The sequence below is a fragment of the Heteronotia binoei genome, chromosome 3, assembly GCF_032191835.1.
Source record: "Heteronotia binoei isolate CCM8104 ecotype False Entrance Well chromosome 3, APGP_CSIRO_Hbin_v1, whole genome shotgun sequence".
Taxonomy (NCBI): domain Eukaryota; kingdom Metazoa; phylum Chordata; class Lepidosauria; order Squamata; family Gekkonidae; genus Heteronotia; species Heteronotia binoei.
The window spans coordinates 102,746,549-103,034,906 of NC_083225.1; the positions used below are offsets into that span (position 1 = coordinate 102,746,549).

Consider the following 288,358-nt stretch of genomic DNA (forward strand, 5'->3'; position numbering starts at 1 on the left):
AACTACATAATCTGTTTTAAACTTTTTTTTAAATTTCTCTAATAAAGCTTCTTTGTTTTAACTGTGTGTGACATTGGAGAGTGACTTGAACTAAACCCAGTGTAAGCTTGGTTATGTTACTGCACCAAGGCAGGCTCAGCCATAACAGCATCTATAAGAGGTTTCCAATTTTTTTTTTTGAAATGTCCATGAGCTCTTGTCATTTCTGTGCCAGGTGAAGGTGCACACACATACACATAAAAATACAAAAAATACCCCTCAAAAGAGAAAGATTTAAGATTGCCCATCTCTCCAAATCCAAGGATATATCAGTAATCAACTTGTTATAATTTAGCATAATCAGATGTATGCAGAAGAATGTGATGTGATTTTTTTTTAATCCCTTCTCTTGTAGCCTCTTTAGAACCAAGTTTGCTTGACTTGGTTCTATTTTTGAAGCTCTGGATTGTTTCCTAGGATGTCATTCTAATTATAGTGGTGCTTTGGTGCAGAAGAGCGTCCTTATGTCAGCAGAAAGCTTTGCTTTCAGTGAATAGAATCATAGGATACAGCCCTCTATCTAGTTGTTAGAGAACTTCATTGACTAATATAAGCTTTGACTACATCTGGCATTTAATTTAGAGGCATTTCCAGTACATCCTTTGTGCAAAATTGGAATATTGGTTTTATGCAACATGTTTTGTACAATGACATGGGTATTAATCACGTCTGTTATTTTAAAGCTCCAAATGAAAAAATGAAGCAGGTTCTAAAAGCAACAACAGAAGAAGTCAAGGCACTAATTTCTAAGGTAATAAATTGTTAGACAAATACTAGCATTATAAAAGTAATTTCATTGATATTTTTAAACTTTTAAAATAATTATGCGTGTTCCTCAGTGGAACAGTCTTCTTTGGGAGGTGGTGGGCTCTCCTTCCTTGGAGGTTTTTAATCAGTGGCTAGATGGCTATCTGACAGCAATGCTGATCCTGTGAATTTAGGGGGAGTTATTTGTGAATTTCCTGCATTGTACAGCGGGGTGGACTAGATGACCCTTCCAGCTCTATTATTCTACACAGACCTTCTGTGTTGTCAAAAGAAGCTCCTTTAAGGATTAATGTGTGACCAGTATTTTTAAGGCTTGAGCTTGAGGGACTCTGTGCTAAGTAATAATGAGAATGTGCAGTACACCACTGCCCTTTGATATTGTTACTGTGGCAAACCCATGGAACAAATGATCCCAGTAACTCAAAAGTTGTATGTAAAATTACCCTACTTTATTGATACCTGCACATAGTTAAGTTTCTTTGGAATATCAAATCACTCAAGTTGATGAAAACAGTTTGTAGATCTTCTTATAGTCAAATATTTATTATGTCTAGCAAATGACATCAGATTCCTGAACTTAATTTTTGTTCTTGCTGTAAAGGTTGTTGATCCATTGTATTAGTGCCTACATTGCCATCTGTTTTTATCTTAATTGCTATTACGTTACATTGTTTTAATAATTAATTATGATACTGTTTTTAACTTGTTACCCACCCTGAGTCTTGTGGTTTGGGGAAGGGTGTGCTAGAAGTCTAATGATTAATTAGTAATGAAATAAATAATTTTGAAAACATAAGAATTTGTAAACTTGTAATTTGCTATAAAATACATGTTAATACAGGAGATCTCTGGTCTCCTGACTTTTTAAAACCTAGAATTGAGCGGAGGGGGGGTGAGGTGGATCTGCTAGTTTGATGGTGGGTTCCTGACATAATTGCTTCCCTAGCTCTTATTTGCCCTTCAGGAGAGGGAATACATCAGTTGTGGTTTGGGTTTTTTCCCCCCTTTAGTAAGGTGGCCCAGAATGGTGGCACACAATATTTGCTATTAATTAACCCAACAGTTGTTGTCCACAAGGAGTCTCTCTTCTCCTATGCTTCTATTTACATTTTTAAAGAGAAAGACGCTTACTGAAATCTTAAACTACCATTAATTTCAGAAGGTGAGCTAAGCACATGCTCAGTTCTTCCACACACACACATTTATACCCAAACACACTTTATATTCTTAATTTTGAATGGATCGCTGTCATTTGTTGCTTTGTAGATAATAATTCCAGATTTATAAAATGTATATATTTATGACTATTACATTCTCTAAAAAGTAATCTCATATATGGGTTACCCACTGAAAATCTGTTACAAATACTTTCTACAGCTCTTTTAAATTAAACCTTTAGAAATTAATGTGTCAGTTTATCCCTACTAATGTAAACTGCTATATTGTGCATACAATAAAACAAACCTTTACATGTTTCTTAATAAATTAGCATAAAATTAAGAGAGGCTTTACGCTCAAATGCCACGCTGATCCATATTGCAGAATGACTGGAAAACATTATTTTCTTTGTGCTTTGTTGAATTAAATAATGACTTCCGTCTATATTTCAGAAACAAGTTCAAGCTAATGTATATGTTAATATGGATATGGTGAAAGATGCTCTGGATCAACTTCGAGGAGCTGTGATGATTGTTTATCCAATGGGACTGCCTCCATATGATCCAATTAGAATGGAATTTGAAAATAAAGAAGATCTGTCAGGAACTCATGTAATAATTTACTTGGATTGCATTAATATTTTCTGGATTGAAAGATTGGGGATTTTACAGAGCATGTATTTATCATTTATTTTTTATTAGATTGCTAAATTGCTTCGTTTCAAGAGGTCTTTGCATCCTACTATCCATTTTATATTTTTAAAAAGGCTTTCTGTTGCTGGTGCTTCTGCAGGGGAAGATCTTAACTCCTGCCTTCTTCCACTAGGATCAGAGTATTTTTTTTCCTATCCCTTTTGCAGCCACAGAGCAACTGTACATTGCTACAGATTTCTTTACTAGAAAGCTGGAAAAAAGGAGTTTCTATTCTACTGCTTGTGAAAATTCAGTTAATGAATAAAACATGCTATACAAGCATGAAATCCATTTAAATTACCATTTAGTTGATTTTTAGGATCATGTAAATATAAAAAAGATTGGCTCAACAGTATCACAGTGGGATTGAAGAAAGTAGAATGGGACTTTCCACATTTGCCCCCTGAAGTTCTATTCCCAAGGGTCAGAAGACCTTCATGATCAGCATTGAGGGCAAAGTGGTGGATCCTCAGAAGGAGGACGGAATTGACAAGAAATACTTCCTCCTTCCTTGGTCCACAGTGTAAGTGGTGCTGTTCTGGTAGAACAGTATCTTTGGATTCAATATATTTTGCATTGTGGTTAGAAATGAAGTATGGAGGTATGAATATTTGTCACTGAAGGCACTGCTATTACTGGAATTAAATATAACATATGGCTTTTGAAACTAACTTAGCAAGGAAATAATGCATATATTATAGCATCCCAACACAGTGGAATCCAATTATGTTCCTTTGTATCCCACTACATATTCAATTCCACAGGGCCTGTAAGACAATCCTCTTCCGGCTAGCCTACACCTAACTGGGAAGCAAATGTAGCTTACTAGACTCCTGTTAATTATATTGTATAAGATTTGATGTTAAGGTTTTAAGGTTTTAAATGTTCTGACTTTTTAAACAGCTTATATATGTAAATGTTAATTTAAATTCTGTTTTATCGTCTGCTGTGAGCCGCCCTGAGCCATTTATGGGAAGGGCGGGATACAAATCATAGAATAAATAAATAAATAAAATATCAACAGAATCAGTCACCTGATAAGGAAAGGCAACCTTCTAGATAATTTAAGAGTAAGAATATGAGTATTATACTTAAAGCTATTTGTAAACCCTGGTGTTAAGTCTTACAGCTATAATGAAAGGTAACATAATAGAAATTATTAAAACAATTTATCATTCAACTGAATTTGTCCAAAAAGTCTTTCCGCTCTAGGAAGTTAATTCAAGTCATTCTGAGTTGACTTTCTCTTCATAGTCCCAGGAAGTTCTTAGCATTACGATTATTAAATCTGTGAACCAATTAAATATTTTAGTTGATTACTCTCTGCGTTTTAACCAATTAATTATTTAATGTACTTATTACATATTTTCATCATATGAACTTTTAATTTAATGAGGAATGCTTAAAGGTAATCTAGAATTTAAAAAAAAAACTCCCTAGCATTCTTTTGTCAGAACAGGCACTTTGAATAACTTGTATTTCAACCTGTTACATTAACTCACCAAGATACAAACAACTATGCCCTTAACTTATAGCCACAGTGACTAAAATTTGCAGTTAAGATTCATTTCCCACTGTTAATTAAGTGAAGTGTTAGTTGATTGATTTTCCAAGTAAACAAAGTTAAAGCTGCAGCCTGCATGTAGGTTACATGACCCTTGGTTTGCACTGACTCTATGAGATACTTGTGTTCCTTCAGGAAGCAAGGTCTCCATTGCCAAAAGAAGATGCCCTATGAATGAGGGATTAACTCAGGATTCGTGCAAATGAACCTAAGGGCACCCGTCGCTATAAGAGGGAGCGCTTCCTAATTCTTTCCCAGCCAAACTAATCTTTCTAGCCAAAACTAATCTTGTTCTTGTTTTTTCTGTGTCATGTTGTGTCTTTTCTCCATTTTTTATTTATTCAGTTTCTTTCCAACTCACTTTACTATCTTCTCAGATTCTTTTTCCTCTTTTTCTTTCTGGCGGCGGCAAAGATTACTGTGTACTCCATCAGAAGAGTGGCCACCTCTGAAGTACTAGGACACCCATTAAAGACTTTTGTCCAGCTGCAGCATGCATTTCTTTTTGCAAAACATTACAGATTGCCCTGATGCAGCTTTTGGGAGACTCAACAACATATCATTTCTGTACAGCTTCCTCTGCGCTAGCAGTGTTCTCCCTCCTTTGCATGGACAGCCTACTTTGAAGCATTCCACTATTTATTGGACACATTCCACTGCTGATGTAGAAAGGAATGCAGGGCCTACTGTGATCTTCTTGTCAGTGAATGAAGAATGGCCTGTCCCCACTGGGGCATAGGACCTCTCATTTTTAGGGACTCCAGGTTATCTCAGTTGCTTCTTTCTATCTCCTTTTTCTGTCCTCCTGATGTCTTTTGCTGACACACATAAAATACTGTAAGGGGCTTCCTCCTATGATATGGAGTAGTTTCAGGTTCATCTGCACAAGTCTATAGTACTCTGGAGAGTTAACCCATTGTTCATAGGACACCTCCCAGCCACGAAAAAAGGATATTTCCTGTATCTTCAATATTCGTTTCTGCCAACTGGAAAATTATGTTTGCTGTCAAAATGCAATTTTATACCAACTAGCATTCCAGCAATTCTGTTTTTTTTTTAAAAAAATGATCTAATTGTGTGACTACTTTGAAGACCCATGGTTAGAGCCAGTAATATTACTACTGACATGAAAAAACATATTTGTCCAATCCCTTAGCCATGATGTTTTAAATATATTTACAAACCTGTACAGTAGAGGGATGTTTTAATATTAACACGTAGCTACCCATTTAATCACTTATAGTTCTATCATAATATAGCTGTTATTCTCTTAATGTATCAAAATATGTGAGCTGGATTTCCTATACAGTAGGCTTCCTTTTCCTCATCTCTTGTTCAGTTGAAATATTTAAGCTGGAGGCCAAGTTGTTCCCTTAGTCCATTAAAGGGAAACCTGTACAGTTTGTAATTTTTGTATTTGTTATTGGAAACTCCATACACATTATGCATTTCCTTGCATTTGACATTTTTTCACAGGCTGCTCTTGAAGTTATTGAGGAACCAGAGGCACAGTTGTGGTGGGCGGTAAAGGAGCTGAAAAGAACAAATCAGCTTTCTGACTATGTGGGCAAAAATGATAAAACAAAAATTATTGTCAAGATACAGAAAGTAAGTACAAGCCTTTTTGTGGTTCTGCATTGGTTGTCCAGGGCTTTGTCAAGACTGAGCAACGGTTCATTGAATTACAGTGCTGTTTCTCATGGTTCCAGCACTAATCTTTACACATGCCCTATGCATGATGGGTCACAAACAACTTGGTTGTTGTTGTTTTTAACTTGGGAACAGTGTTCCCTCTAAGCTAGCGTGAGCTAGCTCACAGATTTTTAGATCACACATTTTTGTCTTAGCTCAGGAAGGATGACCCCAGAGCACACTAATTTATGCAGTGGCTTACAACTTTAATGACAGTAGCTCACAAAGCAGAATTTTTGCTCACAAGACTCTGCAGCTTAAAGGGAACATTGCTTGGGGGTATAATGGAAAAAATTAGAATTGCATCTCTGCCATACAATATGGGGATGGGACGGTGGCTCAGTGGTAGAGCATCTGCTTGGGAAGCAAAAGATCCCAGGTTCAATCCCTGGCATCTCCAAAAAAAGGGTCCAGGCAAATAGGTGTGAAAAACCTCAGCTTGAGACCCTGGAGAGCCACTGCCAGTCTGAGAAGACAATACTGACTTTGATGGACCAGGGGTCTGCTTCAGTATAAGGCAGCTTCATATGTTCATATATGTTCAATATGGCAATCATTAATGCTCAGGCAATGGTTCTTTTGTGATGGCAATTCATTGTACTACTTATTCTGAAATGCCTGTGTCTGTTTGAGTTGACTATAAGGTTCCTATCAGAAAATACTCAGAATTAAAACATGATGGGGAGTGAAATCTGCTCTTTGTCTCTAATGAGCCCACCCATTGAAAATCAATTGGGCTTTTATTTTTTATTTATTTTATTTCATTTGATTTATATCCCGCCCTACCCCACCGAAGCGGGCTCAGGGCGGCTTACAACATAAAATTCTAACAATAAATCAGCTTAAAATACATTAATAGTTAATACAATAAAATACATTATCTGCATAATCCTATGTTGATTTTGGATTTTTACTTACAGCAACAATTCCATCTTTATTTTCCCAGAAAGGACAAGGTGCTCCAGCCCGAGAACCTGTTATAAGTAATGAAGAACAAAAACAAATGATGCTTTATTATTACAAAAGACAGGAGGAACTAAAGGTATTGGGTGTTGCTGAAGTATGTATACCATATGTATCTGAAGATAATGCAACTAAATGATTTTTAAATTTATAACATTGTGCTCTTTTCCCCCCCAGAAATTAGAAGAAAATGATGATGATTCCTGTTTAGATTCTGAATGGGCTGACAGTCATGCTTTGAAAAGACATTTTCATGGTGTAAAGGACATCAAATGGAGACCAAGATAAAATGAGTTGTATAGATTTATTTTTAACAAAATTCATGAATCTACTGGTTATAGTGGATATATGAATACAAATCTGTGCATTGTATATTCTTAATTGTAGTGCCATAGAAGAAATTTATTATGGAGTTTGGTTCAATATTAGTCTCAGTCTTATGCACAAGCCACACTTTACCAGTAGAACGGGTTGTGTTGTGTTGTGTTGAAAATCAGTTTTAATAGACTATCAGATCAGATGCTTACATTTTAAAAAGCTGTCATACTAATAAATAAGTTTGTCCTTGTTCTGCAGTTCTTCTGGTCCCTTTGTTCCACTGATGGCATGCTTTTGCAACATTCAGTATCTCTTTGAAGCAACATTTCTAGACAGTCCACTTTCATACTTTGGCTGATGTGTCCTGGGATGAAAAATTGGGGGAGAATCCTACTAACCAGGTTCTTCTTATGGGAGGGAGACTAATTTCTAGGGAAATAAACTAGAAAAGAGCAAGATTCTAGTAGCACTTTAAAGACTAACAGAATTTGTGGCAAGGTATGAACTTCTGTTGAGTCAACTGCTCACTTCTTCAGATATCTGAAGGAGCAGTGTCACCCCATCCAGGCATGGTCATCTAACTCCTGTAAACGCTGCCTGTTTTATGAAATGGCATCCCTGAAAAGTTGAGGAAAGCCTCTGCCTTGACAGCATTGTGAAAGGGCTGTAAAACTACTTCTCAAGAAGGTTTTAAAGCTTTTTCAACTTGGGTGTTTAGTTTTTAATTGCTATTGTGAGTGTTAACTTTGTTGCCTACCTTAGGTCCCCATTGTTGGGAACAATGTGGGGGGGTGCTGATTCGTGGTTTGTTCTGAACTAATTTGGACCTTGGTGATTCATTTGGTTCATTTTTAAGTTTGTTTTCCTAGACAGCCTGGCACTGATTCAATGAATTCCTAAGCAGTGTTGGGGATAGACTTCTTGGAGCCCGAGAAACACCCATAGCAGCTTGATTGGCAGCTCCAAGAGCCAGTCACAGAGCTCCCATTCTGCAGCATGAAAATAGAAGAGTTAGTTGTGTGAGCTAAAGCTGAGTTTTCATGGGGGGCATGTGCTTTGGGAAGGCTATAACTCTGAAATCCTAAATTCAGTCTGCCAAACTTGGAGGGTAGGTGGAGGACAGCCTGGTGAAGACTCCCGGTGAGTTTTACATTTCATGAACCATGAACCGCTTCAGAAATCAAATTAATCACAAAACAAACCACCATTTTCCTGGTTCACACCGATGGATGGATGGAACTACATGACCACCAGCATTCTGAATTGCTGGACTGTTGTACACGGGGGAGTTGCCAAACCATTGACAATTGCTGTTTGCATGCATACCTGAGACCCAATGGCTAATCAATGTTGAGAGTTCTAATATTGCCCATCTTCTCGTAGCAGTGCACCCTATTCAGCAAACATAGGGTAGGACTAGAAAAGAGTGAAAGTCCAGGATCACCCTAAAGACTAACAGAATTTGTGTCACTGCTCACATCTCATGAAAGCTTATACCCTGCCACAAATTTTGTTAGTTTTTAAGGTGCTACTGTTGCTCTTTTGTACTGCTACAGAGAGACTAACACAACTACCCATCTTGATCTATCTCCATACAGTAGGACTGAACTTATTCTGTGAATATTTGAAGATGAACAAAATCTTGTAGCCAACAGTCTTTTTAATGATAGATTTCTGAAGAAGCAAAACAGCAACAGAATGTGTTGTTCCAACTAAAATTATAAAGACTTCACCAGGAAGTTCATATGTGGTCTGAAAGAACTTGGTAAAGGGAGCATTTTTCAGTCTCATGGTAATAAAAAGATTTATTTACTTTTGCTATAAATGGAAACATGGAAAAATATGAAGATTGGTATCTTTGGAGCAGTGTTTCCCAGATGGTTTGATCAGTCTTAATGGATTCCAGAAAGTATACAAACCATTTCAAATAATGGTTTCCTTTTAGATTAACAATATTTTGGTCTTTTTAGCATGGAAAAATAATGGCAAATTTCACAAATAGTTTGGAGCTTTTTAAATTTTCATATTTTTTTCAGTGTCTTACAGAGCTGTCAGCAAGCATTCTGCATTACATCTTCCAGTGAGATAACTAGTTTTCACATACAAATGGATTTTTAAGCAGGATTTCGCAAAATAGAAAAACAGCATAAGGACCTTTCACTAGACTCCAGATTCAAAAGGTGGTGGGTACTCAGCCATTGCATCACAAATTCTTCATCAGTGTATATTTTCCCAGTAAGCTTTGCTTTTACAGGTGCTATTGAACCACTAAGTACAACTTTTCCCTGTAATTTTCAGTGGAAGGATGATGGCAGTCATATTCAGGAACAGGTCCCTCATTTGCACAGCTGTCCCAAACTAAATTACCTTTTCACAAAAACTTATTTTTGTTCTTTTTCCAAAGGCTATGTGCTCTTCTTTCCACTATGATAGAACACATTTGGCAGTAAATTGTGCTTATGGTGGACAGACCATGTGGCATAAAACATTGATTAAAAATATAAAATCTTGCAAACATTGACTGTGCTTCTGGGAGAACTCATAGGCTTGTTGATGCATTTCAGGATTTCCTTATTATTCAGGTACATAAATCAGAAAGCATAAGCTCTTGAAATATAATGATGGATGGACAATCTGTAGGCACTGCATTGTGCTGTAGAGGTGGTTGAAAATATGACAGTATGCTACACAAAGGAATTTAACTCGGTAATGGCATTATTCTTCTGTGGTTTTCTGTTTTGCTGGACAGAAGCTCAAAGGATATTATAGTAAGCTAGCATATGTGTGTATTGAGCCATCAAGTTGCTTATGACTTATGACCATATGAATGAATGATCTCCAAAACATCTTATTGTTAACTGCCTTGCTCAAGTCTTGCAAGCTGAGGATTGTGGCTTCTTTTGAGTTAATGCATCTCATGTTCGGTCTTCCTCTTTTTCTGCTGCCTTCTACTCTTCCTAACGTTTTTCCAGTGACTCTTGTCTTATAATGTGACCAAGTATAATAGCCTTGGTTTAGTCATTTTACTGTCTAGGAGTTCAAGCCTGATTTGATCTATAACAGGGTTGTCAAACGTCTGTCCCATGGGCCTAATCCAGCTCCCAGAGAGCTCCAATCAGGCCTGCCAGAAACTAGACATTGCCTGCTCCCTTCTCCTTGCCTGCTTCTTTCAGTCACCATTTCCTTTGATTGATTGGGAATTTTGAACTTAGACTTCCCAGATAGTGGGCTAATACTGACCACTATAGATGGCTGTCTCTCTATTCTTGCATTGCCACATAGGAGTTGTAGTTATTTTTCTGGGGAAGACTAAAGTTTTGTAGACAAATACATAGCTCTCAGTCTGTGTCATGGTGCCTTCACATGTTTTTGACCAGTACATGAAGCAATTTATATACAAAAGCTCACAAATGCCCAGCCATTTCATGTTTTCCTCTGGGTCTTAGACTCAAAGCATTGACCACAAGATTTCTGTAATGTCAATAAATCAAGAGTAGGTTTGTAGCTTACAGACACAAACCTGAACAGTATAGTCAAGATTGCTACAGCACAGACATTGTCTCCAGTTTTTTAAGCAATAATTCAGAGCAAGAGGTGTCAGTTACCAAAGACTTAAATAAAATATTGCAAACGTGCTAATGTTTTACATTTAAAAAAATATTTATTTTAAATAAAAATAATTGTCTGAGCCCTTTAAAACTGATGGTTATCTGCGTCCTTCGCCCTCTTTTTTGCTTCCTTTTGCATCACAGCTTGCTTGCTAGACTCTCGATCACACAGGAGCTACAGAGAAAACACTTCCCTCCATTGCCTGAGGCTCCTCCCTTGGGGAGTAAGAGAGGGAGGGAAAAAGCAAGAGCTTGCTTTGCCAGGCTTTCTCAATTGCACAGCAGAGCTACTGAGCTACTCTCTTCCCTCCATTGCCTGAGGTTCCTCCCCCTTTTCATCCCCTGGGCTTACTTTGCTCAGTTCCCTCCATTGCACAGAAGAGCAACAAATAAAGCAACTTTAAGACCAAAGTTTTATTCAAGGTATGAGCTTTTTGCCTTGCTACAGAGAGAGAGAGGTTTGTTGGGATTGTTATGATAGGGCTCTCTTAGGTGCAATGGGGCTGCCCTCTTTTTCACTGTATTCATGCCTTCATGATCCAGTCTTTCTCAGTAGGAAAGCAATGTGATCTATTTAGATAAGGAATAACAAGAAACCAGTGAGGTGGATTAGGCTAAGAGTGTGTATCCAGACCAAGTTCACCCAGCACATTTCCTTTGTAGACTGGGAATTTCGAACCCAGACTTCCCAGATAGAAGGTTGATACTGACACTGTAGATTGCTGCCTCTCTCTTCTTGTACTGTCACACAGCAGTTGTAGTTATTTCCAGGGATGGAATTCTAGCAGGAGCTCCTTTGCATATTAGGCACACAACCCTGATGTAGCCAATCCTTCAAGAGCTTACCAAAAAGAGCCTTGTAAGCTCTTGGAGGATTGGCTACATCAGGGTTGTGTGGCCTAATATTCAAAGGAGCTCCTGCTAGAATTCCACCCCTGGTTATTTCTCTAGAGAAGACTATGGTTTTGTAGACAAACACAGAGCCCTCGTGCTTTCACATATTCTTGACTAGCATACAAAGCAACTTGTGTACAAAAGCTTACAATGCCCAATCATGTCATGTTTTCCTCTCGGTCTTAGGCTCGAAGCATTGACCATGAGATTTCTGTAACGAGTGTCAATAAAGCAAAAGCAGGCTTTCAATTTACAGATGCACACCTGAACAGCTACAGCACAGACATTATCTTCCAGATTTTGATGCAATAATTCAAAGCAAGAGGTGTTAGTTACCAGAGACTGTTAAGTAAACAAAATATTGCAAGAGTGCTGTTCAAGCATGTTTTATTTTTTAGTCAGAAAAAATCTTTAATTGTGTTTGTGTCCCTTATAAAGTTTATATCTCTGTAACCTAGCATTGTGCTTTATGACACGCATGGCTCAGTCCAACAAGGTCTTATGTCAGATCTGGCCCTCATAACAAATTAATTTGATACCCCTGGTCTATGGTATTGGTAAAACTCTCCCACAACACTACATTTCAAATGAATTAACTTTCTTCCTGTCAGCTTTCTTCATTGTCCAACTTTAACAACCAAACGCAGTAATGGGAAATACTATCAAATGAATTATCTTGATCTCTGTTTCCAGTGACACACCTATATTCTAGCTCCTTCATGGCTGTCCTTTTAGTCTCAATCTCACTCTGATTTCAGAAATTATTACTTCTATCATCTTTAACTTTATCAGTAGTCATTTCTTCACTATTTTTTGCCAGTAATATGGATTATCATCTGTATATCTCAAATTGTTAATGATCTTCTTCGTGGTCTCTGTGCATCACACTGATGGGATTTGGCGCCAGCGCCGATCTCGATCGGTAAACTTAAAAGCTGCGAATTTCCATGCTGGCGTCCCAGTGTGCATGCCCAGAAGCCCGACTGCGCATGCCCACTGAGACGGGTGCGGACATCCCGCCAGTTCTCTTCTGACCGCCGCGCTGATCAGTTGATCTTTTGTCACTTCGGTCAGTGAACTGCTTTTTTCAAAAATATTTATAGATATAGTTATAGTTGTTATAGTTAGTTAATTATAGTAATAGGCTTTTTGGGGAGCGTGGGTGCGAAGACCTCTATTTTTTCTCCCGCTCTTCCACCCCCCCTCCCCCCTCTTCCCCCCAATCCGTCCTTCCTTCTATTTTCGTATGGAAAGACATTGGGGATTTTTCCAGAGGTGTTCTAAGTGTGGGAGTAAGATCGCCCCACCTGACGGACATTCATTGTGTCTACTGTGGCTTGGGAAGCTCCATAGAACGGACTCTTGTGCGCACTGTGCGAAGTTCTCTAAACAGACCAAAAAGAACAGAGCTGCCTGCCTTGCAGCAGCCCTTATGGAACAGGCACTATTCCCTCGGAAACTGCCCTCAGCAGAACGGGTCGAGCAACTGACCACATCGGCTGACCCATTGGCATTGGTTGAGACCGATCGTCCCCTTTCCGACCGCCCTCACAAACGCTCGGGCTTGGCTGCTATGTCAGATTCCTCTACGCCTGCTAAGAGGCATAAGGAGGATAAGTGCGCTCATGACGAGAAGAAGAAGAAGGCTAAGAGATCAAATAAGCCAAAGCATACCAAATCCGTCTCTCCAGCTCTTTTGGTCTCTCCATCGGACCCGACGGCACAGATCGTTCCTCCACTGAAGCTATTCGCCTCACCAGGTCGTTGGCTAAGTCCTCCAATCCTCACCTCAATGTCGACGGAGCTCATCATATCCGCTGACTCTGATCGGGAGATTGAACTGGCACAGCGTTTCGGTACCAAGAAGAGCCCGCCTGATTGATCCTGAAGGGTAGCTGAGGTGTCTAGATCCTGGAGCCCGCTTCCTCAAGGTTGACTGCATGATTCACAAAGGGACCGATCTTCAAGAAGCCGCTCTCCTCCGCACTGCTTGCCTTCACAAATCCCATGGGATCAGCGTCAGTGGCAGTATTTATACGGGGCATATACCATGCAACCTTCCTTTCCTTGGCTTCCACCTCGCCAGATAAGAATAATAATAAGTTTTATTTATATCCCACCCTGCCCGCCGAAGCAGGCTCAGGGCGGCTAACAGGACATGGTATATACCGTGATCAGTTATACAATTCATAAAAGATACAGTTTAAAAATTACATAAAAATTATAAAACCATAGTAAATTAAAGATGGACTGGGGTCAGCTTTCCAAAGCTTCTCATCGATCCCGAACCTCTTACCGACCATCTAAAAGAGCACCTTCTGCGTCGGTGTTGAAGCCGCCCGATGTTGAGCCTATTCGACCCTGTCGGGACCCCACTTTGGAGCAGTCTAAGGGCGGAATAACAGAGCCTGTGTCATCCCCAACTCCACATTTATTGGAGCGCTCTGATTCTTCTGATGCGTCACCCAGGTCCATTGAAGGGTTGACGCCGGAGGAACAGGAAACAACGTCTTCACCTGGGGAACCCTCTCCACCACAAAAGATAGTGGAAGAGCAACCCATTTCGCCCTCGGAGGACCTAAAGTCTTATGGCAATCTTATCAAGCGTATGGCTCAGTCTTTGTCCCTCACTACGGTCCAAGCTCAACCAGTGGTTACAGATACTGTATTTGACATAGTTCAAATGGACACTTCTACTGCAGTAGCTCTACCACTCACTACTGTCATGAAGGTGCTGTCATGCTGCATACTGCAAAATCTTCTTGGGAGAAACCAGCTTCCACACCCATCTCATCTCGCAGACTGGACCACATGTATCGCATTCAAGAGTCCATGTGGACAAAGGAGACCCGATAGATGTTGTTTACCATGACTTCCAGAAAGCTTTTGATAAAGTTCCTCATCAAAGGCTCCTTAGAAAGCTTGAGAATCATGGAGTAAAAGGACAGGTCCTCTTGTGGATCAAAAACTGGCTGAGTAATAGGAAGCAGAGAGTGAGTATAAATGGGCAGTCTTCGCAGTGGAGGACGGTAAGCAGTGGGGTGCCACAGGGCTCGGTACTGGGTCCCATGCTCTTTAACTTGTTCATAAATGATTTAGAGTTGGGAATGAGCAGTGAAGTGGCCAAGTTTGCGGATGACACTAAATTGTTCAGGGTGGTGAGAACCAGAGAGGATTGTGAGGAACTCCAAAGGGATCTGTTGAGGCTGGGTGAGTGGGCGTCAACGTGGCAGATGCGGTTCAATGTGGCCAAGTGCAAAGTAATGCACATTGGGGCTAAGAATCCCAGCTACAAATACAAGTTGATGGGGTGTGAACTGGCAGAGACTGATCAAGAGAGAGATCTTGGGGTCATGATAGATAACTCACTGAAAGTGTCAAGACAGTGTGCGTTTGCAATAAAAAAGGCCAATGCCATGCTGGGAATTATTAGGAAGGGAATTGAAAACAAATCAGCCAGTATCATAATGCCCCTGTATAAATCGATGGTGCGGTCTCATTTGGAGTACTGTGTGCAGTTCTGGTCGCCGCACCTCAAAAAGGATATTATAGCTTTAGAGAAGGTGCAGAGAAGGGCAACTAGAATGATTAAAGGGCTGGAGCACTTTCCCTATGAAGAAAGGTTGAAACGCTTGGGACTCTTTAGCTTGGAGAAACGTCGACTGCGGGGTGACATGATAGAGGTTTACAAGATAATGCATGGAATGGAGAAAGTAGAGAAAGAAGTACTTTTCTCCCTTTCTCACAATACAAGAACTCGTGGGCATTCGATGAAATTGCTGAGCAGACAGGTTAAAACGGATAAAAGGAAGTACTTCTTCACCCAAAGGGTGATTAACATGTGGAATTCACTGCCACAGGAGGTGGTGGCGGCCACAAGTATAGCCACCTTCAAGAGGGGTTTAGATAAAAATATGGAGCAGAGGTCCATCAGTGGCTATTAGCCACAGTGTATGTGTGTATATAACATTTTTTGCCACTGTGTGACACAGAGTGTTGGACTTGATGGGCCGTTGGCCTGATCCAACATGGCTTCTCTTATGTTCTTATGTCCAGTGCAGACTTCCTCTGCACCCATCCCAAGCCGAATTCCGTAGTTCTGTCCTCATCTTCCAAAGCGAAGAAGACACACTCTGCTCCACCAGACAAGGAGGGGGGAAAATTGGATAACCTAGGAAGAAGGCTGTACTCTGCTGGCTCCCTGGGTGTGAAAATTGCCAACTACTCCGCCTGCATGGGTCGATATCAATACACTCTCTGGGAGCAGGTTTCCAACATTTTCCCAGCCTCCCGGAACAGAGCATGTCTGATCTGCAGAAGATTCAAAAGGAGGGAATGACTCTGGCTAAGCAGCAACTCAACTCGGCCAAGCACTCGGGTGACACCTGTGCCAAGACCCTGACAACGGCCATCACTTTATGACACCATTCCTGGTCACGGTCTACCCTTCGATGGCAATGGCCTCTTCAGCTCCAATACTGACTCGGTGCTTCAGGAGATAGATAAGAGTATCCGAACCTCCAGAAACCTGGGGGTTTCCACGCTGGGTTCCCAAGTTAAACGACCTTGGCCCAAACTGTGGAATAAAAAACCTTACTCAAAATCTCCTTCAGAGCAATCTTGGCGCCCAAAATCGACACCGCCATTCACCAAGCCTTCATATGGAACCAAATCTAAATACTCTCCTTCTTCAGCTCAATCTTCGCATCAGAAGGGCCCTAAACAGCCCAAGCAGGGGCTTTGACTGCCTTTTGTCCTTACTCCCTTCCCACCCGTCTTCCTTAGGCCATACCCGTCTCTTTTCCTATCTCCCGGCATGGACCTACATCACTTCAGACCAATGGGTCCTATCCATAATCCGAAGGGGTTACATGATCGAATTCCATCAGAATCCAACCACCCTGACATTCGTTTCCACCAGCCCTTCAGACACCTTGCGACAGGAAGTTCAGTCTCTGCTTCTCAAACAAGCCATCAAACAAGTTCCATTAGATCAAAGGGGACTCGGTTTTTACTCTCGCTACTTCACTGTCCCAAAACGAGACGGAGGTCTTTGGCCCATCATGGACCTTCGAGCCTTGAACTTGTTAATCACCTACCACAAATTCAGAATGACCTCGTTACCCAACATACTCCCTCTTCTCAATCACGGAGATTGGATGGCCACGCTGGACTTACAGGACGCGTACTTCCATATCTCCATTCACCCCTCTCACAGGCAGTACCTCAGATTCACCATTGGAGCAGCCCATTTCCAGTATCGGGTATTGCCCTTCGGCTTTTCTACAGCCCCCAGGATTTTCACCAAGACTATGGTGGTTATTGCAGCCCATCTGAGATTGCAGGGAATAACCCTGTTCCTGTACATAGACAATTTGCTCCTCATGGCAGAATCCAAGGTCCGTCTTCTGCAGCACATTTTCATTATTCTCTCTCTGCTTCGGGAGCTGGGACTGCAGGTCAACCAAAAGAAGTCACACCTTCAACCCTCCCAGAGGGTGCAGTTTATAGGAGCCATAATAGATACCAATGTTTGCAAGGCCTTCCTGCCTCCAAATCGAGCGGACGACATAATCAATCTTGTTCGGGCCGTTCAGCACAGACCTACGGTCACAGCACGTCAGGTACAGTGTCTTTTGGGGCCTCATGGTGGCCACTACTTAGGTTCTGGTCTTCGCCAGGCTGCATATGAGGACTCTGCAACTATGGTTCCTCAAACACTTCAAATGCAACCACAATTCTCCATCTCGGCTGATTACCATCCCTCCAGAAGTTCTATCCTCTCTAACCCGGTGGCAACAGCGGCAGAACCTGATGGAGGGGGCTCCATACTTTCATGAGGGGCGTTTCGATCCCGGACATTTGCAAGGCTGCCACCTGGTCCTCACCGCATACCTTTGTGAGTCACTATGTGCTGGACCTACGTTTTCGCCAGGACTCGTCGGTGGGCCGTGCTGTTCTGCAGTCTCTTTCCTGCTGATGGACCGTTGCACCCTCCTCCAGGTAGGAATTTGGCTTGCTAATCTCCCATCAGTGTGATGCACAGAGACCACGAAGAAGATAAACAGGTTGCTTACCTGTAACTGATGATCTTCGAGTGGTCATCTCTGCAGTCACACTACCCGCCCTCCTTCCCCTCTGCTGCCGGTCCATCTTGGGTTTATGCAGCGGTCAGAAGGAACTGGCGGGATGTCCACGCCCATCTCAGTAGGCATGCGCAGTGGGGCTTCTGGGGAAATCCGCAGCTTTTAAGTTTACCGATCGCGATCAGCACTGGCGCCTAATCCCATCAGTGTGACTGCACAGATGACCACTCGAAGATCATCAGTTATAGGTAAGCAACCTGTTTTTTCTTCTCCCTATTTTTCACTCACCTCCATCTAAATCTAATCCCGTTTTCCTTATATGTTCAGCATATAGTTTGAACAGATAGGGAGATAAAATCCTTGTCCGACACCTTTAAACTAGTATAACTGCAGATTTATTAATTAGGAATCAGTTTAATAAATGATGCCATACTAAACAGGGACCAACACATACATGTAACTGGGAATAGTGGGCAAATAGTGGTGGGCTTTATGTGTATTAGTCAAAGAGAAGGATTTTATTAGTTACTATTACTGCTGTTAAGGTTAGCAGATGGATGGATAGGTATTGAAGCTGTTGTGATGGGAAAGGGTCCTCTTCTGATGTTTTCCCATCCTTTGTTCATCCTCCGATACCTACACTCATCTGCAATTCCTTTGTCCAGAGTAGAATTGGGATTGGATATGCTAAATAAACATATCAAGATTCTGAAATCTGCCCTTGATAGATGCTGCTTTCAGATTGCTGTATGCCCAGAAGAGAGAAACAAGGGTGTTTGGGGATGGCTAAAAGTCTAGAGCCTGGAAGAGGAATTTTACCAAGTATAGCTTCCACTGTCACTACAGAGTTTTGACCTTGCAGCCTTCATGGAAAAACAAGTATTTGGGGTTGGAGTAAAATGGGGTGAGGAATTAATTTGATTTAAACTAATAGGCAATTATTTTGTGGCAGACTTGATGATTTTATAAATTTTTGTAGAGTGTTTTTTGTCTTAGTTTTATTGAAACTATGTTTACAAGTGCAAAGATTTTCAGTGGGGCATCTCATTTCTCTTTCTGTTTCCCTTCTCTGAAAGCTTCCATAGCCTCTCCCCTTTTCTGCTTCCTTCCTACTAGTCCAAGTTGGATGGTTGCAACTCCCCCCCCCCACCTTTGAGGGAGCACATCACTTTCCCCTGTACTACCCTCTCCACACTATTTCCATCAACCAGTCTAACATGTTCCATTCTTCAGCAATGCCAAGCTTTCCTGGATGAGGCAAATTGTTTAGATCCCTTCCAGTCCAGGTTTAAGCCTGGTTATGCAACCGGAACAGCCTTCATTGCCCTTGTTGATGACTTACAGTGGCAGATGGATGGAGAGAATGCTGTTCTGTTGATTCTCCTGGACTTCTCATTGACCATCAGTCATGATATGCTTCTGGACTGGGGTTAGAAAGCACTGTTATGTGGTGGTTCTGGCCATAACTGGAAAGTAGGTTTCAGAAGGTGGTGCTGGGGGACTGCTCCTAGCCCCTGGGACTTTGACTTGTGGGAGTCCTGTAAGGTTCCATCTTGTCTCCTATGCTCTCTTAAAACTACATGAAAATTCTGGGTTAGATCCTCCAGAGATTTGGGCTGAAGCATCATTGATGACATTTCACACTATTTCATGGTTCAGGCTGATTCCAAGAAGGCTACAGAAATCCTGAAGAGGTGCTTGGAGGCAGTTTTGGAGTGGATGTGGGCTAATAAACTGAAATTTAATCCTGACAAGATGATAGTGCAACTGGTGGGTGGAATATCTGACCTAGGATTTCAGTTGTCACTTTCTAGATGGGGTTGCAGTCAGCTTGATGGAACAGGTCAAGAGCTTGGATTTGCTCCTTGAGTCCTCTCTTACAATGGAGGCCCAGGTAGCAGCCACTACTAGATCCGCCTTTTTTCATCTTCAGCGGCTGCAGCAGTTGGCCCCTTCCTGGAGCATGACGACTTAGCAATGGTGATCCAAGCCACGGTCTCCTCAAGAATAGATCACTGTAATGCTCTCTACATGGGGCTACCCTTGATGCTGACTCGGAAACTACAGCTAGTGCAGAACGCTGCAGCACGGCTGTTAATGGGGCTCCCTTGATGGGAGCACATTCGGCCAGTGCTGAAAGAGCTGCACTAGCTACTTATTGTGTTCTGAGTCCGTTTCAAGGTGTTGGTATTGACCTTTAAAGCCCTTTATGGACAGGGGCCTGTCTATCTGCGGGACCGCCGTTCTCCACATGTTCCCCAGAGAGCACTGCATTCAGGGACAAAAAATCTATTGTCCATCCCTGGACCAAAGGAGGCTAGGTTGCATTTGACGCGAGCTAGGGCCTTTTCAGTGGCAGCACCAGGATTGTGGAATGCTCTTTTGGAGGCCATAAGGGCCCTGTGGGATCTTTCCACCTTCTGCAGGGCCTGTAAGACTGATCTGTTCCAACAGGCCTTTGATATCACTCTAAGGTCTGGGGTGTGCCTGTAAGCTAGTGAGAGAGTGTCTGTGTGGAGATATTTTTGGTACAAGTCAGATAGTCCTCAGTGTGAAAGACAAAGCGTGTGTGACCCTTTTTATTTTATAATCCTTCTCTGAATAGAGTGTCTCCTAGTGCTAAGGAAGCATTGCCTGCCTTTTTAGTATCTGTTAGGTTTATATATCTTCAGCCTGCCAGCTATTTTTATATTACTTCAGCCAACATCTCTGATTAGAGATTGCTTGTTTAGTTGAATTTCTGCCTGCCAACTGATTTGTTTATAATAACCAATAACTATTTTTTCACTCCCTTCTTTGCTTTTTGTAAATCAATAGACTTTTGATTTTTGTAAATCAATAGATACACATTGTGGTTTTGAATTTTAAAAATGTCTGGTGCTTACTTATTTTCTGATAGGATTTTATATTTTGTGCCTGAGTTACTGGGGGTAGGTGACAGAAAAATTCACAGTGGTCACTTCCCCCAAGCTGACCCTGACCATCTCTCACAACTGTCTACTCTTGTTGTGGGAGAAAGACAAACTAATACTGTTCCAAATACATAATTCCAATCTGTTGAGGTGTTCTTCACAATCATTCTAGAATAATGGATTGCCATTAGAATGGCCCAGTCCTTTTACACATCCTTGGCAGATGGCTGAGTTGCAAAATATACTTACATGCAAAGGTATCTTGCTTGAGATATGTGTAACATTTTTTGTATTCTGCATATTAAGCACCTTGGCAAATAGAAAGGGAAGACATGGAAGTAGTGACAGACTTCACATTTCTGGGATCCAAGATCACTGAAGATGGTGACTGTAGCCATGAAATTAAAAGAAGTTTGCTCCTTGGGAGGACAACTATGACGAACCTGGGCAGTATAATAAAAAGTAGAGACATCACCCTGCCAACAAAAGTCCATATAGTCAAAGTGATGGTATTCCCAGTAGTTATGTATGGCTGTGAAAGCTGGACCATAAGGAAGGCCAAGCACAGAAGAATAGATGCTTTTGAACTGTTGTGCTGGAGAAGAGTCTTGAGGGTCCCTTGGACTGCAAGAAGATCAAATCAGTCAGTCCTAAGGGAAATCAACCCAGACTGTTCCCTGGAAGGTCAGATGCTGAAGCTGAAGCTCAAATACTTTGGCCACCAAATGAGAAGGGAGCACTCACTGGAGAAGATCCTGATGCTGGGAAAGACAGAAGGCAAAAGAAGGGGACGGCAAAAGATGAGATGGCTGGACAGCATTACTGATGTAACAAACATGAATTTGAGCAGACTGGAGGATGGTGGGCCTGGTGTGACTTTGTCCATGGGGTTGTAAAGAGTCAGACTTGACTGTGCGACTGAACAAAATACTAAGCATACCAACTTGACAAATAATATTTTCTTGCTCCACATTGTGTATCTTTATTTCCAAATTTCTCGGTTCAGAAAATCTAAAACCACCATTACTAATGCTTCACATCCCCATCTGAATTAAGTATAATATTTCTTAGTCTAGATCAAAATGCAAACAAAGCAAGATTGTTGATTTTTCCACTGCTTACTCATTGGCTTCCTAATTATAACTATAGATAGTGAGAAAGGAACTTGCCTTGAAACTCTGAGTACATAGAATGAAATGTATCTGATTGCATTTCTCATAACACAAATATGTTAGTCAAAGCATGTATCTGATTGCATTTCTCATAACACAAACATCTCTGCTAGTCTGCACTGTCCAATGCTACTTGCAAAAGCAAATTACTGAAACTCATTGTTAGGGTGAATAAAAAAAGAAAGAGCTATTATGTACTTCACTATAGCACTCCTTCCTGTCAGCTCTGAGAATATGTATTTCTTTTAATTATGCACCATTAGGACCTAATGTGAGGAAGCTGATTAAAAAAAAACTAGAAAACCTGGCATTTCCTTTTGGGGGACACCCTTGCAATTTCTTAAGGCTTATGTTTGGGGGGGAGGGGAGAGAGAAGAATATCATATTCAAGTAAGAAATAATAAACCAAAGTCTAATTAACCACATTTTAACCAAGTATTCTTAATTCATAAAGTTTTATTAGTACAATGTTTTGCTGAGCAAATTCATGTGGGTGTTTTGCTTATTTTAATAATATGTATTTATTTTTTATGGCAAAAAACGTGTGGCATTAGTAATGTGTCCCATTGTAGTGCATATAGTGTGGTGCATCACTGTAGGTGATGACTTTCTATTTCTTCCTCTCCCCTTCCCTTTCTTCCTTCAATGCCATGACAACAATAGGCTTCCCAGTTCTCAGGTCCCAGCGGGGGATCCCCCGATTTTACAGGTTTCCCCCCGCCCACAGGCAGCTGGCTGGTGGGGGGAAGCCCCGCCCCCACAGCCACCATGTACCTCTAGATCTCAGACAGGTTTAGAAACCTGCAAACAGGTCCCGTTTCAAAATGCCTGTGTGTGTGTGTTTAAAGTTGAGCAGGAACAAGAAATACTTCATAGGAAAGGGTCAGTAGCCAAAGCTCTTCAGAGGCAGCCCCTGTTTGTTTTGCTTTCATTTTAGACCAAGTAAGTGATTGGATATGAGTGTGTGTGTGAGTGGATGAGAGCAGAGTAGCTAGAACTGCCAATCCCCAGGTGGGGGCAGGGGATCCCCCGGTTTGGAGGCCCTCCCCCCTCAGGGTCATCACAAAGGGGGTGGTGGTGGAATGTCTGCTGGGAGCTCTATTATTCCGTATGGAGTATTATTCCCATAGGAAATAATGTATCTGTGAATTGATCCGTGGGTATCTGGGGCTCTAAGGGGGGCTGTTTTTGAGGTAGAGACACCAAATTTTCAGAATACCATGCAGTGCCTCTCCCCCAAATACCCCCCAAGTTTCAAAAAGATTGAACCAGGGGGTCCAATTCTATGAGCCCCAAAAGAAGTTGCTCCTATCCTTCATTATTTCCTATGGAAGGAAGGCATTTAAAAAGGTGTGCTGTCCCTTTAAATGTGATGGCCAGAACTCCCTTGGAGTTCAATTATGCATGTCACACCCTTGCTCCACCCCCAGTGTCTCCTGGCTCCACCCCCAAAGTCTCCAGATATTGGACTTGGCAACCCTAGTCATCAAAGACCTTTGGGAGAGGTTCGGTATAGATGCATGTTCTATGCAATGCCTGCTCTGCCTGTGCACTATAGAAAGGGGAAAAAGGGTATTTGTGGGGCTACTGTGGAGCTGGAATTTACACTATATAATTCTGGCGTCTACAGAGAGAGCCATGCCCCCTCAACTCGGCTGACAAGTCTTCATGGGGGTATCAGACCTTGCTTGCAGCCTGGTGCTCAGAAGCAATCCTGCAACTGTTTGTCTTCATTATCAGCAAGCAGTTGGTATCAGGTCAGGAGGTGTGTACTTTGCCATCTTGTCTGTAGCTCTGTTCTCAGACTCTGCCTGCAGTACTCTAGGGGCCAGCTGATATTGGTGGGCAGTTGAGGTTCATCTGCTGAATCAGGGCTGCACCAGCTTTGGCTGTGAATCCTGACAAGCCTGCAGCTCATCTTCCTGTTGGTCAGCTTCTGTTAACTCAAAATTGGCCACACAGGGCTCCTTTTCTCCCAAGGAGTCTTTGGTCGTTTTCGCACTCACCTTAATCAGCAGTGACGACCCTCTTCACTGCGCAGGATCTGCGCGGATTTTGCACTAATTGTCGCGGAGCACCCAGAAGAGCCGGAAAGTCCTGGCGCTTTTGCAGCGCAAATGGAAACTGCCAAAAACCAGTTTCCGTTTGCGCCGCAAAAGCACCGTGACTTTCCGGCTCTTCTGGGTGCTCTGCGGCAATTAGTGCGAAATCCGCGCAGATCCTGCGCGGTGAAGAGGGTCATTGCTGCTGATTAAGGTGAGTGCGAAAATGACCCTTGCTATCAACGAGCCTTTGTTGACACTTATGGCATTTGAAACAACTTTTTCCTATTAAGTTTCAGGTAACATGAATCACTATCAGAGATTTTGTTGCGGTGGAAGGATAACCCCTTCACAGTCTATTAGAGACTTATGCATGAACACATAAGGCTGCTTTGTACTGATCATTGTCAGACTATTGGACTTTCTTGTTCAGTATTGTCTACTCTGGCAGCAGCTCTCCACTGTCTAAGGACCAAACTAAATGTTACAGTGAACATATAGCTACCATAAAGACACTGTCTCCACTTGTGAATTTAAAATGGCAATGATCCACAGTACAGAGCTCCTACCCCATCCTGCGCCTTTTCAAGTGTCAAAACAGCCTCAGCCTCCCCCTAGGAAAGTATTCTGTGCCATTAGCCTGATCATGATTGTGCCCTTAGGGCATTTAAATATCACTTTTAAGTGGTGATGATGTCCTCATGATGGCCATAAGTTCACTGTCATATTTAGTTTTGCCCTCAGCCAGAGGTTTTTAGCATCCTCTGATCCTTTAAAGGAGAAATGCCAGGGTTTGATCCTGGTACCTTTTGCATGCAAAATTCTTTCACTGAGTCATGGCCCACCTTTATCTGGCTCCATCTCATGTCCAGAATGGATGAAAGCTACATTGCTAGAGGAGCAAGAAACATTCACCACACCAGCTGGTTAATTTAGCACTGCTTACAGTTTTACTTTGTTGGAAAACAAATGTTTATACTCAAGCTTCTTGGGTGCATAAATTGGAAACGTGGTGATCTATATTAAGAATAGCTGCCCTGAATTGCAAAAGCAGACTAATCCTAAAGAACAAACAGGAACTCACAAAACCACCAAATCCATTAAACTTTTCAATCACAATGGGTTCTAGGGCAAGTCTTTTCAGCTCCCAAATGGTTCTCATAGTGCAAGCTGGACTGAAAGCTTCCAGGTTTGTTCAACTTGTTACAAAGAAATAGACTGTGTGACATGGCACCAAGGTACTTTGCCTTGCTTCTGCCAAACCAGTTGAATTGCTTCCGAAGATTTTCATTTCCAATCTTCGTTCATCCCTGACATACCCACTTTTTGTTTTTCCAATAGCGTCAGGTCCTCACTTGAGTGGGAGGAAAGCTGAGAGTTCCTTAAATGTCAGGCCACACCTATTGCACTCTTCTCTGCAGCTTTCCAAAAACTATGCCCTGGCTGGTTGATTACAATGGTTCTTTGAAAAAAACTCACCAAAGTGCAGCTGCAAACTTTGGGACTCAGACAAATGTATTACAAGCAACAGCTGAATGGGTTTGAATAAAGGGCTGGAGTTTCAAAAAGAATTATGTTTCAGCTTCTTTTTTTACCTTAGCATTGATGTTATTTACAATAAACACTGGATTCCTAGGTGGGCTAGGCTAGCTATTGAAATGAGCAAGCCACACAGGGTTGTTTTGTTTAATCCATAAAACAAAACCTGATCTCCATTAATCCATTCAGCCCTTAAAGTTGTTTGTTGTAACAGAATGTGGCAGTTTCAAAAGCAGCTAGAACATAACATGATTCTAATAACAAAATGCCTTCAGAACACAAACAGGCAGCCAAGTTACTTTTGTAATTGTTTTTTCCCATTGAATTCTAATGTTGCTAAGCCTTCTCCTTGTTCTTGGCTTTTGGAAGTTTCCCCTGTAGCTTTTTTTTGTGACCTCTACCGTACCTTTAAATTGTATCCTTTTAAAGTATACAACTGATATTAGAACTGTGCTATCCATTCCTGTTATTTTAGCCCAGGGGTGTGACCCTCAGGGATTGCTGAACCGAACTGAGCCATGTGACAGCATTCCTGGGGCCTGGCTGGCCAGCGAGGATCGTGGGGCCCAGCTGCTCTGTGCAGCAACCTCCCCAGGGCTAGGCAGGGACCACAGGGCCCAGATGTATTGTGCGGCAGCCTCCCTGGGGCAATGGCAAACCACCCCGTAAAAAGTCTGCCGTGAAAACGTCGTGATGTGACGTCACCCCAGAGTTGGTGTTTGCACCGGGGACTACCTTTATTTTTAAATTCCCTCTATGTCTCTAAGCTCCTCGGTAGTCTTGTATGTGTGCACGTTTGATTGCTCTGGTATGTGTGTATTTTAATTTTTATCAGTGATTTTTCAATAAAATTCATTTCCTTTTAATTTCACCTGGCTGTTTTGAGAGCCCTTGTGGAACTAACCTTGGTATACACAGATTCAAGATTCTGCCTATTACATCCTTTTGCCAGACCAGTCCCACTGTTAATTTCTCCACCTCACACAGAGACAGGCAATTCAGGCAACACATGGAAAGTTACCAGTTCAAAAGAAAGCTTCCAGTTCTGTAAACTGCATGGTCAACAAATCCTGCTATTTAGGCTAAGGGCTATTTCTTAAGGCTGTATCCTGCTCTGAAGGCCAAAGGCCCTCACTTAGGGTGAAAACACAGGCACAGGCTGTTTCTCAAGGCTGCATGGCTGGCAACTTATTGTCTAAATTTAAATTGGACATTAGTCACTCACATGAAGTTTTATTTCTTAATCTGTGTCTGCCTGTTCAGACATGAGGACTCATAGGCCTCCTTTCTAGCATCATAAAATGTTTACCATTTACACGCCCTGAGCCTGCTTTCGTGGGGAGGGCAGGATATAAATTGAATAAAATAATTAAATAAAATAACATACAGTCACAGAGTTTGGAGGGGCCATGCAAACAATCTAGTCCAATGCCCTGCTCAATGCAGAATCAGCCTAAAGCATCCCTGATAAGTGTTCATCCAGCCACTGCTTGAAGACAGCCAGTGAGGGGAAGCATACCACCATCCTAGCAGCCGATTCCACTGCTGAACTACTCTTACAGCCAATTTGGTGTAGTGGTTAAGTGTGCAGTCTCTCATCTAGGAGAACCAGGTTTGATTCCCCACTCCTCCACTTGCACCTGCTGGAATGGCCTTGGGTCTACCATAGCTTTTGCAGGAGTTGTCCTTTAAAGGGCAGTTGCTGTAAAAAGCTCTCTCAGTCCCACCTACCTCACAGGGTGTCTGTTGTGGGGGGAGGGGAAGGTAAAGGAAGTGACCACTCTGAGATTCAGAGTATAGGGCGGGATATAAATCCAATATCTTCTTCTTCTTACCGGGGGGGGGGGGGATTCTAATATCCAGCCAATTTTTTCTGCCTGTAATTTAAACCCATTACTGTGAGTCCTGTTGTCTGCTGCCATCAGAAATAGCTCTCTGCCCTCCTCAAAGTGACAGTCTTTCAAATATTTAAAGAAAGCAACCATACCCCCCCTCAACCTCCTCTTTTCCAGACTTTTCCGGAAGTCCTTCTGCCTTTCCTCGCAGGGTTTGGTCTCTAGTCCTCTCATCGGCTTAGTTCTCTCTTCTGTACCCATTTGATACTGTCCACAGCATTTTTGAACTGAGGCCTCCAGAACTGCACACAGTACTGCAGATGCAGCCTGACCAATGTGGTGTACAGCAGGACTATGACATCTTGTGATCTGGATGTTATACCTCTGTTGATACACCTCAAGACCACATTAGCCTCTTCTGCTACTATATCACACTGACTGCTCATATTTGACTGTCCACCTTAGGGTGGCCATAATATCTGCAGGCCAGCCAGGGACACCTTGAGGAGGGAATGAATGTGTGCGTGCGCGAAGCGCGTGCCGCCACAAACAGGAAGTGACGTCACTTCCGGTGACGTCATGCCACCGCCAGAAACAGGAAGTGACATCAGGGAAGGAAGGGAAGGAAGGAAGGAAGGAAGGAAGGAAGGAAGGAAGGCCGCCCCCCCGCCAGCCGCCCCCCCCGCTTTTGGCCCCCTCCCTCCCTGCCTGCCTGCCTGCCTCGGGGGGGGGCTTACCGTCTCGCAGGGCGTGGGAGGCGGCCTCGGCAGCTTCAGGGGGCGCTGGTCGAGGAGGCATCGGAGGCGCTGCCAGGTGGGCGCCCTGCGGGAGTGGTGCGGGAAGCAGCGCTCAGCCAGGCGGCTCAGCTGCACGGCCACGGCGGGAGGAGGCCTTCGCACCAGCCGCGTGCGGCACACGCCGCAGTAGCGCTCCTCACGCACCAGGCAGCGCCGGCAAAACGCGTGGCTGCATGACGCCGCCACCGGCTCCAGCGGGAAGCCCTGGCACGCGCTGCAGCTAAAGAGCCCCGTACGCTCCGCCGGCGCCGCTGCCGCCACCTCCGGCCGCGCCTGCCGGTAGCCCTCCTTCAGGCCCGCCACCAGCTCCCGCAGCGAGGGTGAGCCGCAGTCCGGCCAAGCCTCCAGCACACGTCCGCCCAGCGCCCGCAGTTTCCGGCGCTGCTCCTCCCACAGCGTGCGTCTCTGCAGGCGCTGGGCGGGCCTCCGCCAGGGCTTCTGCCTCCTCCAACTCCTCCGCCTCCAGATCTTCCTCCAACTCCTCCTCGGGATTTTGGCGAACCCGGGATTTGATTGGTCCCAGGTTAGCCAACCCGTGAGGTGGGAATTTGGGGGCAGGGGCGGGACGATCTGGCCACCCTAGTCCACCTGTACCCCAAGATCTTGTTCAGACACACTGTTACCTAGAAGTGTATACTCCATCTAGTATGTGTGCTTGTAATTTTTGTTATCAGATGTAGAACTCTGCAATTATCCTTGATGAATTGCATCTTGTTCATATCCACTCCCTTTTTCTTTGCATCTGGATCTCATTCAGGGGTCTGCCCTTCAATGGCTTACCTCTTTTCTCCAAGATTGGGGACAAAGGGTGGCACTAGGGGGACAATCATTCCGGAGCCACCCACTTATATGTGGAGTGCCACAAGGGGCGGTTCTCTCCCCAATGCTGTTCAACATCCATATGCGTCCCCTTGTCCAGATTGTCCAGAGATATGGGCTAGGGCAGGGGTAGGGAACTTTTAACATTCAAAGAGCCATTAGGACCCGTTTCTCACAGAAAAGAAAACACTGGGAGCCGCAAAACCCTTTTGACATCTAAAATGAAGATAACAATGCATATATCGTTTTTTACCTTTATGATGGTGTGTTGCATTTATGAAATCAATGAACTGTTGCAGAGAAAATAAATTTTTATTTCTCCACACAATACAAACATTTTGAACTCTGAAAAAAAGATGCTAGGTTGAAAGTTATTTTCAAATAAAACACTCAATGTCTATTTGAGCCTCCTCATATTTATGAAATAAAAAGCTGGACTTAAATTATCCACATGCAGCAAACCAAAAATGCTGTCTGCTTCTGTGTGCCATCATCCTTTTATTACATGTACTGGAGTGTGCAGTCAGTTGTCAACCTGAATAAAAGAAGGATTGTTTCACTGAACAATATAAAATATATATTTGAAAAATAATACCCAATTAAAATATTTATTTAACCTGGTTAATGTGATTTTTGCTCCTGAACCTCAGCGCACAACATCTGTACATCGAGGCTGTAAGACATCACCTTAATCTTCACACAGGATTGTAAACTGTCATCTTTGAGGCCTGAGCAATGATTGTTTTTAATATAGTTCACGCGGGAGAAGACCTGCTCACATGAGTATGTGGATCTGAAGATCGACAGGACCCCAAATGCATATTTTTTCATGTTCATATAAGTGTTGGGGATGGCATTCCATGTTTCAAATACAAGTTGGTCCGGTTTGGGAAGGTTTTCAATATCACTCCATTTGTAATTCTGAGCAAGAATGGCCTTCTGACGGGCAACATCTTCAAGATTAGCTGTCAAGCATTTGAACTTGGACACCCATATATCTTTGTCGGCTATGTCAACCAGTTCCATCTCAAGATCTGGTTGACTTACACCTGCAAATGCAGTCATATTCAATAGGGATGTAGCGATGTTCAGGGGAGTGACGGAAGGATAATGTGTTATTTTCCTCTCTGAACTCACAGAATCATCTCCCAAACAATGTTTGCATTGCGGCGATTGCAGAATGCAAATACTCCATATTTAACATATTGTGAGCTTGTCTGAACTCTCTCAAAGAGGGGAAGTGAGACTGTGTACCTCTCTGTAAATCTCTGGCAAACACTGTCAACTTGCGCTCAAATGCCAAAACCTCCTCCAGCAGGAAGACTTGCTGCCCTCTCCTCCCCTCCTCCTCCCCTGAAGACTTGTGTTCTGCGTGTTCAGGTGCGTTGTCATATCTACCATGAAGTGTAGCTTTTCCAGCCACTCTGGCTGTTCCAGCTCAGGAAAGGAGCCCTTTGCTTCCCAGGAAAGTTTTCACCTTTTCCAGATACGCAGCAAAGCGTTTGAGTACCTCCCCTTTGGACAGCCAACAGACTCTGTTGTGCAACAGGAGATCAGAATATGCGCTTTCCATCTCCTCCAGTAGCAAACGGAACTGATGGTGATTTAAACCTTTTGCCATTATTTTACTGACAATCTCAATGACAACATTCATTACTTCAGTGCATTCTGGTGGCAATGTTTGAGTGCACAACGCCTTTTGGTGCAAGATGCAGTGAAATGTCATCAGCGTCCTACCCAGCAACTTCTGCAGTAAAGGCACAAAGCCCTTCTGCGCTCCTGTCATACTTGGTGCCCCATCAGTAGCCACTGACACCAGGTGAGGGGTGTTTACTTCTTTAGTTTTTAAAGAACCCAAGACAGCCTCACAGATGTCTTCCCCCCGTGTCTGACCTTTTAGTGGTATCAAATCAATCATTTCTTCCTGTGGCCCAACAGAGCTCACATATCGGCAGAACAGTGCTATTTGTTCAATATCACTTCTGTCTTTGGACTCATCACATTGAGTATGCCATTGCTGAATTGATGTCTTTAATTTGCTGTCTGGTGATGTTTTCTGCCATTTTTATGGTTCTTTCTTTGACAGTCCTCGCAGAGAAAGGCGTATCTCTGATTTTCTGCACAATTTCACTCTTGTTTTTAAAGTCTGAGAATAGATGTTCTGAAATCTTCATGAATGATTTTTATATAATCTCCATCTGTGAATGGCTTCCTGTGCCTATTTCCTGAGCAGCCACAAAATTAGCATATGTAATTAAATTGGCACAAAATTTAATATGTAATTAAATTGGCAGACTTCTTGAAGTGATTTTTATTCAAATCAACCTTCCCATCAGTTCCTAAATGGATTTTCCTCTCTCATCTTCATCCAAATATTTTTCAGCAAAGGCTTTGTGTTTAGTTTGGAAATGTCTTGCAACATTTGACTTTTTGTTGTTTGCCAATTTTTCACCACACATTAGACATAATCTCACCACACATTAAACCAGTCTCATCAGTAGTGAAAGCAAATGAATCTGCCCATGCTCCAGTAAATTCTGTTTTCTTCTAAAAATTTTCTTTTCTTGGATTTGTCCATGGTTGGCCTACCAGGGGTTAAAAAGCACAATAAATCTCCCGAGCCTTCTCTGCAGCATACTGGTCAATCTAATGATCTAGAAGTGGGGGGGGGGGGTGGCGGGGGCGGGGAGAAGCCAGATTCACACACTTCACTGAAGTGTAACTGAAGGAAAGAAATTTTTTAAAACCCACAAAGAATCACAGTTTTTGCTCATATGTTACACTGTTTTTGCTCATCTATATTTATGCAAAGGTCCACATTCAGCCAGGTTGGGAAACTGTAAAAGCTCTGACTCCAAAAACCTTATAAAATGGGAGAGGGGAGAAAGAAGCGCCTTTATATTAATATTCCACCTCTATAAATAAGGCAGAAAGTGTGTGGGGGGAGAGATTGACCTTTACTTTCTAACTCCCGAAGGAGGCCAGGGCCAAACACCGCCTAGGTCCAGAGGGGGGGAAGGGAGGAGGGAGGGAGGCAGCCAGGCCCTCTGAGGAGGTGATGTTCCAGCGCAGCCTGGGCCTCCCTCCTCGCCACACCACCCTTGCGTGTGAGGAAAAGGAGCTTGGCAGCAGGAAGGAAAGGAGAGGGAGCCCCCCCCCACCCTCCTGCCTGCCTGCTCTCAGGTGCCGCCTGCCCAGGAGCCCAGCAGCAGGAGAGAAAGGAGAGGGAGGCCCCCCCGCCCTCCTGCTCTCAGGTGCTGCCCGCCCAGGAGCCCAGCAGCAGGAGGAGCCACGCCAGCACCACCATCCCTTCCCCAGAGACACTCCTTTTTCTCCTTCTCTCCCCCCCCCACTGCTTTTACCCCCCCTCCCGGTGTGGCTCTAACCTGTCAGCCGAAGTCCTAGCAAAGCTAGCAGCTTAAGAGAGGTCCCAAATTTGAATGCTCCTTTTTGCCGCTGCGCACAACTCCTCGCTCCAGTCAGCCAGTCCCAAAATGGGCTGCTCTGACGATGCTCTGCGCCCAAACCTCGTGAGAGTTTCCCCCTCCCTCCCATGCTGCCACCGTGAGCCGGAGACACTGCTGTTGAGAGAACAGTGGAAGCCTTGCTCTAATCAGCCAGCCAAAGAGCCGCAAGTAAGTTATGAAAGAGCCACATGCGGCTTTTGAGCCGTATATTCCCAGTCCCTGGGCTAGGGTGTCATCAATATGTGGATAACACCCAGCTCTATTTATTGATGGGTGGCCAGTCCAGCTGCACACTAGAAAATCTGGACCTGGTGCTGCAAGCCATGGTGAAGTGGCTCAGTAGAGTCAATTGAAATTTAATCCAATGAAGATGGAGGTCCTGTGTCTTAGTTGCGGCGGTCTAGGAAGAGAGATCTCCCCTACCAACATCTGGGGTGCCTTTGATGCCATTGTCTAAGATTAAGAGCCTGGGAGGCCCAATGGAGGCCCAGGTAGCGGCCATTGCCAGATCAACCTTTTAGCATCTTAGGTGGATAAGGCAGTTGGTTCTCTTCCTAGAATGCAACAACTTGGCGACAGTGATCCATGCTATGGTCTCCTCGAGAATAGACTACTGTAACACCCTCTACATGGGGCTACTCTTGTCTCAAATCTGGAAGCTGCAGCTGGTGCAGAACGCAGCAGCCATGTTTTTACTAGAGCTACCTGCAGCATATTCAGCATGTGCTGAAAACACTGCATTGGCTGCCTGTGGCATTCCAGATTCGTTTCAAGGTGCTGTTTTTAGCCTTTAAAGCCCTATGGCCTGGGACCTGCTTACCTTCGAGACTGCCTTTCCCCACATGTACCCCAGAGAACACTGCATTCAGGATCTCAGAATCTTTTAATGATCCCTGGGCTGAAGGAAGCCCAGCTGACTACCACCAGGGCTTTCTCCATGGCAGCTCCCATGTGGTGAAATGTGCTTCCTGATAACAGTTCCTCAGGGTGTGCAAGACTGAACCTCCCACAGTTCCACAGGGTGTACAAGCCTGAACTCTTTCATCTTGCATTTAACTAATAATAGGAGACAGCTGCCATGCCACAGAACTGACAGTCTTGGCTGACACCACTGCACTAGCATCATGAGTGCAATAACCATTAAAGATCCTGGGTTGTTGATCATTGGAACAGGTCCAGAGGAGAGCGATGAAGATGGTGAGGGGTCTGGAGACCAAGTCCTATGAGGAAAGGTTGAAGGAGCTGGGGATGTTTAGCCTGGAGAGGAGGCAGCTGAGAGGTGATATGATCACCATCTTCAAGTACTTGAAGGGCTGTCATATAGAGGATGGTGTGGAATTGTTTTCTGTGGCCCCAGAAAGTAGGACCAGAACCAATGGGTTGAAATTAAATCAAAAGAGCTTTCGACTCAACATTAGGAAGAACTTCCTGACCGTTAGAGCGATTCCTCCATGGAACAGGCTTCCTTGGGAGGTGGTGGGCTCTCCTTCCTTGGAGGTTTTTAAACAGAGGCTAGATGGTTATCTGACAGCAATGAAGATCCTGTGAATTTAGGGGGAGGTGTTTGTGAGTTTCCTGCATTGTGCAGGGGGTTGGACTAGATGACCCTAGAGGTCCATTCCAACTCTATGATTCTATGATTTTGTAATTTTGCTAACTATTTTATTACACAGTATTGTTTTAAGTCTTATATTTTTATGTTGTTTTATTGGTTGTTGGCCGTCCTGAACCATTAAGGGGAGGGCAGGATATAAATCTAATAAAATTAAATTAAAATTGAATTCTCTTTTAGTGTGTTCTCTACTCCTCCCAATTTAGCATCATCTGCAAATTTAATAAGTAGTACCTCCACTCCCTCATCCAGATCATTTGCAAAAATATTGAAAAGTACCAGGACCAGAACAGAGCCCTGAAGATTATGTACAAAGGCTCTCCAAGCTCTCTAAAAAGTTATTTGAGCACTCTTGGTTGCATACCATCTGGCCTGGGGGATTTGTGCTCATTTAATGCAGCCACATGCCTCTCAACAACCTTGTTGTCCATGTCAACCAGCAACCTGGTCACTTTGCCATGCCCAGTGCCATCTCTAGGTAAGATAAAAGACAATGAGTCTTTATGTTTACTCTCTATTCTGGAAGACTTTTTCCATTTTCACTCAACAGTGGGTCTATTGCCTCTTTGACCTTGTGCCTCACAGATCTGAATATTTTCTTGTAGTCAGCCTCCCTGGCCAAATTCCGTTCACTCTGAACTTTGGCTTTTCTGATGGCTGATGTACACAGGCTCGGTGCGGAGGTTTCCAGCGCCCCAGGCTGAAATCTGTCTCCCCCCCCCTTTTTAAATAGACTTTCGAGCGCGTGGCCCAACGATGTCATGATGATGTCATCAGGCTGCACGGGCAGGTCCCCCTATTCTTGGCTCTCTCCCAATTTGAAGCAGGAGAGAGCCGGACCCCCACCCCCCCGGCCTTGCCGAGGCTTGCAAAAGCCGGGAGACAGCAGGCACACTCGGAGTCGCTGCCTCTAAGCACGCTTACTCCCCCTCCCCTCGATCTTGCTGAGGCTTGCAAAACCAGCGGCTCTGAGCGTGCCCGCTTTCTTCCCAATGTTGTGGAGGCTTTGCAAGCCTCTGCAAGGTTGGGAAGTTAGCAGCGGCTGGACGTGGTGGGAGAGGGCTGTGGTCCCCCAGGCGGCCGCCTAGTGGGCCGACTCCCATGCACCGGTCCTGGATGTACAACATCTAACAACCCACAGATACTCTTCTTTAGACGAATCATGGCCTTCCCTCCATTTCTTAAAACACTTCCTTTTTCTTCCTTAGTTCATCATGGAGTTCTCTGTTCATCCACATTAGAATAATTGTGGCTTGAGCTTGCAAGAGGCTCTTGTTTTAGGAGCTCTAAAACTCCTAAAACCAAAGTCATTGCCCATGAGAAGAAGACGACTGCAGATTTCTGAATCAGATTTCTTCTCTCTTGAATCAGAGACTCAGAGCAGCTCACAATTTCCTATGTCTTCTTCCCTCACAACAGACACCCTGTGAGGTGGGTGGGGCTGAGAGGGCTTTCACTTCTGCTGCCCTTTTAAGGACAACTCCTGCAATAGTTAGGCTAACCCAAGGCCATTCCAGCAGGTGCAAGTGGAGGAGTGAGGAATCAAACCCGGTTCTCCCAGATAAGAGCCTGCACACTTAACCACTACACCAAACTGGCTCTCATTGTGCCTCTAAGTTCATTATAGTCTGCCCTACTAAAATCTAACATATATATCTGGCTACATACTTTCTTGGTCCCCACAGCAAAACAAATTCTAGGAGGACATCGTCACTCCCCTCTAAGGTCCCCACCACTTTCACCCCATCTACCAACTCTTGTGTGTTGGTTAATATTAAGACAGGTATGGTGGAGTCCCTCATAGCTTTTTCTTCCATTGGGAAAAGGATGCTGTAACATGCTTACATATATAATATTAAATTGGCTTTATTTATTAGTTAAGTAAATAAATTATATTCATACTGAGACTAGATCAACCCTGAAAAATTCCTGGGCCAAGGATTAGCAGATGCATTTTACTGAAACCATGACAGATTTCAATTAGGAACAAGAACTTTAGAAGCAGAAGCAGACCTGCTGGAAGTATAGTGCTCAATGGTAATATGTCCCGTCCTGGCTGAGATGGGACTCGGTCGGGGGCCCCTCCCACACACCCCGAGGCCCCAACCGACCTTCTGGCCACCCCTTCGAGACACTGACCGGAGCTGAGAACCGATGGGTCCGTCCCCAGGCCCAGGCAAGGTGGCCGAGCCGTGACCATGGCTGGGGGAGAGAGAGCAGGAATGCCGCCCGGCCGAGAGGGCTGGGAAGTCAGGAGCCCTGAGCCACAGTGGCTAGCACCACCACACCCAGAAGCACCCTCAACACCCCCGTCCACATGCCTGCCGCTGGACGGCCCTGCCCCAGGAAGACCTTCCTCAGCGTCCCTGCTTATAAGCGGGGGTGGAGCTACCCGGGGGTGGGAACAGGGGAGCAGGGAGGAGACCGGAGGAGGGATAAAAGGCAGCAAGGCTGAGAGGTCGGGGAGGAAGCTGGCTGATGCGAGGAATGGGCTGCCAAGACAGAGAGAGAGTGGAGCCCCAGCACATCCGAGGAGGTCACGAGTACGGGTGAGGTAACCCAGCTCTGTCCTCCCACATTCTGAGACTTCTGGGATGCCTAGCCGAGCCCCGGCCCAAACCAGGTCACTAAGTGATCAGTAGTCACGGCGGGGCGTGGTGGGGGCCAGCAGGGGTGTGACAAATACTAATTATTAACCTGTTCCAACAATGGAAGAGTGACATTCTTGCCAATGTATTATGCTGACAAACTGCATTGTGTGTTTTATTAGCAAAGCATATTAGGATGGCATCAATCTATATTTAACAAATAAATAGCATATATGCAGTACAACTTAGCATAGTTTCTGTGTGCTATTCCTGTCTTGCATGGTTTTCACACTGGATTCAAATTATGTTTGAAGACTGAAGCTTAGACTTCTTTTACTTACCCTACTCATGTGGTGGCTGAATGCCTCTCCACCATGTAATGTGGGTACTACACAGAGAAGCCCGAACAGGCTTATCCATTATCAAAGATTTCAGGTTTTCACGGCTGGTTACATCATTAGGGTTTGTAGAATCTTTCGGGATCAAGAGCCGTGTTCTACTGGAGAAAGTTTTCCTTTCAGACGTTTAGTTCTCAGCTGCGGAGAACATCCTCAGTGGCGTTGCAGCCTCAGTGGCGTTGCAGCGTTGTAGGCTTATCCATTATTTTCTTCCCTCACTATACTTATGGACCTGTCAGCAGCATCAGTGTTACATATTACATTGTATATATAGAGATGGGTGGTACTTGATCTTCCATCTTAAGAATTATAGCAGTGGCTCAGTATTAGTATCTGAAGTAGGTCTATTTCCATGGAGATTCTCCAGCTACCTTTGAAACATGTTTGCTTTGCTTTCTGTTTATAGTGTGGTAATGGTCTGGATTTGTATTTCCATTAGAAGATGCATATCATGAATGCACTCTCTGGCCTTCCAGTGGAAGGTCTGATTGAAGCGGGGATCTTCAGCACACTTTTATCAAATCTAAGATCCATCCTTGACCCTCAAGCAACAGCATGGAACCCAATGAGCTGTAAAAACATGACAGGGAACTGAGTGACATCAGAGTCACATGATTGAAAAAGAGAAGCTTGAATTATGATCTAACTGGGGAGGAACTCTGTGATGAAAGTGTACATGGAGCACTGCAATTCTAACAGTGACCCAACCTTACTTGGGATAAGAGAGATTTCACAGGAAGGAAGAGTGTCTGAAACTACCTGTGCTAAGAGATCTTGCCTCACCATCCTGTTGCTCCACTCACTGTGTGTACAAAGACATGCAGGAGAAGTTGTATGTTTGCTTTCAGAAGGTTTTTTCCAAAAAGCACGAAAAATAGAAGTTCTAAGTAGGCTTACAACCCATCCTAGGGTCCCAACTCCATACTAAACAAGATGTCCCTCCCAATTCTCTTATTCATTCTTCATTTCTTTAAGAAAGACTTTGGGGCAAGTTTCTTAGTTTCCTGTTATAACAAGAGATGATTTACTGAAGATTTTCCAGCTTGGTATGAGATCACTGATTGGGTATTAGGTATGAATTTTTCCCCCATGCTCCAATTTTTACTTTAAAACAATAGGAAATGAAAAGCTACCTCCCCCACCCTCAATATATTTCTTGCTAGCACATGAAAAAAAAGTTTCTGAATAAGAAAAGTACAGACAGCTCCAAAGTATCACCAGGAGGAAATGACATTTTTCCTCCTTTTGTTCTTCTAGTTCCCAGCAGATTGCAGCTAATGTTGGAGACATTCTGCTTAAAGGCTGGAACACATTTATGATTTAACCTTGAATCCATTTGGTTCAGGTCAAGTGGCATTTATCTACAAATTATTTTGAAGAGAAATTTGTAGTTGCCTATTTAGTTCTATTGCTGTTTTATATATTGTCAATACCTTTTAAAATTCTTCAACACACAGTGTATTCTATTGTTTTGGAATATGGACTTTCATTTCTAAATAGCTACTGCAGTTCAATATGATGCAAATAATAGGATGCAAAAACAAAAGACAACCTTCAGGAACTGGAACTCAGAATATGCCATACCACCCTGTATTTAAAAGTCTTTTATTATAATTAACAATATAGTGTTCTTTGCAAATAATTATTATATAGAGTTGTAAATGCTCCTTCACAGAAGGTACATTCTTCTAAAAATTAGCAAGTGCTATCCAAAATAAACACATTGCTGTTCATTAATATAAAATGGACTGAGGCTCCTAGTTGGCAAGGAATCCAAACCACTATTCATCCAGATTTCCTGGATGATCTGTTCTCGCCGCTCTATCCTTTCAGCAAGTTCAGCTGAGTCCAGAGAACAACCAGCTGAGTAAGATGTCCTGCAGAACCCTGTTAGTCCATCAGGAAAGTCTGAACTGGAAGATTCCTCTCCCTCCTCTTCCTCTTCCTCCTCCTCATTATTGTCACCAGCCTTGATGTTCTCAGGCACCAAGCATTCCTTCATCTGCTGCGGTTTTTCAAAGTCATTAGTGCATGACACACATATCACCAGAGCACAAAGCGTGAGCACTAGGCCAATGCAAACGCTAGATACAAACAAGAGAGCAGCTCTTTCAAGGTGATCTGAAATTAAAAACAAAATCCAAGACTAGAGCTAGAAAGAAGAGGCAATCAAGGGGCAATGGTAATATGTCAGTTATGAAAAACCCAGCTTTGTTATGATAGTCTTTTAATCACCAAGTCTACCGGCTGATTAGCTTGGCACTTATTCTGGCCAGTTCTGCAGCACTGAGCTACAAGGGCACTGACAGATGGTAAACAACACACTGTCCAGACTTGCAGGCCATGGTTGCCCCTTCAAAGTCTTCTTTCTTGGCCTGGGCACTGCTGTCAAGTGGTTGTTCACCCACAGGCTGGACATTTTAAGAGAAAAGGGGGATCTTGCAAGATGGAAAGCCACAGCAAGCTGGACGCCTGTTCCTGGAAAAAGCCTATTTTTATAGGCTGTAACAACTCTGAACAAACAAGAGGAATGGGTTACTTTGGATATTTAATTTAGGTACCTCAGTTTAAAGGACTTTTGCTTTTTAAAAGCCTTGTCTGAGCAGTATTTTGTATTAATTAAGTACTGTTCCTTTCAGTCATATGAAAACAAGAGGTAACCCAAAATTTCAAACTGTTACTATATGCCCATGTAAAAAATTATTCTGTGGTGTTAACTGTACCTTTTTAAACACCATACTAATTTTTTGAATGACAATTAATGCCAAATTCATTCCTAGAAATTGCTAATGGCTCACTAATATAAAATATATAATCTTAAAGAAGTTCCTTAAAATCCAAATGTTATAAATATTCAGGACTTTTTTTTCTTTTGGAGCCCACAGAAGCAGAGCTCTGTCTGGGCTAGCCACAGCTCCAGCTGGCCTGTCCACCATGTGGCAGCCATGTGCTCCCAGGCCAGATGGTATGGCCTAATATGCAAATTAGCTCCTGCTGGGCATTTTCTACAACCCCCCCCCTGTAAATATTAACCAGCTGTCACTATAAATTACTTCTGCCCACCTTCTCCCCTCATAACTTCTTGCATGTGCTAAAATCAGACTGAAATATATTGCTATATGGTAAAATAAGGTTACAGAAACACCTGTTTTTATGGTGATGAGCCCAGGAGCCCCTTTTCAACATGTCATGTTGCAAGGGCATAGTTTGTGAACATGTACATTTCACTCTTTCTGCCAAGTCAACAATGACCCTCACTGCATCAGAGGATGTTTCTGAGGCTCTCCCAGGACAGACTGTGGTCAGAAAAAGAAAATATGGAAGCTATATTGCATAAGCAGCAACGCCTTGTTGATTAGATCCAAGAAATGAAAGTCCATATTATAAAACAAGGCATGAGCTTCATTCTTCCTAGGGGTTCAGCTCAGTTTTACTCAGTTCAGCTCTGAGAGGAATGATATAATGGTCAGAACTAATAACATTACTGGTTGCAGTGCAGGAAATCAAAACACAGCTCTTTTACCTTTAATGTAGGCAAGTGTAGCCAAACTGTTGCTAATTATAATTCCATTTTGGGGGGGGAATCTTGATTCTCTTGGGTCAACATTTATATCTGTGAAAAGAAAATCAAAAATATACTAGACTACAGTGCAAATGAGCAGCTTACAAAATTATATTTTATTTACAATTTTGTTTTTCATACAAAACCTCTACATTTGTCAGTCATTCGAAGTCTAATAGTTTACTTTGGTTAAAAAGAAAACACATTTTAAAAGTCCACCACAGCTTAAGGATATTGCTGGTGCATCACACAGTTCTCAATGTTCCTTTCCCTACTAGCACAGGTTAATTTCCATTATTTAAATAAAAACCTGAATGTGCATAAAAAGTCTTTTTATACTATCTTAGGCACAAAGTTCAGGCATCACAAATAAACTAGTGTATGTTTATTGGACACAGACCTGGCTAACTGCTGGGCATGCATATTCTCTCCCTTCTCCTTTGTACAACACACTGAGATGCAATACAGAAGTCTCCTGCTAACTCCAGTTTGTTCCAGTGTTCAAATCCACGGGTCTTAGCAAATTCAATTAGGGATAAGAATCCCAGTTCCTGGGAACGAAACAAATCTCAATGTGTTAAAGCCATTTAGCTATAATGACAAATCGGAGTTAACTGAAGGCATCTGTTTAAATTGATGTTTGCTATTGCTAATTTGTTTTGTGGGGAGGGAGGGCTGGGTAATTTTAAATTATAAAGGTTTCATTAATTCTTGTGGATTCTAAAAAAAAATAATGCACCTTGGTCACTCCCTATTTAGTGGACTGGCTAAAAGTTTTCTAAATAACTAATACATAAATAATATTTATTACTGGAATTTATTATTGGAATTAGTGGAATTCACTGCCACAGGAGGTGGTGGCAGCCACAAGTATAGCCACCTTCAAGAGGGGTTTAGATAAAAATATGGAGCACAGGTCCATCAGTGGCTATTAGCCACAGTGTATGTGTGTATATAACATTTTTTGCCACTGTGTGACACAGAGTGTTGGACTTGATGGGCCGTTGGCCTGATCCAACATGGCTTCTCTTATGTTCTTATGTTCTAATATTGTAAACCAACAGTGAAGAAAATTCTGAATGTATATGGCACTCACTCTACTTGGGCAGTTGTATTCTACATTTTTGCCTTATTTCTATGTCATTAAACCATTGCAAGTTCTTACTGAAAAACAAATGTCGGTAGCAACCCCCCAAAAATGACCATATTCACCTTCTTTTGGCTTCCAAGAAAGATTTACATTAGTAACCATCGGATCAACTGCTGCAAATATGAATTTTGGAACTGCAAACAAAAATACAAAATGTTACATATGGCAGTTTTGTAAGCATTTTATGTCAACTGAAATTCACTGGGTAAGGAAAAAATAGATTTACAGGGTCTGCTCCTCCCCTTTTTCTGGGGATGGACAATTTGCTGAGCATTTAAAGTAACACCAGAACCATTTTGAAAGCCACAATGATGACGCTCAAATGCATATTTTAATAGATTCCTGCATAATTTGCTAATTTTCAGCAGATAGATAGTTTGTACTTCTCCTACAGTATTCTGAACATTTGGTCTTCAAACAACCTACTGCTTCATTTACTATGAATGGATTCAATGACCTTGCTCTCTGTCATGATTCCTTGCATCCACTCATCTATGCAAAAACCATAAGAACTAAGGAAAACAAAAGATTAACACTGTGGGCTAGAGTTGTCAATCCCCAATTGGGGGCAGGGGGTGCCCTGGTTTGGAGGCTCTCCCCCTGCTTCGGGGTTATTAGAAAGCAGGGGGAGGTGTTTGTTGAATGTCTGCTGGGCACTCATTATACTCTATGGAGACTAGTCCCCATAGGTATAATTAAGTCTAACTCACAAAATATCTGGGGACTTTGGGGGTGGAGCCAGGAGACTTTCCCATTTCTTAAAATAAATAAATAAAAATACTCACCAATTTACTCTGCAAACAAAAAACAAAGGGACTGGATTGCTTCCCTTCCTCTTTCCCACATTGTTTTGCAGGCTCACCACCCCCGTTCAGCCTAGCTGAAGATTTAAAGGCACAGACACACCATCTAAAAAGCAAGCTGTTCCCAGCGTCTTCTTTGTCAAGTCGGCTGGATTCAATAACGAGTCTTTGGTTAAAACAAAGTTGCTAGTTTATTGAAGGCAGAACTGAAGACCATGATGGAGATTGAAGGACTGAGGTACATAGACATTAACCAAGCATTTAAGGTATAGATCAAAGGATTCCTATGGGCGGGGCACTCTATGCAGTATGTTTTCGCACTAGGATGTTACTCCCTCATTCCCAAGCCGAGGCCTTGGCGCTTCGCACTCTCACAGACACCCGGCCTGAGAAGGCTCCACAATCTTGTTCACATATCAGCATTTCAAAGCAGGCTACACAACAAAGGCATAACTACGAGGAGGGGGGGGGAGAGAGGAAAGTTAGCTGGCAGCATTCGGTGTTCAGTGTGAGCTACCCAGACTCCTTTAGTTCAAAACCAGAGTCAGAAAATAAATTGATCAAAATACAGCAGACTTGACATTCTTAAGCCTTCCAAGGTTTGAAGGCACATGGAGGTTGTTGGGACAAGGCTTCCCTCTACTGGCCAGCTGACTGGGGGGTGGGAAAAAGCCTGCCAAACCAGAAGATTCTCCACTGGGGGATTGGCAAGCCTAGATATAATTGAGAACTGATCTGTGGGTATTTAGGGCTCAGGAGGGGCTGTTTTTTGAGGTAGAGACACCAAATTTTCAGCATAGCATCTGGTGTCTCTTCTCAAACCCCCCCCCAAGTTTCAAAAAGATTGGACCAGGGGGTCAAACTATGAGACCCCAAAGAAAGTGACCCCATCCTCCATTATTTCCAATAAAGAGAAGGCATTTAAAAGTGAAGCCTGATGGCCAGAACTCCCTTCAGAGTTCAATTGTGCTTGTCACAACCTTGCTCCTCAAAGTCTCCTGGCTCCATCCCCAAAGTTCCCAGATAGTTCCTGATCTGGCAACCCTACTGTGGGCACAATCCTTCCCAAATTAAACACTTCCAAATCTAGTTGACTTCAATGGGAAAGTTAAACATGCAGTAGCTGCTGTATTTGGGAATCCAAGGACTATCTTGCTTCCACCAGGAAGGAAGTGCTGAATGGAGCCTTTTCTTCTGCATGGGTCATACATTCAACATGACTAGTAAATTTTTCAAGGCACATTTCTGTTCCTCTCATAGAAGCTGCTGGGCTCTAGCACATGGTTTTTGAATCACCAGTCTAGACTTACTAAAACAGTAAGCTCAGATTCATTGATAACAAGTAAAAGTTCTGTTTGCTGATTGTATGATAGAATTGCTCAAGCTATAAATCATGGGAGGTCAGAAAGAAAACATTTCATCCAATCTCTATTTGATAGCAAAAGTGGAATGTGTTTGATTAAACATCAGATGGAAAAACTAATCAATTTCCTTGTCCTTTCTCGAGTAGTCAACAGAGTAAGTGCTCTTAAGTAGCTTTAAGGATAATATGTGTATAGGATATCAAAACTTCACTCTCACACTTACTCAGATGAAAGCCTTGTTGAACACACTGGAAGGTGCTTCCAGCCAAACAGGCAAGGAGCAAGCTGCAAGCCTCTTTCTTTATTACTGCCTCTTTCTTCTTTCCCAAAGCTGATCTACAGCGAATTCCATGAACAGCCCTGTTTGGTGGCTAACAAGACTGAAGCCAGTTTTGATGAAGGCTTCAAGAAGTTGCCTTATCCCAAATCAGACTATCGGTCCATCAAATTCAGTGCTGTCTACTCAGACTGGCAGAAGCTCTCCAGGATCTCAGGTGGAGATCTTTCACGTTACCTATTGCTTGGTCTTTTTTTTTTTTTTTTAACTTGAGATGCGGGCGATTAAACCTGGAAGTTTCTACATGACAAGAGAGTCACCAAGCCAAGCCCCCTTGCCCTGAGCCTCCTACCAAGGCATACAAATTTTAAAGATAGCTCTCCTTATCCTAAATCTAGCTGCCTCTTTTAAAATGCAAATAAACTATGCTTTTTAATAATCAGCCTTCAAAACCCAAGGACCCTTCATATTGGTTACCCAGTTTTCTAGCACTTGAGAATAAATGAGCCAGTGCCTGAGCAAAATAAACCTATATGATGCATTCAGGACTTTTTTTTGTAGCAGGAACATCTTTGCATATTAGGCTACATACCCCTTGATGCAGCCAATCCTCCTGGAGCTTATAGCAGGCCCTGTACTAAGAGCCCTATAAGCTCTTGGAGAATTGGCTACATCAGGGGTATGTGGTCTAATATGCTACAAAAAAAGCCTTGGATGCATTTATGCTTTTGTAGTTGGCTTAAGCAATTATTGTATGCATCCCATGGAAACCATTTCTGTATGTGATTGTGGATATAAAAAAACCACCACCTTTCTCACAGCCATTAGCGTGTGAAATAATTGTATCTTTTACAAATACTTGGGGCTATATGATTCACATCTTTGAAACTAATCAGATGTGTGTGCAAGAGAGAGTGAGTGAGAGAGGGAGGGAGAATTATTGATAATGTATCTTATATTTACAATTACAAAATCAGTACACTGTAGAATAAATGGTACACATGAAGCTGCCTTACACTAAATCAGACCTTTGGTCCACTGAAATCAGTACTGTCTACTCAGACTGAAACAGCTCTCTAGAGTCCTTGATCAGTCTTCCATATCCCTATTACCTGATGCTTTTAACTGGAGGTACCAGGGACTGAACCTGGGATCTTCTGCATACTAAGCAGATGCTCTTTCATTGAATCACAGCCCTTCTCTAACCCACTGTGTTCTCTTCCCTTAGACATGTCACCTTTTTCACCAAACTGGAAAAAAGAACAAAGTTGGAGTCCAGTAGCACCTTTAAGACCAACCAAGTTTTGTTCAGAATGTAAACTTTCATGTGCGTGCACACTTTGTCAGATAATTAAATGGGGCACAGTGAACAGTGCTACACACAGCTGGTGAGCAGTGGTTAAGCATGCAAAGTAATACGAAGCTAGAATCCAATGGCAAAATACTGAAATTAACAAATTGCAAGACTAACAAGTTTGGTCTGGATAAACTGCTTTCTAATAATCAGCCTTCAAAACCCAAGGACCCTTCCTATTGATTACCCAATTACTGCGAAGGCAATAAACATGTCAGAATTGGAGAATACTGGTGAGAGTTCACTGTCACAAGGCCAATAAATGTAGTGTCTATTAAATCGCGCTGTTTCTCCTAAAGCATGGGTTTAACTGAGAACATCTTTTTCTTAGAGGTGTTTCTGTCCACCTAATCTCCATTTTAACAGGTAGCATAGCATTATAAACATAATTCCAGTTTGAAAAAACCAACATGCTGTAACTTATGAGGATAATGGATTCTAGCTTAAAACTATCCATAAAACAAAATTTTAATATTGTCTAACCTCTGCTCTAAATCTTTCTTTATCACAATCCTACATCTTCCTTTGGAATTCCTGTAAACCAAAGATGACCACAGTGATTTTAAGCATGAACTAGTCATATGGCGGGGGGGGGGGGTGTTTGATAAGTTTTAAGGAACTTTCTTCCAACTTAAGTGGAGGAAGTTCATTAATTAAGACGGGGGGCATGGGAAACACCTGCTTCATTTCATGTTGCTACTGTAATATGAAAGACAATCCAATAGGGTGGATCCTTCTCATGCAGTGGTCACCTTTCTGAGACCCATGGTGATGATAGTGGGAATGACCGTCAGATCTGACGCCCTAATGTCAGGCCTAAAAGCACTGTTTTAGTAGTAAGATCCCTCCCCACAGAAACTATGTTTGGTTTCCTCAAGTGAGGTTTTTATTGATGGAAAATGAAGTGTGGTAAATCTGTATGTTCTGATTGAACTCAACTGATGTGTTTAACTAGTAAATATCACAGATAAAACCTACACAGGTTTTGAAATAAATTCATATCATAATTTGGCAATAAAACACAACATTTTTTCTCCTTACCACATGCATAGCTGACATTGAGATATTTCTTCACACCAGGCAGGCATGGTTTTCCAAAATTATGACTGTTAGCAATAATTTTACACCTCTGTTTCCCATAACACTTCTTTGATAATACCTCTAAAGCTGTATAAGAAAAGCAATCTGAAAGAAAAATAAATTAAACACTGTTTATATAAAATATTCAAGCAAAAGGTCTACTATATGGATGTGTGCACATACAGATATAGGCCTGCTCATTTCGGTAATACTTTCTGATGAAGGCCTATGTTGGCATGAGAAGGTACAATGTTGAATAATGTCCTAGTAACTAAGATGCAGCACTGAATACTTAGATTTGTTCCGCACTTTCTCATTAGATCTGGGGTTTATTTTATCTGGTGGTTGCAGAGTAACTCATACATACTCATACATCTATGAATTGGTCTTTTGCTTAGAATTCAGGGGTGTCAAATTCATTTGTTCTGAGGGCCGGATCTGACATAAATTAGACCTTGTCGAGCCGGGTCATGTGTGTCATAAAATGTAATGTCACGTAGCAGAGATAGAAGCTTTATAAAAGACACAGACAAACACACTTAAATATATTATGGAATCATGGAGTTGGAAAGAACCTCCAGGGTCATCTAGTCCAACTCCCTGAAGAAATGCAAGAAATTCACAACTACCTCTCCCCCACTTTTTACTTACAAAAAGGTGGAGGTGCCTAATTGGGTGCACCTCCAGGGCTGGCGGCCTACGCAACCACCTAGTTTGCCTAGTGGAAGAGCCGGCCCTGACCCCCAGTAGCAAGGGGAAGGGGAGCTGGATCCGAGTAAAGAGGGGGTGGGATTTGCATGGGACAATAGGAAGTATCTAATTACAGCCAAGAGGAAAAAGACAGTCACAGGGAGCTGCAGATCTTATAGTAGTTGTCAGTAAATCTTTTAACTGGGAGAGGGAGATCTGGGGGGGCACTATCCCCACAGGCCAGATTAAAGACCTCAGGGGGGCGATTCTGGCCTGTGGGCCATATGTTTGTTACCCCTGGCTTAGATCTTGTCTCCTTGTAATACCCCTCCCCCACTGGTTATTGAACCAGACCTAATGCACACTTCTATGCATCTGAGGAAGTGAAGTCTCACTTGCAAAAGCTCATGCTAATTTTTTCCCTTTAAGATCCTGTGTAATTTTGCTACATTAACATAATGATTTTCTGAGTAAAATTGTTTGCAAAATGTGAGAGAGATGTTAGCTCTTCAAAGACAGGATAAAGACAGAAACATATTGACTCCTCTGACCACCTCTGACATGAGAATAACATTCCTTCTCTAAGCCCCTTTAATCCATTGCTGCTGTCTTGTGACTACTGGTTACCAACCACTTGGGTGCCAAGTATTGCTGGTGGTTTTTATGGAGCGGCCAATATCCAGCTGGAACTGAGAAAGCCAGGTCAGAAATGTGGTTTTTTTAAAAAACAGCTGTAAAATATCAGCTCTAACTGGGGCTATTTAACAGATCAGTGCTGTTCCTGAAGCCTTTTAGAAACTAATTCGTTTTGTTTTGACATGCAAATTTATTCAGAGTGGCTGCAGCCATAAAGCTTAATGAGGCTGGCAAGTCTTTTCAGCTCTTAGCCTCTCTCCTTTCAAACCATGAGGCAGATGTATTCTTCATCTGTCCTTGTCAACCAGGCAGTGAGCACTAAAGTTGTTGAAGGATGCACTGGAAAAGAAGGATCTCTCAGTAACTCTGCTAGGCAGGACAGAAAATTAATAATCACTTCTGTATTATTTTTGCTGGTCCAGTACATTTCCATACTTCTTCTCTAACACTGTCCTGACCTGGCTAACCCAATCTCATCAGATCTTGAAAGCTGAACAGGGTCGGCCCTAGCTAGTATTTGAATGAGTGACCTCCAAATAATACCAGGGGCGGGATGCAGGCAATGGCAAACCATCTCTGAAACATATCTTTACTTAAAAACAAATATAACTCATCACCTAGTGGTGCTTAATGCTAAAAGAGCTAGAACTTCAGGCTGCCAGACATTCTTAGGTTCTTCTGGCTATACTACACACACTGCCACATGATAATTATCATTATTCTCTGACATTTGAGCAGAGGTATTTATAGAATACCACATTAAAAAACTAGGACTTTAACATTCCTTAGTTAAAATATGAAGAACATTTTTATCCTTGGAATATAATATTTTGAATAGCTTTCAAATAAAATTATGTTTCTCATTCACCTTCCTCCCTCACTCCAAATGCTGACAAACATTTTACTACAAACTAAATGTAATTCCTATAAACAGCTGGACTAACTGTGCCATCCCTGTTCTGTCTGTATACTATTCTCCATTTATAAATTATCTAATTCTGGTTCCCCATTCCTAAGTTTCTTCACAGTCGCTCTGTAAACTCAGAATGCTTTTTTCATTCTTATGTGAGTACAAAGGGAATGCTCTAGCCATAAATATTGAGCCAAATGGACAAAACTGATGGCTTGCCACTGCAAGATAGCCTGCAAAAGCTTCCTAATGTGGAAGCACCAAATGGTAGTTCCAAGTGTTCCGGCACTAACTTGGAACAGTTTCCATACTAATGTAAACAAGGATACATACAAATTCAAGCAAAATGAGAACTTCTTTTCTAGATGGAGCACCAAAGATGGAGAAGAATCTTAGTATGAATTTACAGAAAAAGTAAGAAAGGAGCATCAGTATAGCTGTATCTAGATACCTACTATTTTAAATCATGTGATAATGCCTGCATTGTAATTTGAACATGCATAATATATGCATAACTTTTAAGATAACCTTCCTACAAGAAAGTCTGAGCATAGTCTCTTTTCAGTATACAGAAGATAATTTCAGAAAATCCTTCCCACAAAAGCATAACATGTTATAAGCAGGCTGAGCACTACAGTTTCTAGCGCCCCAGGCTGCCCTCGGTCCCCTGCCCCCTGCTTCCCCATCAAGGCTTCTGTTTGTGCGTGCAGCCCAATGCTGTCACCGGAAGTGACATCATCGGAGCGCAAAACCCTGTGCCCGGTCCTCTCAAAGGGAGCTGGAGGTCTTTGGGAGGGATGGGGGGGGTGAGAAGGCAGCCAGGGAGGAGGGTGCCCCCTATCCCTCAGGAGGGCTCCTTTGGCCCCTTGGCCTCCCTGGCAATATAAGCAGCCTGGCCCAGCCACGTGCAGCCCGCTGGGAAATGGAATCTGCCGAGCCTGCTGCAGGATGCCGGGGGGGGGGGGGAGGGTTCGTGGCAGCGGCAAATGAGGTAGGCGCCCCCTCCACTGCCAGCATGTGAACAGGGAGTGGGCGATGGATGTCTGAGGGAGGGGGAGGGAGGGCCTGAGCTGGTGAGCAGCCTGCCTGTTGGGGGGGCAGGTGAGGGAAGGAAGCGCGGGGCAGTTGGCTGCCCAGCTGGGCCCAGAGGGGCTGGGTGGGAGGGGGCTCTCCTGCCTGGCTGGCTGAGCCATCCCCCCGAGGGGCTCAGCCCCTGCCCTGCTTGGTTGCCAGCAGCCTGGGAGGGGGCTGCCGGCCGCCCCCCACCCATTCTTGAGGGGTCTCTGTGGCTGAGGCTGGCGTTACATCCCAGTGCTCACTGCCATGCCCCTGACATTGTCGAGGCTCCGGTAGCCTCGGCGAGGTCATGAACGCAGTGGGCATGGGCGGCGCATGAGGAGAGGTGACACCTCAGGCCACCGTCTACTTGGCCTACTCCCATGCGCTGGCCCTGGTTATAAGAAGATTTCAGATGATGAATAATGTACAAATGATTTGAGCCTTAGAAGAAGTTATGCTCAGTTTTACTGAAAAGTAGGTGATGTGAAAGATTTTTCTGTATTACTCCCTGCACAGATGACAATACTGATCTTGGTCTGATTCACTGTGAAGCAGCTTTTTTTTAATACTTAAATTTTTATTATTTTTTCTTATTAAATAACATCAACAAACATTAAATAATTATATTAACAAAGCAATAACAATAAAAGTACTCTTACAACATGTAGTCATGTCTTAATTTTACACTTACGATGTCAACTGAGTTATCCAATACTACAATTAGCATAATCAATAATAGGAAAAGTTTATGAATTTCTTTGGAACACACCGTTTGAACTGCTCATCTGAGTTTACATAGTTTTAAAAAGGGAACCACTTTTCAATAAAATTGTTTTCTTTATGCAGTAAATAATTTACATAAATATGTATGGCTAACTTATCTAAAGCAGCTACTTCCCAAACCTTTGTCATCCATTGTTGCTTTGTAGGAGACACAGCTTGCTTCCATTGACGAGCTATTAAGAGTTTAGCCACCATAAATAATAGTGTTGCTAATTCTTTTTTTTTTTTTTTTTTGTTGAAGACAGTTTTAGATTAGGCCAATAGTTCAAGAGGATTGATTCTGAAGTAAAAGGGATATCACCCTCTACAAAGCTGTTTACAGTCTGAGTAAATGCTTTCCAAAAGTTATTAATTCCCTGGCACAGCCAGCAACAGTGTAAAAAGGATCCCTCCTGCTTTTAAGTGAGATTTAAAAAAGCTTTTTGGGTGTTAGATACCACCTAGAGAAGAGTTTGTAGTTTTGTAGCTTTAAATTTAGAGAGTATGTAGTATAAAGAGGGGAAGACCATATATGGACGTATGAAGCTGCCTTATACTGAATCAGACCCTCAGTCCATCAAAGTCAGTATTGTCTACTCAGACTGGCAGCAGCTCTCCAGGGTCTCAAGCTGAGGTTTTTCACACCTATTTGCCTGGACCCTTTTTTTGGAGATGCCAGAGATTAAACCTGGGACCCTCTGCTTACCAAGCAGATGCTCTACCACTGAGCCACAGTCCCTCTCTCAGTTTGCCATTGCTCTAAAGTAAGTGTAATACTACAATCCTTTTCCCAGGCTTTTTGCTGACTCCAAGTAAAAAATCCTTTTTTTGGTGTAAGGAGTGTAATACTACAATCCTTTTCCCAGGCTTTTTGCTGACTCCTTTTCCCAGGCTTTTTGCTGGTTTCCATCCAGCTTTTATAATGGAGAAGGTTATAAATAATAGAAGTTAACGTTCTGGCTTGCTTGGATTTTTTTTAAATATCTCAAAAGGTGTTTATGGCCTATGTCAACGATCTTGGGATTATGCAGGACATAGCGAATTTGTTGGTATTGGGACTACGGAATAGCAATATTATATTGCTTTTCTAATTGTGTCTTAGTCAACATTTTTTTGTTTTTAATAAGGTCTTGTAGTTTATATAGTCTAGCTCCCCTCCAGATTTTAAAGTCATTGGTACCACGCCCTGGATTAAACCAGGCCCGACCCAAGAAGCTTGTCAGAGGTGAAATAGATGGGATTAATACTTTCTTATATTTATCCCAAATCTTTAGTGTTAAAGATAGGTAAGGATTGTTATTGGAGGTGAAGTGTCTATTATTGCGTAAATTCCAAATAGTTTGGCTCAAATGAACTCCTTCTAAATAAGAGGCCTCAATATTAACCCATGCTTTGTCACTGTCATGTGAAGCATACCATAGTACATTTTTTAGATTGGCCACCAAGTAGTATGTCTCCAAATTTGGTAAGCTCAGTCCACCTTGTCTTGTTGGTCGAGTCATTCATTTAAATTGAAATCGAGGCTTTTTCTGAGACCACAAAATTTAGAAAATAAATTTTGTCTAGTCTTAAATTCTTTAGGCCAGCGGTCCCCAATCTTTTTGGCACCAGGGACGGGTTTTGTAGAAGACCATTTTTCCACGGACCCGGGCGGTGGGAGGGGCGCAATGGTTTCAGGAAGATACAATTGTGCACTTTATTTCTATTATTTTGGTGTGGTGGTTAAGTGTGCAGACTCTGATCTGGGAGAACCGGGTTTGATTCCCCACTCCTCCACTTGCAGCTGCAATGACCTTGGGTCAGTCATAGTTCTCGCAGAGCTGTCCTTGAAAGGGCAGTTTCTGGGAGAACTCTCTCAGGGCCCCCGACCTCACAGGTTGTCTGCTGTGGGAGAGGAAAGTAAAGGAAATTGTGAGCCACTCTGAGATTCAGGGTGGAGGGCAGGATATAAATCCAATGTCGTTATCATATTATTATTACTACATTGTAATATATAATGAAATAATTATACAACTCACGGCCTGTTTGCTAACAAGCCACAGACTGGTACTGGTCCACGGACCGGGGGTTGGGGACCCCTGCTTTAGGCAATAAATAGCATGGTAGGTTATAAAATAAAAATAGGTATCGTGGAAGTACAATGGTCTTGAGCATATCTATTTTTTCTAGTAAGGTTAAATTAAGTTTACTCCATTGTTCCAGATTTAGCTTTATAGAGTCATCAAGAAGCTTATAATTCGAGGTGTAAAGATCCTGTAAATTTAAAGCTATGTGGATTCCCAAATGCCGAAAAGACTTCTGTACCCATTTAAAAGAAAAGGCCTTTATTAATTCAATTCTGGATGCTGCCGAAAGATAGATAGGGTATAACTCCGACATTGAGTAGTTAATAGTAAATCCAGAAGTTATGCTAAATTCTTTAATTTGGTGCAGTAAAGATGTGATTGACTGAAGGAATTGGTTAAACAGAAGACTGTGTCATCCGCAAAAAGGCTTAATTTATATTCCTCTTGTCCTATTTGAATACCAGTAATCGACTTATCATTTCTTATGGCAAATGCCAGGGGTTCTATTGAAAGGGCAAATAAAATGGGAGAGAGAGGGCAACCCTGTCTAGTGCCTCTGTGAAGGTGTAGATCTGCAGACCTGTAGTTATTAGCATAAATTTGTGCTTTTGGATCAGAATATAAGGATTCAATAGGTGTTAAAAACTTTGGACCAAAGCCCATATGTTGTAATAATGTAAGCAAATATGGGACCTCCACTTTATCGAATGCCTTTTCCGCATCAATGGCCAAAAGAACTGTCGAATGTTTTTTGTTTACCAAAATAAATTAAGTTCAATGTTTTGCCGATATTAATAGTTCTAGTTGGGATAAAGCCTGATTGATCTATATGTATGTAGTTAGCAATGATTTATTTAGTCAGTTAGCCATTATAGCTGAAAATTTTTTGAAATCATTATTAAGTACAGATATTGGCCTATAGGATGCAGGGTATTGTTTATCTTTCCCGGGCTTGGGTATAACCGTAATTCTAGCTTCAGTCCAGGTTTTGGTATACATCCTTTTACCACAATAGAGTTGCATGTTTGTACTAACGGGTCAACTAACACAGATTTAAATTTCTTATAGAACTCTATAGGTATACCATCCCTACCCAGGGTCTTGTTATTTTTGATTTTCATTAAAACTTCTGATTTTCATTAAAACGTCTGGTGTTGTATCCTGTTCCAGAAATAAAAAATGGTCTGGTGTTATTTTGACATTATAATTTATAGAGTTAAGATACTCCTTGATTTTAGCACGATCAGGTTGCTCAGATTTGTAAGCTGTTGGCAGTAATTATAAAATATTTGGGTAATGTCCTTTGATTTAGTAACAAGTTGCCCTTGTGAGTCATGCGTATTATGAATAAGAGGAGATATCTTTTTTTGTATGACCCTACGCTTGAGCAGCCTAATTGATCTTGGGATCTTAGTAAAGTGTTTATGTTTGAGTATCATTAGAGTCTTTTGGATTTGGGATGTTTCCAATAAGACTAATTTCTTACGCTTCTGTTCTAAATTTCTTAGTAGTTTTTTGCCTCCATTCTTAACATACTGAAGTTCTAAGGAGCTAATGTTATTAATTAGTTCTGTTTTGAATATTTGTCTCTCTTTTTTATAGGTGGAGGCGATGGCTATCTGATGCCCTCTTATTACCGCTTTGAAGGCATCCCATAATGTTTCCTGTGAAACATCTTTTGTTGTATTAAATTTAAAGTATTCCTGTATTAAAGCTGTAATTTTTTCACAGACCAACTCATCTTGAAGTAAAAGCGTGTTCAATTTCCTATGACAGCCTTGCTTGTCATCTTTTTGAGTGGAGAGCATGCAGGTTACCCAAGAGTGGTCGGAAATTATACGTGGTCCTATATCTGCTTCTTGCACTTGATTAGTTTTTTAGTTACAAAAAGATAATCAATTCTTGTATGAATTTGATGTATACGAGTAGTATGTATACTGTTTAACATTAGGATTTAGGAGACGCCATACATCTGCAAGACTAAATGAGTCCAAAATATCTAATAGTTCTGTAGTTTTGTAGCTTTTTTCCAGGTTTGTGTGTTTTATTAAGTTTGAGGTTAATGATATAGTTCAGATCAGCACCAATTATAGTTTCACCTATTTGGAATTCAGCTAGAACGTTAAGACTTGCCTTAATACATTTTTTCTGATCTGCATTTGGTGTGTATATAGTGACTGTGAGTGATTGGCCATCAAGCTCCCCTCTAACAAATATATAATGACCCTTTGGATCAGATTTTTGGCAGTGAAAAGGTACAGATTTTGAAAACAAGATTGCTATACCTCTGGACTTCGATGTCCTTAAAGCCTGGTAACATTGATTAAACCAATAAAAAAGTTTTAGAATTAGCATTTTTCAGATGTGTCTCCTGAAGACATAGGATATTTGCCCGCTCTCTTTGCATAGTGTTGAAAAGTCATCTGCGCTTCACTGGGTTATTAAGACCTCTACAGTTCCAACTATGAATCTTGTAAATATGAAATCTATGGCATGATTTAAGAGTACTTAACTTTGCTATAGCACAACAACAAAAAACTACTAACCTAACTCCCTTAGGGATACTTCTCAGAATTTCTTCCCAAGTCAATGGGGAGAAAGAGGAAGCTATAACTAAAGCTTCCTTGTCTGAAAAGAATACTTTATATGAAGGGGCACTAAATTAAAAAAAACAAAACAAATTACCTTACTAGATAGTCCACCTTCCCATTCTACTGAAGAATTATTTCTACTGCCTATACCAAACCTAAAAAAACCTGCTGAAACATATACGTATTTCTGAATACTCTCTTTGGTCTATCAACATTATATAAAACTGTGTTAACCACAATATCAAAACTTGTAATAAACATTAGTTATATTAATTATCTTCAAAAATACATTGATATATTTTTTCAGGTTTTTTTAGTTTCCATTAACCTCTTTAAGTATTCAGCAATGAATATATCAAATTGTTAACAAATCACAAGCCTACTATCGAAATTATATTCCCATGCTAACCTTTGTTTTGGAGACGGACAAAACCAAGTCAATCTATAAAAATATTTTCATATAGAAATACTAATACACTCACATACAGTTATACATATATAGGTATCTTCATATACATCTACATGTCAGCATATGCTTGCTAGTAAGACTTCAGGCTGGAGTCTATTGCAAATGATCTATGACAGTTCATGATCTGTGACAGTTCCTGACAGCTTCCATTATCTGGTTCATACTGGTTCTGTCCAGAGTAATTGTGCTTATGCAGGATGACTCGGCACTGCGTGCTGATTGGTGCTTCTATATTGCTATATGTATATAACTGTGAATAGCCTGTAAAGTTCATCTCTGCTCTCAAACATGTTGTCTGGCAGAGCACTTTGTCAAGTGTATACCAGAATAACTATAAACTGTAAAATTTGTAAGTAAATGTAAATAGTTAGCACAAGTCAGTGTGCAACTGTTCCTGTCTATTATTAAGCCTCACAAATCCAGAGCATACCAGTGAATATGCCAACAGGGTTATAGGCCCAGCAGGCTTCCGCTGCACCGTGCTCTGGAGGTTCTGAACGAGGCTGGACTGCTGTGGTGACCTGTGACTGAGTGGATGTCTGCAGCTGCCACTTCTGGAGCTGAGAAGGACAACGTTCTCAGCCAGGCTTCTGATAATAGCTCGGAGGACAGGAGTAATTCTGAGGATCAGATGCCGGACGGAGACAACAGCATGGCTCAGGCACCGACTGCTGGTGGAGAAGCTCATCTCTACTAATTATAATGTGTGGGCTCTTCAGATGGAACATGATTTTAAGCGTGAAGGTCTGTGGCTGTATGTCGATACTCCCCCAGACCATCCAGCTGCTGGAGACGATGTTAAGGATGAAAAAGCAACTGGAGCAGCATGGAAAAACTGTACCAGATGAGGATAAAGTGTTTATCATTCTCAGTTACCTGTCGGTGGATTACAATATGCTGATAACTTCACTAGAATCTACAGAATGAACAGATTAACCTTGGCTTACGTCACTGGACGCCTGCTGGAAGAGGAAAACAGGCAGAGGGAGTTGAGTTTCTCAGAGATGTGATAACATTTCAAAGTGGAGGAGGTGAAAGGGGCCAGCTGCGAGACCGGCCAAGCAGAGAGCAAAAAGCATGGAGAAGCATCTCAAGTTGCTCTGAAAGCATGCAGATGCTTCTGCTGTGGGTCTACAAAGCACCTGAAACGATCGTGCCTGGAGTGAAAGAAGAAAGGCAGAAAGCCAGAAAGCCAGAAAGCCACATTGGTGGTCACAGATGTGGCTGCTGCAAGTGGGATGTGAATTTTTGACTCAGGAGCGCCTCAGAACTTTTGCAGAGACGAATGCCTGCTTCATGACATTCAGTCCTCAACGTTGCAGCATGTGAGTTTACCTGACGGCAGGAACTCTGCTGTACGGTGTCAGGAAAGTGTCACATTCCCAGCACTTCAACGCACATTTAAAGAAGTGATGTGTGTTCCTGCTCTTGAAAACAATTTGCTAAGCGTTCTTGCTTTGGACAAAGCTGGCTTTACTGAGACTTTTGCCAGCAACTCTTGCAAAATAATGAAGGGTGGCCAAGTGTTTGCTGTGAGAAGGTTGCAAAACAATGTCTATGTTATTAAAAATTTATCTGTGGGAGCACAGGTTGTAACTAACGCAAAGCCTCATGATAATTGTGTACATTTGCTCCACCGACGGCTGGGGCATGCCAGTTTTAACACTATCAGCAAAACACTTGCTATAGTGGGGCATGAGGGAGTGAAGAAATGCAAAGTGTTTCTTGATTGTGAAGTGTGCAAATGCACAAAATCAAAAGCATTCCCGGTTGCCAGGAAAAGTGATAGAGTGTCTGCAAAACCGCTGGCTTTAGTACATGCAGATGTGATAGGACCTTACCCCAAAAGTCACTCTAATAGGTTTGCACTGATCTTGGTTGATGATTTTTCCAGATTCTCATGGGTGTATGTGCTCAAAAAGACGTTCACAACAGTAAAATATTGGGCCCGGAAGGTACAGAAACAATGGAGTGAATTATGTGCTTTGCAGACTGACATGGGAGGCGAATTCATGTCTTCAGAATTTAACAGATGGTTGCAAGCACAAGGTATAACTCACAGAGTGGCAAATGTGTCAACACCTCAGGAGAATGGTGTGGCTGAGAAAAAGGGGGGAGTTTTGCAGGACATGATGCAGTCTATGCTTACTGATGCTGATCTATCACTTACTGGGCTGAAGCATTGAAGGCTGCATGCTACATAAGCAACAGGATTTGGACTAGGTCCATAGACAACATACCTTATAAGGTGTTGTACAACACAAACTCCAGTTTGGGGCATTTAGGAATTTTTGGCTCCAAGTTCTGGGAGAATATTCCTTTAAATCAGAGGAGAAAAGGGGGAGCTCGCTCCAAAAAGCTTCTCTTCCTAGGTTATCAGACTGGAATGAAAGCATACAGGTTTGCTAATGAACATCAAACGCTGAGCTTTAGCAGGTCTGCCAATTTTTGTGAAGACCAGAATTGGCACAGAGTGCATGCTAATGAATTGCCTTCGCAGGTCGCACTCCCCTTCTCCGGTGGTCCCTGGTAGTGGGACGGTCCTAAACTGCTGGGAGTAGGCTCCTCCTCCGGAACAGGATCGCTTGATCCGGCCTGGGGGAGGAGCCACTCCCTGAGGAACTCCTCAGTCCAAACGGCCCTGTTGAGAGAACAGGACGTGTTCGCTGTGCTTTGAGAGCACATTGATCAAAGTGACGGAGTTTTTTCTCTTCAGAGTCTCTGCCTTCTAACTTCAGCCACATCGGCGGCAGGCAGAGCGTTCTTGGCTGTCTGCGTTGAGGTTTTCCCTAACAAGGTCGGCTCAGCCTGCGGTTGCCGCGGAGAGAGGAAGCGAGATTGCCCCTTCCTTTGCCTATTGAGACGGGGGGTGGGGTGAGCGGCAGCCTTCGGTCTGGTCCCACGCAGCGCCGGCTGGCGTATTGCAGACGCCCAGGGCCCGCTCTTGTCCGGGAAGACTTCGGGCGCTGTGTAGAAAGAGCGGGAAGCTTCAGACAGCGAGTTTACTCCAGTGCTGGTAAGCTGTGAGAGAGAAAGCAGGAAGTTTTCTTATGAGGCATATTCTGCCTCCTTTCTTGGGACGGGCTCTGCTGTGATGAGGACGGCCCACCCGGGGAATTGCAGCTGGCCTTTCCCGCCTTTCTGAATGGGGTGGGAAGGCCGTTGTTTTTTATCAGGCCTCTCCTTTTCAGGCACGCGTCGCGTGGCCTGGGGGGGGGCGGGGTTGTTTTTTACCTCGCAGTAGAGGTCACTATTTCAGGCAGTTAGCCTGGTAATGGCAGTTTCCCCTTTTTTCCTTTTGTTCACTTTCGTTTCAGCCTCCTGTGGAGCTGAGATGGCTGATGAAAGGGAACAGGAGACAGGCTCAAACAGCGATTTCTCCATCCCAAAGTATTCTGGATCCACCGCTGAAAAGGATCGTGAGGACTCTGACCCGGATTTATCTGGAGAAAATGCCAAACTAAATTTACTGGCTTGGTTGAAAAGGGAACTTAGCAAGGAATTTGCCCCTGCCCAAGGCACTGCTGTGCTTGCTCCCTCTCAGAAGAGGAAGAGGCAAGCAGGTTTGGACATTGCCACAGCTCCTACGGTCTCTAAGAAAGCAAGCTTGAGTAGGGGTTTGGACTCTCCCAGCGATAGCTTGCATGAGGAAGAGGAGTCTGCCTTCTCGGGGGACTTGTCTGCAAAAGAGGCGGGAGAACTCTCTGAGGAGGAGGATGATACTCCCTCGGTACAGTCTAGGGTTTTCCCTGTGGAGTACTATTCTAAACTCCTTCCTAAGGTCCTTAGGGAACTGGATTTTGCGACCACTCCTAAAGAGAAAGCAGAGTTAGACCCGGACTTGCCTGCAGGTTCAGGGAAAATGATGCCAAAAGTGGGGGTTGCTCAGACTGGCGTGCCCTTGCCCGCCCCCTTTTTTAGTTTGATTAAGGCGGAGTGGGAGCATCCGGCCAAGCCAAAATCCAATCCACATTTGTTTTCTAAACTGTATGGTTTGAGCCCAGAGGCTACTAAGCGTCTGAAATTGCCCCTAGTGGACGATCCTGTGAATAGCTTATTATCCACATCGGTATTGCCTATGGATGCGGATGGGCTACCCAAGGATGCTTGTGATAGGCGAATGGAACAGGCACTGCGAAAAAACTTTGAAGCTTCGGCCTGGTCCATCCGGGCTTCTTCGGCGGGCTCTCTGTTTGCACGCGCAGTGTATACATGGGCTTCTAATCTGGCATCTGCGGATAGTGATGCGCCAAAAGAGTTCAAGGATGAACTCAAGAAAATAGCCCTGGGCACAGCATTTATCGCAGATGCGACTCTGGACGCTATGCAGTTGTCTGCTAGGGCAGTGGCCTGCAGTGTAGCAGTGCGCAGGAATGTCTGGCTTCGAACCTGGGATGCCGATGCAGCTGCGCAGGCTAGACTGGCAGTTGTTCCGTTTAAGGGTGTTAGTCTCTTTGGGGACGAATTGGAGCGCTTCCTTATTGAGGGGAAGGACAAGAAGAAGGTCTTGCCTTCTAAGAGGAAGGATTTTAAGTCTAAGAAACCCTTCCAGCCCTTTCGGGACTCTAAGAAATTCTCCCGGCCTGCGCCCTTTAAGCCTTTCTGAGGGAAGTGGCAGTCTCGCAGTAGGGATACCAAACCCTTCTCCAGCCGTAGTGACAAGGGAAATAAGAGTGACTCCAAGAAGGGAGGGTCACAATGACTATGCCATGCGGCTGGAACTGCTTCCTATCGGAGGGCGGCTACAGTTTTTTGCGGCTCAGTGGAAGGCATCGGTTGCAGATCAATGGGTGATCGACACGGTGTCCAAGGGCTACGCGTTAGAACTGGAAGTCTTCCCACGTCGGAGGTTTCGTCCAGTCCTGAGGAAGCAGGATCCGATCAGGCACCAGGGGATGCTGGACGCTATCCAGCATCTACTGGATATCAGGGCTATCGAACCGGTACCCTTGACTCAGAGGGGTCTAGGGGTGTACTCCATCTTGTTCCTGGTTCCGAAGCAGAATGGCGATACCCGGGCTATTCTGGACTTAAAATGGGTCAACCGATTTGTCAAAACCAAAAAGTTCCGGATGGAGACGTTGCGTTCCATTCTTCTGGCAGTGCAGGAGCGAGAGTTTCTAACGTCCATCGATCTGTCCGAGGCCTATTTACATGTGCCTATTCGACCAAGTCACAGGCGGTTTCTCAGGTTCGCTTACGATGGAAGGCACTTCCAGTACCGGGCTTTGCCATTCGGGCTCAAGTCTTCCCCGCGAGTGTTCACGAAGGTCCTGGTGGCGTTTGTTGCTCAGTTACGGATGGGGGGCGTGGCTCTTCATCCGTACCTGGACGATTTGTTGGTCAGGGCATCTTCGTACCAGCAGAGTCTGGAGGACACCGAGCGGACTCTTCTGGTTCTGCAGGACCACGGGTTTGTGGTCAACAGGACAAAGAGCAACCTTATTCCCATGCAAGAGATAGTGCATCTGGGTGTCCTGATCGATACTCAGAGATACAGAGTGTTCTTGTCGGAAGGACGACAGGTGAAACTCAGATCCTTGTTGGAGGAGGTGTTGGCATTGACTCAGGTTCCTGTGATGACCCTGGCAAAATTGCTAGGGGTTCTGGTATCTTGCCAGGATGTGCTGTCTTGGGCGCGTTTCCATTTACGGCCCCTGCAATGCTTTCTGCTTCCTTATCAGAACGTGATAACTCGCAAGTTGCACAGGCTAGTGATTCTCCCACCGAAGCTGAGGCGACAACTCCAGTGGTGGCTGGAACCTTTTCACTTTCAACAGGGGGTCGCTATGACGGAACCGCAGAGGATAGTGGTGACGACAGATTCCAGTCTCTCCGGCTGGGGAGCGCACTCTCAAGGGGTGATGTGTCAAGGTCAGTGGTCTCTGCTGGAGTCTCGACAGAGCATCAATCTGTTGGAGCTGCGGGCGATTCGTCTGGGGTTGTTACATTTTCAGACTACGCTTCAGGGGTGTCACGTGTTGGTGAAGACAGACAATGTGACAGCAAAAGCCTATGTCAACCGACAAGGCGGGACCAGAATCAGGAAACTGTGCAGCGAGGCCAACAGCCTACTGAGTTGGGCAGAGAGGTATCTCTTATCCATAAAGGCGGTGCACATAGCCGGGAAAGACAACGGGTTGGCGGACTGGCTCAGCCGTCAACAGCTGGATCAGACGGAATGGTCCCTGGACACGAGAGTCTTCCAGGCTCTTCAGCGCAGATACGGCAGAGTGGCAGTGGACTTGTTTGCAACCGCGGAAAATCGTCAAGTGCGGCGGTTCTTTGCCAAACAGGGACACGATCAGGCGGAGGGCGTAGACGCTCTCAAATGCAACTGGCCAGACGGCCTACTGTACGCCTTTCCACCACTGCAACTGATTCCGCGTTTGGTGAACAAGGTTCTTCAACACTGCGCGGAGCTGGTGCTGATTGCCCCCTTCTGGCCAAGAAGGGGATGGTTCCAGGATCTCTTGCGACTGTCGATGGAGAAGCCTTGGCATTTTCCAGTATCCGAGATGTTGTTGAAACAAGGGACATTACTCCATCCTCAACTGGACATGTTGCAGTTAACTGCGTGGAGGTTGAGCGGTCGCAGTTACTGAAGTTGGGGTTTTACTCAACAGTGATTGACACTATGCTGGCATCTAGGAAGGGTTCTACCACTCGGGTGTATAATAACACTTGGCGGGTGTTTTCCAGTTGGTGTGCAGAAAAGGGCTGGGATCCTTTGAAGTTACCTGTACGGAAGCTGTTGTTGTTCCTGCAGGAGGGCTTGGATAAGGGGCTGGCCACTAATACCCTTCGTAGACATGTGGCAGCTATTTCGGCGGTGCGTGGAACTAGGAAAGGGGGTTCCTTGACACTGCATCCACACGTTAAACGTTTTTTGAGGGGGGTGTCCTTGTTAAATCCCCCTACAGCACATAGGTTCCCTACTTGGAAGTTAAATGTGGTGTTAAAGGCGTTGTGTCATGCGCCTTTCGAGCCCATGGCCACTTGTAGTCTGAGAGACCTTACCCTTAAAACGTTGTTTTTGGTGGGGATTACTTTGGCCCGCAGAGTGTCCGAGTTGCAGGCCTTGTACCTTCCATAACGACAGGGTGGTGTTAAGACCTGATCCAACGTTTGTTCCTAAGGTAAATTCAGTTTTCCACCGCTCACAGGATGTGGTTTTGCCTTCTTTCTGTCCTAATCCCAAACACGAGAGGGAGGAGGAGTAGCACCGGTTAGATGTGAGGCGGGCCTTGAGTTTTTATATAGATAGAACCAAGGACTTTAGGAGATCAGAGTCTTTGTTTGTTTCCTTTAATTCCCCCTCGCGGGGAAAACCAGTTTCTGCTTCTACTCTGAGCAGGTGGCTGGGGCAGTGTATTTCGTCTGCATATACAGCGTCTGGGCTGGAGCCTCCAGGAGGCGTCACGGCACATTCCCTACGGGGAGCGGCTACTTCTGCAGTATATAAGTCCTTCTCCTCTCTAGAAGGCATCTGTAGGGCAGCCACCTGGAGTTCTGTCCATTCTTTCACCAGGCATTATAGGGTGGATAGGTGGGCAGCAGCTGAAGCGGCCTTTGGTCGCAGGGTGTTACAACAGGTCATACACTGAAGGTAGAGGTCCCCGCCCAGGGTACATATTGCTTTTGTATGTCCCAGCAGTTTAGGACCGTCCCACTACCAGGGACCACCGGAGAACGGAAGATTGGAAGCTCTTACCGTGAAGCTTCCTTCTCGGTGGTCCTGGAGTGGGACGGTCCATCCCACCCAGTGTATTATCTCCTCTAAGCGGAGGTTGGCTCTGACTGTTTACCATTACTTCTGCTGTTTGCAGTTATTAAAATGGAGTTGCATCAGTATGGTCTCCATGTGGTTTGTTACCATGATGCAGAATTTTGTTTTATAGATCCAGGTCGATGGGGAGTTCCTAAAAGAGCGGCCCCTCCCCCAGGCCGGATCAAGCAATCAACGACCCTGTTCTGGAGGAGGAGCCTACTCCCAGCAGTTTAGGACCGTCCCACTCCAGGACCACCGAGAAGGAAGCTTCACGGTAAGAGCTTCCAATCTTCCGTTATCAGAGGAAACTAAAAGTGTAAAACAAGAGATAGTGTCTCCTAGGCAACAATCCTCTGAGAGTGAACCGAGTGAGCAACAGATGCCTAGAGTTTCTACCAGAAGTACAAAGGGTATACCTCCAGTCAAATTCGGATTTGATACCACTACTGTAAATCATGTGTATGTAAAAGAGCTGAAAAGTTATCAGGAAGTGTTGACCTTGCCTGAGTCAGAAAGACAAGCTTGGCAGACTACCATGCAAGCAGAACATGATTCTCTTTCTGAAAATGGAGTGTTTACTCTGACTAATTTGCCTGCTGACAAAAATGTTATCAGTTGCCGCTGCATATTCAAACTGAAATCCTTACCGGACGGTGGGCTGCAAAGGAAAGCCAGGCTAGTAGCAAGGGGGTTTTCTCAAGTTGAAGGATTTGACTATGATGGTTTGCTCCTATGGTCAACTCCGATACGCTAAAAACAGTATTGTGCAAAGTTGGACTTGATGAGATGCAGGTGCATCATTTTGATTTTACAACTGCTTATTTAAATGCCCGAAGAGATGAACAGCTCTACATGGAGCAAATCCCAGGGTTTGAAAGCACTAACCAGAACCTTGTGTTAAGACTTAACAAAGCTCTGTATGGCTTAAAGCAGAGTGCAAGAGCGTGGAATCAATGTCTGAGCAAAGCCTTAACTGATCTTGGGTTGACACAGGGAATTGCTGACCCATGTATGTTTAGCAAAACCACTGGGAAAACTTAATGCTATCTGTTTGTTTTTGTAGATGATTTATGCTTTCTGTTCCATGATGATATGCAGCTGCAATGGTTTATACAAACAACTCAACACCTGTTTAAAATTAAACATTTGGGCGGCATTCAGCACTACTTGGGAGTAGACATAACAAGAAACACAAATGGATGTTTTGAGCTCAGTCAGGAGCATAAGATAACAAAGCTGCTTGAAAAGTATACTATGACAAGCGCAAACTGTGTTACCACACCAATGACTATGAGCTATGGTAAAAAGCCTGATGACAAAGTGTTTGAAAACAAGGCATTGTATCAGTCACTAATTGGGTCCCTACTGTATGTAGCATGTTGGTCAAGACCAGATATCTGCATTGCAGTTCATATGTTGTGTCAGAAGTGTGCGTGCCCTTTTATGAAAGACTGGACTGCAGCAAAAAGGGTATTGAGGTATCTAAAAGGTACTGCTGCAAACAAATTAGTGCTAGCCACTGCTTCAGTACAACCAGTTACAGCTTACAGTGATTCAAACTGGGGAGACAGAAAAGATGGAAGGTCCACAACAGGCTATGCTGTGTATGTGCATGGAGCTCTTGTGTTGTGGAAATCTTTGACAAACACACGTCTCAACTAGCACTTGTGAAGCAGAGTTTTCTGCATTAAGTGCTTGTGTTGTTCATCTGGAATGGTTATATCAGCTACTAATAGACCTACACATGCAATGTAACTTACCTATGTGTGTATTTTGTGACAATACTGTTGTTCAACAGTTGGCAGATGCACAAGGTGTCAAAACAAGAAGTAGACACATTAACATTCTTTATCAGAATGTCAGGGAGACTGTACATAGAGGTTTGACCATGTTACAGTACTGTTCTTCTGATATTAACACAGACATGTTCACTAAGTGTTTAAGTGTGGACAAATTTGTAACTCTGAAACGAAAACTGGGACTCACCGCCTAAGTCTTAGGGAGAGTGTCAGCATATGCTTGCTAGTAAGACTTCAGCTGAACAACACAATACATTCATACTCATACTCATACAATACATTCATACTCATACGTAGGGTTCATATTTGGGACTGCTGCCTCACTAACCTCTGATGCATGCTCGGTCGTTTTGTTGGTTTCAGCCAGCTGTCGATATCCATTTTAACAGGCTGGAAGATATCATTGTTTTTAAAGATAGAAATTGCTGCTACATATTTTTGAGGGTTTTTTAAGATGATGCTTTTATAAATTTAATTAAATGATTAATATATTTTGTGACGGTCATTTATAAATACATTTACAAGATCAACTGACTACTAAGAAAAGAGGGGCATAAATACTTTATAAACATAAAATAATAAACATAAAACTTACCAAACTGCGGGAGATGTCCTACTTCTGAGGAACAGACATCCTTTTCGTGCACAGACCTGCCATATGATGCAGAATATATGTTAAGGAATTTTGATTCTTTACAGTGGAGCTTCAGTTCTTCATTTTCGCATACTGAACTGCTTTTATATTCAGCTGGAAAAAAAAGAATACAGCTGTTTTTAGCAAGAGAAATTACATATTTAGAATCCCAGAATGTGATAACAGAAAGATTTTGTACATTTACTATTGCTGTATACATTTACTATTGTGGGTGGCTGGGTTGAGGTAGCACAGCCACACATTTACTGAAGGACTCTAACTAATAAATGAGGGCAGGGGGCTATTTCATTAACTGTCTATTTTAGGAGGAAAGTTCATGCAAATAGGTGGCTGTGTTTTTCTCCTGTAAGATCCCTATCAATCACTACCAGGTACAATACTACATATCTGCATCAGTTCTCTTTCTAACAGTATTGGTCGCAGGAATCACTCCTTGCACAATTGGCTGCATCTGTGGACATCCCCACACTGACATTTCTCTTCATGGTTCTGAATTTAAGATTGGTGACTGAAGCAAAAAAGTAAAATTAAGCAGATAGCTAAAACTAAGTCCCATTGAAAGCAAAAGGACTAAAGTTAGTAATGAATAATGTGCTATGTTGGTTTTAATGGGACTAGTCACAACTAAGTTCAGCTGGTGCATAGCCCTTGTTAACTCCATCTTTGTTACAAGTTGGTGTTTGGCCTTTAGTTGCTCCCAAGAGAATATCGCAAATCTTTTCTGCCTTTCTTTCTCCTATCAGTCCCATCTGATCCCTGGAAAAGCTGATTCCAAGGACCATGGAACCTACAATGTAGCGGTGGGGATCTTCATGCATTTACAAGACTGTTCATCATGTGTAAATAAAGGAAGGAGATATTTGGTTTTAAACAAAACAGATTATCATTTAATCTTCTTTGTAGAATGATCCTGTTATGTACTAGGTTAATGCCTAAACTGAAGCAAACATCTGTAGGAGGCCAGGATCCTGATGCCCACATTTTGATTGGCTGTTCTGCTTCAGTCAGCCAATTAGGAAGCAAGGCATTTTGGAGAGAAATGCAAATGAAGGATTCTAGAGGACTCAGTGGGTTTGGTGAGTGCCTGCCTAAGGGCCGTGATTTTCTATACTCTGATTGTATATATTAATTCCATTAGTTTGTTGTGTTAGTGACTGCTCCTCAATAAACACGGACTTGTTGAAAAAGAGCTGGCTGAGCCCACTTATAACAGATCCCTTGTAGACACTTTGTACTACATCATAGCTTATTCATAATAAAGTAAATAAATAATGATGTGCTCACCCCCCCCCCCAAAATAAACTTTTTCTGGCTACAGGTCTGACTTACATGGACAGACAGGTTAAGTGGAACTGGGAGGAAGGGGCACAAATGGAGAGATGAAAGGATATAAAATCACTGTTCCTGCCTTCTGACATCTTTCCTGGAGTTGAAAGATGACTGATGGACCTATTTTTTGTCCTGCTGTGAAAAACTGCATGCAAGAGACAATTATTTCTAATAATTTCTGAGAACACAGAGACATTATGCCATATCTGAAAAGCATCTATAATACTGCTTTTAGGCAGCATGTAGTTTCTATGCATGTAACCAGAAATGACCATGTTTATGCATGCTTCATAGAAGAAGAAAACATGCATAGGAAAGCCACAAACTTTGATGCAGTGATCCACATCAGAGCATCATATAGAATCGTGCAAATATTTTTGTGCTGGGACTACCGTTATAAGAAACAGCAAAATACAAACACAAATGGCAGGTGCTTGTTCTACAACTTACTAGGTTTGCATTTAAAGGAGACTAGGAGGTATTTAGTGACTCCTGGACATAGTTCTGGTCCAAAAACCCAACTATTCACAAGAAGATGGCATGATCGCAGGTCCTGGCATTCATCCAGCACTTTCTAAAATAATGGGGGAAAAACCATAGACCTGAAAAACAAATTATGACACTATCCAACATTTTAAATGCAACATGCATTAGAAAGATCATTATCATATTAATAAATTAGTGCTAAATTACATTGTAAATTACACTCCGTTCACAGATCTCTCAGTTGAGCAAGCTACTTCAACTGTCTAAATTACTGTGGGTGCAAGATAAATTGCTATGATGTTGATATTGTATATAATATTAGGCAAATATCTGAAATATGTGATAAATAAATTTTAACTTGTTTTTCTATGCACAGCCAGTTTGATATATGTGTTAAATGTTTTGAATTGGATCCCAAATAAGTTTCCTCTTAATGGAAGGTCAGGGTGACTGTCATCCCACCCACCCCACCCCCAGAAAACATTGCAGAACCCTTAGTACTTCACCCCTGTTTTTTAGGAGGAGCAGCTTGTGGAAACCATTGACTCAGAGAGAGGGAAGGCAAGGAAAACTCCATTCTACACCAAGCATCAAATTTAGTTTGAGTCCATCCCTTTAAATGTATGCATTAAAACTGTACTGTGTGAAGGGGCCTAGGAATAACACAATACTTTCTCAGCCCAATCTCTTCCACAGAATCATTTGGCTAAAACTTAGATCCACAATCAATTAAAATCACAGATGATTAATCAGTAGGGATAATTTAAACTAGTACCAGCAGATTTTAATATGTGGAGCTACAAATAAAGGGCACATGTCTAATCTTTTATTTGATTTTGGTTATAGTGATAACCTTTTATTTAATTTTGGTTCTGGAGAGTTCCTGCGATAGGAACAGATGAAGACCAAGTCCTATGAGGAACAGTTGAAGGAGCTGGGTGTGTTTAGCTTGGAGAAAAGATGACTGACAGGAGATATTATAAGCGTTTTCAAGCACTTGAAGGGTTGTCATATAGACTAGAGGATGATGTGGAGTTGTTTTCTGTTGCCCCAGAAGGTTGGACCGGAATCAATGAGTTGAAATGAAATCAAAAAAGTTTTCAGCTATACATTAGGAAGAACTTCCTGACAGAGTGGTTCCTTAGTGGAACAGGCTTCCTCTGGAGGCAGTGGGCTCTCCTCCTTTGGAGGTTTTCAAACAGAAGCTAGATGGCCATCTAGGGTTGCCAAGTCCAATTCAAGAAATATCTGGGGACTTTGGGGGTGGAGCCAGGAGACTTTGGGGGTGGAGCCAGGAGACATTAGGGGTGGAGCCAAGATCAAGGCTGTGACAAGCATAATTGAACTCCAAAAGGAGTTCTGGCCATCACATTTAAAGGGACGGCACACCTTTTCAATGCCTTCCTTCCATAGGAAATAATGAAAGATAGGGGTACCGTCTTTTGGGGCTCATAGAATTGGACCCCCTGGTCCAATCATTTTGAAACTTGGGGGATATTTTGGGGAGAGGCACTAGATGGTGTACTGAAAATTTGGTGCCCCTACCTCAAAAAACAGCCCCCCCAGAGCCCCAAATACCCGCGAATCAATTCTCTATTATTTTCTATGGGAATAAATCGCCATAGGGAATAATAGTGTGTCCAGCAGACATTTCCCTCCCCTCCCCCCGCTTTCTAATGACCCTGAAACGGGGGGAGAGCCTCCAAACCGGGGGATCCCCTGCCCCCACCTGGGGATTGGCAGCTCTATGGCCATCAGACAGCCATGCTGGTTCTATGAACTTAGGCAGAATGTGAGAGGGCAGGTGGGAAGGATTGTATCAGTGCTTAGTTCTCATGGCCCTTTCTTACACACCCAGGGAAATACAGATTTGGGGTCAGGAGGCAATTTTCTCCAGGCCAGTTTGGCCAAGGATTCCTGGAGGTGTGGTGGGGAGGTAATTGTGAATTTTCTGCATTGTGCAAGGGATTTGGATTAGATAACACTGGAAATCCCTTCCAATTCAGTGATTCTAGGAAAATACTAAGATGACTACTCCTTTTAACTATAACTTATTCATCAATAATAAATTATCTTGGAGATCTCAGAAAGACTTAAATTTTTGCAATATAAACACTACACGATTGTGAAAGCATATTTATTTTATATTGTCACAGAAAAGTATACATGTTTATTTTTGCTGAGTTTATCCATCTCTCTGGCCGTTTTCGCACTTAGCGTTTGCTCCCCTTTTTCCGCGGCGCAATTATGTCCAGAGCATTTTTCTCGTTTTTCCCACTAGTGACTCTTTGCGGCGTCGCCTTCCCTGAAGCCCCGGCTCAAATCGTTTTCCCACTGGCATCGGCTTGAGTCCGATGCCCTGTCAATCATTTTTTTTTTAAGCGCAAGTCTGGTCGCGTAATGACGTACTAACGTACTAACGTAACATCGAGCTGCTGCCTCCCCTTCATTTCTTGGACAAACCGCATCACGTGTGCTGCTGCTGCTTATGGATTGGCTGCAGCTGTAGAATCCTCCACAGCCCTTTATGTATTAACGGAAGCATTCACAGTGGAGAATCCTAGCACTAGATTCCCCCCCCCAAATTCTGAAGCACTAGATCCCCCCCCCCAAATTTCCTCCGCTCTCTTTCCCCTCCCCGGCTGGCGCTTGCAACGGGGACCTGACTGATTCCTGCTGCCAGAGCTCCCCCCCCCGCTCCATTCTCTCCTTCCCCTTCTGTGGCGCGTGTGAGGAGCTCGGTCGCGTCTACTTTCTAACCGAGCGGAATGTAGCCAGGGAGAAGAATGCAGGACTCCAACTTCCCATTTTATACATGGCGATTTTGTGCAGGTCCAGAAATCCTGGTGGCACAGCTGAGGGAGGCATTCCCTTCTTAAAACACACACACATGGACGCTGTGGCCCGCACCGGCACTACATTCCCCCCCCCCCCCAGCAATGGTCGTTTTCGCATTATCGAGATAACGCAACAGCGGAATAACGCAACTAAAGTCAATAATAAAAAAAAATTCTAACGAAACCAATTGAAGTGCCAATTGAGGCTATTCCAGGAGGGTTTTTTTTTTTTTCTATTTGTTAATTTCGAAATATCGCTATTACGCAAAACTGTGAAGTTTAAAAAAAAAAAATGGCCGTGCCGGCACTTTGGGGAAGCGCCGCGAAATGCTGATGATTGGCCAAGCGGGTGGATGGGGTGGGAGGACGGAAAGGGAGAGGGTGACGCCCCCAAAGCAGTCGATCCGGCGTGGATGGATTTCGCACAGGAAACTCCGCTGAGTGGATCCGGAGTGGATCCGGAGGTTTTCGGAAACTCCGGCAACTTGCTGAAAAACATACTCCGGCGTAAAATCCCTGAAGCGCCGGAGCAAAGCGCAGCGCCGGAGCAACATGTGCGAAATCCAAGAGAAGATCCGGAGGTAAATGGGGCGCTACGCCGGAGCAAACGCTAGTGGGAAAACGGCCTCTGTCACATTTTTATTCTGCCTTTCCTCCAAAGTATGGCTGACAGAGCCTCAGATTCAGACTAATCCAATGTCTCCACTCATTCACATAAACAGGAAAGTAGTTAAGGATACACCCAATATGTTCAGGATACATCAAGAAGAGAAGAGGAATGAACCCCCAAACCTCTAAGGGGGAGGTTAACATTATCAAAGGTGAAGGGAATCAGCAACCTAGGCCAGTGGTGGCTGGAGAAACCAGTATTTTGTTTACTTACATAAACCAGTATTTTGACAAACTTATCTGTCAGCATGGCTCCTAATATTACAATAGTGATTCTTAATGGATTATCAACTTTAATCTTGCTCACATCACCAGTGAATAAAAAGTATAGTTATCACTGATACACTGAAAGGTATTTCAGTGGAATGACTAGACTGGACGTTGTTACTATTATCACTAAAAATTTATTAAATCCAAAGGTGACCTTGCTTCTGAAAAGAAATTAGAATAGTTGAAAGGAGATTAAAATTTGTCTACATATCAGTAAAAGTAGATAAAAACTGATGCTGTTGAATAATTGTTGAAAATGGATTGAGAAAATTACTATTATTATAAAGTTGCCAGCTCTAGTTTGGCATATACCAGAAGACTTTGGGGTGGAGGCATTTTATCCAGGTGAACTCATCTCTGTTGCCTGGAGATCAACTGTAATACCAGGAGATTTCCAGCTACCATCTGGAAGCTGGCAACCCTGATCTTCTGTTTGATATTTGTCATATAACTTTAAAAACTCCAAGAGCAGAACAATGGGAAATCACCAACTCAATAAAATGATAATGAATTCCTATTATGCTCAGATAGTTTAGCTTCTTATCATGCAAGGCAGAATTGTTGTCTCTGAAAATGTGTTCATATTTTACATTATGTTGTACAAGAGAGATATGTTTTAGTATTAAATTGCCTATGTAAAATATTAGAACCACTAATATACTAATAATTAAGAACAATCAGAATATTCACAAATTAGAAGTGATTTAATTTCTCTTTTACTCCATTGGAAGGTCACATTTAAGATTCTTTGTTCTTTCTGTAAAATAATATTTTGCTTGGGTTATGCAGATCTCAATTTCTGTTCCAGTGAGAGTAGGTAGAATGAAATCATCAGAAATTGTTTCCAGCAATTCATTTTACTGTAAGATCTGAGACAGCTGATGTGGGGGGAGAGGGAGTTGTTTTCTTCTGAGACAAAGTTAGACATATATCTTTCACTTGAGTGCAGTGTTAACATATTTGTAAAATATTATGAGAGCAATTCTAAGCAGGTCAACTCATAAGTGAGTCTCATTTTATTCAGTGGTTTACTCTCAGGATATTTATTCTAAAGATAGTTCTTAGGTTTGTAGTCTGCACTATTTTTAAAAGCTGAGATACAGAATTGCTTTAAACCTACCTAAACCCCAAAGATTCATCAGGCCAAATTTAGTCCTGATGCCAAGTCAGTAAGAACACAAGGGACAGGTGGGATCCATGATTGTAAAGAAAAAAAACAGCTGGACTTTCACCTGGCCCAAAAATTTCTTTTCAGCAATTAGCTACAATGCAGCTCATACAAGTCATGTTTACAAAACCCAATTCCATACCTCAGTAATATACTGTATAAACACTACAGCATTATACTAAGCTACTTTTAGACATCATTTACACTCTTTAGCAAAGCCAATGAAGAGTTTAATGATGCTACAAACACCAGACAACCCCTATGCCTATTAAAAGTCTAGAGTCTCTGTCTAAAAATGCTGGCCACCGGATATTTCTTTTAAAAAAAGAAGCAATATCATCTTGGATGAGAAGATGACAGTATTCACCAATAAAACCTGAAAATCATCTGACACCATCAACAAACTGCATGGAAAATCTTTGTGTGTGTATGTGCATGTATACACATGTGTGTGAATGCATGGAAATTCTTTTTTTTAAAATGTTGAACACTGCATTTAATCAAAGATTTCAGGTTTTCACGGCTGGTAACATCATTAGGGTTTGTAGAATCTTTCAGGATTAAGTGCCGTGTTCTACTGGAGAAAGTTTTCCTTCCAGATGTTTCGTTCTCACCTGCGGAGAACATCCTCAGTGGCGTTGCAGCCGGAGCAGGCGCTCAGACCTTCTTGGCTGCTGTGCATTGAGTGGGGCCAGGGCTGCTGGAGAGCTGCTATTTCTAGGCTGGAGGGGGTGTGATGAAAGGGCAATTGGTTTGTGGATGTGCCCATTGTTTGGTGGGGCTTCCTGGAAGGGTAGTAATAAGGAAACTGGCTGTTGAATGTGACCATTGTTCCGTGTTAATTGCTGGGAGGGTTGGAAGGGGTTTGAAGATAAGGAAGATGGTTGTTGACTGTGCTGATTGTTCTGTGGAATTTGCTGGTTGTTCTGAGACTTTCTGCAATTTATAGTCTGTAGGGTGTTTTGCAGAGCTGGGTACCAAGATTGGTGGATGAAAATGCCTTCTTCCTTTCTGTTAAAATTGTGCTGGTGTTTGTAAATCTCAATAGCTTCTCTGTTCAGGCAGGTATGATAATATGAGACCGTAGAAAGGACTTCAGTTCTTTCAAAGTGGATGACGTGGTCTCCTTCTTGAAGTGCATGTTCAGCTACAGCTGATTTTTCTGGCTGAAACAAGCGACAATGTCTCTTGTGTTCGGTGAGACGGGTGTTGATACTGCGTTGGTAAGTGCCACACAACAGATCCGCCACATGCTGCGCTCGGCCAAAGATATGAGAGATCCACTTTCAACCCCTGGAGTCTACAAAATACCCTGCTCCTGTGGTGCAGTCTACATTGGCACTACCCAACGCAGTATCAACACCCGTCTCACCGAACACAAGAGACATTGTCGCTTGTTTCAGCCAGAAAAATCAGCTGTAGCTAAACATGCACTTCAAGTAGGAGACCACGTCATCCACTTTGAAAGAACTGAAGTCCTTTCTACGGTCTCATATTATCATACCTGCCTGAACAGAGAAGCTATTGAGATTTACAAACACCAGCACAATTTTAACAGAAAGGAAGAAGGCATTTTCATCCACCAATCTTGGTACCCAGCTCTGCAAAACACCCTATAGACTATAAATTGCAGAAAGTCTCAGAACAACCAGCAGATTCCACAGAACAATCAGCACAGTCAACAACCATCTTCCTTATATTCAAACCCCTTCCAACCCTCCCAGCAATTAACACGGAACAATGGTCACATTCAACAGCCAGTTTCCTTATCACTACCCTCCAGGAAGCCCCACCAAACAATGGGCACATCCACAAACCAATTGCCCTTTCATCACACCCCCTCCAGCCTAGAAATAGCAGCTCTCCAGCAGCCCTGGCCCCACTCAATGCACAGCAGCCAAGAAGGTCTGAGCGCCTGCTCAGGCTGCAACGCCACTGAGGATGTTCTCCGCAGCTGAGAACGAAACGTCTGGAAGGAAAACTTTCTCCAGCAGAACACGGCACTTGATCCCGAAAGATTCTACAAACCCTAATACTGCATTTAATGTTGATCATTGTATTACTATGGGGATTTACCAACAAAACTGAGAATTCATACAAGATCAAATGCTGAATTAATCTCTGACCTTAAATTGTGTTTATTATTATTACAGTAAACATTTGTTTATACTTTCCATATTTGGTCATTTTAATCTTCATTTTGTATTTTTATAACTGCAACTCTGAGTGTAACAAAGTTGGAGTCCAGTAGCAGCTTTAAGACCAACGAAGTTTTATTCAGAATGTAAGCTTTCCTGCCTGATGAAGTTTGCATGCACCCGAAAGCTTACATTCTGAATAAAAAACTTTGTTGGTCTTTAAGGTGCTACTGGAACCCAACTTTGTTCTATTGCTTCAGACCGATATGGCTGCCCATCTGGAACTGTGAATGTAATCACTGCATATCATTTGATTTAGTGCAAAGGATAAGAACATAAGAGAAGCCATGTTGGATCAGGCCAATGGCCCATCCAGACCAACACTCTGTGTCACACAGTGGCCAAAAAAATTAATATATATACATATATATACACACTGTGGCTAATAGCCACTGATGGACTTCTGCTCCATATTTTTATCTAAAGATTCAAGCTTCCTTAAACAAAGTCAGCTCATAACAGGGATTTTTACCTCCTACTGCTTGTTGCAAGATCCTCTGCACTCTCTGAAAGGTGAATGCTGAGGAGAGCAGGACTCTCATCAAGCTATGTATCATAGGGGACTGCAGCACAAGAGAGAGAGAAGGGGCTTTCTCATTCTTGTGTAAATAGAATTTTTTCCTTGCAGAGCTATGCAAGAGTGAGTCTGAGCTGATTTCCCTCCTAGCTGAAGACTTCTCTATGTATCACATGGCAATTTGAAGTGCTGCTAATCCTCAGCGACCAGCTTTTGGTGGGTTCTAAGAGGGCAGGTAAAGGGAAGGCAATAAGGATAGTTTCTGTGAATTCACTGCATTTGCAGTAGCAATGGTTCCAAATGTCAGTGCTGTACTTTATAATTATATATTGCAAAGGTACCGAAGAATAGAACACATCTAGAATGTTTTAATGGGAAATATAACTGTCAGAACCATAGCCATGATTACTACAGAAGGACATTATTTATTCCAATGCAAGACCAGTTTTTTCCAGTTATACCATCAAAGAGAGAGAGAGAGAGTTGTCTTAATATGAATATATGTGTTACTGTCATGTCCAGTAAAATATTTTTACCTAGTGTATAGCCTTTTTTTTAAGGGGGGTTGACATATTCAGGGCCACCTTCCTTTTGAGTAAAACTGTTGGATATTTCAGCAGAGTAAAAGGGAACCACACAGCACACACATGTAAATTAGCTAAAATAAAGCTTACTAATAACATTAGGAAGGGTTACATGATATATAAATCAATATACAGTCTATCTAGCTACATCTTTCCAGTTACTGTTATCTCCAAGGTGGATTCTAGCATCACACATACTCACACTTGATCTTAGAACAAAGGGAGCAGAAAGAAATCCCTAAATGTCTAGTGCAAAATATCAGGTACCATCACCAAACTATGAATTGACCAACAGCCAGGCTAAAGGTTACTTCATTATGCACAGAACAAACTTTTTTTTCTAGAGGCAACTATGTACAGGATAGCTCATTGGTTCTAAAGCTAACAAACAATTATGATAAACAAACAAATGTGTTTTGATGGCAAATGACTTCAGGGAGTAAAATGTTGCAAATATTCCAACAAAAATCAGTATACATAACAGTATACATACATAATCAGTATACATAACAGTGTGGCTCTTTCACGGATATTGTCTTTCTCTCAAAGCCCCCACCACCCCGTGAGCTGGCTTTCAGAAGGCATTTGTCTCTTTAAATCAGTTCCCTAAGCCAAGCCAGCCAGCAGCTTGGAGAATGCATTTAAAGTTAAAGTTGCTTTCTTTCTACCTCTACCTCCCCTGTCTATTTCCTTCCTTCCTTTCTCAAACATCTGATGTTCATATCTTGCAGCTCTCAAACATCTGAAATTTATTGTATGTAGCTCTTGCATTAAGCAAGTTTGAGCACCCCTGTGATAGACTAACACAACATCTGCAATTGATTTCAGGTCACGGAAAACCAGCTGTGACATAGGTTACTTATGAGTGTAAATAGCTTTAAACAGATAAGACAAATTCATGGAGGATAGATCCATTCATGGCTATTAGCTATGGGGAGCTAAAGGAACTTCCAAATACAAAGGCAACAAACCTCTAAATACCAATGCTGCAAGACCCTCTAGGGCAACTGGCTGCCTGCTATGTGACTCAGTGTGCTGGACTAGATGGACTATTAGTTTTGATCCAGCAAGGCCCTTCTTATAAAATACAAATTATAAAAATTCTTAACATCTCCTTCATATGCATATATACTCAAAGGCAAAAGACCATTACTGGTGACTGTCAGTAACTGTGTAGCTTAGAAGTTACTGCATCTTAGCTCATCTACTGTCATCTACTGTCAAAGTGATGAGGTCATGTGACTCTGATCACAGGACTGGCTGATGCAATGCCCGGTAATTGCCTGTAGTCACAGTGAGTCAGCATATTTGCTGATTGGTGGGCTGAGCTATAAAAGTGCTAACTAGCAAGGTTACTTTCTCTCTCTGTATTGATGATTATCTGGCGTAGCACTTTGGAGCTCTGGATCGTAATTATACTGCACTTATCTGTAAATATTTGTAAATACACTGATAGTTTTAGTAGAACTAGTGTGAAGACTCTTCTTATTTGCGGTGCCATTTTTATTAGCCTAATAGCACGCCGCTCTGCTAACACGCACTGTCCGTCATTAACAGAATCCCACACTCTTGTGAAGACCCAGTAAAAGTTAATCAAATATAGGTACAATCCTACAAGTGTCTTTCTCACCTAACTAACATCGTTGTCATTGTTATGATATTAACACTCACCAATCACCACTGTGTGATTGTACTCTTGGTAAAGATCACGTATCTGTGAAGGAGTTCTAAATCATTGGCTGAACAACAGGAAATTAAGAATGCTTTATTTTAAGACATTATTTGAATGCTGAACAAACCCTGAGTTTTTTGTTGTTGTTTAATTCATCTAGGGTTGCCAGGTCCAACTCAGCAAATATCTGGGGATTTTGGGGGTGGAGCCAGGAGACTTTCCCATTCCCTAAAATAAATAAATAAAAATACAGCAGTGCAGTTACCCTGAATATAGTCTTCCTCATCCCCCAGCAGCTGCAATTCCACTAAATGAAAATGAACACTCACACACACTCACAAAGCAGCCCAAATAAAATTTGCAAGCACACACTTTTGTGATCTTAACTGGGGCAATTTATTTACAGAAGTTGCTGAATGTAACTATCTGCTGTATTTCAACCAACTTCTTCAGACTAACAAGAAAACAAAAGGAGAGCAGCCTAGAGATGGAGTTTTCCTCCATTCCCTAACCAGGTTCCAGTTAAGCCAATTTTACTATACACACAACTTCTGAAACCAATGCAAAACAAACAGAGGAACTGTACTGGCTTCTCTTCCTTTTTCACACCTTTCACACACTCACTGGGAAGAGCCACGTGGCTCTGCTTGCTCACCCCACCCATGAAGCTTTTTTCCAGCTGGGATTTAAAGGCACACACACACAGTCCAAAAGACGAACAGTTTGCAATGTTCTTTTCAGCCTGTCAAGATTTAACAGCACATCATGGCTATTGGGGCGGGGCTTCCCCCACCGGGACCTGGGAGCTGGCAAGCCTAAATTCATCCCAGAGGAAATAATAAAATGCAAAAGTCATCCTGAGTAATTCAGCAAAGTCTGAAGCCTCCCTTGAGCTAGAAGAATTAAAGTAGAGGAAGGTTCCATAGGTTGCAGAAAAGCTTCCATCTTTGCTTTACAGATGGCAGCCTCCAGATAGGACCTGGGGATTCCAGAATTATGGTTCCTCTCCAGACTACAGAAATCAATTATGGAGAAAATGGATGCTTTGGAGGCTAAACTTTGAGGTCCAGTCCTCTGTAAGCTCCATCCCCAAATCTCCAGGTGTTTCCCAACCTGGATCTGGCAACCTTTATCCCCATTCCTTGCTGGTGGCCGGAGGGGGAGGGCCTGGCAACCTACTTTGCTGATATGAGTGGTAGGATACAAATTAAATGAAATTGCCTTAGATCTAACATTTTAAACTGGATTGTGTTATCAGAGCTTCTGCCATTTTTTTTTCTTTTGAAAATAACCAGAAACTCCCTAAAAACATGGATCAGGGAAATACCATTTTACCTATCTATAATCAGGATTTCAGGTCATGGAACTACAGTGCATCTAATATATTTATGTGATCTCAGTCCAGTCTGAATAATAAATTCCAGTGGTGACATTTGAAGCCTCCTGACCTTTTACCTCTAAGACTTTTTAAAGGCACTTTGCCTTCTAAAAATAAAGTTCAAATTATTTCATAACAAAAGCTATAGAAGAACAGGTTTGTCTTCAGACCTCCCTGTCTTTAAGACTGCAAGCAGATAAATCTATATATCACATTTTTACATTGCCCTTCCTCTGGTGAGCTGAGGGTGGATCTCTCCTCCATTTTATTCTTGCAACCACCCTGTTCAGAGACAGTGAGCTTCTAAACACAGCAAGCATTTGAACCAGGTCTGCCAAGTTCTAGGGAGACACTTTAAGCACATCACCACACTCAAACACTGGGCTAAACAGGAAAACCAGATATAAATCGTCATAATTAACTATTAATTATTATAAGGAATTCTATAAAGGAGAGTTTCCTTAGTATCAGGCATTCCGCTGTACTATCATTTTTTTCTGCTTAAGGATTTTGTTCTATATGAGGACCTAAGTGAAGACTATGATGGGAGTTCCTGCCTGGCTCATTGGTACCATAAGGATTGAGCTTGGGGACTTGGGAACAATGGACAGTAGGATCCAAATCCCTGCTGCCCTGATCCAATCATGGGCCCCTGCTGGTTTGAATGATCCAATAACATGCTTGCGCGGGAATCCTGTGTTGCATATAGTTGGCCCTGTGGGCCCAGTTCTTCAGTCTTTCAGTGCAGCCCTATACTATGCTGCACTTAATAAAGAGCTATAATCACTACCACCTCGCTTCATCCTTGCATTGAACCCACTATATTATAGTGGCGATGAGGATGGGATTCGGATGAGCGAAGTCCAGGAACAATCGGCACCGCCCAGCGCACCAAGCTCCAGCGCCACCGCACAAAGGACACCACCACCTGGTCCTACCATGGCTGCCGCTCCCTGACTGCACAGGTACATCCCGGAATTCGACTCAGCTCACCCAGACACTTGGGATACCTGGGAGAAGCGGCTGAACTACTTCATCCAATACCATAAGATTACAGATGAGAACCAGCAGAAGTCTCTCCTGCTCAGCATCTGCGGCATGGCCACTTTGTGGTTGGCAGAGGGCCTCATCTCACCCGCCATGCTTGAGGAGGCAATGTACAAAACGCTGGTGGAGGACTTCTGGTCTTGGCGACCCATCATTAAGACCGACCATGGATTTGCTCCCGCTGGTTGGTCTTAAATTGGACAACTGGGGGGCTCCCCTTGCCGGGGAGCCTGAATCCAAGATCCAGGAAGGGCCCTGGCAGGTGAGCGGCTTGTTTGTTGAGATACTGCTGGTTGGTTCCCGAACCCGCGAACACTGCGGAGCCCTGTTGCCCCGATCGCAATTTTTAAATGGCATTCGGGTTGAACACTGGCACTTCTCTTTCTTCTGAATTAAATTCTGCATGATCGAAGCAAACTGGAAAACCTATATGGTGACTGTAAGTTCTCTTTTTTACTTTGAGTGCTTGGAAGAGCAAAGTTTGGAAGCATGAAGGTTAGAGCGGGATCGCAGCGAATTCATAAGGGGTGACGGGGGTGGGGCGTGTCTTAACCATCTTCCTGCTGCAGGGCTTCAAACAGACTGTGAGAGGGCAAGGCTTTTAACTTCTAATAGAATTTAAGTCCCAGTAAAGACTGATCCACATGGATTTTCAATATTAATTACTTAGAGGCAGGCAGTGAACTGAGTTTTTGAAAAACTGCCCAATGTACAAGGCATATTATTAAAACATTACAGCTAAAGAATCGACTAAGAATTTACAGCTAAAGAAATTTTGATTGTTATTATCTGTGACCTACTTTATGGATTTTAAACAGTCTGGTTTGAATATTGGATTACAAAAAGGAGCTACGTTGCTGATTTTAGAAAGAACAATGATGAAGCTTATAAAGTCAAAAAAGATAATGATTCTATTTTTTCTTGGTGGATTATAAGATTATTGACAGGATCTATAACCCTATATAACCCTATATTGGATTAATTTTTTATTTTTACCCTTGCCTATGGATTACAGATGGATCACAGAGATGTGGATGGCTTTAATTAAATTGCTGGATTACAATTAAGTTTTTATTTTGTAATTTTTTAAAATCTTGGTGACTGTACTTTTGCGGCTTAGTTTGTGTGTTTCCTTTGGATTGTAAAGATTACAAAGACCTGTGGGAAGAGGATATATAAATGGGACATTTTGGTTTGGATTAAAATTTACAATATTGACTTGGGAATATTTGGAGTATTTGAACTGCTTTTTTGACTACTTTTTTGACTTCTTCCTGGAGGACTGGACTGGATTAGTTTAAAAGTGTGCTATAACTCTGCTGGTGTGAGTGTATTCTCATTTCCCTTTTTATTGAGGTTTACTTTTGGTATCTTTGATTTATTGTTATGGTAAACTGATATTGTTTATAGTCTTTGTTTATAGTCTTAAGTATTGTTATTTGGGTGTGCTAGATTGTTGACTTAAGGGGAAGGCTTTGTTCCCAAACAATTTTATATCTATTCAAAATATTGACCTCTCTTGCTTGGTCCTGAGTTAGTTGACAAAAGCTGGAACATAGTGTTCCAAAACAGGTTGGTGAGTTGTAAACATTTGATGGGGAATGTAAACACTTAATTTTTTTCAATTTCTTCAAAATTTCTTTCTTCAAGTCTGAGAGGGAATATATACTGTGAGTAACTTGACAATAGAAATGGCAACAGGGTTTTAAGAGGCCCCCAAAAGATGAGATAACAGAGGAAATAGGGGTATAACCCCATCACCCAGCCTCCCTCATACTGGCTCAACTAAATTCACAACTGCAAATATGCAAGAAGACATAAAAGAAATGCAAAATACTCTATTAACAGCCATTTCACGACTGACTGACAAGGTAGACAATATAGGAGAACAAATGGCTGAAGTTAAGCTAGAACACCAAGAAAATAGAAATCAAACAGCAGAAACTAACAAGGCATTGAAAGCCTTAGATGATTAAGTGGCGAGTAACACTCAAAAGGTTGAACATTTGGAAAATAATCAAAAGCTGTATGACAGCAGATTTTTTCAGCTAGAAACAGACAGGGCAGCCTATATGTTGAGATTGCAAAATGTTCCGGAGATAAGTCTGAAGACCTACAGAAAATGGTAAACGAGACTTTTGCGGAAATTTTGCATGTGCCTTTGGGAAAAATGGAAGAAGAGATTGACCAACTTAAACGTGTACCATCAAGTTTTACTAAATGGAACCAATTACCCAGCGAAATCACATGAAACTTACAAGAAGAGTAACTAGAGATAACATCTTGAAACAGACAAGAGATAAACCAGTGGTAATAGCAGAGAATACCGTGAGAATTTTGAAAGAGGTATCGTGGGCTGTCAGACAGAAGAGGAGAGATTACCATACTCTGACAAACTTCTTGAGGGAGAAAGTACCTTATAGATGGCTGATGTCAGAAGGTTTACTGTTCACGTTTGAAGGCAAAAGACACAAAATTCACTCAATCTTCAATGCTGAAAACTTCCTGGAGAAATTTGGGAAGAAAGAAGAGAGAAGGAGGAAGGATGGTGGGCAAGAAGAAAGCTCCGAGGAAGAAGACTCAAGTGAGGCGAAGAAGTACCAAATGCGACTACGGATTAAAAAAGATAAAAAAGATAGTAATAAGAAGGACTCATAATGGCATCAATACTTTCCACTAATGTGAATGGAAATTCTCTGGTGAAGAGAAGGAAAGTTTTTAAATACCTAGCAAAATTGGAAGCTGATATTATTTGTTTACAAGAAACTTATATACTGACAAAAAATCAACATTTGTTGAAGAACAAAAAATTTTGTAATTAATTTGTTGCAACTGATATGAACAAAAAGAAGAGAGGCATAGGATCCAAATCTCTGCTCCAATCATGGCCCTCTGCTGGTTTGAATGATCCAATAACGTGCTTGCGCAGGAACCCTGAGTTGTATATAGTTGGCCCCATGGGCCCAGTTCTTCAGTCTTTCGGTGCAGCCCTATACTATGCTGTACCTAATAAAGAGCTACCACCTTTCTTCTTCCTTGCATTGAACCCACTGTATCAGGGGTGGCCAACGGTAGCTCTCCAGATGTTTTTTGCCTATAACTCCCATCAGCCCCAACCATTGGCCATGCTGGCTGGGGCTGATGGGAGTTGTAGGCAAAAAACATCTGGAGAGCTACCCCTGCACTATATTATAGATTTTATAGTCTGTTCTTATGCTGGGAATTTCTTAAATATTCTTTCAAACCTAGGAAATTATTACTGTTATCATAATCTTTGGACAAGAGAGTTCAGAGGAAAGATAAATTTAAATAATACTGGTATGTCCAGGCTGAAGAAAAATAGGTTGCTTACCTGTAACTGATGATCTTCGAGTGGTCATCTGTGCAGTCCCACACATGGGTTTTCTGTCTGGAATCGAACCCAACCTCAAAGAAGTCAAAGCTAGCCTAAGCATTAATTTTGGCACGCACTCCCCCTCAATCTGGGGAGCAGGCATTCACTGCGCATGCCTGGAGTGAGGGGGAGGTGCTCCACCCACCCAGTTTCTTCTAGCCGCTGTATATAAAAATTTGTTAGCAGAGAGGAGAATAAACCAGCAGCGGGGAAGGCTGGGCGGGCGTGTGTGACTGCACAGATGACCACGTGAAGATCATCAGTTACAGGTAAGCAACCTGTTTATCTTCATCGTGGTCTCTGTCCAGTACCACACATGGGTGACTGGTAAGCTTAAGTGCACGGAGGTGGGTGCTGGTGCTGTAATAGAAGAATACATGTTAAACATGCGTAAATGTAATAAGAAATATTGTACTCATGAGGCATGCAGCTGGGGTGTCAGTCAAAAATGGAGCAGAGTACAGCCTGCCCAAAGGATACGTCACACCAAGCACAAACGTCTAGGGCATAGTGCTTGGCAAACGTAGATGGAGATGACCAGACTGCGGCACCACAGATGACGTGGAGATGACATGGATGAAGGCTGATGACGTGGAGATGGCTTGAGTGGAATGAGCTCATAAGTGTTGAGGTATGGATTGTTTAGCCAACTGGTAGCATAAAGTAATGGCAGCTACAACCCACCTTGAAAACCTCTGAGTTGAGATTTTGTGCCCCTGCTTATGCATTCCATAAGCCACAAAAAGTCTAGAATTCTTACGGAAGGGACGTGTCCTTTCAATATAGAAAGCAAGGGCCCTGCATACGTCAAGATTGTGTAGGGTCTGTTGCCCCACGTCACTAGGTTTTTGAACAAATCAGGGCAGGGTGGTCGACTTTCCCAGATGGTAAGGTGAGACGACTTCTGGTAGAAATGCAGGGTCAGGGTGTAGAACCACTCTGTCATGGTGGAAGACAGTATAAGGGGAGTCCGACCAAAAGGCACAGACATTGCTGACTCTCCCGCCAGATGTGAGTGCTACCAGCAATGCTGTCCTCCAGGACAAGAGATGCAGTGGAATGGATGCCATTGGTTCAAAAGGGGGTTTCATCAGTTGGCTCAGAACAAGAGATAAACTCCGTGTAGGTTGCAGTTGCCGAATTGGAGGTTGAAGATGTAGAATGCCCTTTAGGAAGGCTCTTGTAGTGGGATGAGAAAAAAAAAGTGCGTCCTCCAATATGTGGATGAAGGGCTGAAATAGCGGCCAGGTGAACCTTCAAAGAGGAGTAAGCCAACCCTGAGTTTGAGAGAGATGATGGATCCAAAGACTCGGTAGCGATTATGTCTCCCGGTAATGATTCATGGATGCAGATGACCTCGTCGGTATAACGTCGGTGGGGGTCGAGAGTTCTGCGGGAACAGTCGGTGCCATCGATATCGAAACCAAGGTTGATACCGCTGAATGCGAGGTCGATGCCATGGTATGGTTGGAGGGTCTCAAGTCCGAGTGATGATCTGTCTTCGATGTAGATTTCGAAGGTGTCAACTCCAAGTATTGTTTTGACGAAGATTCCAAGTGGTGTTTCTTCTTGAAGTCGTCTGATTTTTTGGTGTGTTTTCCGGACTTATGCTTGCTGGGAGCCGATGCCACGGAAGCTGCCTGTCGAACCACATCCCTTTGCAGAGTTAGGGAAGGTGGCGAATTGTGGGACCCAGAAGCATGGGACGTTACAGGCCGTAGCGAAGACTCTAAGAGATGGCTCTTGAGTCTAACAGCACAATTTTTTCTGGCCTGCTTCCCGAACTGGCTACGGTGAACACAGGTATCGGTTCTGTGGGTCTCCCCCAAGCAAAATAAGCACAGAGTGTCTGTCTGTCGAGGGAATTTTGGTCCCACAGCGAGTACACTTTTTAAAAGTCGTTTTGGAGTTCGTCCCTTCCATACGCCCGGGTGGGGGGGGGGGAGAGGGAAGAGTGATAGTTAAAAAAGATAGTCTTTTTTTTTTTAACGATACCAGTCGAAGAGTAGAAATCACTGAGTTGAAGAAGGTAGACGAAGTTGAGAAGGCCAGATGACAATGAGGAGACGCAACCAGGTACCATAGGTCTTTTCCGAGCGGCGGTTAGAAAAAAACTGGGTAGGTGGAGCGCCTTCCCCTCGGTCCAGGCATGCGCAGTGGATGCCTGCTCCCCAGATCAAGAGGGAATGCGCGCCAAAATTAACGCTTAGGCTAGCTTTGAATTCTCTGAGGTTGGATTCAATTCCAGATGGAAAACTCGTGTGGGACTGCACAGACACCACGATGAAGATCAAATTTCCATACCTTTTGAGATGGGATCTTAATATAACAGGAGTACAATGCCTACTACTGTGTTCATATTACAGCTTTAAATGTCTACACTACAGGAGGGCTGTCAAAACAGACAGTTGGGGATATGGACCAAAGAATATGTAGCTTTTCTACCAGCTTTGTTATAATAAATTCTTTGCTATTCAGTATGCATATTATTGGCAGCAGGGCAGGTTTTGTTTTTTTGGGGGGGGGGGTTTGTTTTTTTTGTTTTTTGTTTTTTTAAGCAGGAACGCACAGGAACGCAGTTCCGTCTGGTTTGACACCAGGGGGTATGGCCTAATATGCAGCCCTGGTTGGCAGCCCTCAATAATCCTAGCTTGCACAGGGGACTATGTTTACCTTTTTTGAAAACAATATGGCTGCCCAAACACCTTTTTTTTTAACAGTGTGGCTGAACTAGAGATGCTGTGTTAACAACTTGTTAGTGCCAGTAGCAGTCCTCGCAAGGTTCAAGTACCTCCAGTTTCTGAATGAAAAAAAGTGTTTGTGCTTGAAATATTTAATCCAGGATAGTAGTTTGGACCCCCTTCTACCCAGGATAGTTTATTGGTGTTGAGAAGGGGTCCAATCAACTATCCTGAATTAAATATTTCAAGCACTTTTCCCCATTAAGCACAAACACTTTTTTCCTATTAAGAAACTGGAGGCACTTTAACCTTACAAAGACTGCTACTGGCACTTTAAATTTTTCAAAGCCCTCTGGGCTTATTAAATGGATACAAGACTTTGGAACTATGTGAATAAGAGTAGGATATGAACTCTGCAGACTTTTCATAGATTTTGGAAATAAAACATTAACACAAGAGACACTGATTATAAATATTTATTGAATATTGTATATTATAATGTTTGGTAATTATTAGTTCACAGTATTTCTTCTACATTAACCTATTTTGTTAATCTCTTTTTTGGTTGTGTGTTAACAACTTGGGTTAAACTACTGTGGAGCACCACTGAAGAGTCCTGTGGAGAAACGCCATCTTAGTCAATGTTGGTGCTTCATTGGGAGGGATCATTAAACTACTAAAGTAGGCTTTGGCCTAGCCTCCCTCCAACCCCTCCTCCCTTCCAGAGTTAAACCAGCGCCTCTAGGGGGAAAGCCTCCTAGAGGGGCAGGAAGTTCTTTTGTTCTTTTTATTTGAGTTAGGCAGGAAAAGGCAGTCCGCAGCTGGCGCTAAAGGAGAGAGGTTGGTAGCCTGGGCTCCTGCCTGTGGGGGTGGCCCCAAGGCAGTCATTCACAAGGTAAGGTAAGGTAAAGTAAAATTTTATTTGTATCCCGCCCTCCCCGCCTAAGCAGTAGGGCCAGTTTACACCAGGGATGAGCAGATGCGTTTAAATCCACCTTTATTTGTCCTCTGGTTGCTATTCAGGTGCTGTGCTAAACTTTTACATGTCACTGTTTTTGTTTTTTTTATTTTCTTTCTCTTCTTATTAAACATTTTTTTCCTGTGTTGAATGCTGGCAGTCAAACTCTGTACCACATAGATCCCGACCGCTTAGACCACGCTGCTTTATGAAGGGGGCCCCGGGGAAGGCATGCAGTTGGATAAGGTGCCAATCCTCCAGGGGTTCCCCGAAGAAGCGCTGTGGTCTCTGTGATACCCAAGTACAGGGTGGCAGAGGACCTTGAGGCCTGGCCTCATAGCTGGAGAGGGGGATTGGGAGTCCTGTTCCTCTCAATCTGAACCCCTAGACTGAGCAGGTGGTGGCAGCGAGCCCAAGTGGCCAAAGGAGAAATAGCTCCCTCCAGGAGTTGGTGACTCAATAGGGAGTTGACGGGACCGGGTCTGAAGGCAGAATCGGGCCGGTTCCGTCACAAATCCATTACATGAAACTCCATCAAAAGTAGCAGATTGGCAGAGACAAATGAACGTTTTTGCTGGTGGGTGTGGAATGGATTTTAACAAGCACTCCCATCGTTTAAGATTGTTCTGTTCCATTCTGTTAGGATAGAACAGGAACTGGACATTTCATATATCATTAAGTGCATGGCCAGACTTTCAATCTGGATTATATCTTGCTTCTATGAGGTTAATAGCTGATCTAATCAGAGGCACCCCACCACTCAATCTACCTTGGGAATCTCTTTGTGTCATTGCTCAAAAGCATAATTAGCAAAATAGGTATTTTAAAAGTATATACTTTAAATGCGTATTGTTTAAAATATTATACACCACAATAAAATATAAAATTTTTAAAAGCAGACATATTTATGATATGAGGAATCCTATATCCCTGCAAAATATATAGTGCTAATTCATAGTGTTATTTTATTTAGCATAATTTAGCAGCATCTGGATCGAGGCGGTTTGGCAGTGCTGATGTTGTTAGACCTGTCGGCGGCGTTCAACACGGTCAACCATCAGTTGCTGGTCCACCGCCTTGCCAATGCAAGGATTCAGGGGTTGGCCTGCAATGGCTCTCCTCTTTTCTCTTCTGTCGGGGACAAAGAATGGTGATCGGGGGACAATCGTCCCAGAGTCATCCGCTTAATTGTGGGGTGCCTCAGGGGGCAGTGCTCTTGTTTAATATTTATATGCACCCCCTTGCCCAGATTGTCCGGAGATATGGGCTGGGTTGCCATCAGTACGCTGAGGACACCCAGCTCTATCTACTGATGGATGGCCGGCCAGCCTCTTTCCCAGAAAATTTAGTCTTGGCGTTGCAAGCCATGGTTTAGGCTGAGTCATCTGAAGCTGAATCCGACGAAGACAGAGGTCCTTTGCCTGAATCATGACGGTCTGGGAAGGGAAATCCCTCTACCAGCTTTTGATGGGGCGCCACTGATATCGGCACCCAAAATCAGAAGCTTGGGGGTGCTGCTGGAGCCCACATTGGCAATGGAGGCCCTGATAGCAGCCATTGCAAAATCCTCCCTCTTTCATGGATACTATAGTTGGCCCCTTCCTTGAGCACAGCGACCTGGCAACTGTGATCCATGCAATGGTCACCTCGAGACTAGACTACTGCAATGCCCTCTACATGGGGTTGCCCTTGTCTTGTATCCGGAAACTGCAGTTGGTGCAGAATGCGGCAGCCAGACTGTTATTGGGTCTCTCTATATGGGAGCACATACAGCCAAGGCTGTGGGAACTGCACTGGCTACCAATAGTATTCCGGATTCGCTACAAGGTGACAGTTATCACCTTTAAAGCCCTACATGGCCGAGGACCTGTCTACCTTAGGGACCGTCTCTTCCCACATGTTCCTCAGATCTGGAACGCAGAACTTATTGTCAATCCCAGGGCCGAGGGAGGGGAGACTGAAGGCTTCTCAATTGCAGTCCTCCACTGGTGGAACAAACTTCCAGAAGAAGGGCCTTGAGGGACCTTGCTCAGTTTCGCAGGGCCTGTAAAACAGTCCTATTTCGACTTGCTTTTAGCTGAATTATAGTATAAGTAGATGCCCAACATCGCTGAACTTAATGAAATCAACACTAGCACTAAAATTGTTTTAAATCATTTTAAACTGTTTTAAAATTATCTAATTGGTATTAATTAATTGTTAAAACTTTTATTGTTTATTTACTGTTTTATTGTTTTAGTTTGACTGTTGTGAGCTGCCCTGAGCCTGCTTCGGCGGGGAGGGCGGGATATAAATCTGAGAAATAAATAAATAAATAATAGTATATATTAGCGCTGTATATTTTGCAAGGACATAGGATTCTACCTTTGAGCAATGCTGATAACAGGGTATAAAATTACAAGGCCCTGAAAAGTAAAAACCCATTCAGCTGCAAACCCGAACAATCTTGCCTATTGTAATGTGCTCAATTGCACACAGCTGTGAACATGAGTCAATCTTGCCTTTACTTTGGATTTTAATAAATATGAGCTATTGAACTACTTGAAGTTTCAAAAAAAAATTGCAATATGTAATACCTGCAAGGTAGTAGATGCAACACAGTTTAAAGGTGCTTTCATCATGGCTTCAGGCTGCTGTGCATTACACATTTGGTAAGCTTGCCCATAATATGCTGACTGGATACTTATTGTTGAATGTCGAGGACACTGCAGACTCAAATGATCACCATCGCAGGCATACACAGTGTGATTTTGCAGAAGTTTGGTTAAGTAACCTGGAAAATATTTAGCTGTGTTACATTGAATGAGGACATAATTTTCCGCTGCCTGAAGATAAATAAAAACTGTAATAATCTTTTGGTTTTATTGTAAACAACTTTACGTGTAACCCAAGAATCTGTCTTTACAAGCTACCTCATTTTGCAGTTCATGAGATTAATAATTTAATGCTGGAGCTCTAGTACTTTGAGAAAGACTGGCTTCTGAAAATAGTTGCACTCACTAGAGTTTGAGGTGCTTTTTTTCGGGGGGGGGGGGTTGTGTTTTGCATCGCATGGCAGAGAACTTATTGGCTTCTGGCACCCTGTCATGAACTCCTCCTATCAGCTCAGTGACTCAGAGTGTTCATGGGAGGAACCTGATGAGCCAAGGTCAGTGGCTGAGGAGGGCAAGAAGCACCAGGGAGAGCCCAGCAGCACTGCAAATGTGTTGAACTGACAATGATCCACTAGCACCAGAGGTCGCCCTGTCAGAGCCTGCAAGAGAAATCTCACCACAAGCTCCTGAGACAATCGCCAACTCAAACCTGGGCTTGTAGCTTCCCAGGATACTCTCTCACTCGGCAAAAGCAGCAGCAGAAGCCCTGGGCTCAGGTGGCACAGAGGGGGCGAAGAGCCAGACTGGCTGCACACAACCCAACTGTTGAGGTAGACCAGTGATCTCATGGTGGTGCTTTCATGCAGCATCCTGACCAGAGCACAGCACAGCCTCAGGAATTCCAGCACCTGCCTACAGTGTAAATGGGGTCAATCATCTTTCAGCCTATTTAGGCTGAGGCCTGGGAAGACAGCCTCGCTGGATCAATGGGTCCACAAGGTGCAAGCCAATGTTACTTCCTTGCAGGGCTTTTTTTTGTAGAAAAAAGTCCACCTGGAACTCATTTGCATATTAGGTCCCACCCCCTGACATCAAGCCTGCTGGAACTGCATTCCTGTACGTTCCTCCTCAAAAAAGGAGCTGTGCCTCCCTGCAGTGCATTTGAAAGGTTTACTGCCTTAATATGAAGGTTCCCTGATGGACATATCCTTCATGAATTTGTCCAACTCTCTTTTCAAATCAGAATTTTAATGTCTAATTACCTTTTCACTGCCATTACAGTCTCATATTTTATAACCACCTCAAACCCAAGATCTCTTTCTTGGAGACTCCTAATCAATTCAAATCCCATCAGATTATGTGTGAAGCAGAAGTTCTTTTTGCACTGATGTACATAAACCTTTACAGTTACTTAATCTGAACTTCATTTGACATTTTGTTGCCCAGTCACCTAATTTAGAGAGCATCTTTTGGAGATCCTCACAGTCTTCTTGTGTGTCATTTGCAAACCTGGTTGCATCACTGATAACCCTGGCTTCATACCATTTATGAATAAGTTAAATAACACTGGTCCAAATAATGACCCCAATGGTCCCCAATGCTTTCTTCCTGAAGATCACAGATCTCCAGTGGACTGTGACATGTATTATGCATAAATGCACACAGCTGTAATGCATTTCTGCAGCTGAGCCTCTGTGGTCCTGCTTGTTCACCATGTAATGTTAATCAAGGCAACAAAGAAATGGGATTTAACCCTTCAACTCCACTCAGTTTCACGAATTGAAACTGGACTTTCTGCAATGCTATCATGACACAACCATGTTGATTAGCATGCCTTTGGTAAAGGACTTTCTAAAATATAATGATTACCAGATCAATCCTACATTCAAGCTTGTGGTCACTTTGAAGAATTTGAAAAAGTTGGTAGGGCAGGACATTATTGTGGAATGAATGCTTATTTTTCCAGTAAACCTTAATCATCTATATGTTTAATCATTTTATTTTAAATGATACTTGCCATTTAACCTAATTTCAGTCCCATTTACCTGAGGTCAAAATCAGGTTAATGGGTAAGGAAATCCAAATGACAGCTATGATTTTTACAAAGAGATGCATGACTGATGCTCTAATTTGCTACATTGAAATTTTGCCTCTAGAAATGTTCTGTTTCAACTTGTACAGTTTTTATCCACTCTGAAATGCCTATGAATGTACCAGAAAATTTAAAGAAGCACTAAGATGATGAAGACAAAATATGAATGTTAATACTTCAACAAGTTCATAAAATTAATTGTTGAAGTATTAAAATTACACATACACTTTATCAAAAACAGAACAAACTAATAAACAAGTCATACCCCAAAATCAATATTGGCAACTTTATAGTAATATAACAAAAACATATTTGTCAGTAATGTTCCCACCCATTACCTTCACATACACACTCCTTCAACCCTGAGATGCTAAATCTGGGTATACACAAGTCCATGTGTGAGGTAGTATTTTGTAAAAGGGGTCAGGCTAAACAGATAGACAGGAGAATCAGGCATAATAATAATAATAATAATAATAATAATAATAATAATAATAATAATAATAATAATAATAATAATAATAATAATATTTTTTATTTATATCCCGCCCTCCCCACCTCGGCAGGCTCAGGGCGGCTAACAACATTTTATAAAAACATACAGTAGTTAAAAGCCTTTAAATTTAACAATATAAAACATTAAACACTAAACTTAACAACATTAAAACCAATCCAATGAGTACAGTTATTCAGCGGTATAGGTCTTCAAACCGCATTGGCGGATCCTTAATTACCGATCTTCTTAGCAGTCCAAGTGTGCAAGCTTAAAAAGGGCGGTCTTGCAGGCCCTGCGGAACTGATCAAGGTTCCGCAGGGCCCGCACCTCTTCGGGGAGTCGGTTCCATAGGGTAGGGGCCGCGATTGAGAATGCCCGTGCCCTAGTATTCTGGTATTTAATCTCCTTCGGCCCAGGGATGGTCATTAGATTTTTCCCAACTGACCTCAGTGCTCTCTGGGGTTCATATGGGGAAAGACGGTCCCTCAGGTAGGCAGGTCCTCGGCCATATAAGGCTTTAAAGGTAATGACCAACACTTTGTACTGGACCCGGTATATGATCGGCAGCCAGTGCAGTTCACGTAGCCCCGGCTGTATATGTTCCCGTTTTGGGAGTCCCAACAACAGCCTGGCCGCCGCGTTCTGCACTAGCTGCAGTCTCCGAGTCCGGCACAGAGGTAGCCCCAAGTAGAGGGCATTACAGTAGTCTAGTCTTGAGGTGACCGTTGCGTGGATCACTGTTGCGAGGTCCCGGCACTCAAGAAAAGGGGCTAACTGCCTTGCCCGCTTCAGATGGAAGAATGCTGACTTGGCAGTGGCTGCTATCTGGGCCTCCATCGATAATGAAACAGGAGTGAAATGAGAAAGGGCAAAAGGGGGTAAAATGAGCCTTTGGGAAGTCTGAGATATCAAGTAGAAAGAGATAAGTGAACTGATGGCCAGGTGCGGGTTGAGAATGAAGAAAGACAGAGAAAGGTTTTCCAGAGCACAGCTTCAAGACTCACAGGGGTGGAGGGACAGACCTGGAGAAAAATGGAACCCTTAAATGCTAGGTAAAAGAGGAGGGTCCTACGCCTTATGTAGCTTAGAATGCCAGGTTGTCTCAGCTGCTCTGGTTATTCATTTGTGGTCCTAAGGGCAGGGGAAGAAGTCAGTAAGAAGAAAAGGGGAGGTACAGGGACAGATGTACACAGAGACCAATATGGCCAAACAGGCTACTGATTTACTGATTACAGCAGGAGCTCCGGCATGACATAGGCCATGGATCCAGGCATCACCCAACCCAGCTATCAACCAATGAAACCGCATCTCCATTCCTCTAGCTGGGGGTAAACCTAGAATGGCAAGTCAGTGGACCCACATGGGTGCAAACCTCTGCATGGTTCTGTTGACTCCTGGGAAGTAGAGCTGGGCAACAGTTCCCAATCTGGGCATCTCACTGGAGGGTCTACCCTGAGTTCCCTTAAGGTGGTCACCACCTAGGGGAGGCAGGCATGCAGGTACAGACTCTCCCACAAATGGATCCAGTCCAATGCCTGAAACTGACCTTAGGAAAAATACAAAGAGCTCCATGGTATTGGGTACCAGCTAAAGGTGAAAACCTACTTGTATTTATTATACGTGATAGTAAAATTCTGGTATAATTTTCATACTATTGTTTTCCACTGTTTTCTCCTTTAGCTGAAACTGACCTAAGGCTGTGAGAAGAATTAGACACAACCAAGCAAAGACTGTGCAAAACTACACACAACTGAGGGAGAGGAGGAGGGATTGCTGGAACCAACCATGCAGCCTGGCCTAAAAAGGATTGGGGGAGCAGACCAGGAGGAAAATCTCACTTCTTGTTTCTTGGCTCCATCCCCCAAGTCTTCCCAGATGCCAGTGATAGGCTGGCCACTGGAATTCCTGCCAAACCCCCACCCCCACTCAGGAGGCTCACAACCATGGAAATGAAGTCGTAGCTGTAAGTATAAAATCTGCCTTTTCCTGGTCCTGCTTCCAATCCTGTGGTTGCAAAATGACCCCAGGTAAATTCTCTGAGATGCAGAGGCACATGAAGAGGAAACGGAAAGGAAAGGTAAATACAGTCAAAACCCTTGGAGAAGCTTGGAGGCTATTTAAAAATACAATCCTAGAAGCTCAGATAAAATATATACCACAAGTTAGGAAAGGTACAAACAGGTATAAGAGAACGCTTGCATGGTTAACAAACTAAGTAATGGAAGCTGTAAAACGTAAGAAGGACTCCTTTAAGCGGTGGAAAGCTAGTCCAAGTGAAATTAATAAAAGGGAACACAGGCAATGGCAAATCAAATGCAAGACTGTGATGAAGCAGGAAAAGGGGACTATGAGGAACATATTGCAAAAAACATAAAGACCAACAATAAAAATTTCTTCAAATATATTAGAAGCAGGAAACCAGCCAGGGAGGCAGTGGATGACCAAGGGGTCAAAGGATTACTGAAGGAGGATAGGGAAATGGCTGAGAAACTGAATGCATTTTTTGCCTCCGTCTTCACTGTGGAAGATGAGAAGTGTTTGCCTGCTCCGGAACCACTTCTATTGGAAGGGGTGTTGAAAGACCTGAGCCAGATTGAGGTGACAAGAGAGGAGGTCCTACAACTGATGGATGAATTAAAAACTAATAAGTCACCAGGTCCGGATGGCATACATCCAAGAGTTCTGAAAGAACTCAAAGTTGAACTTGTGGATCTCCTGACAAAAATATGTAATCTTTCATTGAGACAGGCTGCAGCTCCCTAGCAAGGGGGATTTATTTTTCACTGTTCAGGGTATTAAAGACCTCTCTGGGGGGGACTATGCCCATTAACCTTAGTCAAAGGTTAACCCAAGACGACGTTTTAATTCCTTTAGCTGTTGATTTCGATCTAGGAGGAGGCAGGGAGCTGCCTTCTTCAGATCTTGAGATCCAGCGAATAGAGGAATCGTCAGCCATCGTCTGCAGTGGAATTTAAGTCATTAATTTGACTTAAGCCTGTCGGAATCCAAACACTTAAAGACGGACTGATTTTAATTGCAAGATAACTAAGCCGAAGTGTCAGAAGAAAGAACATCTGGTTAAGGTACTTTAATCTATTCTTATCTCTACTCCAAGAGACCTTGGACATTATTTAAACACTGTGTGGATTATAAACAGATGAAGTTGAAGCATAACTGAATAAAGATAATTACCGTATTTTTTGGACCATAAGATGCACTTTCCCCCCAAAAAAAAGTGTGTGGGGGGAGTGTGTGTGTCTTATGGAGCGAAGGGACGACAGGGCGTACCTTCCTCCGGGGGGGGGGGGGGGGTGATCCGCTGCCTCCGCCTCCGATCCCGCCGCTTCCCCCGCGCCTGCTTGCCTGGCTCCAGCTCTGCTTCCAGCAAGCGCTGGGATCGCTCCACGCTGCCCCCACCGCAAACCCAGCGCTTCGCGAGCGCCGGCTGCGGAGGGGGCGGTGTGCTTCCTCCGTGCCTGTCTGCCTGGCTCCAGCTCTGACGCTTAAAGCAAGCGCCGGGATCGGAGGGCAGAGGGAGCGATCCTGGCGCTTGCTGTAAGCGTCAGAGCTGGAGCCAGGCAGACAGGCACGGAGGAAGCACGCCGCCCCCTCCGCAGCCGGCGCTTGCGAAGCGCTGGGTTTGCGGTGGGGGCAGCGTGGAGCGATCCCAGCGCTTGCTGGAAGCAGAGCTGGAGCCAGGCAGGCAGGCGCGGGGGAAGCGGCGGGATCAGAGACGGAGGCAGCAGATCGCCCCCCAGGAGGAAGGTGCGTCCTATGGTCCGGAGCGCCTTATGGAACGAAAAATATGGTACCTTGTTAAATCTGAACTCTGAAACTTTGAAAGTAAAAAGGCTGTAGCAGAATCTGAAAATAAAAGAGGGAGTTGTTGTGACGGACTGTGGTCTGCGGTTGGTGACGTGTAAAGAAGATCGCTCCTTGTTGTGTATTCACTCCTACAAACTGTTGGAATTTAAACAGACTGAACTGAACTAAGGCATAACTGAAAGAAAATTCAGCCTGGTAAAACTGGATGTTGTTAAATTAATAGCCTCGAAAGATATTTGAGAAAAGGACAAATTGTTTTGAATACTTGTGGCTGTGGTTTCTTCACGAATCTCAAAGACTGCGATACTAGACACGAGATCGGAGCAAACTGCACCAGGAAGTAAAAGGGGCTGGCCAATAATATAAAGTCTGTAAGGATTACAGAAGCTGTGACATTTGACATTTGAACCAGGAAGGAATTAAGACCAAGATCAGGAAAGACCTCTCTAGAACTGAACTTTACCATAGAGAAACAAGGATTGCCATTTTAAAAGGGAGAAAAACTGTCAAATTTGTTAAAAATCAATATCTCTGCTTAGGAAGATAGGAGGAAAACGAAATTAGTCTCATTTGAAAAAGTATGTTCTAAGCTATTGGACTGGGTGTTGAATTTTAATTGGCGAATTTTTTAAGGTTTGGTGACTTTTTATATGTCAGAAGGGAGAGTAACTCATGCAAGGGCTTACTCATTTGACAAGATGCAATCCCAATTTGACTCTCTGGAATCGAAAATGTTAAACGCTATGGACAAAATGCAAATGGCAATGAAAAAAGAATTCAAAAAAGAAGTTGGAGATCTTAGAAAAGATATAGAGGGTTTCAAGGATGAGATAAAAAATAAAGTTAAAGAGGTAGAGGGAAAAGTGGATACACATGCCTCTATCTTGTTAAAACTTCAAGAGAAAGTTACAATACATGATTGCAAGTTGATGGAAACACAAGTTTGTCTGAGAGGGGTGCCTGAAAAGGAAGAGGCAGATTTAATGGGATATATGGTGAACATTATAACTGAATATCTAGAGGAAGACCCTGACAAATTTAGGAGTATGCTGGATGGTGCCTACAGAGTCAACTCAGCATATGCGAAGGATAAAGACCTGCCAAAAGAATTGTTATAAGACTAAGATCAAAAGATTTGGCAGGAAAAATTTTGAGCAAAGGTTTCCAAAAAGCTTGGGCCATAGAAGGGAGCAAAATTAAAATAATGAAAGAGCTACCAAGACAAGTGATTAGCGATAGGAAGAAATACAAGAAGTTAACTGACCAGCTGCGTGCAGAGGGCACAAGATATAGATGGATAATACCTGAAGGTCTTGGATTTAAACAACATGGGAAAAGGATCACAATAAGGAGTGAACAAGAGATGCATAGCTTTTTTGAAGAGAACAAAGAATCAACATCATAATGGAGTAAAAACTATTATCTTGGAATATAAATGGACTAAATTCACCCCAGAAAAGAAGAAGAACTTTTCATTGGATTAAAAAACAAAAATGCAACATAATCTGTTTACAGGAGGTTCATATACAACGCAAAGACAGTAAATTTTTGTGGAATAGAAATTTGGGGCTGGAATTTTTTTCATTAGCAGAACAAAAGAAAAGAGGGGTAGTCTTTTATATCAAAGAACAACTTGAGCCAAAACTAATATTTAAAGATAAAGAAGGAAGATATATTGCTGTAGAAGTGACAATTGAGGCGAAAAAAACGTTATTATTAGGATTATATACGCCCAACGGAGCGAAAGATAAATTCTTTAAAGACATAAATCGACAACTGGATGAAAAGACATATGATCAGGTTTTGATGATGGGTGATTTTAATGGGACAATACAAAATAATATTGACAGATCAAGCCAAAAGAAGAATGACAAAGAAGGAAAGCTACCAAATTCTTTCTTTGAGTTGATTAAACAGGAGAACTTAGAAGACATTTGGAGAAAGTTTAACCCCGACGTAAGAGACTATACATTTTTCTCAGCGAGACATAACTCTTTCTCTAGAATAGACATGTTATGGGGTTCCCAAAGCTTGGGCCTCATAACAAAAAAAATTGAGATTCTACCAAAGGTTTGGGCGGACCATAATCCAATATGTTGGTCTACAAAATTGCAAAAGAAAATAAGAAGATGGAGAATTAATGAGGATTTACTACAAGACAAAGACATTGTGGCATTCTTAGAAAAGGAGATTGCAGCATTCTTCCAAATAAATGAAATGGATGATATGGAATTTCAAACAGTATGGGACACTTATAAAGCAGTAATGAGAGGACTATTAATTACATTGAACAATAAAGATAAAAGAGCAAAGAAGAAAGGTTGTCAGCATTGCAAAATGAAATAAAAAAAAAAGGGATTTGAAAAAAAGGCCAGGGAAAAAGAAATTAATAAAAGAAATTACGATATTACAATCCCAAGTTAAGCACTTGCTGAACAAAGAATTAGAATGGAATTTAAAAAGTCTGAAACAGAAATTGTTTGAAAGTGCGAATAAACCCTGAAAATACTTGGCCTGGCAACTGAAGAAAAAGAAAGAAAATAAAACCATAAATAAAATTATGGTAAATGGGAAAGCAATAGTAGATCAAGAAGGAATCAAAAGAGAATTTTTTAAATATTATGCAAACTTATTTAAAGGTATGAACATTAAGAAAGAAAAAGTGGAAGAGTATCTACGGAATATCCAAGTGGCACCTTTGACTGAGTATATGAAAAAGACTTTAAATGATCCAATAGAGAAAATTGAAATAGAAGCAGCAATAAAAGCAATGAAAGAAGGCAAAGCCCCAGGGCCAGATGGATTTACATCAAAATTCTACAAAACTCTTAAAGATGAAATAACACCCAAACTGATGAAATTGTTAAATACGATAAGAGAAGAAGGGAAAATTCCAAGTACTTGGAAGGAAGCTGTAATTTCTTTGATTCCTAAAGATATCACAAATGTAAAGAATTATAGACCAATTTCATTGTTGAATAATGACTATAAGATTTATTCAAGAATTTTAGCAGAACGATTGAAGCAATATTTGATCAATTTTATAAACAAAGACCAAGCCGGATTTCTTCCTAAAAGACAAATAAGAGACAATGTAAGAGCTGTTATTAATGTTGTGGAATACTATGAGAAGCATCCAGCAAAGGAAGCGGCCTTATTTTTTGTGGATGCAGAAAAAGCCTTTGACAATTTGAACTGGGATTTTATGTTTGCGGTAATGGAAAAAATAAACTTAGGGGAACAATTTATAAAAATGACAAGAGCAATATATATGGACCAACAAGCAAAATTGTGCATAAATGCAGATCTTACCAAAGAATTGAAAGTAAGTAAAGGAACAAGGCAAGGATGTCCGTTATCACCATTGTTGTTTATAATGACCCTTGAAATTTTGTTACAACAAATACAAAAGGATAAAGAAATAGAAGAACTAAAAATTAGAAGATTCTCTTATAAATATAAAGCTTTTGCAGATGATATAGTGTTCATATTAGAGAATCCGATTCAAGTATCACCATTGCTGTTAGCCAAGATAAAAGAGTATGGAGAGTTAGCAGGACTATATATAAACAAAGAGAAATCGAAATTCTTATGTAAAAACATGCAACCAAATAAAATAAAAGAATTGCAAAAGGTGACGGGTTGTGAGGTCATTACTAAAGTCAAATATCTTGGAATAGAGATAACAATGAAGAATATTGACCTATTCAAAAATAATTATTAAAAACTGTGGTGTAAGATGGACAAGGATTTGATGAAATGGAATAGGCTTAACTTGTCCTTACTGGGCAGGATAGCTGCAATTAAGATGAATATTTTGCCAAGAATAATGTATTTGTTTCAAACTATCCCGATTGTAAAAGATGCCAAACAATTTAACAAATGGCAAAGGAAGATTTCTGACTTTATATGGGCCGGAAAGAAACCAAGGATTAAGATGAAGATTTTAATAAATGCCAAAAAGAGAGGTGGTTTTCAACTCCCGGATTTAAGATTGTATCATGATGCGGTTTGTTTGACATGGATCAAAGATTGGATAATGCTGTTAGATAAAAAACCTTGATGGTTAGAGGCCCATGGGAATAAATTTGGCTGGCACGCGCACATGTGTTATGGGAAGAATAAAATGGACGGTCTTTTCTCTCACCATTATATCAGATATAGTTTACTAAATACTTGGATAAAATATAAGAAATATGGGGACGAGAGGAAACCGCTGTGGATAGTGCCAGCAGAAGTAATAAAAATAACAGCTGAATCCGATGAAGAAAGAGAGATGTCATATAATCAACTGCTCAAGATTCAAGGAGACAAAATTGAATTAAAATCCTCAGAAGAGCTAAATAATAAGTACGATTGGTTTCAAATGCAACAAATCAAAAGCTTGATGGAAAATGATATTAAATTGGAGGGAATCAGATGAGAACAAACAGAACTGGAAAGGGTCCTGCTTGGAGATAACGAAAAATTGATATCAAAAGTATACAAATTATTATTGAAATGGTCTACAGAAGAAGAAGTAGTAAAGTCTCAAATGGTCAAACGGGCAATCAATGTGAATAGAGAAATACAAATGGATACGTGGGAGCACCTTTGGAAGAACTCGATGAAGATCTCAACTTGTCAGAGTATTAAAGAGAACTGTTTTAAGATGATGTATAGGTGGTATATGGCTCCAAAAAAGTTGGCTAAGATGAGTAAAAAGATGTCGGATAGGTGTTGGAAATGTAAAAAACATGAAGGTTCTTTCTTTCATATGTGGTGGACTTGTGAAAAAGCGAAAGAGTACTGGAAGATGATACAACAAGAAATCTCCAAAATTTTGGGTTATGACTTCAAGAAAACTGCAGAGACGTTCTTGCTTGGATTACAATTAGAAAAATTTCCAAAGGAAGACAGGACTTCAATTTGGTACTTGCTATCAGCTGCCAGGACATTGTATGCACAGCTATGGAAACAAGAAAAAATACCAGAGAAATGGGACTGGACTATAAAAGTTTTATCGTGGAGTGAGATGGACAAACTAACTAGAACTCTAAGAGACTATGATATAGATATATTCAAAAAGGAGTGGAAGAAATTTAAAGGATATATGGAGAAAGAGTGGAATGTAAAAAGACATTGGACAATTTTTTAGCATTAATGAGAGAAAAAAAATTTATATTGAACTTTGATCAGTTAGTAGTACCTTTAGTATTGAACTTAAATCTATAACTTCGGGGAAGTCAACATTGGAGGGAGGGGGGATTGAAATACCATATGGGTTAGTACTGAAAGTTTATAATTAAGATTTGTAACCATATGTTATCAATAAATTGTTAAAACACAAAAAATATGTAATCTTTCATTGAAATCTGCCTCCGTTCCTGAGGACTGGAAGGTAGCAAATGTCACCCCCATCATTAAAAAGGGTTCCAGAGGAGATCCGGGTAACTACAGGCCAGTCAGTCTGACTTCAATACCAGGAAAGTTGGTAGAAACCATTATCAAGGACAGAATGAGTAGGCACATTGATGAACACGAGTTATTGAGGAAGACTCAGCATGGGTTCTGTAAAGGAAGATCTTGCCTCACTAACCTGTTACATTTCTTTGAAGGGGTGAACAAACATGTGGACAAAGGAGACCCAATAGATACTGTTTACCTTGACTTTCAGAAAGCTTTTGATAAAGTTCCTCATCAAAGGCTCCTTAGTAAGCTTGAGAGTCATGGAGTAAAAGGACAAGTCCTCTTGTGGATCAAAAACTGGCTAATTAATAGGAAGCAGAGAGTGAGTATAAATGGGCAGTCTTCGCAGTGGAGGACGGTAAGCAGTGGAGTGCTGCAGGGCTCAGTACTGGGTCCCATGCTTTTTAACTTGTTCATAAATGATTTGGAGTTGAGAGTAAGCAGTGGCCAAGTTTGCGGATGACACTAAATTGTTCAGGGTGGTGAGAACCAGAGAGGATTGTGAGGAACTCCAAAGGGATCGGTTGAGGCTGGGTGAGTTGGCGTCAATGTGGCAGATGAGATTCAATGTGACCAAGTGCAAAGTAATGCACATTGGGGCCAAGAATCCCAGCTGCAAATACAAGTTGATGGGATGTGAACTGGCAGAGACTGAACAAGAGAGAGATCTTGGGGTCGTGATAGATAACTCACTGAAAATGTCAAGACAGTGTGCGATTGCAATAAAAAAGGCCAACGCCATGCTGGGTATTATTAAGAAGGGAAAACAAATCAGCCAGTATCATAATACCCCTGTATAAATCAATGGTGCGGTCTCATTTGGAATACTGTGTGCAATTCTGGTCACCGCACCTCAAAAAGGATATTATAGCATTGGAAAAAGTGCAGAAAAGGGCAACTAGAATGATTACAGGTTTGGAACACTTTCCCTATGAAGGAAGGTTAAAACGCTAGGGGCTCTTTAGCTTGGAGAAATGTCGACTGCGGGGTGACATGATAGAGGTTTACAAGATTATGCATGGGATGGAGAAGGTAGAGAAAGAATTACTTTTCTCCCTTTCTCACAATACAAGAACTCGTGGGCATTCCATGAAATTGATGAGCAGTCGGGTTAGAACAGATAAAAGGAGGTACTTCTTCACCCAAAGGGTGATTAACATGTGGAATTCACTGCCACAGGAGGTGGTGGCGGCTACAAGCATAGCCAGCTTCAAGAGGGGGTTAGATAAAAATATGGAGCAGAGGTCCATCAGTGGCTGTTAGCCACAGTGTGTGTGTGTGTGTGTGTGTATATATAAATTTCCACTGTGTGATACAGAGTGTTGGACTGGATGGGCCATTGGCCTGATCCAACATGGCTTCTCTTATGTTCTTTTAAGGCTGTCATTTTTGTCTGGTTGTACAAAGATAAGACTTTGGAGTCAAAATAAGATTGGAGGGGCATGGTGGTTGTACTTAATTCTTGTCACAATACTTTGGTCTGATACCAGACAGAGTCTGTCTATGTACTATATACAATGTAGGCTATAATTTTCAGGCATGTATGATCACTCATTTACGTATTAATACTATATACAATGAAGCTATAACTCTAAGGTGTGTCATGGCTTTATTTATGTTGTTTGCTGCTCCTGAAACTCTTTAATCAAATCCATCCTTTTCTTTATTATCTTTACATTAGTAGGGAGAAGGAAAAAAAAAAGCTGTACATTGCAATCTAGAATTCCAAATTTTTGCTGGAGTAAGAAAGAATACCAATGAAGAAGAACCAGGAACACATTCCTATATTATCTCCAGATCCTCCCAAATAAATATGCTTCCACAGGAAATAAAAATGCATCCAAGAGGTAAGGTAGTTAATACAATAACCTTACCACACATCTGTACCTTCCACTGCCAAGAAGATTCAGATAACCAAGCTACCATGAGCAGCAAGAGATAATCTGATTGTATGAATGGGCATTTCCCTTTTGCCACAGTAAAAATAAGCCTATGCAGTACTGTGACAAGGGCGACCATTCTACTAAGCACTCCCCTGGAACAATCACCCTGTCATTGCTTCAGGTGTCAAAATTTACCTTTCAGAAAATGGCACAGTAGGCACAGGTAGTGATTTAAAACAAGTTTGGTTTATTTAAACAGACTGGCAGGGATGGGATGGGATATTTACATAGGTTTTTGGGATTGAGAAGATGTAGGCAGACAGTTAAAACTGAACACAGAACTACTTCTGAGGTAACTGGCTTCACAAGATACAGTGTTTCCCTTAAAGTGGTTTAACTTTCCCTAAAGGTAACATCAATGTTAAAGGTGTATCTTTTTAAAAATGTTCTATACCTCTTTATAATCACACAATCTCGAGTGTACCCTGCTTTGTCCCTTTGGTTATAAGACTAAGGTCTCTCCGCTAGACCTCTTTCTCTGGCAAGATCATTACTATCTTCCCTTTAGGATAAATAACCTGTGCCTTGACACCTGTTGAAAGCCTTTCACTGCCACCTCAAAACCCTTTGCCAAAGCCTGATCTTCAGACTTTGTCTTTTCCCCCTTTGAATACTAAGTTTAATATAAAAAGGTAAAGGTAATTCCCTGTGCAAGCACCAGTCATTTTCGACTCTAGGGTGACGTTGCTTTCACAACAACAACAACAACAACAACAACAAAATTTTATTTGTATCCCGCCCTCCCCGCCGGAGCAGGCTCAGGGCGGCTAACAACACAATTCAAGTTTAACTATACAAATAGATAAAATTACATTTAAACATGAACATTTAATTAAAAATCTGCTTAAGTTTTAAAATTAAATTAGATTAAATTAATAAAAGTGCTAATGCTATGTTTACTTTTATGATGGCGGTTTCCTTAGCAATTTCCATTTTCATCAGCGAAAGCCAGTCAAAAGAGGAAGGTCTTGCAGGCCCTGCGGAACTGTTCGAGGTCCCGCAGGGCCCGCATTTCCTCTGGAAGCTGGTTCCATAGGCTCGGAGCTATAGAGGAGAAGGCCCGGTTACGGGTACATTGCAGCTTCACCTCTCTCGGTCTGGGAATAGTCAACAAGTTTTTCCCGGCTGACCTCAGTGCTCTCTGGGGTTCATATGGGGAGAGACGGTCCCTAAGGTAGACAGGTCCTCGACCATATAGGGCTTTAAAGGTAATGACCAGCACTTTGTAACGAACCCGGTATATAACTAGCAGCCAGTGCAGTTCGCACAGCCCAGGCTGTATGTGTTCCCATTTAGGAAGCCCTAACAACAGTCTGGCCGCTGCATTCTGCACCAGTTGCAGCTTCCGGGTTCGGTACAGAGGCAGCCCCATGTAGAGGGCATTACAGTAATCCAGTCTCGAGGTGACCGTTGCATGAAGCACCATTGCCAGATCTTGGCGCTCTAGGAAGGGAGCCAACTGCTTTGCCCGCCTTAGATGGAAAAAGGCTGACTTGGCAGTGGCTGCAATCTGGGCCTCCATTGATAGTGCAGGCTCCAGTAAAACTCCCAGGCTCCTAACCTGGTGCGCCGCTTTTAGCGGCGCCCCGTCGAAGACAGGGAGAGGTATTTCCCCTCCCCGAGCGCCCCGACCTAGACAGAGGACTTCTGTCTTCACTGGATTCAATTTCAGCCCGCTCTTCCTCAACCAAGTTGCCAAATCCTGCAGGGCCCGGTTTAAATTCTCTGGGACGCAGTCAGGCCGGCCATCCATTAGCAGATAGAGTTGGGTGTCATCTGCATATTGATGACACCCAAGTCCATGTCTCCTGGCGATCTGGGCAAGGGGGTGCATATCGATATTAAATAACATTGGTGAGAGAACTGCCCCCTGAGGCACTCCACAGTTTAGTGTGCGCCTCTGGGACCGCTCGCCCCCAATTGCCACCCTTTGTCCCCGATCCTCGAGGAAGGAGGAGAGCCATTTTAAGGCAGACCCCCTCACCCCTACGTCGGCGAGGCTGTGGGTCAGTAGCCGATGGTCGACCGTGTCGAACGCAGCCGACAGGTCCAACAACATCAGCACCGCCACACCGCCCCGATCCAGATGCCGTTGAAGATCATCTACCAAGGCGACCAGTACTGTCTCCGTCCCATAACCCGGGCGAAAGCCGGATTGGCAAGGGTCTAGGATGGAAGAGTCATCCAGAAAACTCTGCAACTGTGACGCCACTGCCCTCTCTATGATTTTACCTAAAAACGGTAAATTAGAGACCGGCCGGTAGTTTGCCAATTCGGCCGGGTCTGCTGTACTTTTTTTCAAGAGGGGACTTTTTACGGGGTGGTTTCCCCTTGCCTTCCCCAGTCATCGACACTTTCCCCCCAGGTAGCTGGGTACTCATTTTACTGACCTTGGAAGGATGGAAGGCTGAGTCAACCTTGAGCCGGCTACCTGAACCAGCTTCCGCTGGGATCGAACTCAGGTCGTGAGCAGAGGGCTCCTACTGCAGTACTGCAGCTTTACCACTCTGCACCATGGGGCTCTTTTAAGCTTAATATAGGAAGCTATTTTCCTTCTCAAGATATGATTCTTCGTTTTACAAATTCAGAGACTGATCTGCACTCTTGGGAACAGCCTCCCACCAGAGTTTGCACTATTCAAAGCCACCCCACATGGGCTCTGAATCAGACTTTGCTTTGTGTCATTGTCACACAGAGCATCACAAAGACCACCACTGTCTTTTCAAGTTACTCTCCAATTCTTTCAACTCTGTAACTGCTTTCTCCAACTGTCTAATTGCCACCCTCTTTTGAGCATTAGAAGAAGTTCACCAATCAGAGTGAGTTCCTCTAGCTGTCACTCACTTGCACTTCCATTAGATGTCACTCACATGCACTACCTCTCAGCATGCATATGTCTGCTGTCTGTCACAATTACCAACTCTTATCTGAAAAGTAAACACAGTGTTTATGATGAACCAAGAGCAGGAGCACCTTTATCAAATAAGAACATAAGAACATGCAGGGCTTCTTTTGAGTAGGAACACAGTTCCGGCTAGCTTGACATCAGGGGTGTGTGGCCTAATATTCAAATTAGTTCCTGCTGGGCTTTTCCCACAAAAGAGCCCTGTGTGAAACAATGGTGATGTCAGGAGGTGTAGTCTAATATGCAAATGAGTTCCTGCTGGGCTTTTTCTACAAAAAAAGCCGTGAGAACATGAGAAAAGCTATGTTGGTTCCAGCTGATGACCTATTAAGTTCAACACTCTGTATCACACAATGGTCCAAAACCAGATGCCATCAGAAGGTTCATCAGCAGGGCCAGGACTCCAGAAGCCCTCCCAGTGTTGCCCTCCCAAGCACTGAGAATACAGAGCATCAATGCCCCAGACACAATGTTCTATCTATACCTTGTGGCTAATAGCCTGTGATGAACCTCTGGACCATGTTTATTCAATCCCGTCTTGAACCTATCTATGCTTGTAGCTGCCACCACTTCCTGCAGCAGTGAACTCCATGTATTAATTACCCTTTGGGTGATGAAGTACTTCCTTTTATTTGTTCTAAACCTACTGGTCATTAATTTCAATGAGTGTCCACAAGCTCTTGTATTGTGAGAAAGGGAGAAAAGTACTTCTTTCTCCACCTCCTCTCTCTGCATAATTCTACCCCCTCTATCATGTCAGCCCTCGATCATCATTTTTCCAAGCGAAAAAGCCCTAACCACTTTAACTTTTCTTTATAGGGATATTCCAAGTGAGGCTGCACCATTGATTTATACAGCAACATTATGATACTGGCTGATTTGTTTTCAATCCACTTCCTAATAATCACCAGCACAGCATTTGCCTTTTATTGCAGTCTGTCAGAACTTGTAACTTTCTCTGCCTATTGTTAGCCAAACTGACTCCATATTGTAACCTAACCCTAACCCAGAATATATAGCCTAAGCAATTAACACAAGTGCCTTGCAAATATTCCAAATACTCTGTGCTCACTGAAGGGTAACAGATAGGCTCTGGTCAACATCCCCAGGTGCCCTTTGAAGCCGGGCCGTTTGGCCTTCGAGATGGGAGAGCATCCTCCCTCCTGATAACAAAGCTGGGAAAGGAGACGCTTGTCTGTAACCCGTGTGAATAATCGTTTTATTATACTTTTGCTGAAGGCATAAAATGTAACCAAATGCTGGGCTCGGCATTACTGTTATCTCGTAGATCTAGCACTGTAGTTCTCTAATAAAGATTCTATACTTTGCAACAAGTCTTGGAATCGTCTGAAGTTCGTTCCAGTTCTGACATTATAACAGTAATCCTTTATTCTGGGACTTATCTGAACTGGCAACCTGGCTGCATGGCGGCAAAGGCTCCAGACAACGGAGAGCCCAGCACTCCCACAGAAGAAGAACCGTTAGACCCGAAGGTAACGGGGGTGAGACGCACCATTCTCTACCGATGCCTTCCCCTTGCGGAGTTGGAGCCCTCGAAAGTCCACGGCAGCAATGGAGGCCGCGGAACAACGGTACCGGGTTCTGGCCACCGGCGCAGGGGGAGACGAAGAGGACGAAGACAGAGAAGAAGGCACTGGCACCAGCTCCTCCACCTACGGCGGTGGGGACCCGATCCGAGCACTACGCAACGAGCTGTTCGATTGGGTGAGGGACATCCACGACCAGGTCCACATGTCCCGGGTGCAAATGGCGGAAGAAATGCAGCAGAACCTGGGCGCGATCCGCGACCAGATACGCGCCCTGCAGGGAGGCGTGCCCGCGGCCCCACCGCCGCCACCCCCGGTTCCTGCTGGTCCGGGTGACGGTGGGGGAGGAGGCCCGGCCGGGCCACCGCCCGCAGCCCCGCCGGTCCCTCCACCAGCGGGACCGGCACCCCCCGCACCGCCACCAGTGCCGGCGGCCCCGGCAGCACCTGTGGCACCGGCACTTCCGGCTCCCACGGCTCCGAGAGCACCAGCGCCGGCGGCACCTGGGGGACAAGGCGGAGCCGACGGAGGGGGGACCCGAGAACTGAAAATCACGTTCGACGGGGATGGGGACGAAGTGGAGTACTTCACCATCCAATGCAACAATTTCTTCACCCACTGGGGAGCGAATTACCCCACGGAAGCGAGCCGAGTCGACCACATCGCATCCCGGCTGAAGGGAGCAGCGCGAAAGTGGTACGTGGGGCTGTACACCGGGCGCAAGCCCGAGCTAGCCACGGTGGCCGATTTCCTCCAGGCGATGCTACGCCAGTACGGGGATCCCCTACGGCAAGAGAAAGCCATCGAGGCCCTTCAAAGGATCGAGCAAGGAAACCGCACGACCCGCGAATACGCCACCGAATTTATGGGGCATTGTGCGGCCGCGAGGGGATGGAACGAGGTGATGAAGTACACCGCGTTCAAGAACGGGCTGAATGCGAACATCCTCGACCGGTGCTACCACCAGGGACGACCCGACACCCTGGTGGGGTGGATCCAGCTGGCGGGAGAGGTAGAAACCGACCTACAACATGTCGGGATGTGCCGCCAGCAGCAAGGCAAGAAAGGGGGAAAGCCGAGCCCAGCACCCAGCAAGACCGACGGGAGGCGGCCCCCCACAACATCCACCCCCGCGACCACCGCCCGGAAATGCTTCCGATGCGGAGACCCGGGCCACCTGGCTGCCAACTGCCCCGTGAAGCAGACGCCGACCCCCACCCCGCCCAAGGGCTTCGCGACCGCGCAGAAGAAAGGAGGGAGCCGCTCCAAAGAGCCCAGTCGGGGCACCGTCGCCGCGTCCATGGCGATTGACGAGGAAGTTACCACCATTGCAGAATCGAGCGAGAAGTCGTGGGATCAAGAGTCGGTGGAAAACGACAATGACCTGCTTTAATCGGTGCCGCGAAGCAGGTCCGGGAGACGCCGGCACTAGTAACGGTGAGAACTACCGGGGGACTTTTGTTTATGGCCGTGACCCTACTGAACCCTAACCTCAAACGCTTCATGCACACCCGAGCCCTAATAGACTCCGGGTGCACCCGAGACATTATCACTCCGCGTTTGGTAGAGGCGCTAGGCCTAGCCACGTCCCCCCTACCCCACCCGATCCAATTCGAACAAATGGACGGGTCTGTCATGAGGGGGGAACCCTGCACCCAGGAAACCCAAGCAACCCCCATGGGGACGGAAGAGCACTGGGGAATAGAGACTTTTGTAATAGCCCCCTCCTCCTCTTTCGATGTGGTGGTGGGAGCAGGGTGGCTCGCAAGGCATCAACCAGATATACGTTGGGCGGAGCAGATCGTGCGCTTCCCCGACTGGCACTACGAGCACCACCACTGGAGAACCGAGTGGGGTCCCAAAGCACCTCCCCAAAGCGAAAGGATTTGCCTCACACTTGAGGAAGTAGGGACAATCCCAAAAGAGTACCGGGACTTGAAAAGGGCTTTTAGCGAGTGGGAGGCGGATGAACTGCCCCCCCACCGCCCCACTGACTGTGCCATCGAATTGATACCAGGGCAAGAACTACCCAAAGCCAAACTCTATTTGATGGGTTGGGCGGAGAAGGAGGAACTGAGAAAATTTATTGACAAGAACTTGAAACGGGGGTTCATCCGGCCCGCCACGGCCCCCCACGCGGCCCCCGTCCTCTTTCGCAAGAAGAAGGACGGGAATTTGAGGCTTTGCACAGATTTTCGCGGGATAAACGGGATCTCTATGTCCAACGCTTACCCAATCCCGCTGATAAAGGACCTCCTAAGCACCGTAGCCGAAGGCAAAGTCTTCACCAAACTCGACCTCCGCGACGCGTACTTCCGCGTGCGGATCAAGGAGGGGGATGAATGGAAAACGGCGTTCAACATGCCAATGGGACAGTTCGAATACCTAGTTATGCCCTTCGGACTGCAAGGGGCACCAGGGGTGTTCATGAATTTCATAAATGAAGTACTGCGGGAATATTTGTATAAGGGGGTGGTGGTGTACCTTGATGACATCATTATTTATTCGAAAGATCTCGAATCGCATGTGCCGCTAGTACGTAAAGTGTTAACCACCCTGTATCAGAACAAATTGTATGCCAAACTGTCCAAATGTGAATTTAACAAAACGGAACTAGACTACCTGGGGTTCCGAGTGTCGGGGGAGGGACTGGCCATGGACCCTGCGAAAATCCAAGCCGTATTAGAGTGGGAACCTCCCCGAACCCGACGGCAGCTCCAATCTTTCATCGGGTTCGCAAATTTTTACCGCGGGTTCATAAAAGGGTTCGCCCAGGTCATGCTCCCCTCACCGAGCTCCTAAAAACCAAAGGGAAAGGGGAGGAGGCAAAAAAGCCCGGGGCGCGCCTAATCTGGTCGCCCGAGTGCCACCAAGCTTTCAATGAGCTCAAACAGCTATTCACCTCCGAGCCGATACTTGCCCACCCAAACGAACTGAAACCCTTCGTGGTGCAATGCGACGCCTCCGACGTCGCCGTAGGAGCCATATTAATGCAGAAAAATGATGAGGGGGAGCTCCGGCCCTGCACCTACATTTCCCACAAATTTTCCAATGAACAAAGGAATTGGTCAGTGTGGGACAAAAAAGCATTCGCGGTCACATTCGCCCTAAAAACCTGGCGATCCTGGCTAGAGGGGGCCCGGGTCCCTTTCAAAATTTGGACTGACCACAAAAACCTCGAAGCCCTCACCGGCCGCCACAAACTGACCGCAAAGCAAATCCGCTGGGCGGGGTTTTTTGCCAAATTCGACTTCGTGCTGAAACACATCCCCGGCACAAAAAACTTCTTGGCTGACGTGCTATCGTGCATGCCACAGCACGAAAGCCAAAGAGAGGAGATAGTTGACTCCCTCATTCCCCCCTCGGCTGTCGCCGGGGGAATGACCACCCGGTCGGGGAAACAAATCGGCACCCCCGACCCTCAGCAAAAGGAGCGCTTTGCCATCGAGGCTGAATTAGAAGGAAACAACCGCCCCGAGGGCCTCGAAAAGGGGGAGGGAGGACTTTGGTTCCATAAAGGGAAAATCTACGTGCCTAAAAGCCTGAGAAAAACCGTTTTAGAGCAATGCCACTCCAGCCGCATAGCAGGGCACTTTGGGTACGTGAAAACACTTAATTTACTCAACAGACAGTTCTGGTGGCCCAAACTGAAAAGGGACGTGTCCGAATTTGTGGTCGCCTGCCCCACCTGCATCATGTCAAAACGGAGGGGGGGGAACCGCCTGGGCACTTAGTCCCCCTCCCCACAGCGAGCCGTCCTTGGGCCGTCGTCTCCATGGATTTCATAGTTGAACTCCCACCCTCCCAAGGGAAGACAGTGATTCTTGTGGTGGTAGATACATTCTCAAAGCAAGCCCATTTCATCCCCTGTAAAAAACTCCCCACTGCAAAGAAATTGGCACAGCTATTTTTTAACCACGTGGTCCGTCTCCACTCGTTCCCGGACAAGGTCATTAGCGACCGTGGGCCGCAGTTCGTTGCCAACTTCTGGCGGGAGTTCTGTAAACTCGCCGGCATCGAGCAGGGGCTTAGCTCCGCCTACCACCCCCAGACCGACAGACAGACTGAGAGGGTTAACGGGCTTCTGGAGCAGTACCTTAGGTGCTATATAAATTACCAGCAGACGAATTGGGTAGAATTGCTCCCCTTTGCAGAGTACGGCTACAACAACAGCCTCCACAGCTCCACAAAGACCTCCCCCTTCCAAATTGTCAATGGTTACGAAGGGAAACCCTTCCCAACTCTCCCTCTACCATCGGGAGCCCCAGAACCCACTTCATGCGAACAGTGGTGGGAGGGAATGCGTAAGGGGTGGAAGGTAATTCAAGAAAACCTGGAGGAGGCGAAGGAAGAGTACAAACGGCACTTTGACAAAAAGCACGCCCCTCAATGGGAGTTGAAGGAGGGGGAGACAGTATTTCTGTCAACCAAAAATCTCCCCCTCCCTCAAGGCTGCCGCAAACTGGCCTCCAAATATCTAGGGCCCTTCAAGATTAAAAAGGTTATCAATAAGGTGACCGTAGAACTGGAACTGCCCAAATTACTGAGTAAGATCCACCCTGTGTTTCATTGCAGCCTGCTTCGCAAAGATCCTGGAGCCACATCCTATCACCCTCGCCCTCCAGAACCACCTCCTACTCGAGTGAGGGGCCAGAGCCACCATGAAGTTCAGGAAATCCTAGATTCCAAGATCCGGCGGGGGGTTCTGTACTATCTTATCAGGTGGAAGTACTTTCCCCCAAGCTGTGATGAATGGGTGAAAGCCTGTGATGTATCCGCTCCGCAATTGCTCAAAAAATTCCACCTACTGTACCCACACAAGCCCAAGGCGAAGAGCTTAGGGGGGGGGGGGGCAGTATGTCAGAACTTGTAACTTTCTCTGCCTATTGTTAGCCAAACTGACTCCATATTGTAACCTAACCCTAACCCAGAATATATAGCCTAAGCAATTAACACAAGTGCCTTGCAAATATTCCAAATACTCTGTGCTCACTGAAGGATAACAGATAGGCTCTGGTCAACATCCCCAGGTGCCCTTTGAAGCCGGGCCGTTTGGCCTTCGAGATGGGAGAGCATCCTCCCTCCTGATAACAAAGCTGGGAAAGGAGACGCTTGTCTGTAACCCGTGTGAATAATCGTTTTATTATACTTTCGCTGAAGGCATAAAATGTAACCAAATGCCGGGCTCGGCATTACTGTTATCTCGTAGCTCTAGCACTGCAGTTCTCTAATAAAGATTCTATACTTTGCAACAAGTCTTGGAATCGTCTGAAGTTCGTTCCAGTTCTGACACAGTCACACACTGAGTCAACATTTCCAGGGAGTTATCAGCCACACAACTCCAAGATCTCTCTCCTGGTCACTTTCTGCCAATTCAGACCTCATCAACTTATATTTATAATTAGGATTTTTTGCTCCAATGCACATTACTTTGTACTTGTCCATACTGAACTTCATCTGCAATGTTGACACCCACTCACCCAGCCTTGACAGATCCCTCTGGTCTTCCATGGTTCTTACCACATTGAACAACGTAGTGTCACCCACAAGCTTAGCCACTTCACTGTTTACTCCCAACTTCAAATCATTACTGAACAAGTTAAAAAGCACCAAACCCAATACGGAGTCCTGCGGCACCCAATTGCTTATCACCTTTCACTATGAAAACTGCTCATTTATACTCACTCTCTGTTTTTAAACCAAAAGAGAACTTGTTATTTTATTCCATGACTGATGAGTTTACTTAAAAGCCTTCAATAAGGAACTTTATAAAAAAATTTCTGGAAGTTTATGGTAAACCAACTCCAAATCACTCTCGGCTTGACTTCGCGAACGAAGATTTAAGAAAGGTGCAGTAGTCCACGTCTGCTGCAGGCTCGCTGGTGGCTGACAAGACCAATGTGGGACAGGCAAGTCCGGCCACAGTGGCTGCAGGGAAAAGTCTGATTTGGGGTTGGTGCTGTAGCAGTACGATTCTTCCTCAATCTCCTTTTGTCCTCAAGACCAGCTATGCGTGCGTTCTCAAAGGAAGAGACAGCCTGGTGGATGATGTGCCTCCATGCTTTGCGATCTGAGGCTAGGTCAGACCACTGGTGATGGTTGATGCGACAGGTGCCAAGGGATTTCTTCAAGGAGTCCTTGTACCTCTTCTTTGGTGCCCCTCTATTTCGATGGCCGGTGGAAAGTTCGCCATACAGAGCAATCTTGGGAAGGCGGTGGTTTTCCATCCTGGAGATATGCCCTGCCCAGCGCAGCTGCGTCTTCAACAGCAATGCCTCGATGCTTGTAACCTCCGCCCGCTTGAGGGCTTCAGTGTTGGTCACAAAGTCACTCCAGTGGATGTTGAGGATGGTGCGAAGGCAGCGCTGATGAAAGCGCTCAAGGAGTCGCAGGTGATGGCGGTATAAAACCCACGATTCGGAGCCGTAGATGAGGGTTGTCATCACAACCGCTTTGTAAACATTGATCTTTGTGCCTTTTTTCAGATGCTTGTTGCTCCACACTCTTTTATGCAGTCGGCCAAATGCACGGTTTGCCTTTGCCAGTCTATTGTCAATCTCCTTGTCGATCTTGGCGTCTGAGGAGATGATGCACCCCAGGTAGCTGAACTGCTGGACTGTCTTCAAAACTGATTCACCCACAGTGATGCAAGGAGGGTGATAATCTTCCTGGGCTGCAGGCTGGTGGAGAACTTCTGTCTTCTTCAGACTAACTTCTAGGCCAAATAGCTTGGCAGCCTCTGCAAAGCAGGACGTCATATGCTGCAGAGCTGATACCGAGTGGGAGACAAGTGCATCAGCATCAGCAAACAGTAGCTCTCGGATAAGTTTTTCCATTGTCTTGGAGTGGGCCTTTAGTCGCCTCAGGTTGAACAGGCTGCCATCGGTGCAATAGCGGATGTAGACACCATCATCGTCATCTAAATCTATTGCAGCTCTTTGAAGCATCATGCTAAAGAAGATGGTAAAAAGAGTTGGCGCGAGAACACAGCCTTGCTTTACACCTGTGCCTATTGGGAAGGGCTCCGAGAGATCGTTGCAGTGTCTAACTTGCCCTCACTGGTCTTCATGTAGCTGGATGACCATACTGAGGAACCTTGGGGGACATCGTAAAGGTTCCAAGATTTGCCACAGGCCATTCCTGCTAACGGTATCAAAAGCTTTGGTAAGGTCGACAAAAGTCACATATAGACCCTTGTTCTGTTCCCTGCATTTCTCTTGGAGCTGCCTGAGAACAAATACCATGTCGGTGGTGCTCCTATTAGCTCTGAAGCCACACTGGCTCTCTGGGAGGAGTTCTTCTGCAATGGTGGGCACCAGTCTGTTCAGGAGTATTCTAGCAAGGATTTTGCCTGCGATGGAGAGCAGGGTTATCCCCCGGTAGTTGGAGCAATCTGACTTTTCCCCTTTGTTCTTATGTAGAGTAATGATGATTGCATTGCGAGAGTCCTGTGGTAGTTTGCCTTGTTCCCAGCAGGTGACAAGTACTTTGTGAAGTGTGCTATGTAGTACTATGTAGTAACCAAATCACTAATGAACAAGTTAAAGAACACTGGACCCAGTACTGAGCCCTGCGGTACCCCATTGCTTACCACCCTTTACTGTGAAAACTGCTCATTTATACACACTTTCTGTTTTCTGTTAATTAGCTATGTTTTAATTTACAAGGGAATTTGTCCTTTTATTCCATGCCTGCTGAGTTTACTTACCAGCCTTTGATAAGGAACTTTATAAAAAAAACTTTCTGGAAGTCTAGGTAAACAACATCTATTGTGTCCCCCTTGTCCAAATGTTTGTTCACCCCTGCAAAGAACTCTAAAAGGTTGGTGAGACAAGTTCTTCCTTTACAAAATCCATGCTGATTCTTCCTTAATAGCTTATAGCTTAATGTCCCCCTTGTCCAAATGTTTGTTCACCCCTGCAAAGAACTCTAAAAGGTTGGTGAGACAAGTTCTTCCTTTACAAAATCCATGCTGATTCTTCCTTAATAGCTTTTGTTCATCGATGTGCCTACTAATTCTGCCTTTAATAATGGATCTTACCAACTTACCTGGTATCAATGTTAAACTGACTGGCCTGTAATTTCCTGGATCTCCTCTGGAACCTTTTTTCAAATATGGGGATTAGATTAGTAGAGTTGCCAGGTCTGGCTCAAGAAATGCCTAGGGACTTTGGGACTCGAGCCAGGAGCAAGGTTGTGACAAGCATGTTTGAACTTTGAAGGGAGTTCTGGCCATCACATCTAAAGGGACTGCACACCTTTTAAATCACTTCCTTTTGTTGGAAATAATAGATGGGGGTACCTTCTTTTGGGACTCACAAAATTGGATCCCCTGGTCCAATCTTTTTGAAACCAAGGGATTCCCTGCCCCCAACTGGAGTTTGGCAACCCTATTCCAGTCCTCAGGAATGGAGGCATATTATAGTGATATATTGTATATTTTTGTCAGGAGATCCACACATTCACATTTGAGTTCTTTCAGCACTCTTGGATGTATGCTATATGGGCCTGGTAATTTGCCAGTTTTTACTTACTTTACTTACTTTACTTACTTACTTTTTACTTACTTTACTTACTTACTTTTACTTTGTCCATCAGGATTAGGACCTCCTCTCTCATTACTTCAATCTGACTCAAGTCTTTCACATCCCTCTTGAAACTGGGAGTTCTGGAGTGGGCAAGCACCTCCCATCATCCACACCGAAGACAGAAGCAAAAATGCATTTAGCTTCTCTATTTCCCTATTATCTTTTAGTAATAGAGTTATTGTAAGGTTGCCAATCCCCAGGTGGGGGCAGGAGATCCCCTGGTTTGGAGGCCCTCCCCCCACTTCAGGGTCATCAGAAAGCAGAGGGGGGAGAGATGTCTGCTGGGCAATCCATTATTCCCAATGGAGAATGGCTTCCATAGGGTACAACAGAGAATCAATCCATGGATATTTCCATTATTCCCTATGGAGACCGATTCCCATAGGAAATAATGGAGGATTGATCTGTGGATATCTGGGGTTCTGGGGGGCCCTGTTTTTTGAGGTAGAGGCACCAAATTTGCAGCATAGCATCCAATGCCTCTCCTCAAAATATCCTCCAGGTTTCAAAAGGAGGGGGGGGGTCCAATTCTATGAGCCCCAATGAAGGGACAGCATTTAAAAGGTGTGCAGTCCCTTTAAATGTGATGGCCAGAACTCCCTTCAATTATGCTTGTCACACCCCTACTCCTGGCTCCACCCCCAAAGTCCCCATATATTTCTTGAACTGGACTTGGCAACCCTAAGTTGTTATGAGAATTCTAGATCTAGAAAGCAGTTGCCAGAACACTCATCTATGCATAGCTTCATGAGAAGTCTGAGTCTGCTGGAAGTAGTCACCACTGAGTAGCATGCACAGATTTGCAGCCTACAGTACTCTCTCTTTAAGACACTTGTATCCTAGCAGCATCTGAGTATCTGGCTCTGTGTAAGTAGCACCCCCCCCCCCGGACCTTTAAGAATTTGGTCCTGAATCTGTGACAGTTTAAAGTTTCAAGCTGCCTGGAACCAAAAGTTCCCATGTACAAAGCAGTCCAGTATTCCCTAGAGAATATCAGCTATGCAGTCTTTTGAATGAGTTCCCGGGCATCTTAACTGCTACTTTGATCCTGCAAATTCCTATTCCAGTATCTAAGCACTTTTTCATGAACAATTAAACTATTCAGTTCTAAAAAATAGCTGTTAAAAAAATCTCCCCTCACTTCATGTATGGAGGTACATTTTATTTGCTCAACAGGTATGGAGCAGACTTGATAGGAAATACATTGTATCCAGATGGCATTTAAAATACTAGTAATGCTACTACAATGTTTTTATACTTGTAACACACGAGTGATAAAAATAGTCATAGGATTTGGTTGCTGCCCTTGATAAAGTAAAGTGGCGATGTACTACTAGTATAAGGATGACTTCATTCAGTTAACACTCTCTGTGGAAGAGACATTAATAGCTCACAGAATACTGAAGTTCTAGTCTTGTGCAGCTAGATGATGCCTCTAAATTTCATGCCCAGTTGGGAGTTTCTCAGATAAGAAGGCTAAGACAAATATCTCCTTTATAATCATGTTGTGGTGTACTGCAATCTGAAACACAGTAAATAATGAACAGAAATTAATATGATCAGTGAATTTGCAAAATCTGATTTCAGTAACTTCTGTGCTTTCTTTGCCAGAATATTAAACATTCTGGCAAAAAAAGTAGAGCAGGCAAAGGCAAGAAAGGAGGGTAGTAATGTACCAAGCTGCACTCTTAAGTGCCTTTCTGACTCTTCAGAATTTGTTCTGCATAACTACCATGAGACCTATGACAAAAAGTGCAAACTGAGCTGGAGCCCAAGGGTTTGACTTCACTGTGATAGCAGAACATAAATCTTAACAATTCTGTTTAGTGCAAGACATTGCACAAGAGCTACTGTAACATCAAGAGCTGATTTTTCATCTTTGATCAGTGTTGTAGAGAACAAAAACAGGGGTGGCCAACGGCAGCTCTCCAGATGTTTTTTACCTACAGTTCCCATCAGCCCCAGCCATTGGCCATGCTGGCTGGGGCTGATGGGAGTTGTAGGCAAAAAGCATCTGGAGAACTACCGTTAGCCTGAAATACAGGAAACAGTTAAGCTGACAAAACAAACACTGCTTGCACTTTCTTGTGTTTCCTCTTGCACAAGAGCTGTTGTTCAAGTAGAAATGTTCCAAAGACTCCATCACCAAGTATTCTTTTGCTTGCACAAAATGGCACTTCCACTCACAAGAGACTCCTGCCAGTTTTCACTTCCCACAGTCATGGTGCACTCTTTACGAGTTTGGTGTAGTGGTTAAGTACATGGACTCTTATCTGGGAGAACTGGGTTTGATTCCCCACTCCTCTACATGCACCTGCTGATATTACCTTGAGTCAGTCACAAGTTCTCACACAGCTGTTCCTCTCAAGAGCAGTTTCTGTTAGAGCTCCACCTACCTCACAGGGTGCCTGTTGTGGGGAGAGGAAGTGAAAGGAGATTATAAACCACTCTGAGACTCCTTTGAGTAGTGAAGAGTAGGGTATAAATCCAATCTCTTCTTCTACTACTACTTTTCCAAGAGTGCATTTCTGCCTGTGGTGTGCAGGATCCAACATATTGTCAAGACATCAGATTTCAGATTCTGAAAGTGTGGTTATGCTGTGAATACCGACTACAGCATACCTGGTTCTCACCTTATGGGCAAAACTGGGATCTTTACATTCATGTCCTTTAATTTAGTTATAAAAATTAAGTCAGAAGAGGCTACTGCTGTTCAGTTTAATTAACAGAATGCAGAGGATTCTACTCTGTACTCTTAATTGGAGCCTTGCTTCTTCAGGACTCTCATTTGCAATGAGACTTCAGTATTATCTTGATGATGATGATGATGATGATGATGATGATGATGATGATGATGATATTGGATTTATATCCCACCTTCCAGTCTGAATCTCAGTCTCAGTCTCAGAATGGCTCACAATCTCCTTTAACTTCCTCCCCAATAGGGTTCCCAACCCCCCCGAAATAACAGCCTCCTCCCCCGCTCTGCAAAAATCCGGAAGCGAGAGGGGGCAGGGGGGGGGCGCCAGTCTCTCAAACAGAGATTCTTTCCCTCCCAGCTTCCCCCCTCTCCTCTTCCTTCACTCCTTCCTGCTTTTTGTCACCCCCACTTTTGCTTTCTCCCGGGCACAGTTGTTTCCCTCCCAGCCTTCCCCCATCTCCTCTTCCTTTGCACCTTCCTGCTTTCTGTCACGCCCCCCCCCCTTTCTGGCTTTTTTGTGGGCATGTTGTTTCCCTGCCAGCCTTCCCCATCTCCTCTTCTTTCCCTCCTTCCTGATTTCTCCCCCCCCTTGCATTCTCCCGCAAATGTTGTTTTCCTGCCAGCGTTCCCCCTCTCCTCTTCCTTCACTCCTTCCTGCTTTTTGTCACCCCCACTTTTGCTTTCTCCCGGGTACAGTTGTTTCCCTCCCAGCCTTCCCCTGTCTCCTCTTCCTTTGCACCTTCCTGCTTTCTGTCGCGCCCCCCCCCTTCTGGCTTTTTTTGTGGGCACGTTGTTTTCCTGCCAGCCTTCCCCATCTCCTCTTCTTTTCCTCCTTCCTGATTTCTCCGCCCCCCCTTGCATTCTCCCGCAATCTTTGTTTCCCTGCCAGCCTTCCCCCTCTCCTCTTCTTTCCCTCCTTCCTGATTTCTCCCCCCCCGCATTCTCCCGCAAACGTTGTTTCCCTGCCAGCCTTCCCCCTCTCCTCTTCTTTCCCTCCTTCCTGATTTCTCCCCCCCCCGCATTCTCCCGCAAACGTTGTTTCCCTGCCAGCCTTCCCCCTCTCCTCTTCTTTCCCTCCTTCCTGATTTCTCCCCCCCTGCATTCTCCCGCAAACGTTGTTTCCCTGCCAGCCTTCCCCCTCTCCTCTTCTTTCCCTCCTTCCTGATTTCTCCCCCCCTGCATTCTCCCGCAAACGTTGTTTCCCTGCCAGCCTTCCCCCTCTCCTCTTCTTTCCCTCCTTCCTGATTTCTCCCCCCCTGCATTCTCCCGCAAACGTTGTTTCCCTGCCACCCTTCCCCCTCTCCTCTTCTTTCCCTCCTTCCTGATTTCTCCCCCCCTGCATTCTCCCACAAACGTTGTTTCCCTGCCAGCCTTCCCCCTCTCCTCTTCCTTCACTTTTTCCTGCTTTTTGTCACCCCCACTTTTGCTTTCTCCCGGGTACAGTTGTTTCCCTCCCAGCCTTCCCCCGTCTCCTCTTCCTTTGCACCTTCTTGCTTTCTGTCTCCCCCCTTCTAGTTTTTTCGTGGGCTCGTTGTTTCCCTGCCAGTCTTCCTCATCTCCTTTTCCTTCTCTCCTTCCTATGCCCCACCCCCCCTTCTGCTTTCTCCCGGGCGCATTGTTTCCCTCCCAGCCTTGGTGGACCCATGGCCCCTGTGATCGTAACCTGCTAGCAGAGGAGAGGAGAGGGAGAGAGAGCGAAGAAAGATTTGTAAAAAGTTCATTCTGGTTTCCTAACAAGCCATCATGCTGCTTTTCAAGGATGGCTTTTTTAAAAAAAAAAATTTTCCCTAGATTTCCTTTTCAAAGTTGCACTTGTTTTCTTTTCTTTTTTTTTTTTAAAAAAAACTCTTTAAAAATGGCCTGCTTATCTTCTGAAAGAAAGTGATAGAGTTAGCCAATTTGGTGCAAGGAGCTTTCAGCTCCTGGAGCAAAGCCTCCCTTCAGTGTCAGAGAGAGTGGAATCCCAGCTCTTTGCTTAACATCGATTGGGCTGCAAATAAACTTGGGGAGGGGAGGGAGGGAGGAAACATAAGGGGGGTGCTTTTGGCTTGGCATGCCAGCCTCAAGGTTGGACTCGAGGATCCCCTGAATGACAGAGATCAGTTTCCCCTTGAGAAGATGGCTGCTTTGGAGGGTGGACTCTGTGGCACTGTACCCCGCTAAGGTTCCTTCCTCCTCAGGCTCCATCCCCAAATCTCCAGGAGTTTCCCAACCTGGAGCTGGCATTATCCATGATTATCCGTATCTTTCAGGGTCCCCCAAATCACCACAAAGTTGATTGTCACATTTCTTTTAGGCACCTTTCAGTGCATAAAACAGAGTTGTATGGATTTCAATGGATCGAGAAGGGGGGAACTCTGTGTAGGATGGCAGTGTTTTGGGGGGGAGGGGTTCAGAATATATTAATTTATTTAATTCATGGCTCTCCCCAGTAAGGATCCAAGGCAGCTTCCATCATTCTCTCCTCAATTTTTTCTCACAACAGCCTTGTGAGGGAGGTTACACAGAAAGTGTGTGTCTGGCCCAAGTGAGCTTTCAGGGCAGGAGTGGGAATTCAAACCTAGTTCTCTCAAACTCTGCTCCTGGACTCTTACCCAGATCTTCACCCTGGTGCTTACAGGGAAGCTGCAAGGCGGAGAGAGGGAAGGGTCGTCAGAAAGCGGGGGGGGGGGGGGAATGTCTGCTGGGAACTCTGTTATTCCCTGTGGAGATTTACTCCCATAAAAAATAATGGAGAATTGATCCGCGGGTATCTGGGGCTCTGGGGGGGGCTGTTTTTTGAGTTAGAGGCAACAAATTTTCAGTGCAGCATCTAGTGCCTGTCCCCAAAATATCCCCCAAGTTTCAAAATGATTGAACCAGGGGGTTCAGTTCTATGAGACCCAAAAGAAGGTGCCCCTATGCCTTTCCTATGGAAGGAAGGCATTGAAAAGGTGTGCCATCCCTTTGAATGTGACGGCCAGAACTCCCTGTGGAGTTCAATTATGCTTGTCACAGCCTTGATCTTGGCTCCACCCCAAATGTCTCCTTGCTCCACCCCCAAAGTCTCCTGGCTCCACCCCCAAAGTCCCCAGATATTTCTTAAATTGGACTTGGCAACCCTACTCCCCAACAACAGATACCCTGCGAGGTGAAGAAGAAGATGAAGAAGAAGATATTGGATTTATATCCCGCCCTCCACTCCGAAGAGTCTCAGAGCGGCTCACAATCTCCTTTACCTTCCTCCCCCACAACAGACACCCTGTGAGGTGGGTGGGGCTGGAGAGGGCTCTCACAGCAGCTGCCCTTTCAAGGACAACCTCTGCCAGAGCTATGGCTGACCCAAGGCCATTCTAGCAGGTGCAAGTGGAGGAGTGGGGAATCAAACCTGGTTCTCCCAGATAAGAGTCCGCACACTTAACCACTACACCAAACTGGCTCTCCTTGATCTCAGGGATGATGGTTCTTTGCAACTAAATCCCAGATACACCAATCCAGTCCTTTCTCTTGGATCTGCATCTGTAAGCTTTCTAAGAACACTGCCTGGACATTAACCACACATGCACCATCTACATGCTTCATCATTTGACCAAGAAGAGCACTCGCAATAAAGAAGCACTTCCAATTTGTCAGCTCAGATCTTGTTTCTTTTTAAGCTTGTCTTGCATCCCTCATTATGCCAATGAAGATAATTTAACTGCAATCTGACAAGGCCAGGATATGCTCCCTTCCATTTGTCAATGGACAAGTGAGACCTGTTGTTCTCCCCCACTCCCCCATGCCCTTGCTATTGGCCACATCAAAGCAGTGGCACAAACAGTTCATTCAAAAGTTTTCCCTTGGGAAGCCTCACTCCTGTATGGTCACACTAGCATCAGTGAAAGTCTCGTGTTTTGCCAAGAGCAAGAAACCTACTGAGTTCAACAGGGAAAAGAACTCAGTTTTACACTGATCAAATGTAATCTTGATACCCTGTATGTTAACTAAGGGAACTCATCCAGAACAAATGTTTTGAATTTCCAAAAGATTGCTTTTGTACTGTAAGGCACCCAAAAACAGATACTGTCAGAGTTGCTTTTCACTTTTGTACTTGTGAATCAATCACTAAGCACAGAAACAATACAAATTAAGAAAGATAAAAGTTTATAGCAATGGAAAGTGGTGTATTTCAATCAAAGTGGCTATTCTCCCCTGCAAAAAAAAAAAAATGGAAACATGGTGTGTTCTTTTCCTGGTTCCTGCTTGTATGTACTTTGCCACAAATCATGGTGACTTAAGTGCACACAGATATTTCTCAGCTGACTTCAGGCTCATGTATTAGTGCATTCTTACCAGAATAAAGTGAGAAGTTGCCCAAGAAATGCCAGGACCAAAGAAGAAAAAAACCACAAAATTCTTAATGTGTGGTAACTCAAACGAACACTATGCATGGCAGTTTGCCTCCATTTCTTCTGTTCCCCATAGCAGTTACAATGATTAAGGATTAATAATTTGCCAAATCCTCACTGGTGACAGTGTTTGTGTTCCATTCATATGTAGAGAACAAGGTGTTGAGCGTCTTCTTATAAGCCTATAGCAAAATTTCCTCCCAGCTTGCTATTAAGCGGCCAGGCACAATGCATGGTAGGGAGGGATAATGGAGCAAGGTAGGGTTATGCAGTAATACAGTGAGAACTGGAGCTAATGTGCACTGTTATCTGCATGCAAAACAGAAAGGGGATGTTAACAAAGTACATTCCAAAAATGAATTTTTTGTTGAAATGGCAACTATTGTGCATGGATTTGTGAGAATGAAAAAGCAATGGAGAGCCATAATGGTGGTGTTTGAAGTTTCAGACTAGGATCTGGGTCACCTGGGTTCAAATCCCCTCTCTGCCATGGAACTTTGGGCCAGTCACTCTGCTAGGGTTGCCAATCCCAACTGGGGACAGGGAATCCTCTGATTTGGAGGCCCTCCCCCTGTTTCAGGGTTATCAGAAAGCGGGTGGAAGGGATGTCTGCTGGGCAATCCATTATTCCCTATAGAGAATGGTTTCCATACGGTATAATGGAGAATCAATCCGTGGCTATCTGGGGCTTGGAGGGGGATATTTTTTGAGGTAGTGACCCCAGATTCTCAGCATAGCATCTGGTCTCTTCAAAACACTGTCCAAGTTTCAAAAAGATTGGACCAGGGGTCCAATTCTGAGCCCTAAAAGAAGGTGCTCCTATCCTCCATTATTTCAAAATGGAGGAAATGCATTTAAAAAGTGTGCAGTCCCTTAAATGTGATAGCCAGAACTCCCTTTTGAGTTCATTCTTGCTTATCACACCCTTGCTCCTGGCTCCACCCCAGATAGTTCTTGAATTGGACCTGGCAACCCTATCACTCTCTGTCAGCTTAACCCACTGTGCAGGTTTGTTGTGAGGATAAAATGGATGAAGGGTTTGTTAGGTCTATTTTTGGGAAGGAAGGAAGGAAGGAAGGAAGGAAGGAAGGAAGGAAGGAAGGAAGGAAGGAAGGAAGGAAGGAAGGAAGGAAGGAAGGAAGGAAGGAAGGAAGGAAGGAAGGGAGATTATGTACGTTTTTACAAATATTGATATTTCTTATGTTGCAATCTTGAGCATACTTACTTAGATAACAACAGAACTTGCTTCTAAATAAAAAGCTGTCCAGGACAAGATTATCATGTTTAATCAGTATGCTGTTGTACCCATTCAGACATACTTAGCCTTGTGAAAGAATGAGAAGACATACATGGGACTAATTGAAGGGGTTATGTTTTCAAAACAGAGGTACAAACGATAAAGTAGGTGCCTTTTATAATCTCCAGCTCTACTGATGAATTTTTGCCTCAGGAAAGAACTATCACAATATCACATGTTGTGTATAAAATAACCCTCACATTCTCTAACCACTATAATATATAGTAACAGTATGATTTTATGGGAAGAAAGTATTGCAGAGTCTTATTTTAGGGGCCTGAAGATCACTGAACACAGAGGACTGCATAGATTTTAATTATACTGCGCAATGCCTCAGCCCATTCTGAGTAATAAACCTTAACTGTTTACCATCTATTTTTCATTACATACTGCATCTATTTCAGATCAAAATAGGCTGAAGTTTCCCACAGACGTTTGGCCAGACTCCTAAAAGCCTCATCCATCATATCCCTACAATCTTTGTCTAAAAGATGTGCCAACACTTATAAAAAATTCACAACAATATCAGCAGACAACTAACTAAACAAGGAAGGATGAAGACAAAGATAGACTGCAGAGTGGCATTGCTGGCTCTGTTACCACTTGTAATGTTGACAGGAATATCTTACAATTGTATATGGTTTTCAAACAGCTGAGTAGCCAATACTTCTTCCACTAAGATACGGAAATGGTGACAATAAATTCTCTCTCAAGTGACAAAGACTCTTCCTGGGGGGAGAAAGGGCTTACTTTGGAGTAGATCTGCTTAGAAAAATATAAATTTCATATTTTCCCCAAGAATTATTACTCTTGTGTAGTAGTAGTAGTTTTGCAGAATGTACCCAGGCATTAGCTAATCAAACATAATAGTGAACATGCCATTCTTTAATATAGATATTATAACTAATCTAAACTTGAAAATTAAGGAAAATTATGGGGAAATAAGGAAACAAGATCAGCTTTGTTGTGTTTTGTTGATTGTTTTTTTTCTTTTGTTGTTCACTCTGAACCTTGAGGGTCAGTTTAATTAATTAAATTCAATTAGCTCTCTACTTGGTGATTTGCAATGCAATCTTAAACAGAGTGACATCCTTCTAATCCCATGATATCAAAGTATTTAGAAGGGTATAAATCTGTTTAGGACTGCACCAGTAAATCTCTGCTGTTATGAGGCAAGATAGGGCAAGATACAAATTAACAGGGCAACACAAACTTTCAGTATCTGCCACTATTCCATATTTATAGCATTTGGTTCACCTTACTGCTACTTCTTCTTCTTCCTCCTCCTTCTCCATTCTGTGATATTTTTCATTCCCTCTGTCCTACAATCTTAGCAAGCAGTGAGGTAGCCAAGAACAAGCACACAAAGCTAACTTTTATCTTTTTTCTGTTTTCACTGCAGATTGTAAACATTACTCAAATTCTTGCAGTGTGGGTTGGAAATTCACGTTCTCACAGTGGCAACAGGAGGCGCAGCATCACTCCACAGAGGAAAGCACCCTTATACAATAGTCTTATTTTCAAATACAGGCAGTTTGCCAGCAGCTGGCATTTTCTTAACCCTTTGGGATAAGGCAGATAGAAGTTCACTTTGAAAGCTTGGCTTTCAACTGCTATCAGTAGAATTCTCTGTGGATATCTGCTCCAGAGCTGTAAAGCAGGTAACAAATGTTTCAGTTCACAGTCTAGAGCCTCAGATAAACAAAGGACGATCCGTATGTAACCATGATCCAAGAAACAACATATGTGAAAGTGAACTCTGCTGTACTTTGCCACAACAGTTCTTACTACTGAAGAGAAAAGCAGTTGTCCTGATTGTCTCTTTGGCAGTGGAAACTGCTATACAGAGAAACATCAAACAATCTGTGTAAGTGTATCTTCTTGGGACTACAGCCATTGTCTGTTCTAGGGACATTATGTTTGTTTGATGTGTTAAAAATGCTTCATGGATCACTGTTACTTTAACTTTCAAAATCATTGCTTCCAAGGTCAAATGTATATCTGGTATAATTGTACTGAACAAAAGATAAAATCAAATTACACCACTATTGAATCTAAGCCAAGAATGCAATCTTTTGTTCTTGTAGGGAACATAGTTTTCCTATGTGATGGGGGAAAATAAGCATGCTAAATAAGTTGTTCAGACATCTTTTAGGACCCCACCCCAATTATGATGACAGTACAAAACTGTTTTGCTATATTATCTAGATCTCAACATGGAAAATACTTTTAGAATTATGTGAACTGCATTAATTGCTTTGTTCTCTCAATCTGAATCAAGGTTTAAGGCTTGATATATTCCATATGCCTCCTTTTGTAATGGTATAAAACTATTAGTTTCAAAAGAACAAGTACCTCTAGTCACTTCTATGAAGAAATTACCACCTCTGTCAACTGGTCTCAGTAAAATTCTCTTTATTCCCCTTGATTGGCCTCCATACTGCCTTTGGACATCTTCATCAGCCTCTTACCAGTTGGACTGATAAAACTGCTTATATTTTCTGTTCTCTCCATTCCCTTACTTTTGGCACTTTTCCTGCAGAACTGCTGTCATCATGCCACCATAGTGAAATGAAAATGTGATTGTGATTAAACTGACTGATGTCATCCGTGATGGCTAGAGCTTTGCCTCCCTGGCATCCATTTTACAAGTACTCCAATTCCATTTTGGAAGTGAAAGTTTGCAAAGTTAGATACATATATCAGATATGTCAGATACATATATCTTTCAGACATATGTATATATGTTCCATTCCATTCTCTAAATACCAATTTTCATTCATAGGGAACCATCCATTGTTGTTGTTCAGCCGCACAGTCTAGTCTGATCAAGTCACTCCAGGTCCTCCTATATTCCAGCATCCTCCGAAGTCTGCTCAAATTTGTGTTAGTTACATCAGTAACAACAACAACAACAACAAATTTTATTTGTATCCCGCCCTCCCCGCCGGAGCAGGCTCAGGGCGGCTAACAACATGGTTCAGAGTTAAATTATACAAGTGATTAAAACTACATTAAACATTATCAGCATTTACTTAAAATCTGATTAAGCTTTAAAATTAAGTTAATTTTAAAGTTAAGTTAATCCAGTGGCGTAGCTAGGGCTTTGGGGGCCCGGGGCCCAAGATTTATGTGGGCCCCCCATGTGTGTGCACGCCTCCAGAAACAGAATATGATGTCACTTCCGGTGATGTCACTTCCGCAAGATGGCCACCACTTGCGAGGGAGCCCTGCTGGAAACAGGAAGTGATGTAACTTCCCCAAAATGGCCACCACTTGTGGGGGGGGAACAGGAAGTGGTGTCACTTTGGGGGCGGCTCCCCCCCCCGATGGCACTGCTGGTGCGATCTAGGTCATGTGATTGATAACCTGATTACCCCACCACACCATGTGACAGGGAGAAATGCCACAAGCAGCCTGCTGGCCCAGCTGTTCCCCTTGTGCCCTGAACTTGTGGGACTTCTATATTAAGCAAGCTTACAAGAAAAACAAGGAAAACAAAAACAGGCATACTGATGGAAGATGGGTCAGGAACCTCTGAGATGAGAAATGCGAAGGTTATAGAGAATCATTGTTGAATTCTGTATGGGCGCCGACTCCCATGAGTTAGGGTCTTTAACTGAGATTGCCCATTTGTATACTGCTATTTAACTTTTTAAGGGAAGAAACACCCATAGTCTGGAGCATTGTTTATGTACGCTTATAGTCTGTACTGTTCCATACTCGGTCTTTGACAACAGGCCGTTTATGATATTATATACTATAATATAATAATACAGTATATGTTTGCAGTTTATTGGGTAGCACAGAGATGTCTGTAATGAGTACTTGGTTGATGGCCTATTGGTCAGTGTAATTTCTTGCATTGTTCCTTGAACGCTGAACCCCCACAGTTGTTGTTCCCTTACTGGAGTGTCCCAGAGGGCCCAAGGGAGGCAGGTGGGGCATAAGAACATAAGAGAAGCCCTGTTGGATCAGGCCAATGGCCCATCCAGTCCAACACTCTGCGTCGCATAAGAACATAAGAGAAGCCATGTTGGATCAGGCTGGTGACCCCTCCAGTCCAACACTCTGTGTCACATAAGAACATAACAGAAGCCATGTTGGATCAGGCCAATGGGCCATCCAGTCCAAAACTCTGTGTCACATATAAGAACATAAGAGAAGCCATGTTGGATCAGGCCAATGGGCCATCCAGTCCTAAACTCTGTGTCACATAAGAACATAAGAGAAGCCTTGTTGGATCAGGCCCATCCAGTCCAACACTTTGTGTCACATAAGAGAAGCCATGTTGGATCAGGCCAATGGCCCATCCAGTCCAACACTCTGTGTCACTTAAGAACATAAGAGAAGCCCTGTTGGATCAGGCCAATGGCCCATGCAGTCCAACACTTGTGTCACATAAGAACATAAGAGAAGCCCTGTTGGATCAGGCCAATGGCCCATCCAGTCCAACACTCTGTGTCACTTAAGAACATAAGAGAAGCCCTGTTGGATCAGGCCAGTGGCCCATCCAGTCCAACACTCTGTCACCCAGTGGCCATAAAACCAGGTGCCATCAGGAGGTCCATCAATGGGGCTAGAAGCACTCCCACTGCGCCCCCCCACCAAGCACCAAGTTAGTCTTTAAGCTGCTGCTGCTGGACTCTGACTCATTTCTCCTGCTAGTAAAGGTAAAGGTAGTCCCCTGTGCAAGCACCAGTCGTTTCTGACTCTGGGGTGATGTTGCTTTCACAAGGCTTTCACGGCAGACTTTTTACAGGGTGGTTTGCCATTGCCTTCCCCAGACATCTACGCTTTCCCACCAGCAAGCTGGGGACTCCTTTGACCTACCTCGGAAGGATGGAAGGCTGAGTCAACCTGGAGCCGGCTACCTGAACCAGCTTCCGCTGGGATCGAACTCAGGTCGTGAGCAGAGGGCTCTGACTGCAGTACTGCAGCTTTACCACTCTGTGCCATGGGGCTCTTATTTCTCCTGCTACAGACAGACTAACTGGGCAACCCATCTATGCACCAAAATTCCCTCAGCCTCCAATTTGCCACTGGAGTCGATTTCAGCAGGATGAGCTCTGAAAGGCCTTCTCTGGGAATGCTCCCACGAGGGCTCTCTGGACATCGAAGAATAACACAGAAGGTGGACCGAAAAGAGTCATGCTGGAAGTCAGACCTTCTTCCAGAGTTGTCAAAGCTTAACTATTCCCCCACCTCACCCCCAGTCTTCTCAGGGCCCTTCTGAAGACCTCCTCTCTCTGCTGGGGTTGCCACCTCCAGTTAGGGTAAATCCTGAAACTTTGGGGGGTGGAGCTTTGGGAAGGATGGGGTTTGGGGAACGGGTCGGCACTAGTAGGCAGTGTTCCTTCTAAGCTGAGTTAGAATCATAGAGTTGGAAGGGACCTCTGGCGGTCATAGAATCATAGAGTTGGAAGGGATCTCCAGGGTCATCTAGTCCAACCCCCTGCACAATGCAGGAAACTCACAAACACCTCCCCCTAAATTCACAGGATCCTCATTGCTGTCAGATGGCCATCTAGCCTCAGCTTAAAAACCTAGAATCCTAGAGTTGGAAGGGACCTCTAGGGTCATCTAGTCCAACCCCCTGCACAATGCAGGAAACTCATAACACCTCCCCCTAAATTCATAGGATCTCCATTGCTGTCAGGTGGCCATCTAGTTTCTGTTTAAAAACCTAGAATCATAGAGTTGGAAGGGACCTCTAGGGTCATCTAGTCCAACCCCCTGCACAATGCAGGAAACTCATAACACCTCCCCCTAAATTCATAGGATCTCCATTGCTGTCAGGTGGCCATCTAGTTTCTGTTTAAAAACCTAGAATCATAGAGTTGGAAGGGACCTCTAGGGTCATCTAGTCCAACCCCCTGCACAATGCAGGAAACTCACAACACCTCCCCCTAAATTCACAGGATCTCCATTGCTGTCAGATGGCCATCTAGCCCCTGTTTAAAAACCTCCAAGGAAGGAGAGCCCACCACCTCCCAAGAAGGAAACCTGTTCCTCTGAGGAGCCGCTCTAACAGTCAGGAATCCTAGAGTTGGAAGGGAGCTCCAGGGTCATCTAGTCCAACCCCCTGCACAATGCAGGAAACTCACAAACACCTCCCCCGAAATTCACAGGATCTCCATTGCTGTCAGAGGGCCATCCAGCCTCTGTTGAAAAACCTCCAAGGAAGGAGTTAGCATGAGCGAGCTCACGGATTTTTCGCCTCCAGCTCACACATTTTTGTCTTAGCTCAGGAAAAATGTCCCCAGAGCACAATCACTTATGCAGGGGCTCACAAAGTTGAATTTTTGCTCACAAGACTCTGAAGCTTAGAGGGAACATTGCTAGTAGGGATATCGATGCACCTTGAGTCCCCCCCAGCCAACCTCTAAAGCCGCCCTTTCCTTTCTGCTGAACTCTGCTGTCTGTAACTGTTGTCGGAGGCCTCCCTGGAGGTTGGCAACTCTGTCCCAATCGGGGCACGCATCCCGCAGCAGCCCACCCCCCATCCTTCCCCTGGACGCCCCCTACCTTTCCCAGCCCCCCGGGGCACCCCCAGGGGTGCCCAAAAGCTGCAAGGAAGCACCAGCAAAGGGGCGAAGGGAACCCAAATCCCACCCCCAAGAAATCTAGGCTGGGCTTCCCTGGGTCTTCCCAGCCCAGGAGGTGGAATGCAAACTCTCCTCTCTCCTCCACTCGTGGGAACCCCCCCCCCTTCCCGGGTCTGCAGCTCAGGCCCTGCAAAAAGCGCACCCCCAGCGGTGCCCAAAGGGTGCAAGGAAGCGCCAGCAAAAGTGGGAGGGGCAAACCCAAATCCCCCCCCCCCCCCAAAGAAAACTAGGCTGGCCTTCTCTGGGCCCTCCCAGCCAAGGAGGTGGAATGCAAACTCTCCTCCATCCTGGGAACCTCCGTCTCCAGCCCAGATCCTGCAAGAAGCGCACCCCCAGCGGTGCCCAAATGCTGCAAAGAAGCTGCAGCAAAAGGGGAAGGGGAGGGGCAAACCCAAATCCCCCACCCAAAGGAAACTAGGCTGGGCTTCCCTGGGCCCTCCAAGCAAAGAAGGAGGAATGCAACCCCCCCTCCTCCCTCCACGGAGAGTCCCCCCCCTTACTCAGAACTCCGAGAAATCCCGCAGAGTGAGCAAAACCTTACAGAACTGAGCAGAGCCACACAGAGCTGGTAGGCGGTGGCCCAGAATGCAACAGGGTACAGATTTCAGAACCAACGACAGGGAAGCGAATTCTCTGGGCAGCGGTTTAGAATGCAAAACGGTACAATGACAGAATAGTCAGATTAACGAATTGAGCAAACCTTGGATCTGAGTCGCGGGAGCACGCGAAAGCAACAAAACAGCAGCATGCACTAAAATGAACCAATTGAGCAAACCTCGGATCTGAGCAGCATGAGGCTTTGCTCCCTGTGCTGGATTCCTCGTCTGGTGAAGTGTGCTTAAGAGCGCAAGACAGCTGAGGTTCACAATAAAAATGGGTTGGTCTTCAAGGTGCAGCTTGGCTCCTGCTTTGTTCAACTGCTTCAGACCAACGGGGCTGCCTGCTTGCATCAGAGCTCCGTGGGGCCAGCAATGGTGCGCTCCAAGGAACAGAGCCCCGGCCCGCGTGGCTGGGGCTGATGGGAGTGGTAGGCGAGGGAGGAGAAAAAGCGACGTGCCTTTCCCGCGCTTTCAGCCCGATTGCGTGAGAGAGAGGGGGGAAAAAAGGGGAGGGGGGAAGGGAAGGGAACGAGGAGCCCCGACGTGCGCACGCGCGCCCCTCCCCGCCACACCCCCTTCCTCCGCCGGCGCGCGCTCCCCCTCGCTGTCGGGCGCTTCCATTCTTTTTCTCCCCCCCCCCTCGCAGCAACACGGCCATTGTTTGGGGGCCCCCTTGCCAATGCGAGGACCCCAAGACCTGGGGCGGCTCGCCCTCCCCGCCCCCCCCCCTCCCCACGCGTCTGAGTTAATCAGTAATGCTGTCCAGCCATCTCATCTTTTGCTGTCCCCTTCTTCTTTTGCCTTCTATCTTTCCCCGCACCAGGATCTTTTCCAGCGAGTGCTCCCTTCTCATTTGGTGGCCAAAGTATTTGAGCTTCAGTTTCAGCATCTGTCCTTCCAGGGAACAGTCTGGGTTGATTTCCCTTAGGACTGACTGATTTGATCTTCTTGCACTCCAAGGGACTCTCAAGATTCTTCTCCAGCACCACAGCTTGACAATCTTTAAATCTCCTAATTTAAATGCTATCAACCTTGTTGTCAAATTATGGTGTGATAATGTAGTTTGACTGCATTACATTATTCATGCCTTCAGGGCCACACTGAGATACAAAAAAGGTCCTGGAAATGACCTCAACCCCCTCAGCTCAACCTACAACCATGATGGAGAGCGAATGGAAGGAGGAAGAGTATCCATCCCACTCTAGCCCCACTTGCCCCAATGGAGTGGAAGGGTAGGAGCAAGACTGCTGCAGCTTCTGCCCAGATCATGTCCATTCACACTGTGAGGAACAGGGACCACCAACTCATGGCTGCGACAGGTTCCACCTCCCCTTGCAGGGGCCACCACCTCACAGCCACCGTGACTCCATCCTGCCCCCTTCACACAGGATGCTCCTAGTGGGAGAGTGCCTCCCAGGCCATCAGCTGACCAGGACCTTCCCTGGTAGCCTTAGTGGCCAATCTACCTTGCCTTGCCTGACTTTTCATAAACTGTACCTCTAGGTGTATTTCTATAATTTTATGAATATTTTATTTCCTTTTATGTTTTGAATGACAGCTAATCCTATTTCCTAATAATAATTTTAAAATCCATTTCATCTAATTCCCACTGGATTAAACTTCTGTACACTTAATGTGCTGTTGTGCTTTATTATAGCACTGATAAATAGATATGTTGGCTGAACATAAGACATCAAGGTATCCCCAAATACATAAGTGGCTGGAATGGGGCTCAGGGTGGCTAACAACATAACAATACAAAAACAATAATAAAACCATAATTCCAATAAAATCCAATTAAAACTCAACATGCATAAAATCCAACATAAAACTCAGCACTTTTGGTAGTGTTCTTAGTAGAGTCCATCAGAATTACATATGTAGAATGTCTGGTGAAAGAACTATCTCTTACATGCCCTGCAGAATGCAGACAAGTCCTGCAAAGCATGATTCTCTTCAGACAGGTTGGGGTCATGATGGAAAAGGAACTAACCCTTGTTGCACTCAAACAAGCAAATTAAGATCCAATCACCACCAAAAGCCTGTGTGTGGCTGATTGAAGACATTGGGAGGGGGGCTTTTTTGAGCAGGAACACATAGGAACATAGTTCTGGCTGGCTTAGTGTCAGGGGGTATGGCGTAATATGCAAATGAGTTCCTGCTGGACCTTTTCTACAAAAAAGCCCTGTGTGAAACAACTGTGATGTCAAGGGATGTGTCCTAATATGCAAATGAGTTCCTGTTGGACTTTTTCTACCAAAAAAGCCCAAGGGGTCAAAACATTATTAATCTTTTATACATAATTCCCCTATGGTGGTGGCAAAACAGAGCAACCTGATTAGTTGGGATTGGGTGGGACTGTGGTGCCTTTGGCCTGTCATATCATCAATCAACCACACTTGCATTGCATTGACTGACTCTGCATCCCGCATCCACTGTAGCCCCAGAACAGATGAGGGCTTATTTAGAAGCCTTCTGGGGAAATTGCTAGGCAGTGGCTGCTTCTAGGCAACTAACCTTGCTTCTCTCAATAAAAACCAACTAAGCTTGGTTCTCTCAGTAAAAGGCGGTGGGGGAGGCCCTTTAGTCCAAAATCACTGGCTTGAAGGGAAGTGGTAGGAAAATCCTCATCCTCACAAGCCAGTCACCTGTAAAAGTAAATTTGTGGGGTTTTTATTGGCTCTGCCTCTTCTGGCAGCCATTTTATGGTTGGTCCTGCTTTTTTCAGCAGCCATTTTGTTCTTGTACCTACCATCCCCTGTCAAATACCCAAATGTACCCACAAGTTCAAAAAGGTTGGGGACCCCAATATACAGTATCAACTTTATGTAAGCTTACATTGAAGTCCCAGTTTAAGGCCAAATCCTTTTCCTGATAAGCAGATAATAGCTTTGAGAAGCTAACAAGCTACTGTAGAAGTAGTTTGTTTAAGAAAGAAACTATTTTACAAAGGGGAAAAAAGCACACAGTGGGAAGCTTTGCATGGAAAAGTCAGGCAAAAGTGAGGGAAAGCTTCCTCATCAGATTGTAGTGGACCAAGCAATGAGGAAACTATTCATGCAGCTACACTGTACTTGAAACATAGCCAAAATTTCCATAACTCCACATAGATAATCAACATTTCTTTGCTTAATCTCAAGAGGGGAGAAAGGAGAGCCACCTCACGTAATAATAGTATTAGCTTGGAATGTCCCTTAAAACAAAAGAAGTTTAGAAAATCAATGTAATATTTTATTGTGAATCACAGTTTCCCCCCAAATCTACACATCAAAAGAAAGGGTCAAAATCAGGTCACTCTCTTGAAAAGGGGGACTAGGATTTGAGGGACTGTTCAACTTCAGATTTTGAAGAAAATTCTTGCTGTGTCCAGCAAAGAAAAAGCCCTGTTAAAAGTAATGGTTTGCTGACTAAGAAAAAGAGACATTCTTTAGAGCTCCATTTGAAAATCCAGATCTAAGAGACAGTGAAGAAAAGTATTTATGGAGCTTGGCTATTATTGGAAACTAGACAGAGGATGCATGTTACTCTCATTCTCCAGATACTCCACTGGCTGCCATTTGTTACCATGGCTTTGGTTCCTCATATTTATAGTATGGGCTTCATTTGGCCCCTTACAAGGTTTTTATAAGTTTTTGTAATAAACACATGTACTTTTGTCTATAACTATTGATGTTTTTAACTTTTGGCCCCTTACAAGAACTCTAAACTTCCTTGGAGGTCGTTCCAGACTTCTACAATCCCAATGCATTGTTTAAAGAATGTCCTATTTTGCTGACTATACGAACTTACTGTATGAAATCTACCTTGAGTCCTTATGAGAAAGGTGGACTATAAATAACATAAATAAATAAAGTCTAATGTTGTAATAGAGTCATAAAGTTAGTGAATACTGTTTGCAAAGTGGTTGACTATAGCCATGGAGAGCCCAGAGTTGCATCTGCAAAGCGTCAAGCAAAAACTGGAATATAAATTTGTCCCTGCTTTTATTCTAGAAGTCCACAGTATGGGTGTAATCCACGATATCCCCCCTGTATGTCGCACCCCAACTACTATGTAAATTTAGACATCAGAAGGGCAAACCAGATGAGACGCTGGGAGTTCTGGGTCTAAAGCATTTTTAAAACACAGCTATCACATTAGGGTTGTCTGCCCCCAGGTCCCAGCAGGTGTTTACCACTCCCAAATATCACTTCAGGGGGATGTCAGGCAGGGATGTTCTGGTATTTGGGCAAACTCTATGACTTTGGGGCAAAATAACCATAGAATTTCACCCAAATACCAGAGCATCCCCGTGCAGCATCCTCAGCATGCTCAGTGCTTCAATTTTTCAGTGTGGGGGGATGTTCTACCAAAGGGTTCTGAATTGTGTCATTTTCTTATTGAGTGTGAATACATTGCAGCCATTCATACAAAAAATGCATAAGGAGCTTATGGTAAGGCCTGCAATGTTTACCAGTGCTCATTTTGGAACTGAGAATTTTAAGGATGAATACAGATTTGTCTTTGATAATGTATGTATCTGTATTTCTCTGAACTATAAAACACAAGACATATCATGTTCTTTTAAAATGTATATTGGATGTCCTTCCTGAAATAATGTTATTTTAAATCTCAGTGGTATTCTCTACCAATTTCTCTTAATTTCTTTTAGAGACCAGTCATTTCTATATGTTGAAAATCTCTCTGGGCATTTTCCACATGGGGACAGGAATCTCTAGTTCCCCATTGCAGTTACAGCTGCCAGTATAGTACAGTGGCTACAGGGTTTTCATATGACAGGTTTCACTATAGTTTCCCTGCCCTGGTCCCCCACAGCATCCATTCCTCCCCTGAACCAAAGGGCCATCTAAATATTATAAAATCAGCATTTAAATATTAGTATATTGACAGTATGTATAACAATACACATTGCAAGTCCTCTGAATATCCAGCTTTCATTTGTTAAAGTAAGTCTCTAGCCCAGAATTCTCCAACATAATGCCTGTGGGTACCATGGCATCTGCCAATAAATCTCTTGGCACCGCCACACTTTCAGAAAGTATGAGGAGCCACTGTAAGGTAAGACTGATTATTGGCTCCTCTCATTCAAATGAAAGAGTTTCCCATGGATACAAAATGAGAATGAAGATATTTGCATTTGGTTCCATTTTATGTGACAGCCATTTTAGCATTTTGTTCCAACTCCCACAGCAGCCATTTTGGGGTGGGGTCCTCCACTCCCTTTCAAAATTCCATTGGCGCCCATAGGTTCAAAAAGGAGGGGGACCTTTTCATTGCCATGATAACCTTTCTCCTTACATCTCTTCAATGAAAGGAACTAGACTGAATTCTCAGCTTTCATGTTTTTAAAAAAATCATACATAGTATACATATCGTTATAATGTTATATTAATATAACTTTTAGGGATGATTAAAAAACAAAAAATCCCCCAATGGTGGAGGGAAAGCAACTGTGGGGTAGGATATCCCCCATGTCCAATGCCTGTTATCAGCCAGCAGGAGAAAAAATATATAGAAACAAGGAGCATAGCATTACTTCCAGGAAAAACCCAGAAGTTACATCAGTCCTCTCTAGGAATTGTCAATGCTCTATTTCCCAGCAATTCCAAGAAAGGACTAATATCACTACCAGGTTTTTTTTGAGAAATAATTCCACGCCATCACCCAAGGTGCCCCCCAACTCCTGGCAGAAAAGCCTGGCAACTCTTCACCGTAGCCAAGCAGGAAAATAACATGCTTCCCAACAGCACCAAATAAGGGGCAAATAACCTATGTGGAAATGGCTAATTTTTCTTGTTGAAGCTGTAAGCAGGAGTTGTTACAGAGTCTACATAATTTACATACATATATTATTTTGATTTTCAAAGTTATTTACTGTACAATCCTAAAGACACCTTTCTGGTAGTAAGCGCCAGTTAAATAGACAGGTAGGATTCTGGTAGACTTGTATAGGATTGATTTTTTAGACTGTAGTTCACAAAATATGTCCAAAATAGCCCCAGTGATGGAGATGGCTCTGGAATGTAAATAAGTAGTTTTGAATCATAACTTAATACCTCAGTCCTAAAGAATATTTCTTGGAGAGTGATTCTAATCTTGACTTACATCCAGTGGGCAATATAGGATCATTCCTAAACCATTTTGTGCTGGAGCACAATGCTATGCCAATATAAAATAATTATGCCGGCATAATGATACACTTGTGGTACACTTCATTTTAAAATGTGGCATGGAGCAACACAACTACAACCGATGCCTAGGTAACTAGAAACACACAAGTGGAAATTTGCTGAAAGAAACTTTGGTGATATCTTTATACAAACCACAAACACCCAACAGCTAAGGAGAACAAAGAACTGAAGAACAAATAAATATCACTAATCTTCTCAGAACCTGCCCTGTAACCCTAAACACAAACACTACCAGGAATATCTCAGTGTGCTCCTGTAAGAGAGGTTTGTCAGGGAAGCGTGACACTAGCACCTCCACTATCCACTCCTACATGAAAAACAATAATTTCATCTTTTGAAATTATGGGTAACCCACTGACTTAATAACTTTCCCTAATTTAATAGATGATATCAATATCCAATACACAGTGGAGTGCATGATGAACAGCAGTGTAACAGGCACAACATGAAAACACAGAAATGGGAATGGTTGTACCCCTTGTTTCTTTATCTGTCATGCAGCATTCAAGGTACAAGAGCACTAGCTGAATAAAAATACTGGCAATCCCATTCTTCTGTACTGTTATCAGATCTTCTTCCACAACTGATTAGGGTTGCCAAGTCCAATTCAAGAAATATCTGGGGACTTTGGGGGTGGAGCCAGGAGACATTGGGGTGGAGCCAGCAGCAAGGTTGTGACAAGCATAATTGAACTCCAAAGGAAGTTCTGTCCATCACATTGAAAAGGACCACACACCTTTTCAATGCCTTGCCTCCTTGGAATTAATAAAAGATAGAGGCACCTTATTTGGGGGCTCATAGAATTGGACTCTACGGTCCGATCTTTTTGAAACTTGGAGGGGCTTTTGAGGAGAGGCATCGGATACTATGCTGAAAATTTGGTGCCTCTACCTCAAAAAACAGCCCCCCCCCAGAGTACCAAATACCCGCTGATCAATTCTCCATTATTCCCTTTGGGAATTGGTTTCCATAGGGAATAATGAATGCCCAGCAGTCAGTTCCCTCCCCAGTCTGGTAAGTCACATGCTCTCTCTTGCTAGGGAGGCAGTCTTGCCTGGCTGGTTGCCATGCCTTGCTGGCCTTTTTTCCACCGCATAATGTGCTTTTAAAATTATTTACCCGGACCTTGCGTGTCTGAGGTGTGCATGCCGTGCACACGGAAGCTCATACCTTGAATAGCACTTTGCTGGTCTTAAAGGAGCCACTGGACTCTCTAACTTTACCTGGATCTTGTAAGCGTTAAGAAAGTGGATGGCTTCCTTCTCAGGAAGAAAGCAAAGAGTGCAGGCAGGCGCGGGCTTCCTCATGCCGGTTTTAGCTTCTCTTCGGGGTCAAGGGCAAAAAGATCCTAGGCTCCCTCTCAACCTGGGGGCGTCGATTTGGAAAACGGCCTGTAACTGGCAGCCTCAGACCGGGGGGGGGGGGGCCTTGCATGGGGTTGTTGTTTTTCTGTTTTACCTTTCCTCCCTTTGACTTTCCCGATCGCTCCTTCCCAGCGACAGCCGCTCCTCAGAAGGAAAGGGCAATTGGTATTTATTGTAAAAAAAAATCTCGCAAGTCCCTCCCAGAAGGCAGGATCAAAGGGGGGGCGGTCTCCAAACTGGGAGATCCCCTGCCCCCAGCTGGGGATTGGCAACCCTAGCCGCAGACCCGGAATTGTTCTGCAGCTTGCTTGCATTGCGACTGTATTTGTGAAAGCCTGACTGGCGCCGCTTGAATACATGCACCGGTCAGCAAAAGCGTGCGCTTGCAGCGTCATTGCATTTGCATCGGGTGTCGGACAGATTTTGCACAGACCTGTTTTCAGATCTGTTTTGGTGAGCAAGGGCACGCTTGGGTGTGTTTCCAGATATTCCCTCCTCCTCTGTTCATTTGACACATTCAGATCGTTCCCTTCCTTTCTTAGGGTGGCCGGGAAGAGGAGGAGGGCTATTTCCCTTTTATCCTTCCAAAGTCGCGCAGCATGCTGGGGTCTGTAGTTCATACTGGAGGATGAATTGCAGAGTGACCGGGGCCTGATGGGACGGAGGGAGAGGAGACCCTCCGCCGCTCTCCTCAGGCACTGGCAGCCTGTAGCTCGGGCTGCAGCCGTGGTGATGGCGGTGGCGGCTGCCTGTGCCTGTGCCAGCAGAGCTGGTGGTGGCGGCGCTGCGCTGGTGTTGCGGCGGCAGCAGCGGCTGGGCGCTGTGAGGGGGAAGCGCCGTCCCCCCTCCCGCTTCTGGATATTTGGAGAGCGGGGGAGGAGGCTGAAAATCCAGGGGTCCCCCGCCAGGGCGGGGGGGTGGGGTTGGGAAGCCTACAACCGATCCTATTCAATAAGACCTGTGTTTCATTCTCCACTATCATCACATTTAAGAAACCATCACCTCTTTCCTAATATTTTCATGTCTTCATGATGGGGCACTGGAAAAGGCTGGAACAATGGGTTCTCTACCACCACCACCACAACAACACAAAGACTGAATGTCTGTATCTTGCCCATGACCTGGCCACTAGAGGACTAATGTAACCTGCCCTGAGCCTGCTTGTGGGAAAGGCAGGATAGTAGAGGAGGAGGAGAGGGTGGTCACAGCATCTCAATGGCCTCCTGACATCTTCCCTCCCCAAATAAAGAAGAGAGGAAGAAGAGATAGATTGGATTTATACACTGCCCTTCTCTCAGAGCAGTTTACAATCTCCTTTCCCTTCCTCCCCCCCACAACACACACTCTGAAAAGTAAGTGGAGCTGACAGCTATTTCAAGGACTGCTCTTGAGAGAACAGCTCTGCTGAGAATTTGTGGCTGGCCCAAGGTCACACCAGCAGCTACATGTGGAGGACTGGGGGATCTAACCCAGTTCTCCCAGATTAGAGTCCATGTACTTAACCACTACATCAAACTGGTGCTCTGGACTCCCAGGAGTGGAGGGTAGTAGCTAGCAAGGCACACAAGGGAAAATAACCAGCAGATGCTGATAATCATCACATGTTCATGGACCAAATTCAAAAATAGGATAAGGGGTAGTGAGACTGAAATATATTGCACAAGCTATCAAACTTTAACAGATGCTGAGTATAAACTTGTTTGCACTGGTACAAACACTACTGTCTTTAGGCACTCATAAAATAATGTTGCAACGTTCAGTTCAATGCAATTTTATTACTGTACTGACCAGTACTATGATTCTAATCCACAAACCAGCTAATTCAGTACTTGAATTTAAACAGATTTGAACTAGAAGCTCTTGAAAGGTTTTCATTCAGGAACTTATTTAATTTGGCGACAATAAATGAAACTGCTTGTGATGTGGGGATATGTTGCGCTTGGATACCAGGTAGTACCATTGTACTTGGGTATCAGGTAACAAACCCTAATTTAGCTGCAGTAGGTCTTAGCAGGATGCTAAGCGGATCTTAAATAAATAAATAAATCCACAAATTCCAGTTCATACAGGATTTTAGTATTGAGTCACCTGGCTGATTTTTCCTAGTATTTTAGAAATATTCCTAGAAATGAATGCAGTTCTAACAGTAACTGCTGGTCAAGCCAGTAACATTTTAAATATATATGTATACCATATTTACATGTATACCATATTTACATTTAAATGCCCTTACAATGTTATTACTGAACATAACTGCAACTTTTTAAAAAAATGGCACACTAGGGTGGAAACCTAACTTTGCACTTAAGTACGTACTGTAAAACAAGATTGTCCTATGCTGGAAGGGTGGTTACAAAATATACACACTAACCAACCTTTGCCAAGCAGGGATACAAAAACACACATGACATTCAGACAAAATTTGTGGCCCCTTGAGAATGATTAGAGGTTGCAATAATATGGGCACTTCCTTTGCAGTGAGTCGCAATGATTAAAATACTTCTGAGGAGACCTGTTTAGGATTGCTCTGTAATTGAAGGTGGAATGCGCACGCTCTAGAGGAAGAAGCCTTGGCTCGTCCCTCTCCGGATAAGAAAAGAGATTAAGACCGAAAGATAAGTAAATATTGAAGTTTTTGGGGTCACAATATTTGACAGTGAGGCTAGAGAAGTCAAAGAGGCAAAAGGCGTGCTCAGAAGAGAGCCAGCAGTGAGAAAAAGGGAGTATTTGCAAAACAGATAAGGAACAGAGGTGGTAATTAGCAGCAGAGAAATGGCTGCCACTACAGTGAAACAGCTTTCAGAACAAATAGCACAATTTCAGGCATTAATGATACAATCTCAGAACAAGATAGAAGAAACTGTTGCTGAAATAAAAAATGAAGTCAGTCAGATAAACAAGGAACGGCAAGATATTAGGCAGCTGGCCAATAAGGCAGATAAGACAGCTTCGGCAAATAAGAAGGATATAACTCATTTAAAGGAACAGATTAAGAGCCTCTCTGACAGAGCAAACCTTATCGTCCATGGTATTTCAGAAGACACTGACTCACGACACTTGGAAGATGGGATGATAAAATGGCTTTCGGAACAACAAACAGGAGTAGCAATTAGTGCTGACCATGTAGAAAGAGTTCATAGGTTGAGATCCAGAAGATCTGGAGGAGACCTTAGACCAGTAATTATTAAATTCACAAGAGAAAAAGTGCAGCAGCAAGTGTTTTTGTCTTTGACGAAAAAGAAGGGACTGGAATTTAAAGGGAAAAAGGTATTTGTAAGACAAGACTTTTGTAGTGAGACACTGGAAGAAAAAAGACAAATGAAGCCATTTGCAGACAAACTCTTTCAGAACAAGATATTGTTTACATGGGCTTACCCAGCCACTATTGTAATTTATAAAGAGGGCAAAAGACTCACAGCAAGGAACCCAGCTAAGGCAAAGAAACTCTTGGAGAAGATGGGTTTGGACCCAGGGGAAACAGGAACTCAACCAGAGAAAGAGTTTAATGTCGATGAACCAGAGGAGGGGCCTTCTACACGTCAGGAGAAATGACAGAGGACGAGACTATAAGACGTCTAAAGGAGAAGGAGGAACTTCTAAAAAAAGGGAAGTACCCCATAAATAAGAGGGAGGGGATGTTACGGTCTTAAATGAAGGAAACAATAAAAGATCCAGGAGGGGGGGAGGTGTGCCCACCCAAAGGTATAGGGAGGGTGGAGAGATCAACCCAAATGCGAGCCCTATACCAGAAGAGGGGAGGGGGGATGAGGGGGAAGATTAGGGGGGAAGGGTGTGGGAGGGAGAAAGGGGAGAAGCATAATAGGACTTGTTATCCAGCCAGGGAAGGGAGTGAAAGGGAATGATTTCTTTGAAAATGCTTTCACTGAATGTCAATGGACTAAGTTCAGACCTGAAAAGATATAGATTAACAAGAATGGCAAAACAACAAAATATAGATATAATGTACTTACAGGAAACACATAAGGCAAAGGACGACACTAAACCATTGATTAAACACCCAGGGTGGAAAGTATTGGCTGAAGCTAGAAGCAGAACTAAGACGAGAGGAGTAGCAATTTTAGTACATACAAGGATTGATATTAGGATATTAGATCTCATTAGTGATAGGGAAGGGAGATATTTGTTAAAGGTAGGTTTCAAAACAGAGTGATAACTTTGATAAATATATATGCCCCAAACACAGGACAGAGAAGATTTTTGAATAAAGTTATGCAAAAAGTTCAGAGATTCTCAGAGTGAGAAGTTATTATAGCAGGAGACTTTAACATAGATATGACTAAGGAGAAGGAGGTTCGGTGGAAAAGGAACTTGGTAGAAGCGCATGAAACCTTGGGCTTGGTTCCAAAGCCGACACATTTATCAAGTAGACACAAGACAGCCTTTTGTATTGATTATATATTTATTTAAAAATCAAATAATTGGGAGTTGAGGAAAGTAACAACCCATCTAATATGGATTTCAGATCATGCTCCACTGAATATAGAATTGGTGATAAAAAATGAGCAAATTGGAAGGACCTGGAGATTTAACAGTATGGTTTTATTAAAAAAAAGAAAATAGACAATATATGGAAAATCAAGTGAAACAATATTTTAGAGAAAATAAGGGAACAGTGGCCACAGATATCCTGTGGGAAGCAGCAAAGGTAGTGTTAAGAGGACATTGTATGATGAAGGAGAAAGAAATTTAAAAAGAATGGTATGCTAATGTAGCGGGAAAAACCCTATTTATACGTTACCAATTCAGCTGACGCAATCGCAGAGACCGGAGACAAGATCAGGAAACAGCTTCTTTATTTAACGTGCACGGGCCCTCTGCACACGGGCGCCAGACTCCCAAGAGAGACTGGGCAACAAGCATAGAAAAATCACAGCTTTTATAGGCCTTCAGAGCCTCAAACATACTTCCTCTTTTCATATAATACATACATCATCATTCCCCATCTAGGCCCCCATCTAGGCCCGATACCCGTTTCTCTTGTCCCTCGTGACACCCTCCTAGTAGGTGTTCTCTGCCCATATTTAGTCATAGGAAAGGGGACTCGGAAGGGGACTCGGTCTTGTTAGTACTGTTACTGGGTGTTACTCGAGGTCACTGTGGTCAGGGCATCCGGCCTTTCTGGTCTTATCTGGTTTCTCCCTATGTGGGGTGCAGGGGGAGAATACTGGGTACATATTCTTAGGGGCTTTCCAGCTCCTTTCCCTTCTGGTAAACAACTCTGACTCCTGCTTCTGCGGTCAGCTTGTACTTTGCGGTTACCTTGTGCAACTATGTTCTCTGCAGCTAAGCTAAGGCATAGAGGAGCTAGTTCCTCTTTTCTGAAAGCTCTGCTTTTCATTGCTAATACAAGCCTCTTGTGTCTGCCTTTATTAAGCTTGCATTTCTGCTCACACTTTGATTATAGATTATTGGAGCTATCAATCTGGGGGTCCTACCACATCTCCCTCCTTTCAGGGGAACTTGAGATTTCACAGTTTCCCTGACCCTAAATGCATTGCGATCTAACAGCTTTCATCTCTTCATATATTGGTTCTCTGCGGGGTGGGGTCCTATATATGGGGTAGGCATTCTGAGCTTTGCGCGAAGCTATCGAGGGCACACACCTGATACAACCATACACAATAATACACACCAAAATGAATATAAGGAAAGCAATAAAACCTTCTTTCAGCCAGGCAAAATCAGGGAGCCAGCTGGTGAGCCATTTGAACAAGCCAGCTCCTGAGTTAAAAGCTGTATCTGCTCCTTGTGCTTCTTTCACCAGTCCTCGTAAGATCTTAACTCCACTGAGGATTTTACCTGATTCATTAACATAGAAGCAACATACTTCTCCCAGATAAGCACATGTCCCGCCTTGTTCGGAAAGTAACTGATTTAACACTCTTCGGTTCTGGAGCACAACATTAGCTATGCTATCAACCTCTTTCTGCAGTGTGAACAGAGATGAGGCTGTTTCTCAAGGCCTTCTTGTAAGATTTGGGACAGGTTTCTTGTATAGATCTGCAAATCATAGACTCCTCACCCTGGGAACACAGAGCGTAAAACATCTAAAATTCCAGTACCCCAGGACCTTTTCCGTCTTTTAGTCTGCTGGCCCCAATGGTTGGATGGGGTACCCTAAATTTAGAACTTCATGGGCTATGATATCTTCACGGTGTTGCTAGTGTTAAGTGAGCCACCGAGCACATGCCCTTCCAATGCATAGGTAAATAGCACTATGAAGACTATGCCTGCGTAGGGTGCAACAGAGGACTTAGATCCTACATCAAACAATACAATACTTCAAAATACATAATCTTCAGTTCTTCTGCTGCGACGAGGAGGTCTTCTTCCCTGTGCACTCCACCGTTGCCGGTAGGTGGAGCTCAGAGGGGATGAACCCTGTGAACCCAGCCGTGCCGGTAGGCAAGGGTCCAGAGGGGGCTGCCTGTGAGCTCCACTATTTCCGGTAAGTGGTACTCAGAGGTTGGCCTTCAAACAACCAGATTCGGGGGCGAACGGCATCTGGAAAGCCTATCTAGAAAACTCTGATTAGATTGCATAGTCAAAACAATACAAGGCTCAAGGCAAGCCTATTTTCTATCATAACATATGCCACTTCCTTCATTCGCTTTCACTAAAGGCTTCTCATAGACAGAACCTAGAGGATTTGAATCTTTTAGGCCTATTTACTTCTGCTAAGCATTTCAGTATAAACAAGGCACTAGGCAATGTGTCAGGCCAAAACTAGCTTGTGACACATCATAATCCCTCAACTTTCCCAGGGATTACCCTACCTTCTTCTTCTTGGGCTACTCGAACATTTGCTTCATAGACGAACAAATCTCCTACACAGAGCTGTTGCTTCAGCAAAGGAAGAGAATGGCTGCAAACATCAAAACTCAAATAAATCAAAATCACTTCAAAGTCACTTCAGAGGGTCCCCCCTTTGCGACTGCACACGAAATTCAGCAACTGGGATTTTCTTCCAGGCTTCCTTCTGGGCTCTCTTCCTTCTGGGGGGTCTCTTCTTTCACCTGAAGAGGCTCCTGCGGGTGCACATCTTGTTCTGGGACCAGGCCAGCTGCTTCTTCCGGGCCCTCGGTGCTTTCATGGCCATCTTTCTCTGGCGCAATTTCGGCTACAGTCTTTAGGTCTGAGACCTCGTTCCAAGCTACAGGACCCCACCTGTAGGGGGCGAGATACCATCCTGTGGCTACTCTCATGACCCTAGGTGCGTTCATCATCTGCCAGTGGGGGTCGAGCACTCTGCTTCGGCCTCTTCCTCTCCCTCTCTCCCGAACCTGGGGAGGGGTGGCTGGACACTCATCGGGGTAGAAATTCATGCGGTGGCCAATTCCGTGGTGCCAGGCACGCCTGTCGTGTAACAGGGGTGGTTGCATACTTCTTGGTGGGCCTTGGGATCGGAGACCAACTTGTTCTAGTCCATACTGAGGTTCTCCGCCTTCACCATGGGCCTCCTTTCTCGTTGCGAGGTTTTCCTGGGCATCTCGGAACTCCAGGGCATCATTCAACTTCTTGAACATCATAAACCGGTCCCACCCCTTTCCACAAGCCAATATTGTGCCTATGGTGTCTTGGGACGCACCAACAGAGAATCAGTGCCCCTGGGATGTGAGCCTAGGGACTTATGCCATTTACTCACCAAGGTAGTTTTCAATTATCGTCTTTGTATCAAAGGGGGTCCCACCCTTGATCCAAAGCATTAATCCACCAGGCAAGTTCTGGAAGGGGGTTGGATGAGGGATTGGGTGGACCGTTTTTGTCAAAGCGCTGTTGGCAACTTTGCAAGCGAAACTCCTCCAGAGCTAATGGGTCCTGGGCCAACAAACGGGCCCAGTATTCTGCTCTGCGGGCGGGCAGTTCGCCTTTTGATTTCCCAGGCATGAATGCAATCTCCTGCTTCTTGCCTGAGAAAGTACCACCGTGCCCAGTGGTTGTTCCAACTACCGCTGGGATTCTTGGTGTTACGCTCAATCAGCCAGGCCGTAGTGGTCTGACAGGTCCCAGTCCACAACTGGACTCGATAATGGGGACACAAAGTATGCTGCCAGTGGCGGGCTAATGCGCCAGGGATATCAACCCAAAGACTAACCATCTTCTGGAACCTTCCAGGAGGGCTCCAGGCTTTCCTGTCACTCAGACCAGTCAGGGAGGCAATCATACAACCAGGGGCGTCCCCCAGATTGTGACTTTCTCCTGGTTACTCAGACAAGCCAAGTATTTTGGACACAAATGCGGAAGGGGCGGGTGAGAAATTGGTCTTGGCCTCTGGCCAATGTCACGTCAATACTGGCGAAGAGAGCTACCTCGCTTGTGGGTCTGGCGCTTTCCCAATTTCCCATTCCACTTCCTCAAACAGACAAGACAACTAACACACACAGACAGGGGAGGGTGACCACATATAGGAGCCTAGGCAACTCGCTTCCGCACTTTCCTCGCCGGCCGCGGTCGCCCGGGCCGGAAACGGAGTACTTGTGCGTCCCGTTCACTTCGATATCAGATATCGTCTCGTTCACACACCACACACACTTCACACAGTCCGGACAAACCACTTCCTCAAATATACTTTTCCCCTTTTTTCTAATACCAATTTACACATGCAGTCAATCGTTGGAATACTGCAGTCAGAAGGGACACCGCCCTTCCCTGTTCCGCAGGTCCTTGGATGCTGCTGCGTGTTGATCAGGCACGCCTTCCTCCGAGACTTAAGACAATCTCATATGGAGGGATTCACTACAATTCTCAAATTATGTCACGTAGAGGAAATCTATCACGTTGGGCACAAGGGCCTAAATCTGCCGCTACCTCATGCCCAAGGCGTGAAGCTGGTTCCTGTTTGCCTCGTTCTCCTAGTTTAATTTAGGCCACGACTGAAACCTAGGCAGGGACAGGGTAGACAGAGGGACGGTCAGCCCAAAAAAGGGGCTGGGAGCTCCTTACCGCTGCTCTGATCCCCCCTGCCACCAGCCCTGGTTGGCCGGGCTAATAGAAGGGGCTAAATGCCCCTCCTGGCTGGCTCGCCAAATTATGTAGCGGGAAAAACCCTATTTATACGTTACCAATTCAGCTGACGCAATCGCAGAGACCGGAGACAAGATCAGGAAACAGCTTCTTTATTTAACGTGCACGGGCCCTCTGCACACGGGCGCCAGACTCCCAAGAGAGACTGGGCAACAAGCATAGAAAAATCACAGCTTTTATAGGCCTTCAGAGCCTCAAACATACTTCCTCTTTTCATATAATACATACATCATCATTCCCCATCTAGGCCCCCATCTAGGCCCGATACCCGTTTCTCTTGTCCCTCGTGACACCCTCCTAGTAGGTGTTCTCTGCCCATATTTAGTCATAGGAAAGGGGACTCGGAAGGGGACTCGGTCTTGTTAGTACTGTTACTGGGTGTTACTCGAGGTCACTGTGGTCAGGGCATCCGGCCTTTCTGGTCTTATCTGGTTTCTCCCTATGTGGGGTGCAGGGGGAGAATACTGGGTACATATTCTTAGGGGCTTTCCAGCTCCTTTCCCTTCTGGTAAACAACTCTGACTCCTGCTTCTGCGGTCAGCTTGTACTTTGCGGTTACCTTGTGCAACTATGTTCTCTGCAGCTAAGCTAAGGCATAGAGGAGCTAGTTCCTCTTTTCTGAAAGCTCTGCTTTTCATTGCTAATACAAGCCTCTTGTGTCTGCCTTTATTAAGCTTGCATTTCTGCTCACACTTTGATTATAGATTATTGGAGCTATCAATCTGGGGGTCCTACCACACTAATAAGACACAGAAACTACAGGAATTAGGTGCACTGCAGAGTAGTCAAGGTATTAGATTCTGCCCTGATAGGGAAAAAAAGATCGAAGAGATTAGGAAACAATTGGACTTTATAGATTCAAGGGCATTATAGAAGAAATAAACCATGGTAAGAAATGAGTTTCAAAGAGATTCAATAAATTCAGTTAGGAGACAGGCTAATTACTTCAAGACTAGGAAAGAAAAGCAAAAGGTGGAAAGTATAAGAAGACAAGGAAAGGTCACGCAGAACCCGAGAGAAATTAGGCAAGCGTTTCAAGAATTTTATAAAGAGTTATATGCCAGGAGGGATATAATGGAACATATTTAAAAAAGTGGAGAAGGGTTGAAAGACATAGATAAAGAGAGTTTGGAGAAGGAAATAACAGTTCAAGAAATAGAGGAAGTTGTGAACAGTTTAAAAGTGGGTAAATCCCCGGGGCCAGACGGCTTTACTGCGGATTTTTATAGGGAGATGAAGGAGTTACTGATCCCGGAATTACAACAAGTGTTCAATGCTATATTGAGGGGAGGGAAGCTCCCGACTCTTGGAGAATGCCTGAAATAACTATAATATTAAAACCTCAGAAAGATCCTCGGGAAGTGGGTTCATATAGACCAATAAGTCTACTTAACCAGGACTACAAAATATTTGCTAAAGTTTTAGCAAATAGACTAAGGAACATATTACCTTATATAATAAAAGAGGATCAATATGGATTTGTGAAGAATAGGAGTATTGCACATTCTATAAGGAATATTTTAAATGTATTGTACCATAAACATTCGGGGCAACTTGCCTTGCTTAAATTAGATGTATACAAGGCATTTGATACGCTGTCCCATGAATTCTTATGGTCCATAATGAAGAAGTGTGGGATTGGGCCACTATTCTTAAAAGCCATTCAAGAGGTCTATAGGGAGGGGTCAGCAGTGGTAAGAGTAAATAATGGACATACGGATCAGTTCTCAATTGAGAGAGGGGTGAGGCATCCTTATTTATAATGGCAATAGAGCAATTAGCAGAAAGAATTAGGAATTCAGGGAGAATAGAAGGCTGTAGAATGGGAGAGGAGGAAATAAAAATCAACTTGTTTGCAGATGATATAATTATGACAATATCTAACTTGAAAGAAGCCATTAGGGAAACGGAAATTATATTAGAGGATTTTGAAGCCATATCAGGGTTAAGAATAAATATGGAAAAGTCAGAAATAATGTACTTTAATGTTGGTTTGAAAGAAAGGAAAGAAATTAATAGGATAACTAATATGGGGATGGGAGTTAAGAAATTTAAATATTTAGGGATAGAAATCTATAAAAATGTTAACAGGATTGTGGAGGGAAATTATAAAAAAATCTGGGAGAAGCTAGAGAGGGATATGCAACAGTGGGGGAAAAGGACGATGAGTTTAACCACTAGAATAAAGAGTGTATCGATGTTTTGGATGCCAAGGTTGTTGTACCTTTTTCAAACGATACCATTGGAGTTAGATAAGCATAAAATGATTAACTGGAACACTAAAATAAGGGAATGGATATTTGGAAGTAGGAAACTTAGAATCCCAAAAAAATTAGCATACAACCATCGGAACTTGGATGGGGAGTTCCAGATACAATTAATTACTATGAAGCATTTCAGCTTAAGGCATTATTAGAGATAGAGAAGGAAAGGGATCAGAAATGGATAAGGTTTGAGAATGAAGCTAATAATGGGGTAGGAAAACATGGCATCTTTACGAACATGGGGGCGAAGGAACTTAATTTAAATGTGGGACCAAGGAAAAATGGGTTAAATGTTTGGAAGAAATGGCAGCCGAAATGGCTGAACCTATGGAAATGTTTTACAAATTAATGGGAAAAACAAAAAAAGGATTAGTAAGCATCTTATACAGGAGTATGAATTCAGGCAACGAAGGAGCAATAAGCTACCTTCAACGGACATGGAGTTCAGAAGGCCAAATAACGAAACCAACAGGGGAGAAGATAACGGAAGGTTTAAAAAAAGTTAAGATCCATAAGGTTAGAGAATTGGAACTGAAATTTTTCACCAAATGGTATAGAACTCCGGCTACTTTCGCCAATACGTTTCCTGGGTTGAGCCCTAAGTGTTGGCACTGTAAGAAAGAGAAGGGATGGTACACCCACATGTGGTGGGAGTGCCCTGAGGCCAAGAAATTATGGGAAATGGTAGTGGGAATGATAAAGAAATTCTTTCAGGTAGAGCCGAGAATTAACTTTGAATTAATGCAGATGAGTATATTAGGGAATGAGATAATAGGGAAGAATAATCAAGATTTACTAAAAGCAATGATATCAGCGGGTAAAGCAGTAATAGTGGTAGGATGGAAGGATAAAAGTAAACGGAAGGAAAGAACTTGGCATAACTATCTCTTTGATTTTATCCAGTCAGATATAGCTGCTATAATGTCGCAAGAAGAATCATGGGAGGAAAGAAGATCAAGAATCAAAGAAAAGTGGTGGACCTACCTGAAATGGGCGAAGGAAGAAAGGAGAGTGGACATTCAGTGGAAGCTTCAAGTCCTTTGTCCCTGGCTGGAAGAAGAAGAGGATGTATAGACTAAGGGGGGTGGGTTGGGGGGAAAAATGTAAAATGGATATATATATATATATATATAAAGGATTGCTTTGTCATTTACTCTGGGCTGAGAAGTTTTGCTGGAAAAGTCTAATATGCACAGAGACAGACACACACAATGCTGCTAAGCATTAAAATGTAGCAAAGCATTCATGGTAATCACTTTAATATGTATATTGATTAATATTTACTATGTGTTAACCACGTATTAATTTCTGTCAAATGCATTTTGACTAGCCTTTAAAAGTTAAATTCTGAATACAGATTGTAACATTTCAATGCCAGCAGGCATACAAAAGATGCATCTTGCTACGGGCCACAATGCATATTATTAAATGCTAATGAAGGGGAGACCCCTGAATAATTAATGAATACCCCCATAATAATAATAGATAAAAATATGGTTTTGTGCCTTCAAAAGAGAATGTCTGATGCAACATTTAGAGTGTCTGTTGAGAGGCCCCTCAGAGGAGCATTTGCTAAACTGTTAAAGCCAGACAGCCCAAATGGGTGTGAGTCACAAATGTGTATTGATAGCAGGAAACTCCTTGTTGAATAAAGATAAGCAGACACACTGGAGAACTACCAGGGAGAAAGGGGAGGGGGGAAGTGAATCAGATAACCTGTAAGGGGCCAGCTTGCAGGCTTGCTTTTGCTTAAAGCTGATGGTTTGAGAAGTGTCCGGGGTTCATTATTTTTGGGAGCCTTGATGCTCAAATGAACCTTGCTATTGGTGCCAAATAGTAAAATACCTCGTTTTCAATCAGTGTGTGTGCCTCGTTATTTCCCTGCTACACTAACAGGCAAGCAATTAATCTCCTAGGTGATTTCATAGCCAAATTTTAACAGATGATGTAAAGAACAATTGTAACAAGGTAAGAAGTTTTCAAAAGAAAAGAAATGCTGCCCTCCTTTGCTACTAAAAATAGACAGCAATAACAATATTTTGAAACCACTAGATTCAAGTCCAGTAGCACCTCAGAGATCAACATGATTTGGGGGGCATGAGCTTTCAAAGCTCCATCAGATATTTGACTCCCAAAAGCTTATATTCCCTCCCCCCATATACTGTTGTATTTCAAGTTGCTACTAGATTCAAATCTAGCTGTTCTACTGCAGACCAACATGGTTACCCTCTGAAATGGTCTTTTGAAAGTATTTTTGTTTTGTATTATTATACTGAGCTTCTCAGCATTACTGCACATTTGTCATTTTTGTCAGAGTGCCAGAGGTCACTCTCTTGGTTCTAAAACTGCCTCACTGGAGTTTCCACTGATCAGTCTGTTCCTCCTATTTGGCACATGAGCCATATAATCTTCTCGCCCTTTGCCTGATAATACTGAAAAATAGAGTCCTCAGTAGTTTTTCATCTCATTGCGGCTAAGCCATTTAGCCTTTCCTTTTAAATCACTGTATAATATAACTGGGAGATCAGAATTATGCTCTTGTTACCTTTTATGGGAAAGCCTACTTACTAGCCTCAATCAACATGTGGTCCTTTCAAGGCTAAGAGTACAACCTTTTTATCTGTTTTACTTGTGTGCAGAAAAGGACAATCTGAAAATTCCTGTTGACTCATCTTTGCCTCAGTCTTCATAGTACAAAATATATTGTTCATTTAATCTGTGGCCAGAAGGTTATATGTTACCTCTACTTCACATGTCCAGCAGAACAGTAACATATACATGCTTGTCTGCTGATGTGTAGTACTCAGATTACAGTAACTAGAAAAGGTTTAAACAGATGACCATATTAAGACTAGTCTCCCGTACTCATTCAGCACATTCTCACCAATATAACCAACCCATATAAAGTTTCTGCCTTTTGTCTTTTTATAGTACAAGGATTTTATTTTATAAAGGTATTGTATGTCATTTATTGGGGGCCGGGATAACTGCCGTATACTAATGAATACCTTTTTATTCTTCACTAATTCTGAACAGCTACTATTTATTATTTATTTAGACACCAAATTTACACCATGCCTTTCTGCCCTCATCAGGACTACCAAGGCAGGAAACAAATTTAAAACATACATAGTAAAAGCTTATCTTAAAAACCATTGGACCAAACAAAAACACATTATTCAATCTATTAAAATCAAAACTAAAATATACATACAAAAACAGCAAAAATGTACGGCAGGAAGGAAGGATTGTGGAGGGAATGCCATATATAACCACAACCAATATGGCCCTCTCCTGGCTAATCTCAGAAGATGAGGACATCCAAAACAGGACCTCAGAAGATGAACACAGTGGGCAGGTAGGTTGATAAAGGTGGTCCTTTAGGCACATTGGTCCCAAGCCATAACCACTTTAATATGCAAAACTTTATATTTTAAAGCCCTCACTCAGCAAACATAAGCATATATTGAAACAGGTTTTTAAAAGCCATAAGCAAGTGTAGACTGTGTCAAGAAGTATGTAATTCATGTTTGTTTATTTATGCAAACACTTATATCCAGGACTTTTTTAAAAAGAAAAAGCCCAGTAGAAACTCATTTGTATATTGGGCCACACCCCAATGTCACAATTTTTTGCACATGACTTTTTTGTAGAAATAGGCCAACAGAAAACTATTTGCATATTGGGCCACACCGCCTGACAGCAAGGCAGCCAGAACTACATCAACCCCCCACCCCCATCTTTCTTTCTGGTTCAAGGTGAATTACAATAATATTTAGAATCATATCCATAGAATAAAATAACAAACCCAAAATCTATTTGATACCAAGTACAAAAGACATAAATTGTGCACCTCTGGACATTTTTTTTTACCATTGACTACATCTTTTAAAAATTGGACCGCAGATTTCCTCTCCCCCACACATGATTTCTCCTTGACTAATCTAGAACCTTGCAAACTAACATATAAACCTAACAAACAGTTGTTTGGACATTTCTACTTAAGACATTTTCCAGACATGTTCTTCAATGTAGCTAAATCCCCATGGATCACTTGAGATGTCTGTACATGCTTACATGGCAGATTAGGACTGCACCACAACAGACACAGAATGATCTAAGCAATGTGGGGGATCTTCTACAACACCATTCTGAGTATGTACCCTACTGATGGAATATATCCAACATTTACTTCTTCAACATAAAACTGTGTTCAGGTGTACTGGGAGATGTTCCCTGTAATTTATTACATTGTAAGTGATCTGTGGGGAAATACTCCTGTATGCAAATATATATTTTCATCCCAAGTAAGGAGTTAATCCTAACCAAACATGCTTTTGGAGATGCAGCCTTTGGGAAAGAGCTCCAGTAGTGAATTCTTCTCTTTATGACTTGGTGATATTTTGTGTTCACTAAGCAAGATCCTATTCTATAGTCCAGGCTATAGATTAAAATATATATATATTGAAAAATCTGACAAGTTAGGATATGGTTTTCTCTTAGCAAAATATACCAGCATCAGTCCTGTTTCTTCAGGCTGTGAAACATTTCACATCTGAATAACAGGAAGAAAGCTGATCAGTGATGCTTTCCTTTCATGTTAATGAAAACCTTCACCTATTGAATATTCTGCCTGTTTGACCATACACTCCTATAATATGAATCTCTTACTTCAAGTCCAGTGGCACCTTTAAAACCAACAAGGTTTAATTCTGGTATAAGATTTTGCATGCATAGGTCTTCAGATACACTGAAAATATATTTTTATTTTTTTCTCCCCACCCCCAGAATACATTTTTCAATGTAGCTGAAGAACTGTGCATGCACACAGACCAGTGTTACCCAGAATTAAACCTTGTTGGTCACTGAACTCAAACTTTGTCCTATTGCTTCAGACCAACAGGGCTACTCCAGCTGAATCCATTTTCACCCACTTCAGATGCAGATAAGAAGTTCTGGAGACTCTCTTAACGGGAATTAACAAGGGAGGTCTGCCCTCCATACCCTCTTCTATGTGCCCCCTGTCAAGGAATGCCAATTGGGCATGCTGAGATGAGAAGAAATGGCCCAGAGGCCACGTTGGCTTACCGGAGAAGTCTGCCAGCGCAGCGATCTCTTTGGTGCAGACCAGACACAGGTAGAAGAAGAGGCTGAGCAGCAGCTTGAACTCTACCTGTCGCCCCCGCTGTAGATGCTGCCCAGCCTCCAGTTCACTCATGGTGCAGAGGCGGAGGCGTGGGGGGATCCTCTGTAGCCCGACCTGGTCACATGACGGCTCCAGCCCCCAGCTGGCAGCACCTACCCGCCGGCAGAGTCTCTGTCCTTCTTGGGACCTGAACGGGCTGGGGAGGGGAGGCAGCTTCGGCCGAGGGGCGGCGGCAGGCTGAGAAGGGCGACCCGAAGGGCCAGGGCAGTCTCCGCGCACTTTCTCCGGAGAGGAAGTCCCAGCAGCACTGCCTGGCCGCCGGCTGGAAAAGCGAAGTGCGTGTGAGGCAGCCAGTGTGTGTGGGCGGGGGTGGCTGGCTGGGCAGCCAAAGGGAAGAGCCTTTCCCAAAGCCGGCACACACCAGCCGCCGGCGCTGGCGTCGAAAACCCGCGGGAGGCAGGCGCGCCACTGCCGGCCTTCTCCCCAACGCCCTCGGACGCCGGACGGACTCTGCGGGGTGACTCGCACTTGCTCACCTGGTTGCTCTCCGGCAAAGGGCGGACGAAGGGAACTTCTTTCGCATCCGAGCGCGCAGCAACACGCTCGCGTGGAGATTGCAGCTTCTCTGCGCGCGTGTTTTTGGGAAAGCTGGGTGCTTCAGTGACTGGCTTTGGAGACAGGCGAGAGCCATGCCTCTGTAACTGAATAAAAAATAAGTGCTGGGCTAAAAAGACAGACTTCGCGTTTTGCCAGGGCAGAACTGGAGAGCACGTGACACAGCAGACCTGGGTCTGGGGTCAGCTGGAGAGAGGCCTCCTGGGATGCCACATTGGTGTAAGAAAGGCAGGAGGAAAGTGAATTAAAACATCTAATTTCCTTTTCACTGTTTCCCTCACTGAAAGCCCCAGCAGCCTCCCTCGTTTTTTCCGGCTGTCTCCTCTACTTCCTATCCAACAGCCAACCTACCTTTTTCTGCCCCCCCTGTAGCCTCTACCTAGGAAAACTAAGGCCCAGTTGTGTGGCCCTGGCTGCTGGGCCAAGCCTATTTGCATGGTAAGGAACTGGGGGGGGGGCATCACTTTCCCCTTTATCTCACTGGGTACATTATTTCCTTTTTCTCTCTTAGCAAACCCTCTATCCTCTGCCCTTTCCCTGCCTCATTCTCTTCTTTTCAGGTATTCAACAATCTATCTTTTATCTGCCTCCCATCTTCAGCTATATTCTTAAATTTGTATCCCATCTTTCTCCAAAGTGGGGGAACACATCTTCGATCACTTTCCTTTAGGCCACCAGCTCAAGGGTGGGAGGAGAGATATCAACCTTGGAAGGGGTATAATGGCATAGAAGGAGCCTCATGGCGCAGAGTGGTAAGCTGCATTACTGCAGTCCAAGCTCTGCTCACAACCTGAGTTTGATCCCGGTGGAAGCTGGGTTCAGGAAGTCAGCTCAAGGTTGACTCAGCCTTCCATCCTTCTGAGATCGGTAAAATGAGTACCCAGCTTGCTGGGGTAAAGTGTAGGAGTGGCAGGCGACGTCACAGAATTTGCAGGTGCAGTGCTCATGCAGTTCCCCGCAGCTGGTGCAGGCTCAGGTCACCGCAGCCTCAGGCACCCAGTATTATGGGTACTTTCGGGCAGCATGGTGGATCTTCAGAAGTGGACAATGGAGTGACCAGATGTGCAGATGCGATGGCGGCTATCTTTGTGGTCTTTGTCTGGCGGAGCTCATGAGTAAATTTCTCAGTGGTCTCTGCCACCAGGACCTCCTCAAGGGTCACCTGGAAGGTAGGATCTCGCTTGGCGATGATCCGGCGCTGCAGTCAGGGCCGGCGTGTGGGAGTAGGCCAAGTAGGCAGCTGCTTAGGGTGCCACTTGGCCTAGCAGCACCACAAGGCATCCCCTCTCCCCACGCCCCGTGCCCCTGCCATCCTGTGCCAAGGTCTCCTGAGGCTTGGAAGGCCTCGGCAAAGTCTGGGGGGTGTGGTGGGAGGTGACAGTGATGTCATAAGTGCATGCCCACAAATAATGGGGGACAGAGAAGCGGGTTTGCCATAGGGGTGCAGGCACCCCTAGCCCTGGGCCTGGCTGCAGTCACTCATCCCTCAGGCTGCATACAAGCTGGTTGGTTGTGCAAGGCCTCCTTGAGATCGTGAAAGTTGCAGTGGCAAGCAGCTTGGAGGAGGAGGGCAGTCACATATGCAGTAATCGACTCACCAGCAGCCTGGTTCCTGGCGTAGAATGCATGGCAGGTGGCGATGATGGACGGCTTCAGTGCAAGTGACTCTGTAGCTTGTCCATGATGGCTGGGTATGCGGTTGCTCAGAGCTCCGCCGAGCAATCTTAAAGGTTGATCTTCTGCATACCTGGAAGAAGGTCACCCTCTTCATGTCCTCAGCAGTGATTCTGGACACCTCCAAGAAGAACTCGAACTCGGAGTGATAGGAGTCCCGGTCCTCTGTGGAGGGATTGAACATGTTAAATGATCCTGGAGCCGCAGCCATGATCCCAGCTGTGATGCGTTGCAGGAGAGCACGAGGCACTGGAGCTCAGTGCGTGGTGCTTGTGCGGCTGGGCAATAGGCTGACTCAACAAGATCCCACCTTCGTCGTCATTGGATGGGCTTGGTTTGGATATTAGAAAACTCAGGAAACAGGTCAACAATAGCAGAAAGATGCTTGACACTATAGGTTTAGAACGTAGGTCAAAGGTTCTCCCACATCTGAACAGAAGTGCTGAAACACTACAGCAGTCCCAAAAGTTAGAGCTTTCTAGACCCTCTTACAGGGACAGCAGCAGTATTGTTGGATAAACTTGACTCACATTAATAGATGATACATTTGATTAGAAAGTTCTAGGCATGGTAGCTAATTCACTTGATAACTATTTCACACCACCACAGTATCAGAAGTACCGTATTTTTCGGACCATAAGGCGCTCCGGACCATAGGACGCACCTTCCTCCTGGGGGGCGATCCGCTGCCTCTGCCTCCGATCCCAGTGCTTCCTCCTTCCTCCAGCTCTGATGCTTAAAGCAAGCGCTGGGATCGGAGGGCAGAGGGAGCGATCCTGGCGCTTGCTGTAAGCATCAGAGCTGGAGCTGGAGCTGGAGCCAGGTAGACAGGCACGGAGCCAGGCAGACAGGCACGGAGGCAGCACGCTGCCCCCTCCACAGGTGCTCGCAAAGCGCTGGGGGCGGGTGCTTCCTCCGTGCCTGTCTGCCTGGCTCCAGCTCTGATGCTCAAAGCAAGCACTGGGATCGGAGGGCAGAGGGAGCGATCCTGGCGTTTGCTGTAAGCGTCAGAGCTGGAGCCAGGCAGACAGGCACGGAGGAAGCACACTGCCCTCTCTGCAGCCAGCGCTCACAGAGCGCTGGGTTTGCGGTGGGGGCAGCGTGGAGCGATCCCAGCGCTTGCTGGAAGAAGCTGGAGCCAGGCAGGCAGGCGCGGGGGAAGCGCCAGGATTGGAGGTGGAGGCAACGGATCCCCTCCCCCGAGGAAGGTACCTTCGCTCCATAAGACGCACACGCTTCCCCCCCACACTTTTTGGGGGGGGGGGGAGTGCGTCTTATGGTCCGAAAAATACGGTACTTATTGCAAAGGCACACCAAAAGCCAGTTTGAGTGCCAGACCAAAATGTGGGAAACTTGGGTTCAAATCTCCACTCATTGACTACAAAGCATCTGTATTGGTGTGGATAAGAGATTGGATGTTGTTGAAAGATAAGACACAATTGTTACTAGAAGGACACGATTTGACTATGGGTTGGCATGCTTATTTGTGGTATCAAAGACTTGAAGGCCACTCTTACTTCAAGGATCCTTGGTTTAGGAAATCTCTATACCATACCTGGTTATGGTTGAAACTTAAAATTTACTCAAAAGTTCCAAGATGGGTCTTGCCAGTAGAAGCATTTACTCACCCAAATCTTTTAAAAGCAAACCAGAACTACAGGTATGAGGATTTGTTGGGGAAAGATAATCAACTGAAAACTATAGAAGAACTAGAAAGCATGGATATTAAAATGAATTGGTGGATGAAAATTCAAGTTGAATATAGATATGTCAAAGACAAGGCGATAGGCTTCACTAATGAACAATACTTAGTTGATAAAATTCTTTTGGGACCACAAGAAAAGTTAATTTCTAAACGGTATGCATATCTACTCCAAATGAAGACACAAGATGAAGTTGTAAAGGATTGTATGGCCAATGGGCGAAAAACTTTGGTTATAACATTTCACTAGAACAGTGGGAAAGATTGTGGAAACTTAATGTTAAACTCACTAGGTCAGTGACTTTCAAAGAAAACCTCTATAAAATGTTTTATAGATGGTACTTGACTCCACAGAAACTGTGCAAGATTTATACTAACATGTCTAATAAATGTTGGAAGTGCACCAAACAAACTGGTACTTTTTACCATATGTGGTGGACATGTGAGATGGTGAAAGGTTACTGGAAAATGGTACATGAAATGTTACAGAAGATCATGAAAACCCAGATACATTTCAAACCAGAACTTTTTTAATTGAATATATTTCCAGAGGATTATTCTAAAGAAATTAGACACATGTTGGCACGCTTCAACACTGCAGCTAGAATCATTTTGGCACAGAGATGGAAATGTCAGGAAATCCCTTCGAAAATGGACTTGGTGGGGAAAGTTTTGGAAACTGCAGAACTCAACTTTCTATCCCAGCTGACAGCTGGGAAATCTAAAGAAGATGCGAGAAAAAATTGGATTACATTTTATGTTTGGTTGGACACGCAAGACTTTTAAGATTCTCTGGTGCAATCTGATTTCTTTTTCTTTTTTCCTGTGTTTATAATATAATATTCATCTTTAAGCAAACTTTTAAATCCATTTTGGGAAAAACTGGCAAGTTATCAGAATACGACTAAAGATTTATATTATACAACTTTAAAATGGAATGTATATATATAAAAAAATAACAAGAGAGAATATTTTTAAGAAAATATGGTAGAAATATCCCTTTGGCTCTGGAAAGTATTTATAAAAACAAGACCAGAATGTATGATGCCTTTACCCTTCCCTTTCTTTCTGTTTCCTATTTTCTACACTTTTCTGAAATTAATAAAAACTTTTGAAAACGCAAATCCCCACTCATTGGCAATTTAAAAGACCGCGCATAAACTTTTGAACATTAAGTCATCCAACCACAGACTGGCGGTACCTGCTCTGGTTCAGTATCATGATGCAATAATTTTAGCTGGTCTTGTTAAACAATACGGCTCCTCATACCAAGCGGATTGGAAAGTTATAGAATCTTTTTATGTTGCTTCCCGGTCTTTTCAAGAAGAGCTCTGAACTACAACAGTTAAATTCTCCAACAATTCTTATTCCAATATTTTTACTGCTTCCGCGTTCCAGGTTTGGCATCGGCACTTTAAAATTTTAGCTTACTCGTTGACTTTGCTCACTACATTTACGGGACAAAGTTGGTTTTCTCCTGCAACCTCTCCCACCTCTTTCCAGCAGTGGAAAAGAGCTGGCATTACCCATTTTATAGATATTACTTCTAAATTCTGTATGAAATCTACACTAGATTCTAAATTCGGTCTCCGGCTTCCCTGGTTTGAATTTTTACAAATTAGGCAACTTTTACACTCCAAAGATTTTAGTTCCAGGCTGCGACTTGTGCTGTCAGATTTTGAAAAACTTTTACATCAGGACTTAATTCCTATTAAAGGTTTGATCTCAAAGATCTATAAAATTCTTATCTTCTTATGCCATTGCTACACTATCAGAAAGCCTGGCATCCAGACCTACATCGTACTCTAATGGATGATCAGTGACATATTATTTGGGGCTCAAATATATATAAATCCAGAGCTATAAATATTCAAATAAAAGCTTACAAGGTCACCTCATGCTGGTATCTTACTTCGAGCCAGTTATCTCATATTACTTCCTCAATCGCTCCAAAATGCTACAAGAACTGTGGGGGGATAGGTTCCTTTTTTCACCTATGGCGGACCTGCCCCATCATTCAAGCTTTCTGAATAAAAATTTTCACAGAAATAGTCTCAATGTCTGGTTTCTCACTAACACTGACTCTAGAACTAGCCTTCCTTAATTTGTGGGAAGTATCTCTTATCCCTAAGACTTCTCGGGAACTGATTTCCCTTATGCTCGTTGCTGCTAGACACACTATTGCAGTGGCGTGGAAAAAGTCATCTCCACCGACAATACAATCTTGGCTATTGAAGTTATGGGACTACTTTATCCTGGATAAATTATCACTTACTTTTGACACTTCCAAATGTATTTTAAGAAAACCTTCATTTGTTCAGAAATAGGAACCCTTCATAAAAAATGTTCCTCTGGGTAGAATCAATACAGACACGACACAATATGATATTTATCTCTCCAGTTTGGCTTTATTATGATTATATCTTAATAATGTGTTGAATTTGTGTTGGAATTTCTTTTAAAACTCTTGCTTTGTACCAGTTGCTTGTTTTTTTCACTTGACTGTAATGTACACTTGCTAGTAATATTTAATAAGTGGTTTCTTAACATTTTGTGTTTTCTATAACTCTGTAATCCAACAGTTAGTTCTGTATTAAGACTTGAACGACTTCATTTACACTTGAATATGCATGAATTGTTTGTAAGTTTGCAAATTCATCAATAAACTTGAAATTCACTCTCAAAAAAGAAAAAAAGGGAAAAAAAAGGAACTAGCTAGTCATTCACTCTTAGTCTAAATTCCCTCGCAAGATTGTTGTGGGAATAAAATGGAGGATGGGAGAGCCATATAGGGTTGCCAATCCCCATGTGGGGGCAGGGGATTCCCTGCTTTGGAGGCCCTTCCCCTGCTTCAGGGTCATCAGAAAGCAGGGGTGGGGTGGGAAATGTCTGTTAGGCACTCCATTATTCCCTATGGAGACCAATTCTCATAGGGTATAATGGAGAATTGATCCATGGGTATCTGGAGCTGGGGGGAGCTCTGTTTTTTTTAGGCAGATGCACCAAATTTTCAGCATAGCATCCAGTGCCTCTCCCCAAAATACCCTCCAAATTTCCAAAGTTTTGGACCAGGATTCAGTCCCAAAAGAAGTTGCCCCTATCAGCCATTATTTCCAGCGGATGGAAGGAATTTAAGAGGTGTGCAGTTCCATTAATTGTGATGGCCAGAACTCCCTTTGGAGTTCAATTATGCTCGTCACAACCTTGCTCCTGGCTCCACCCCCGAAGTCCCCATATATTTCTTGAATTTGATTTGGCAACCCTATATATCACCCTGAGTTCCTTGGAGATACCGTGAGATAAAATGTAGTAACTAAATAAAAGCAACATCACATATTTAAAAACTTGTATTGAGAAGGCAGTTGTTTAAAAATTAATGTATTACATGCAATTAATACATGTAATAACTATGCAATAACTATGTAAATTACTATAAGTACAGAATGTTAATTCCTGCCTTCCATATAGCAGTTTTATGTGTGTGGTATAAAGAAGCCCCAGTACAAAGCCAAAACACATTAATTGATGATGTGTTATTTATTTACGTTATTTATTCCTTGGTTTTTAATGGGAATCCAAAACACCTTATATTGTTCTCTTATTTTATCCCTCACAAGTCTGTGAAGTAGGACAAGCTGAGAGTATGTGACTGGCCAAAGGTGACCCAGCAAGCTTCCACTGTACACTGATGAGACAGGGAATGAAGCTCTGTGATAGCCAATGTGGTATAAAACCAGTTATCTTCAATTGGCTGCTTAGTAGGGCCTTCTTAAGCACAATAGATTTTTTTGTATGAATATACTTTGTTTTATTTTGTAATAATTTGTATGTTTTAATATATTTTTACTTTGAATGATCCCTTGTGTGGAGTTTTACTGGGTTATGAGCTAGTTCATGTCTTTAACAAACAAAAATAGTAAGAAGCTTTTAAAAATTGCTTGTATTTAATTAGTGTTTGTCTGCTGATGTAGATTTTAAGGTGAGCTATCTAATTTCTAATACATTTTGTAAGCATTCTGGCACCATTCTGGGGTTAGAAATAATTTTTTTGTTTTTGTATTTATACAGGTTCTGTTTTCATATTTCCCGAATTCAAATTGTCACTGATTCAGACACAGTGAAATGACCATTTCTCAGTTTCATCAGAGTTCTGACCACAGTTTGAAAAACCAGAACCTGGCATCTACTAAAAGTGTCTTATTTATTCAAATTGTAGTACTTAAAAAAAGAAAAGAAAAAAAAACAGCAGGAAAGCAGAATTGTTTAATATATCTGTAATGTGTAAATCCTACTGGTTGCTTGCCATTATAACCACTAGAAACTTCACAATTATGAAGGAATTTTCATAGTACATTTATGTTCTTTAGTTTCTCAGTTTCTCTTTGTCTTGCTGTTTAAAACTCGTGTCACGTTTTGCTCTATATAAATCCAAATGAAATTAATGCGGTCAGCTTTATAAAAGGAAGGCAACAGGGTGGAAAAATAGGAAGAACAAGAGGCAAACTATAGTAGACAGTATGAAGTTTACAACTGGGTACAATTATTGCAGCAAAATAGTAGCAGAGCACTTTAGATTGTGGGGATCTCTGTCTGTCCTTCAAAGATAGCTGGTGTGACCGCACCTTTTAAAAACTGTTTCAGCTCTTTTCTTTGTCTAAATCCAATCACAGGGGGGGGGGGGAGCTTTCTCTCACCCAGTGAGGACCTTCTAATCTAAAGCACTTTATATGCCTGCTCTTTGACATTGAGTAAATCTACCAACAACAACAAAAAAAGTTCTATCAACTCTGATGCCATTTCTTGGGCTGTTTCTATGGAAATGAATGTCAAGCTAGTTGGAACAAAGCAAATCGTTTAAAATAATCACTATATGGTGGTTATTTAAAACAAGGCATCCCATGTTCTTAGGATTGGCCTCTGTTTCTATGGAAATGGGATAAAAACAGCAGTTCAGACAATTTTTTATTTTATATATCATTTTTGGTAACAAAGGTTCTCCTCATTTTTATATACATTGCAAGATTAAAACTGCACAGGTTGCAGTGATTGTGGTCTGATACATAAAGCCAGACCTGGGTTGTTTCAAGAAAACAGGTTTATTTTTGGTTAGGGCTTTTTATTGAAAAGGGGGAAGACTGGTGGGGGAGGGATATGGTTATTAAACTGGGGGAGGGGAGGAAATTCTAATTAAAATAGATCTAATGTGCATTTGTACTGATTTCAGAATCTACAAATACAAGAACTCCCGCCTTATCAAATCTCAAATTTTCCATCTGGGTAGTTTCCTTCACTATTTTTTGAGCAATGATATGATACATAGTTCATGTTGCATATTGGTTTGTTTTTGTGATTTCATATGAGGCATCTTCCTAACATCTGATTTTTTGCAATCCAATAAAAGGTTTTTATTTACTATTTTGCCTTTGCAATGGAAGGTTGTCTTATTAATTTTATACAGAGACTCAATAAAGTGTGAACAAACCCAGCTATCTAATCTAGAAACTTTTCTCTTATACTCACCATTTATGTTCACAATGCACAAAGAGTACTTATAGTAAAGACTGAATTTTTAAATTAATTCTCTTGGCACATTTAGTAATCATTCTACTTTTTCTTTTGAATCTATTAACATGATTCAGACAAGGTTTTAACAGGCAGTCTTAAACAGGGTTACACTCTCCAAACACATTGACTTCAATGGGTATTTGGAAGAAAGTTGTCATATTGTTTAGAATTCCACTGCAAGTCTCATTGATTTGGACAGAACTGACTGAAGCATATACTTAACAGTCCTAAAAAAAACTCTTCTTGGGAGTAAAAATGATCAAATAGACCCATGTAGGATTGTGAGTAGACTTACAAAGGATTGCTCTCTGTTTTGTTGAAATTAAAATGGTTAACAGAGTGTGTCATATATTAACATAAAGGGACGTTTGGGGTCTGATTGGAAGAATATTCCATTTTATTGAATATGGCTTACTCCCAGGAAACTGTTCTTAGCATTATAGCATTTAATCGTATGAAATATCATTAAACTATGTGTTTTACCCTTAGCATGATATTCATATAGTCTTTATTCATCACCACTAGCTCAATATCCTGCCCTAATTTAATAGATAAAGTGTAGCTCTCCCTATGATTTTTTAAAAAGTTGAAAAGTTAAGGGGGGGGGAGGTCTGGAATGGGATGTTATTAGCGATAGGGTAGAAAACCCCAAAGAGCTAGCGAATTCCACATTTGAATGTTCATTTTGAACAAAGGAAGGAAACAAACTGCTTAAACTCATAAAAATGACCTGATAACAAATAGGAAATTGACTGTAGAATCAAACTGTTTTTAACCTAGACCAATGGTTATGGATGGTGACCTATCTATGTCCAAATTTACAAACAGCATTCACCAATCACTAAAACGGGAAGAGTCTCGGCCTCCTTTTCACCAGCTTTGTGAAACACTGACCTAGATCCGACCAGATTTTGAGAAATATGAACGCTGATAAATTGTAGTGCCATTCCACAACTAAATATAGATAAGTGGCAATAACTAAGCATATGACGGAGCGGAGGTATGTAGTAATTCTCATTTACAATAATGTTTATGTTTTACGTTTCACTCTCTTAGAAGTAAACAAAAGTTCAAAAGCTTCCCTTTGAAGCTGTTTTGTGTGCTGAGCATTATGTTTTGATAATTAATCTTTTCCAGCATAAATACATAAGAGATGTATTTACAAATGGAATATACGGCAAGGTGGCAGATACCTACACTAATGCGCTAAACGTTCTAATTATCCTGTAATAATCAGTCTTAGAATACAAAGGTGACATCTTGTGTATATAGAGAAAATCTTAGTTAAGCACTCTAGTGTTTGCCTCTCAAACAGCAGAGCTGGAAGCGAACAGTCTCCGTCCCAAATCTCCCACCTGCAGCTGCTCGACAGTTAAAGTACGGTGCTCCACGATCACAGAACTGGGATTACTGCATTTAAGGAACTCTACAGAACAAAGCGAGCGGGATGCCCTTAACAGCAACAAAACCTGTATAGAAATTCATTTCATTGTATCCTCAATGCCCACGCAGTACAGAAGCTTTCGAGAAGTTGGTGAAACAGGAGCTCTAAGAGGACGGGGGTTGCGACTGTATCTGAAAGGAACATGGACTTCCAGTGAAATCCTTTGCGGAGCTGAAAGCTGTCGTAGACTGAAGTAACGCCGCGCTATTGGACTCAGACCTCCGACTTCGCTTTGGGATACCGGCCAGTTTGGAAACCTGCACCTATTTTCCTAGGAACCCACTCTGCTTGCAGTTTCTCGAGGAGAGAACAAGCGACGGACCGCTTCCGGCTCCTGAGAGCCGGTTCCGGTTGATAGTTGCAGTATGCAGACCCGTGACGACCATGGCAGCCAAACGCAAAAGTCCGTCTGCAGCCAAAAGGCAGGAGCGTCTGCCCCCGCAGCCCAAGCGGGCCCGCAAGACAGAGGCAGCGGAGTTCTCCGGCACCCAGTTCAAGTCCATGCTGCGTGAGCCCAGTACCGCTATGAAGGGTGAGAGCGCGTGAAGGCGCTGTTGGGGTTTCCACGTGCTTCCTAGACAACGACTGTTGCTTCCTTTGCATTTCTTCCTCCTCCAGTAGATTCAATGCCTCATTAAGGAACTTAATCCATCCTGTCATTACTTCCAATCAGTATAGTCGAAAGGCTTTAAGAGTAATCAAGAATATTTACTGCCTTCTTGGCTGATGATGAACCTTGCATACAAGCAGGGGTAGTTATTCCAACTGCTTTTTATTGTAAACTTCATGCAGTATATGTATGCTGTATATGGATTATGCATGCATACACTGTAATTTGTGCATGATGTTCCAAAGTAAGATGAGGAAAGTGTCTATATATTGGTACTTCTGCACTTTCGGAATGCACTATTCTACATTCTTTGTTGCTCCTTTGAGATATTTGTTAGTCTATACTTGTGTAGGTCTTTTGCATGTCACTTTCCCCGTGCAACAATGGGAGCAATGAGGGGTCTAGTGGACAAGCATTAAAACTTGAAAAATTTCAAATCCTACCCCAGCCATAGATGACTAAGGAGCTTTGTAAACTAGGATTTTGCATTGTTCATCAATAAGCAAACTTGGCCTGCTTAATAGGCTGAGTAACTGTTTTGTTAACTATAGTTTGTTACAATGAGGAATGAAATAGCACACTTTCAGTAAAGAAATAAAAAATATCTTTGTTTTATTCCAGGTTTGGAAACATTCACATCAATAGCTAAATTGTTACCATCAGCAGAACAATATGATGTTGTGGAAGGATACATAAAAATTTCTGTTGAGTGTGCAGAAATTTTAAAACTTCTAGATGGTGAAAGGAGGCCAGAAAGTGAGGTAGGTATTTCACTTTGTGCAGCTGAATTTGCAGAATAGAAAGTGTATTAGCAGTGTATGATTTGCAGCATTAGGACAACAAATGAGAATAAAAACTAATCTGGTGCCAGGAGATTGTTAAAATAACATTAAACAATTGTCACATTTATGGGGTTTATTTGTGCAAAGTACTCTACACATCTGATCCTTCACAAAGCCTGTAAAAATAATCATTAATTTGCATGATTAGTGAAATCTATGCAATTGGTATCCATGCTTCTATTCTTCGAGGATGTGTATCTGTTGCCAGAATTCTGTTGCATTTTTCCAGCTGTAGATGTGCTTTATTTGTGATTCTTTCCTATATGCCACAACTATTGCTATTGGGATTGCTGGTTGAGATGTGGCTCCCCCTTCCTCACAGATTGTGCATGCCTATGCCATTATGTAATTTAATTTTGTTAAGAGTGAACCAGATCTGCATACTCAGAAGTGATCTGTGCAGCCAGTGTACGCATCCAAAGCTTTAAAAACAATGATGACAACAAAAATTCAAGGAGCAGAAAGGCTACTCTTATAGCTTGATTGGCTATTTCAGGTATTTTAAACATTATGATGAGTTACATTCCCAAGTGTGCCTGTGAACTACTGGTGTGGATGGGGTCTCTTGCCGTTTTCATAGCTCTCCCTCTTTAGTTTCATTCTGCTGTATTTCCAGGGGTCCTCCATCGCTAAGAAGCAGCTTTTAGGGTGGTGCAGAGAGCTATTGAAGAAGGGGAGAGGTAGGAAAGTTCTGTTCCATGAACAGAACTGAAACCCCTGTTTTAATTCCCTTCCTAGTTGTGAAGCCCCTGTGCCCAATTTGGCTGCAGCACCTACTCCTTTCCCCTCCCTTTTGAAAAGGTTGCAAATAGCAGCTTTGCTGATTAGCTCCCTAGGATGGGATATTATGTTAGTAGCCCTGGGAGTACTGCACTTAATGTAAGTGCTTTCAGCCAAAGCTTTCCTCTATACACAGCTTTCCCCTGAGTTATAGTTCTCTGCATGTGGGAGGGCTGTGAAAGGAGGAGAGATCCCCAGTGGTAGAGGATTCCTACACTATCATCTTAAAGAGAGTTGTGGTCTACTAAGTGCAGGGAAGTAATGGCCTTGGGAGAGAGTAACTCTGCTTAAAATGTCACTGTTGTGAGCTGCTGCTGAGGAAAGGATGCAATGGAGGGTGTGATCTTCACAAAAAAAATGTGTTGAGAGTACACATCATTAAACTGCCTTTGCCATTAAAATCTTTTTGTACATAATTACCAGTTTCCCTGCAATGGTGGGTTTTAAGTCTACTTTAATTAATACTTTAAAGTCTACTTTAACTTCCACAAATAAAATCAAGTAAATAAAATAAATACTTCAGAGTGTAATGATATGCAAAGATCAGGTTTAGTATTGGGATTTAGTGTGGTTGCAGCCTAGAGCTGCTGCTCCAAAGTAGCAAATTCTGACAATCTGTTTACTTACAGAACTTCTTTAATCAAAGCTTGGCCATCCTGCCTTTAATGTTCCAAGTTGACCATAATAGGAAACAATCAAAGCACATTTTGGAGCTTTCTTTCTAGTTTTGGTTCAGGGCTCCTCAGGTGACTTTGGCATTATTTAGTTTTTTTGTCTGTTTTTAATCTTAAAAACATTTGTATATTGCAGATGATGCTTATTTTTCAAGCTCTCGAAAGCATTTTGCTGCGAACAGCAAGTGATATTTCCCATTTTCATGCTGTGGGGATGAACATAGTAAAGAAGCTGATCAACAGCTACATGAGATTAATTTATGCTGCTCTGTATTCTGAAAATCATAGGTAAGTCCATTGTCAAATGTTTAATCACTAGCTCTTCATCTAAGAACAGCTTAGCTGCATCCCAGTGAATCAGACCATGGAATTAGACCTTGGAAACGATCAAATCCAGCTATTTCATTCTGCGAATGGTGCAGCCTTTCACTGGCTGATCATGTGTTGTGTCAGAAAAATGCTCCACCATTCCTAGAACAAAACTCTTGTGTACTACCCAATGTTCCAATAGATTTGATTTTAATTTTTAGTTGAGCTTTTCAGATTCTATTGCTACTTAACTTTTATATACCTTATTTAACTTTTAGATACCTTTAGGTATATTTTGTTTATTAAATACATTATGCCGCCTGATTTAAAAAGCCATCAAGGTAGCATTTTGCTGATGTTTCAGAGACCACTGTTACACAAGTAAAATACAATTTTTGTTTCTTTGTATTTTTCATCTCCTTATACTATAGTATAGTATAGTACTATAGCCCTGGGAGAGGTTGCCTAGCACCTGTATTTTAAAGTGATTGTATAAAAAAATGTAGTTTGGTTTCTTGGACAAAAAAAAAAGGTTTTGTTCTTGAAAAAGAAAATCCTCACCCTCATACTAATAGAAATATAATAATAAAGTACATAACTGGAAACGTGCTACTTTTTAATAGAACCCTGAAATCTAGTGTTTAGAGTAGGCCACCTCCCGCTGCCTAATGATAGAGACAGCACTAAGACCAACAGTTAATGGTGTTTAGCCTTTACGAGTTGTTTACAGATTTGGTTTTTAATTATCTGTAGTATCGAAACCATGGGTTTGTTTCTTTGTAATGCTGGTACTCATGCAGGCATATGGGGAAAATGATGGTGACAATTACCAATCAGTGGCAATCATTGGCTTTAATCTAGAAGGCCACTGGAGTGGAATGGGCTTTGTTCCAGACTTTCTTGACCCTCAGCCTTTGTACTGCATTGCAGACAGCTTTTAATATAGCTCTTGCACTGCAGCTCAGGAGCCTATGGACTGAGAAAGTAGGAGACATGGGCGCATTTTCTCCAGAAGTTGGTGGCTGAAAATCTTGGAAACATGCAAGACATCTACAAAACATTTTTTTTTGCTTTGCTATTGAGAAAAGTACTACTTTTTGATGAATGGTATTTTTAGTTCAAATGCTGAAGTATTTATAAACATTTATTAATAGTGTTTCACTGTTGCCAGTGTATAGTTTCTCTTTTGCTAACACTATGGTTAGATACCTTGCTGTAGGTATGCTTTGTTGAAAACATCCTGCAGCTCTAGTTCACCTCAAACCTGTTTGCATTGCAGAGTCTGATGTCCTTAGACATCCTTATCCAAGTTTATGCTCTGATATGGGACATGTCATGTCATTTGGTAGCAAATTTTAGAAATGGGTTAATAATGATGCTCATTATTTTTAGAGCAGTCTAATAGCTTCACATTCATTTATCCAGGTAATCCTCAGAAGAAAGATACTGTCCCATTTTCGCAGATGGAGGGCTGAGTCTGAAAGAGTATGGCTTGGTTAAGGCTACCTGGGAAGTAAATGCCCAAAGTGTAGAATTGAACTGCTTGTTACTTTGGTTGCTTTTGAAAATCAAATTATATAATTTTAAGAAAGTAAGAGCAGCTAAAATTCTGTCTTTATTAAAGAAGTGTGAGTCTCCTTCTTGCAGTTTAAAGTAGTTATACTTGTTTAAGACTATCTTTCATTACTTATTCATTCTACCCTTTTATATATGAGAGAAATGGGATATGTGTTATATAGTAAATAAGTTGCTAAATGTCTACTGCCTTACTGACATAGCTGCAGCCTTCATCACTTTTACTTCAAAAATGTAAGTTCTTAATTTTTTCCACTGGTTTGTTTGCCAACATATTGCTTAAATAGCACCTTCTCTCTCATTCTATTCATGCAGAATGTCTCGCCAGTGCCTCACTTTGCTATCAGCAATGGTGACACAAGGACCAGATGCTGCAAGGGATGTCTACAGCCATTTTGATTTCAATAATAAGTTCTTGTCTGGGTTAGTAAAAAAGAGAGATTATAAGGTAAGAAAAAACATGTACAGTGAGTGAACAGTGATGACTCAACAATGTTGATTCTCTGTAGCTTTCAACACACTACTTCTCTGGTGTTGCTGCTTCCATTATTGCATTACAGTGTTTCTTGTACAGAGGTTTTGACCTTTAAAGGCCTATGCAGACTGGGACTAACATATCTGTGGGACCATCTCTCCCACCATGTCCCTCAAACGGTTTTATGATCCGCTGATCTCAACCAGAGCCAGAGCTTTTTCAACTGGCCTGGTGGAAAACTCTCCCAAGTGAGATTACATTTGATATAGTAAAGGAACTGGAAGCCCTTGTCTGTTTCCAGGGCCACTTCAGTCGACTCTCCAGTAAAGAAGTGGATAAGATCCTAGTGGCTCTAAGGCCCACCACATGTCCCCTTGACTCCTGTCCATCCTGGCTAGTTAAAGCTTGTGAGGATGGAGTTTGGCCCCCATGGGAGATATTATCAACTTATCTCTTTCTTTAGGGGTATTCCGGGGGGTTGGGGTTAAAGGAGGCAATGGTCTGCTGTTTAAAAAAAACCCATTGTTGGACTCTGCGGTCCTTGCCAGCTACCACCTGATCTCATACCTACTGCCTTGCTGATATTGGGATATAGGGACTGCTTTATAGTGGTTTTCTTCCTTTCTCCATGGTTGGAGACGTGGGGGAGAGGATGTCCTCTCGCTACTGCTTGAATGCGGGGTGCCAGAGGGGGTGATCCTTTCCCCGATGTAATATCTACATGCATCCCTGTGCCCAATTGGTCTGGGGGCTTGGGCTGGGTTGTCACCAAAAGAGCCACATTTACTTTCATCCCTAGCTTGAGGCCTGTAACCTCAGAGACACTCCCGCAAACCTTACTGGGCCATGGGCTTTTTCAGCTTCCTGAAAAATGAGTCAGCTGCCACTTTGGAGCACCGAGCAACAAAGTCATCAGTGCCTTTGTATATATGCCCAGACTGACCACAGTGAAGGTAGCAGCACTAGTTAATATGCATGTAAAAGGAGGATATTGGGAAAAAGGGGAGGTAACCAATGTTCCCTCTAAGCTGCAGAGTCTTGTGAGCAAAAATTCTACTTTGTGAGCTATTGGCATTAAAGTCGTGAGCTACTGCATAGATTAGTGTGCTCTGGGGTCATCGTTCCTGAACTAAGACAAAAATGTGTGAGCTGGAGGCTAAAAATCTGCGTGCTAGCTCATGTTAACTAAGCTTAGAGGGACCACGAGGTAACCCACCTGAGCTAATATATATGGTGAGTATAGAAATGGTAACCCACCTGAGCTAATATATATGGTGAGTATAAAAATAGTTTTAATGGTTAATAGACAATGAATTGTCTGCTTAAAATTGCAAACCCATTCCTTAAATTGACATTTGCCTAACATATATTCTGAATGTCTTTTAATGATTATCTAGGGCAAGCCTGATGTCCGTATGGCATACATACAGTATGCTCTCTCCTTCTTAATTACTGGTGACAACATGACCCTGGTACACATTCTCGAGTTAAAAGGTATTTGACAAGTATTCCCCCCCTCCCATTAAAGGCCTAAATCACTCCTTCTTTTATTAAAATGTGATGCTGATAGTTGGAAGAAGAGTGTTCTCATAGAATTAGAAGGTACCTTCGGGGTCATCTAGTCCAGCCCCTGCACAATGCAGGAATTTCACAAGTCCTTCCCCCCTACACACACCTGCTCCAAGCCCAGAAGATGGCAAAAAAACAAAACAAAGCCATTCCAGGATCCCTGGGAAAACTGGCCTGGAAAAAAAATTGCTGCTTGACCCCAGAGTAGCAAACCGTGTTTCCCTGGGCATTTAAGAAGGGGCCATGAGAACTAAACACTGATGCAACCCTTCCTGCACTCCTTCTCATGGTCTACCTAAGAGAGGGGAACTGCAAGGGATCAAAAAGAGCACCCACTTGTCTCCTTTCCCTATGCTGTAGAGCTGGCAGCATTGGCTCCACCACTAATTCACTTCAGCACAAATGGAGAGGGCAAAGGACTCTTTAACCTTTTCCTTCCACTGTGAATGGTACCAGAAGCTTCAGCAGAGACATTCTCATGCCTATTTCCTTGAGCTTTATCCCACCCATTGAAGTCAGCAGTTGAGAAGCCTCTGTCACTGTTCACGGAGAGGAGTGCAGGTTATGAAAAACCTTTATCTTGTGTCTTATAGTTTGTAATTTAAGGCCTAGTTTAAACATAACACTGACTACATTAGAAGTACATGTCCAAGGAGACTTTGTATGCACAAGGTCCCTCTGAAGCTCTTAACTGTGTAGAGCAGTTATGCAAAGTCCCATGGGTCAATCATTTAGCCTCAGCCAGTGCTGCATTAAAATTGGACATAAGTTGTATATTGTTACTATTCTCTCAAGGGAAGAGCCCTTTGTCTTAGCTAAATCCAGGTGAAGTGACTCAGTGCATTAATGGGCCACAATGGAATTGGGGGCCAAACTGCAGGATAGATAGGAGGCAGATTGAGCCTTCAAACTGCTGGTTTTGTGTGTCTGTATTATATCTGTGTCATAAAAAGTAAGTTCCTAATATTAGCCACCCTTTACATGTGTCCATTGTGTATTCTGGACATTGCCACTTATAACACAATTCATACTCTTTTATGCACCAGTGACATTGATTTCATTTTTCAAAATACTTTGTCTTCTGGTTATAGTTTGTAATGTTTTATATTGTTTTGTAGATTTCATTCCTGATATTTTTAGAACTGGACTTAAGGAAGATAGAATTTCTACAATTAGCCTTCTGCTTTCCACATTGACAACAAAGGTATTAACTTTGAAATGGTTTTGTCCTCCAATTTTGTCTTTTATTTCTGAAAATAACTTTGCTTTGGTTTTCCAAAGAATCTCCCATTACTGGTTGCTGCAATGCTTGACTGCAGTTTAGGTTTATCATTGTTTCTGTTATAAACTGTTTGTTGGGTCATAAAGCACTCTAAGAGATGGAACCTATAATAAAATATGCTTAAGTTGGCTTTCTAGGCAACCAGAACATTGATACTGCATATCAGTTAGGAAACTGAATACTTTATACGCATGCAAACATGCTTTAGATTTAGGTAGTTGTGATGTAGGCCTTCTCTCTCTATAAATAAACTGGAATAAAATCTTTTTCTCATGACTTCTGTCAAGTGAGCTATTGTTTTTGGGATGGGGGCATGGGCTCAGTGCTAGAGCATCTGCTTTGCATGCAGGATGTTCAAACTCCAGCGTTCCCAGTTTAAGATCCTTTGGATTCTCTTCCAAAAAGTATCTGATTAATATGAATCTTGCTGAAATCATACTTAACAGAAATCTCTTTGGGCCTGTGTTCTGGCCTCCATCATGCCCTTGGATTGCCTTTGTTGTGGGAACTAGTTGTGTAGTTTCTGGTTGGGAGGCGTTTTGTTGCATTATATGAGAGAAACAAGAAGATAAAAGTGAGAATGTTTTTGAAATTGTGGAAACATTGTTGCCATTTGTAGGTGGTTCACAACAGAAGTATCAGTAAAACCCAGAAGGTGCGCTTTTTTACTGTAGATGTGTTGAACCACATTGCTTCACTCTATCGCTGGAATGGAATCACTGATGTCAGCACTGAAGATGTTAAGGTATATCTCTGTTGTATTGTCTCTAGAAAGAAAGACTTGGCCCTGTCGCTGTGATGAAATCATTTTGTAGGAGTAATTGTAATCTGTACTGATTTGGGTGCATGTGAATTGAGGGTGGGTGCAGTAGGCAGATTTGTCCAGTGAGCAATGGCACAGACTGTGTAGAAATACAAATGCAAGGGGATTTGTTCTCAACTTTCTCCTCTCTGACTATGATAGGAATATATTTTTCCTCCCTCTGTACATGCTTGTGCAGTATCTATGTTTATCATGTTCTGCTGCTTTCTTTTAGGCCCTCCCTTGTCTTATTTCCCAGTTTGAAAAAAGTGCAGCAGGGATGCACACACTGATCCTTGAAACTGCTTTACTTGTGTACTAACCCCCCCACCCCAAAAAACCCCCAGTTAAACCTTAATTAACCCCCCTTTCCTGTTCTTTTGGTTCTTCGCAGGCTACCCAGGACCCTGAAGAGGCAGGGAAGGTTATAGTAAGGGAAATGGTTCATAACTTTTTAATGGACCTGTGTTGTTCTCTGAAACATGGCATTAACTTCTATGATCCAAGCCTTGGCACAGCAGGCAGGTAAAGTATTCAAGTTGTGCAGGTGCTTAAGATATTTAGGCTAGAGGTTAATTATTTGATTCTGAATTGAGGTATTTTCTTCAGTCTTGTCTGATGAATTGTGGGCTGGAATAGTGGACCCCATCTTGTAGCCTTCACATAAAGCTAAGCCGAGTGGGGATAACAGTAAGACTTTCATATCCCAGCCTTACTCAGAGGCACAATTTTTAAGGCTGGCCAGGATCACATATACTGCATTTATTACCACACTTCTGCACTGGGCTTGGCAGTACATGGGGGTTCTGGCAGCTTTCTGGCTATCATCCCATGCTTTGCTTTGTTTCTCCAGCTTCCTGGCAAGTGCTTACACAGTGGTCACTGTGGCCTGCATAGAAAACTGAAAGGCATTTGTCTGTGGATTCTGGGTTCTTGCTTTGAATTAAAGAGGATAGATTTTTAAGAATGCATTTTCCATGCTGGACAATAATTGCTGTTATCAAGGCTATCTGAAGATTCAGTATTGTGTATGCAGCCAGTAATCCTTTGAGGGAGAATTGTTTACCATTTTACCTTAGGAATGGTCTTGTGGAAAAAATGTTTAAAGGAGAAGGTGGAAAGGTAAACAAGGTTTTTACTCAAGCATTTTGTCATAGAAGTGGGGATATGTGCTTGGTATATCCTGAGCCAAATAAAAAATACCTTATACATATCTGATTCCAGATAGACTAGTGTTTCTCAACTTTTTTCCGACCGTGGCCCCCTTCCGACCTTGTTTCCTTCCTGTCTGTCCTACCGGTATAAAGGTAGCTATTTTATATGCCAATAAAGGTGTTGTACTTGAAGGCAGCTATTTCAATGTTTTGTTGTAAATAGCCAAGGAACAAATGAGTATAAACAGCCACACAAAATGCACACATGCAGTTCTTATTGGGAAACTGAAATTTACAAATTTACAAAAAAAATACCCCACAAAAAGGGAATACAACACCGCTAATAAACAACAATGTTCACATACAAGGGAGAACTAAGCCTCTACCACTGTTGCACAAGATTACAACGATGCAAAAATCCATAGTTGCAAAAGATGCATAGAAGTTCAATGAAAAAAGTCATGTGTTAGGTTTTCAGTCCTCTGAAGGTACAAATTGTATTCCAAAACAAAATCTGTTTACATGCAGAGACAGCATGTGGTCACAGCTTCAATAAAACTTTTGCTTGTCATTCCTTTCCAAGGTATCAGCCCAAGACCAATGTTATCACATCACAGGACAATAAATCAGCCCAAGAGAAAACTGCAGCATGACAAGGATTTACAGCTCTCTGTCGTAATCTGCCATTTCAAAAAATCTTTGTCAAAACTCCAGTATTGCATTCAAGAAAAAGTTTACATGTAAAGCAGTACCAATCTTTGTTGGCATATAAAATAGTTAACATCCATTACGAACATTCACAGCAACAATCAAAATACAAACTGATAGCCAATTAACATAAGTATAAGGAATTTTTATACCTAGAATATCAAATATGTAGCTTTATAAGAAAATCTGGAGTCCTTTGGGCCTCCCACTAACTCTGGGAAAATTGTGGGGTTTTTTCCTTATATGGAATATCCCTGCTCTTTATCTCCCCTAGTGGACTCAGGGTTGCACTTGCATGAAGAAACGGCACCCCACACACTGTCTCTCCTGTTTTCTTTTCTCAGTCACTTCTCTGTTTTCTTCGCTTCTCACTTCCCTCTGTGGCCCCCTAATCTAGTACCGTGGCCCCCCATTCATTCAGATTTTACCTGTGCCCCCCTTGGAATGTCCTGGGGGGCCATATGGCCCCAGGTTGAGAACCACTGCCTTAGACAATCTGATTCAGCTACTGAAAGAGCCACACCTGAATAAAAGTAAATATTATTTGGCTTTTATTCAATGCGGCTAGAAAGCATTTAAAGAGACCACGGTCTTTCTAAAATGCCTTCAGTCCACTCCACTGAGTTGTGCTTCTGCAATACCAATATTGGGATTCGGGAATGCCAATATTTTTTGGTTCCAATGGACCTGAATTTAAAAAACTAAACTTTTTTTTTGCACAGCCCTAGTTAGAGGATCACAGAATGTTTTGGGAAGGAGGAGCAGACTTGTTATTTGTAACTAATTTTAGCCATACCTTGGTTATCAGTCATCTGTTTTGAGTCCTGTTCTCTGCTAATATATTGCTAACTTCTAAATGTCAAGAACTCTTTCTTGCAAATGAATATTATATATATATGTGTGTGTGTGTGTGTGAATTTATTTGTGTGAATTCAAATTTTAATGATTAATTTCAGTGGCTTATGAAATTGTTAAATTATGTTGAATTGTGTAAAAACCCTTGTTTGTAACAGAAGGGACTGTACAATGTCTTGCTGTTATGAACATAAAACCAGGACCACAATAACTTGATCAAAATCTTCATTCAGAGTTTTCCATGTCAGTGGCAGGCTGAGAAGAATCCAATCCCTTATTTCTAATGCTTCTTTTTATCTGCTTCTGAATAGTCTGTGGGCCATAATGAAGACTAATACTGTTAGCATTTTGTGTTATGACTGTAAGTTGACAGATGTCATCATGATGCTTATCTTTCCCACTGTCTGTTTTTATTAGAGGAGGGAATTTGGTGCTTCTGCGCTTTCTCCTGTGTTTAAAGACTGCTGTGGAAGATGAGATGGTTGCTGACCTTATGGTGAACATTTTCAAAATATGCCCAGATTTACTGAGCAGATTCTTTAAGGAATCTCAGTATTCTTTTGTTCCCAGACTGAAATCAGCTTGGCTGGACAATATGAAATTGTTAAAGAAGGTAAGAACTATACAGATTGTTTACAGATATTCTATTTCATTAAGATCACAATAATGTATAGTAAAGGCCCCCCAGGTGAACATCTTGTATTTTTTGAGAATAGTAAATGAGTTTGCCTTAGTTCAGTGCTTGTTCATGCATTACTTATTGGAGATAAATCTCTAACTTGCAAGATTCATGGGCTCTCATGAACTCTTTCACAGCCCCCCCTTTAAGTCACAGATGACTTGAGGTGACCCCATAGTTTTCAAGGCAAAAAACCTTAAGAGGTGGTTCTCCATTGCCTGCTTGTGCATAACCCTGGTGTTTCTTGGAGCTCTCCCATCCAAATACTAGCCTCTGCTTAGCTTCCAAGAACTAACAAGATTGGGTTAGCCTCAGCTATCCAAGTCAGGGCACTACAAGAAGGAAATATTTTCTGATCCATGCTGTACTGTATTTATTTGAACTAGGTGTCTCCCTCAGACAGAAATCCCCCATCTCTGAAAACAACTGCATTATTTTGTTTACTTCTGTTAAGTCTGGAAGAGATAAGATGCAAAGCAATGATGCCCATGACCATTGGAAACCTTAGCAACATCTTTTTAAAAATAAAAGCTAATAAATTTTGGATTTTATATCATGTTCTTTGCTTTTACATTGCTTGTGTAGAATACACATATACCTGTGATTAAGCACAAAGCAAGGCAGAGTAAAGGGCATTTTATGCTCTTGCCCCTTTTCTGTAAATAAACTGCTATTATCTGCACTGGGTTCTTCAGAATGACTGTATTAACTGGGAATAGAATATGCTTGCTGTATTTTTTTTTTTTACTTTTATTTAATTCCTGCAACAGAGTCTGTGCCAGAGTTCTGTAGAGACAGTTGTGGGACTTGGCTCTTGATAAAAGCTTCCTGAGCAGATATGTATTTAGTGCTGGATATTTGGGGGGAAATGTTTAAAAGAAAGTAATCAAATTTCAACCTAAGTTAAATACAACTAATTGAATTGGATTGACATTGATGGCATATGCTTGATTCAGAAAGGTAGCAATTTTTTTTTAAACATTAAATTAATTTTATTAAGAAACTCTTTGACTTTGGAGAAATTATGTAGCAGTGGCTGAATTATGAACTGTCTGAAAAGTACAAGTAGCTTTTATATTAATAAAGATACTCAGATGTAGTGTTTAGGGTATTTTAACAGGAAGAATTTAAGTATCATTTTTAATGTAATACATACTCTAGAAAGATGAAAGCTAAATGCTGAGGGTGAAAGATTTTAATTTAATTATACTACTTGTTTAACCTACAAGCCTTGACCTGTTTTGGCTGCACATATGCTAAAATTGGAATCATACAGCTAAGATTAGCATGAAGATGAAATACAGTGAAAGGCATCCTTTTAAAAAAAATCTTGTAAAATTTCGTTGAACATAGCCTGGAAAAAATAGAAATAGGAAGTAAACACAAAGGTATTTGAAAAGGTGGTAAATATTTAGCTGATCTGGGAGAAAAGTAGATGTATGAAACAGTAGGCTTTGGAGTCATAAAAGGTGTCTATCCTTCCCGTGTGCTTCTTGGGAAAAACATTTTAGCAGTACATACTGTTCATTGCTACATGAATAACAGGCTGTTTAGACTTTTGGTCTACAATGTTCCTTTTCAAGTTTATATGTCATTAATCTGACTCCACAATACAGTGAGTAAAAATATATTATGAACAGTTTAAAAAAGATCATAAAATATAAAACTATAAAATAGCAAAAATGTCAGGGATAAGTCACTGTGGTGTGGGATCTGCTGTATAGTTAGCAATTTTCCTTTATTTCACACAAAATTGGAAAGAAACTAATGAGTGGCTTGGCTCAGTGGTAGAGCATCTGCTTGGGAAGCAGAAGGTCCCAGGTTCAATCCCTGGCATCTCCAAAAAAGGGTCCAGGCAAATAGGTGTGAAAAACCTCAGCTTGAGACCCTGGAGAGCCGCTGCCAGTCTGAGAAGACAATACTGACTTTGATGGACTGAGGGTCTGATTCAGTATAAGGCAGCTTCATATGTTCATATGAGTGCAGTGTATGTATGCTATTACTTTAGGGGAGGAATTCTATTTGTTGTCATAGCTGCCGCAACCTGAAGAAAAGTTTTGAACTACAACCAACTGCAAGTGGCATTCTGCCCTAATGAAGTGAGGCTGTGTTATTTAGCTACACCATGTGTACAAATCCCTTCAAAACTTCTCAGGCTACACCTTGAGCCAGGAATGTACATGCCCATTTATGTTGGCATTAGGAAGATGCCATGAATGGTTCTTCTTTGGCCATCCAGCTTGTTTACCTAGCACTATTGGTGCTATATGGAGATTTTTTGCCTACCATTTAGCATTGTTGATTTTTACTCTGACACAGGGGCCTTCCAGTGCCAGATCAAGGGGAAGATGACCTCTTAGGAGCCTGGCCTTGTATACTGTGCTCACTGCTGTTTTAGAGAGCTATTGCTTGGTGTTTAATGATGGTTTAAAAGCTATACTTTGATTATCCTAATTCTATTGGCCAAATTCTTATTTTAATGGAAGCAGATAACATCTGCTACTTGTTTTTAAATTCCAGACAATCTTTCTCCTCTGTGGAATTGGACATTCTGTACTTCTTTATTATCTTTTAGCTAATACCTTCTTTGTATTGGTTCTGTCGGGTCGGACTCAGTGGCGCAAGATTATAGTCATACCACCTAAAAGCATGTTTTGTTTAATTTCAGATCTATGAGGCTCAGCCAGAGGTTTCCAACTGTTTTAAAACTGCAGAATTTATTCCACTTCCTAGATTGCTTTCCATGGTGATGGTGACAAGTGTTCCAGCAGTATGCAATAAAGCAATGTTCACCCAGGGATTAAATGTAAGCGCTTTTATCATCTGTATATGTATGGGGAGGAGGGGTCTTCCTGAAACAGCCAGGGAACTGGCTGCTCCAGAGGTCTGCCATGAAGTGCATACTTCTTCCTTGCTCTCGGGAGACCTGAGCTTTCACCATAGCCCACAAAAGACTATATCCTCCATGAGGGAGAAAGTTGGCCATTCTCAGCAATCATTTGGGAATGACTGCTTCTGGGTGCTCCACATAGCCCTTTTGACCCTTTGAAGGGTGGCCTGCCTTTATGTCTCATCCATGTCAGCACAAGTGCAGGGAACCTTTCTTGGAGGGGCCTCCTACTCCCCTCCACTTATCCCTGCTGAGAGGGAGTAGGCCTCTTTTTCCTCCTTCTGGCTGACACTCTTGTCTCCAGTGGCAACATACTGAGGTGCACCCTTTGCAGATGACTGAAGAGGGCAGAGGGGGACAAGTGCTGGGTGGATTTGCACTCCTCCAGACATGCGCATGGCACACCGGGCACTCTATCACACAGGGGTCACTGGGAAGTGTGCAGAAATGTTTCCAAACTGGACCCAAAATTGGAGAAGATGGGAAGCACAGCTGCTCTCTGACACTGGGCTGGGAGGGGATATGGAGGAGTGTACTTGAGGGGAGAGCAGCAACAGGGAGTTGGATGGGGAGGATGCTCCACCCCCCCCAAATCACTGCTGTCAGATTCTGCTTTCTAAAGAGTGTTAGCAACTGCTGGTATTTCTGGACAGTGCTAACAACTCTTTTGTCTCTGCAGAGAGCCCCATGAACAGATATGGGGAAGGAGGCTCTGCGACCCTTGGTGATGCTCTCCTAAGGCCAGGTTCCAGTGGCCTGGCAGGATGGGCTTGGGGCCTGTGATATACCGGGGATGGAGGACTTCTTTCCCCACAGCAAGCATCCTTCACACCCTCATGGCACAATGAGGTGTTCAGATTCAGGGGTGGGAGGGTATAAATGTGGATGACTTTTTTGGGTGGTGCATAACTGGGACTCCAGAAATGTAATCTGCCCCCAGTTTGGAGAGATCGTAAAGGAATGGGTGGCAGGGTGAGATTCCCTGTGTGCTTGGTGTGTGCAGCTTGCAGGTGGTCCATTCTATACACTTTTAAACTGTGCCTGATTCTAAGCATTGGAATCAACTACCTAGGGAGGTGGTGAGTTCACCCTCACTGGCAGTTTTCAAGCAGCAGCTGGACAAACATTTGTCAGATATGCTCTAGGGCTTAGGCTAATTCTGCATTGAGCAGGGGTTGGACTAGATGGCTTCTATGGCCCTTTCCAAATCTGATTCTATTGGTAGTCCTATTGGGTTTACAGTGCCACCTTGGCACCAGTTCTGCTGGGCACATTGCACTGGTTTTGCTGTGTTTGCAAAAATGCCCCCATTCAGTTTCTGCTGCAGAGATACTGTTCTACTGAGCTTTTTTTTTTTGCTTTTCCTCCATCCATTGGTAACTATGGGGGATTGGGGCACCTTCTTTGGGAGGCAGTGACTCATACCCCATAAATCCAATTCTCATCAAATCTGGAAGGCAGGTAAAGGAGAGTAAACTGGAGATCAGCTGTGGGTTTGGTGTCTCAGCTTGTGCAAGGTCCATTCTATATACTTCTGAACCTGCACTTGATTTCCCCAAAAAGCACTTTCCTGGGGGCACATTCTTTTATTTTTTGGGGGGGTCATAACTTGGATCCCATAAATCCAATCCTCACCAGAGTTGGAGGCCAGGAAGAGGAGAGTCAGCAGGAGATCCTTTGCGAGTTTGGTGTCTCTAGCATGCTGAGGGAAGGGGTTCTACTGCCTTATGAATTGGTTTGTCTAGCGTCAAAAAGTTTGTGACAGTCTGTGGTTTGTTAGCTGCTCATGCCACAAACTGAACCACATTTTCACAGTTCATTCTCCTCCCTGCACTTTGCTCTTCTCTGCTATTAAGGCCTTCACATTTGGCCCTGCTGGTGGATCTCCTGATTGCACGTGGGGTTTGGCCATTGTGCGACACGTGTTGGACTGGATGAGCCCCTGGCCTGATTCAACATGGCTTTGCTTATGTTCGTATATTCTAAGACTTGATATCTCTGTTCCAACCAATTCCACTTCTTCTGTATTGTATTCCCACATTTTCACTTCTAGCTTAAAGGCAGCTCCTGCTCCAAATTGGAATAGCTCTAGTCAATTTGTTGTTGTTGTTATATCGTTAACCTGTAATGTTTGTCTGTGCCTTGATTTAGCATTTCCTAATATTTGCTTAAGATAAGCCTCCCCACTTTTGTACCAAATGCCTTAATAAAATTCTATATATTCCTCTTAAAATCTTTAAATCAAGTTTCTGTCATCCTTTTCCCATTGAAAACTTGCTATATCTCTTTAGGTGAAACATCCCAGTTTCCTGCTCCCTGCACAAACACACAAACTAATTCCCCACTGCAGCCTGAACACGACAGGGTGTGAAAAGTGCTTTGTATGCTTGGGATGACTTTAGAAATGCTTATAGTAATAGCTGCTGTGATTCCTTCTCTTTAAAGCTTAGAAGTTCCATGAATTTTTAAAAAATTTCTAAACAAAATTAAAAAAAAAACTTTAGTTCAAAGAGTACTAGATTTCTCTAATTTAATTTTTTAAGGAATGGAAGCAGCGTCTAGCCTTAGTCATGAAGTCATGGGTTGTATTTCCACCTTTACTTCTGACTGGTTGTATAGCTTTGTAAGATTTGCTGTCTTATTTGTTGTTTGTCTTACTGTATATAAAATTGGATATCCGGTCCAGGTATAGTGAATCTTCCAGCTACTATCAGTCCCTATGCACTTGTGTGAGCTTGGCTCATACATATACAGGGATTCTAGGACTGTGACCCAGAACAATGTGTATGTGTTGGGGGAGTCTGTGTATCATAGACCATCAGAATGGTGTTGTAGATAGGATAACAATGTAAGGAAAGCCCTGTTGGATCAGACCAGTGGTCCATCTAGTCTAGTTTTTTGTCTCACACACTAGCCAGCCAGTTCTTAGAGTTCTGACAAAAGGCTATTGAGGCTGAGGTTGGATTGTACTGTGAAGACTTGGGTTCATACCCACTAAGCTAACTGGATGACCTTGGGCCAGTTATCATCTGCCCCAAAGTTTATTGTGAGTAAGGGAGATCTATGTAAATTCCCTTGGACTCCTTGGAACTTGAAATTCTGCAAGAGTGCTGCTGAATGAAACCCCATGAATTGTAATTATGTATTGACAACTGCTGTGTACTAAGGGTAAAAACAAAAGAAATACACTGGGGCACAAAGCATGGCTTGGACATTGTCCCAGTGAGGCTTTGCTAATGAATCTCCAAAAGTCCAACTAGGTACACAGTTATAAGAAGAATTAAGGGACATTTTACAATATGAGGTGGTCTTTAGGAAGTTTTATTAGCCAGTTATGGAATAATATATTGAAACTGTCTGAGCCTCTTGAGTCGTTGCTAGTTTACTTCATAAATTTTCATTATAACAAATGAAGGAATATAGATGAGCTATTTCTTTTAATATGTGTACTGAGCTCAGTTGGTACCCATGGCACATTCTCAGTTTAAAAAAAGAATGTGATGCATGGTGGGAGAAAAAATGCGATGGAACCAAATTAAGTCTCTGAAACATAAGCTGGAAGGTAGCAAAACATATAATTTAAGTTTTCTTTCCAGTAAATTCTTGTCAGTAAACTTGAATATTGAGTTTTAATGGGAAGATAAGGTAAAAGCAAAATAACAGTTTAACACTCTTTTAAAATTTTAGATAGCAAGTAAAACAGTGAGATATACAATCTGCTCACTTCTGTCAACAATCCTGAAAAGAACACTAAAAAACATTGAACATTGTCTGAATGAGAAAATATGGGAGAAGTCTGATGTCTACACTCCATCTATGCTGCAGGAATTTGTTCAACAATACAGGGAAGCATTGAGCAAGGTACAAAGTAGTGAAACTGTACAGAATCACAATTTGTGTTACAGGAAATGCCTCAGTATGCTCAAGATCTAGTCTGTTTTTGTATTGTAGAAGCTAAACACTCGAAGGTATTCTATTGAGGTTTTTCCATATTAAATAATATTGGTGTGATTTTAAAGCCATGATGCTTAGAATATTAAGAGACATTTTGTTGTGGAAGACACTAAAACAGTGTTCATGTTAAACCCCTTGGGAGACTTCAAGAACATCTGATTGTGCAAAAAAAGCACATGATCAGTGGGTTCGGGGAATTACACACTTGACCTGAAATTATATTATTAGAATAGTACAGTACATGAACTGATGGCTGTAGTGTATTATTATAAGTGGAATAAAGGTTTTCTGAGTTCCTGAGGTGAAACTGACGTTCCTTGAAGCCTTGAATGTCTGCAAGGGTAGTGAAAAAACTAAGGAACTCTTGAATTAACCAGACTTTTCTGAAGTAAACTGATATCTAAGAAATTTTTTAAAACAAAAATCAACACCCCCCTCTCCCTTCCTAGTGCAATTTAAATTTAGTTCTGGATATTGTATTTTGGGTTAACTAAAGCAGCATTCCACAGATGAACCTGTTTTGAGTTCAAAATGTTTGATATCTTGTTCACAAAAGTTAACAGTGGGCAACCTTTTATGTGTAGGAAATGATCCATCTCTTTTCCTGTGTTTCTGTTTTGTAAATAATCTTTTATGAAAGGATTGTATAACTGTTCATTAGCTGATGCTAGCCTTTTTCAAAAACCTAGCTTTTACCAGACATGACTAACATAATAGCAGTCTGGCAGTCGCTTCTAAAGCAAGAAAAGGAACAGGTTGGACAGGGAAGGGAAGAAGAAGATGCTGCTTCCATGGTGGAGGAAATTACTGAAGTTGTGGAGCATGGTGAGAAAATTGTATTAATCTTAACTGGCACATGTGTGAATGCTGTCTATTAATGATTCATATCTATGATGCTTTTGTGATGATTTACAGTTCCTCGGTTCTGTCTTTTGATTAGCTGCTGATGACTTCTTGTGTGGGGAAGGGAGCATTTATGTTTTTTTAATGGCATCTGAGAGCATTCTTACAGCTGAGTTCTTGTTTGATGGTCCTTCATGACTTGTCTTACAAGAGTCATGGACTGCCCTGTATGTATTCTCCAATTCTGTGCACATGCCGAACTTGTACTGGATGCAAAATTCAGCATTTGAAAATCTTCACTTGAAAAAAAATTAATTCTGGCCTTTATAGCAGTAAAAATAGGCTTGATTAAATTTCAGAAAATGGTGCAGGAATTCTCTTGAAGAACTGGGGACTGGACGGTTGGGTGACTCTTTTTTTTTGCCTGATTTCCATTCTCTCACTTGTGTCTTAAAATGCTTTCATATCATCAGGAGAGTACATTATGCAAAATAAGCAAACAGCTGCTTAATCTGCATAATTGATACAACTAGAAAAATCCTAGTTTTCTTGATCCAATTGCTTCATTTTATATTTTGTAATATAATATTATATTTAAGGGCAGAATACATGCTGTCTTGCCCAAGTATTATACAAACAGTCTCTGCTTTTCATAACACGGGGGTTGGGAACGTACGGCTCCAGGGCCACATGCGGCTCTTTCATGACTTACTTTTGGCTCTTTGGCCGGCTGACTGGAGCAAGGAGGAAATGTCATTGCGGGCTCGCGCTGTTCTCTCTGCAGGAGTGTTTCTGGCTCGCAGCGGCAGCGTGTAAGGGAGGGGGGAACTCTCACGAGGTTTGGGAGCAGGGGGAACTCTCGCAAGGTTTGGGCGCAGAGCATCGTTGGAGTAGCGCATTTTGGGACTGCCTGACTGGAGCGAGGAGTTGTGCGTGGCGGCAAAAAGGAACATTCAAATTCGGGATCCCGCTTAAGCTGCGAGCTTTGCTGGGACTTTGGCTAGAAGTTAGAGCCGTGCCGCGGGGGGTGAAAGCAGTGGGGGGGAAGAGAGAGGGAGAAAAAGGAGCATCTCTGGAGAAGGGATGGTGGTGCTGGCGCGACTCCTCCTGCTGCCGGGCTCCTGGGCGGGCAGCACCTGAGAGCAGGCGGGCGGGGGGTGCCTCCCACTCCTTTCCCTCCTGCTGCTGGGCTCCTGGGCGGGCAGCACCTGATGGCAGACGGGTGGGGGGGGACCTATCTCTCCTTTCCCTCCAGCTGCCGGGCTCCTTTCCCTCACACGCAAGGGTGACGGCAGTGAAGAGGGATGCCCAGGGTGCGCAAGAACATCGCCTCCTCAGAGGGCCCGGCCGCCTCCCTCCCTCCTCCCATCTCCCCTCCCCCCGCTCTGGACCCAGGCGGTGTTTGGCCCTGGCCTCCTTCGGGAGTTAGAAAATAAAGGTCAATCTCCCCCGCCCTCCCCCTTTCCGCCTTATTTATAGAGGAGGTATATGAATATAAAGGAGCTTCTTTCTTCCCTCTCCTGTTTTTTAAGGTTTTTGGAGTCCGAGCTTTTACAGTTTCCCAACCTGGCTGCATGTGGACCTTTGCATAAATATAGATGAGCAAAACTAGTGTAACGTATGAGCAAAAACAGTGTGATTCTTTGTGGGTTTTTAAAAATTTCTTTCCTTCAGTTACACTTCAGTGAAGTGTGTGAATCTGTCTTCTCCCCCCCCCCTCGCCGCCCCACTTCTAGGTCATTAGGTTGACCAGTACGTTGTAGAGAAGGCTCGGGAGATTTATTGTGCTTTTTGACGCCTGGTAGGCCAACCATGGACAAATCCAAGAAAAGAAAAATTTCAGAAGAAAACAGAACATTTATTGGAGCATGGGCAGATTCATTCACTTTCACTACTGATGAGACTGGTTTACCATTATGTTTAATATGTGGTGAGAAATTGGCAAACAACAAAAAGTCGAATGTTGCAAGACATTTCCAAACTAAACACAAAGCCTTTACTGAAAAATATTCGGATGGAGATGAGAGAGGAAAATCCGTTTAGGAACTGATGCGGAAGGTTGATTTGAATAAAAATCACTTCAAGAAGTGGATTAAGTCTGCCATTTCAATTACATATGCTAGTTTTGTGGCTGCTCAGGAAATAGTCAGGCACGGGAAGCTGTTCACAGATGGAGATTATATAAAAGAATCATTCATGAAGATTTCAGAACATCTATTCTCGGACTTTAAAAACAACAGTGAAATTGTGCAGAAAATCAGAGATATGCCTCTCTCTGCGAAGACTGTGAAAGAAAGAACCATAAAAATGGCAGAAAACATCACCAGACAGCAAATTAAAGACATCAATTCAGCAATGGCGTACTCAGTCGCCTGTGATGAGTCCAAAGACAGAAGTGATATTGAACAAATAGTGCTGTTCTGCCGATATGTGAGCTCTGCTCGGCCACAGGAAAAAATGATTGATTTGATACCACTAAAAGGTCAGACACGGGGGGAAGACATCTGTGAGGCTTTCTTGGATTCTTTAAGAACTAAAGAAATAAACACCCCTCACCTGGTGTCAGTGGCTACTGATGGGGCACCAAGTATGACAGGAGCGCAGAAGGGCTTTGTGCAGAAGTCACTGGGTAGGACGTTGATGACATTTCACTGCATCCTGCACCGAGGCATTGTGCACTCAAACATTGCCACCAGAATGCACAGAAGTAATGAATGTTGTCATTCAGATTGTCAGTAAAATAATGGCAAAAGGTTGAAATCACCATCAGTTCCGTTTGCTACTGGAGGAGGTGGAAAGCATGTATTCTGATCTCCTGTTGCACAACAGAGTCCATTGGCTGTCCAGGTACTCAAACGCTTTGCTGCGTGTCTGGAAGAGGTGAAAACTTTCCTGGGAAGCAAAGGGCTCCTTTCCTGAGCTGGAACAGCCAGAGTGGCTGGAAAAGCTACACTTCATGGTACCTGTGACAGCGCACCTGAACACAAGTCTTCAGGGAAAAGGAAGCACAGCCTTGCACATGCTGGAGGAGATTTTGGCAGTTGAGCACAAGTTGACAGTGTTTGCCAGAGATTTACAGAGAGGTACACAGTCTCACTTTCCCTCTTTGAGAGAGTTCAGACAAGCTCACAATATGTTAAATATGGAGTATTTGCATTCCGCAATCGCCGCAATGCAAACATTGTTTGGGAAACGATTCTGAGTTCAGAGAGGAAAATAACACATTATCCTTCCGTCACTCCCCTGAACATCGATGAATATGACTGCATTTGCAGGTGTAAATCAACCAGATCTTGAGATGGAACTGGTTGACATAGCCAACAAAGATATATGGGTGTCCAAGTTCAAATGCTTGACAGCTAATCTTGAAGATGTTGCCCATCAGAAGGCCATTCTTGCTCAGAGTCACAAATGGAGTGATATCGAAAATCTTCCCAAACCGGACCAACTTGTATTTGAAACATGGAATGCCATCCCCAACATTTATACCAGGGGTGGCCAACGGTAGCTCTCCAGATGTTTTTTGCCTACAACTCCCATCAGCCCCAACCATTGGCCATGCTGACTGGGACTGATGGGATTTGTAGGCAAAAACATCTGGAGAGCTACCGTTGGCCACCCCTGACTTATATGAACATGAAAAAATATGCATTTGGGGTCCTGTCGATCTTTGGATCCACATTCTCATGTGAGCCAGTCTTCTCCCACATGAACTATATTAAAAACAAACATTGCTCACGCCTCACAGACGTCAGTTTACAATCCTCAGTGAAGATGAAGGTGACGTCTTACAGCCCTGATGTACAGACGTTGTGTGCTGAGGTTCAGAAGCAAAAATCACATTAACCAGGTAAAATAAATATTTTAATTGGGTATTATTTTTCAAATATATATTTTACATTGTTCATTGAAACAGTCCTTCTTTTATTCAGGTTGACAGCTGACTGCACACTCCAGTACATGTGATAAAAGGATGATGGCACACAGAAGCAGATAGCATTTTTGGTTTGCTGCATATGGATAATTTAAGTCTGGCTTTTTATTTCTTAAATACGAGGAGGACTCAAATAGACATTGAGTGTTTTATTTGAAAATAACTTTCAACCCAGCGTCTTTTTTTTCAGAGTTCAAAATGTTTATGTTGCGTGCAGAAATAAAAATTTGTTTTCTCTGCAGCAGTTCATGGATTTCATTAATGCATCACACTATCATAAAGGTAAAAAACGATATATGCATTGTTATCTTCATTTTAGATGTCAAAAGGGTTTTGCGGCTCCCAGTGTTTTCTTTTCTGTGAGAAATGGGTCCTAATGGCTCCTTGAGTGTTAAAGGTTCCCTACCCCTGTCTTAACATATAATGAAATACCTTGTATCCTGGCAATTATGCTTGGGTTTTGTGAGCTTTTTAAGCAAAACCATCTCCTCAGCCCTGCCTCCTATGAAGCAGGTTTTATCTCATGCTGCTGACCTGAATTACATGTCATGATGAAAGGGCTAATATAGTCAGTGTTACTGTTTCTAGTAGTAGTTGTCTCTTGCTTCATCACTCATAGATCTTAGTATCTGAGAGTTTCCTCAGGTTAGAATCATAGATTGGAAGGGATCTCCAGGGTCATCTAGTCTAATCCCCTGCACAATGCAGGAAATTCACAAGTACCTTCACTGTACAAGACACCTAGTGACCCCTACACCATGCCCAAAAGATGGCAAAAAAAGAAAAAACTCTCCAGGATTTCTGGCCAAACTGCCTTGGAGAAAGATTGTTACCTGATCCCAGAGTGGTAAACAGCATTTCCCTGGACGTGCAAGAAGGGGCCACAAGAACTAAGCATTGATGCCCTCCTGCCGCCCTTCTCATGATCTACCCAGGTTCACAGAATCAGCATTGCTGTCAGATGGCCATCTGAATCGTTATAAAATTATATCTTTTTATTTATTTTTTATTTATCTGAGATTTATATCCCGCCCTTCCCACCAGGTGGCTCAGGGCGGCTTACAACATGTAAAACTAACATAAAATATAAAATTAAGCATTAAAAATTAACATTTCATAATTTATAGTTAAAAATCTAGGCAATTGTTATATGCATAAACGTTATCTGTTGGTGGCAGGGTAGTTGAGAGATCTACCTTGCTCTTCAGGTAGTCCAGCTAATTTTAGTGATACATTAAATACATGTTTATATTTTTGGTGAATGTCATATTAACATCTGAAGGTGCTTAAGACTGAATATAATCACTGGCCGTGTTGCCAGGGTCCAGATTTTGTACTAGCAGCCTTAACTAAGACAAGCAAATTATTTCAACCCCAGGGCTTTTTGTGTGTCTTCGATTATTCTGGTCCAAAACACAGTTAATTGAAAGTAGTTAATAGCTCAAATCGTCCCCAAAACTGTTCCCATAAATTAAAATCCTGTCCTACAGTTTTATGCAAACATAAATGTGAGTAGACTATCAATACTTAATGGGTTGGACTGGGTAATCTTTTTCCTCGTTTTCTGTCTGTGTTGAGTAGGTTTCCTCCTTCTGTCCACCATGATCTCAGACAGATATCTGAATCATATAGATATAATAACAGCTCCATGTGTTGGCTTAATCCTCAATTTTTATTGGAAGTTGTGGCAGCCACAAGAGTGGCCTTGCACTCTGTCACCACTCCCCCTGTCATTGGGTAGCCTCTCTGTGACCCACCTACTGCTGGTCCTGTCAGGCCAGAACCCCATCAGAAGGCCACTGACCTTTGAGCAAGACAGTTCTCTGCTGAGAGGTTCTCCTGGAGCCTTACTGATTACTACTGCCTCTCCTCAGGGCCTGTTGTAAGAAGTCTGGCACAATCCGTCTCCCCCCCCCCCCCCCCCGCCACACGCAGAAACAATGCTGCTGCAAAGCAAACACTGAAGCAAACAGTAAACTGTGAGAGACATGTTCCTCTGCACCTGCCTACTCAGCCCAGAAATGTTAACAGTCTTACCTCAGAGACAGCCAGCTCTTCTCTGTGTCCTCACAGCACACACAGCCTCCAAAGGCCACACAAATAGCCGAGGAGGCAAGGCCCTGCTTATTCCCGCTCTGGGTACTGCTAGCCAGAGGCTGTTGCTAGGCAACCCAGGCTGCTTTTCTCAGTAAAGGAAGAGGCCTCAGGTGAATAGACTAGCATACAGTCCACCCTCCAAAGCAGTTGTTTTCTCCAGGATGGAGAGAGAAATCTGTTGTCTGGAATTCAGGAGATCTTCAGACTCCACATGGAGGTTGGGTATGCTAGGCCTGGCAGCATCCTCTGGATGACTTGATGCCACCCAGCTGGCATGACTTAACTAGGCCCGGCTTTTTCCAGTTCAGCAGCAGTCTCTCTATGACAGCCAAGGTGAATTAGAGGTTGCCTACTCCAGGTTGGGAAATTCCTGGAGATTTGGTGGGTGGGGACTGGAGAGAGTGAGTTTGAGAAAGGGTGAGACTTTAGCCAGGTACTATGGCATAGAATCCTGCTTTTGTCCCCATTGTGGAGAAGGACTGTTCTTTTACTAGGTAGATGCTGCAGGGAGGGGGGAGAAGATGGAAAACTGAAATCAGATAAATTCCCTTACAGACAATACCTGCCTTGAGGTGCATACTCTATAACACAACCAGGCCAGGCCAAAAAATAAAAATCATGCCACAAGCTCACACTGATGTTAAACACCACAAGGCTGGATATGACAGGAAAAGGTGGCAACAATGCATTGCAATCATAAGGAATAATGTGCTTCAGTGTCTGTGCAACTGTTGTCATGCTCCCCCTGAACCCCCCCCCTTCCCGGTTAGTATTTCAGGGCTTTGAGCCACCACAGACATGGAACCTGTTTCAGGGCTTTGAGCCACCACAGACATGGGGACACACATGGGGAGATGGTGGTGGGGAGATGGAAAGCTAGTGTCTGTTTCAACTGCAGGGTGGGTTGGAAGGCAGCAAGGGTGAGGAGCAGTGTTCCCTCTAAGCTGAGTTAGCATGTTAGCTCACAGATTTTTAGCCTCCAGCTCACACCTTTTTTCTTAGCTCAGGAAAAATGGCACCAGAACACAATAATTTATGCAGTAGCTCAAAACTTTAATGCCAGTAGCTCACAAAGTAGAATTTTTGCTCACAAAACTCTGCAACTTAGAGGGAACATTGATGAGGAGGTAAGTGAAAGCCAAGGTTGGGGGGGGGGGCTTCAGAGTGGGGTTTACCAGACCAGGTTTTTGCTGTGGACGCTGACTTGATGATTTTAGGCCAGTCATAGACTTTCAGCCTAACCTAACTTACAAGGTTGTGCTGATCAAAGTGGAGAGAGGAGAATGATGTAAGCGGCTTTGGTTCCCACCCCCCAGTGTGAAGAAAGATTGTCCTTTTTCTGTGTAGACACTGCAGGGAGGGAGAAGGCAATGGAAAATTGAAAAAGGGCCAGATAAAGGGAAGGAGATATGGTTGCCAACTCCAGATTAGGAAATTCATGGAGATTTTAGGGGTGGGGTTTGAGGAGGGATGGAACCTCAGACAGATACAAACCCATTTCCTCCTGGGGAACCACTGTTGCAAATCTTCAGGTGGGGACTGCAGATTATTCAGAATTACAACTGCTCTCCAGATGACAGACATCAGCTCACCTTCAGGTGTGGGGGGAAATGCATGCCTTTGGTTGGGTGGGTGGAAGACAGCAAGGGTGGGGGGGGGCACTTGCGCAGAGGCTCTTTCTAGAGCCTGTTGTATTTTTCTTCACAATAGGCCTTATTACTAGTAGGATATAAGTACATAAATTCAAAAAATGGATAAAATTGAGCAGCTCTATTGATAGTTTGCATATAATCCAGGAAAAGAATTCCTGGCATGATGGATTTTGCCTAAGAATACTCTGTTCAAACGTTATATCCATGTTGGATGTTCAGGTGCCTGAGATTTGTGGCATGCTATACTAGGTCTTGCTTCTCTATACCATATAGGTGGACCATTGTTTGAACTGCCCCAGTGTCTCTGACCTACTAAAATAATTCATGGGGGCACTTCTAGGGAGTAGCAGAGTGTTAGTCTGCTGTATTCTTTTCTGTCAGAGTACTCAGCCTTGATAAGACTTAAGGAAATTGTTTTCACCTGTTTTATTTCTGCAGTATCTTTTTGTTATATTTCTTAACAGAAGAATCGTGCTCTCTTTAATTAACATCACAACTGCAAATAATAATATTGTTGAAGGGAAATTTAGCTCGCACACCATGAGCAAAGGTCTGAAACAGAAGTAGTTCTTTAGGAAAGAGGGAATAGATGTCATCCCCCTTTTAGCTCTTGAATGGTTCCTTGTCTCCATACACAAAATGAGCAGGAATAGTCTGAAGGCTTTTTGAATGGTCACAGAAGCAATCTTTCTCTGTCTCCCCTATTGCTGATCTCCCCCTATCCTCATGCTGTCCTCCTTTGATCCTAGCTCTATTTATTCATTTTAAATATTTCTGATCCCACCTTTCTCCTGCACAGTTGGGTTTCAAGGCAGGTTACAACATTGTCATTTTATAGTTATTTCCGCTAGCCCTGGTAGGTGAATCAATATAGCAAGCAACAGTCCAACAACACTTCGTGCTTAACTATATACAATTTATTTTCTATATTTACATTCTCCAGCAAAGTGCTCCGCCAAACAACCATCTAGAGTAGAAGGAAAGATTGTACAGCACAGCACTGCTTATATGCAAATTACATAGTCTCTGCACCAATGGGTCACAAGTGCTGAGTCATTGTGCACTGGACACTCATCCTCTGCACTCATTCCCAATGCTGGTCAGAACTGGGTTCACTTTGTTGAGACTTACTAAACACTGATGTCACCTATTTGACACTGACTGTCAGATCAGCATGCTCTCAGTAGTCTCCAGCCTCATGCCTTATTTATATTTATATGCTGACAGACATATCAATACAATAATCAGATTAGTATCATCACTAAAACATTCTTTGCAAATATGGAGTCTTCAGAACTATAGTCTTAGGATAGTATTAGTTGAATATTCCCTTATAGTGCTGCTGCTGGCTGCTGCCCCATATCAGCTGCTGCCATCAAAACAGGAGGACGAGGGTGAAGCTTTAAAATCTGTAATTATCCCATGCCAATGGCTTCATTTGGTTACATTTCTCATTATCCTTTTTCATGGCTACTGATGTTTATACAACTGTATTGTTACTTTCAAAAGAAAAAGAATATATAATAATGTACAGCTTTGTATAGGAGGCATTGCTTTGTTTTGGACTCCCCCCCCCCCAAAAAAATCTGTTGATTAATGTTTTAAAGGTTCAGATGATGCAGAGACTACTCTTTTGAAAGTTGTATTGCTTCATGTTATATGTCTCTATCAGCAAGTTGTTCCTCACCTGGTGGCACAAAGCAACTTCGATTTTAGTAAATTAATCAAAGGTAAGCATACTTTAAAATTATTGTAACTATGTCAGATACTGCCTTGATTTCAATTTGTGCAGTGGTGAGTGGGGAGCAGAGTTCACTGATACCCCCTCCCAGGGGAACCCAAAATAACTCTAGAAATGCTGCCCCTGGGGGAATAGGGATCCTCAAAAATAGCTTGGAAAGGGAATCTAAGGTAATATCTAGGAGGGGGAAATGGTGAAATTTGCTGCCTCCCTAAAACTTAGCTAGGACCCAAACCTGTAAAAACCATGGGTAAAACATGGGGGAATGCTGACAAATATAGGCTTAATATTCCAAGAGACTTTGATTATCTATCATCAAAATTTTAAATTGTTTTGGGAAAGTTATTACACCTTTAGTTCTGTCTAAGGTTTAAAAGGCATACTTTTAACTCCCAAGTGTTGGGGATGAATTACTAAATAATACAGATAGTCACAGTTTTATCAGAATAAGGAAGAAGAAGAAGATATTGAGTTTATATCCCGCCTTATACTCAGTCTCAGAGCGGTCACAATCTCCTTTACCTTCTCCCCCACAACAGACACCCTGTGAGATGGGTGGGGCTGAGAGAGCTCTTGCAGCAGCTGCCCTTTCAAGGACAAATCCCATGAGAGCTATGGCTGACCTAAGGCCATTCCAGCAGGTGCAAGTGGAGGAGTGGGGAATCAAACTCAGTTCTCCCAGATAAGAGTCCACGCACTGGCTATGTTCAGTCTGGGGAAGAGAACACTGAAAGGAGAAAGGAGAGGTCATAACTGTTGCATGAAAAAGGAGGCAGACTTCTTTCTTGCTTCAGATGGCAAGAAAAGATTTAATGAGCTGGAATAAGTTAAATGAGAATGGATTTTGGTTAAAACATTAGCAGAAACTTGCCATTGCTAAGAGTGATTTGGCAACAGAGCCAATTATCTGTGAGGAGAGTGAGTGCTTCATTGCTTGAGGTCTTCAGACAGAGATTAGACATCTGCCAGGGTGTTCTTTCTTGGATCTCTAGTGTTGAGCAGGTGGTTGGGCATGGTCCCTTGCAGCTGTGTGATTCTGTGTCTAAGATAGCCATCATTTCATTTGAAGAATAACATCTGTTTAAAAATAAAAACAGATTATTTGGAACTTGCACAGGGTTGCAGTCCTTACACTGATGTAGCATAAAGGTCTGTGAGACCTATGGATACCAATGAGCAGAACAGAAGTTGACCTGGCCTGCTCCTTAACAGCAGACTGATATGTGTAAATCATCAGGTAGAGCTTCTCAAAGCCTGAATGTAAATGTTATCTGCAATACCTACTCATCAAGCTGCTTTTAAAATCTTGGATACAATTAGATGAAAAGTATACTACTCTAATGGTACAAGATTCAGTGTTTTCAGGTCTGCGACACAATATGATGTATTGAATATCTTTTAATATTCTAGAAAAATCTTAGTTGGTGTACTCTGACATCTGAAATTTCTTCTATGTTTATAAATGTGAATGATATTTTATTACAATTTCTGGCTGAAGTCGTTTCCCAAGAGAAGGAAAATACAAAACAAATACTTTTGTTTTCATGCTCCAGGTATTGTTACAGAAAAAGGACTGCAACAGGAAATTCCTCCTGTTCTACAGCATCATATTCTAAAGGTAGCTCTGGAGTTACCTGCAAATAAGTTTTCCTGGTTTAAAGTGCAGGTAAGTGTGTGTGTGTGTGTGTGAGAGAGAGAGGGGGGGATCTATTTTAGAGCAGCCATATGTTATGGTCATTGTTTTGAAAGGTTTCCTGGGTCTTTGTCATTGTTACTGATGATCTTTTAAGCCCCTCCCCCCAAACATTTTCTAGAGTGCAGTATTGAGAGAACTGCTCCATGATTTACATATTTATTTACAAAATTTTTATCCACATACATCTAACAGAAACTGTAAGAAATATCAGAAAATTAAAATATATTTTACAGATTGTAATTAAAAACAGAGTGGGAAAAATGGAGCTATAACAGATCACGGTTGAGGTTAACCAAATCCCTTCAACACAATCTGTTATGAACACTGTCATAAATTGTTCTCTGAAAAGCCACTGCAGAATGGATAGCTTTGTTTCCTAAAAGCTGACAGTAGAATGAAGAGACACTTTTGAGAGTTATGGGAAAGGTTCCTACTTTCCTTAAGTTCTTTCCATTTTTGCAAGGAGTGTGATTTTTTTCTCTTGCATACATGTAGTTCAGATGTGATACTTGGGAAAATGCAAAATAAGACCAATGATGCCTGGCACACATGATAAATAATAAGTGTTCTTTGGTATGTCTGTATAAATGGTGTAATTATTATCTGTTTTAGATATATTTATATATATTTATATATATTTATATATTATCTGTTTTAGATATATTTAAATGGTTTTAATGGTTTTATGAATGTTTATCTGTTTTAGATGTATTTAAATGGTTTAAATGGTTTTAGATGTATTTAAATGGTATGAATATGTGTGTTTGATGTGTTGGTATGTTTTGTGGAAGAGCACCTCATTTCGTTGCTCTCTTTGTTGAGAACAATGACAATAAATTTATCTATCTATCTATCTATCTATCTATCTATCTATCTATCTATCTATCTATCTATCTATCTTTCTTTCTTTCTTTCTTTCTTTCTTTCTTCAGGGGTTCAAAATCAGTTAAGACATTTGAGGGCTGCACTCATACTGTTTGTAGTTTGCTTATTTCTAATACATTTTAATACATTTCTAATACATTTTAATCCTTCTATAATGACCCTCTTCCACTTCCCTCCCTCATAGATATTATTTCCTCTCCTTTTTTCTTTCCCTGTCTGATTGAGCTGCCCTTGTTAACTGTTTTCTTCTTCACTGAAGAAACTATGGCTGTCCCATGCTTGGAGTCTGATATTTTGTTGCTGGCTCAGCCCAGGAACCTGAGAGAAGGGTCAGGATTGCCCTTCACTTACTGAAGTGGCACTCAAGTGGCACTCAAGCCTTTTTGAAATTCAAAAATAAAATATTTTCTTCACCATAGAGTGGAAAAGGTCATATGAAATCAGGGTTTCTAAGGTAACTCAGTAAAGAACTCTGTGGTAAATTAGTGCATGCGTAGACTTCAGCTCATATGTTTAAGCAACTGAGAGTTTTTTAAACTTTTCACAGTGACTTAGAATCTTTAAGATGAGAGGCTTTTGTTTCAGCATTTCCTCAACACACTACTACACTTTTTGAGTATTCACTGAATCCTTTGGTTTCCGTAAGTTTGAGATACTCTATCCTACACCCAAACTCCTTTACTAAACACTCTTCTTAAGCTTTACTGGTCCTTCTGGTTTCAAAAGGCAGTCTCTAACCACACCAGACCAGTGAGATCTTTTCACTCTTCAGAGCTGTCTCCCCATTTTTAACTGGGTAGGGAAATTGTTCTCTCTCTAGAAGATCTATCCCCTTTTCTTGGCCTGAATGGGAATCTTCATTGCCACTTGCACACACTTCCTTGCCAACTTCCCCCCAGTACCTTCATCTGTGCTAAACTGCTTTTAGTCAAGGCTGAAATCAGGCTGAATTCTCCTCAGCATCCAGTTCAGAAGTCTTTCTCTGCTAAACTGATGCTCTTGGAGCAGCCTGTCACTCAAGGATCTGTGAAGGATTGACCCTTTACAGTTCTTTACCTGTGTGTACAGCACTTCTAAGCTTTTAAAAGTGCAGTCCATCATGTCTGCTCTTTTCCTAAGTAACTGATATGTAGTTTGTCCTTACGTTGTATGACAGCCCTTGTCGTCTCATACTTCAAACTTCTGTGTCTTTTATAAACATATGTTTGTTGCATAACGTAGTAGTAAAAAGTCTGAACTAGGATGGCCCAGGTTCAAATCCTTTTCATCCCTGAAGCTTGGTTGGTAACTGTTGTCAAATACCATTCTCTTACCACCGAATCTACCTACTGAATAAAACAGAGAAGGGAAGAACATGTATGCTGCCCTAAGCTCCTTGGATAAAGGTCTGGAGAGCTATTGAATAGATAATTACACAGGTGTTGTAAGTTTGAGGATTTTGGAAGGCTTCAGTGCTTGTGGAGAACTTGAAATGCATTTTATCATGCAAAAATAAAATGTTTTCTTTTAGGTTGACTTTGCAGCTGAGAAAGCTTGTACTGAAAGATCAGTATTTTATTTATTGATGAAAATGTTTGTTACAAGTAACCATCCTCATCTTAAAACATCAACAAAGAAATTGATTATTAAGGTGAGCTTTTGCATTAAGCTGGTCATAAAAATATCTTTATGTTCACAGAAAATGGTTGACGTTGAGCTGGGGGATTTAGGGCTCAGCAGTATAAATGAACACTGTATTTGGCACCTTATTCTGTTCTGAGCCACTCATAGTATACTTACCCAATCCAAAGAAACTGTTTCAATCAATTAATTGTACTTGACTTTTTTGTTTTTGCTGGGTTTTGTTGGAAAGTGGCATGCTGATCTTGGGTATATAAACTACATTGCTTATGAAACTGGGTTTTTTTAAAACACTGCACTTGTCAAGCTCTGAATAATCTCTTTGATTCAACTGATATTACCACATTGGGACTCTATGGATTCAGACTGTGTTCCTTGTGGCCGTTGATTGATAGCTTGACCTGTTTCTTGAAGTCCTGCTCTTGGCAATTAAGTCTTCTGTGGATGAGAGGTTCAGAGATGCAGGGACAGAGTGATTATATAGACCACATGTGGGTGATTATTAGGCAACCTACTGTATATGTCTGCAGCATTTCTGAATGACTGAGCATTGAAACTTAGGTAACTGGAAACCAGGCCTATATCCCAAATCCATGCTCCCAGAAGCTAGATCTACTCAGAGAGAGAAATTGCTAAATGCGGCCAGGGATAATTAGACCTGGCATCCTGCTATCTATATCTATTCCCATAGAATATTTAATATCCAGGTGGAACCAATTTAATTGTTCACATGAAGTCTCTTCATTAACAAAATTAGTCCAGTTTTAATTTTTTTGCTCAGACTTGTGTTCCTTGTGGCTGTTGCTAGGCAATAACAACAGTATTGCCAGCCTTCAAGCCTTGGTTTCTGTCAGTTAAAGGCAGGGATAAAGGGCCCTTTCCATAGGGGCTTTAGCCTTTTAGGGAGGATTCATTGGGGCTTGTCCTGGCGGTAGACAACAAACATCAGGCGACTTGTTATCACAAAACTTGCACATCTCATTCAGGCCTGGCTGCATGCTACAGTTCAACAGCAGCTAGTCCACAAAAAGCTTGTGTGGTGCAGTGGTTAGAGTTTCAGACTAGGATCTGGGAGATCAGGTTTGAATCCCCACTCTGCTATTGTGATTGCTGGATGACCTTGGGCCAGTCACACATTTCCGGCCTAACCTACCTCACAGCGCTGTGAGACTAAAATGGAGGAGAGCATAAAATAAGCAGCTTTGAGTCCCCATGGTGGGGTATATGTCAAGTAAATAATAAATAAAGCTGAAGATGGGGGTAGATAAATTATGTGTGTGAGAGAGGGAAGCAGGAAAAGGGATTGAGTTATGGGGACTTTAAGGAAAGGAAAAGAGAAAATAGGGGGCAAAAAGAAATGCTCCCCCCCAGTTGTAACGTTCTAATGTCATAATTAGTTAAAAATTGATGTGCTTTTTTATTCTTAGCCTCACCATTGCTTAAAGTTTATCTTAACTTGTTCTAATTTTGTAGTTAATAAATTTGTTGATTAAATATATTAAAATTTGCATTCTTAACATAACATTATAGAATCTTCTTAACATTTTAAAATGTTTCTAAGCTGCCCTTTGCCTTCCTTTTATAAATGATTACTGCTGGTGAACCTCTTTCTAGTAAGAATCATTTGATTAGCGTTTTTGTTTTCTGTGAAGGGCCATAACAACCAGGACCTATTTACAAATGCAGATTTGAATTAGTACAGTTATTTGGAATATGTCAGTTACTCAAATAAGTCTCAGCCTGTTCCTTATAAATGATTGCCAAGGCAACATATGACATTTGCTGTGAAACCGCATATCACTTGAGCATCTGCCAGCACTAATTACTTTACAGTTCAGTGAAAACTTCACATAACAGGAAGCCCTGTCAACTGTCTTGTTCAGAAGGGGGATGTGTGGATCTTTTCTGAGGTTTGTGTTTATAAAGGGTACAATAATAATAATGTCTTCTTGTTTCATAAGCACCCTGGCCTGTCAGTTGTCAGTAGCAGTTGTCTGTGAGGTTTGAAAACGATGAGTTGTGAAAGAGTTCTTTTGTTTACAATTTCAGCTGAAGAGTCTTCTTGACAGAGTAGTTAGCATACTTAGATTACAATGAAAACTTTAACATTTACACAGCTGCCAGATCAGACTTGGCGTCAACATATTAAATCCACAGGATGAGCTAAAATGGGGGATATGTAAATACCCCCCTTTATCATTTGAGAAGCTTTAAAAAGGCTTCTTATTGTGGAGGGGTGCTCCATAGAAGAAGTATACCCTTCTGACATGCATGCAACCCACATTCTCATCAAACTTGGCATTAAAGTGATGATAACAATCTATTATGATCTTCTTTTGCAGTCTTCAATAGTCTACAGGTTAGATTCAAAATAGTGCTAACTTTTCCTAGTAACATACAGTCGCTTAGCTTTGACTCTGCTATGATGAGACTGAAGTTAGAGGAAGTTAATGCAGAACAAGGGCTAAGTTGCCAAACTGAAGAAATCGTCAATCCATGTTAATCTGTTCTAGCAAAAATATTGCCCTTTAGACAAAGCAGGTAGTTCTGACTAACACTGGTCCCAATTTTAGCTGTCAACACCATAAGAACATAAGAGAAGACATGTTGGATCAGGCCAATGGCCCATTCAGTCCAACACACTGTGTCACACAGTAGCCAAAAAAATCCCAGGCGCCATCAGGAGGTCCATCAGTGAGGTCAGGACATTAGAAGCCCTCCCACTGTGCCCCCCCCAAGTACCAAGAATACAGAGCATCACTGCCCCAGACAGAGTTCCAACAATACGCTGTGGCTAATAGCCACTGATGGACCTCTGCTCCATATGTTTATCCAGTCCTCTCTTGAAGCTGTCTATGCTTGCACTTCACCAACAAACCAGATTAAATAAGATAGGTGTGTAGGGAAACTTCCCAAGCCCTACCCTCTCTTGTACAGAAAACGCTCTCTAGCATGCAGCTCAGCCTTACCATTTATTGGAAAGCTCTTTTTTGTGATTTGATGTGTAATTAGATTTCCTTTTTTTTTCTGGGATGCCTTTTGGTAGCTTTTTTCCATCCAAAGGCCGCAATAACAAAACATAACAAAAATATTACATGACTTGAATTTTGTGTACTTTTACTAAAAAACAGAAGTTTTTCAGTTTAAGACAGAACAAAGTCATGCAGATTCCCTAGTTAGAAAGCTATCATCTTAAAATGACTGACAACAGCGTGTCCATGCTAATGGTTGCTGTCATAATGATTGGTTGTTGGTTTTGGTATAAGGGGGAAGCATCATTCATCTTGGGGGTTTTATGTAATTTCATATGGTTTATTAATAGTCTATCATGGTCAGATTACTCAGAATCTTCCCTTTTATTATTTATAAATGTAGCATCTTTCAAGTTCTAAGTGATGTCTGCCTGAAGTGCTCTTGGATAGTGAAAGGATTCCAGCATTGTTGATTAACATCAAATTTAGAATGATGATTATAAAACCAATAGCCCTGACCCACTTTTGTATGCATGCAGCTGCATGTGTGCAAATTCAGTTGCAATTCTGCTTCACTGTCTCTTCGGCAGTGAGGTGGTTGAGGACAGGACTAAAAACACTCTTCTGCTCGTCCTTCCTGATTGCTATGATTGCAGTTTATCTTAATGGACAACATGGGATGTGCCCTGGCTGCTGGACAGGCTGGAGAAATTTTGCATATAGCCCTTGGCTGTGCATGCTTTGGATGTCTATGCATGGAAGGCTGCATCTGTATGCATTTTGACTCTGACTAGACAAGGACCAACAATACTGCCTGTGTTCTGTTTTACCAGTTCAGCTACTATTTATAGCATTTGTGGATGGAGTGGGAAGGGGAATGGAAATATCTGACAAAATTGGCCTTTTGGAGTACTGTAGGTAAATGGAAAATTTTGAGGCAGGAGAAACAAAGAAAGCTTGTATACTTTCGTGAGTCTTTAACATAGCTTGTATTTTTATTTTAATGCCATATATGCCTTTGAATATGGGGTCTGTAGTTATAATCCAACTGTTCCACCATCTGCTGCTGCAATGTCTTCATATCAAGTAGCAAAACTAGACTTACTGTTCAAAAATAGCAACTGATAGCATTATTTGTTTTCTGACAGGTTTTGCATGACAGTGGCGTATTTGAGTATACCTGGAAGGAACTTGAGCTGTGGCTCGAACACTTGGAGAATACAGTTGAAGCTAAGAAGGAAGCAGTGATTCAGTTTTTGGAAAGGGTAATGAATGTACAAATTGTATGGTGCCAAGAATAGCATTAGCAGAAATGTATTACCTTTTGTTGTTTCTGTTGTGTAACATGTTTCAAAGAATTATGAATGAATTCTGAGAGCTCACATCTGCTAGACATGAAAGGGGGGAACAAAGGAAATGAGATGTAGGAAAGGCTTTTGTTAGAGATTTCCACTGCAGTAATAGCACTGACGAAGCATGAGTGTTGCTATAGATTAATGAACAAAGAATTCAGAAAGAAGAGGCAGACTATGTATCTCTAGGTTAACTTAATTTTCCCATTGACAGTCTCAGTACACAACTGCTTATTTCTATTATAGAAACAACAAACAAAGCAGGAAAATCATGATCCAGAAAGATTACTTCCCAGGAGTCCGGGGGGGTGGGGGGTGGGAATCTTGATTCCAAAAATCTCTGTGGATTGGAGCCTATGATTCCTGTTTGCTAGCTGGACCATAAGGAAGGCTGAACGCAGAATAGATGCTTTTGAGATGTGGTTCTGGAAAAGAATCTTGAGAGTCCCTTGGAAGAAATTCCTTGCAAGAAGATCAAATCAGTCAGTCCCAAGGGAAATAAACCCAAACTGTTCCCTGGAAGGTCAGATGCTGAAGCTCAAGCTCAAATACTTTGGCCACCAAATGAGAAGGGAGCACTCACTGGAGAAGATCCTGATGCTGGGAAAGACAGAAGGCAAAAGAAGAAGGGGACAGCAAAAGATGAGATGGCTGGACAGCATTACTGATAAGAACATAAGAGAAGCATGTTGGATCAGGCCAATGGCCCATCCAGTCCAACACTCTGTATCACACAGTGGCCAGAATATATGTATACACACACAGAGTAGCTAATAGCCACTGATGGACCTCTGCTCCATATTTTTATCCAATCCCCTCTTGAGCTGCCTATGCTTGTATGCCTATGCCTATGCTGCCACCTCCTGTGGCAGTGAATTCCACATTGATCACCCTTTGGGTGAAGAAGTACTTCCTTTTATCCGTTCTAACCTGACTGCTCAGCAATTTCATTGAATGCCCACGAGTTCTTGTATTGTGAGAAAGGGAGAAAAGGACTTCTTTCTCTACTTTCTCCATCCCATGCATCATCTTGTAAACCTCTATTATGTCACCCCGCAGTCGGCGTTTTCCAAGCTAAAGAGCCCCAAGCGTTTTAACTTTTCTTCATAGGGAAAGTGTTCCAAACCTTTAATCATTCTAGTTGCCCTTTCCTGCACTTTTTCCAATGCTAAAATATCCTTTTTGAGGTGCGGTGACCAGAATTACACACAGTACTCCAAATGAGACCGCACCATCGATTTATACAGGGGCATTATGATACTGGCTGATTTGTTTTCAATTCCCTTCCTAATAATTCCCAGCATGGCGTTGGCCTTTTTTTATTGCAATCGCACACTGTCTTGACATTTTAGGTGAGTTATCTACCACGACCCCAAGATCTCTCTCTTGGTCAATCTCTGCCAGTTCACAACCCATCAACTTGTATTTGTAGCTGGGATTCTTGGCCCCAATGTGCATTACTTTGCACTTGGTCACATTGAACCTCATCTGCCACATTGATGCCCACTCACCCAGCCTCAACAGATCCCTTTGGAGTGCCTCACAATCCTCTCTGGTTCTTACCACTCTGAACAATTTAGTATCATCTGCTTGGCCACTTCACTGCTTACTCCTAACTCCAGATCATCAAGAAACAAGTTAAAGAGCATGGGACCCAGTACTGTGCCTTGTGGCACCCCACTGCTTACTATCTTCCACTGCGAAGACTCCCATTTATACTCACTCTCTGCTTCCTATTAATTAGCCGGTTTTTGATCCACAAGAGGACCTGTCTTTTTACTCCATGACTTTAGAGCTTACTAAGGAGTCTTTGATGTAACAAACATGAATTTGAACAGACTTCAGAGAATGGTGGAAGACAGGAGGGCCTAGCGTGACTTTGTCCATGGGGTCGTAAAGAGTCAGGCTCGACTGTGCGACTGAAAAACAACAAAAAGTCTTCCTTCAGTAGAGACCAACTCTCACTTAATGGAAGAAAGATTTGGATCAAACCTGTTATTCTTAATTAGTGAACAAGAAGTAAAAGTTGTAGCCACAAAATATTTAAGAATAAAATATTTTGAAAGATGGGAGATTAAAAACATTTTAATTAGTTCTGATATTGACAGTCATGATGGTTTTGCCAATTTAAATAAAATATTATTAGGGTTTGTAGAATCTTTCGGGCTCAAGTGCCGTGTTCTACTGGAGAAAGTTTTCCTTCCAGACGTTTCGTTCTCAGCTGCGGAGAACATCCTCAGTGGCGTCGCAGCCGGAGCAGGCGCTCTGACCTTGGCTGCTGTGCATTCAATGTCTTTTGGACTTGGTCTGGCTGTTCCCAGACACACATTCCAGCCGCTGTCTAGGACAGGGAACTCCTGCACTTGGCACTTCCCACTTATCCGCGCGTTCCCCTGGCCATTAGCCTGCCATTGGCAGAGTCTCTGACAGCGGGAGGGAGTGTGGGGATTGATGGGCTCTCAGGCATGGGCTTTATGCCCCCTCACCTGGTCACATGCAATGGGCTGGCCAATCCTTTGGTTCCGCGTGAGTCTGCGCCTCCCCCATCCCCGCCTCGGCAGTGGGCCAATAGTGTACGCCTGGGTGGAATCACCATAGCGTCGGGTTCTCTTTCGTCGAGCCCCTCTCCCGGCATGGTGTACCGTCTCCCCTTTGGAAGCCAGCGAGTGGCGCCATCGATCCACCCACGCCTGGGTGGCTGCCTGCCATGTTTGTCTGGATTGGGCTGCACAAAGACAAATCAGTCAGGCAAGCCCAATCTCATCTGATCTCAAAAGCTAAGCAGGGCTGACTTTGGCAAGTACTTGAATGGGAGACCTCCTTGGAATACCAGCAATCGGGAGGTGGGGGTAGGCTTTATTTAGCCACCTCTTTGAATATCCTCCATGCCCTCACTAGGAGTCAGTCACCACAGGTCACCATGACTTCCAGGTGCACACACATGCATTTTTAAAAAAGAAGAAAAATCAGTGATCTTGCCCTCACAATAGTGCAACCCCAAATGAATGATCTGCCAAATGTCTCTTTAAAAACTCTAAAAAGGATGACCTTGCACCTTTTCTGAAAAGAAACTCACATAGGAGTCTTTACACATCCTTGGGAATTGCATTCCTTAAAGCCAGAGCTGCCACTGAAAATGAGCAGGTATGAGCAATGGCCAGCCAGGCAACTCGCAGGGCTAGCTCAACCAGAAGGAGGCTCTGGAAAGTTCTGAGCTCTCCCTCCAAGTTAAATGGATGGCCATTGCTCATGCCTGTTGTTCTGAGAATGAAATACATTACCATCACTTGATAATGTTATTCAGAATGTCCCAGTCTGAATGTCCACAAGTTGCTTAATGTTTCACGTATAAATACATGAAATAAAGATGTTGCAACAGATGCTTATTAGGTAGTTGAAACACTGATTGTAGCAGTCATAACAATCCCAGGCAGAATTAATCAATTTGGATAGAAAATCCCTTTATGTTCTTATTGTAATCTTTTTTACCTTCTTTTGAATGAATAGTTGAATGTATTTTTAAAAGTTATCATTATTACTTTTTTGTTTGACCCTGTATAGTTACATATGCCTAGACCAGTGGGATATGCAAATATATAATTCTGCTCAGGAGCTGTACCCTTTAGCCATAACAATGAAGGGTAAAAGCTGGGTGAACTCACCAGGCCCAGACTGAACTTTGCTTTTCATTATAACAGTTCCCAGTGTTGGAGGGATATGCTGCTATTCTACTACAATAGTTCTCACTGTCTTTTTGGCAGTGAGAACTATTTTAGCAAAAATAATTACTTTGTGGCATGCAGTATTCTTTGTGAGCATATTGTGCAGCATATATTCCTACAACTGCATTCCCGAATAGGGGTCCTCTACCTTTTGAGTCTGTGGGTCCCTTGGGAATTCTGGAACAGCATAGTAGGCACAACCCCAAAATGTCTGCTGCAGGAGGCAGAACCACATACACATTCAGACAAAGTCCAAGTACAGCAGAGAAGAGGGGTGATTTTTGAAAAAATGCATTGCAAAAGAGGAGTGAGAGAATGAAACCAAGAGGGTGGTGACAATCTCCAGTGGTTAATCAGAAGTCATGCTAGGCAAGAGCTCCACCTCCCCCCACTTTCCGAAAACATTTGTCAGGCATCATGTCCACAAGCTCCACATTGAGAACTTTGCTTTAGGACCATATGACTGATATTCATTTTTCTTCACAGGTCTTGGTAAAATTGGTGACCAACCCCTACCCTTACACTGACAAGGCGGCAGATCTTGTCCAAGAAGCCAGTATTCTTCAGGTCAACCTGTTTAAACAAGATGCTGATAATATCAGCATACCCATCTCTCACATTGATGGTATGCCCTCAACTTTTCAGAAATCAGACATTAGTTATACTTTTGACAAGTGTAAACTAAGTTTTTTCTTTTTAAAACTAGATGCTCTGGATATGATCGATGTCCTTGTGGAAGGTAATGAAGGCTTAGATGAAGAAATTGGATCCACTTTAAGCGAAGACATGGTTGTAAGCACTTTTCCGTTCAGTGCAGTTGTCCCAGGTGCTTTAGAAACCAGGAATAGGTTGCTTCTTGAGTGTGATGGAAACACAAACGGTACATTATTATATTTATTTTAATTGTTTTAATTGTAATAAAACCTGCAGAGAGTATTACCTGTAACCATTATGGAAATGATTTTTAAGCTGTAGTTTAGTAAAAAGTTCCTGTTGGCTATGGATTTTTTTTTTTTGCCTAATACTTCATTAAAACATCAATTCAGCTTTAGAAATCTTTTTTTGTTTTTTATTCAGTTTTTGTCATGCTGGAATTAAGTGACTGACTTCCTGGTCATGAATTCCCCAACTTGAATAGCCAGAGTAAGGCTCTGAAGTTCAAGATAATGATATTGTAACAGCAGCACAACTGAGAAGCAGATCAGAGCCAATGTGACACAGACCATCTTTTCCTGATTCTCTGGAGAACTAGTTAACTGAAAGGCAAACATTTCTGTTTTGCTAGGCAAGAGGAAATAGCAGGATGATGTAGTTCAGTGATTGTTTTAAAAATACGTTTGTCCTTTTGGAAAACTTGCAATGTAGATAATACATACCAGTCTTCTCTAATATCCAAATATATTATTTCAAAAAACAGTTCATTAATAATAATAATAAGAAAAGTTGTGTGCTTTGTTTGATAGACAGTCATCTGTGCTTCCCAAATATATTTCAGTGGTTCAGTTTCCCCCCCTGTTGTACCAGTTTTCCCCTTTAACTGTGACAATGTTAAGTGTTGATACAGCCCTATTTTTTAATGTCTGGAAACTGACAGAAATTATTACTGTTTAGGAAATGGAGGTGAGCAGATGGCCTCGAGTACCATTTACATTTAATACAGTATATATTGCAAGTTTGTGCTGTTTGCTTTAATTCACTAAGAGCAGTTCAGAGCAGGCATAGCTTGTTTGAAATTAATGGCATCTAACTCTGCTTTTGATTAAGCTGGTTCTCTGGCAAAAAATAAGAGCCATGAAGGAGACTGGCTGTATTTAAGAGTGATCCAAATTCCCAGGGGCCTTGCATGTCATGATACTGTAGGGAGCATAAACCTGTTTGTAAACCCACTGAAACCCTTCACATAGTTCACACACACAACAATGTGATGGCTGTTGGATGTCTTTTTAGTTTTTTTGGAGAGAATAATGTGCTTTGGAGTGTAACTGCTCTGGAGTTACACTTGATTCTAACGTGTTAGAATCAGCTCTGATGCGGTTTGTGCACTTAAATACTTCTGACTTGCTAACTGGAAAGTCACAGGTATGAAAGGTTTGTGGGGATTTTTTTCCCAAATTAAGAAATCTGGCTTTGAACATTTCAAGTTAATAAGTCACAACGTCATGTCTGACATTCTTATTTCTGTTCTGCAGGAGAAAGCTTAGTGGACTATCTCATTACTGTTTGCACTGACCTGCTACATTCTCAAAGAGACCCCTTAGCTCTTTGTCTGATGTTTCAGCTCTATGATAGAGAGCTTCAGTCTCTGAGTTCGTCTGACTACCCTCAACTCTACCAGTTCAGCCAGTACTACAGTCTTTGGATACCTCAGCAAACTAAAGAAGCTTTGGTAGGTGAATCTCCATAAAATAACTTGGAAGATTCAAAGACGGAAGAGGTCAAATAGGAGCCAGAATGGACTTCCAACAGCATATTTTAAGTTAAATTGTATATTTATTATTATTATTTATTGTATTTGATGAATCGTCCTATCCTTGCCAGTGCCAGGCTCAGGGCGATGTACAACAGTAAAATCAGTTACATTTATATACACACACACATCAATTTCATTAAAAATTACAAACCCTGATGGCGTCTTTAAGTGCTCATTCAATTATTGGATCACATCAGGGGTGGGGGGGGGAATCCCCCCAAGAGGGGGTGGAGAGGAAAAGTGCCAGCACAACAACCGTTGCTGTCCTCATGCAAAGGCTTGGCAGAACATCTCTGCCTTACAGGCCCTGCGAAAATGTAAAAGATCCTACAAGGCCCTGGTGTCTTCTGGCAGAGTGTTCCACCAAGTTGGGGCCAGGACTGAAAAAGCCCTAGCCCTTGTTGAGGACAGCCGGACCTCTTTCAGGCCAGGATCACCAGCAGATTTCGACTAGTGGAGCGCAACGCCCTTCCAGGGACATAGTGGAGGAGGTGGTCCCATTGATACATTGGTCCCAGACTGCTCAAGGCCTTGAAGGTCATCATCAAAACCTTGAATCTGACCCGGTACTCAACTGGCAACCAGTGTAGCTGGCACAGCACAGGTAGAATATGTGTCATCTGTGGCCTTGTCAGGACTCACGCTGCCGCATTCTGAACCCGTTGGAGCTTCTGGATCAGACTCAAGGGTAGGCCAGCATAGAGTGAGTTACAGTAGTTTAGTCTGGAGGTGACCATTGCATGTATTACTGTGGCTAGGTCAGAGCGAGTCTTAAGTTTGAGTCATTATTTACTTGTTTTTGTGTTTTTCATTATATGGATTTTTAAAATATTTCCAGCCACTCAGCAGTGTGTCTGAAGATCAATTCCTGTCACTGGATTCATCATTTTCCTCCTTGTTGAAAAACATTTATGAAAAAGGTGCTGCCAGTTTCTTGGAAGAAGGTGTTAAGGAGAAGTTGTATGAGGCAGTTTTACACCTGCAGCCTCAGAAGATCTTGTTAGCCTCAAAGCACATCCTGTTGTACCTAAAAACCACTGTGGAAAATTTCAGAAGTGTAAGTTTTTTTTTGTCTCTCCTGCATCCTTTTCTAACAGCAATAAAATATTAACTACAGAAATCCTTTCTTTAATATTTTATTCCAAGAACAGGTAAGTAGCAGCAAATTTATGTTTGCCACCACGTGTGAGCAACTGGGAGCTACAGACAGCCTTGATTTCTAAGCTGACTGACTTTGCTGTATGCATATAATGCAGTTTAATGAGTATACATAAAATACTTTCTGTTTACCTGTAAAAAATATGACGTGAAATAGCCGCAAGGTAATAGTACAAAAATGTAGTCTCCTTGCTGATTCTTTTCCTTAGTCTTTTCCTCATGCTGGAATGTGTTTCTTTTCCCAACAGTTCAGTAAAAACCTTGGTCTTTCCCTTCTCACTGTCTTTGTGGACCTTCTGAAGAACATACTGCTCAAAGGTAATGACATAGAATTGTGTAGTCAGCAGGAAAAGGAAAATGCCCAAGCAAAACCTGATCTTTTTGTGGATATGGAAGTTCTGACTGCAGTGGAACCTTCAAATGACAAGGTATTAACTTCACCCTTCCCGCAGTTTTGCACAGTTGTAATGCATGTGGGCTAACTCAGTTTTAGTTTGCTTTCCACGTCAATGATAAAAGACAATTAAAGGTTTTTTAAAATGGATTTTGGTTGAATAATCATGAATTAAATCTCTTTGGTGTTACGGCAGTCTCTAAATCATATGCCTTCACTAACTTTCATTTTTTCCATTCAGTGGGCTGTTTCAGTTCTTCTGTATCTCAATTCTTTTGGAAGCAGCTCTAAGAGAAAATGACCCTCAGCTAGCTGGGACCTAGACTGGAAGAAAAGGGGAGGAGTCAGTATTAGCCAGTCATTCTATGTGCAACTCCCTTCCCCACCATTTTCCTTGTTTAACATGTAAGCTAATTCAGTGTTTGAAGGTATAGGATCCACTAGGGATATAGTGAGTATACAGTGTGAAGAAAAGTACATGCTTATTTGTCCTATAACAGTTAACTATGTGGTGATGTATTTTGTTATAACTCTTTTTACGCAGATTCTGGACATCTTGCTCCCTTTGGTCTTCAAACACCCTACACTGGAGAGTTGGTTCCTGGCTGTAGAACAGCATTCTCTTCCACATCACAATTTAAGTCCACTAGCAGTGAAGCAGCTCTCTGCTCATTTGAATAATTGCATCCTTGAGCTGCTGAAGGTGGGCTGTCCACTGTTAAAAGCCAGGAATCAACTGCATGTGATCTCCAGATACTTTGAAGCTGTCACTAAAACAGTCTTGGAAGAACTGCACACTGGGAAAAGAGGAGGAAGCAAAACATATTTCACGAGGTCACAGCAGCTAGAGGCTTTGCAAGATCTGCACACGTACATGGACTCACAACAGCTAGAAGAAGTCACATTGGCTATGCTTCAGGTTCCTAAAGCAAATCTAGCCATCAAGAAATCTGAAACTTCCCCTGGCAAGAAATCAGGCCTGAGTGCTTATGGAGAGACTCTAGTACAGCTTCTCACTGAGAGCTATCAAAGAGGGTCCCTGAAGGGAGACTTCTTCTTTTCAAGAGAGCATATTCAAGGGATGGGAATTCTTTTGTGTGCATCAGCTGCAGAAGAGTTGGAGAAAGTCTTCATGCATGCTATAGAGAAAGAGCCTGTCTTTGCCCAGGCAGTTGGAGTTGATATTCAGATTTTCTGCCTTAATCATGGAACAGAAACTTCCCTTTCCATTGCTGCTTTGCTGATTCAGTATTGCCGGACTCATCTGCTGCAATTTGAGCTGTGGTGTCTGAAGCAAGGGGCCAGCGAGTACTTGAAACAGAATATGGGCTTGTTTCTGCCACTCATCAATATGTATTTGCAATGTCAAGAGCTGCATTGCTTTACATGTCCATCAAAAGGTAACACACCACTTACTGATTAGTTCTCACATAAGCCATTGATTGGTTCTTTAGGCATTCTAAATATTTGGAGTCTAAGGCCTAGCTCACACATGCAGGGGCAGAGTCTGCAGAGGAGGTGGCAGGTGGCCGAATGGGCTGTCTCTTTGTAATGAAAGTGGAAAGGCTTGGAGGATCACACTGTAGAATGGCCCCATATTAAAATCTTTTTTCAAACAGAAAATCAGTGTAGCCAGAAAAGAGATGAGTTAGAACCTTTCTACTTACTGTGTTAACTTTCTGTCTGCTTTGAGTTTGTATTAAAATGAAAAGGAACATTCAAAGGTGAAATCTACCTACCTGCATTGTGAAGTGACTCAACCCATTTTACCACACTGCTACCTCATTTTTCTGTATATGTGAAACAGGCCTTCATTTATTGGGGGAGGCAATCTTTTGCCTCCACACTTTTAATAAATCTTTGGGGTAGCTTACAGAATCCATAAAACAACAGTCAGACTTTTACTGCAGTAAAAGCTGTAAAAAAAGAGCAAGAGGAAATCATGAACTAGATATTAGTTATGCAGTAAAACTGGGGATGAGGCGGGCAGTAACAATCAACTGTAGTCCAATTACTAAGGACAGTAAAAAGTTTTAAATGCCATTGTTATGAATGCTATTAATCTAGTTGTGTCTTTAGTCCTAAAAATGTATCTACTTTTAGAAAAATGAACTAGCTCATGTCAAAATATTTTAATGAATTCTAAAGATTACAAATACATATTAGTTTTATTAATTTAAAAATGTCTCTTAAAATTGTCTTTTCAATTCAGCTTGTCATTTATAACTAAACCTATCTATATATCTGATTCCTCTTCCTGAGTAAGTGGTGTCTGGTTTTGGAAAAAAAATTAAATAATGTGGATTCCCTGTATTTTTTAGTAATCATTGTTATTTTAATTTAGATTTATATAAGATAATAATGATAATTTTAATTCTGTAGTAATTTTATTCTGTCATTGCTGATGTTACATTGCTGTATTGTTATTATGTTAAGAACATAAGAGAAGCCATGTTGGATCAGGCCAACGGCCCATCCAGTCCAACACTCTGTGTCACACAGTGGCAAAAAATTTTATATACACACATACACTGTGGCTAATAGCCACTGATGGACCTGTGCTCCATATTTTTATCTAAACCCCTCTTGAAGGTGGCTATACTTGTGGCCGCCACCACCTCCTGTGGCAGTGAATTCCACATGTTAATCACCCTTTGGGTGAAGAAGTACTTCCTTTTATCCGTTTTAACCTGTCTGCTCAGCAATTTCATCGAATGCCCACGAGTTCTTGTATTGTGAGAAAGGGAGAAAAGTACTTCTTTCTCTACTTTCTCCATCCCATGCATTATCTTGTAAACCTCTATCATGTCACCCCGCAGTCGACGTTTCTCCAAGCTAAAGAGTCCCAAGCGTTTCAACCTTTCTTCATAGGGAAAGTGCTCCAGCCCTTTAATCATTCTAGTTGCCCTTCTCTGGACTTTCTCCAATGCTATAATATCCTGCGGCGACCAGAACTGCACACAGTACTCCAAATGAGACCGCACCATCGATTTATACAGGGGCATTATGATACTGGCTGATTTGTTTTCAATTCCCTTCCTAATAATTCCCAGCATGGAGTTGGCCTTTTTTATTGCAAACGCACACTGTCTTGACATTTTCAGTGAGTTATCTACCACGACCCCAAGATCTCTCTCTTGGTCAGTCTCTGCCAGTTCACACCCCATCAACTTGTATTTGTAGCTGGGATTCTTGGCCCCAATGTGCATTACTTTGCACTTGGCCACATTGAACCGCATCTGCCACGTTGACGCCCACTCACCCAGCCTCAACAGATCCCTTTGGAGTTCCTCACAATCCTCTCTGGTTCTCACCACCCTGAACAATTTAGTGTCATCCGCAAACTTGGCCACTTCACTGCTCACTCCCAACTCTAAATCATTTATGCACAAGTTAAAGAGCATGGGACCCAGTACCGAGCCCTGCGGCACCCCACTGATACCATCCTCCACTGCGAAGACTGCCCATTTATACTCACTCTCTGCTTCCTATTACTCAGCCAGTTTTTGATCCACAAGAGGACCTGTCCTTTTACTCCATGACTCTCAAGCTTTCTAAGGAGCCTTTGATGAGGAACTTTATCAAAAGCTTTCTGGAAGTCAAGGGAAACAACATCTATCGGGTCTCCTTTGTCCACATGTTTGTTCACCCCCTCAAAGAAATGTAACAGGTTAGTGAGGCAAGATCTTCCCTTGCAGAACCCATGCTGAGTCTTCCTCAATAACTCGTGTTCATCAATGTGCCTACTCATTCTGTCCTTGATAATGGTTTCCACCAACTTTCCCGGTATTGAAGTCAGACTGACTGGCCTGTAATTTCCCGGATCTCCTCTGGAACCTTTTTTAAAGATGGGGGTGACATTTGCTACCTTCCAGTCCTCAGGAACGGAGGCAGATTTCAATGAAAGATTACAGATTTTTGTTAGAAGATCCACAAGTTCAACTTTGAGTTCTTTCAGAACTCTCGGATGTATGCCATCTGGACCCAGTGACTTATTAGTTTTTAATTTGTCTATCAGTTGTAGGACCTCCTCTTTTGTCACCTCAATCTGACTCAGGTCTTTCAACACCCCTTCCAAAATTAGTGGTTCTGGGGCAGGCAAAAAGTTCTCGTCTTCCACAGTGAAGACGGAGGCAAAAAATTCATTTAGCTTCTCAGCCATTTCCCTATCCTCCTTCAGTAATCCTTTTACCCCATGGTCATCCAAGGGCCCCACTGCCTCCCTGGCTGGTTTCCTACTTCTAATATATTTGAAGAAATTTTTATTGTTGGTCTTTATGTTTTTTGCAATATGCTCCTCATAGTCCCTTTTTGCCTGCCTGATCACAGTCTTGCATTTGATTTGCCACAGCCTGTGTTCCCTTTTACTAATCTCACTTGGACTGGTTTTCCACCGCTTAAAGGAGTCCTTCTTACCTTTTACAGCTTCCATTACTTTGTTTGTTAACCACGCAGGCCTTTTCTTATGCCTGTTTGTGCCTTTCCTAACTTGTGGTATGTATTTTATCTGAGCTTCTAGGATTATAATTTTAAATAGCGTCCGAGCTTCCCCAAGGTTTTGACCGTATGTACCTTTCCTTTTAGTTTCCTCCTCACATGCCTCCTCATCTCAGTGTATTTACCCCTTTTAAAGTTAAACGTGGTTGTGGCGGTCTTTTTGGACAACTCTCTATTTATACAAACGGTGAAATCAATAACATTATGGTCACTGCTCCCAAGTGGCGCAATCACTTTTACATCTCTCACCAAGTCTTGGCCATTACTTAGGACCAAATCCAGGATCGCCCCACCCCTGGTAGGTTCTGAGACCATCTGCTCCATAGCACAGTCATTGAGAGCATCAAGAAACTCAATCTCTTTCTCTTGACCAGAACACATATTGACCCAATCAATCTGCGGGTAGTTAAAATCACCTATTACGACACAGTTTTTACGTTTAGCCGCTATCTTTAAGCCTTCCATCATATTATAAGCGTCCTCTCTCTTTTGATTTGGTGGGCGATAACAAACTCCCATAGTTAAATTTCCTTTTGGGCCCTCTATTTCAACCTAAAGCATTTCTAAAAGTGAATCTAATTCTCTGACCTCAGTCTTACTGGACCATATATCCTCTCTGACATACAGAGCCACCCCACCTCCAACTCTTCCCTCCCTATCCTTCCGATATAGCTTATATCCAGGAATCACCGTGTCCCACTGATTCTCCTCATTCCACCAAGTTTCTGAAATTCCCACAATGTCTATGTTTTCTCCCAACACTAAACATTCCAATTCACCAGTTTTACTTCGAACACTTCTAGCATTTGCATACAAACTTCTATAATTTCCCAGGCGAGCTAGGCCCGCCACCTTCCTCCTGCCGCCTCAAGACTCTGGCAGACAGTCCATACTGTTTGTCACCTTCACAGTGGACAACTCTGGTCCGTTACCCGGTAGAAAAATAGCAGCTAACCCTTCATCTCTTTGAGACGAGTCCTCCCGAACCAGAGACATTTCATCTCCTGTCGGCTTTCCCCCAAGATTTAGTTTAAAAACTGCTCTGCCACCTTTTTGATTTTAAGCGCCAGCAGCCTGGTTCCATCCAGAGACAAGTGGAGACCGTCTCTTTTGTACAGTTCCCGCTTGTTCCAGAAAGCATCCCAGTGCCTAACAAACTTAAACCCTTCCTCCTTACACCATCGTCTCATCCACACATTGAGACTTCTAATTTGTGCCTGTCTCTCCTGCCCTGCACGTGGAACAGGTAGCACTTCTGAGAAGGCTACCTTGGAGGTCCTGGCCTTAAGTCTCCCGCCTAGCAGCCTAAATTTTTCCTCCAGGACCTCACGACTGCATTTCCCCACATCATTGGTGCCAACATGCACCACGACCACAGGCTCCTCCCCAGCACTGTCTATCAGTCTATCTACTACACGCGTAATGTCCGCTACCTTCGCACCAGGCAGGCAAGTCATCATACGGTCAGTACGCGGTTTCGCCACCCAGCTGTCTACTTGCCTAAGGATCGAATCACCAACTACCAAACCCCCCCTCTCCCCCTGCTCAGGGATGGTTCCTTGGCGCGAAAGGATTCCCGCTCACCAACCGAAGAAGAGGTCCCTTCTGAGGGCGCATTCCTCTTGTCCTCAGCACGGTGCCCTGTTCCCTCTCTACCCTCACGCTCTCTGGCAGCAACGGGGCTGCTATGTTCAGAGCGGGGCTCATCTAATACGCCCCCGAGAGCTTTTCCCCTCTTTCCCCCCTCCCTCTTCCCTGAGGGAGAAGGAGTATCCACCAATGGAGGAACTTACAGGTCCAGGCTCCTTGGGGAAGAGGGAGGGGGGAAGAGGAAAACAGCAAGAGGCTGCTTTGCTTGGCTGCTTTAATCACTTGGGATAAATACAAAAAGCACCGTTAAGACAAACACAGTTTTATTCAAGGTAAGAGCTTTTTGTCTTGCTATAGTGTGTATCTGCGTGCATGTTACGCTTGTTTTGCCAGGGCTCTCCTGGGTGGAACTGGATTCCCTCCCTCTTTTCAGTGTATTCATGCCCTTGATCCAGTCTTTCTCAGAAGGAAAGCAATGTGAACTATTTATATGAGGAATAATAAGAAGCCAGTGAGGTGGATTAGGCTCAGAGTGTGTCTCAAGCACATTTCCTTTGTAGACTGGAGATTTCGAACATAGACTTCCCAGATAGTAGGCTGATACTGACCACTATACATTGCTATCTCTCTATACTTGCACTGCGTAATAGGAATTGCAGTTATTTTTCTGGGGAAGACTATAGTTTTGTAGATGAACACATGTTTTGTAGATGAACACATGTTAATATGTTCTTGACCAGCACACAAAGCAACTTATATACAGAAGCTCACAATGCCCAGCCATTTCATGTTTTACCCTGGGTCTTAGTGCACAGAGCATTGACCATGATATTTTTGTAATGAATGTCAGTAAATTAAAGTAGGTTTGCAGCTTACAGATAAATACCTGAACAGTATACTCAGACTTGCTACAGCACAGACATTGTCTCCAGATTTTGATGCAATGATTCAGAGCAAGAGTTGTCAGTTATCAGAAACTGTTAACAAAATATTGCAAACATGCTAATGTTTTAAGCATGTTTTATTTTAAGTAAAAAATCTTTAATTGTGTTTGTCTGTGTTCTTTATAAAGTTTACATTTCCACTACCTGGCATGACATTGTCAACCACCAGTTTGCTGCTTTTTGTTCATTAGATAACTACCTGATGTGTGTACCATGTTTGCTAATCCAAGATATCAGGTAATGCCTATGATTATCAAAAGGGGAAAATTATTTTGCATATTTACATTTCTCCATTGGTGGTAGGAGAGTGTTCTGCAGGTGAGGTACTTTTGTTGCATGCTTCAGCATGCTTTATTTTCATTGGTTGGCTAGTTTGTCCTGTCCAGTAGGATGAGGCACCTCTCAGTTTCAGTAAACACTGAATATTATGCAAAGAGCTCTCAACCAAGTTGTACCATTGGCTATTTGGATATTCTGGGAAAGAATACATCAACATAGTTTCTCTTGGCCTGGTAGATTGACTGCTATGCACAACAGGAATCTGGTATTTTATTTTTAAGAATTTAAGCTATACAATATTGTGCACTTTATGCTCATCTCTGAGCCTATGACATGCCATCCTGTAGCTGATTTTTATCCTCCTTTCTTGCAGTCTCTTCAGCTGTTCTGCGTGTTCTAAGAGAATCCTTGTGGCCTGAACTTTTGGATGTATTCCTGAATACAGATTCATCAAAGCCATTGACAAATGAATGTCAAGTTATTTCCAAGTTACTGCCATCTTTACAAATGGAAGACTTGACAAATCTAGTTGAACTGTTACCTGTAGCTCTTGAAGCACCAGGAAGTCTTGAGCAGTAAGTCTAATTTTAAGTCTACATTTTGACCAGTGCAATTACCATCTAAACATTTATTATGGCTGCCATGCACAAATATGATTTACAGTTTGTTGGCCTCATAAGCATTGTATAAAACTGTAAATTGTTTCAGAAGTGTATTAAATGTGAACTAAAATAAAAGTGAGTTAAAAATGTAAAAATTACAAATAGATTTTGTCCTCGACTTCAAGATACTTTGGCTTTTCCTGAAACAGGAAGTCTGTCTGAGCTCTTTCAGACTGAACTCACTTTTTCTGTCATCTTGGTGAATTGGCAGAAAATACCAGTTGGTGGATATTTTGAAAAGTTAATGCTCAAAGCTTTTAAGTTTGGAAGTTGGCTAGATCAGGACACATATTTCTTGAATGCTGCCCAGTGTCAGTTATTGAAGAGGGAAAAACAAGTTTTTAATATTCCTGTACCAGAAATAGAAGCTTGCAACCTTTATACAAAACAGTTGGACCAATGGAATTTTGTGGTGGTCCTTACATTAAACCTAATAGTGGATCTGTTGTTAATTGGGTAGAACAATCTCAAAGTATGTGCCTGCAATATTCTGGAATGGCTGACCTCTGTAAAAATGCTATCAGGTATCTCCTTTCCTTGCAGCCATGTTGTCATGAGGGAAGAATTGGTATTAAAACAAAAAGACAGCATTATTTCTCTGTTTGTGTTTTTTGCAGCTGGGTGGTTGCAGATGCTATATCAAGAGCACTGGAGAGCTTTGAAGAGAGGCTGCATTCCTGGAAAAAATGCTTGCTAGCTATCTGTATCAGATGGTTAGCCCTCACTTTCAGCAACTGTAAAGAACAAGAAACTCATTCAGAAACGGAGACTACCATGCTGTCAAGGCTAGAAGAATTACTGGTGAGGACTGGGATTTCCTGCTGGGGTGTTTTCTTTTTTGTCTCCATATCCTTTTGTACGAGACCCCCGTGGTACTGAGTGGTAAAGCTGCAGTACTGCAGTCGGAGCCCGCTGCTCACAACCTGAGTTCGATCCCAGCGGAAGCTGGTTCAGGTAGCCGGCTTCAGGTTGACTCAGCCTTCCATTCTTCCAAGGTCAGTAAAATGAGTACCCAGCTTGCTGGGGGGAAAGTGTAGATGACTGGGAAAGGCAATGGCAAACCACCCCGTAAAAAGTCTGCCATGAAAACGTTGTGAAAGCAACGTCACCCCAGAGTTGAAAACGACTGGTGCTTGCACAGGGGACTACATTTACCTTTTTATCATTTTGTACAGAATGGTGAGTTGTAAGCACAACAGTGGCTGAGGAATGTGATTAAACCAGACAAACAGAAGTCCAGTGGCAAAAGACCAACATTCATTCTAGTATGAGCTTTCATGAGACAGAGCTCAATTCTTCAGATACAGTGGGAATGCCATGAATTTCAGTACATGCCCACTAGAGAGCACATAAGCACAAATAGTTTTGCACTGATGTGCAAGCTTTCTTGCCATATTCTCTGCTTTTCTTCTGCTCACAGTGTCCTTAAATACACTTGCAACTGAGAGAATGACACCAATAACAAAGATAAACATAGCAATACATTAAACCAAAATACTAAAAACTGAATAACCTAATGAGCAAAGAAATTAAATTGCAACAATTAAAATCCACTTTGTGGCTCATTCAGAACTAACTGAAAACCTTAGAACCTTAAAACAGCCCTAATATAAAGATAAAATAAAAATAAAAAACATGAACAAATGTATAATTTCTTTATAAGTTAATTTTGGGGAGATAGTTCATTTAGCCTCAGTCTGGGGGCACCCAATGAAAGAGATGGGCAGTAGATTCAGGGCAGACCAAATTACTCATTGAGTAATTAAACTGTGGAATTCACTGCTAATGGATGTAGTGATGGCAAAGTGCATTCATGGCTTTAGACAGACTCATGGAGGACCGTTCCATTAGTGGCTACCAGACATGGTATCTAAAGGGAGCCTCCATATTCAGAAGCAGTATTTGTTATGCCTCTAAGGCAACTGGTTGGCCATTGTGTGAAACAGAATTCTGGTCTAGATGGACCACATCTTGAACCACCAAGGTTGCTGTTACAGGAAACTATACATGAATATTCCTTTCTGTAGTAGGTTCATAGCATTTGGTTTAGACGGCCACTATAACTTGAATGCTTTTACATGTAGGTAGATCCAGTTGGTTTTAATGGAACTTTGTTCTAAGAAAAAGACTGAAGTTGGAAGATGCATGCAGAGCTAAAAATGGTGCATCTGATGTCTTTGATAATCCAATTTTTAAGCAAATTATGCTTTGATGTAATACATTTTCATTTACTGGTGTACTTTTTTGGTGCATTTGCTTTCATGTATGCTAGTTCTAAAATTCAAAATAAGGATTTTAGAGGTTACTGAAATTTTTAATATTTTATCCCTTTCACCATAGTATACATTAAATGATGTTCTGTGTTTCCTACCAATCCAGCATTCAGTAACTGAAGTGGTTCCAGAGGACTGGCATAATTTTGTGAAGATGGGACTCAAGTAAGCAAATTTTATGATCCAGCTGTGGTATATTAAACACTTAGTGCTTTTACAAAGAGCTAGTTATTAAGACACAACTTTGCCATCTTCTGAATACCTTCTCTTATAGAAATAGGAATTCTCATAACTATACAAATCATCTTTCATTAAAGTCAGCATATTTCATTTCTGCTAAAGTTGTGAGTAATGATGCCAGAGAAATCCACAATTATCTGGTACAGAATACAAATTTGCATAGATTGCAACTTTGGGGTGTATAATACATTCAACATAATTTCCTTGAGTGCTCAGAAAGTACAACAGAATTCTGCATGTGCAAAGTATGTTGGGAAAACCCTAGGAAAGAGCAGAATGCAAGGGGAAAGATGACATGTAATCCCTGTGCTCTTTTAACCAAGCTCCAGGAAGTTTCCTAACATAAACTATGAAGCTATAGGCTAACACATTTTATTGTATTTATTTTATTCTCTGGTTGTTCTTTTCTCCCCTCATTTTTAATTTTAATTTTGGCCTTTTTAAGTTCATGGTGGGGAGGCAAAAAATATTCTCCCCTGAATATGAAATTATCCCTTTTTAGTCTTCGTTTAATCATTGTTATAGCAAGTACAGTAGTCTGAAGCACAATTGGACCATTCTCAAGTCAAGCCAGCATCTGGGGCATACCGGTAATTGTTTTCTTCATTAGCTTTACTAACAAAGTGGTTGGGTTTTTTTGTTTTTTTAAATGAAGGGATATGTGTGTTTTGTCTTAATGTCTTTTAATCTCTTTCTCAAAGGTACCGTTATAAGGACCAAGATTTCATGAAAACTCTAAATGTGGCTATAAATTTGTTGTACCAGAAAGAAATGTATCTTAGTCAAAGATTAGTCAAGCCATCAATTCTTTATATGATGATCACACAGCACTCTTTATTTTTGTCAACAATGCTGAGGTCAAGAGAAGGCACTGACATGAACATTCATGCAAGAGGTATCTGTCCCTTTTTATTTCCTGGTGTGTCTATATATAACCCAAGTGCCTTTCAAATGTTGTTTTTAATCTCTCCAGTTATCAGCCCACCTACGTATTTCCAGAGCTGTTCTATCTAGAACATAATTATTTTAGCACTGGATCTGAACAGTTTAGCTTTCCTCCTTCATTAGTGCTGCATTTTTTCTCTGTATGTCTTATTCATTTCAGATACTTGCTGTTACCATGATTCTGAAATACTGAAATCATTCAAAGTATCCATATTTTGCAATGGGAGTGAGAAATGCTGTTTGCTCGAATTTTTATGAGGAACCCTTGCACTGTATTTACATAAAACAACATAAAAACACAGGAAACGATACAAAAACACAGGAAACAGAAATCCACTAGCACAAAAGACCCATTTCTTGATAATGATGAGATAAATCCTACCTGAATTAGAGCTGTAAGCCCTTCATCAAAGAAGTATAATAAAATATTAATATTGATTAGATAATGGTAATTAACTACACCAAGCCCACATGGAGAGCCAGTGTTGTGGTTAGAATGTTGAACTTGGATCTGGGAGCCCAAGGGACAAATCCCCACTCTGCCGTGGAAGTTTGCTGGTAACCTTGAACCAGTCACTTTCTCCTGGCCCAACCTATGTCACAGGGTTTTGTGAATATAAAATGGGGGAGCATATGTGCTGCTGTGACCTCGTTGGAGAAAGGGCAGGATAAAAATATAGTTAAATAAATAGTTATAATTAATAGATAATGTTTCATAAGATAAAACATGCAACAACAAATTTCAGTATATTTATAAATGCAATTAAGTACTTGCAGAAAGACATGTGTGCATGTGTTAAGTGCCATCAAGGTGCTTCCAACTTATAACAGCCCTGTGAATTAATGAGCTTCAGGCATCCTATCGTTAACAGCCTTGCTCAGGTTTTGCACACTGAAGGCTGTGACTTCCTTTATTGAGTCAATCCATTTTATGGTGGGTCTTGTTTTTTTCCCATTGCTTTTAACTTTTCATAGCATTATTGTCTTTTCCAGTGACTCGTCTTCTCATAATGTGACCAGTGCAATAGCCTAAGGGGTTACCAGAAGGTCATGCCAGAAGGGGTCACCAGAAGTCACCATGACTTCCAGGCATGTGCACACAAACAACACACAATTTAAAAAAAAAACAAAAAAAGGGTCTCAGGAAAAGGGACCCCTGGAAGACCAGAGAAAAATGTATACAAATAAATTGATTAACTCTCAGAACCATCGGTCAGCACAAGTGCAGAGGTCTGTGACTTCCCATGTCAGAGCAGATGCGGAGAAAGGGTGAACATAAATTTAATCCAATAAGTTTTTACAAATAATTGCTGTGGGAGTGAGGTAAGAAGTCTCATCTCTCCTAATAAATGCCCTTTGACATTTTAGGGGAAGATCCTCTTTGTAGTAAAAGAATATAGATTCTGTGAATTGAAAGTATCTGCTAGCCTTAGTATAAACAGGATTATGACAAAATGTTACTCATAATGTAGCTAATATCTTGGTGTTGACAGCTGGAAATCACTGGGAAGTTTTCCTGCTTGGCCCAAGTGAATGAAAGGGAGCTGTGCAAGGAAAGCTGCACTCATGACGATGTACAGGAAAATCTTGTTGCCCCCAAACCTTAGTGTTTGAAGGAGCTGCTGGAACTTTTTAAAGTGTTAGATAGGAACAAAGTCATTAGGGTTTGTAGAATCTTTCGGGCTCAAGTGCCGTGTTCTACTGGAGAAAGTTTTCCTTCCAGACGTTTCATTCTCAGCTGCGGAGAACATCCTCTGTGGCGTTGCAGCCGGAGCAGGCGCTCTGACCTTCTTGGCTGCTGTGCACATCCCTAATGATGTTACCAGCCGTGAAAACCTGAAATCTTTGAGGAACAAAGTCATTTGTAAGACAGGAAATATTGTTTCTGTTTTGCTTCAGAGGCATTAGTGGACATACTGCTCACTCTTGTGAAGCGCTGCCCTGAAGTGTGTGAGAGTAACCATTTTGCTGTGCTGCTTGGGGCCTATGGTGCAACTCTGAGTATTGTAGGTAAGTATGTCTCTTCTTGGAATACAAGTAGGTTAAGCATTCATAATGTAGAATTAGGATGGCCAACTTGTGGTTGTAGTGCAGGCAACTGCAATTCCTGGATGCTTCAAGAAAATGAGAAGAAATGGAACTAAAATAAAAATTGAAATAATAAAATAAATAAAAGAAGAACCATTTCATGTGCACTTAGGGATGCAAGTGAAATGAAGCCTTCCTTATTGCAATTTTGTCTTCTCCAAGTAATGACAGGAGAAAAGAAGAATCTCAGGAGTCTGTGGGTGTGTTTGTTAAGAAATGGTAGGCTACTAGTAAAGGGACTGTGGTCTTTAAGAGGGAGTGGGTATGGAAATTGGGGCTAATTAGGAAAAGGATAAGCAGAGGAGTGGCTTGTTGGACATTGGGTGGAATGCCATGTGTCTTTTGTGTTATTCAGTAATATAGGGTCTCGTGTGAGTGGCTCTCAGTGCTGATTTAAATTTGCAGGTAAACTACTTGATGTCTCATCAGTAAACCATGTAAGCTGCCTTCACCAAAAAGTATAGCGTTTGAAGTGATTTTGGGTGATATGAAAGCTCTGGCATACATCCAAGAGTTCCGAAAGAATTCAAAGGTGAACTTTTGGATCTCCTAACAAAAATATGTAATCTTTCATTAAAATCTGCCTCCATTCCTGAGGACTGGAAGGTAGCTAATGTCACCCCCATCTTTAAAAAGGGTTCCAGAGAAGATCCGGGAAATTACAGGCCAGTCAGTCTGACTTCAATACCAGGAAAGTTGGTGGAAACCATTATTAAAGAGAGAATTAGTAGGCACATTGATGAACAAAAGTTATTGAGGAAGACTCAGCATGGATTCTGTAAGGGAACATCTTGTCTCACTAACATGTTAGAGTTCTTTGAGGGGGTGACCAAACATGTGGACAAAGAGGACCCCATAGATGTTGTTTACCTTGACTTCCAGAAAGCTTTTGATAAAGTTCCTAATCAAAGACTCCTAAGTAAGCTCAATAGTCATGGGGTAACAGGACGTCCTCTTCAGGATCAAAAACTGGCTAATTAATAGGAAACAGAGAGTGAGTATAAATGGGCGGTTTTCGCAGTGGAGGGTGGTAAGCAGTGGAGTACTGCAGGGCTCAGTACTGGGCCCAATGCTTTTTAACTTGTTCATTAATGTGTTGGGAGTAAGCAGCGAAGTGGCTAAGTTTGTGGATGACACTAAATTGTTCAGGGTGGTGAGAACCAGAGAGGATTGTGAGGCACGCCAAAGGAATCTGTTGAGGCTGGGTGATTGGGCATCAACGTGGCAAACGAGGTTCAGCATGGCCAAATGCAAACTAATGTACATTGAGTCCAAAAATCCTAACTATAAATAGAAGTTGATGGGGTGTGAACTGGCGGAGACTGACCGAGAGATCTTGGGGTCATGGTGGATAACTCACTGTAAATGTCGAGACAGTGCGCAACTACAATAAAAAAGGCCAACACTATGCTAGGAATTATTAGGAAGGGAATTGAAAACAAATCAGCCAGTATTATATTGCCATTGTATAAATTGACCTATTTCTCATTTGAAGTACTGTGTACAATTCTGATCACCACACCACAAAAAAGATATTATAGCATTGGAAGAAGTCCAGAAAAGAGCAACTAGAATGATTAAAGGGTTGGAACACTTTCCCTATGAAGAAAGGTTAAAACACTTGCGACTATTTAGCTTGGAGAAACATCAACTGAAGGGTGACATGATAGAGGTTTACAAGATTATATATGGGATAGAGAAGGCAGAGAAAGAAATACTTTTCTCCCTTTCTCACAATTAAAGAACTCGTGAAACTCAATGAAAATGCTGAGCAATTGAGTTAGGACAGGGGCATCAAACCCATTCGTTAGGCGGGCTGGATCTGATATAAAGGAGACCTTGTTGGGCCGAGCCTTGTCAGGTTGAGCCAAGCCCTGTTGGGCCAGGCCATGTGTGTACCTATTAAAGATTAGGTAGCAGAGGTATAAACTTTATAAAATCCAGGTGTGAATTATCAAAGTAGCACAACAATAGAGGCAGTTTTTTCATGCAGAGTCAATTTCACTCAGACAGGCAGTTTTTGAAAAGTAGCCATCCATGTGCAAATGTAACCCTGTGAACTTTGGCCTTCTCAGACTCATACCATATTTCTCTTCTTTTTTTAGACCAGAAGATATTGCTGCTGCTGAAGTTGTATGAAAAGAATGGTCTAAGTCTTGTAAATTTCAGGTTAGATTATCAGCATCTTAATCAATGTGTTATGTGGCTAGTGAGCTTGCAGTGTGTTGGTTTAACTTTGCTGTGGATAGCATGTGGCTATCACATGCTGTGAAGGCTGGAGTCATATATGATGTAGAAACAGAGGTAGTGAGATGTAAAGCTTGACCAGGGTGTTCTCTACTCCAGCCCTCTACCTGACAGACTTAACCCAAGCAGCTTCTGAATGTAATAAATTCAGCACTTGTGAGGGAAACAGGAAACGGGATGGTTCAGAAAAGAGGACAGAGACTATCTACAGGTGTAACAGTTTTGCTGGGCCCATTCATTTATAAGATTTCAGTTGATAATTTAGGAGAGTAGAGAGCAGTTAGCAGCTAGGTGTGTACTCCCTCAGTTTCAGGATTCTCACAATGTAAATGTCAGCTCCTCTCAGAAACCACAGATCTTTCACTACTTTCCCTCAGAAACTAGACCTTTGAGACAACTTCAGTCACTTCATCAAGCTAGCCTGCTTTATCACAGAAGACAGGTTCTGAGACTTCCAAAACTCTGGGTACATTCACAGTACACTAAATGTGTTTTGCAACTGGATTTTTACTGTGTAAGAATAGCAAAACTCCAGTTCCAAAACACATTATTTAGTGTAGTGTGAATGCACCCTCTGTTTCCACACATTCACTGGCTTAGCCTGGGGGCTTGCTCTCTCTTTAGGTTCAGCTGGTACTTATACATCCAGCTGAAAATGGACAGGCTTGAAAACAACCCATCTCCTGCCACTTGCCTCGGCTACTCTAGTGATTGTGGAATATGCCTAGAAGCCCTCTTAACTTTGTTCATGACAGCAGTAGCTTACTTTTGCATTATTTCGTTACTAAAATATGTCAATATGTTACTATTTGTGAGTTTTAACAGTATGCTACTGCTGTATTTGAGGCAACATGAGGGATGACTCCTTAGTCTCTCCTTGTAGATTCCTGCTGCTGCCTCCACTACTTGAAAGCAAACTGGATCCCCTGGTGCTGAGAGTTGTGCAAGTAAACTGGGGCATCTCCCAAGGAGATGGAATTGGGAGGTCCACTTGCTTTCCTAGCCCTTATACCAAGCCCTGTTTACCATGCTTCTGCCTGCAGAGGTGAGGATGGTGGCCACAAGAGGTGGAACTTTTCCAGTGGTGGCACTTCACCTTTAGAATTCCATCACCCATCTAGGCTCAGCTGGAACCTGTTTTACTTCTTGCTGAAACTGGACCACTCCAGTGGTCAAGGCAAGCAATTGTGGGGCATACAGCCCCTAGAGGTAGGAAAGGATTGTTGGTTGCCACAAGAGTGCCATAAAAATTGCTGCACTTCCAGAGTATGTTGCCTCTTTTGCAACCAGGGCAGGTGGCAGTGACTGCGGAGAGGCATCCCAGATCCTGGCCCATAGTTCAATGCAATTGAAGAAATATTTTTCAGTCCCCATAGCTCAGGCTTTGTCTTGTTTTGCTTTTCCATCCCTCAAATAAACAGTCAATAACATTGTGTTGAATGGTGAAGGCATTATGGTGGCTACTGAAAATAACTGTGTGTTTGACTCAATTATATTAATTGATATGCTTTACAGCAATCTATTAGGATTGCATGTTGTAATCAGTTGTAGCCTTTTTCTCTAGGTTAAAAGCTGCTGAACAGGAACACTGTCAAAGTGATTTTTTGCTTCATAGTTCAATACTATTAGAAAGTGCTTTGAAAGAAAAATGGTGTTGTCAAGGAAACAGATTCTAGCTTTGGGTTCTTTGGTAATGAAAAGAAGTGAGGGAAAAGTCAATGCAGCTATTCCATTTATAAATCAAAATTGCCTTTTAGAATTGTCACCTTCTCCAGCTGTAGCATTAAAAACAAATTACTTCCTCACTACTCTAATTGCAGAATACTGCTTTGGGGTCCTGCTGCTGTGGAACATCACAAGACATGCAAGAGTTTGGGAAAGTCACTTTGGCAGCAGCCAAGCATGGAGGAAATTCTAAGTCTGCTAGACCGAGAGATGATGATGAGGACTGTTCTTTATTTCCCACAGCACCGCCATCTTCTTCTCCGAGAGGTACCTTGGATTAATTACAGATACTGATCTTTTGATAAACAGGTGGGGACCATTTTGATTTTAGCCGTTCAGTCACATTCTGAAAGGTAGCATCCATTATGCTGAGGCATAATGGCAATGACTTCAAATCAGTTGTGTCAGAAAACATTTTCCAGTGTTTATTGTTTTCAAATATGTGGCTGTATAATTGTTTCCTCAGTTACATGCATTCATTCATTCATTTTAGATAATTTCTATTCTGTCCTTTCCCAGATGGTCTCAGGGCAGATAATAACATTTAAAAAACAGTAAACCAACAATTAAAACCAATTAAAGTAAATAATACGCTTTGGCAGCTCAGTTGGGCACATCATAATATACTGAAAGTCTCAAACATCAGATAGTATAAAATCAATATTTCAGCAGAGGTGGTATTGCAGTGTAGGGCCAGCCGATGGGATAGGACACCCACTTCCTCAACCAAATGCCTGCTGGAATAGCTCCATCTTACAGGCCCTGTGAAAAGGTAACAATTCAATAAGCGCCCGGATCTCTGAGTGGAGCTGATTCCACCAGGCTAGGGCCAAGGATGAAAAGGCCCTGGCCTTGGTCGAGGCTAGTCGGACATCCTTCGGGCCAGGGACAGTCAGCTGATGTTGGGTGCTAGATCATGGTGTTTTCTGGGGCATATATGGGGAAAGGCAGTCCCATAGATATGTCAGTCCCAAGCCATGTAAGGCTTTGAAAATTAAGACTAAAACCTTGAAACGGATATGGTACTCAATTGGTAGCCAGTGCAGTTCGCGCAGCGCTGGCCGGATGTGTGCCTGGCTAGACACTGCTATCAGCAGCCGAGCTGCTGCATTCTTCACCAGCTGGAGTTTCCGGATCAGTCGCAAATGTAACCCTGCGTAGAGCGAGTTATAATAATCTAACCTGGAAGTGACTGTTGCATGAATCACTGTAGCTAGGTCCTGGGGGGATAGGTAGGGCGCTAGCTGCCTGGCCTGCCGAAGACGATAAAAGGCAGACCAAGCAACCGTTGTGACCTGTGCCTCTATTGAAAGTGAGGCATCCAGTGTCACTCCCAGGCTCTTCACTTTCTGAGCTGGCACTAAAGATGTACCATCCAGGGTTGGGAGCTGGATTCCCGATCCTAATTCCCCCCGGTCCAGGTACTGGACTGCCATTTTAGCTGGATTAAACTTCAATCGACTTTGCCTCAACCATCCCACCACAGCTTCTAAGGCCAAGGTCAGATGACCCAGCATGGAGTCTGGGTGGCTGTCCATCAACAGATAGAGCTGGGTGTCATCCACGTATTTCTGACAACCCAGCCCAAAACCTTGGGCAATCTAGGCAAGGGGGAGCATGTAGATGTTTAACATCATTGGCAAGAGAATAGCTCCTTGAGGTACACTGCATTCCAGCAAGCGCCGCATGGAGGTCTACTTTCCAAGTGCTACCCTTTGTCCCTGACCATGGAGAAAGGAGAAGAACCACTTTAAGGCAATGTCGGCAAGGCGGTGGACCAATAGGTCGTAGTCAGTTGTGTCAAATCTAAAAGATCTAAAAGTAACTGCAGCACTGACCCACCTTGATCCAGATGCCTTCTGAAGTCATCTGTGAGGGTGACCAGGACCATCTCCTTCCTATGACCAGGGCGGAAGCCAAACTGGAAGTGATCAAGGACTGATGTCTCCACCAGGAAGGCTTGGAACTGCTCCACCATCGCTTTCTCAATTACCTTGCCCAGAAACAGAAGATTTGAAAGTGGGTGGTAATGGGCTAGGATCAGTGGATCCAGTGGATTTTTTTTTTTTGTGGGCTTACCACTGCCTCTTTAAGCTTGGCTGGAAATACCCTAGAAGCCAGGGATAGATTGACAGTATCCGCCAAGGGACTCCGGATGCCATCCCCACATGCTTTTACAAGCCAGGATGGACAGGGGTCCAGAGGACAAGTGGTCGGCTTCACTGCAGCCAAGATCCTGTCAACATCTTCTTGAGAAAGTCGATTGAAGTGGTCCAAAGTAGGGCCAGAGGGTGGACAACAGGCTTCCAGTTCTTATACCGTATCAGTCGTGGCTGGCAGGCCTTGGTTGGAGAGTCAGGACTTTATCTGTGAAATAGGGTGCAAAGGCCTCACAGCTAATATCCAATTCCTTATCTTTTTGATTGCCCATTGGCAATACAGTGAGTGTTCGAATTATTCTAAATAATTGAGCCAGGTGCGATTTCACAGATGCAGTGGAGGTAGCACAGAAATCCTTCTTAGCAGCCTTCACTGCCTTCTCCTAGACCTTTGAGAATGTTCTATAAGAAGCTCTTGACTCCTTGTCAAAGGAATGCTGCCACACTCGCTCTAGTCGTCTTAGTGGCTGTTTCATCCCTTGCAGCTCCAGGGTATACCATGGAGCTGCTTTGGGACAACAACGAAGAGGATGCCGGGGAGGGGGGGCAATGTCGTAAATGGCTGTGGATAGCCGAGAATACCAGTCCTCCCCAAGCTCATCTAACAACTCGCCAGGGGGCATCAGATCCCACATTGCTTCCTGAAGCCACTCAGGGTCCAGTTGGCTCCGTGGGCGAGCATAAATCCGCTCGCCGCCTAAACAGAAGGAGGGCCACAAGTCCAACTGGATTTTCAGGGCATAATGAGCTGACCATGGAAACACATCAGTGGCTATCAGATCAGCCGTTATCCCAGCACCAAAAATCAGATCTAGTGCATGACCATTCAGTTTCAAACTACAGCAACAAAGCCCTTTGAATTTACTGAGGTTTCAAATTTGGAGCTAATTATAGTTTGACATGCAGGGACTAGGTGGGGTGTGGTTGGATCCTTTAAGTTCTGGGCTGCTGCCCTGGAAGGCTACTGGCAGTCAGGAACAAGCTGAGCCAAATGGTCCCCATGTTGCATGCAATGCCACAGGGGCCACTGGCTGCTCCTGAGTCATGGAGACAATGGCAATGAGCTGAACTCCTTGCCTTTGGCAACATGGCCCAGATCTGAGTGAGCAGCCCCTGTGGTGATGCCAGCACTGTAGGGACCACTTGGCTCAGTTTGCTGTAGACCCTTATTGATGTTCCAGTCTGTTTCTTCAGGGATTAACCAACCATGCAAAAATCACTGTCAAGTTGCACACTTCTAATACAGTTCCTGTGCAGAGAGAGTGCATGTTAAGCTAGTTTTAGTTCACATTATGCTAGAGGAACGCATAAGAACACAATTTTTTTATTTAAATATTTTTTTATTTATTATGAGGTTTCTATTCCACCCATCCTGCTAAAGCAGGTTCATAATAACACTGTATGAGGGCTACATCCCAGCTTTACAGTATTCACAGTGCTGGTATGCTTTTGGCTGCAAGAAGCCATCACAGTGATCAAAGTTCAACATATTGTTTGAAATGCTTCCATTATTTTATATTATTTGTTTAGGGAGAACAGATACTGCAAGGCAAAGGCAAAAACAAGGTGGATTTTCAAGATCTTTATGACCCCTGTTTCCTTCTTCAGCTCTTCAGTGAATTGTTGAGACCAGGTACAGGAAATCATCCCACTTTCAGGGAAATATGTCTGACTATAAATTTGGACTATAGTTTGAGGGGGACAAAAGCAAGGTTCCTACCTGAAATGTTTGCTGCAGTTACTTACCCTTTACAGACATTAGCCTTCTCTCATTGATCTGTTCCACTGAGAAAGGGGTCAGTATTGTCTGTGCATTTGGAAATGTTGTTAAATTCTTGTTTCCCCCTATTTTCAAAGAGTAATAATGGTCATCAGCTTCCATTCAGAAGCTATTCTCTTCCTTCAGCCTTTAAACCTGTTGGTCCCTTTGGCAGATTTTACTCAGTGTGTGAAGGGTTGATATGATCCTAGCTTGTATTTACCCAATCCCTGCCTCTCTTGCTGCTGCCAGCTTATTTGGTATCTGGTTTTAAAACCAGAAGCTGCCTGGATAATCATTGTCACAAGAGCTAACACAAAGCCTGACTACAGACACTATGGTGTTAAACTTTTTTGCCTTAACGAAATTGGCAGTCAAGATGCTCCTTCACACTGTTCCAGAAAAGCACACTATTCTAGAGAATAGTATTCTGTGAAGGTTGTTCTCAAAGGCATAATGCTAAGACCACTATGGACCTGTGTCCCATAGAGAACTTCATATATATTAATTAGAATTAGTGCAAATCTGTCTGGCACTCTGTGCATGTTCTAATGTAAATCTGAATCTGCATTCTACAGTTTTCACCCCACCATCTGTATTGTGGACCTGATTGCCATAGTTCCTTCACTTGGCAATAGTTATTTCTGAATCCTATCCCCTTAGTCCAGTTATTCTCCTATGTTCTCACAAGTGGAAAAGAACAATTTGCTTCTAGTAAGACATTTTCCAAATCTCTGTCGCTATAGCACTGTAATCCATTCTTCTGTTTCTAAAAACATAAGAGAGAGATGTTTGCCGTTTGCACCTGGGTAATTTATATTAGATCATTTCTTGGTTGCTGCTATGTAGGTTGTGTGAAATTTGAGGTACCTTAGAAATTAACAGCAACTGAGAAAGGTGCATTAGCAGGCAAGACAGCTAGATCAAAATCTCCCATTTTCTCAAATTCTACAGTTGTATGTACAGGGGTCTGCGGGTTAAATGTTTTGACTAACAGTTGAAACACCATCTTTTTAATCCCCTACCTAATTTCTTGAGAAAAGATGACTTCTTCTACCCTTTCAAAAAAGTCACAGATCGTTTTTGTGGTGTATTCTCCATCAGAACTTCTTAAAGGATCTTTTATTCATCGCTTTCCTCATTTTTCAATCTCACCTGCATTATTGTCACTTTATGTAGCTCTGCCCAAGCTGTAGCTCATGCTTTGGCTCCTCTTAGAAATCCATCCAGCTTTGTCTCAGTTGCTGCCTCCCCAAGTCTGTCAAATTACAAAGGGGTACTCCTACTTACTGTATGCCACAATCCTTCCTTTTATCCTCTAAAGAATTTTTTTAAAACCTACTGCCTCCATAAAATCTTTTTGCAGTCTCACTACTGTCATTTGAACATTCTCATGGAACAATCCTGAGCATGCTGGGTTGTATTAGCATGTGGCCCAAAGAACCTTTGTTACATTTTTGCTTCCTGCAGGTATTGTAACAGTACCCTATGAATTAGTGATCCATAATTACTTCTCACTGGATGTGCAAGCCCCATATTAGTCACAAAAGAGAAAAAAGACCTCTCTGGTAATATCCAGAAGTGAGAGTTATCTCAGAAGCCATTTCTCCAAGGTTTTACAAACAAACTGTATGTCCAACTTAAATCAAACTTATTCCACATACCAACAATTGACTTCATTTACAAGGCTAGATCTCGTTATAAATGTTTGCTTCCATGACCTGTGTTCAGGTTTTCAAATGAATCTTCTATTCATCAGTTCCACATTAACCACAAAACAGAGTGATATTCTTTGTTGATGGTGTCCTTTAGCATGCAAGAACAATGGTACCAGAGTGGGGCATAGGCTTAACTCAGAACAGTTCTGCCTTCTTGCACAAGCTTGGATTGAAATCATGGTCCCACAAATCCATTTGCATTGATTGAAAAGAAAAACAAAACCTTTAACCAAATTGTATTAATCACTTTGGGGGCGGGGGGTGTACATGTGTGTGTAACTTGGTTTTAACTGATTTTGAATACGCACCCTGAGAGCTTACTTGGTTTTAACTGACTGCACCCCAAGAGATCAGAACAAGATCAAGGAGATAGGTGTTCAAAGGGAACAGCCGGATGTGGGGCAGGGGGGAAATACCAGAATGCAACCCCATTAGGAAATAACCCAGCGGGTCTTGCACTGAGACAAGATATTCAGTTGAACAGGCATCTCAGGAGGGGAGTTCTGCTAGAGGAATGCTACAAAAAGGTCAATTCTGTAATCAAGCACCTATTTAAATGGAGATGACTAATTTTTGTGCACAAATGACCTTTTAAAAGGATTTTGAGATAACTTTCTTTATAGAGTGGGTAGGAGGAAGGGAGATATGTGCTGTTTACTATTTTGTTCTGGTTTTAATCTAGAAATGTTTTTGAACTATTTAAGTCACTTTAAACAGCGAGGAAAGGTGCAGTATAAATGTTTTAATTTTTTTTTGTAGAATGTGTTGTAGGATGTCCAAAGTTTATTGAAATAAATGCTTTGGGGCTAACAATAGCAGCCCTAAGCAGCTATGACCATAACATGCGAGCAGCAGCATACTATGTCCTGGGCTCTTTTCGCTTTCACCTTGAAGGGACTCGATTTCGAGAACAAAGGCAGGTAAGAATATGCTAATATTACTGCTGTGAGTACACAATAGTTTGAACTTTAGCCTTGCAAAACTAAAACTTGTTTGGGAAATACCTCACAGAATACTGTCTTGTTAATTTTCCTCCATAAATTATGCGAGTATGCTTCTTATTTTTAGGTTACTGTGTAATTTTCTCGTTCCTAAATGTGCAGTTTCTGTAGGAACATAACACATACAAATATCAGAGATGAAGTCATATGAGAATATGAAACCCTATTTCTATCAGTAGTAATATCTTTACTACCACCATGGGTACCACCATACCCATTTTGTGATATTAGGACATTCTTTTGCAATTTTCTTATAACTTTACAGACTTTGGCTTGGATCCTACTTATATTTCTGTGGACACCAGGCAGAGGGGCATTTTTGCCACAATCCCCAGGAACACTGTTTGAGGGTGGTGTTTGGGATAGCCATAAGATGGAGGAATCAATGAAAATAACCTTCTTTCCTTGCACCCTCAGAAATCTAGGAGGGATCAAAGTCTATTATTAACTTCTGCAGTTTCTGTGAGGGAAGTCTTATGTTGTCATGCAAAGATAGGTCTTGCAGATATGATTTGACAGTTGCCAATGGGATTCCAAAACCTACTTTCTAATTTTTTTAAAATTTGTTGTTCTCATGTTACAGTTGCTTTACCTTATGGATGTTGTGCAAAATGGAATCCAACAACCAAATCTCAGATTCACATTCCCTTTAACACTCTACATTGCTAGAGTAGCCCAACACATGCTGAAACCAGGTACTGCAGAATAAACTCTACTTTGTTTTTCAATCAGTGGTTATCTAATGAAGTAAGAAAGATTAGAAAGACAGTACAGGGGTGTTAACTTCTTTATCTGAATGAACAGTGATGGCTTTGTGATGAATGGTAATTTTCTAGTCTGTTTTTCATGCAGTCATCTGCTCTGTGTGCACATGTATAAGGCTGTGTAATTTTAGTGAAAATTATATTTGATGGGAGAGTGAAAATGAGCATTCATTCAGTTGATTTGTTTTATAAAATTTTCAGAGTTTGCTGTGCAGTGAAATAGAATTGTGTCTTTAGAAAGGAGAATATAAAATTATTCAATTTCTTCTGTGCACCTAATGGAATTCACATACTTATTTTTCCTCATGCTACAACAATTACTCTCTTTCTTTCACAGAGGAACATATGTACACAAAGCTGAACAAGTTCCTTCTTTCTCACCAATACTTGAATTTGAGGAAAGTGCCAGGATTTTTTCAGCTCTTCTACAGTTTTGATTTAGAGGTAATATAAATATTACTCTATCATGCTTTATTCTGCCGTTATTCCAAACAGCTCAGAGTGGCATGCCTTGTTCTCTCCTCTACCATTGTATCTTTGCAAAAGCTTTGTGGGGTGGTGAGGCTAAAAGAGTGAGTGACTGGCTCAGGCTGCCCAGCAAGCTTCAAGGCAGAGTGGGATTCAAACCTGGGTGTCTCCAGTCCTAGTCTTGACATGTTAAACTTTGTACCATACTGGCTGGCTATGCATATGTTGCATGAATGGCCATTTCTAAATAGATCCAGGTGGGCAGCTGTGTTTGTCTGAAGCAATAGGACAAAGTAGGAGTCCAGTAGCACCTTTAAGACCAACAAAGCTTTATTCAGAATGTAAGCTTTGTATGAATGCATACTTCTTCAGACAAGGAATGAGGTACAGTGAGCAGAGCTACATATAGCTGGTGGAAATTTCTAAATAGCTTGCCTGGTATTCCATGCCCAAGGAATTTTGTACACAAATGATATCTGCTAAGAGATTTTGAAAACCTTTGTTTAATTCATGCAACAAAATTTCAACATGTCTTCATGTATAAACGCTGGCCCTGCATCTTAAAAGTCTTCAAAAATAGTTCATTTTTTTAAAAGATTTTTTTGTGTTTAGCATGGCTGGCTGCCTCTCCCTCAAACTTTCTGTTGTCCTCTCCTCTTCAGACATTGTTACTTTGCTTCCACACTGTTTCTCTTTCTGCTTACTGCACTGCAGCTTGCAGAATGTAATTCAAAATTCAGTAAGTCACATGCCAGGTCTATCAACAATAAGATCTCTGTTCTCTGGGATTATCTGGTGGAACAGGTGGTAGACCTGGCTTGTGTGACCAAGACCTGGGTGTGGGATGGTGAAACCATTGCCTTGTGGCAGCTGCCCCCCCCCCAGGCTTTTCGGTCCTCCACCAGTCCAAGACTAATGGGCGGGGGGCGGGGGGTGGCGATGCTTATCCAGGAGACTTTCTCTTCAGGGCACTCCCTGAGACACAGATTGCTGGCATTGAATGTGTTGGCCTAATGAGGGATGCTGAGGAGAGCTTTGCCATTTGACTGGTGTACTGTCCATTTAACACACCAGCCAGTGTCCTGCCTGGCCTGCTGGAGGCTATATCTGCCTGGTCATTGGAGTATCCCAGACTATTGGTTCTGGGAGACTTCAGTGTCCATGCTGAGGATGTGACCTCTCAGGCTAAGGACCTGGTGTCCTCCATGGCGGCACTAGGGCTCTCCCAAGTTGTTTCAGCTTCCACACATCAAGCTGGTCACATGCTAGATCTTATCTTTGTCTCAGGGATTGGAGTGGACTGTATTATCATGGATGTGCTGCCATGGTCAGATCACTTTGTCCTGAAGGCCCAGTTATGCATGCCTAACCCTCCCTGTTTAGGCGGCGAGTGGATTTATGCTCACTTGCAGAGCCAAATGGACCCAAATAGGTTCCAGGAGGCTTTGCGGGATCCAGTTCCCCCTGACGGCCCATTGGATGAGCTGGTGGAAGACTGGCCGTCGATGTGGTTGCTGCCCAGCGCCCTTTCCACCTCCATACCAACTTGGCTGCTTGGTATTCCTTGGAGTTGAGGTGGATGAAACAGGAGCTGAGAAAACTAGAGAGAGTGTGGTGGAATGCACAAGATGAAGCTACAAGAACGTCTTATACATCGTTTATGAAGACCTAAGAGATGGTGATGAAGGCAGCAAAGAAGGAGTTCTATGCTGCCTCCATCATTTCTGCAAAATCGCACCCAGCTCAATTATTTAGATTAATTTGGTCCTTAACATCGTTGCCTCAGGGCATGCCAAACATTAGGGAATTTGATACAGACTGCGTGACTTTCACAAATTATTTTGCAGATAAAGTCTTGTCACTCTGCCGTGACCTTCCAGCCACAATTGATACAATAATGTAGGGGTGGGGAACATTAGGCCCGAGGGCCATTTATGGCCCTCGAGATCACTTGGTCTGGCCCTCGGGATTGCTGGGCCAAGCTGAGCCATGTGGTGGCCTCCCTGGGACCCGCTGGCCAGCAAGGATTGCTGCAGTTCAGGTACATTTTCCCCTCATTTCTTTATTTCCTTTTCTTTCTATTTCTTCCCCCCATTTCTTTGTTTGCTCTAATTCCCCTTTCCGCTTTTTTATTTCCCTTCTCCCCTTTCTTTCTTTTCTTTTCTTTTCATTTCTTCCCCACATTTCTTTCTTTTCCTTTCTTTTCATTTCTTCCCCACATTTCTTTATTTCCCTTTACCCACCTTCATTCTTATTTCTTCATTTCCCTATTCCCCTTTCTTCCCCCCTTTTCTTTATTTCTCTTTCTTCCCCCTTTGTTTCCACCATTTCTTTATTTCCCTTTCTTTCTCTTCCCCCATTTCTTTATTTTCCTTTATTATCCTTTCTTCCCTCCATTCATTTTCCTTTCTTCCCTTTCCTTCCTCTCTCCCCCCCCCCCACATGACTTCAAATAGAAAAACAATTATTTGCATTAATTTTGCTGGCCTGAATCATTCTCCCTCAGCAGAACACTGTTCTTTAAGTTGATAATTTTGTATGGCCCACAAATAATGTTATAAATATCCAAATGGCCCTTGGCAGAAAAAAGGTTCCCCAACCCTGCAATAATGGAACTGGAAGCCCCTTCAGGTCCAGTTTTGGACCATTTCAGCCTGCTCTCCCAGGATGAAGTTGATAAGACCCTGGCTGCTGTGAAACCCACCACTTGCCCTCTTGATCCTTGTCCATCATGGTTGGTTAAAGCCTGTGGTGAGAGCATACAAACTCCCCTGAGAGAGATCATCAACTTGTCCCTCTCAACAGGGGCATTCTCGGGGGCCTTGAGGGAGGAAGTGGTCAATCTTCTCCTGAAGAAACCATCTTTGGACCCTACAGTCCTAGCAAACTACTGCCCAGTTTTGAACTTGCCGTTCCTGGCCAAGGTAATGGGGAGACAGTGGCAATGCAGCTTCAGACTTTCTTGGAGGATGCTGATGTCCTGGGTCCCTTCCAGTTCGGCTTCCGCCTGCCCATGGGACGGAGACCGCATTGGCCACCTTGGTGGATGATCTCCATAGGCATCTAGATCGAGGCGGTTCGGCGCCACTGATTTTTCTTGATCTGTAAGCAGCGTTCGATACAGTTGACCATGAAATGTTGGGCCACCATCTCACCGACGCAGGGATACGGGGGCTGGCCCTACAATGGCTGGTCTCCTATCTCCACGCTTGGAGACAGAGTGTGGCGCTTGGGGGTGCACTATCCCAGTGGCACCCATTACAATGTGATGGGCCCCAGGGAGCAATTCTTTCCCTGATGTTATTCAACATCTACATATGCCGCCTTGCCCAGATTATCTGGAGGTATGGGATGGGGTGTCATCAATATGCAGACGACACCCAGCTTTATCTGCTGATGGATGGCCACCTGGATTCGGCCCCAGAGGAACTGGGTAGGGCATTGCAAGCTGTGGCAGGTTGGTTGCAACGGAGCTGGCTGAAATTGAATCCAGCAAAGATGGAGGTCCTGTGCCTAGGCTCCCATCCTTTGGTGATGCTCCATTGAAGCCCACATCAAGGGTGAAGAGCTCGGGGGTATTCCTGGATGCCTCTCTGACTATGGAGGCCCAGGTTACCACCACTGCCAGATCGGCCTTTTTCCATCTGAGGTGGGTCTGATAGTTGGTCCTGTATCTCATCCCCCCAGTGACCTGGCCACAGTGACCCATGCGATGGTCACTTCCAGTCTAGATTATTGTAACTCTCTACGTGGGGTTGCCCTTGACCCTCCTCCAGAAACTCCAGCTGGTGCAGAATGCTGCTGCACAGATGTTGACATCATCACCTATACAGGCACAGATCCATCCTGTGCTGCATGAACTGCACTGGCTACCCATTGAGTGCCGGATCCGGTTTAAGGCGTTGGTACTTACCTTTAAAGCCTTATACGGCCAGGGGCCAGCATACTTATGGGACCGCCTCCCCCTGTATGAGTCCTGTAGGTCTTTACGATCAGTAACCCAACAACTTCTGGTGATACCCAGCCCCAGAGATGTCCATCTGGCCTCGATGAGGGCCAGGGCCTGGTGGAATAAGTTCCCCCTGTAGATCCTGGCCCTGTGGGATCTGCTTCAGTTCCGCAGGGTCTGTAAAATAGAACTCTTTTGCCAGGCTTTCAGCTGAAGCAGTGGACATCATTTGTTACCAGCCTCCCCCCTTCATTCCATCACAGTGCTATAAGACCTGCTGGACCTCGATGATAGGCCTTGTCTGTGAGTCAGTACCTGTTGTTAAGCTGTGATTTTAGATTTTATCAGGGCTTTTTTTGTAGCAGGAACTCCTTTGCATGTTAGGCCACACACCCCTGATGTGGCTAATCCTCTGAGAGCTTACAGTAAGGCCTGTAAGAAGAGCCCTGTAAGCTCTTAGAAAATTGGCTACATCAGGAGTGTGTGACCTAATATGAAAAGGAGTTCCTGCTCCAAAAAAAGCCCTGGATTTTATATATTTTAAGTTGTTTTTTTACTGTTGATTGTTTTTATGATGTAACCTGCCCTGAGCCTGTTCTATGGGAAGGACAGGCTAAAAATCGAATTAAATAAATAAACAAACATTGAATTTTTTAAAACAATGACAGTTGAGTATGTTTCTTCATGTGTGTAGTGTTGAATTGCACAAACTAATATGCAACCAAGTTTTATGTCGGTGAATATCCCTACATATGCCAAGTGCAGATTCACCAGAAGCCCATGGAAACCTGGTGAAGGCATTGTGTGAGTTTCATAGATGGAATAACAAAAAGGGCTACTGTAGCTGGGATTTCTAGTTAAGATCATGGAAAATCAGATGATCTTAGTAAAAAGTTTGGGCATCACTGTTTTTCTTTGCATTTGCAACATTTTTTTCTTCATTTCTCTTCCCCAGCCCTGCACACGTTAAATCTTTTAACTGGAGATATTTTAGTCTATGAATCTAGTGAAATAAGATGGAAAAGACTGAGATACAGCGCAATGTATTTGATTTTCACATAATTAATTTTTGCATACTCTTGGTGGCTCTTCTTTGTCTTCCAGCACAAATTGGAACGGAAATGGGTTCTAGCAATTATTGGGGAAGGACTTCGAGATAAACACTGCTATGAATTGTATGATTATCAGAGGATTTTCCATGTCGTTCTTTCTTTCTTCCACAGCCCACTTTGTGATGAAGCTACCCAGGTAAAATGTAACTAAAAACACAGATACCTCAAAATATACAACTGTTTTTCATTTAAAACAAAATGGATATTTGGTGACTTTTTAAAATGATCTCATCCGTACAGATCTAAAAGGGATCCAGTCTAGTTAAGTCTGTCATACCTTGCCGACATTGAGCCTGAGACCTCAGCATTTATTGATAAGGTTTTAAGTTAGAATCCAACTGTTACATGTAGTTCTCCTGCAAACCAAGAAAAGGATGTGAAAACCAGATATAGATTTTGTGCTGCATTTTGATAATTGTAACCTAAATTGTGTAACACACCTTTTTGGGGGGGGGGGGGAGGCTATATATCAGTAATGAAATCACTGCACATGATTTGGGTCATCCTGAAGAAGAGGAAAAAACTAATTGCATTACAAAGGGAGTTTATTTATGCTAAATTGAAAACTGTTTTCTTTCAGGAATGAATTATTTAACTCTAATTAATTATTTAACTCTAATCAGGTGCCACCCTGATAGTGTAATTATAAATAAGCAATGTGAGCAATGTGTATTGACCATATGCTTTGGAAGCCCACTTGCCAAGAATATGCAAGATATAAATATTTTAAATAAATAATACGCTAAACCCAACAGTCCATCAGCAGTTGGTGATGATTGTGCATCGTCTCCATTTTTCCTTTTCTCCACCAGCCCCTTCTGATGCAAGAAAGGTGCTTCCTGGGATCATGGAATCTGTGAGGACTAATTAATTGCTTTTGGATTGAGAGGCTGCCGTGAAGAGGAGGAGGAAGAAGGAGGCAACATTATGTCAGCAGAGCTGGTGGTTTCAGGAGAGAGATAGAGAGAAAGTGATTTTCCCCCTCCTTCCTCCTTGGTGCAGCCTCCCCATCTGCATGGTTCTCTGAGGTCAGAAGGGACTGATGGACAGAAAGGGAAGTTCTGTCTTGCAGAATATACACCATGGCTTATTTTCTTTTTGTTAGAAATAAGAGGCATGACTTAGCCCCAGTAAAATAGGTACAGAAGGTACAACTCCTTTTATACCAAGTATATCAGGAGCCAGCCCGAGCAGAAATACATATGACCCAGTTCAGAGCTTGGCCAGAGTCTTCCCCTGGTTGGGCCTGGCATGATGTGACAAGGATCTCTGCCTTTCAGCTGGGCATCCAGCACCTGGTTGCTAATATCCAGCTAAAGCAAGATGGCAGCTGGATGGGAACCATCAGTTGTAGTATTCAGGACGCCATTCTTCAGATAACCTCTTTTTCCTGATAGGTTTAGGGGTGGAACATCACTATACTCCTCCTTTCCCTAGAAGCTGTGGTGGAACAGAAGTCAGGGCATGTATACAAATCTGTATTTCCCAGGCCTTTTGCACTATGCTGGATTCTGCCCATACTTGCCAAACAATTAGAAGACGATTCTAGAGGGATAGCTTTGTTAGTTTGTTGCAGCAAAAATGATGACAAGTCTTGTAGTATGTTTGTCTTTAAGGTGCTTCCAGACTTGTTGGATTTGTAGATAATTTTAGATGTAATTGCACTGCTATTGTTTGGCTATTAAAAGCTTAAAATTGCAGCTTTGGCTAAATAATAAGGGTGTTTTAGTAACAAAATGAACCTGTTCTCTCTTTCAGTATCAAATTTTGGAAATACTACAAAATGCTGCCTGCATCACCAAAGCTGCCTATGAGCTAATAAGAGATCATAGCCTTTTAACATGGCTGTTGTTTATTCTACAGAAAAGGTACCTAGAAGGCTATTCAGGACTCAGTGCTGAATTATTATAATTATTTGTACATTTAAAATGGGAGAGTGGCTGAGAGAATGTAGTGTGGGATATTTCATTGCTGTTTCCAGTATTTTCTCCCTCATCTTTCCAGTTAAGTCAAGATGGCTGTGTATAAATTTGGCCTTTGATAGCCATTTTGAAACTAGTTTAAAAAACAAGCTCTGTGCTTATCATGTAAGCCTGAGGCTTGTTATTGCAAGGTTATAGATTGCTTAATATTGTATTTATAGGGGAAAGCATAGGAGTAGGACCATGGAATGGGACTGCACAGCTTTTTTTTTCTCAGTCCTTTCGTATCCAGATTCTTCAGGCTGCTATCCAATGCAGTACACTGCGTAGCTCAGTGCTGGCCTTTCTCACAGGCAGTGCTCCTGGGTTCATTGTTTGTTCAGCAGGTGGAGGACTAACTTCTGTCTCTGCTGCTGCATTCAGTGAAGTGGAGCAGAATAACCCAGTCTGTTTTCCAAACATTCATTTTCGTGTATTCTCTGGATGCAAAATGTTTTCATGGTGTTGTGATGGCAAGTCTGGGACCTTGGGCAGATGGAGAAGGGGACCCTTGGATAGGTGAAGTACCTTGAGGTTGCCTAGGTCAGTAAGTGGTGATCAGAATGCAGTTGGTACATTCCATGTTTTCCTGATGAACTTGGAGAGACAATGTAGAGAACTGGCACCCCATCTAGTACAGGAGCATTACCCATGGAACAATGTGCAAAGCCTGCTGTGATATAGAATTTTTGACACTTGGTGTTTCTTTGGAAGACTTAAGAGAGCCACCTCTGGAGTATATCAACAGCTGAAGTGGTGTATGTTTTTCAGGGCCATTACAATCTCCTTGTAACAACTGGGGTGATATTTTGTGTAGCTAGGAACATGGGACTATATTTCTGTCAGTGGGTGGATAATTGTGCAGTATCATAAACTACATTGCTGTTAATGTTTACATTTTTAATATTCTGGAGTGAGTAATTACCACACTAAGACCAAACCCTGGTTACACTTTTGTTCTCAGGATTCATAGAGAAGCGGTTGTCCTCTTAGGATATTCTTACCTGTACAATAGTAACCAATGTTCCCAAAGTATAGCCAAATACTACTTACAGTATGCAAAAAACAAAGCACCCAGGACACAAAACAACCTCAAAAAATGTATGCATTTGGAACTGGGGGATCTTTTAACCTCAAGCCCATTTAATATATCAGGTTTAAATCACTGCATGAATTTATTAAGAAAACACTGGTCCAGGAAACCATTTTTTGGTGTTCTGGATATAGGCCTTGGTGATGATCCTTCCTGACAATCTGGAGAATATTTACTTCATAACAGAGAGGGATGTTCTTGGGGTAGAAAATACCACAAGGTACAAACATGCTAATTTTATGTTGTCCTTTAAAATTAATGAATATTTTAGTTTTCTAATATCTTTGATTCAAAATATACATTTTGTTTCAGATTTTTAAACAATATTATAATTTTGTGAAGGAACCATACTGGTACAAGTTATTCAATATGATAAGGAGGGGGGTGGATGTATGCAAACAAAATATGTTGCCTCACATCAAAATGGGTTTTCAAATAAAAATTATAAAAGTTTTTTTAAAAAAGGTTTTCAAGCTCTGGATGTTTTAATACTGTGAAACACAGTTATTTCTGCCACCAAAAACATGCTTTTTTGGTGGGAATTTTCCTACCCCCAAATACATTGGACTTTGGCTTGGAATAGAAATACCTCAGATATAATGTGTGTCAATTTTTTTGCAGTTAGAAGATTAATCCTCCCCTCCCTGCACAAATAATTATATGTATTCATCTGTGTTTTTTTAATTTATATTTTCAGGTTTTTAGAAAACAAGATGTTAAACTATGTAATCTTCTTAGTCCATACCCTCTGGATTACAAATTTAGGAGACAAGCAGAAGTCACTCCAAATGCCTTGCAGAAAGAAACTTCTAGAGAATCAGAAGTTCCTTCCTCTCCAACTTGTCAATGAATTTCTACATGTTTTAATAACATTATTGAAACACATCCGGCAAGTATCACTCTGTTTTTAATAGTGTCATGTGTTGCTATTTGATATTGCTACATTAAATGTTAATACTAGCATTATAATCCCTGATCAGTTAATCTTTTGCTCTTGTGAATGGTGACAAACCACCATCCTTATTTATTTAGAAAGTTTTGCTGCTAAGGAACTTACAGTAGTCTAAGTTTCTCAGTAATTATATTACTATGACATTATTAACCCTTTCCTTCTCAGCGGAGACCTGGCTTTATGTTTTTTTCTGAGTAACTGGAGAATTCTGCCCTTTTTATCAACTGAGGGAATCCACACAGCCTCTTATGATTTGGGGGATCCAGGTTTGTTTTGAACTGTAAAACCTCCCCTCAGTTACAGAATTTCTTAGGATAGCAAGCGTAAAGACTTTGGGTTCACTGCTTGAGGTCAGTTTTGTGGTGAGCAAGAACATGGAGATCATGGAGGCAGGAGGCTGTATGCAAATAACAAATAAAATTTATTTATTTACAGGTTGTTTTTAAAGAACAGATCAGCTCACATGTCTCCAGATAATCAAAAGAGAAACCTGGCTGAGGCTACTTATGGCTTCAGCGTAGTTTGAATCCTCTTGGATGCTTACAGATAGAATCAGACTTTCACAGACTAGCCATGAGGTTGGATCCTTTCACACACACAGGATTTCACCCACACCAGCTTGCTTTTTCCCATGAGTCAGAGTATGGTCCCAACATGCTGGCTCTCACCATGGTCCCAACATGGTGAGAGCCAGCATGGTATAGTGGTTAAAAGCAGAGGACTCTAATCTGGAGAGCTGGGTTTGATTCCCCACTCTTCCACAGGAAGTCTGCTGGGTGACCTTGGGCTAGTCACAGCTCTCTCAGAAATCTCTCAGATCCACCTACCTCACAAGGTGCCTTCTGTGGGGAAGAGAAGTGAAAGATGATTGTAAACCACTTTGAAACTCCTTGAAATAGAGAATAGGGGGGGTATAAAAACCTACTTCTTTTCTGCAAGGTCTGCTTATCAACAGAGAAGGACCTAACAATTGGGTAATCTATCCTCTCAGGTATGAAATTAACCATCATGTTGCTTTCTAACAAACAAAAATTGTATTAAAAACAAACAGAAGCTTAAAATTGTAGCTGCAGTTTTAGTTGAAAGCCTTTCTAGAGAAATATTAGATCTTTTTTTAAATTAAAAATTCTTGCCATTTTCTACCAAATAGTGCCAATTTGGATTTTGCCCAGCTGATTCAGTTTTTCAGCCTGTTAAGCTCCATATTAGAATACCGTGCAATCGTAATTGAGGCCTTCAAAGAAATGGGCAGATTTACTGTGAATGAACATGTTCTGTCAAACAAAGATATTCTGCTGCTCTTGCATAAGTGGAGCATAATTGGCAAAGATGTGAAGCTTCAAGATGATCTGCAAACAATTGCTCAACAATACCAAACCAAGGAATTACTTAGTAAGTTGAAAATGTATTCTTAGTCTGTATATTTTTTACTAATTTTATTAATTCTAATTTTATGAAATACTTCTGAGAACTTGATTCACATTCCTAAGAAAATAAGGAATGAATCTGAATCAGACTAGATCTAGAATTTTGGGAGTCCCTAGCCAATTACCTGTATGCCATCAGATCTGGTATGGGGAAGGGATGACTGAGAAAGAACTTGGAGAAAACCTAACTTGATTTTAGAGATAGTGTAAGTCCAGCATATGAGCCATCTCGTTTCTGAACTTTTCTTTTTTAAAAAAGCCTCTTCTGAGAGGAAAAGAGAATATGATTTGTTGAATTGTTACTGTTAGTTTAAAATATTTGAGACTAAAGATAAATATTTTTGGCTGGTGGCACCTAAGTCTATCAATGGCTACTAGCCATGATATATGGAAGGGTATCTCCACATTCAGAGGCACTAAACTTCTGAACCTGGAGTGAGGAGGCAACATCAGGGGAAGACCTCAGCCTCTTTGCCCTGTTCTTGGCCCTCCAGAGGAATTGGTTAGCCATTGTGTGAGACACGATGCTGGGCTAGATAGACCTTTGTTCTGATCCAACAGGGCTCTGCTTACATTCTTATGATGTAAAGTCTGTGATGTTCTGGTGATATAAAGGTAGTTTTTAGCTTAAATTCAGATGTTTTCCAGAAGAACTGTAGGATCATTGTTTGAGGTAAAGTGTTCAGTGATTGAGTTAGGGCTGATGAATTGGGATTTTATGGAATACTTTTTAGAACTTCTCAGGGGTCGTTTTGTAGAAAAATAGGTGATAGAGCTCTTTAGCATAACTTATTAGCATATGCTGCCCCCCTCCCCACCCGCCAAAAGCAAGAAAGGAGAGCCCTGGGTGAGTGAGGCCTGCTTGGGCTGGCTAGAGATGCAGCCAGCCCAAGCAGGCCTCACTCACCTGGAGCTCCTTGGCCACCCCCTCTCCCAATCAAAAGACCAGCAAGCCACCCGCTACCCAAAATCACATAAGTGGACAAAGAATGGTGCAGGCTTCTCCAGGGGTTAATGAGGGCTGCTGGGGGTGTGGCAAAGCTCTTGGTGGCTGGCTGGGTGCCCACTCTCCTAATCCAGGGATTGTAATGCAGCTGCACCTACTATTCAATGGACAAGGTAGGTCGGGAGGAGGAGGGGGAACCCTCTGAAAGGTTCAGGAGCTGCACTCCTGTAAGCTCCTGATGAATTCAAGGCCTGGAACTTCTGAGGTATTTGTTTAAGATTTCTGTAATCCTGGTCCTATTACATTGTTTCATGTCTCATTTTACTGATTGCACCAATTTCAGTTATCTAATCTGTCTCGAGTCTGTGAGAAAGTTCCACTATAAATAAGGCTGAATTTTTAACCTGATACCTCACAGTTGATAAGCATAAACGACTGGGAATTTCCCTTCTGCAAAACTCTTCAATTCAGCACATTAGTCTCCTCTCACCACCAGTTTTTTTAAAAAATAAATAAATACAGGGTTCATTCCCACTCTTCAAAAACCAACACATTTCATTTATTTATTTATATTTATAATTTATATTCCATCCTTTTACAAATGGGCTCAGGGTGGGTAACAACGTTTTAAAAACAGTATAAAACAGTTAATACCAATACAAGTGAACGATACAGTCTGGCGGCTCAGTTGGGCACATGGTAATATACTGAGTCATTTAAAAAGATTTCTTTATATATGTGTTTAATTTTTCTTCTGCTGCAGAAAATATTAAAGAAAAAAACAAAGCACAAGTACCTTTTCGAACATCATCACAATTTGTTCAGAAAAAGAATCAGACTGAAACTGACCAAGGTCCAGCTTCTCAGGTCAGCCCTTCTGATTTAGAGGAATGCAGATCTCTCCTGAGAGTAGTCCTGATGCACTGGGAACCTGTGTTTCCAGATATTTCAGCAGAGTGTTCAAAGGAGCAAAATGAATATGGCAATTCTGAACTTACATGTAAGATTGTTTACTTAGTATTCAGATGGCTAGTAAAGTCCCTGGTTGACAGGAGCTTCCACAAACAAAATGTACTTTTGACTTTCAAGTGGTTTAAAAGTTATGTTTTGCCAAATACCACCATGGTACAAGAGATCCTTATGGATGCAGCTCTGAAAAGAGGTATATTTAAACTTTACCGAAGCTTCCATGATGCCAGTGAAGAGACTTCAGACCTAAATGATCTCTCCCTGCTTAATACTGTCATGCTTCACCTAATGGATTCTGAGGGCCTCATGAAAAATGAATATCTTGGGACAGTGAAAAGGTTCTGCCTCTCTGCAATGGACGAGAATGACACAAAGAAAAAAGGTAATGTCTGTTTATAGCAAGATCACAGAAGGGGAAGTATGCATATAATGGACTTTCTGCTTCATAAATCTTTTAGAAAATTTCTATTTATTTATAATATATAATTAACTAAGCAGAGGACCCTGTGATTATTGGATCTTTTGGCACATAACAAAATTTTGAAGCCTGAGTCCAATAACAAAAATTTTGACAGGTTCCACAAAATGGTTAGGGGTTCCATGCCAGGGTGTTTTCTATGATGGACAGCAGTTTCTAAATAGGTCATCTCAGCAGACAGAAAGTGTTCCTGGGCTCTTCTGAAGTACCTCCTCCTCCAGTGAAATGGAGGAAAGGCAGGATTGGCTCTCTGCTTTGGCTGAGAAGCTAGTGAGCACTATAGGAAATACTTCAGAAAGTGTCATGGCACCTCTGACCAATTTTTCTTACCAATATTTTTTTGTTTAGGTCTAATGGACCTGAAAAAAAATTGGGATTCAGGGTTTTTTTGAAATCCCAGGAATTGTCAGGTCCAATAGACCCAAACTGAAAAATATCAGTAAAAAAACACCACCCCAATCCTGGGGCTGGCTTGGTTTCTCCTGCAGTCTGGTTTAAACCAAGCTGCAGCAGAAGAAAGTGCAAAGCTGCACCGGCAGGGAGCAATTGGCTCCCCATGGGCTCAATCCAGACCTGATTGTCTGTCCTCTCCTGTTGCCTGGAGCTCTCAGTTCCCTATCAACTCAGCTGATCTTGGGCTGGCTTCTCTTGCAGTCTGATTGAAGCCAGCCACAGCCAAAGCGATGGGGAGCTCTTAGCGCCTCACCACCTGGCTGATCCTTGGGCTGTCTTTTGCTGTCAATTCATAAGCCTGCCTCTTCACTGTTTTCAGATCTACCCAAAATACCTAAATATATCCAGGATTTTCTCAGGATTAACTCCCCCCCCTAGTTTTTTCAAGAAAACCCAGATACATTTGGGAAGCCAAAATATACTTGAAAAATACCAGTAGATCCGAATGCCCATCCCCTACCCCTGATACCATGTTGAGAACCACTAATATAGAACATTGTGATCTAATGATACTGAAACATGATCTAAGAAATTAAATAAACCTGGCCTAGCTTATTCTTTTGGTCAAAGTGCTGGTAGTAATAACGTTTTTTTGCTACTGATGTTAATTTTTTCTTTATTAATACATTCTAACGATATTAGTCATCTATTAAAGAAAGTGGTGGGGATCTAATGATTTTCAGTGTAATGGAAAACAATACAATCCATGCCATTTTAAAATATGCTAAGTAAACAGAAATGTGTTTTTATCAGCTTTCTTAAGCAGAACTCTATTGATCGTTGACTGTGGTTTTTGTATTTCCTAGCTGCAGGCATATTCCTCACATCTCTGTATATTGGAGATATTTTGCTGGGAGCACAGCAACTAGATATGTTTATAACTCATGTTAAACTGATTTGTGGAACAAACAACAGAGAACAAAATGGTGACATTCACAAAATGGAAGAACTTGAGGAAGCTATAGTTTTGCTGTGCAAAGACATTTATTCGTACTTAATTCTTCACAATTCCTTGAAGTCTTAAATGCCTGAAACCACTTGTGATTATTTTTAAACTATCTACATAGAGTCTAAGGAATTTTTTAATAGTCCTGTACAAAATGTAAGCTTTGAGCAACCTTAAAACGATGCCGGATTTTGAGTAAGAAACTAAAATGTTAAGGCTGTTTTATGTATTACTACTGGAAAACAAGAGGCTTTTGTCTTAAAGTTCAAAAAGTTAATATTAATTGTTTCTGTATTAAATCAAAGTGGCATGGACTAATAAATGAAGTATTGGTACAGAACACCCAACAACTTTAAAATGAGATTTTGACTTCCTTGACATCACTCAAAATGTTAACATTCACTTTAAGAGAGTTATTTAGTATGAGAATAAATTACCATAAAGTTCTCATTCCTGCTATTTTGGGAATTAAGGAGCTGGGCTGTATTACATATTCTGATTGTTTCAATAGAAACAGAAAGCTTCTAGATGATCATGCAAGTTGGGTGTTATTACAGGAGAATATAATTTCTCAGCATTATTTAATTTGGGAACAGAGAACAATGTACAGATATAATGTATTTAATCCATGTTGAGTCCTCTACTCTGATTAATGTCTTTAATAATGTGATATTGACCTTATACATATGTATTATATGCTTTTTAAAAATAAAATATGGCAAAACACAATGTTTAAAACAATTTTCCTTTGATATACTTGTACAGGTGGCATTACTTTAATGTCAGAGTGCTAGCCTGTTACATAGGGCTTAAAATCGAAAGGCTGTATTGCTGGAAGAAAAGATGTTAAAACACAGAAATATATGCATTTATGTGTAAAATGCTTAGTATCAACTTCTGTTCACTAGTAATTAACGAAGCGTTGAGTTACCTCAGCTGCAGTAGTTCATTTGGCTACTGAAACTAGGGCATTCTTCACTAAAACTAGGGATTTGCAGTGGCAAGGGAGATCAGCAGAACTTGCCCCTAGTCAAGCCAGCTGACGTGGTTTTGGAAAACAAGATATGGACTCAAGCTAATAAAATCAACACTTTTAGATGAAATTTCTATAAATGTGCATGCTTTGTTGAAGAAGTTCTATTAGGCTCCTTTCCTGAAAGTACAATTTTAAAAAAAGAAAGAAACATGGAAATAAAACCTAAAAAGCTCTATTTTTTTTTTTAAAAATAAGATTATTGTGCTAAGCAAACAGCAGCAGACCAATTCTTGCAGTCATAGCGGGTGGTGAGTAACTTGGCTATGACTGCTGCAGGGCTAGGTGGCAAGTAAATGTTTGTCCTTGATAACAAATGGCACTAGAACAAGGTACAGAGAATAAACTGGCACAATCTGCACAACATTCTTGATTGATTGGAACATTTGACTGTGGTCAAAAACAAGACTGTCAGTAATAGAGTGATCAACTGACTAGCATGCCAATCCAAGCTGACTAAGGAAAACAGTGGAGGGGGTCTGCTTAAGCTCCTAAGGGATTATCATATCCAGGAAGGTGAGAATTACATCTAGAGAGGGAGAATTTCTAAATCCTTCCTCATTCCCATCCCTCCCATAGTTTCTCCTATACCACCAGTCTGTGCCATTCTATTTCTGTGCATTACTTAATCTTGAACCTTCTGTTTCCTCCACATCGTTTTCTGCAAGGGTTGGTTCAGCATGGTTAGTAGCCACATTTTGCTGATGTTTATTTTTTGAATAATTCCATGGAAACATTTTCTGTGATCTTCCATTCCTGTAAATAAAAATTCGCTAGTTTAAAGATTCCCATAAACCATTACGTACTATGGATTTCCCAAGGAAAAGATCAATAATGGCTAACAACTCACCCACAAAAGCTTATCTGCCACAAATGCTTTTCCCCTGCAGTATGCACTTGCAAGGTAGCATGTTCTAAAGTGGAATGTGACAGACCATCACAAACAGTGTCTTAAAAATCATATAGTGAAATTTCATGGCAGATATACAGAAATTATCAGACATTATATCATCTAGAGTAGACTACAGCAATATGATCTATGCAAGGCTTACCTTGAAGAGTGTTTAAAAGCTACAGTGGATACACAATGCTGACAAGAATGTGTGATGGTGGCCATATCACTCCAGTCTTGTCCCACCTACAGTGGCTCTCAATCACTTCCAGGCACAATTCAAGGTGCCAGTACTGACCTTTGGAGCTTGGGACCAATATATCTTAAGGACCACCTACTCTCATATGAACCTATACAATCACTGTGGTCATCTTCACATGCTCTTGACATCTGAATCAAGGAGGGTGAGAATTTGAACATGAGCCCTCTCAGCTGAAGTTCTAAAATTATGGAATCACCAGGGAAATTCATCTGTTCCCCTCGATCATTGCTTCTGCCAGCAGGTAAAGATTTATCTATTTGGCATTCCCTCACAACCCTTCTTCCTGTTTATGTATTTTAACTGTTTATGTGCTTTGTTTAATTGTAGTTTTTATTTGGTTTTATAATGTGTTTTTAATACCTGTTTTAATAGTTTTGATTGTTTTCTGCCTTGGGGGTCCTAAGTTGCATGGAAAGGTGGCAAAGAAATGCTCAGTTTTGCATCATCTGAACTGAGTTATAAAGAGCTTGCTGATTATAATAATTTGGAAACACATTAGTCTAAAGCAGTGTATCCCACACTGGATTGTAACTAAAAAACTGGGTCATGACTTTTTCATAGGTGGATCACAAGGTCAGGAGGGAGGTGAAGTGGTATTCAAAGGTCTGCTTCCTCTGTACAGAAATGTTCTACTTACCCATGTAGTTTAATATGAAGCTTAGTTTCAGTAGGAGAGGGAGGAATATTAAGAGACTGTACAAAGCCTTCATGGAACTGGTGGGTTTTTGGAGGGGTTTAAAAGCAGAATAGGCAGCATGATACAGATGATAAAGCTGCAAAAACAAAGATAATGGAGGCTAAGAGGCAAGAGGGAGGCAGGCTGTGGAGGAGTTAAAAAAAAAAGACAAGGAATTTGTATTGGATCCAGGAACAGAAAAGAGGCCAAGGTAGGGGAGAAGAGATGTCACATGGGCAGACCAGCAAAAAGGGTGAAATAGTTGAATTCTCAGTGGAATGGTGTGCAAGGCTTGATTATACAATGCAAACATAGTAAACTGCATTCAAGTGCGTAGTCACATTGGTCTGAAGCAGCAGAAAAAAGTTTGAGTCCAGTGGCACCTTTAAGACCAACTTACTAAGTTTTACCTTTGTTGGTCTTAAATGTGCTACTGACTGGACACAAAGTTTGTTATGATAAACCACAAACATCTAAAATGCAGCCAAGTATAAAGGGGCATCCTTTGAAGTACAATACTCAATTTTAGTGGTAATGTAGCCAGAGCTTTTGTTCCTAAATGGTTCAAGTTAGCCAGTGTAATTCCGCATCAGCCATATTCAAGCACTTATAGGCTCTGGCTTTCTTATATAGGCTCTGGCTTTCAAAAAGCACCTTACTTACTTTATTGATGTGTAACCAGTTTGGGAGATGTAGAACAAAATGAAGAAGAGAAATGCCACAAAAGCAGCAAGACCAATCCAAAAGGCTATGACAATTGAATCTGTCCAAAAAAAAAAATAACAGTATGAAATATATATAGTTAATCTTGGAGCATTTAAAACACTTTTTATAAACTAAATATTATAACATCTACATAAGTCTTTTTCTTATTTTGTACATGGAACAATGAACTACAGTAGAATGTACTTTGCAAGATAGGTCTCTGGGCAAATATACCCTTTCCAAAAATCTTACATAAGATGGCTCTATTTTGGTGTTTCACACATTTCATGGGATTGTTTTATGTGTTGTTAGTCTGTCAATCTTTCATTCTCTTGACTCTGAATAAACAAATAGTTATATAAAAATTAATGCTAGCTTTTGAAAAAATAAAAAACTAGATTTGTTCAGCGGAATACCAACATCACTTTAGTGTAACATTTACAATAAATGGTCAATATTATAAGTTAAAATGTAGTATCCATACAATGGGCAAGCATTCATGTAGTGCAATTAAAATTTCAAAGCTAGTTATTAACAAATGCAATGAAAGATTACATCTTAGAAACATGGGAAATATTTACTGTGTATTAACAGAAGTTACAGTGGTGACTTGGGATTACAAAACTCAAGACTAGAAAAGACCATCTTACACATGTGCATAGATGGAATGATCAGGCAAAGGCTGTAGCAGAAAAGGGGGGGAGGAGAGTACTATCCTTTGTAGAGCTTCTTTGAAAGTCAAAGAACGATCCAGCATCAGTTGCAAACATAGCATTCCTGGAGCTGTCAAAACTGAACACCTCCTAAACAGAAAACTGGGACCTGGCCTAATCACATCTTGAGTGGTGGCAGAAACATAACTGCTGTGGGTTAACAGCTCTGTACAGTATTTTCATTTCCTTGCACTAAGTCCTTATGATAAACAGTTTTATATCTGAAATGGTTAGTTTCCCCTAACTTTTTATCTCTGAATAAGAAGCATTAATACTTACATCTGTGTGCCTTCAGCTTTGTTGCATCAACGGATGCCAAATCTAGATAGCCCACATAATATTCGTAAGACCAAATATAATCTTGTGAATTTGTTCCATTAGCCATTTCACTAGTGCATCTCAGCCAATTCAGAACTCTAACCCTAAAATATACTTTCTTTAAACTGTTTGTGGGTGTTGGTATAAATGGACTGAGTGAAGCTGTAGCTTGTTTCTTTCCTCTCAGGATCCTCAAGGACTGCCTAGATGTCAGACACCCATCATACAACAGCAAGGAAGGTCACCCGATGACGACATCTGAATGGTGCCAAAGACTACAAATGTGATTATCTTTTATGTATGTACTGGCTATACCTCTTCTATAATCTCTCTCTCTCTCTCGGCTTGGCTTCGCGAACGAAGATTTAAGAAGGGTGCAATAGTCCACGTTTGCTGCATGACGTCCTGCTTTGCAGAGGCTGCCAAGCTATTCGGCCTAGAAGTTAGTCTGAAGAAGACAGAAGTTCTCCACCAGCCTGCACCCCAGGAAGATTATCACCCTCTTCTATAATACAGTACTATAAAAGAGACTTAAGAAAACAACATACACCCAAAAGATGAAACAAAATATTCACAATAAGTAACCAGCAGCACAATCAGGTGTGGTGTAAAGATTAAAGAGGTGGATTAGGTCTGAGGGAGGCTCAGGATTGTTATCTCTGCTCACCATGAAACTCACTGGGCAACCTTGGGCCAATCATTCTCTCTCAGCCCATCATATTTTACATGGTGGTTGTGTGGGCATAAAATGGATGACTGGATTATCATATACACCACTTTAGGCTTCTTCAAAGAAAAATAAAAGAGTAATAAATACTGAAGTGCTTAAAAGGACAGACTTTTTAAGGAGCTTCAGTAATCCCAAAGCCCTGAATACAAGGTATAGGAGTGCATATAAATGCATCCATATACAATGAATTCCCCTGTGCCTGTCCACATTCAGAATAACCATTAGCAAAGAGTTTAAGAACCTACTAACTGCATGTGTGAGGGCAGAGTTTGTAGCTGCTGGGAGTCTGTCTGCATGTACATTCCTTATGTTATGCTGATCACATATAAGCATCGGTCAAAACTATCAGGTATCATCCCTCTGACAAGAACTTTTAATTCCTAAAATGAAATATTGCCTACCTCTGATCTAAGGGGCTGCAGAAATAAGAGCTAAACTGTATTGTTTTAAATGTATGCAACATCCCCTAGTACTTTTCATAGTTAGTGTTCACAGATTTTTTTTTTAAGTGTGTGTGTGTAGAAGTGCATGTGACAGACTAAAACTTAACCACAGTCCTTTCACAAATCGGCTCAACAGTCCAATCCTATGAGGGTTAACTCTAGGGTTGCCAATCCCCAGGTGGGGGCAGGGGATCCCCCGGTTTGGAGACCCTCCCCCTGCTTCAGGGTCATCAGAAAGTGGGGGGAGGGGAGGGAAATGTCTGCTGGGAACTCTATTATTCCCTATGGAGATTTATTCTCATAGAAAATCATGGAGAATTGATCTGTGGGTATCTGGCGGGGGTGTTTTTTGGGGTAGAGGCACCAAATTTTCAGTATAGCATCTAGTGCCTCTCCCCAAAATACCCCCCAAGTTTCAAAAAGATTGGACCAGGGGGTCCAATTCTGAGCCCCAAAAGAAGATGCCCCTATCCTTCATTATTTCCTATGGAAGGAAGGAATTGAAAAGGTGTGCTGTCCCTTTAAATGTGATGGCCAGAACTCCCTTTGGAGTTCAATTATGCTTGTCACAGCCTTGATCTTGGCTCCACCCCTAATGTCTCCTGGCTCCACCCCCAAAGTCTCCTGGCTCCACCTCCAAAGTCCCCAGATATTTCTTGAATTGGATTTGGCAACCCTAATTAACTCAGAACTCACTCCCTTGTAAGGAAGCATCTCTAAAGTGTGGTTTTAAGGCTCGGCCAGCGCTACAGAGGTTCCCATACCAACCTAGGAGGAACTGACAGGCGAAGCACTGAGAGCTACAACGCAGGCGCCAAACCCCTTCTACTGAAAACAGAGAGAGAGAGCGTTTATTTGCGTCCTAGAGCGTTGTCGTCTCGCGTTACATTCAGATACCGTCACGGAGGAGGGGCAGAGCTGTGCGCGGGCAGCTTGAAGCAGAATGGCCGCTCCACCGGCAGAGGAGGCTGTCTGGCTGCTGGGCCTCTCCCCTGGTAGTCCCGAAAGCAGGGGACAAGAAAGTCCTAGGTCGGAGGAGCTGCCCATGGTGTTCTTGTGCGCTGGGTGCAGACGGCCGGTGGGAGACACACTCAGCTTGGAGGCCAGCGACAAGGACACCGGCTGCGTCCTGCTGAAGAGTGAGCCATCCAAAGCGCGCGGACGGCTTGCTTGCTTCATGTGCAGCTTGCGCTCATTTGTGCTCCTTCTTCAACTGTTGTTTCCCTACCTTCTCGCCGCTCCTTTTCCCTCCCGCGCCTCTTAAATTTAAAAAGCAGCCCGTGATTTGTGTGGATACTGTTTGTCCTTCGGTGGGGCTACTATAGCCTTCCTTCTTAAAGGTTCGGTTTTAGTAATTAAAGCTTCACTAAAAGTAAGGCTCCATGACGGAATGGAAAGCTAATAAAGAAGCAACACTTTTGGCGGTTTTGTGTGCAAACACAAGTTTACTTGGGTGAGGTGGTTCACAGGTTAAATGGGTCATTGTCCTTGTTGACTGCTACTTGATTGTGTGTAAAATGTATTGTTGAGATTTGCAAATTGTTTTGCAATATGCATTAACACTAAGATGCAGTGGATACCGCAAATGGCTAAGTTCAGCTGCTGTCTGTACCTGAGCATTCGCTGTTGTGGCTGCCACTTTTCAGAGCAGTTTGGATGAGGTGGCCAGAAAGACTCCCACATCTGTCGTTCTGCAGAATGTGTAAGATATAATTGTAGAGAGCATTTTTCTAAAGGGAATTGAGCTGCAGTTCAAAAGAATACTTTTATGGACATATGATGTAGTTTATTTATTAGGGTTGCCACTCTCCAGGTGGGTTCTGGAGTGTTGTTTTATGTATCCATAGGTATTGAGTTTAATGAAATGTTCCGGCAACATGGAGATCACCTGATTTTACAACTGATCTCTTGCTGGCAGAGATCAGCTTCCCTGGAGAAAATGGCTGCTTTGAAGGGTGGACTCTGGCATTGTACCATGCTGAGGCCCCTGCCCTCCCCGAACCCCACCCTCTCTTGGATCCACCCCCAAAGTCTCCAGGTATTATCCAACACAGACCTGGCAACCCTAATTGGACACCACTTTATGCTGTTTTGTATGTATAGTCTTGTTCTTATTGTGTTGCATTTTAGCTTCTAAAATCCAGTTTTTGCCGTTCATATGATATGCCATCTTTTATGTTGCTTTTATTGCATTTTTAATATAATCCAGTCTTAAAATTTTGTAATTATCCTTTAAAAGGTGGAGTATTAATATTAGTGACATATAGGGACAGTATTTGCCTAGTTTCTTAAAAAAATCTTGTGCTAAGAGAAAAGGGAGAGTAAGATTTTTATGCAACCAGTTTTTTTTCCTATTTGAAAAAGCCCCAATAATGATAGGGATTTATTTTAGGACTAGGAGCAAGGCCCGTTGTGAAGAAAAATACAACAGGCTCTAGAAGGAGACTCTGGGAGTGCCTGCCACCCTTGCTGTCTTCCCACCCAAGTGAAGGCATTGACTCCTCCCTCTCACCTCATGGGGAGCTAATCTCTTCCATCTAGAGAGCAGTTGTAAATCTGAGTGATCTCCAGGGCCTACCCAGAAGAAAATGGCATTGTACCTGTCTGCATCATTCTCCTCTCCCCCCCCCATGTGATCTGAACAACAACCCTGCAAGGCAGGTTAGGCTGGAAGTCTATGTCTGGTCCAAAATCACCCAATCAGCTTCCACAGCAAGAACCTGGGTCTAGCAGACCCACTCTGAAGCCCTAAATTGTACATCCTCCTCAAACTCCACCACAGAATCTCCAGGAATTTCCCACCAATCTGGAAAGGTATCACTAAGGCCTCTAGGTGAGTATTCTCCACCCCAGCCTGGCTGTCTTCCCACCCACCTAAATGAAGGCATTCACTCCAGCCCCTGCACCTCAAGGGGAGCTGATCTCTGCCATCTATCTGGAGACCAGTTGTAATTCTAAATGATCTCCAGCCCTCACCTGGAGATTGGCAACAGTGGTTCCCCATGAGGAAAGACCTTTCCCTCAGAGGCCTGTAGTGATCCTTTAGGAATTTCCCATCAACCTGGAAAAGTACCACTAAAGGTCTCTGGGCGAGTGCCCCCCCCCCCCGGCCTGGCTGTCTTCCCATCCACTTAAGTAAGGGCATTAATTCTCCTCCCCACCTCAAGGGAAACTGATCTCTGCCATGTATCTGGATAGCAGTTGTAATTCTGAGAGATCTCCAGCTCTCACCTGGAGATTGGCAACAATGGTTCCCTAGGAGAAAAGGCTTTTCCCTCAGAGATGATCCTTTAGGAATTTCCCAGCAACTTGGAAAGGTACCACTAAAGGCCTCTGGGAGAGTGCCCCCCAGCCTCTTCCTACCCACCCATGTGAAGGCATTAATTTCCCCCCATCTCAAGGGGAACTGATCTCTGCCATCTGGATGTTCCTGACCTGGAGTTGCCAACCCTGCAGTCTCTAAGGCAAAGGACAGTCTTTCTTCACAGTGTGTGTGTGTGTGGGGGGGGGGGGGAGAACCAAAGCAGCTGACGTAATTCTACTCATTTCTCTCCCCGCTTTGATCTGAACAACCACCCCGTGAGGCTTCCCTATCTCCTTAGACAAACATCTTGGGGTGATGCTGAGGGGAGGAGGAGGGAGTGAGGGAGTGAAAGACAGTAAAGGTGGGACTGCCATGCCCTCTGAGGCAGTGCCAGGCTCCCTGGCTATTGCAGTGGCCTTCTGAGGCTGTGTGTGCTGGGAGGGCATCTGTGTGGGCTGTTGATAGGGCATTTTGTAAGGGTGCAGGAGCTCTGCATCCCTTTCTCAAACTGATTGACAGAGAAGATCTAAGAGATGTGGCTGTCTCTGAGGTAAGACTGCTTCTGGCAGTTTGTTCTACATTCCTGGGCCTGAGTAGGTGGGGCAGGGAAGTCAGCCAACAGGATGCCAGAGACACTAACTGACATGAGATGGACAAATTGTTTGTTCTCAAAATATTAGCGAATGGCCTTCCTCGGTTAGGCCCTGGCAATAAGAGAATTATTACTATAAATGACCTTCTGCTGAGTCATCATCCTACTGATTTCCTCAAATATGAATTCAAAGTACATGATTATATAACTCCATGTATAACAGTGCTCCTTGCAATTGGCAGTCTATTCAGCAATAAGGGAAAGAATTAGCTTAAATGTAATGTAGCTTTATTTGTGTATACCACCTAAATCTGTTTTAAGGAAATTTTCCTGTTCTTAGTTTCTTCCAAATTGAATTCTGAGCTCCTTTAGGAATTTTAAAACTTCCCATTTTATTTAACAATAATTTTAAAAGTATCCATTTCCTTCCCTCCCTTTCAGGACCAGTCTACATGTTTTTTGAGGGGGGCAGAATTTAAAAAATGATGTCCCCTTATGGGCCATTCTATCTTATGGTCCCATAGAATACAACGGACTCCATACCCAATTTGGTGCCCCCCCCCCGTTGAGGCCCGGGGCAAGCACCTCCCCTCCCCAGATTCGGCCCTGCTCCCTTTCCCACCTAGGATATCAACAACCTGGAGAGGGGAAAATGCTGTTGTCTCCTTAATAGAGGCTTGGTGGGATGTTGTTTATTAGGTGATGTTATTTACCTGCGTGTCATAAAAAGCTTCATTTACCCATCTCCACACGTTCTCTACTATATGGACAACACTTTTTTTCCTCCATTCTGTTGGCAGCTCCGGTCCTTCTCCATATTGTTGCATGTTTATATCACTAGGAAACTAACAAGTGTTATGACAGTGGTATAAATATATTGTCTTATATGTTTGGTTTCTCATTAAGAATTTTTATGTTAAGATTTCTTGCCAGAGTTGAGGCAGCATAAAAATAAGAAATTTGTCATATTTAGAGGATAAGCCCTTGTGCTGTTTCTCGACTATAGTATGAGCTATTCAGTTAGATTAGCGAGCCCTGTGGTGCAGAGTGGTAAAGCTGCAGTACTGCAGTTGGAGCCCTCTGCTCATGACCTGAGTTCAATCCCAGCGGAAGTTGGTTCAGGTAGCCGGCTCCAGGTCAACTCAGCCTTTCATCCTTCCGAGGTCAGTAAAATGAGTACCCAGCTTGCTGGGGGGAAAGTGTAAATGACTGGGGAAGGCAGTGGCAAACCACCCCGTAAAAAGTCTGCTGTGAAAACGTTGTGAAAGAAACGTCATCCCAGAGTCGAAAACGACTGGTGCTTGCACAGGGGATTACCTTTACCTTTATTCAGTTAGATTAAGAGAATGTAGAGTCCACTCTGAAATTGGTGGGATATCAGCAGTGTTTGAGCTGATACAGATTAACTCATATAATTTTTCTGTCTTGCAATACCTTTCTGTTGGCAGCACCTTTCTATTGGCAGTTCATAGCAATGTTTGGACTGGGCATATTATGATCTATATATGTTTCATTTTGCTGGCTCATAAAATAATAATTTTGCTGTTCTTCATTGTTGGTCTCCCCCATTTCAGGTGTTACTCTCAACGTTTCAGTGGATAAAGAGCAAAGACTTTCAAGACAGCCAGGTGAACATGGCTGGTAAGGAATATAATATCCAAGTGTTAATTAGATGTTTGGGGAGCCAATTCATACTTTTTATTTATTTATTTATTTATATTTAGACTTATATCCCGCCCTTCTCACCGAAGTGTCTCAGGGCGGCTCACAACATTATAATTTACATAGGTTTGGTTTAAAAACATTTACAAATAAGTTAAAACCATAATTAATAACAAAATAAAAATAAGAATAAAGCAGCGGTCTATAGATGCATTTTTGTTCCATCCAGAAGATGTTCTCCTTGTCAGTTAGATGTTATAGGCCTGCCGGAAGAGGGCTGTCTTACAGGCCCTGCGGAACTGCCCTAGGTCCCGCAGGGCCCGCACCTCCTCCGGCAGCTGGTTCCACCAGTAAGGTGCCGTTATTGAGAAGGCCCGATCCCTGGTGGCTTTTAGACGGGCCTCCTTTGGCCCGGGGATTACCAGCAGGTTTTGTGAACCCGATCGTAGTACTCTCTGGGGAACGTGTGGGGAGAGACGGTCCCTAAGGTAGGCAGGTCCTAGGCCATATAGGGCTTTAAAGGTGATGACCAACACCTTGTACTGGACTCGGAATATTACTGGCAGCCAGTGCAGGTCCCGGAGCCCCGACCGTATGTGCTCCCATCTTGGGAGCCCTAATAGTAGCCGGGCAGCGGCGTTCTGCACTAGCTGCAGTTTCCGGGTCCGGCACAAGGGTAGCCCCATGTAGAGGGCATTACAGTAGTCCAACCTCGAGGTGACCGTAGCGTGGATCACTGTTGCTAGGTCGTCGCGTTCCAGGAAGGGGGCCAATTGCCTCGCCCGCCTAAGATGAAAAAATGCGGACTTGGCAGTGGCTGCTATCTGAGCCTCCATCGTCAGTGAAGGCTCCAATAGTACCCCCAAGCTCTTGACCCTGCTCGCTGCTATCAACGGTGCGCCGTCAAAAACCGGCAGGGGGATCTCCCTTCCCAGGCCGCAACGACCCAAGCAAAGGACCTCTGTCTTCGCCGGATTCAGCTTCAGCCCGCTCAGCCTAAGCCACCTAGCCACTGCCTGTAGCGCCCGGTCCAGATTTTCTGGGGCGCAGGCGGGCCGGCCGTCCATGAGCAGATAGAGCTGGGTGTCATCAGCATATTGATGACAACCCAGCCCATACCTTCGGGCAATCTGGGCAAGGGGGCGCATATAGATGTTGAATAACATCGGGGAAAGTACCGCCCCTTGAGGCACTCCGCAATCAAGCGTGTGTCTCTGGGACAGTTCCTCCCCAATCGCCACCCTTTGTCCCCGACCCTCAAGGAAAGAGGAAAGCCATTGCAAGGCCAACCCTTGGATCCCTACGTCGGCAAGGCGGCACGCCAGGAGCCGATGGTCGACCATATCGAACGCTACCGATAGGTCTAACAACATCAGCACCGCTGAGCCGCCTTGATCCAGATCCAGATTTTTAGAACAGACCTTTACTGTGGTTTAAAATAACCATGTAACAAAGATTCTGTTATTTAGTACAAAGAAGATGATGAAGTCAGTGTTATATGTTTATAATATTGGATATATTAAAAATGTATTTTTTCAGTCCATTTTCTCTGATTAAGATAGTTAGCTTTCAAGTGTCTAGAAGAGGGGTGGCCAAACTGTGGCTCGGGAACCACATGTGGCTCTTTCACACATATTATGTGGCTCTCAAAGCCCCCACTACCCCACTGGCCAGCTTGGAGAAGTCATTTGTCTCTTTTAATCACTTGGTCAAGCCAACTGGTGGATTAGAAAATGCATTTAAAATTGTTTTCTTTCCACCTCTTCCTCCCCCAATCTTCCTTCCTTCCTTTCTTCCTTCCAACATCTGACATTCATGTCTTGCAGCTCTCAAACATCTGATGTTTATTCTATGTGGCTCTTACATTAAGCAAAGTTGGCCACCCCTGAAGATATGTCTTTGTTTTAAAAAGTTTTTATTGAAAGATAGAATAACAGATGACAGAAAAATAAAAAAGCAAGAGGATAAGCTAAATAAAGGAGGCTTCCAGTTTTTTCTGCAACATTTTTTTCTCTTACTCAGGTTGCAAAGAAAAGCTCTCTTTTTTCTGTTGTCTAAATTTTCTCTTATTCACCAAAAGTATCAAGTCATTTTTCTATAAGGGGTTTTTGTAAGGGGTTTCCAATCAGCAATAAACATGCTTATTGTCCTTTGTCTAATAAGTGAAATAAGTTTAGCCATCCCTGCAAATTCCAGCATTTTCACCCACCATTCCTCTATTGTAGGCAATGTCAGCCTCTTCCACTTTCCACAAATAATATTCTTGCTGCTATTGCCATATATAAGAACAAAGTGACTTCTTTCTAGCTGTTTATTAACCCCCCCCCAAAAAAAAAAGATTCCGGTTTTAGTGAAATATTAATCTGTAAAATCTTTTGAATTAAAAGTGTAATTCTTTGAATTTATTTATTTATTTATTACTTTCCATTTGTATCCCGCCCTCTCCGCAAGCAGACTCAGGGCGGCTTACAACATCATAAAAACAATCGATCCAATAAAACATATAAAACCATAATTTACATATATCAACTTTAAAACCATTCTATAGCGCTATTTCAGTCCAGTATAGGCGGTATTGACTTCTCGACTATGATCGCCAGCATTCTGTAGGATGTCCAGTGGCAGCCCTTTTTCAATCAAACCGCAAAAGCCTGTTTAAACATTTCGGTCTTACAGGCCCTGCGGAATGCAGACAAATCCCGCAGGGCCCTTATAGCTTCTGGGAGGGTGTTCCAAAGTTCTGGTGCTGCCACCGAAAAAGCCTTGGATCTCGTTATACATAGCCTGGCTTCTTTTGGGCCAGGGGCAGACAACAGATTTTTTGTCCCTGATCGCAGTGCTCTCTGGGGGATATATGGGGAAAGGCGGTCCCGTAGATAGGCAGGTCCCTGACCATAGAGGGCTTTAAAGGTTAATACCAACACCTTGAAGCGAACTCGGAACACAACAGGCAACCAGTGCAAGCTCTCTCAGCACTGGCTGAATGTGCTCTTGTCGCAGCAGCCCCATTAACAGCCGTGCCGCAGCGTTCTGCACTAGTTGTAGTCTCCGGGTTAGTGTCAAGGGTAGCACCATGTAGAGAGCATTACAGTGATCTATTCTTGAGGTGACCGTAGCATGGATTACCGTCGCTAAGTCATTGCGCTCCAAGTAAGGGGCCAGCTGCCACGCTTGCCGAAGATGAAAAAAGGCAGATCTAACAGTGGCTGCCACCTGAGCCTCCATTGTAAGGGAGGACTCAAGAAGCACGCCTAAGCTCTTGACCTTAGGGACCGGTATCAGTGGTACCCCGTCAAGGGCCGGCAGCTGGATCTCTCTCCCCGGACCGCCCCGACCCAGGTAGAGAACCTCCGTCTTCGTCGGATTCAATTTCAGCCGACTCAGTCTGAGCGAAGAAGCCACGGCTTGTAATGCCAGGTCTAGGTTTTCCAGGGTACAGTCAGACTGGCCACCCATCAATAGATAGAGCTGGGTGTCATCCGCATATTGATGGCAACCCAGTCCGTACCTCCTGACAATCTGGGCAAGGGGGCGCATATAGATATTAAATAGCATCGGGGATAGGACCGCTCCCTGCGGCACCCCACAACTAAGAGAGTGCCTCTGGGATGCTTCCTCCCCTATCACTACCCTTTGTCCCCGATCTTGGAGAAAGGAGGTCAGCCACTGTAAGGCAGATCCCTGAATCCCCACATCGGCAAGGCGGCTAGTCAGTAGCTGATGGTCAACCGTGTCAAAAGCGGCTGACAGATCTAATAATAACAGCACTGCTGAGCCGCCCTGATCCAGATGTCACATAAGGTCATCTATGAGATCGACCAGAACTGTCTCCGTCCCGTGACTTAGCCGGAAGCCGAACTGGAATGGATCCAGTGCGGAAGTGTCCTCCAGGAATCCCTGCAGCTGAATCGCCACCGCCCGCTCTATGACCTTACCCAGAAAGGGAAGGTTTGACACCGGCCGATAGTTCGCCAATATGGCTGGGTCTGCTGATGGTTTTTTTAAGAGGGGACAGACCACTGCCTCTTTAAGAGGTGTGGGAAAGATCCCTTCAGTCAGGGACCTGTTGATAATGTCCTGTAGTGGTTCACGCAGCCACGTTTGGCTAGCCTTTATAAGCCAAGACGGGCACGGATCTAACCTACAGGTCGTAGGGCGCACAGCTGCAAGGATCCTGTCGACTTCCTCCAGACTGAGTGGACCGAAGGAGTCCAGAATTGGACCAGAAGACGTGCTCGGTGCCCCAAGTTCATCTACTGTATTCATTATGGTGGGTAAGTCGTGTCGGAGCGACAATACCTTATCTGCGAAAAAGCTCGCAAAAGCCTCACAGCCTATTTCCAATTCTCTATTATTTTGTTTGCCCTGCGGCAGTTCTGTTAATGACCGAATTATACTAAACAATTGTGCTGGGCGCGAGGTCGCAGATGCGATTCTGGACGCAAAGTGATCCTTCTTTGCAATCCGAATAGCCATCTCATAGGTCCTCATAAATGACCTATATGATGTTCTCGTAGCTTCGTCACAAGCGTGGCGCCATTGTCTCTCTAGTTGTCTTAATCGTCGCTTCATTGATCGCAGCTCCGGGGTATACCACGGAGCGGATCGTGATTGAGGATGAAGAGGACGTCGGGGAGCGATTTCGTCGATGGCCTTGGAGAGCCGGTTATTCCAGGTCTCCACTAGCTCATCCAACGAGTCGCCGGTGGGCCAAGGATCCCGTATAGCCATTTGAAGCCGCAACGGGTCCATCTGACTATGCGGGCGAGCCAAAATCTGCTCACCGCCTAAACGGGACAGGGGTGGCATGTCCACACGGGCCTTCAGGGCCTGGTGGTCAGACCATGGCACTGCCTCGGCTGATATCTGACCCACTGCTACTCCCGCCGCAAAGATCAGGTCTAGTGTGTGTCCAGCCTGATGCGTGGGCGCTGTTACATATTGGGAAAGTCCTAGTGCTGCCATGGAAAGCACTAGGTCCGTCGCACGAGTGGAAGCTGCGTCCTCAGCATGGACATTGAAGTCACCCAAGACTATAAGGTGCTCCAATGCCCAGCCTGCTACAGCCTCCATCAGGGACGGCAGGGCACTGGCTGGTGCGTTAGGCGGATGGTACACCAGCCAGATTGCCAGACTTTCCCCAACGTCCCACACCAGGCCCACACACTCCACGCCCTTGATCTCTGGTGGCGGAAGTATCCTGAAGGAGCAATCCTCCCGTATGAAGAAGGCCACCCCTCCCCCCCCCGCCCGCTACTCCGGGCCTGGTGAAGGACGGAGAACCCAGGAGGGCAACTGTCTCCCCCTCCCGCACCCAGGTTTCCATCACGCAAGCCAGGTCCATGCCCTGCCTGGTGAAAAATTCTTGCAGGACTGAGGTTTTATTATTTTATGGACCTGGCGTTGCACATTACCAGGGACGGAGGCGAGTGTCTCCACTTGGCCCTCCCACTTGCCATCCTTGGGATGGGACACAGGCTGGAAGGGGAGCGAGCCCTCTTGTGTCTCGTACTCCTTCCGTTCACACTCTGCATCCTGTAATACAGTGTTTCCCATTTGCAGGGTCATGACCCGGTACCGGGCCACGGAAGCCTCACTACCGGGTCACAAGAAAAGCCAAAGCTAGCCCCAACCCCAGCAAAGCTACCCCGCCCCATCTCTGTGTTGTGCAGAGAGGAGCTGGGCTGCCTCTCCTTCCTTCTCCCGCGCTCCCAGTGTTTGAGAGAAAAGCTCACATCCACTGGCACTTTAGACCTATGAAGTGTTCTTCAAGGTATGAGCTTTCATGTGCCTTGCAGTATGTTCTTTTGTGGAGATTTCCCCAGGAGGCCTGGGTGGCAAAGAAGGGTGTGTGTGTTTTTTTCAGCTGGGAGGGGCGGGGAGTGGGCATTTCAGTAGCTATTTTTTTTAATCAAACGACCCCTGGGCAGAATTTTTGCTGGCTGGGGTCATCTGATGGTGAGGAAGGCTTTTCTTTCTTTCTTTCTTTCTTTCTTTCTTTCTTTCTTTCTTTCTTTCTTTCTTTCTTTCTTTCTTTCTTTCTTTCTTTCTTTCTTTCTTTCTTTCTTTCTTTCTTTCTTTCTTTCTTTCTTTCTTTCTTTCTTTCTTTCTTTCTTTCCCTGCAAGTGATGCTCTGTCTGTATTCTTGGTGCTGGTGGGGGGGAGCAACAGTGGGAGGGCTTCTAGTGCCCTGGCCCCACTGGTGGACATTCTGATGCTTTTTGGGCATTATATGAGGGAATTTTCAACTGGATAGTCCACTGGCCTGATCCAACATGGCTCCTCTTATGTTCCTTTCCTTTCCTTTCCTTTCCTTTCCTTTCCTTTCCTTTCCTTTCCTTTCCTTTCCTTTCCTTTTCTTTCCTTTCCTTTCCTTTCCTTTCCTTTCCTTTCCTTTCCTTTCCTTTCCTTTCCTTTCCTTTCCTTTCCTCCTCCCCTTCCCCTTTCCCCTTTCCCCTCCCCCTCCCCCTTCCCCCTCCCCCTCCCTCCCCTTCCCTTCCTCTCTTTGCTTCCATTTTTACTGGATGAAACTTTTCTGTTCATCATACTGTTGTTGCAGACATAGGAGCTCTGCCAATGAAAAGTTGGCACCCCCAGTTGTAGCCAGGTGGCCTTCTATGAGATTTCTGTGTGAGTGAGTGAGAGTAAGAGGTGTGGGGCAGAAAGAGATTATTGGAGATTACTGCGGTATATCTCAACAGCACAGGAAGAGATGGTACTATGAACTTGGCTCCATTTACTGGTCCTGCTTTTAACAGCTTTCTGACACCAAAATTAAACTCCTCCTGTAGATATTAAAAAGGATGAAAGTAGTTCACTGGGTAAGTATCTGCACAACAGGGAGCTTTTAAAGGCATGGGAAGCACAGCCAGTAAAAAGCTGCAAGCCCCTCATAAATATCCTTTTTGGGGTAACTGCAGAAAAGCTTGTATGAACTTCATATAACTTGAAATTAATTCATTAATTGCAGTACAATTCTCTGCTACCTTTCACAGCAATTTCCCAGTGACCAAAGAAAAGTATGAAAAATAGCTGTCAAAAGATTTTCTTGAAACCAAGCAAGCTTGGTTGTAGCTTGAGGCAGGGTTCCAGTAGTAATAGCTGAAGGAAGGGCCTACTAAATGTGTCAACATATTTTGAGGTAGAGCAACTGCCAGGGCCCAGTGTGGGTGGTACAAAGTGCTGGCATTCCTGATGGCAATGGCAACAGAACTCCCAACTGCATACATTGGCCAGTGCTGTTGAGAAAGGGATGTGTAGGTGGTGCAAGCAATTGAACATGGGCATTAGGAGTGCTTGCAAGCTGGAGAAGAATACACAAACAGATAGGTGCATGCAGGTGTGGGGGTGAAAAGAGAGGACCGCCCACTTTCCACCCCCATTTTGGCTCAGTATGAGTTTCAGAGAGATTTTTCTGAAAATGAATTTACTTCCAAAGAAGAGACAGGTTTGGGGGAGAGCCCTGGAGGTGACATCACAGGAAAAGGTGGAGTTTTGGTTCAGTGTGACCCAGAAGTGACATCACTTGGTCCTTGACACCACAGGAAATGACATAATTCCTGGCTCCACCCCCGAATTTTAGTGAGCCACAAAGGAGAAGTGTAAAAATAATCGGGCCACGGGAAAGAAAAGTATGGGAAACCCTGCTGTAATATCTTATATTTAACTCTTGCTTTTTTCCTTGCCATACAAGTCAAGATATATATTTCTGCCATTGTTTAAATGGCATCTCTGTTGCCAAAACAGGAATTGTCTGAAACAAAAATAACATTCAAGGAAAAACATTCATCTTGATCACAGATATTCTCCCCCAAAAGTGACAATTTACCTTTGTCCCATCTTAACAAACCTTTTTAAATTTCTTTCCAGGTCTTAACATAATTATTTTGAAATATCGTACTAATAATATTTTACAAGGTGATACCCAACTATTTTATCTTTTTTAAATTTTAAAAATGTGTTTTGTTTATAGATATTGTTTGGTCTTGTTAACATTTTAGTTTTCTCTTTATTGACCTTAAAGCCTGCTGCTGCAACAGATTCTTTCAATTTGGCCATTAAAGTTTAAATTGGCTTTAGAGGATCATCCAAGATCAGCACCAAGAAATCTGCAAAAACTCTTAACTTAGAAGACTTTTTTGATCTTTACAGCTCCAATTCTTTCAGCTTGTCTTATATCTGTATTCAGCATCTCAAAAAAAAGAATAAAAGAGGTGACAGTGCATAACCGTGTCTTGTTCCTATTTGTATCTTACATGGTTCAGTCAAGTCTCCATTGATAATTATTTGTGTTGTCTGAAAGGTATAAATTGATTTTACCCATTTTATAAACTTTTCCCCAAAATCAATATCCTCGAAGACTTTAAACAAAAAGTCCAGTTCAAATTGTCAGATGCCTTCTCTGTATCTAAGATCAATGCAGCTTGTTTTTCATTATGTTTTTCCAAATATTCCAAAATGCCCACTACAGTTCTCACAGTATCCCTCAATTGTCTTTGGTAAAAACAAAACAAAAACACTGATCATCAAGAATAAATTTTTAAGTCTTCCAGCTAATATCATTGTTAACAACTTGTAATCATTATTCAATAATTATACTGATCTATAATTTCTTGTCAAAGTTGGGTCATGTCCATCTTTAGATATTAATGTTATATGTCTTCCCATGTCCCCAGCATTTTTCCTCCCTGTAGGATAGAATTCATTGTATTTTGTAAAGGTTGTAAAAGTTCATCCTCAAAGCACTTGTAGAGAAGGCTATCAGGTCACGGGCCTCTCCTGGTTTAATCTTTTTTATGGCTTCCACCACTTCTCTGTCGTTTGAGTGAGCAGATTTGTGACTGCCTAGTCTTACCACCACCAGTCCACATAAGTCACCAACAGTCCACGTAGATGAGTTGCTATAGTAAGACACAGTCCAACAATACTGTATGTACTTAACTGTATACAGGTTTATTTACATATATACAGACTCTCCATCAAAGTGCTCCGCCAGACAATCATATAGAGTAGTAGGGGTAGTTATGTACAGCATAGCCTTACTTATATACAAATACAATTAGTCACTGTACCAATGAGCTTCCAGTGCTGAGTCATTCTGCACTCATCACCTTATTGTCTCATCCACCTGGTTAGAATCAGTTCTTACTTGGCAGAGCGTTGCTAGAATACTGATCTATTATGACATTAGCTGTCAGATCAGCATGCTTCAATTGCCTCATGCCTTACTGAGTATGTCATATGCTAACATTCTCTTACTTTCTCTAGGTCAATCCATAATTTGTCTTTGTTCTTCTGTAATCCTGGGTACATTTTGTTTTCTAATATATTCATCTGTTTTCCCTCAATGGGGTATCATAGCCCTTATATAAAAAAACCCTGGTAAAATGTTTTTGTATAGCCAAAATATCTGTTAGTACAACATCTCCCTCTTCTATTTCAGTATTATTTTCTTTTCCCTTTTCACAATGTATAAGCCAACCATTTCTCTGGTTTATTTGCAAATTTAGAGTTTATTGGTTTTACACAATTCAGTTTTATTTCCGTTTCTTTTATCGTTAGCATAGATAACCGTTGCTGTAAAGTCTTAATCTGTTGAGAGATATTTATATTTCTTGGAGAGTTCTTTAATTCTTTTCTTTTTATCTCATCCAAAATATTTTGTGTTTTTTTTCTTGCCTCTTTCCCTTGTTGGACATTATGCTGTATTAGATAACCTCTAATAAAGGCTCATCAGTGCCCTTATTTAAGCTAATTCCAAAAAATATCTTTAACTTCTTTTTGCCGTCTTAGACAATTACTTCATTTTGTAACAATGCTTCACTTAATCTCCATCTAGAAGTACTGGGTTTTCTTTTATGAACCATAGTAACTAGGTTATGATCTGAAAAGGTCTTCGGTAGGATCTCTACTTTAGAGATCTTGGTAGCTACGTCTCTTGATGTCAAAATCATTCCTTGAAAAAAATCTGTCATTCTGAATAATATGTATATGTATCTTAGAAGATGTGTCTTTGGATGCTATACATGTGCATTTTTTAAATCTTAGGGAATTTTGTTTTATATTTTAGCATTCATTTAAATGTTTGCCAAATGCATATTAGGGCTGAATATTTTGCGTTTTACTTGGAAGTATTTTTGAAGGAATAAAATGTTTAAAGGGAGTATTTTGGAGTGTTATAGGACTAAACTGAGCAAAAAAGTTTTTGTTGAATGAGATCTTGTCCCTTCTGCATGTTGAAAGAAGAGTGCAAAAGGAGCTCTGTTATAAATCATATTGTGACCCTCATATCTCCTTCAGATGTAGTGCCTATTGGCCTCATGTGCTGTAATATATCCAGCTATTGCTGGTAAGCAAAGGCCCTCCTATGCCATACTTTACATACCTATAGTGTCCAAGCCTCTGGGAACACCCCCAGTATTGCTTTCACAGGACCTGTGCACCCACTGGTTGTTTGGTTTCTCTTTAGGAATTTTTATGTTAAAACAATCTTGCCAGAGTTGATGCAGAATAAAAATAAGAAATTCTTCATTTTTAGAGCCCTTGTGTTGTTTCATGACTATAGTATAAGAAAGAGGTGGCCAAACTTGCTTAACATAAGAGCCAAATAAAATAAACATCAGATGTTCAAGAGCCACAAGACATGAAAGAAGGATGGAAGGAAGGGAAATAGTTGGGGTAGGGAGGAGGGAGAAAGAGGTGGAAATAAAGCAACTTTAACTTTAAATGCATTCTTCAAGCTGCTGACTGGCTTGGAGAAGTGATTTAAAGAGAGAAATGTCTTCTTCAAACTGGCTGATGGGGCAATGGGGGCTTCAAGAGCCACGCAATATGTGTGAAAGAGCCACATATGGCTCCCGAGCCACAGTTTGACCACTCCTGGGATAAGATATTCAAACGATAAATCTGCTTAGCATTTATGGAACACTTAAATATATTCAAAGAACTCCTTTGCATATTAGGCTGCTATTGAAGAGCCTACTGTAAGTTCTTGGATGATAGACTACATCAGGGGTGTGTGGCCTAATATGCAAAGAAGTTCTTGCTACAAAAAAAAGCCCTGACATGCACTATTCAGTAATCTTTTCAACTGTCTCATATGGTAGATCAGGAGTATTCGTTAACTGATGGGGTGAAGGGATGTGGAATCTTAAAAAGTGGCTTGACAAAAGCCACTTCATGGCTGAAGCAAAAATGGAAGGGTACCTGAATTAAAAATTCAGCCTCTTAGCCTAGTTTCCTAACCTAGTTCCCTATGGAGTCTTGTAAATGAGTAGGTTTTAGCTTATCAGCAAGCAGTGTAGATGTTGCGATGCATCCTGCACAGTGTTAGCACTGACAGTGCAGGCCTATAATGGGAAGGGAAGGTTTATAGTACATGCTGCAAGGAACACTCACTCTCCATAACTTAAGTTCAAAACCCCTGAATTAATCTTGAGCCTTTTAAAGTCACGTCACAGATTTTAAGAGCTAATTGGGAAAGAGCTCTTTGAGGCAGAATGGAGCTGAGTGCTGTACATAACTGAAGTCGACTAACGTCCACTCCAGCACAAATCTCATCTGTTTCAGTGGGGTTTTCGTGATGCTGTATGTGAGTATGCAACCTTGAGTATGCAACCTTTGAGTATATGTGTATATATATATATATCCCTGTACACAGGACATATGTGCATTTCAGATTCAGAATTTATTTACTGCTTCATTAAGTCATTAGTGTTTGAAAAGGAAGTTGTTTTGAAAGGATAAAATATATAGAAACTATTCTCTACTGTACCTATTCTGTGCAGTTTCTTTTATTTGTACAGAAAGTAGTATGTAAACTTGAAGAGTAGAAGTTGGTCATATTATGTAAAGCTAGTTGTTGAAAATGTTAAGAGCTAATTAGCAAAGTTAAATATATGTTAACTAAGTTGTTTAAATATTTTGCTTTACAGCTTGCTTGAAACCTTGTTTTGCTCCGGGTGCAAAATGACCCTTGGAAGCATCTATAGATGCACCCCAAGACATCTTGATTATAAAAGAGATTTATTTTGTTTAAATATTGATACTCTTGAAAGGTAAGAGAAATAGTAAGCCTGATAAATTTTCTTATTAGATTTGGTGATTTAAATATTTTGAACCCTGAACAGTTGTCCCCAAACTTCAAACTGTTTCTTTTATACAAAGAATTTGATGGGAGAGCATTAGACTTTGTGCTTTTTTCCAAGACCTTTACAAGTCCAATGCATAGTTAGCCGCATTATGTCAGAACTGGCACTTATTCTCACTGACATGCCAGCAGTTAGCAAGAGAATTGCCACAGTTCCTCCTCTGAAGAGCATAAGAGCCGTGCTGGATCAGACCAGTGGTCCATCTGGTCTAGCATACTGTCTCACACCAACCAGTTCCTCTGGACAGCCAACGACAGGGAATAGAGGCCAAGGCATTCTGCTGACACGTGGAAGTTCCCTTTACTTACCACGTCTACTAGCCACTGATAGACTTATCCTCCATTTATCTGTCTAATCTCCTTTTAAAGCTGTCTATGCCTGTGTCTTTTTAAAGTTGCCTATGCCACTACGTCTTCTGGCAACAAATTCCACATTTTAATCTCTTGTTGTGTAAAGAAGTATTTCCTTTTTGTCCATTCTAAATGTACTCTCCATTAGCTTCATTCATGCGCTTGAGTTCTAGTATTTTGGGAGAGGGAGAAAAAATTCTCTTTATCAACTCTGCCCATCCCATGTATAATTTTATACACCTCAATCAAGTCCTCCTTAGTCACCTCTTCTAGACTGAAAAGTCACAGACTCTCCAGCCTTTCCTCATAGGGGAGGTGCTCCAGCCCTCTAATAGTCTTGGTTGCCCTATTCTGTACTTTTTTCAGCTCTGTGATGTCCTTTGTGAGATATGGTGACCAGAACTGTGCACATTATTCCAAATGAAGCTGCACCACAGATCTATATGGGACATTATAATATCAGCCATTCTTAATAACCCCTAACATAGAGTTTGCCTTTTTTCACTGCCACAGCGTGACAGGTTGACAGTTTCATTGAGTTATCTACTACAACCCCAAGATTTCCCCCTTCTCAGTGTCAACAAGATCAGAACTATACTTGAAGTTGGGAATTTTTGTCTCAGTGTACACACTTGACATAGAACTTCATTTGTTACATGGTTGCCCACTCAGCCAATTTGTAGAGATCCTCCTGGAGCTCTTCCCAATCATCCTTGGTTTTCACCACCCTGTATAATTTTTTGTCATCTGCAGACTTGGCCACTACATTACTCACTTCTAGTTCCAGATAGTTTATGATCAAATTAAATAGTACTGGCCCCAATACTGATCTTTATGGGACTTCACTTCTTACTTACTTCCATTGTGAGAACTCCTTTGCTTCCTGTCAATTTAGTCAGTTTCTAATTTGTAAGAGAAACTATCTCTTATCCTATGACTGCTAAGTCTTTGGTGAGGTATCTTTTCAAAAGTCTTTTGAAAGTCCAAGTATATAACATTTACTGGGTCACCATTGTCTACATATGTTCACTTTCTCAAAGAACTCCAAAAGATTGGTGAGGCAGGACTTCCCTTTGCAGAACCCATGCTAATTTATTCGCAACAGGCTTTGTTTCTCTCTGTGCCTAATAATTTTATCTTTAAGTACCATTTCTACTAAATTGCCTGGGACAGATGTTAGACTGACTGTCTTATAATTTCTTGATTCCCTCTGGATGCCATTTTATAAATGGGTGTAACATTTGCTACTTTCCAGTCTTAAGATACAGTGACTGAATTTAATGATAGGTTATATATACAGATTAGTAGATCAAGTATCTCATATTTGAGTTCCCTAAGGACTCTTGGGTACCATCAGGACCTGGAGATCTATCATTTTTTAATTTCCCCAATAGGTCTAGAATTTCATCTCTGGTCACCTCAATTTTGACTCAGTTCTTCAGACTTCCTTCCTGAAAATAGTAGCTGTGGCATGGGTACATGCCCCGCACTTTTCACAGTGAACAAAGATGCAAAAAAAATAATTGAACTTCTCTGATATCTTCCCATTTTCCTTTAGCAATCCCTTTGTTTTTTGGTTATCCAAAGGCCAAACTGCTTCTCTGGCTCGTTTCTTGCTGTGGAGTAAAGAAAAGTTTATTGTTTATCATGGTGTTTTTAGCAACTTGCCCCTTAAATTCTCTTTTTCCATTCCTATTTATTAACTTGCATTTCATTTGCCACAGCCTGTGGACTCTTCTGTTTAATTTTTTGGGGCAGACCTTCCACTTTTTAAAAGAAGTATTTTTGCCTTATAGTTTCCTTAACCTGAGTTGTTAACCATGCAAGCATTCTTTCAGACTTTTCAGTGCCTTTCCTACCCAGGGGAATGCATTATAGTGTGGTTTTAAATAGCTTCTAGGTATCCTCTAGGGTAGGGGTCCCCAGGCCGCGGACTGGTACCGGTCCGTGGCTGTTCAGCAACCAGGCCATATAGGATGTGAGCGGCGGGCAAGCAGCACAGCTGGATCTAGGAGTGGGGAAGAGATCTCTGTGCCGATCGGATGAACCTCTGAGCCCAGCTGCCTTGCCTGGCTCCTTTTCCCCCTTTCCAGGAGTCAGGCAGGCACTGGAACCTCTGGCGGCCAGGAGCAGGCATGGAGATTACTCAACTTGCTGAGCTGCTTCGGTATGCACTGCCCTGTGCGCATGCAAGAAGGATACTTAGGGGCGGGGGCAGCAGTGAGACTGTGCAGAGAGCACACGAGAGTGAGCATGTGGTGTCTCTGTGCCTGCCACCTTCCTCTCTTACTGCACACTGCTTGCTTCCTTCCTACTCCTTCAGGCAGGCTTCATGCTCTGCTTCTTCCTCTGACGTGCAAGACCACTGGGATGGTACCCGACTGGTAAGCAGGGATAGTGCCTGCGCAGTTCAAAGGTGGATGAGAGCAAGTGAGCCAGCATCTGAGGGTGCTCAGAGCCTCAAGGTCTTGCTGTGCGCTGCTTCAGCACTGCTGCCTGGGAGCTCCTCTTTTCCCGACCTGCCTCCCTTGTGGCTCCCGCTTCACTCTCAGCACCAAATTGCTTCTCGCAGCAACTTTGCTGTGCAGAGAAGAGTCTGTCCAATCTGAGGGGATGGGTCTGAGGAGGGGATGCTTCAGCTGAGCAAACAACTCAAGAATGAAGTGGGCAGCGGCTCCTCCTTGCCCAGCCACTGCCCGGGACTCGCATGGCAATTTGTTCAAGTTTCTTTCCAGGCAGGACTCTACAGATCCCAGAATCCCCATTAAGTGCAGGAACTTTCTCTGTCGGGGGGAGGGGGGAAGCTGTGCTCTGGGCATGTATCATCCCAAACCATTCCCACCCTCCCATGAAACCAGTCCCTTCCATTATCTTCCATGAAACCAGTCCCTGGTCCCAAAAGGTTGGGGACCACTGCTCTAGGGGTTTGACTCTCTTGTGTTTTTCTTTCAGCTTCCTCTCAACTATTCCCCTTATATTTGTAAAGTTCTTTCTTTTGATATCAAATGTTACAGTTCTGGATTTTAGGGGTAACTTTCCACTGACCTGAATGCTGAACTTAAATAGCACTGTGGTCACTATTTCCAATTGGTACAACAACATTTATGTCTCTGACCCATGCTCAGAACCAAGTCCAAAGATCACTACCCCCTATGGTTGGCTCTGTGACCAACTGTTCCAGTGCACAGTTGTTTATGATGTCTAGGAATCTCATTTGTACAGAATGTCTCAAGCACATGTTTACCCAGTCAATGTGAAGGTAGATGAACTCTCCCAGATTCAACATTATTTGCTTTATTCACCTCCCTTTTTTCCTTCTCTATCTGATAATATACCCCTATTTTTAAGTAATCCTTAGGGCCCTAGTATTTCCACCCAAATCACTTCTGTTGGGGAGATCATTCTCCTAATGTTTTGCGACTTCATTGGTTCTAGGTGCTCTTTGATGTATAATGCAACACCTCCCCCAACTTGTCCTTCTTTGTCCTGCCTATAGAGCTTATACCCAGGTATGACTGTATTCCATAGATTTTCTCCATTCCATTCCACTGTTTCCGAGATTACCACTATATCTAAATTTAGTGTCAATGTTCTTGCTGTGTGGCAATTTTATATGCATTGTCCTATTAATATTAATTCTAGGCATGATGCTTATAGAGTTCTGCTTGCCATACACCTACTGGAAATCCCCCAATAGTCCAGTCCATACAATGATTGCTCTGCCTTCTCCAATGGAGGTTCATCCAGGCAAACTCTCTGCCTATAGGACAGACCCTCAGGGTTTGCAAAAAATTATGTCAGACAATCCAACTTGTAAAGAGTGTGTCCTACTTTCATAACTACTTGCTGATAAATCATCTTTTACTTGATACATTTTCAAGCTTATGGCTCTTGTTGAGTACTAGCCATCACACTACTTATAACTGTTCATTTTTCAAGTTATACTTTAGGATCCTCGAAACAGAAAGCTAACATTAATGAAGAACTTCTCACTCTTGAAAATCGAGCTGGTTTAGAAGAGTCAATAGAGAGGGTAAGAAGATTACTCTGTGTTCACATGCTGCTGTTTTTCAGACTGGAATAAGTGAGGTCCTCCTTTGGGTAAAAGATGGACATATCTCTGTTCCCCTGGGTATGCTTGTGTTCAAGACTAATAATGACTTAATCTAATAGAAGTGGTACTATGCTAAATATCCTAAATCCTAGCATGTGTCTACTGAACTCTAGCTAGTGTTTTCAGCCTTTGCCAGTATCATTCATGTGTTAGGCATGGATAAGGAGTATGGGACTCTTCTACCCCCTATTATGTGATAACCACTGTCTTCTGACCATATTGTTAACATCTTGAAGGGGCAGGAAGACTCTAAACACAGAAACAGTTACATGACCTTGCAGTTTATACATGGGGTTCTAGACCAGGGACTTGGGTCTTACATATGAGCTAATGTAAATTATTTCTTTTTAAATTTTGCTTAACAGGCAGAAACAATATTGAAAGCACTGGAGCAGCGATTATCAGCAGTTGAATCAAGTTATGTATCTCTGTATAATATGGGTTGAAATATGAACATTCTTAATCTACATTTGTATACACTTATTGGCTCTTGGAAATGTGTTGTATCATTACAAAAGATTTGTTGCTAAAACCTGTCATATCCTGAAGAGAAAAATGTACGGGTTTTTTTTTGGGGGGGGGGGCGGTGCTCAGTTCAATGAAGTTAGATTCATGGGGATCCTGTTTGTTTCTTCGCAGGTTATCTTTTACGGTTTTCTAAACATTTTAAATAAAGGTCATATTGATACTCTATCACTATTTATTTTTTGCTTTATGTACCTACTGACTGTATTTCTGCTAAACTGTGCTTGGATGTGCTGGTGCACTAATTTTTAGTTTGTAGCACACAGATTTTTGCCTGAGCCCAGGATAATGAAATTCTCTCCTGCTTGCTTTGTTCTCTGGGACTGCTGCTGCTGTCTCCATCAATCATGCAGGAGTGATACAAAGCCAAGCCTCCCTTCCCTCCATTGGCTGAGGTCATCTCCTTCTCCTCCTGCTGCTGGGAGGAGGGAAGGGAAAAAGAGAGAGAGCACCTACACGTGAGATAACAAAGCTGGATTCCCATGGCACCCTATAAGACCAAGGTTTATTTGAGCTATAAGCTTTTGTGTGCCCATACACTTCTTCAGAGGGAGGGAGGATTCCAGAAAGATCAGCTAAGTGTTACAGCATTTTGTTCCAGATCCAAGTCTTTGGCACGTGCCTGCCTTGGAGTGGGGAAAAGCACACACATTGCCTCTTACAACCAGAGGATTGCATCAAATTATCAACCTGCACAGGGGAAGAGGCTTGGCTGAAGCAATGGCGTTCCCTTCCAACCCCTTTCTCAAACTTATTGCACCCCCTTAGAGACCATCCCCCCTTTGGTGGAAGGGCCTGATATCTGTTGTATTTCTCAATACAGGGGCAGGGGGGACAGAAAATTGTCCCCCAAATCAGAGTCACAATCTGGGGTCCAAGATCTGAAAAATTTGGGCAGAAGGAATCTTGGGGGGGAGGTGTTGTGGCTATAAACTTGGAGTTTGGAAATGGGCGTCCTTTGGTGAGGCCATTGGAAAAGTGGGGAAGGTCTGCACGGGGGCTGGACAGGGAGGTGGACAGCTCTCTGGATTGCCCTCCCCACCATTCCAGACTCTTGCTGTCCCTCCAGACCCCTGTTTGCAAGTAGCTATTGTGACAGAGCATGGAGGCTGCCCTGTCTCTTTACAATGACTATCACTGCCATGTAGGTGAATACAGGACAGAGTGGGAAAGGCAGACATAACTTGCAATGGGATGCACAAATGACAAGAATGCCCATTAGAAAGGGAGAGCCAGTAATGCCCACAGACTCCCTTTGAACGCACCAAAAGATTGCAAAGGGTGCCTGGAAAACAATTAATGGATCTCTGGCAACCCTGGGAGTGGAAGGAGAGCCCCTGTGGCTAGAATTCATGCTCTCAATGTGCAATGATAGTTTTGAGAGTGGAAGGGGAGCCCCTGGGAGCAGGGTGAGCATGCTTACTCTGGAATGACAGCCTGGTGGATTCTGCCTTGAGAAGGGCTTTTTCAAAGGTGCTCTAAATGTCTTAAGTCAATCAAGGAAACCATCTTCTAGGATAGTACTCTTAACATTTGAAGTGGTCCTGGTTCAAGGCTTGGGTTTTAGATAGAGGACATTGTCCTTTTACATCTTCTCATCCATTAATTTTGGAATACTTGGATCTTCTTTATGGTCTCTGTGCTTCACACTCATAGGATAGAGCACCTGCGCCAATCCCCGAATTGGTACCTAAAAAGCCCGGGATTTTTTCGCGCTCGGCACCAGTGGGCATGCGCTGGCGTCCCAGTACGCATGCCCACTGGCGCCAGCGCGAGGATCCCGCCAGTTCCTTTCTGACCGCTGTGCTGAGAGGATCTCCTTTCGTGTCCCCGGTCAGTAAAGTAATTTTGGATTGCTTCTACCTATTGTATATAGCTCGTTTGTTGTTTTCTTAGTAGTTAGTTGTTAGTTAGTTAGTAAAAAAAAGAGTTATTGTTGTTGGACTTGCCCTTTGAGGCTTAGTTTTCCCCGTTTTTCCCCTCAGAGGCTTTCCTGAGCGGGTTTTTTCCTTGCGTCTATGGAAAGACATTGGGGTTTTTTTAAGAGGTGCCGATCCTGTGGGAAGAAGATTGCCCCCCCTGATGGCCATTCCCTCTGTCTCCTCTGCTTGGGCGAGGGGCATCACGTGGTTCTTGTTTGCATTGTTTGAGCTTCTCCAAGCAAACGTGCAAGAATCGAGCAGCGAGGCTTTTGGCTGCATTGGTCGAATCGGCACTTCGGCCGCAGAAGATGGCATTGGGCCTGTCGGTACCGATGGGAGAGACCACGGTCGCATCGGCTGATACATCGCCGATCAGGACCAAGATGCCTATTGAGTGCGGGCGTTCCACAAAGCGTCCCTCTGAAGGGTCGGTGGACACCCCAGCAAAAAGCGTTGGGATGATTCGGGGACCCGATCATCCGCGCCGAAGAAGGCAAAGTCTAAGGAGAAGCGGAAGAAGAGATCGTTCCGCACTCCTTCGCCCTCTCATGACGCATTGGCGTCGATGGCTGCTCCACTGAGAAAGATCTTGGCGTCCCCACGTCACAGCCCTTCGGTGTCAAGAGGCAGCGCTTCACAGCAACTCCGTCTCTCGGCATTGGAGCATGAGATCGATCTCACCCAGCGATCCCATTCCTCCGGATTGAGGCGGCGCAGTGAGAGTGTCTCAGTTTCAGAAGTCGAGGGGTCGGCCCCGATAGAGCTGTCGGAGCCGATGGACCAGGCGAGGGGTCGAAGGGAATTGGAGCCATCAACGGCAGTTCGTCACTTCCCACCACCACCACCTTGGGATCAGTGCCACTGGCCTTCTCCATATTCGTACCCCCATCCACCATACCAATGGTACCCACCCCGGGACTTTGCAGAGGGGGACCGGCAATCTGAGGCATCCCAGATGTCAAGACTTTCCCAGCATTCCAGATGCCACCCTTCGGCATCGATCTCTGTCCCTCCTGAGAGGCGCTCTGTAGTGGAGGAGGTCCATTCACGCTCGTCGGTAGTGATTCGATAGCCCATCAAAGAGTCGACACCGATACTCTCAGAGCATTCGTTGCAAAGAGAGTCTTCATCATCGGACTTCGAGGTCAGTACCGACGATCTGGACAGGGCCCTGGAGCCTTAGCCAGTGTCGCATACGGCTGAGGATCTTCCTATCTCACCATCGGAGGATCTGAAGTCGTATGAGGACCTGGTAAAGAGGATGGTGACCTCTCTTTCCCTCCCAGTGACACAGCCGCAACCCGTTGTGGATGATACGATCTTCGACATTATGCAACGGGACATGTCTACAGCGGTTGCATTACCTGTGACGAAGGTGATCCTTCAGGCAGTAAAGGAGCCCTGGGCGAAGCCTGCCTCCACTCCGGTGTCATCAAGGAGATTGGACCACATGTACCGTGTCCAAGAGGCTGGGGCAGAATTCCTCTTCTCACATCCAAAGCCGAATTCTGTGGTTGTGTCATCATCCTCAAAGGCTCGCAAGATTAATTCTTCCCCACCAGATAAGGAAGGGAAAAAGTTGAATGTGGGGAGGAAATTTTACTCTGCAGGGGCTCTGGGAGTAAAGGTATCTAACTATGCTGTGTGCATGGCTAGATACCAATACTTGGTATGGGATCAACTCACCCTCCTCTTGTCCTCCCTGAGCGAGGAGAAAAGAGCGGCGGCGAAGAAGCTGCAGAAGGAGGGTTTTGCTGTAGCCAAGCAACAATTGGCTGCAGCAAAGCACATGGTGGACATCTCTGCGAAAATGATTACGTCAGCCGTCTGCCTTTGACGCCACTCCTGGCTGAGGTCAACAGCCCTACAGCAAGACACCAGGGCCTTCGTGGAGGATCTGCCTTTTGAGGGAGAAGGCCTCTTCAGCACTACTACTGACACTGCTCTGCAAGAAATTGATAAGAGCATAAAGACCTCCAGGAACCTGGGTGTCCAGGCTCCTTCCAGAGTTCCCAAATCGAAACAGTGGCACAAGCCCTGGGTTAAGAAACCTTACCAGAAGTTCTCCCCAGAACAACAGTGGCAACCTCGCTCTGCTCAACCGGAAAGCAGATCCCCATACAGGGGGATAGGAACCGATATGCTTCTCAGACCACTGGCAAGTCCAAGGGCACTCGCCCCCAAAAGCAGGGCCTTTGACTGTTCCATAGCACGCGTCACTGTCCCCACCCTCTCTTCATCCACCTCCGCCCTTTCCTGGCCTGGGAGTCTATCTCAGAGGACAGGTGGGCGCTTTCCATCGTAGTGGAAGGCTACAGAATAGACTTTGCTCAGATTCCGACCCAATCCGTGGTAATCACCACACCCCCTTCCCCACCTCTGCTGCCGGAGGTGAGCAACCTCCTACAGAAACAAGCCATAGAACGGGTCCCGATGGAGGCCAGGACGGGAGGCTTCTACTCTCGTTACTTCCTGGTTCCCAAGCGGGATGGGGGTTTGAGACCAATCATGGACCTTCGGAATCTCAACAAGTTTATTCTGTACCAGAAGTTCAGAATGTCCACTCTGCAAACAATCCTGCCCCTCATCAACCAAGGGGACTGGATGGCAACACTGGACCTCAAGGATGCTTACTTCCACATCAGTATCCATCCTGCATTCAGACGTTTCCTTCGGTTTGCAGTAGGTTCTCAACGCTTCCAGTTCACAGTCCTTCCGTTCGGCCTGTCCACTGCACCTCGGGTGTTCACGAAGATGAGCATTGTGGCTGCCCATCTCCGGCTTCAAGGGATAGTCATCTTTCCATACATCGACGACTGGCTTCTTGTGGCGGAGTCAAAAGAGAGTTTGTCATCCCACATTGCCGTCACTCTTTGTCTTCTTGACACCTTGGGTCTGCAGGTCAATTTGGAGAAATCACACCTTACTCCATTGAGGACAGTTCAGTTCATAGGGGCTTTGCTGAATACGAACCTGCATCGTGCGTTCCTGCCTCAGCAGAGAGTGGTGGACATTATCAACCTTGTGCAACTTCTGCAAAGTCGAAAGTGGGGCACAGCGCAGCAGCTGCAGCGGATGCTGATGGCGGCGGTGACAAGCGTGCTACTTTTTGCGAAGCTGAGGATGAGAGGCCTACAACTCTGGTTTCTTCGTCAGTTTCGACCATCGAGAGACTCACCTCGATAGAGGTTTGTCATTCCACCTGTGACTCTTCAAACTCCAACCTGTCTTTCAGCTTTGGGGGTATCCTCAGGTGGATGTCTTTGCCACAGCCGAGAACAGGAAGTGTCCTTTGCTTTGTTCCAGAGGGGTTGTGGATCCAGAGTCGTTGGGAGACGGTCTGCTGTTTCCGTCGGAAGGTCGGTTCCTTTATCTGTTTCCGCCTCTGCCGTTGTTGACGAAGGTGGTCAACAAAATTGCAAGAGAGAGACCATGCTGCATCCTGGTGACTCCCTGGTGGCCTCGCCAGAACTGGTTCCCGATCCTGCTCCAAATGGCGAGGGGGGTCTTCTACCAGTTCCCGGCGGAACCAGACCTTCTGTCAGCTCAGGGAGGTCATGTCCTCCATCACAATGTGCCCCACCTGAAACTGACAGCGTGGCTTATCGACCCTGTGGGTTCCCTAGCAGAGTCCAGCACGTCTTTCTGAATAGCAGGAAACTTTCCACCCACGCTTCCTATGACAGGAAGTGGTGCAAGTTCCTTCAGTTCCTAGTTGATCCTTCAGTTTCTCCCCAAAGGGTGAGATTGTCGGTAATTTTTGAGTTTTTGTTATCTCTTGTGGATGCTGGCCTTGTTTTTTCCTCCATCGAGGTTTATTTGGCAGCAATATCTGCATTCCATGAACCAGTGGAGGGACATTCTGGTTTTGCACACCCTCATTCTAAGAGGTTTATGAAGGGTCTGCTTAGGCTTCATCCCCCATCCAGATCACCCCCACAGTTGTGGGATTTGACATTGGTGTTGGACAGACTGACTCGTCGTCCCTTTGAGCCGATGGCCACGTGTTCGTTACAGCTTCTCTCATGGAAGACTGTGTTTTTGGTAGCCATCACATCAGCACGTTGTGTGGGGGAGCTCATGGCGATGCGTTGTGACTACCCGTATCTTGTTTTTCAGGAAGCTGGAGTTTCGCTAGCTCCTGATATTTCTTTTCTCCCCAAGGTGGTTTCTCAGTTCCACCTCAACCTAGAAGATTGGTTGCCCACTTTTCATCCTACGCCTTCCTCGGATGAGGAACGTAGGTTGCATGCTTTAGATATAAAGCGTGCGTTATTGTTTTATTTAAGTCGTTCCAAGAGTTTTCACAAGGACAAGCAGCTTTTTGTTTCATACGCTGCCCCTAAGTTAGGTTCCAGGATTTCGTCTCAGAGGCTTTCAAAGTGGCTCACTGAGACTATTAAACTGTGTTTTTTGTTGGCTAAGAAGCCATTACCTGGGCCTATTCGTGGCCACTCTACAAGAGCGATGGTGACGTCAGTGGCATTCCTGAAAGGCATGTCCCTGATGGATGTTTGTAAGGCTGCCACCTGGTACTCTCCGCATGCCTTTATGAAGCACTACGCACTGGACGTGCATGCTCAACAGAGTACTCGTTTGGGAACTGCGGTGCTGCAAGCTGTTTCTTCCGACTGACCGTCTTCCTGCCTCCAGGTATGTCTTGCTTGCTAATCTCCCATGAGTATGAAGCACAGAGACCACAAAGAAGATAGACAGGTTGCTTACCTGTAACTGTAGATCTTCGAGTGGTCATCTGTGCATTCACACTACCCACCCTCCTTCCCCACTGCTGACGGTCTCCCTCCAGTAGGGGCTTCCAGCGGTCAGGAAGGAACTGGCGGGATCCTCACGCTGGCGCCGGTGAGCATGCATACTGGGACGCCTGCGCATGCCCACTGGTGCTGAGTGCGAAAAAATCCCAGGCTTTTTAGGTACCGATTCGGGGATCGGCGCAGGCACTCTATCCCATGAGTGTGAATGCACAGATGACCACTTGAAGATCTACAGTTACAGGTAAGCAACCTGTCTTTATATTTGATTCAATCTGATTTCACAGTCTGGTCAAGACACACTTGGTGGCTACTGCGTTTTGTGAAGATATATAAAGTACATCTGTTCTTGCACATAAGCTTTCACAGAGATTCCTCAAGGACCGATATGTTTCCACCCGCTCCACGGATTAGTTCCACAATGGTCCTTATTTTTGGTCCTGTCCATGTTGTTGAAACCTCCTTTTGAACCCTTGGCATCTTGTTCCTTAGGATTCCTGTCTTGGAAAGTTGCATTCTTAGTAGCCATAACCTTGACCAAACCTTCAAAGCGTGCTAATATTTTAAGTTTTTTTTTTTAAAAAATGTTTTATTTTAAGTTTTTTTTTAAAAAAAACTTTGACTGATTTCCCATTTACCTTAATGCCGCTCTCACATTTGTCTTCTCAGCGTGATTTCCTTCCAATTTCAC

The 288,358-nt window shown here is 42.9% G+C and overlaps 4 protein-coding genes and 1 long non-coding RNA gene across 6 annotated transcripts in view; 3 read left to right on the plus strand and 2 right to left on the minus strand.

The window, feature by feature from the left end:
• The window catches only part of CFAP298 (cilia and flagella associated protein 298), a 13,666-nt gene extending 6,215 nt beyond the window's left edge, over positions 1–7,451 (plus strand). The window contains exons 4-8 of the mRNA XM_060234322.1: positions 723–790; positions 2,418–2,576; positions 5,698–5,829; positions 6,860–6,955; positions 7,054–7,451. Of these exons, the coding sequence (XP_060090305.1) occupies positions 723–790; positions 2,418–2,576; positions 5,698–5,829; positions 6,860–6,955; positions 7,054–7,164 (566 nt within the window). The 3' untranslated portion in view covers positions 7,165–7,451. The remainder of the gene's footprint in view (positions 1–722; positions 791–2,417; positions 2,577–5,697; positions 5,830–6,859; positions 6,956–7,053) is intronic.
• A 31,101-nt stretch (positions 7,452–38,552) lies between these two features.
• Positions 38,553–156,701, minus strand: EVA1C (eva-1 homolog C). 2 transcript variants are annotated; one of them, XM_060234323.1, is made up of 8 exons: positions 156,112–156,701; positions 89,726–89,922; positions 67,741–67,864; positions 65,902–66,054; positions 46,515–46,658; positions 41,738–41,809; positions 40,487–40,576; positions 38,553–39,084 (listed from the first exon to the last, which is right to left on the minus strand). In XM_060234323.1, exons 1-8 carry the CDS (start codon positions 156,239–156,241, stop codon positions 38,669–38,671), a joined length of 1,326 nt encoding a protein of 441 aa, XP_060090306.1. In that variant the 5' UTR covers positions 156,242–156,701; the 3' UTR covers positions 38,553–38,668. The 2 variants fall into 2 exon arrangements, with proteins under 2 accessions (XP_060090306.1, XP_060090307.1); XM_060234324.1 differs by lacking the exon at positions 156,112–156,701 and adding an exon at positions 117,982–118,068.
• Positions 156,702–167,540: 10,839 nt separating this feature from the next.
• On the plus strand, positions 167,541–253,237 carry URB1 (URB1 ribosome biogenesis homolog). Its single transcript, XM_060234325.1, has 39 exons — positions 167,541–167,701; positions 168,401–168,540; positions 170,212–170,363; positions 172,275–172,407; positions 173,832–173,928; positions 175,122–175,207; positions 175,905–176,030; positions 176,482–176,612; positions 179,222–179,417; positions 182,152–182,289; positions 186,061–186,234; positions 187,017–187,152; positions 196,461–196,583; positions 198,148–198,260; positions 200,686–200,805; positions 204,916–205,032; positions 209,328–209,466; positions 209,548–209,721; positions 211,031–211,227; positions 212,150–212,368; positions 212,718–212,897; positions 213,408–214,263; positions 220,547–220,748; positions 221,453–221,636; positions 223,215–223,273; positions 224,050–224,243; positions 226,193–226,303; positions 228,487–228,550; positions 230,449–230,620; positions 234,043–234,145; positions 236,749–236,909; positions 237,574–237,685; positions 238,092–238,198; positions 243,276–243,419; positions 245,042–245,151; positions 247,035–247,226; positions 248,440–248,681; positions 250,426–251,013; positions 252,369–253,237. Exons 1-39 carry the CDS (start codon positions 167,554–167,556, stop codon positions 252,584–252,586), a joined length of 6,858 nt encoding a protein of 2,285 aa, XP_060090308.1. The 5' UTR covers positions 167,541–167,553; the 3' UTR covers positions 252,587–253,237.
• Positions 252,528–257,244, minus strand: LOC132568480 (uncharacterized). Its single transcript, XR_009555193.1, has 3 exons — positions 257,069–257,244; positions 256,035–256,134; positions 252,528–254,297 (listed from the first exon to the last, which is right to left on the minus strand). It is a non-coding gene; the product is annotated as an uncharacterized LOC132568480 (long non-coding RNA).
• A 1,714-nt stretch (positions 257,245–258,958) lies between these two features.
• On the plus strand, positions 258,959–281,144 carry MIS18A (MIS18 kinetochore protein A). The gene is made up of 5 exons (XM_060234326.1): positions 258,959–259,419; positions 263,751–263,817; positions 275,772–275,894; positions 280,277–280,370; positions 280,817–281,144. The coding sequence occupies exons 1-5, from the start codon at positions 259,224–259,226 to the stop codon at positions 280,895–280,897; spliced, it is 561 nt and encodes a 186-aa protein (XP_060090309.1). The 5' UTR covers positions 258,959–259,223; the 3' UTR covers positions 280,898–281,144.
• Positions 281,145–288,358: the final 7,214 nt, after the last annotated feature.

Coding starts and splice junctions, on each gene's coding strand:
- EVA1C (XM_060234323.1), bottom strand. CDS start 156,241: ATGAGTGAACTGGAGGCTGGGCAGCATCTACAGCGGGGGCGACAGGTA. Junction 40,577..41,737: donor TTCTTGGAAGCCAAAAGAAG/GTGAATATGGTC, acceptor TTCTTTTCACAG/ATATAAATGTTGACCCAAGA. Junction 39,085..40,486: donor TACACTTGCCTACATTAAAG/GTAAAAGAGCTG, acceptor TTTTAATTTCAG/ATCACCTTGAAAGAGCTGCT.
- URB1 (XM_060234325.1), top strand. CDS start 167,554: ATGGCAGCCAAACGCAAAAGTCCGTCTGCAGCCAAAAGGCAGGAGCGT. Junction 198,261..200,685: donor TTTCCTGGTTTAAAGTGCAG/GTAAGTGTGTGT, acceptor GTTTTCTTTTAG/GTTGACTTTGCAGCTGAGAA. Junction 209,722..211,030: donor GTGTGATGGAAACACAAACG/GTACATTATTAT, acceptor TCTGTTCTGCAG/GAGAAAGCTTAGTGGACTAT.
- MIS18A (XM_060234326.1), top strand. CDS start 259,224: ATGGCCGCTCCACCGGCAGAGGAGGCTGTCTGGCTGCTGGGCCTCTCC. Junction 263,818..275,771: donor CAGCCAGGTGAACATGGCTG/GTAAGGAATATA, acceptor TTTGCTTTACAG/CTTGCTTGAAACCTTGTTTT. Junction 280,371..280,816: donor TAGAAGAGTCAATAGAGAGG/GTAAGAAGATTA, acceptor TTTGCTTAACAG/GCAGAAACAATATTGAAAGC.